Source organism: Acanthaster planci, linkage group LG21 (genome assembly GCF_054643075.1).
Source record: "Acanthaster planci isolate LZ-2023a linkage group LG21, COTS_SCS, whole genome shotgun sequence".
In the NCBI taxonomy this organism is placed as follows: domain Eukaryota; kingdom Metazoa; phylum Echinodermata; class Asteroidea; order Valvatida; family Acanthasteridae; genus Acanthaster; species Acanthaster planci.
This window is the reverse complement of record NC_141797.1, coordinates 1,877,579-2,157,173: the sequence shown is the minus strand read 5'-3', so window position 1 is coordinate 2,157,173 and position 279,595 is coordinate 1,877,579. Positions and strand designations below refer to the sequence as shown.

Sequence of the window (279,595 nt, the reverse complement as noted above, 5' to 3'; positions counted from 1 at the left end):
ACAAATCACAGGAACATTTATTATGAAATCTACAACACACAATACACAGAAGTTTCAGGTAAAGAGCCTTCTCATAAGATTATTAATCAGTCAGCTGACACTGTATCAAGAAATCAATTCTATGCACTGTAATTTTTAATAATGTCATAAGATGCGTCACAAGAAGCATACCCTAGCCAGATTGCTCCCCCGGCCAATGTTGTGGTCTCTAGCTGGAGCAGAGGGCCGCGGCGCATTGAACGGTAAAAGGCCAACTTGATCCGGTCGGGGAAGGGGACTTAGCGCGAGATTTGACCGGCATTATAAATGAATAGGTGTGTAACTCCTACCTCAATGCTATGAATGTTTCTGAGACTGAGTTTGTATTCATCACAATCTTCTTCAATGTACGAACTCTTTTGAAATCATACTGTGTCAGAATCAATTGTAAGTGTATTGAAAAGTGCCTCGTTTTTTAAACATAACAAATTGTACAATCTTTTCTGGAGCAGTGAGGGCGCTGTTCAGGGGTTCCATCAGGAAAGACAATGTTCATTTTACACGTTTTGATGAGAAAAGTTTGAGCCCCACATTTCGTCTCTGGCAACAGTTCTGAGAAGATTTCCTTACTGCTTCATTCTTAAACAGCTGCAATAAATTGCCAAAGAAATGGAAATGTACGAGAGAATGTGTCTAAAAATCAAGCTTTTTTCATTTTATTTTATTTTTTTTCTTTTACAAATCAAGGAGACATCTAGGATTAAGGATCTGGATGACAGCACTATTGTGCTCGTGTGCAAATTTTCACAAGCGTAAAACAAAAAAGTCCCAAAATTTGGATTAAATTAACCAACAACTGAGCACAAAATGTAATTTTGACGGATGTAGTAAAGTTATAGTATTGAACTCGTCCCTCTATTAACTTTTGCCAAGAGGTGTCCTCTAGAACTACTCAACTCGTGCATACATATGACTCTGATGTGGCTATCATCAGATACTGGTTTTGAATGTGCAAGAAAAGTGTGTACAAATACATATACCGGGGGAAAAAAGACCTTGCTTGAACCGAAATATACTAGCGATTTTTGTGCCGATTTTTTCCCAATTAATTGTATTTTACTGTAAGGGTTATTTTTTATGAAAAATGCCACTTCTTCTGGAAATTTGCCCTAAGTTATAAATAATAACATGTTTTGGTCAAACAATGCCGGGGAACTCCTCCAATACCACTAGAACAGTCCCCGGTTTTGTTAACTCGCCTCGATCAAGAATAGAGGGCGCACTATTAGCAACGTTTTTGAAGCGTTTCGTGTAGCCGTACCGTGTGGTCGCCGCGTTTGCTCAATGTAAGTATAAATCGTGATTAGAATCCGCCAAAATCCTTCGTCTAAAACTGAAATCGGTCAATATACTGTAAATAAATACATTCTGTGAGGATAAATGAGGTAATATGGGGTGTTTTGATGAACTATTACATGTGATTTCAGAGTATATTTTTGAGAAACAAACCGGGTGTCTTCATAAAGACCCACATGTATTTAGAATGCGAGCAGTGGCGACATGTGGGTGCAAATACATCTGCTGCCACTGAAAAACCACTTGCACCCACAAAATGTTTCCACATGGGCCTATTACGACAGGGCGATCATCAACCTTTTGTTTTACGAATCCACATCATCATAACCTAGAAAAATGGAGGTCGATCATATCATTTGCACCCACGTGATTCTGCCTTGCCCCACACGAGTTTCACTCACTGCCATGGGTCGTACTAACTAGTGTTAACACATTGATAGTAACGTCAACACACCGTCAACACTTACAAAATGCATTGAACATGTTGAACAAAGAAAACAGACGTATCGAACTGTCATGTATACACTTACGAATCATTTCTATGTAATCGAGTTTACATTTTACTACATTTCAATGGAGTGTTTTACACTAATACACAGGGAGAATATTGACGATTTCACCATATGCCTGTGGAGTGCAACATTCGTGCCATTAACAATAAGCATGTGGTGTCTGCATGCGCATGCCGACGACTGTTTCCTGAAGGGTTCAACGTCCAGTGTAATCCGTGATCAAGTCACAGCTACATGCGCTGAATGTTGCCCCATTCAGGAAACAGTCGTTCAGCATGTGTTTGCACACTCCTCCGGCTCGACTGTGAATGGTTCTCTTAGCCGGCGTGTTACGACGTTTCGATCAGCATACAGTTGGAATTGCACAATGACAAGATGACTTCAACTTCCACCTCGACAACTGGAGCGTTTCTGATTGGAATGGAAAATTTCTCTTGTGCACTTTCAATGTATTTGCATTTTTTGCATCTAGTACCCATGTATACAGTACAGCCCAAAAGTTTCTCCAACACTCAAGAGCAACAGCGAGGGAATTTCTTAATGAGTACGAGGGCCCTCATTTGTTAATCGCGAGTTCAACGATTTTTCGAAGAATCTTTTGGGCTGTACCGTACATGTACAGTGTTGTGCGATATTGAACAGGGTCACCTTTTACTGGGAGCATTTTTACTTGGTAACTTTTTTCACTGTTTTGCAGTATAAAAAGGATTCACCATGAACGTACCACCAAATCAGACGATTTACATCAACAATCTAAATGAAAAGATTAAAAAAGATGGTAAGTAAACTAAAGTTCTATTGTTCTAATGTAGAAATGTATGTATGTTAAGTACGTGTACATTGTTGTCATCTGACCTTGGTTTGGAATTGATACAGCCATAATGTTAGATACATGTCAGTCCATTAAAACCTGAAAATCTAGATAGGTTTAAGGGGGTACAGTTGTTGTGGGTTTACAAGTGTTCTTGCAATTTATTCAAAAAAGAGATGTATCATTGTATGCTTACATGTAGGAGAAAGGTCATTTCTTGTTTGCCATTAAATCTTCTTAAATTTGGAGGTACATGTATACATGTATGTTGATAGTGTCGTGTCCAAGAGATGGATGTTAATGGATTAGCCTTACTTAATCAAACCTCGGTCTTTGGCATGTTCAGAAGATATTTTCATGCATACTTGTCCAACTTGCCTGCTTTCTTTCTCCAGAGTTGAAGAAGTCTCTCTATGCCATCTTCTCCCAGTTTGGTCAGATCCTTGACATTGTCGCCTTGAAAACCCTCAAGATGAGGGGGCAGGCATTTGTTGTCTTCAAGGACATCAACAGCGCCACCAACGCCCTCAGATCGATGCAGGGCTTTCCATTTTATGAGAAACCAATGGTGAGTGTGAAATTTTACATTCTTGTATAAACCCTCATCCACTTTTTAGATGAGTGAACCATTTGCTAATCCCACGGCTAATCGCATGTGTAAAAAGGCTTAAGAGAGCTATTGACATTCTGCTAAACTGTCTTGAGAGGGCTTGCTCAAATCTACTGTATTGCAGGGGAAAAGCTGATCAGGAGATGCTGTTATGCAACAATCACATGCATCTCAAAGCCTTGCCCTTTCTTTCAGAACCAAAATCAACATGTAACAACTCACTTTCTTGTTGCTACATGGGATGTGTCGATCTGTCAAATTTTTTTTCAGTTGGTTTTCATGTGCACAAATATAATATATCATGGACACTACTTCACATGTGGGCTTGTTAACCCCGACTACCCCAAGTCCATCAAAATCCATCCTCCCATTTTGAGGGGATTTATTAGACTCAGTCCAGAATGCCTGAGGTGACCAACTGTGGATGGTCCAGGAGCTATATTTCATGTCAACAGTTCAGCAGATGTCATTAAGCATGTTAATGCTACATGTATGTGTATGAGGTCCATGAACAGAGACCATCAGTGGTGAACTTTTCATCAGTGACAGTTGCACAGGGAGTGATGGAAATACAGGTTACGTGTTAACGAGCCCTCAGAGGGCAAAGGCATCACTAGGATAGGCTCAAGTAAACTTTTGGTGCATTTGTTGTAACTTGTAACGAAATTAATAATTCCCCAGGTTCCCCAGGCCTTTGCTGCTAAATCCAACCAAGTCCAACGGTGACTCATTTTAGTTTACTGTTCAATCCAACCGAGTCCAACGGTGACTCATTTTAGTTTACTGTTCAATCCAACCGAGTCCAACGGTGACTCATTTTAGTTTACTGTTCAATCCAACCGAGTCCAACGGTGACTCATTTTAGTTTACTGCTCAACCCAACGGAGTCCAACTGTGGAAGTTGCTGGGGAATTAAACAAAACAAAATACTTACCCGCTCAATCCAACAGGATCCAACAGTCGAACAGTGTCACACAGTGCAGATGCCTGCTGAATCCAACAGGATGTAACTGCTCATGTTATTAGTTATCTGCTGAATCCAACAGAGTCGTACTTGGCAGGACTTTATTGTTTACTGAGTCTAACAGACATCAACTGTCTCACAAGTCTCTGTTACTATTTCTGTACTAATTTTTTTTTTCTAACTTTATCTTTTCTTTTTTGTCTTTTTATTTTTGTCTTTATCTTTTCTTTATCCCTTTTCTTTTCTTGTTTTTGTTTGTCGATAATCCCCAGCATTGTGTACCTGTAATTAAAACAAGGCACAACATGGTCCACCTGCATGCATGTTCCCATTCAGTTGCCTGCTGAATCCTACCAGATTCAACTGTGTACACATTTAGTTGCCTGCTGAATCCAACTGGATCCAACATGAAAATGTATAAGCCTTTACTACTGAATCCAAGAGGCTCCATCGACAGTGTGAAATGGTTGGAGCCTGTTGGATTCAGCAGGGTTAGGGTTAAAAAAACAAAAACATCCTCTGAGACACGATGGAGATGCCGGCAATACATAACATCTGTTGATGTATTTGATCCAGTAAAATGTTAGTGAATTTGGATGAAGATTGTGGATACAAGCTGTGCATTGAAACTGTTACCCATTCCCACAACTGAATTCCTGCATTTTGCTTGTTCTGTACCTGTACACAGATGTCCACGCTAAATCCAAGGAGGTGCCATTTATCACAGTGGCATGACACTCCCTCGTGTTCTGAAATTTGAGCTGTGTGTGCATCAGGGCATGGAATTCGTTGAAGAGTCACATAACACCCAAACACTTCTTTCCCATTTGCACGATGCTGTCAAGATAATGCATGACTGCTTCGACTGAAGTTGCCATCGTTGCCTTGAGATTTAACAGTACTCTTCCATTCTGTCTTGCAGAGAATACAGTACGCCAAGTCCCAGTCAGATGCGGTGGCAAAGCTGCAAGGCACCTATGTCCCCCGAGAAAAGAGGCCAGAAAAGAGGAAGCCCGACCCTACCCCTGGTGAGTTGCTCCCTGGATGGTTTTTGAAGAGTTTTAAGTAATGGCTAAAGATAGCATTGAGTCGATATTAAGCCAAATGGAAGCAGCTGATACGGTGTAAAATAATTACGGTTAGTAGTTATCTTTGGAAATTGATCACATATGTGAACACAGTACAAGTATTTTGGCCATGCCGGCTTAATCCTTCAAAGTCCTCCACCTTACGCAATAAGGGCTCATTGAGAGGATTTGGGAAGGTCAAGGTGAGATTGGTCAAGGGACAGTCGAGCTTGGGGGTAAGGGGACCCAGAAAGCACTTGAGCAGGCTTGCTGGCTTGATCCTGTGGCCACTGGGTTTGTAAGAAGTGCAAGATCAAAATTTGCTGTGTGGAGGCTTGTTTCCAGCAGTTCTTGATGTGACTGTTGGCTTACAATCAGCAAACAAACCAGTCAATCAAAACCATTACAAACTAAACAAAATTCAACATGCGGCTTGATTTTCACCCTTTAACTTAACTATTCCTAAGGTTTCAATTTCATGAGTGGAGTTGTTTAAGAATCAGCAGTTGCAACACAATCACAACCTTCTAACAGGAGTCAAAAGGTTGAGTTTTCATGTGGGTCATACATGTATGTAAAGCATTTTAGAGTCCCGGATGAAGTGGGAGTCATAGACGGAGCCTGGTATTTGAAATCGCCTTGGGACTGTAGATCTCATATTTCACATGGAACTTTTGAATCAATCTAGAGTTTTTTGCAGTGCCCAAAAAGTTTCGTTTCTTTTAAATTTCATGTTGTATAGTTGGGAAGGCTTTTTGAATGCTTGTGTGCTAAAGCAAGGATTTTTGTGGCCCAGAGATTTGACTATCTTTCATTGTTGTAGTTTTTATATTATGCAGTTTGCCATTATGTGTACATGTATGTTGTCACCGTGATAGGTTCTTAGTTTTTCTCCCAGCAGAAGCTGCTATTTTGCCTCTTCACTTCATTCCTGTTCCCTTTTGTTGAAAGCTGTCAGCTGCACGGATGTGAACATGTTTTCCTGTCATCAGGCTTTGAGAAAGCTTGCTAGGATCCCAACACCCAGCCCCCTGACTTGTGTTTCATTCAAATGTTCAGCTTGTACTTGTCATCGCATCATCCCCAATCGTTTCCATGGTATCATTTTCTCAGCATTTTGTTTGACGTGTCCACAGCTCAATCCAAAAAGAGCAAGAAGCAGGCGGCCAATGCAAACCAGGCCCCTCCGCCCATGATGGGCCAGATGCCCCCGACCATGATGGGGCAGCCCCCGCCCATGCAGATGCAGCAGCCACCAGGTAAGCAAAGTTGTAACTGTACTGAGAAGGCTTTGCCATGCTGCAGCAAGGGTAGTTTTCACTTCAATGTGCACAAATATGCTTTGTGATTAACACATTCGAATGAAAATTACCCCACAGCATACATTGTGGCATGCAGTGTGCCCTGTGGACTTTCTTCAATTCCCTGTCTTTTTTTTTCCTGTCATTAACCCTACCCCCCAGCCTTTTTACTAGGAACCATCCTCAATCCTTCAAAATCCTTTGAATTTCGACATGATAAAATTGCATTCAGCGTCAATCCTCTGAAAACCTCCAAAATTTCCTGAAAATGTTGTTTGGAGGTGTACCTACCGCCTCAATCCCTCAAAATCCGCGGGCAATTCTCATTATGTTCAGGCAGTGAGAACAGCATTCTTGAGCAGTGCGGTTTATTCAAAGAAATATCAGGCTGAATTCATGCATGACTGAGCAAGAACAAATCAAGGTCTTACCCATGACCTTCACTCATGGCTTCCTCCAAAATCCTCCAAAACTGCCCAAAGGATTTTGGAGGATTGAGGAAGGTTTGGGGTTAACAGATTGAAAACTGTACAATATACCAGTATTTCTGCTTTTGAAAATTTTGTTTCTTAATTACCAGTGGTACATCAGTCAAAAGAAATACACAAAAGCGACCTTTTGAGATCAAATACCTGTACAGCTTTTTAACCCTCCTTTGATTTTACTGCACAAATGTGCACAAATGCCCACAGTCACTGGTGAGCATGTAGTTTCTATATGGAACTCAAACATGCACAGGTTCAGTGTGTACACAGTACATTGCCAGCACAAAATGACCCAGGGTCTTTTGTGCAGTCCTCTTCACTGCATTTGGTTTACTGAACAGTTATGCATATGAAACAGTGAAGCACAGTTGTTGGGCAGCACAAAAGTGCAATCTGATATTCCTGTAAAGGACTGTTTGTGCAGTGCACAACACAACACAGCTGTGCTTCTTTGAGGTGTTCACCAAATGACCCAAAGAGTGACTTCAGCATAGGAGGGTTAAGCAGACCTGTAGAGCATGTGCCTTTACTTGTGAGAGAAAGAATCAAGACAAAACTTAGAGATATTGTTTTATGGTTTGTGCAAAATTCGGAGGAAAAAATGAGGACCAAGTGCTGCTTGACAGAAGTATGCTTGGCAGGAACTCCGTTCTGGAAGGGGCAAGGCAATTTCTCATTTGTAGAGGGCACTTGTATTAGAAAATCAACTTGTCTATGGGGACATTTCAAGGGGCATTGAGATAAAGACCAAGGGCATCAAGGCAATTGCCTCTGATGCCTCCGTGAAGTTCCTGCCCAGAGTGTATGGAATCCCAGTGGATATCAACCACTTGACATGTATACATATGGATCTAAACTCTTTAGTTTACCACTTGATGTGCTGATTTGGCAGCAATTAGCCACTCAAGATATAGTCAGAGCAGCATAAACACGGGCGATTCACAATGAGTGCACCTTGAAGAGTTTGCAATGGGTTGATCAATCACAATGCACAAAATCTGTCGACCCTTTACAAACACGTACTAGATCGACAGATTTTACGCACTGTGATTGGTTAAGGCGTTACAAACTCTTGGAGACACACTATTGTGAAACACCCATATTATTCACTGACTGATGCGTAATGTCTGTTCTCGTAGCTATGCCTCTACCAGATCAGCCAAACGCCATCCTTTTCCTGACGAATCTACCAGAAGAAACCAATGAGCAGATGCTGAAGATGCTCTTCACACAGTAAGTTCTTTTTTATACTCTGCGATTTCTTCTGGTCTGATTGAGTCCATCACAAGAGGAATTTCAAGTCCGTTACAGCTTTGGCGAGTCTTAAAAGTGGCCGTTGAATTGAGTTCTTTCGAATACCTTCTGACATGGCTTGAAACTGGACGATCTGTGAGTGTGAGGACTTGTGCGGAAATAAGTGCCTTTAGTTATTAAACACTTGAAAGAATCTAAAATGGATTTGAATCACTGATACCTGTATGTTGCAGATCAACCAGTTAAATAGAAACATGGTATGTATTTTGGACCAGACGCTGCGACTTCTTTATTAAACAAGATACATGTTCTAGTGCCACTTTTCATAACAAAAGTGGGTCACCACAACGGCTGACTGAAGAAGTTCTCCAGAGAAATACAAGATGCGTTAGATATGATGGTGCTGTAATGTTATCGTTTGTGTACCACAAAGAATTTATGCTGAGCTCCACTTCCTAGCTGTCTAGGGAATGGGTCAGAGCGACCCCTTTGTGCAACACGAGTTGAAATTGCTTAAGCGGGAGGGTATATGTGTTTACTTGCTACCTGCTTTAGCAAATGGAAATTGCTAGAATGTGTTTACAAGTTGTCTTTGTAACTCATGGAAAAGTTGTTGCTCGTTTACATGTTTCCTGGTATTGAATTGCTAAATGGAGTATTTAACGCCATAAGTTCAAAGTAAATAAGCAACAGTGTTAAAAATCTTGCCCTTTATAAAAAGCCTTCATTTTAGCCTTTTTTTCGAGTCATCCAAAGGGTCACATTTTGTCATTCAAAGGTTTCAGGGATTCAAAGAGGTGCGACTGGTACCCGGCCGTCACGACATCGCCTTTGTGGAGTTTGAGAATGAGACGCAATCCGGAATCGCCAAGGATGCCCTGCAGGGCTTCAAGATCACCCCTACGGCAGCCATGAAAATCTCCTATGCCAAGAAATAAAAGAAATTAACTGCAATTTGACCTGCCCAGAATGTTCATCGGTACCCAGATTGAATTCAGCCTTGAAAATGATGTCACAATACATGTTTTCTCACACTTCAAATCTGCGCATGGTACGTCTGCATTTATGAAACAGAAGTCCTACATCCTAAAAAATCAAACAATATGCAAGATTTTTAAGTACAGTACTGTTCTGCTGTTGCACAATTACTTTATCTGGGTTGTCTCTTCCCAGGTTTAATTATAAAAGATTGTATCATCATAATTGCCACAATTCCAAGGGTGCGTTGCAAAAATGCTGTTTGATTTGACCAAATTGCTCAGACCATATCACGTCAGCAACAGAAATCAAACAACATATTAATCAGTGCTTTCTACTTGTCCACAATAACAAGTGGTCACATTTGTTATCGTATCTTAATGTGCATCAATATTCTTTGACCCAATATTCAGTCACTTTGAAAAACGTTTTTTATGCCAGCACTTGTGGCTATGACATGCTCTTCTGTACACTAAGAACCATATCTGTAAATATGTAAAAATACCTTTTTCATGTATTCCTTTGTCTACTTTTTAAAATGTTTTGTATGAGTAAATCTTCTGCGTTGTCACTGTTAACCCCAAGCTTTACAGATCTTCAGAAACACATAAAATGGTTTGGAGGATGTCAGATTAAGGAAAGAACCACTTTGATTTGTTCTCGTCATGGTAACCCTCCAGGATATTTTGTCTGAAAACCCTGGCAAGTCCACGAGTTAGCACAATTTGTTAAAGTGGCTTACCTGCCCAGTGCAACAAGATCCAACAGATCCACAAACCCCCAAGGCCATAGAGTACCGAAGCGAATACGTCACGCGCACAATTAGTGAAAAGGCATCAGCGTGTGAACCAACACGCGCGCGTACTCCATTCGTTTGCACTGCACTTTCTGGTTCACAGTGACGTCACACTTCGGTACTCCATACGGTCCCAGAGTGTGTGTTTGATAGCCACCACAGGATCCAAGAGCGGTACTGGCCCATTCGGACTACATGTACTTTCCTTTGTCTCAAGATGGGCATTATGTTCGGTTGCCGCTAAGTTCTCGATACGACAAGGTATTACAGACTCTTGCACCTGTTCTACGTTGCTGCACCGTCGGGGTTCTGATTAACGCAGGGCCTGGCACTCAAAGGAATGTTGTAATACAACATATACATGTACCATTTCCCTGTACACTGGAGTACAATTTAAAGTTCCAGGAGGGTTCTTAGCATGTCATTAACATCAACATAACATTTCAAGCAGAGGGTAGTATAGACTAGAGAGAGAGTTGGGTCACCTTCAGATTAGAAGCCATTATTGTCTCACAGTCTCCGGTGAAATTTCCTGTCGGACATCTACATGAAGTTACGTTGCATGCAAAGCACAATCCATTGGTCCGACTTTACCTCGTTGCGTTTTATCAATCTGTCTGGTGCAATCCAGCATCCAATTGTCAACCATTTTGAAAGCAAAATGGCGTTTACACACAACGTCATGTCGCAATCCTGTCTGCATGCCCGGCTCCGCCCAATATGTCTTATATTTTGTACTGACACTGTACATGTCGATGTGGCATTGCACTTGGGCACATTGGCGTTTGCTTTCTCTCTTGCAGCAAGATGACCTAGGAGTCCGAAGGCCCTCAACTTGCGAGCCTTCGTTACTTTTACCTGGCAGTTGCGGCTTTTAGAATAAAAAGGTGAATATCTTGGATTGCATGTAGAATGGTGATCCTGAACGTTTTTCATGTTTTGTTTGTTTTCGGAGGTATGTTTGAAATCATGAATAGAAAATGTACATTTTTACTGTTCAAAGCAACGCTCCTTTCTAAAGACATGTTTTACACCAAGCTATACTTCAACTTCAGGCATGTTGAGTTCTAACTGCATTTTGAAAATCAGATTTGGAACAAAGAACTCTACAATCCTGGAATGACTTGGGCTTTTTTATCTTGAAGAGTGGCCCTCGTAGCTTGGGCGCATGTGCATTCTGACGTGCTGTTTTCCGGTTGTCGATGCGTCATTGCACACACCGTGCATCGACAATCGTCTTGTTGCAGATTGGCCAGCGTGGTTCAGTGCTGCTTCGTCAGGTGGTTGCCGCGGTAGTCATGACTGACGTCAAAAAGATTTGAGTTCATGCAGAGGTGTGTTATCTGGGGAAGCGAAAGATTCAGTGGGGAGAATTCATCATCAGGGTGCGATATTGTCTGGTAGAGATACGTTCCCATGTGTCAATTTCACAAATTGCACAACCGTGAAAGATACGTAAGGTCCTAATACACATGTACGTGTATTATTGAGAAGGTATCTGTCCTCTGCACGGTAAGTCTATTGAGCTGGCACAGTGGTGACGATGGGGCAGCAAAATTGGCTTTGGATATCAACGTGGTCAAGCAGGGTTCCCAAAGTCACGGAAAATCCTGTAAAGAAGCCCTTGGAAAAACATCTCCTAGAAAGGCATGGAAAATTGGGGACAAAAGGTGTCCTGTAGAATCCTGTTGCCGGCGGAAACAGGTCACGACATGGTCTCGGAAATCGAGGTCGTGCAAGGGTTCTTTTTTATGAGTTTTAATTTTAATAGATTTACAGGATATTTCTTTGTCAATGTATACACATACTTTTGTGGCTACACGACAGTCTTCCTGTTTGTAATGCCTAACTTTTTTCCGCGTAGTGGTGTTGAATGTCATGGAAGCTGCCATCTTGTAAGTCCTAGAAAAGTGGAATTTGGTTTTCAGATGTTTTGAGGAAACCTCGTCAAGGATTGGACCACGAAGTATGCTGTTCAGAAAGTGAAGTACATTAAACTACCCACTCCGAGTGTAGTTCACAGGGAGCGGCATGGCAATGACAGCCATGACTTTAGATACAGTTTACTGATACACGTTTTTGATCATAAGATTTGTTCACCGCCAGTTACGGCGAATGTTTGCCCTTCACTACGGTCTCAGTGCAAGGATGATAGATGCACGTGCAGCTTTCATACTGAAAAAAAATCTAGAAAGCAAGTTGAAGAAGACAGTACACGCGCATAATATGCCGAGTTTGAGTTTCTTTGTCATCTGAACAGCGGTTTTGGTTTTGTCTGATTTTCCCTTGTGTTGGTCTAGAGCCGTATTCACAGAGTTACGTCACAGAGTTCTGTGAACACAGCCTGTCGTTCAGTTCTGTTCAGTACCTGTCATTTTAACATTAGCAACGATATTTCAGAACTTGGGATGCTTATTGTTGCGTTCAAAATTTATATTGTAGTTGTTTAAATCAAGTTATCATTCCATTTGATGTGAAGTTTTTTTAGTAAGAAATTGTCATACTTTGTAAAAGCAAAAACCAGGACAATTTTTGAAATAAAAAAACTGTCGTTGACTTTGTACATGTCGGGTAACAAATGAGATGTTTTTCTTTTGTGCGTTTCCAGACTTTAATTTGATCGTAGTAAAAATGCACCTGTTGTACATTGTGCATGCCTCGCGGAAATCAATTCCCAAATGATTAGACCTCCAATCTATAACAAGCCTCCACCTACTCATTCCAACGAGTTTTGACACAAGTGCATATACATGATTATAGAAGTCAATCTACCCAATGCAAATCTAATTGGCAGAAAACAAGCTCTCAGGTGTTTTAACGTGCAGTGATGACAAAACTGAAACGGGAGGCATACCGGAGAAAGTCTATAAACAAGTGTGTATATCAATACCAGTTGTTGGTTAAGGGTGATTTGGTTCAAACAAGGACCGAGTGACAAAAATTGAATGATCGCACGATTTGGCTTATAAAGATAATATGGTCACTCAAAATACAGATATATCTTCTCGTCATGTACGACTTTCATTTAGCGATCGCCTCGTTGAAAGTCAGTTTTCACATTGCAGATCCTGTTATAAAGCCATTAATTAAACGTGTAAATGGCAGACTGACACTTTGATGTGGAAATACTTGTTAGGTTAGTTCCTACAGCTCCTTTTAAGCTCAAAAGTATCCTATAGGGGTCATAGAAATGCATGGAAGAAGCCATCCGCCATTTATGGAAAATTGAACAAAATACATCCCTTAAAAACCTGCCATGATACATTGTTTATTTTACACTGTCTTACAAAATGACACTGTATCATAATTTTTTCATACACATTTTTATTGTGTGCATAAAGTGGTCTTAACACAATTTTGATTCCTGACACAACATACCATGTACATGTATATTTAAGGTGTAAGGCATTTGGGTACTTTTTTCAGAATATACATAATTATCTTCAATGAGTGTGATTTGGGCTCATCCGTTGTCAGAGAAACGAACCGCGTTAAGTTCCCAGGCCCACAAATATCGAAATCCACGATACGAGAAAAACGGGCGCTTACCATCATACACATGCGACACCAGATACACGTACGTACACGTGACTTGCGCTGAAGCACGCTTGATCGACCAGGCGTGCAGTGAGCTGGCGAAGTAGATCGGTCTGTTATTATGCAATGCCTCTCACAGTCAATGGAGTCTGCGCTTGTCGCATCAAAAAGAATCAACTGTCAACCGTGCGTGACCCCTATCACGTGCCGTTAGACAGTGCGGGCAAGCTAATCGAATTTTGGGCCTCCCACTGATGTGTACATCATAATGAAGCAAAAAACAACAAGCAAAGAACCAACAATCCGCTTAAGTGTACTTGGTTTTTACTGTGGATAACCATAAGTTGCGGCATATCTGTCCTACTTGGAACTGAAATGAACAACCTGAGATTCTATCACTGCGGTTTCAATCGTAGGTGGTACCTTTCACGCATCAACAGTAACACCACTCTTGAGGCGGTAAATTGTATCTATACTGCCCACAATTAAATTTGCGGCGGGTTAGCATTCAGTGGTAAACAATGTACATGTATTTAATCTAAGCACACTGAGGAACGCGCAGAGAACGAAAGGCCTGGGGTGGGAGTGATTACTTTGTACATGTACACGTACGCATCGGCGCCTTAACTTTCCACTCATGTACAGTTAGAGCGCTTATATTTAAGTTCTACGGTGTATCTTATAAGCTAGGGTTTTCGAAACAGTGTGAAGTGGCTTTTTTGGTTAACTCCATTCATCCTCTCTCCCCGGCGTTCTACACATTGAAGTGAATAGATTTTGTGAAGAGTTTTTCAGTCCCGATCCGAGGCGGCTATCGATTTCAAATCAATCCTTGACCCCATTTTTCTGACAACATGTGCACATAATTTAATTCCTCCTCCATGTGCTTTCTAGTTCACATAGTGAAATATTATTGCTCCCGTTACACAAAATGTAACCCAAGTTCCTTATGCTTTTCATTCGAGGCCTTCTTTGGTTAAACTGGGTATATCATCGGAACATACGATTTGTTCAACGACGAATAATGCCCATATTTGTCAATTTTCGTACAAAGTTGAATAGAAAAATACGTTGAAAATCTTTCTTCCTTCTCAAACTATAAAAGGTTATCAAGTTTCACACAGGCCAACAAATAAGAGCACATAGGGAAGGACTGTGTTACGTCTCAAAAGACGTGACCTCGTGCATACAGTTAGCTTTCATTACAGCAAAGTTTGAGACCAGCAAAATTACCTTGTCATAACCATACCCTTAATACTATGAAAGGGTTGGAAGAAATCAAAAGAATAAGAGAATCAAGTTGATATCGAGCTCTTTAACCGTCCTCATCAGCAAAGATCGTATAGCGCCGCGAAGCGGCGCAAGACGGCAAACTTCACCGTGAATACACGTAAAACGTTTAATCGCATGGGCGCCATTTGAGCAAACGCCCAAGCATTACTGTAAAATGCGCAGGCGTATCGCTTGCTCAAATGGCGCCCGTGGCAATTACATCTTTTGGGCAGAGTTATCCATCTTGCGACTTCGGCGCTATACGATCTTTGCTCATTAGTAATGTGAGAATGTCTTCCACATGCCCGGCGCACACGCAAAGACCGTTCGCTCGAACACAAATACATGTATAAGTCACGTGTGCTCGGCGTGTCTTGCGTCAAATGCGCATGACCGTGTGCGCATTATGTAAAAAACAAGGTGATACGATAGCCAACCATGTAAATTACAGAAAGCGGAGAGCTAAGAAAAAACTTAAAAAACTATGACCACTGGGGCTTACTGTCAGCTTAAGAGTAAAACCTTTTTACTTGCTACATGGAGAGCGAAAGGATGAATCATGCCCTGAAAAATCTGGTTTAACAGTGACAGCAGGGCTCACACTGACTGCAGAACCAGGTACCGTGATTAAATCATCCTGGCATTTTGGCTGAACCAGAACATTTTGCAAAAATCAAATGAAGATCTGAGAAAAATCGCACGCTCCATGTTGAAGTCCACCGTTACTTTGTAAACTGTTCTTCTCGAACATTACATGCACAGTGCTCATTTTTATTGCAACGTTTGTTTCTGATTTTGATGTGTCGCGACCTTTGGCCTAGTTGTCAGCCTTTAATCAAGGCGTTCGCGGCGAAAATCATTATTTTACAATATTGTATATACATGTACTGATATAACCAATTGTTAAAATACCCTCGGTTTACTTTTCTGACATGGGACGCGAGTGTCTTGTGACCACATAATACATTTTTGTGAGAACTTCCCATTTAAACCGTGTACTGAAAGAAAAAATTCTTAAACATTCAAATTAACTTTATCTTTTCAAATAATGTAAATAGTCGAGCAAAGTTTGGAACACTGCAGTGTTTATGTTTCACTTGAAAATTTCAGCCCTCCAGTGAACAAGTTTTAAAAAAGTAGCAAAAACAGATCATGCAATACACACTAGTAAAAGGGGGCAGGATTCGAATAACCATCCTATTTATCAAAACCCAAAAAAAACACAAAAATGTCAACTAAGAAATTCTACAAAAATTGCTTCACGTAATGACCGCTATTTCTCATTGCATCTGCTCCACTTTTTATAGCCCCCCCCCAAACTTCATACAGTGGAATGTCTCGAAACACAAGGCTTGCCAGAAATGCTAGCAATCGGACAGCTGGTCATCAACAACGCAGAGGCTGTCTTTGGGGGCTGTCCTTTGCTATGCACGGATGGCCCCCTTTCCCGTTTCTGTCTAGTTATCCTTCTGCGCATCCTAACGTGTTCATCTAAAAGGATCCGTTCCGTTCAATTACTTGCTTAAACCCAATTTTCATCTCGATCACAGTTGCAAATGCGCAACCAATCGCACCAACAGGTCATGTAGCAAACCGTCAAAAGCAATGAAAATTTTTGGCTTTTCTCAAACAGAACTTAGACTAATGCAAATTTCACACAAATTAATGTGTGATGAGTATACATGTGCATATTTTGACCGACTTTCAGTGGTGTCAACTTCAGCCGTCCTTTGTTCCCAATGAACTGTCGCATATAAATGTAGGTTTTGCCGGCAGGTCTCGAGTAATTGCGAGCGGTCGCATGGAATTTCAATCAATTTCAATCAGATGTCAAGCAGAGTTCAGTCACGGCACACTGTGTACCATGCGAACAGGGACTATTCAAGTTGGAAAAACAAGCGCATTCTATGGTTACACTGTGTTCCCTAAAGAAGTATTCCAATGATGAATGAAGGCATTTCGAGTTCATAGACAAATCCCCTCCCCACTCCCTGGACCCTTCACTATCAGATCTGCCGCCGTCGCGCGTCATCATGTCTTCGTTGCGGTCTTGCCCCCCGTGTGAGAGCTGAAGAGACTGCGGATCATAATGACCTGGATGAGGAACGTCACCAACATCACCACGGTCGTCAGGATGGACCAGAACGAGACGCGCTCGTAGTTGCGCTCGGCGATGAAGCGGTCGCGAAACTCCACATTGCGCAGTAGGCGCTGCGTCTGGACCGATTTGTGCAGGTTGTCTCTGACGATGCCTAGCGACGTCTGAAATGAGGCAAAACAAAATCCATGGCAAACGGACCGCACCACTCCAAAACAAAAGCTGTGACAGGATCCTTCGACAAGTGCATTTTGTCAGTATTAAATTTGTTTCAGTTTGCATTGGAAAGAGCACACTGAGCCCATTGTTCCAACGTATAACTCAATTTGGCTTTTTGATAAAAATGAACGTCACATGTACATGGATGTAGGAGAAAAAGGTTGATGAGTTCCTATTCCTGCACATTGTTCAAGTTTTTTTTAAGATCTCCAACTCGAAAGAGTTAGAATGGGTCAACTTTTCCTAAGGGAATACTTGGTCCTGAACTTTTCCTCAAAAAATGGACCAGGTCACTGATGCATCCGAGTTGCTGAAGTTTAATGCTGTTGTGCACATTCGCCTGAGGCAAGAACTATTTCTCTTCGATTAATGAATGTTTCCTTTTAGATTACGACAGATTAATCAAATGGGACATTTCTCTGATTTACCATTTTCAGTTTTTTTCCTTTGTGCCAATAATACAGGTTTAGATACACTGCAACTGCCTGTGAAATGAAAAGGCCCTCCTTGTCTTGTCAAAGTTTTACTCCGTTCTAGAAGGAGTTGCATGGTCAGTGGCGAAGATGTTGGCATTGGGTTTTTGGCCACTCCTTTGTTTTCAGAAAGGAAGCCTTCATTGGCACAACATGGTTTTGAATAATCCAACACAAAAAGTGACCAAGTACCATAATTAAAGCTTTTCGGAGTGATTAAGAAACTGAATAACACTTGCAGCCAGGAAGCCATAGTAACTGTTTTTAAATAAAAAATGGAAAGGGTGAGACAATACTATCTTTCCGCTTTTTTAAAGCCTTTTATCTCTATCTAAACTTTGAAATGGCCACATTCAAGCACAGTGTAATGCAACCATATTTCTGCCTGCCAGCAAGCTTCATTTTCACCCGAAAGGCCAGCCAGCATTTTGGAATGCCAGCCAACAGAGCTACCAACCATGCTTGCGACCCTGATCTGCATAACAAATAGGGCATCCAAAATGCCCTTCAGGTTGTCCAACACGACACCCTGGGAACACTCCACCTACACCTCTGGTATCACAATGTACCTGGATTTCCTCGAGTCGTACTTCTGCCGTGTCAGTCCCTCCAACTCCTGTCATCAGATCCATCCACGGAGGCTTCTTCAACACTTCATCTTCGTCATCGTAGTCTAAGGCCAAGTCGAAATAAACCAGCTGACGAGAAATCGATATCGAGCTGCACAGTAACTATGTAATCTATTAATCTAACCTTGAAGGTGCTGAACATCATTTTTTTTACAGTACTTAGCCACTTCATGCTGGATAATGGGTAAACAGGGACTTCCTGTGCTTGTGACAATGAAAGAGTTTCAATATGTGGCTAATTCTTAATTACACTTAAGCGATTCCCACTGATGATGTACACAGAACTACTTGTAGTCCATGGAGGTTAAATATGTGTGGAGCCCTCATGCAAGAGAGGGCCACAGCTGGGCACTGTAGCAAATCAGTATCGCTCGGTGCCATTGTTTTGGGAGTTTCAATAGGTGATAATACAGTAGGAAGTGTCACACCATACCTTGAATAAATCACTATATGGGCTTACCACATGTGAGGTTTTTTGGTACACATACAAAACAATACCAAATAAAACTTGCTTTTCTCCAAAGCTCACGGGGTGACAGAAATCAGCAGGGCTAGTTTTGGCACGAGCTTAATAACAATAACAGGTCTTTACATAGTGCTTGTTTTTATGTGGTTGATACTTTGTAAATTGACGAACGTATGGTACCCAGAATCACACACTTGTATTATACTGTGCGAAGGGACAGGGGGCCTTATGAAAAGGCATTGTTGAATTCTTTGTTTCCTACACCAAACCTACTTAGATCATAAAGTAACATCTTAGACAATTAGTGACCCCCTCTGTCAAAATGAGTCTTAAGTTGCCAGAGCCACTTTGGAGTAAAAAGTCCTTTGAATGATTTTGCAGTGTAGATCGATAGGAACCCACTCACTTTTCACCATGGAGTATCACTAAGCGACCATAATCCCCACCCCGGGGCTTCAAAACATGACCAATACCTACAAAAGACCAGGGCCATGAAGGGGGGGGGGTTTACTACATGTGGACCTGCGTTACCTTTTCTGACATCCTACTGAAAGAGTTGTCAAAACAAAAGAGATAGTCCCCAGTCTCTTGAGTGCTGAACCTGAAATCAAAACCAAAGCAAAAGAGATGAAAACTTGAGTAGATGGAATCTCGAGAGTCAATTAACCCACAGAAAATAAGTAACAAGAAAGCTTTGAGAACTGGTAATTAATCACCTAAAAAGGCAACTCATATGGAAACTTGGACAGTTTTGGATGTGTTTTCTTTCCAATTGTTTTTCGTTAAAATGCCAAACACCATCCTCTCCAGATCTATCTGCTGTTCAGTTGCTGGCATTACAAAACTTGATAAATAGGTCATATTCAAAAAAAGCAAGCCCACTAGGGAACAAACATGCGTGCAAGTTGCATGGTGTAGTGTCAACAGGGTAGACCTACACATACCAGTACTGGTAACTTGTGCATCCCAATGACCTCAAATGGAATTCATTCTCGGGATGTACGGTCAGAATACTACACTCGCTGAATGTTATGACCATCATGGAACCTACACTTACATGAAATTTGTGACACGTTAGCTACAGTATGTACATGTACGGTAGTTACGGAAGCTAAGACAGGTTGCTGTCTACTCTTGTACCACTCTGGTGCACTGAAAATGGGAACTAGATCAATCGATAATGAATAGATCTCAGAGTTTAAATTTCCCTTAAAATGTCCTCCACGGGTATGAATCTACATGTACCAAAACAGAAAAGAAAAACATACATGGAAAGTACACACAGGGTCTGACATGTCTGATTGAGAAAATAAATACACAAATTAAGAAAATAATGACAAACTGAGCACCACGAGCTCACTTAAGAGCATGTGAATCAATCGCAGCTACTGCGGGCAGTAGAACGACAACAGGTGGAGATTGAAACTCTACAGAGTGCCGAAGTGAACACATCACAGGCAAAATCATGTGTGTAAAAGGCATTAGCGCGAGAGCCAATCCATTCGTTTGCACTGGACTTCGATACTCTATTAAGTCTGACAATGGTAATTGTGCAATGCCATAATTATAGATTTTGAAGCAGGCATTCAACTGGACACTGACACTAAATGAGGAAATTCCAATCTTTACTAGATTTTGTAAAGTGTTTCTCGATGTTCAATGGCATGAATGTAAGGTGAAAAATGAGGACATCAATTTAATTGTGGAAAAGTTGCAGTCCTGTTGAAAGTCGTCGTGTTATGGTTTGTACTGTAACAATAATCATACATGTACAGCCACTCTGAATTGGTTACAACTTACGTATAAATTCCCTCCTGCTTGCGTGCCTCAGTAGCCAGGGCTTTGTTGGTTGGGGTCCTCAATATAAAATTTATATCCATGTCTCCACCTTCAATGACCTAAACATGAAGTTGAAAATCTGTGATGTCTCTCTCTCTCTTTACGCCAACTTTTTCCTTCTCTTTTCGGCAGAGACCCCCGACCGGCCCCAGATAAGTGGGGTTCGACGTCCACCCCGCTCCCACGTGGGAGCGGGGTGGACACCACAGTTATGGGGTATATGCCAGTAGGCCTATGAAGTGTTAAATTTGCTGTCAGACTGCAAATTTAACACTTCTTTACTAATACTAGTAATAGATTGAAGTCTACTTCAACACTCTGCACACTCCAACCGTGTCAACCAAACAATGGTAAAAAAAACGTATTGACGTCATGAACGTTGATACGGTGGGAAATGCTGATTTGATTAGCCTGAGGCACCCAGCTGCGGCAACCATGGCAAAGAGTCGTGCGTCCACCCTACATGCCCTCGGCCTACCTGGAACTCGAAATCTAAAGTTTTCTGGGCTTTGATGTGTTGGTGGAAACATTCCCTCCTACCAGCTGGTACAACGATTGTCAGATCGTGCTCCACACACCAACACGTCCCAAAGACAGTTATCATAAATACTGCAATAAAATACATGTATTGCCACATTTTAGGGGAGGAATAAGTCACTTGGAAAGAGGAGAAACTTCTTGGAGAGAACTCCACAGTCGATGTTATCCAGGCGCTTTTCGATCTCGCGTGAATTCGACGTGTACATAATGAGTCTGGTACCTATACTTTCTGACGCTGCATTCAACACTTTAAAAAGCGCTTGCCCGGGAGCCACGCTCAGTGTCCTTTGTCTCACAATCTCGTTTGCAACTATTACTGAAAACACACTCTCCGGACTTACAACAAAAAAGTCAAAAAGCCCTGGGGTTAAAGTTGATCAAATTCGGCTTGGAAGGTTGCACTACAACGAAAATACGTGCCCATAGAAAACAGTGTACGAAATCAGACCGAAATAGCGCCGCCTGTCGACTCTCGTGAAGAGGTTGGCCTCCGTTTTTTCGCTGGAAGTTCAAGATTATGGCCAGAAGATCACTTTTCCTTTCAATTTCATGGGGATTAGCCTCGAAAATTTATTTATTCGCATTTGAACGAAGATACCCCCAAAATAGCAGTAAACTAAACGTTCATTTCTGAATGTTGCCGCCCGCCTCTATCCATAATATCATAGTAGGCCCGCACTATTTGGGGCTTTTTGTGAAAGAAGTAACCCGAACTGGAAACATCAGTCCTAAATTCGGAATTTACTAGTATAGAAATATTTCTATGATGCCTCCTGATTGTGGCCTGTTTTATTGTAAAAATCCCGTGGGATCACAAAATATTAATGAGCTCAAGTACTAAGATGGAAAGCTTGCGGTAAGCACCATGCAATATCTCTTTTTGAGTCTGTGTGGTTCTGATAAGAACCGGAGAGCCTCTCCGGAGAGCCTCTCCGGTTCTTATCAGAACCACACAGACTCAAAAAGAGATATTGCATGGTGCTTACCGCAAGCTTTCCATCTTAGTCGTCTGTCACCATGAATAGCCTGAAATCCCATCTGAGCTCAAGTACAGAAATACAACCAATTGGTTGAATGCACCCTGAAAGAATTGCGCCACGGTGGGCGGGGCAAACAGATAATTCAATGGGGGGGTTCACAAAGTGTGTACCGCCTAGAACATGGACAGTACTACTACAGCTCCACTGGTGGCAAGGCTCTCAACGTTCACCGAGGCTTACCCTTTTCAAATAAGACCGCGATAATGACGAAGACGACTCGACACACGTAGTAATTAGCCTCAATTAAGGGGCATGGTGGTTTGGTAAATGCGGCGATCCGCACCTAAACGGTAGATACATGTGCTATGTAATCTGGTCAGGGTCGGTTGATACAAGTGGAATGGAGACGAGGACTTTTCAGTGAAAAGCTGCAGCATGAAAATGCGTGAGTGAGACAGTCCTATATCCCTGAGGTAACTTCTCCCACGAGACAAAAACTGGAGAAAATTGACTCTAGCTATTGCTTAAATTGAGCCAAAATCAAATTATACTCTTAGCCAAGACTGTCGTATGACGAATCCATATGTGAGCTACATGCACCCAGACCCGGCATGGGATGACATAGACCCTATGACATAGTATTGCTTTATACATCCACGACCAGTAAAACAAACTAGTCACAAGTCGTACACCATGCAGGGTTCGTACGCGTCGTAGTTCGTCTTAGATGATGGCTTCTGCAAATAATGGCTTTTTTGTGCCACTGCAGTGGAATTTTGCATAGTAGAGTAGGTGGAACACCTCGGCCTACATGTACCTACAGGCTTTCACAACTGAATAAACTTTGGAAAGGTCAACAAGATGAATGGGATATCCAAAGTCCTATGCAAAGCCACTTGTACACGACTGGATTTCACTAAAGAACACTCGCACGAGTAACTGCAAACTTGTCAGGCACTGATGAATCTATTGTACAGAGCTTGGGAATGCAAGGATGGTTGTGTGCATTAAACCATCAGCAAAAATATGCTATGTATATGAGAGAGAGAAAGACTAGGATCTGGTCCCAACAAATCTCTGCGCTACGCTGTGCAGTTCAAAGATATATAGTAAGAGTGACCATTGCATAGTCTACAGGGAATACTTAGCGAGTGATAGAGTAAAGATTGTACACGGTAAATTGAGAGAGATTATAGGCCTAAGTCTAGTCTACAACGCTGCCCTGCTAGCTTCCACCGACACATCACAGCAGCACTTCAGCACCTGTTCCTACGATGTGGAAGTTTATGTTTGTATGCGTCGCCATACTGGGCAATCTAGGTGTTGTATCTTCGTCCATTCGTGGCGCAGGTATGCCTGGCTATTTCAACTCTATTTGATTTTTTTTTATTGCCACTTGATGAGTTAGCTCCATCTCCAACGCTTGAGGAAGAAAATCCAAGCTCTGTATCGTGTAAACAGTTGGTGCTATCCTAGTGATTACTACACGTGACTGGGAAGAGTGCAGGCACATGTGCGCACTGCCTAAAATAGGTGTACCGAACTGACATACATGGGTTTTAATTAGCTTAAATATGGATCATTTAAACCCAGGATCCAACTAGCGGCTCTGGGCAAGAATGACGCTCAGTGCGTCATAGACAATTATCAATTCTGATCTTTCCCCAGGAAATCGGATCATTCTGATAATGTCAAAGTTGCATATAAAAAAATAGTCTGGTATATTTTGTACGTTTGTTTTTTTTCGGAGATTTTTAATTGGAAGAGAGCAACATTTGTTTTAAAGAAGGGCTATGATGCCCTAGTAACAGCTGGGATGGGGCACAAGTTTTCTTGAATAAATTCCGGAACTCTTATTCCAGAGTTATTTTTTAAAGAAAACGTCCCTCCAGGATGTTGTTACACGGAGTATGTGTGGCTTGATATGGACAAACAGATTTTATTTCCTCTTTACTTTATTTATTTCATTCCTTGAGAGCGCTCTTCATCCAACACGCTGGTAGCCCTATAGTGCATAAACTTTTTCTCGAGACTGACCATTTTTGAAACGGGACTTCCTTTCTTCTTTAGGATTTATGCAGGGCGACACATTTTATAGCAGCTGCGCTAATGAACACGGGTGCGGAACCAGAGGGTAAGGGGTTGACCCCCCCCAAAAAAAAAAACCTGGATCCGTCCCTGGAACAACTTACATGTAATTAATGTTGTAAATTTCAATATTATGTAGTAAGTCGCACACGTCAATTCCTCAATATTTCAAGTCTGAAATCGTGCAGGTATTTAGAGATTTGCTATTTCCTTAGACAGATATAGAGTCTCAAGCTTCCACCAAATCCGTGTTTCACTGCGGCTCACAAATGCAGTCAGACGCTGGGAAGCGTACGAGTCACGGTACACGCGTAGTCTGAAGCTTTGAAAATCACATTGATACACCTTGGGTCTTGTCTGTTTCTTTTGCGGACCAGTTACTGTGCCTCGAAACTTCCGTCTCTTGGAAGAGTTGGAGGAAGGCCAGGAGGGCGCTGGTGATGGTACAATAAGCTGGGGATTGGCGAACGAGGATGACAAGACGTTGAGTGATTGGACTGGCATGATCATTGGACCCCCTGGGGTAGGTGATACTCATGTATCTCTGGACATACTTGTACCTTAAACACTTGTGGTTATTAGTTTTGTTAGAGAACGATCTGACTCCAGGCATGGAATTTATTTTTGGTTTTGAAAGTTTGATTTCTTGAAATTTTAAGAAAATAGGTGTGGCCCATGTTTTTTGAAAATTGTGTATGTAATTTTGCCTTATGAACACTACAATAGTATAAGCTTGGAGAGCTGAATATAGAGTGGCACCAACTTCACACTTTCTGTTCATTTTGTGTAGCACTGCATACAGTTACAGTGTGCTAATACGGGCGATTCACAATAGTGCGCCACCAAGAGTTTGCAACACGCTGGCCTATCATAACGCGCGAAATTTGTCGACCATTTCCAAACGCGCAATGGGTCAACAAATTTCGCGCATTGTGATTTGCCAACGAGTTGCAAACTCTTGGTGGCGCTTTATTGTGAAACGGCCGTATTGTCCATGTGCAGTGGCGCATTCCACCATTTTGGCTCCAACAAATTGACACACTCATGTCACAACTCTTTCTATAATAAGATGTGACTTGGAGTGACAAGCAGACCACGTACCTTGGGTGATTCAGGGTACCCCCTTACATTGTTCAGTGTATGCGTAAGACGCACAACAAACCGACGGCCACGAAAACATTTTCCTTCGAAAGTGTACAACGGCAGGGATAGTCGGATCGGTTCAGATCGAAAGAAAGCCTTGATTTATAGACCGATGATTTTAAAGATCGATAATTGTGCCGTATTTATTTGCTGAAGATGTTTGGTTAGTGACGTTCAGTTCAGCACTCTTTGAGAATGATTCGCCTATGTTCCAATGAGGAAGGAATGAGGAAGTTTCCTTATTTTGCAAGGCTGGGAAAAGGGTCGGTCAAATATTTTATATAGACATATTGTGTTTAATACCGACTACAGACAGAGCACCAAGTACAAAGGATTGGATTTTTCCTGGTTTTAGTACATTGTACTAACGTACTCTGTATAGCTTGCTTCAATACAGTAGAATTGTTTTAGAAATCAGCTTGGAACCAAGGGAATAAGCTAGGGGAGTATTACTTTTGGTATAAATGTATCCAATTTAAACGAGGATGGCGGTACATGTAGATTTGCCCCGTAATAAAGTGGTGCAATTTTGTTATTCCTTGTTTCAGACTTGGGTAAATTGCACGTCATAGTGCTAAAGAGGTCTTTATTTTTTTGTTGTTGTTCTTGTCGTCGTTGTAGACCCCTTATGAAGGTCGTGTATATTCTTTGATGCTGAGGTGTGGACAGAAGTATCCTGACGTGCCTCCCAGTGTGCGCTTCATCACCAGGATCAACTTGACCGGCGTCGGCGCGCAAGGCCTTGTAAGATATGCTATTTGTCTGACAAGGAACCCTCCTCAATCTTCTCATGAAATCCTTCCCTTATTTTTTTATTTATTACTTGTTTTTTTGCCAACGATGAGACGCACACATAGATGGCTCCTGTCTGTAGCTGGTGGCTGCGGCAGTGCCATAGGCTTGTGTGTTGTTGCCAACCTTACTCGAGTAACTTGAGCGGATAAAGTTTTGTCTTTGTTTACCAAACTGATGATACTGGGGTATGGGGGCTACATACCATCACATATTTTGACCGGGGGTTGGGCTACTGAATCAACTCCCCCCCCCCCGTGGTGAGCAAAATCATGGCCAACTGTGAAAACAATTTGGACTTCCCATCAGCTAATCTGTATTCAGTAGGTCTAAAATGGGATAACAATAAAAAGCTATACGCATGCAGCAGATATTTATAAGGTTCTGCAGAAGTGAAATATACGTGTACATACTTAGCATGAACATCGCCCTCTACTGTCATAACTGTGGTGTACACAACCCCCTCCCTGCATTTCGAATCTCTATTGGCTGGCAAGTCGTTCTCTCTACCATCCACTCCCTATTCCTGGCTCAAATTTCTGCTGATGAATTGAACATAAACACATTGCACGAACATCAACCCTAGTGGCCCTGCAGGATGTTGTAGAATGGAAAAAGTGGACAATTAGTTCATTGCATAGGATGGAAGATTTCGAAAGAGCAAGGAATATTTCAAGAAAGGTGCTGAGGGATCATTGAGGGTCAGAGGTTTGAAATTCTGTTGTTAAAAGACTTGGTGTAAAAACAAACTTCGTGGCTTAGTAATATTCGCAGTTGGCTGACTTGAACTTCAGTTTGATCATCTTTTTTTGCAAACTTGTTTTAGAAGTATCTATGCGTGTTGTATCAGGCGTGTGATTCTTGGAGTTTTGTAGATGGATTTTTAATACCCAAATGAGTAGACGAATGCACACTAAATCCTGTTAGTCCTTTGCGAATTGAACGAGTGGAGGTACCATTTCTCAAGAGATTTGACCATTTTGTTTCTTCTTGCTATATGAACTTTCCTACTCCAGGTTGACGACAGGTTTTACTTTGTACTTGCAAAGTGGCAAAGAAGTTACACCATCAAGACTGTGCTAACAGACATAAAGAGAAAAATGGCGCTCCAAGAAAACAGGAAATTACCACAGCCTCCTGAGGGTTCCGTATATTGAGTGTGGTATAGCAGCTTGTCTAGACCGCTACCCATTGCACTCCATATCAGTGTTATCAAATATCTTGTATGGTAGAGCAACATCATTAAGCTCAAATCAGTGCGAACAACAGTTTGCTTTATATTTACAAATAGGTCATTTGGGAGACATTTTGTGGTAAATTTTTCAGCATTAGGGAGACATCGGCTTTTAGGGAGACATTTCAGTGTCTCTCTATTTTCAAACTACCAGAAGGAGGCCATATTTTCAGAGATGATAGTTTAGGGCCTAAAATGAAAACATACAAAGTTTGGTTCAGATCAGATTAGGGAATATTGAATTAGGCCTATGGGAAAGTAAAGTTGAAAAAATGTTGTGCACATTCTTATATGTTCTTAAGACCCATTAGCGGTAATATGTAATTTTAGACTTATGTTTCACTCAGTGTAAGGGGTAGTGTATGCTCAAGTACTCTTGGTTACTCGTGTTATTTCTCATTACTGAAATATCTGCCACTTAATCTGAATTCAACACTAAACTTTTTATTGTAACCTTAAAGTAAGTTGAGACTACGTGTTTCGGGCTGATGCATTCAATGTTGTTTTACCCAAACCAAACTTCGAGTGCGTAAAACTATGCTACAAATATTCCAGGGTGTGATCTGGAATAATTTGCCCATGTATTTTCAAAACAGAGGCTTTGCAGGGTAGCCATCTTGTAGGGCAATTCTTTTCCTCCACAGGGAAACCTCCTCAGTCTGTGCATATCCTGTTGAGCAAAAGCATTGGCCTGCAAGACGGCACTTATGCAAACCCTCTGTAGTCCATCATTTGATAGTTTTAAACTTTTAAACATGTATAAAAAGATGTACCTGATAGGTTTTTGGTGACTCGGATTCTTTGTTACTGTCCTTGTAACAGTTTTAAGGAAGGGACCTAGAATATAAAACAGCCGTGAGGCTGATGTTGTAATTTTTGAAAACATGTTTGTAATAGAAAAAATAAGATGCTGACTGCTTTTAAACGTTTAAGGGATTTGTGTGGATCTCGTAAATGCTTGATTTCAAATGAAACTTTTTCCCTGAAATTGAAACAAGAAAAACAGAGAATTGAACGAAATAATGAAAAGTTGATACATTTGCAAAAAAGAGACAGATGACATTTATGAAAGATATAGAATAGAATACCCTCCGTAATTTGTTTAAATATAACAGAAATTTAAAGGTGCTTAGACAATGCTTCCTTGTGAAACTAAGTTTCTTCACTGATCTAGTTGTTGGCCAAAATAAATAGAGTGCCTTATGTTGAGCTATAACTTACAGTTAAAAGTGGCTTCCATTAATGAAAAGGTTAAACGAAGATACAGATATAACTGAAGACTTTAAGCGCAGCAAACTGTAAGCCTAACTTGAAACAATACGAACAACTTTTTTCACTACTTTTTCGTAAAAATCTCGAGTGCAACACACTCTTTAAAGCTGGTTAAATTTGAAAACATGTTAACATTTTATGTGGTTTTAATGCCTTAAAAGGAACTCTTTCTGTGAGGGACGATGAGATATAAGTATCTGTATTCGGTTTTGTGTAACATTATACACTTTTCCAATGTATGAATAGTGTTTTTATTTTTGTATCTTATTCGGGATAGGTGTGTTCTAAAGTGCAGTTTTAAAATTTAAAATACTGTCAATACGTTTCTAGATATCTTAGTTGACTGTTTGGTGATGTAATATAGTACTATTCAAATTATGTACCGGAGGGGCCCCCCAAATTGCATTATCGGAAAGCGTTCCTGAGATAGGATTAATATTGTTGGGTTTTTGATATGCACTTCAAAACAATGAGTCACTCTCTAATTTTATAAGAGAAATTCAAATCAGAATGTGACAGAATCATCGGTTTTTGTGCTCATGTCAAAAGAGGATCACAGTATTTCTAGTAATATGGGAAGTTGGTTGTACAAAAATTAAACTCCAAAGTAATAGAAAAATTACCCAATAAAATTCAAAGCAAATAATAAAATAAGAATTTGATAGTTGTAAGTACATTCTCTAAATGCAGAGGAGTGAAAACTTATTCTCTAAAAAGAGAGTCTCGCATAAAAACCACTCCAAAAGTTTGAAAAACACTCCCAAAAGGTTAAATTTCTACTTTCCCAAGAAAATACGGGGGGCCAAGCAGGTTTTCCTTTATTTCTCTCCTTCTTTTGGATACTTGTCACTCCTTTTTGGAGCCAGTTCATAAGACACTCGCTATTACTGAGGGTTAATTCTTTTCCTTTTAGGTAGGATTATGCTTTAAGTATAGATTGTATGTCCCCGTTAATTAATAGTTGATAGGAGCTAACTAAAGCATTAATAAACATCACACTAATTCAATCCAGTTTAGTCCATCATGGTCTATTGGTTCTGGAGGTAATGGTACAAGCGAACGAGCATGCGCTTCTCTCTGGCATCCTCGGGAAGTTTTTCATTTCCCTCTTTGGGGCGTGGCTTGCGTCCATCCTTCCCTTTCTTATCCGCGCTTTTATCCTTGGTCAGTCCACGCTCCCCTAGGAGAGCAAGCATGTCATCCTCCTGGATTTCATCTGGAAGATCCCCGCTCCCCTCTTCAGGGCGTGGTCTGTCGCTACCCTCTGGAGGGGGTTTGTCCCCCTTAGGAGGACGTGGCCTTCGCCCCTCCTCTTTCTCTTTCCACTCCTTTTCCCACTTTTCCAACTCTTTTTCCCACTTTTCCTGTTGTCCTTTTTCCTTACCCTCTTCATCCTGTCTCAACTCACGCTCTTCGGGACCATCCCAATCATCTCCACTACCTTCCTCAGGGCGTGGTCTTTCATCACCATCAGGGGGAAGAGGCTTGTCCCCCTTAGGTGGGCGTGGCTTGCGCCCATCTTCTTTTCCTCCCTTCTCTTTTCCTTTACCCTCTTCATCCTCTCTCAACTCACGCTCCTCTGGACCATCCCAATCATCTCCACTGCCTTCCTCGGGGCGTGGTCTTTTATCACCATCAGGGGGAAGAGGCTTGTCCCCCTTAGGTGGGCGTGGCTTGCGCCCATCTTCTTTTCCTCCCTTCTCTTTTCCTTCACCGTCTTCATCCTCTCTGAACTCACGCTTCTCTGGACCATCCCAATCATCTCCACTGCCTTCCTCGGGGCGTGGTCTTTTATCACCATCAGGGGGAAGAGGCTTGCGCCCATCTTCTTTTCCTCCCTTCTCTTTTCCTTTACCCTCTTCATCCTGTCTCAACTCACGCTCCTCTGGACCATCCCAATCATCTCCACTGCCTTCCTCAGGGCGTGGTCTTTTATCACCATCAGTGGGAAGAGGCTTGTCCGCCTTAGGTGGGCGTGGCTTGCGCCCATCTTCTTTTCCTCCCTTCTCTTCTCCTTTACCCTCTTCATCCTCTCTCAACTCACGCTCCTCTGGACCATCCCAATCATCTCCACTGCCTTCCTCAGGGCGTGGTCTTTCATCACCATCAGGGGGAAGAGGCTTGTCCGCCTTAGGTGGGCGTGGCTTGCGCCCATCTTCTGTTTCTTCTTTTCTTTTACCCTCTTCATCCTGTCTTAGCTCACGCTCTTCAGGACCATCCCAAGCATCTCCACTTCCCTCCTCGGGGCGTGGCGGTCTTTTACCACCCTCTGGTTGTTGGCCCTCAGGATGTGGCGGTTTGTATTCCCATTGGGGCCTCATATTGTCTGGAAGTAGATCACGATACCACAGAAAAGGAAACATTCGATTTCATAAATAGAAGACAAGAAGAGAGTCTATGCACTGAGACTTAAGGAGTTCGGTTAATACCGCCGATTTGCAATGCTGTGCGTCACCAAGAGATTGTCGCTGAGAAACCTTTTCCGGTAAATTATGGGAGAAAATGTGCACAGAAAACGCTTCATTTTTTTACAAATGGGAGTTGGGTTGTCAAAATAATGGTTTTATTGTGCAAACAAAGAACGCCACAATCGATGAAATATCCCCAAATTACGTACGAAGGACGACAATCGTGGCGGCCAGTTTAGGTATAGCAAACTCTTGGTGGCGCACTGTATTGTGAGTCGCACCGTACTAAAAGTGTTTAATTCACACCACTTCCCATCAGTTTGGTCTGGACATTGAGGACTGCCATAGCCGTTATTTCAATTTACCGAGGGCATGGTGCATCAATCAAAACTTAGCCTGGAGCTTTGGAAAAGCTTATAAATTATTTCTGTTGAGATTCTTAAAGGGACTGTCCCGTGCTTTCTCTGGTAGTTACACCATTGAAAAGCACTTCAGAGGAATCAATTAGGCTTACAGATGTGCATTAGACTAAGACTGTCGATCAAACGTTTCCTGCACACTGCTAACGTTTCTTACACTGCATTTACCCTACGTTCTAAAAACAGCAGGGTCAGACTGACCCGGAATCTGGGTTCCATGAGGCATTATCCCTTTCCAGGTCAAATTATGACCTTTTTGGGTCATATTTGACCAAGAAAGGGACAAATATGACTCGGCTCTTCATGGGTTTATAATCGAGTTCAAGACTTGACCCAGCAACGAGTTTACATTCCCGTAGATGCAAATTAAAGCCTTCCTTATACTCGAACAAAAAAGTAACCCTAGTCCAGCTAATACATTCATAATGAACTGTTTGCAATTTCCCTGGGGATGAGACTTTGATGAGACTCACACAGACTACTGTAAGCGAACAAAACCTTTACACAAATGTGAAATATGCATCAGACCAAGTGATTAAACGACATCCAATTAATGTGACTTCAAGACTGGCTAATTTGTAATCTGAAACCTTAAAAATGAAACGAAATAGGGGGTAGCGTTTCACTCCCGGATGACTTACTCTTTTCTCCTTCCAGTTCTTCCAGTTTCGCCAGCAGTTCCTCCTCGAGTTCATCCTCGATCACCTCCTTCATCAGCTCGCGGAGGTCTTCCTCATTGGCTGGCCGAGCCTGGCAGGCAACAACAAAGAGGCAGGCCACGCTCACCAGGAGTAGCAGCTTCATCATCCTGGGAATTAGTTCCTTGGGGACAAGTATAAAATGGACTCGACGATGAGAACATAAATTTAGCCTTTTTACAGAATCCTAATTGGATACTTCTCAAGCGAGGACGACTTAACCTACCAAATTGCCTTTTGCGAGTTAAATTTGGATACAATTTGGCACACTGTTGCAAACAAACATAAGAATTTGACAGCAGTGGTAACAGGTCAATATTTGAAAGTCTAAGTCAAGTCACAAGCCATTTGGTCCAGTTACGAGTCAAGTCAAAAGTAATTTGATCACAAGTCCTTTGGTCACAAGTCAAGTCACATGTCTTTTTGTCCAAGTATGTTTCACTATGTGTGATTTTAAGCCACAACCTAGTCTTGATTCCAGGACCTTCCGCAGTTCATTCTGCAATCTGCACCATAAATGAAGGCCTTGGATATTTGTTTGACAAGGGGTGGCAGCAGACAATATGGTAATATTAGTAGAATGTGTGTTATTCATATAACTTGAGTGATGATCAGCCAAAGTTATGCATATAACCTTCAACCTGTCAACATGCTGCACATTCACAAACGACGATTTCAAACTGAAACATTAGTCAACATCATGTTTAACATATGCATAGACCATTTGAGTAAAGAACTCACAAATATCCCTCTACAGTCTAGGACAGTAGCCACGATCTCGCAATGACCGCTGATAACCGAAGAAATCGAGTCATTTTCAATGTTTGCCATGTCTCACATTGTTACACGCGGTATACGGTCACTATGTTTGACGTCTCCATTCGCCATATTACCGAGAATTGGCCCATTTCACCCCAAAAAGTGGAAATACAGGATGAATCCTCAACAAATATCTGAATATGGGTAGTTATAAAAATGATCAATAGGCATGTCCTGAAGGCATGCTACAACCACCTGAAGGCGGCGCATTAGACGGAAATTAACGGACTTCGAGATCGGGAGGCAGTTTTTGTTTTATCTCTAGGCTGAGTTTAACTCATAAACTCATAACCTGATAAACTAATTTGAATAATACTATACAGGGCTTTGAAAACGCTGTTGATTGGCTCCCCGAAATGTTGAACAGTGATTCAGACGTGGCCTGGGGCAGACAAGACCGATTTAGAAGTCGCGAGCCAAACGAAGTCTTACGCTGATTAGTTTAAGAACACAAGGCGTAAAATAATACAGGCCTTGTTTAAAACTGTATTTGGTTCGATTAAATAGTTTTCTGACTTACTTTGGTAACAAGTCATGATGTGCAAGTCCAAGTCACGTAACAAGTCATTTTTGCAAGTCCAAGACAAGTCACAATTTGTCAAAACTGATTACAAGTCCCAAAAACAGCGATTCGCATCCGACTCAGCCAAAGTCAAGTGAATCGAGTCTACAACTCTACAATTTGAACCCCTAGACCGAAGACAATGCAGCTAAACCTCGAGTCGTAAATTTGGGGCAGGCTTTTGCATAGTGGCCATCGTTTCCTGGGGGAACTGGTTTCTTAAAGCTCTTCTTATCCACTGAAAACTGTATTGATGCAAGGTGTCTATTATGCAGGGGCGTAGCCGGGGGGATGGGGGCACGTGCCCGGTGCCCCCCCTCAGGTGCCTGTACTAAAAAACAAGATAAAATTACACTTTTTTTTACACATTTTGGTGGCATTTACAGTTGTGGGCCCAGCCCCAGCTCAAACAAAAGACACATCGTTGCGACATTGTGGCAAGACGGATCACAGATAAGCCCATGCAAGCTGTTAGGCTAGCATTTTTATCTTTCGTTTCGAGGGCCCACCGCTGGCTCAGTTATAAATCTGAAATGACTGTTACAACACACTGTTTCGGCAGAGTGTGATGCTCTACATTTTATTATGAAGCATATCATGTGGCGACTGTGTGCCGCCAGACAATTGGTAAAACTGAATGTGTAATGCAATATCTGACATAATATGCCCGTCATGTTGAGCAGATTGATCAGGATTTGTGTATGCCTAAAATGATTGTGACATGATTTCACTTGTTCTGATGAGACGGCATTTTTTTGCATTGCCAAATAATTAAATCCTGGTATTTCTGACACCATCTATAGAAAGCTGAGAAGCGGTCGTGTCTGTAAAACTCTTCTTAGGCAGGTAGGCCTACGTAATGTTTCAAAATTACATGTGGCGATAAAGCAGACTAATTTAACACAGCAATTCAAGAACAGTGCAATCTCTTGTCTTAGAATTCGTAAGGCTTCTTCCGATATCAAGATACTTCATTCAAATGAAGAAGTTGTGTACCTTGTCTAAAAAGGAAGATGACTAATCCCAGTCTCTTACACGGCACAAACGCCACACGCGTTACAGAATCAAAGACGTCCTTCAAACACAGCATCGCACACGACATTGAGTTAATATCCGAAGTTGTGTTTTTAACCTGCTGGTCATGTGAATATTACAATCTCTGTGGGATATTGTAGCAGCATTTGAAAATACTAAAGTTCAGCCAAGAAGGCGTGAGGTATGAATAGCTCAAGAGTTGATGAAGGCATTGTCATGACTACAAACCTATACAGTGTAGTTATTAGAACAGTAATGAGCACGGACAATGGTAATACATTCCTATGGACCTACATAATTAGTTTCACTACAAACATGTGGTTGTCATTTTGACTTAATGTAATTGTAACCTGATGTAGACAGGGAAACACGCAGCAGTGATACCCAACAAAAATGGGAAGAATTCGGGTACGTGATCGCTCCGCAGTAGCGCGAGCTCCGATGACAGGCGATTGATGAACAAGTAAGATTTGTATCATGATTGATGAACAACTTGTACTCGGGACAAATTTGTTTCTTTGCGGCAACAAAAACACTCAAATTCTAAAGGAGGGTGCATAAGAACAAGCGTTTAAGGTTTCAGCCCAGTGACGAATACTTTAAATTCTTAGAAAAATTCAGCGTTTGGGACACTTTCTGAATTATGTTCCTTTGAGTTGACAAAACTCAATACAATACTGTTGACAATACTGTATAGTTCAGATCAAAAGTTGAATTGCTCCTGAATTCAGCGTCTGGGACTCATTCTAAAGTCAATTATTTTTTGGATAACAGCAAATTATGGGCTGTACCTTGAACACATATAAGCATTCGTGAAAACAAGACTCAGTCAACAGTCTTTTTGCACAGTGTTGCAAAACGAATGAGTTGTTGGTCTCAGTTGCAGCAGTTAGCTTTTTCTAAGAAGTGTTATTAAGATCACAGTTTGTAAAATACATTTCACATTTCACTTATTGGAATGGTACATGTAATCCATTTTCTCATATGTATCTTACACCGATAGAGAAAAAAATAGCTTGTTGTTTTCAGCTTTCTAAAACGAAAACGAACATCAGACAAATTCAAATGAAAGAGCAGCTTTTCATAACTGGCCAGGAATAAAGAAAAATAAATGAAAAAGAACTTTGTTGAATAAAACTGTTTAGATGGGAAATTGACAAGAATGTTGTTGTCCCACTTCATTTCGTTTCCTCGTTAAAAAGGAACAAAGTGATTGTGTACCGTAGCTTTTAAGTTCAAATTTTCCCACACATGATTTTTTATCCAGTCAACATCATTCTTCCCTTATTCGTTTTCAAATGAAAGAGTGATGAAATCACTCCTTTATGTCCTTTAATTATGTTTACTTCGAACAAAAAATGTACTGGACACGCGCCGCCTTTCCCTTCCAAGGCTCAAGGTGAAAATCCATCTCGACCTCAAAGTTACCACCAATCATTATCAGTTTATCCCAAAAGTAAAATTCTAATTGAAAAGCAAACTTGGTCTAACGGTGGTATAAATCGGAGTAAATTTCCTCTGAAATTATTTCTTGTGGCAAGCAAACTTTTTTTTAAACAAAATGAAAAAGAAGTTGTTTCCAAGGATTTGTCTAATGACGCATTTTGGAAAATCGTAATGAAAAGCGCACATTGACACAACACGCGTGCACGATTACTACAAAGATGCATTTCCATGGGCGTGTCAACACTTGCGCCAAGCGTAGTATATATCCGTCAAAATCGGCCCGTGTGTTGTGTGACTGGAGTCGATTTTTTGTGTCCGTGGAAGTGATGCGCATGAACACATCGTGTACGTAACGCACCCCAAAATGTACAGATGGAATGGAACATCGGTTCAGTGCGTGCATCGTGTAGCTGCATGCGACTGAACGTGGGGACGTGTCTCAGACACGCAATACATACATGACTCAGCAACTTTTAATCTGAAGTGTACAGTATGCAGAGATGAAGCTTCTTTCATGTTTCTTCTTAAAGACGCCTTCCTCAAGATTGTGTGTAGTTTTGTTGACTCAAAGGCACATAATGCACAAATCATTGATGGAGTGTACCTTTTAAAGAATCACACATGTATAAATGTAGCGTGGAAAGGCACGATATACATATATTTTGTTAAACTAGAGACTTCAAGCTGGCTCTTTCTAGGCCTATAGTATGGAGACTGGGGCCAGCATAAAATTTCCTCAAAGTTTCTTGAATCTCTTGCAACGGATATGTGGACTGTTCCAGTCAATATTTTTTGCTTCCTCAAGATATCATACAAAGAGCAATCGCGTTTTATTCAGTTTAGGGATTCCGAAAATTAAAAAAATCACCATGCACCAGATACGTGTATAGGGTCACTATGTTTCCTCACTGTAGACCTTTTCGTCGTTCGTAAACATTTGCCTACATGCAAATGTATTTCGTATGGGCCACAAACTGGAATGGATATTCGTCCCACTTGAGGTAAATACGTATTATTTTCATCTAACAGCAGTTGGTGAAATGTGCTTCAATGTTTATACCAATGGCCAGTCAGAGTTTTGCCGGCCGCTTTTGTGGCTTAAAGACAGTGTAGCTACAATAGCTAATGGGGTCTCTAGCGCACAAGGGAAAGAACGCTGCTGTCACATAGGCCAGACACCAAATCTCATATCAAACATCTGGTTGATTCTAAACAATTTATCTGGGGTCGCATGATAAAAACGATGAGGTAAAGATTTAACCTTAAAATTCAACTTAAGCTGCACGTTCGAGTCTGCACAGGTTAAATTGCAACACCAGGCGCTACGCTAACGTCAAGACGATTTTTTTTGTGTGAAACTTGGATCTATGCGGTTATAGCCTAAAATCGTTAGATTGTTAATAACAAAAATCAATGTTTCGCGAACGTTTGCACGTGAAGATTAAATTGTTTTCGATAGCCTTCATAAGTTTCTACAACACACATAGAAACTTCACAGACCAGAAAATACCCTATTTATCTATGAACTTAAACAAATAAGATTTTGACAACCACACTTTGGTCTACGCTCCTGGTAAAAAAAAAGAGCAAAAGTGTAGCTTATTGCAACAGCAATGAAAAAGGAACAACCTGCTGAAGTTATTCAGTTCAGCGGAGAATTAATGTACTCACCACAAAGAATTTTTTTCTTGCAAGATGACTAGCGGACTTCGACCGGCCTCCGTCCAGCAAAAAATGACACAAGTGCTTAAAGACGCCGGCAAAGTCCCTTTATACTGGTATGCCCACTCCCCTCACGGACTAAATCGTCATCTAAAACTCAAACAACCGTGTATTTACCAGTTTCCAAAATAGGACTGGCTGAGCATGTTTGATTGGATCGTGTTTGGTACTTGCTGCTGTAGGAAGATTTCTTTTCTTTTATTGAGTTACACAACAAAATTTGCTTTCCAGGTTGTCGAGGTTTGATACAGGGGTATCAGGTTCGAATGACGTCACTCGACTGGACGAATTCACAGGAGATCACTCATAATGTGGGTTATAAACCAGACGTTAGTACTCATTTTAAAAACCTGTACAAGTGGTGTTTTGAAAATATAAATGAGCAATAAATACACCAATAGTTCAAATCAAAAACAAAATGACTTCAGAAAAATTGTTCCTTTCAACTTTTAAAGTTTTGAACATGTCGTACTTTCAACGTCAAAATGTGGACGGAAGAATGAACAACACAAAATGTGAATTAGGCCTAGTTTATGATTAGTCAAATAGTGAACCTTTCACTAGAATTCAGACTAACCTTCTATAATGGCCGTAATCAATAGGACTACATATGGTTTTGCTGTTTAAATTTGTAACAGAATAAAGATTAAATTAAACCGAACAACACATTTTTTTGTCATCAAATCTGTCTCTTTATGTCTTCTCGGAAGATTTCTGCTTTGTCTCACCCCTACTGTAAATCAGTGGACTCGTCTCCTACATACTTTCCTTTCGATGTCACTCTCGAAACGTCTTGGTAAGGAGTAAACTATAGTCACGTGGTCATCTCGTGCTATGCGGCTTGTTTTAGCATGACCAGCACTCAGAAATTATGTAAAGCCGAGCCTGGGGGAATTAATGTAGCGTAATTATATTGTTGCTATGTGCGTAGCTATTGCGATGCACGACACAAAGTATGCTTGATTCCTTAACGCCTATTCGCTTAACTACAGGTAGCCTTATTTGTGAACTTTCGTTTACTTGAACGGAATGAATAAAAATTTCCAGAAGGGAGCAAAAAGGTGGGGTTTATAGGCCTGAGGACAGCAACATTCCATTTTCATGTTGTCGAAGGGGTATGAAACGCCAATCTGTTCACATGACAGGGAGGTCTTCAAATGCTACGTGCTAATCTGTAAAAAAGGTTTTTCCGTTGATCACACAATCCAGCAATCCTGGTCTCAATCAGGCACCACCCGTAATTTTGTTCTGAGCAATCAAACATTAATTTTTGCAAGTTTAAATATTCTCAAGCAGTTTCTAGAATATCCTAACTTTTCTCCAAATTCCTTCACCAATTCCTCCTGTTTTTACCTCGACTGTCCAAGTCCCCACTTTTCTGCTCTTACAGGAATTTTTGTTTCAAAATATATGAAAATAAGGTACTTCTGAGCTAATTATATACCCCAAGAGGGAGATAAAATGAACATACAAAACCGGACTGTGGTTTTTTACTCTTAAGAGTCAAATGGATCCAGTCAAATCTAAGTGCAATTTGTTATTTCACTGTTTTCACCTGTTACGTGTAATGAAGGAGAAAAAAGGGTTGCCGTCCGTCCATTGAGAACACTCAATACAGCACATCATTCCAACGTACCACGCAGCGTCCTTTTAAAATTCTATGGTTCTCATTTTTTTACCTTGAGGGGTCTTGAGGTCTGTTGGTCGGTGAAAAAAATGGGGCAGTGGATATATGCTTTATCCTGAGGAATGTTGACGAGTATCACTGAATTTCTTTCTTGATGGGAAATTCCAGACAGGGTTAGCGGCATAAGAAGGGTATTTTTTTCCCTTCGGTCAGAGCCAAAGGGTCAGTCAGAAACTAGGAGCACAGACGTAACTACATACGTCCTAAACGAAACTCCTTTGAAGGAAATTTTGGTACGTAACAGCCAGTCACACTTCTTGGAGGTGTAACGAGCACTTTCGAGTTTTAAACTAAACACGCACGGTGTTCTTCCATAGAGTTACCCCGGGGCTGTCTTTGCTGAGCAAGCCCAGCTCAGTTCATTGTACGAAGGGTTTAAGTCCTTCTTTAAACACTGCGCGACATCCCGTACCTTGGAAACCTTGTACAAAGGGGTAACGACAACACATTAAGAACCCCTCGTTCAAATATTTGAAATAATAAACAGTGCAAAAAAGGGTGCTGGGCACCAGCTTGTGAGGGAAAGGGGTTGGAAACCATACATAATCATATCTTGGCACGCCAACAAAAACAAACTTACCTAGCAAATGAGATATCGCCTTTCCTGCATCTCTACCTCTATATTACTTGTCCTGTCTGACATCAAAGGCATGGGCAATAGTTGGACGGGTAGTTTCCGCTGTCAAATTTTCAAAGCAGACAGTCGATCTTCACTGGGATTATACTTGAAATGGAATTTTTTTCAATCATGAGGCCGAATGAAAAATGTAATAAGTTTCTTGTCCTCTTATGCATCCTTGTTCCCAGCCCTTTTTGTTTTGTTGCGTGTGTGCTTTTTTTTGGGGGGGGTGTGTTTTAGTTTTGAAACTTGGTTCAAAATTTTGTTTTTTCATTGATAAGCCATATGTGGTCAGGTACTAAGGTACTAAGGCTCCCTTTGACACAAAAATTCCACGCACCATCCTGGAAAAGTTCGACATGTAAAAACGGGAGAAAACAATAATTGTCGCCTCCTCCTATGTAGTTTTATTCGTTTTTCTTTTTTTACAAAAATCGCGGATAGTACATGATAATCTACGTTTTAGCTGTGTATTTCCACCGCGACTAGGCCGAAAACTCTCCAGATGTGAAAATGCTCCCAGTTTCTGTTGTATGTAAAGGCTTCTATAAAATACATCACGATGTTCGGAACGAAAAATTGTTGAATCCCCCCGTGAGACTCCTCCCATAGTATTAAACCAATCCAGTCCGACATGTGTAAAAGTGTTGATTAACGTATTTCATTTGCAGTTGTATGAGGACCTCTTAATAGTTATGAAGCAAAAAACGAGCAGCCGGGCACTGGGTTTCCGTAAAAAAAAGTCCTGACCTCAAGATTTAAAGATTAAAAGTCAGAATATACGGAATGAGAAATAAAACAAAGTGGCAACTTTTTTCTGTAATTTGACGTACCCCTCAACAAAGCTTTCAGACATAAAAAGGCACCTGTGTTTATTTTCTAGGTCCTGATTGTTTTATTTTAATTGAAAACTGTCCAAACCGTTCCTTTTCTTTGTCTTAAAGATGATTTTCTAAAGTCGGCTATAATAACAAATTCCGTATGTAAATACATAATTATATTAATATATACTACTCCAAAAAGGTTGATGACCACTTTTTTCTTAACTTTTAATTTTTTCCATGCAATGAGTGGGGTATAGGTCTTTCGTTTTTTTGTTTTGTCTAGATGGTGTTCTTATTGAAATAAAAATGTTTCAAACATAAAATTCACATTTTCAACAGTAAAATATCTCGCTAAATTGAAAAGAGTGAAAACTCTGTCTTTTCCAGTGAAACTCCACTCCTACAGTCGGAAACTAGGGACCAGACGTTTCAGAGTGAAATTTCTTCAATCGAAAAGATCGAGTTTTCACTCGAGCTCCTACTGAAGTGATTAATTTGTAAGAGTATTTCAATCCGAATTAAGAGTGATTTTCACTCTAAATCGTCTTGTCCCTAGTTTCACTTTTTCGGATTTAGAGAGTATGTCATACAAAAAAATGTATCAAAAAATAAAAAGTGGTAGTGTATAGTATGCAGCTGCTTCCTGGCATTAAGTTCTCCTGCACACCCCTAAAATTTGAGTGCCATATTTGATGGCGATGATTTGTTTGCCCCCTTTTCCCGACACCCTTTTACATGATCACAAAATAGTATGACAGGCCCAATACATATAATCGCCTTTGCTATTCCGAATATGACAAATCCAATGTAATTAATCCTGTTATCACACCTCACCATACCTCAACGACATAAAGTATTGCAGTATTTGGAAAGATAAAAAGATTAAATGTTTAAATAATTGAATGAGGCGGCACACAAGTCATGCTGACCACGACACGAAGAGGTAAATTCATCAATGAATATCCTTGAGTTAGTCAGGCTTATGAAGTGTTCTGTTGAAAACAAACTCGGTATGGTTGGCAGTTAAGTGGCTATACACTATACTCGGGCCCTGTGTGACACCAAACTATTGTTTCCACTCCAACAATTCACTGTTGAAATGCCCACCGGTGCCTTTGACGCGATAGTTTAATCCCTGAGCGATCGATAAATCTCAATGCACGATTTGTCGAGAATTCCATCGTCAACCAGTCGTCTTTTTTCCCGCTGTAAAATATTGTTTCCAGAAAGGGGAATAAAGAGGAGACGTCAGACAGGATTGGCCAGTTGTGCTGAGCGATGGGACGATCGTGCAAAAAGAAACGTGCATTCTTCCAAAGTGTTTTTACGTGATGTATTTGTTGAAACCTTCTTGTATATTTTTCGTGAGATACAATTTCTAAAGTTCAATTTTAGGGAGATGTATTTTCCCACTTTTTGGGGGGGAGAAATATTTCTTCAAGTTTGTTTTAGAGATTTTCATGAGTGCGTTTCAGCAAAATATACACGCTGAGGTCTAATGTTTAGCTGCGCACAGCCGTGTTACACTTGAAGAACACCATAATGTACTTTCCTATGGATAAAGATTTCATCATCAGTCTTGAGAGAAGACTAGTCTTCATGGCTTGCAGGAGCTTCCCTGTTGAAATGGCGGACTTCAAGAGGCCATTGAGAAAAAAATCCGCAAGGAAAACAGTTATAACTGTTTAGGTCACACTACAGGCGAAGGTGACAGCGAAGCAAATTCGACATCACGACAGATTTGAAGCAACATTTTCACTCAAGTTGACACGCGCTCCACTTTTATCGAATTCGCAGCGCGAGTATTTGATCTGCCCTCACTAATTCGCGTTTGTGCTCCCTTCCAGCCCGCACGAAAAACCTCAGAAATGGACCAATACACCCCCCCCCGAAACCTCTCCAAAATCTTGCACATGCATAAAGCAAACATATAATTCCAAGCACTTCGCCACACCTGGGGATCCTGTTTGAAGGATAATGAGAGGGCGAATGTGGACGTTTCATAAAACAGTGCATTTGCTGAAACCATCGATCAAGCGAAATTGCGCGAATGTTTACCTGAGCACTTATTTAGCAGCAATGTGGGCCCGCCATTGTATCCCGCCTGAATCAGTAAACCAGTGTGCAAATAAAAGACGGGCACGAACATGGCGTAATTCTGTTTGAGCACTTCGGATTTATTCCCCACCTTTCGTTTGGAAGGTGGGTTGTTTGCCACTATCCTACAATTGGTGCAAACGGTGTTACTGTTGGATCATCGATTGAAGTGGAACATCGTTCGAGAGTTTCCCATTCCTAAAACCCAATAACGTGCAAAGGCACAAGGGTTTAATACTGGACTGATTATGGTGACAGCTTTTAGTGAAATTTAGCCTAATTTATGATTCTAAATTGACTTGTACATGTATATTTTTTATTTAATTCAAATTGAATTTAAATGGTTGTTAACTGCAGTTTTACCTCATCAGTTTTAATTGTAATGACTAAAGAAAAGAGACAGACGCCAGACGTCATGCAGGGTCAGAGAGATAGGCTTTGTAAGGACCATTGGACTTAGTTCTAAACATAAGCTTCCACTTCGCTGCACTGTTTTACACAGTACCAAAACCTTCAAGACACGAACATGAACCATCTCAGAATTTATAATGGATGACTGCTCGTCAGAAATACTTATGGCAGACGGCACGTATTGTCTCGTCCTCAGAGCACGTTTGGTGTGCGTTGTCTGCCCTTTTTAACTGTGTAGGGGCAGGTACGTGTTACATCTGGGGCGCTACTAGCCTGGGGAAGATGTCATCTTTTTGCTTCACCAGAATAGACTGAACTACACAAGTCTGCGCGCGTGAGGGTCTACGACTAATCGTCTGTGGGTTAACTTCTCAGTTGTTTTAATCCTGTGACGAGCGAACGTTAAAGAGCAATAAATAAGGCACAAATCCAAATAATGGAAGAGGGAGGAGCGTGCAATCTCCCTGCGAGTGGAACTAGGAAGCCAGTCCCTCCCCCAACAACACCTCCCCTCCCCTCACTCCTAGGACCATGGGCGGAGGGCACACCCACACACACTGTTTCACCTGGGGGTTACCAGTTTTAATCATCCTCCATAGACTTTTAGGTCACTGACTCCCCCCCCCCTCTCCCATGTGACAAGAAATCTCCACCCATGTCCCGGACACGTCAGTGACAGAGCCAAACCAAACTATAATCCCAACGCGCAGGCGTAGATATTATTTTCCCAAACGGAGTGCACTTTAGATAGTCACTTGGTATACTGAGGAAGCACAGGCCGATCGTTTGACGATGGACTTGACATGATGAAAAAAATGAATGCGCGGGACTTTTTACTTGCATCACGCACGGAATGAAGAGGCCGTCTGATGTTTAGTGCGCCCTCTCTTGATGAACTACACTCAGAATCGTTCTAAACCAGAAAAAAATACTCGACACATTTGATGTGTTCTCACAAAGAGTTTTCTGAAAGCAACAGTGAATGACTGAAATTCTGTTGTTGATTTTTGTTTCGACTCACTTCCTTCTAGGTAGAAATAGATGACTTTAATAATGATACGCCCTCCCCTTAACTTCAACTTCCTTCTATAGACTGAACTCAAGAAGTGTTGATTGATGGGGTCCGTGCAATTTTTGTTTCTTTTAAATCCGGTCAGCTTATTTGCACCATCTCACAGTAGAGGCAGTGGGCAGATCTGCCCCCAAGAACTCGTTCCATGCTCGACTTGTTAACACCTGGTATGCATGTCAAAAAAAACCCTGACTTCTTCTCACGACTGTGGAGTTTCAACTCCATCTGATCATGTTTTTGTAGTTACGGTCATTTGACGTTGAAGGGCACACCCGTCAGCCCAAACGCCTTGAGCATGGCAGTAGAAAATACGTTTTAGGCTGACCTGTCTCGGAAATATGGATCCTGCACAAGAAAAACATCTGTTTGTTTTTCAGGACTTAATTTAAATACCGGCATTGAGAGTTACTGGAAAAAAAACACTCTGAAGTTGCTAGAATTTTGAAAATTTGTTGTCGAATTGTGAATGCTGTGTACTTTACACGTCAGTATTAGGAACTACCTTTTCTGACTCCCATGATGAATCAACGGAATATTCAAAGTGGAGGGCATGTTGTGAGACCATCATGCATTAACAGACTGATCCCTGTCACATTATAGAGCTTAAAGGGGTAACACCTTGCCCCTCAAGAGGGAGGGGATTGCGGCCTGCAGTGTTCCATCCACGCTTCCTTTGCAACCGTTTGCAATGCCTACTTTTCAATGAATTGGAACGATCAAAAATATTGATATTCTTATCGGAGTAACAGGCACCAGTGCCCTCAATATTTTGTTCGAAGAGATACAAAGAATGTTTCAAGAAAATAATGCCTTATTCAGTACAATGAAAAACCACAAAGCGTTGCCAAATATTTTGTACAAACTTTAAAGTGGTTAGAATCATGCATCTAGACAAACGTCAAGCTTAAATCGTCTGTTTAATTTTTTTCGGTCCATTGTCTCTAATTAATAAAGAAAATCTAAAGTAAAATGTGTTTTAAATTTGAATCTAGATATCTAATAATGTGCTTTATATAGAAACTAATCAGCCTCCGAAAGATTTTCACAAAGAAACAAAGTCTACTAGGTTCAATCCTTATTCGCCGTTACCCGCTCGTGGGTTGAAATGAATAAACTCGCCATTTAAAGAAGATTTAAAGAAAAATTCATAAACGCGTCCCAGGGTTAAATGGAACATGCAATGGAGACAAAAAAATGCTATCCTCCTTTTCCTGGGTCTGTTGTAAATAGTACCCCCAGTGTATCTTATTCCTCCTCACTAGAGCCACCTTGGTACAGCACTCCCAGGATAGCAAGATTTTTATCCGCCATGAGCAGAAACACCCCTTCATCGGTTGAAAAGAGCCATGTTAGTAGGGAGTAGTACGATGCGACTGCAACGCTTGCGTTTCATACACGTTCGTGAGCCAGCGATGCGCAGTTATTACCAGAGGATCTTCCATTGTTAGGAAAATTGCGCCATCTCTTGGTTCAGCTTGGAGCCTATAGTAGCGCAGACAGGCAGTGAGGGGATGAGCTACTTTTTTTTTTCCTCTGCCGGACCCTGCCTTGCTCTCTGCAGAAGCATTTGGTGCGTTTTCCTCTGGTTGTACGGTATTTGGTCAGAAAATCGGTGATATTGATATTTTACAGTTAGCCCCTGTGTATGTCATGGATTTTAGACCACCTTTCCAAATATCCAGCATGTCCAGTGATGATCTTGATTGTTGCTCTCTCTTCCACTGCTATAAACCATTATCATGGAAGCCCATCACCACAGTTACTGGAGGATTATTTCGACAGTTTGCTTTTATCCTGTACTTATATTTTTGTGATCTTTCCAATTAATGTGCCATTTCCGCTGCCAGCTTAGTGTGAATATGGCGTGACACATCAAAGCAACATGCATTGTATGGATACCCTGGCATGTCTGTGTTAGTTCAGCGGAAGTTTTTGTAGGAAGATGTGCTTTGGTTGGGAAAAAAATGGTGGTTAGACTAGTCTCAGGCAAGTATTCTAGACTTTCGTTTATACATGCTCTTGCTTGCTGTCAAAGACTTGCATTAATTGTAAAGTAAAATTTTAAAAAAATAAAAATATGCTGGACTGTGATGTATAGAGAGACCGCGCCAGTCTAGCTGAGCATGACGTAAGCGTGCCATGATGAGTGAAGCCCTGCCCTGGACACAGTCCTGGACACAGGCCAGAAAGTATCATCTTTCGTTTGGCCCACAGTGTGGTGATACGTGTTTTTTGGTTGTATTGTGGAGTGGACCTGAGTCCATCAGTCAAATTAGGGTTCAGGTTTTAGAAGTTGGTGGCACTGTGCAACTATTCTATGTACCTTGACTGTGTCTGCTCTATACTACAGTGTCTAGATAGTTAGGTCATGGTCTCGCCAGTGCCCTCGGTTCCACATTAAAAACAATCAGATGGACACGTAGTTCGTTAGGTACGCCTTCACTAGAAAAGTCGGGTTCAGCATGGAGCTATTTGAGTAACACGTAGCTCCGTGAGTTCAGTAATTGCGTGCATAGTGCCGGGAATGTCGAAGTAATAGACTTTACTCACCTACAGTAGGAATGGCTGTGACTTGAATTGTTGATGTTGTCACATCTACATTAACTTTTAATCAGCAGTTGTACAGTGTTGCTACAGTTGGGTAATTTACTTCAATTGTACGTTTTTACCTGTTTTAAAGTACACGTAGAGTCCTTGGTTTCAGTATATTTCGATTTGTATAGTTTCGCTAGGAAATGCTTAAACTTCTTGTATTCTTTTGTGTCTTTTTGATATTGCTCTCTGTCAGTATGCTGGAAAACATTTTTTGGAGTAATCTCTTGCTGTTTGCACTGTGCCGATTTGGGGCTTGTCTTGTTTTGTAGGCATATTTTTAGCAAATTTGATTCTCTCTTGGATAGATCAAACTCTATTCAATTTTTGGGGTAAGTTGTCCAGTTTTATTCGAGCGTGAATTTCTATTCAGTGCAAATGATCTTTCTGTATTGTTGTTGTTGTTGCTAAAGAAATCTGTTTTGCTTCTGCTTAAACTTCTCCTTTTTTTTACCTTTTTTGAACCATGACTTGGTTAGGATTGTGGCCTTAGAACCGACCATTTTCCTCGGTTATAGACACACCTCAACTGACGCTGTGTTGACACCATGTAGGCAGAATGCTGTTGCGGTAAAAATAGTGTAATCCTTGGAGTGGCGATGAGTTGTTCGCTTGTCACCCAGCGTTCGGGGGCCAGGGTGGGCTGATGACCTTGCACAGATTTAAGTGAAGGAAACACGTCACACTGGGTCTCAGCGAACGACGTGCGCAGAGCATTGTGGGAAAATTTCTTCCAGGTGCGAGCTCGCTCATCAGTGCGTGCCACAAGCGGCGCGGTTATCAATCCGATTTTTTTTTATTTCAAATTTATTTTCCTCATTGCTGAGAATATTCTCACTACACTTTATTTGTTAATCGAAATTGATAAAGATAATAACCAGTGATTTGAATATATCACGATATGCGTGATCGGATGATACTTAAGAAAATAAATTACCGCACTGTGATCGTACCAGGGCCGCGTTTTTATTACAGCCGACACTTGACCGCGTCAAGGCATTTTATTAGCGCCCCCCCCCAAAAAAAGGCTTCGCTAAAACTAATAGGAAGAGATAACCTTGCGGTCACAGGTCGTGGAAAATGCAGCCAAAGACAGTGCTATGGTGTACTATTTACGACAAACATTTCTCTCTCTCTTTAGCCTGAAGCACGACGCGACGCACGACACGACGCACGACGCGACGCGTCGTATGCTGTTGCCCTTTACTTCATGGTGTTTATAGAGGGTGCCTTTACTGTTTTCTTTCACCTTTCTTGCAAAGTACATGCTATTCGCTCTTTGGTGTTGATTTTTCATTGTTTTTATCTCATCGATTCATTAATTGGGATTAATTTCAGTCATATTTTATTGAAAGAAATTATAAAAGTGGACAAGAAAATCCGAATAAATAGGAACTGCTTTCTCAAAATAAGTGGAAACTGCAAGCTCAGAATTCGTCACTCCTTAATTTCCCAGTCAATGATTTCTTTTGTTTTCTCTAATTTCCGTCCAACGCGCTTGCAAAATACATGCCCTGAGCCGCAGGCGTTGATTTTTTTTTGGGGGGGGGGGCTTTTTCATCCATTCATCAAATTGAATTAGTTGTGTCATATTTTATCCAAACAAAGAATGAAAACGAGCAAAAAGAAAATCTGCGTATGTAGGTGCTCTCACATAATAAGTGTAAGCCCAGAATTCGTCACTTTTTTACCCGGCTGATCCTTGTTCGAATGTCTGTCCAATTTCTTTTTAAGACCGTTGATGAAGTTCCCATTTGTGGTAAATTTGTAACCTTATAAATATTTCTCTGTGATCCGTGCCAGCAGTTTCCAAGTAATTCTCTCACTCCTCCAGACAACTTGTCTACAATTGTACGACCGCGAGTTTGAGCACGGGTTTAGGTAGTTACCATCCAGCCTGCACTATATTATTACCCTCAGAATATTCAGTCTTCAGTCTTCCTCTAATTTAGTCTGCCTCGTTAACTTCATCAGCACCACACTTTCAATGATATTAGTCCGCCGGCGTGTTTTTAATTAAAACACTGTAGATCCTGCTACCGTTGTGACGGTGTCTTTTCTTCCTCTCTGTTTGGCCTGCATGTTACATTTCTGCAAGCACGTAATACTGATTGACGTATTGTATCTTAGAATGGATTTACAATATTTATTAGAAAAATCACAATTAGATTAGGAGAAGCTAAAACATTGTTGTGGCTGACGTTAATGTTATATATTTCCTGGAGACAATGCCGATTAGTCGCAAAACTCTTTCTGATTACATTTGATTTAAAAAAGAAAAAGGAAAAGAGTTTTCTTCAACAAATCACTCTTAATAAAAACACAAAGTTAAAAAGAATCCACGAAAAAGAACAACAGAATCATGGCCTGGTACCTATGGGATGTACTGTGCAAGCAAAGGTCGGGGGAAGGAAATGAAAGAAAACAGTAAAGGCGCCCTCTATGAACACCATGAAGCAAAACTCGACAGCACACGACGCGTCGCTTCGTGCGTCGTGTGGTGCGTCGCGTCGTGCTTCAGGCGACGCAATACACGACACGATGCACGACGCGACGCACGACAGCTCGACACGACGGGCGACGGAAGGGGCGACGTTTAGGCGGCAAAAAATGCAACATGGAAAGGACCTAAAGTAGCACGACGCGACGGGCGACGGCACGACGCGACTCGTCGTGTGTGTACAAAAGTAATGGCAAGAAGGCGAAGGTGCGACCTGACGGCACGACACAAGGGAGCTGTCGTGCTGTCGCGTCGTGTAGTTGCGTCGCCTGGAGGGAGGCTAAAGAGAGAGAGAAATGTTTGTCGTAAATAGTACACCTTACAGTGCAAAGCCCCTTCCCAGCGCCCTGTTCGAGCGCTGTTGTGGGCGACGAGCCGCAAAATTAACAGCTGATATCGCTGTTAGATTAAAATAGCGCCGCCAACGTGGTGCTGTTGTGTGCTCATGCTGGTGATGCATAAACCGTAACTTTTACTTGTGTGAGGAAAGGATATTCAGTACATGTATATGGGCGTCACAGTAAAGTTCAAAATCAAGAAATTGTTCGTCTAAGAAAGTAACTTTAGGAAAGAAGAGGGAAAAAAATTTTCCGACCTTGCCAGGACTCGAACCTGGAATCCCCTGATCCGTAGTCAGATGCCTTATCCATTGGGCCACAAGGCCATGTATGTTGATGGTGGGATGGTAATTTTTATACGTAAATCTCGGGGGAAATTGTGAGTTTTTTGGTGCTTTTTTCCTTAAATTTGTACATAAATACACGCATGAGATCAAACATATAACGACAAACTTTAAAATTTGTGAAAAAATAAAAATAAAATTTACTACTTCTGTCACGAACTGAAATGATGGATGAATATTTTTTCATTGGTTAGTTTTGCACTTCACATTTTCTTTGAAAAATTAATCGAAAACCTCAAGATTTAGCTGAGGATCCTCTGGGGTGCAACAAAAATTCGTTAACATTTTGGGCCTAATAATGATATTTTTTTTGATTAGTCTGAAAATTTATTTCCCGGTAAACTAATAAATTGAATGGTTCAATGAGCCAATCAAAAGAGTCGTTACATGTTCTATGTTTGTACATGAACGCTAACGAAACACGGAAGTCGCTGCAAAATCTGCATCTGGCCAGCCCTGTGATGATTAGATGAATGGGAAGGAACTCATTGAACGAGTATTCCGTTATGAAAAAACTAAAATAGTCGAGTACCAGGGATAAATAATTCCCTTTTCCTGTAAAGCCATGTATTTTTTGAATGAGTTTTAGATATAAATAGCGATTACGAGTTGGAGAAAAAGTACAAATTGAGGGGAATCACGCATTGGGCGTGGTTTACGCGCGATTCAACTTGCTTGCATGATCGCTGTGCGAATGGTGTAGATGTAGTACTGGTATCCGTCGCCCCTTACGTGTGCGTGTGATCTTGGTAGGACACCCGCGGGAAAAGGACGTTTAGTTTCTACGCGAAAGAAAGCGAGTGACACAAATTTACTCCTCGAGGTTAATTACGACAGAGTGTGATTTCCTGATGGTTATCTCATTTTCGAAAGCCACAACCAAGAGTCCCTGGCTGATGGAAAATTGCTGTCGCGTAAGTAGTCTGCAATTTCTTTCGCTTTGAGGTTAGGATGCTCAAGACAAGTGTCTATTAAGTGATGATGCATTCAGAAATTTGTCATGTTGGCGAGCAGCACAGGTACAGTGCATGTAAGGGCCAGTGGCACTGGTTTTCATTGTACATGTTGTGTTGATTCGTACATGTACGATACATCGGCCTACACACTACACCATGCTTACGAGCTAAGTACATCGTACTTTTGCTCCATGCAAACATACCTCTGACATGTACATGTAGTTTGTCTAACATGGCATTGTACATGTTGTGAGTTGCTTGGCCAATCAACCATTGTCAGTTTGTAGGCATGGCAGAGTGTGATGAATGTGTTTTTTTGTGAAACTAAAAGTGTATGTGTTATCAAGCCTTTTGGGCCTTAGGCCTATCTGTCATGTCTGTTTTCAGAATGATTTATGACATCTTCCAAGTACTGCAACAACCTCCACAACGGGATATTTAAGTCGCAGGTTACTTGTTACATGCACTTCCTGAACAGTACATGTAATTTACTACTCCGTACACCTTATGCCTACTGAGTAGTGTTGGCCGCTTCCAGCACTTTTGGAATCGATTCCGATTCCGTCCAGGAATCGCGATTCCACTGGGAATCGATTCCAATTTTTACATGCATGAATGCAGTGTTGAGCATGCCCGAGATTACGTGCACAATGCATTTGTAAGTTGTTTCCTAAACATTTGTGTCATTAAAAATTATCCCTTTTTATTGCATTGGAAACATTTATATAAAGATTTATTATCGTTACAGATTTTTAAATTTGAAATTTTAACTTCATGGAAGCACACGTTTTGTGAAAAAATATTATCAGTCTACTGTACGTATGTAGCCCACCGGCTTTCAATTTTTCCAGTTTTGATAGAAGTGACCATGAGTTCTAAAATGTGTATTTTGACAAGAAGGAAACAAAATGTGTTTACAGGTACATGTACCTTTCTTTTCATGCTGCCAAAAACGTACTGAAGAAATATGTATTTATTTTCTGAAAGTCCCAAGAAATGTGACCTTTTTCCACCGATGTTGAACTATTGTAATTTTCCCTGATGCCATTGCCTATCTCGCCAGCTTCTCTTTCTTATGAATGTTCTAAAGAGCGCCGCTAAAGAAAACATTGTTTTCTGTGATATTACATACATGTATCTGTCCAAATAAATAAGGAAGCATCCAAATCAAACGCAGTGTCATTTGTCTTCAGAGCTCAACCATAACAAGCTAACAAGAACTTTTTTCTGTTCATGCCAAGATGCGAATTCTGAATGTAGATTGCTTCATTTGGGGAAAACGAGGGGAACCTCTGCCTCGTGTTCGTAGTGGATAAACCCTTGTGCATGCCAAACAATGCATGTAGCCATTGTTCGTAGCCATTCGATATCGTTACATGTACATGTATACTTAAGCGCTAAAGACAAATGACACTGCATTCAATTTAGATGTTTCCTTATCAATTTGAACAAGTAATTTGGCGTGTGGGAAAAACTCTAGCATAGTTTTCATCACTTTCAATGTACATGTAACACCTAAATGCTCAGCCTGTTAATGAGACTCAGTTGGCATGCAGCCAGCAGTGGGCCGTCTTTGCGCTGCAGACAAATGGGTCGGAGTACTGCATGGTGCCACTACGATTCTGCAAAGCATGTGGGCCATGTCTTGTCACGGACTTCAATTTTTGGCAACAAAAATAAAGCCGCACGGTTTAGGTTCCTTGAATCGGCATAAAATCACACGTTTCTTCAAAAATTGACTGATAATTTTTACATGTAGACGGCAGTCTTTTGGAATCGCTGGACTGTTGCTTGGATCGGATCTCAAGATTATGGAATCGGTGGCAGCGTAGATTCAGTTCCCTAAAAAAATGGAATCGCAACTCCAATTCCAAATCGATTCTACCCGATTCCGTGGATTCGCCCAAGCCTACTACGGAGTAGTGCCTTACTGTTCAGGAAGTAACTTGTACATGTAGGCTGAGGCTTGTTTACTGGCTAACTGGAAAACAGTTTTTTTCTGCAGTATATGGGCAGCCACCCTCTTTGTTTTCTCTGCCGTTCACGTGGAAACAAGATGGCAGCCGGTTGGACTGCACAAGCAGAACGATATTGTTGCTCAAAATTCCACACTCAGATATCATTTTACGTAATTGTAATATTCTTGAGTATGATACACATGTATGTAGAAACCTAATTAATATTATTTATTGTTTTTTGTATAAATATGCTTTGAATAACTTATTTATGCTTGTTGACGCTAAATAGCTTGACCCTGTAGACAACGTGTATACCAGTCATGCCAGCCCAAAATTACTCTGCAGCCTTTACTAAAGGCTTTAACCCTAACACTCCTCAGTCCTCCAACAGGTGAACGATTGAGGAGGGTTAGGGTTAACAGTCTTCATTTCTACAAGGAAAGATACGGAACTGCAGGTCACAACTCCACGTGACTTTCAGCACTACCATGGATCTGTAACCAGTAACTATGGTAACGCTGTGGGTTTTGAATGCAGGCCATTTATGTCTAATCAGGATACATTTCTGTGTTAAAAAAAATTTCAATTTCTCAATCAAATCTTCCTCCAAAAGCCATCAACACTGATGCACATCTCTTTAAATTTGCTGTTTTACATGTACATGTATGTTCCAAGACATGTGACTGTCTACAGTATTTCTTAAAAATAGTCAGCGTCTTTACTCAACACGCTGCCATCTTCCTGACGAAAATGATCCAAACACATCACACACCTCGTGTGCATCACACACAGTGCGTGTGCATCAGGTGGGCTGTGGCAGAACGATTTTCAAAGTGGGAGAGGGAGGAGCCAGTTGTGAGACCATCAGACATCAACCATTCATAGGCCAGTCCATTAAGCCCCACCCCATTATAGGCCCTGCAAAAGGTGGGAGGGCCATGTCCCCAGGGGCCATTCTGTCACTTTTCATTTGAATCTGCTTGAAACAAGCCTCCATGATGACAGTTTCCCCATTGAAAACAAAAGAAAAATGTCCTTTTCCTTTTCATGATTTTGGCATGCGAATATTCAAATGTGAAAAATAAATTCCGATATTTGATAACCAATCAAATATTTGGATATTCAGCTCAGCCCCAGTTTTTGGGTGCTAGACTGAAACAACCCTGGGGCAACAGATCAGAAAACATTACATGTACATGTAGTTACATTTATGCCTCACCATCCAATCTGAAAATCAGGAAATGAACAAGAGAGAAAAATATGTGTCGTTTTCTTGTTCAGTTCAGCTCATTTCATCTACAGTAGACGTGTACATGTACAGTAATATGTGAAGGTCTCCTAAAAGCAGTGTTTGTGGCACGAAGATCCCTTAAATTGTGAACAATGTACAATTACGTACATTTGTAAAAAAAAGACGACAACTTTCAGGCATGCCGTACACGTGTACATGTACCATGTAGGACATTGGACATTTATGCATACGCGGTAACCATCATATCACTTACTATGCTTATGAGGCAGACAATTCGCTAATGACAAAATAAAACTCACACAGAGGTTGATAGATTGCTGATTATTTAGAGTAACATTTACACCTACGGCTAATGTCTAAAGTACATGTATTATTGAAGTTCAGAATTGAAATCACCCATGATAAATGGTGCATGATAAATGGTACATGTACATGTATGTACCCATGTACACATGTATTATTTAATTCCTATTGTAACAAGAAATCTTGTCGTTTTGTAGAATTAACCCCGCACATGTAATTTCTGGGAATCATTTGGCTTCATTCTACAGTAAATTGTGTAAATTTATACAGCATGTAACATTTACGTCTCCATTTGGGGAAAAAAAATGTGAACTGAGACCTGAAAGTTTCTCAAGAAATCCTAATAAATTTACACAGTCATGACTGGAAAACTGGCTGAAAACTTCAGTAACATCTGACCTGCATTGATGTAACGCTGCACAGGAGATGCCCAAGTGTAACACATGTACAATGTGTCAACCTGTGCGTGATTGAATGCTGCCTTCCAAAAATATCTGTAAATTGCATTCATCTGCCTTGCAAGGTAATGTGGACCATTCATTGGGTCAATCAACTCCTTAGCACATGTGGTTTACGGCATCATTGACCATGGTGTCGTCAAAGTTACATTTTCCGTACTGGCGCGTATGGTATGGTACGGTATTTCCATAGGTATACATTGTACATTTCTGACCTGGCATCTCAAAAATGAGAATCAAGCAGCTTCAAGGTCATGGCTCTTGTTACTGTTGGACATTCCTACCCATTTTCTGTATCGGGACGACTGAGAATTCGTGCTTCTTTGCTCTGTATGGGATGATACATGTACATGTACATCGCATTGGGTTTGCATACACAAAACCTACATGTATATGTACAAATGTCCAAGTAAAATGTTCTGGGCTCAAGGTTGGTGTGGGTGTATGTGTACCTTACACAGGGTATGCCAAAGACTTTTCACTGATAAACTCATACATGTAATTACGCATGCATGTGCACAAATGGCTTTGGCAGCAAGGGCCATTGAATATGTACGGTAGAATAATTTTTCCCTCAGGTTTTCTGGCTTTGTTCAGGTTTTTCTTCAGAAAATTCTTGTTTTTGCTATTACATGTAGTTTGTAATCTAAGCGGGAATTTTTCCTGCTTAATCTCATGCAGACCGGAAAAATCACGATTGTAAGGTCTTTGTAAAGGGCACTAAAATCCCGATTAGATTTGAAAGTAATAGCAAAAACGATTTAATGAGATTTTTTGAAAAAAAAAAAACTGAACAAAGCCAGGAAACCTGAGAGAAAATGATCAAAATCGCACCGCTGTACGTTTTCAATGGCCCTTGCCGCCAAGGCCATTTGTGCGCATGCATGCATAATTATGAATTTATTAGTGAAAAGGTCTATTGCATGGTACTGTACATACATGTATGTGTACATGTACATGTATGATGTGTGCGGAATTGGCGAGCTTGGGGGAAGGGAGGGTGGGGGAGGGAGGGTTGGGGGAAGGGAAGGTGGGGGATAGGCCACACGTACCGTATGGAAGGGGTGTTGATTCCCGCTGTTGTAACAAAAACAGTACACACATTCAAGTGACCCATATGTGCATGTACATGTGTACACATGTATGCATTTTGAGTGAAACATCTGAAAGCGGAAAATCATTGCAGAGATGAAATCACTTTTGAGGAAATAAAATTGAGTGTAAATTTCAACCCACTGTACCGGTACAGTGAGCAACGGATAAAGTCTAAACTCGAGTAGCTTTGAATGGTCATGTGCAGCATATTGAAATGAAATTAAGGTGTGGTTTATGACCTTTGGAAAATTGGAGCAGGTTAGATAGAAAACTGGTGTTAGGACTCAGGGTTTATAGCAATTTCGCTTCACTTTTTTGTACATTCTGTCGAAATGCATGTGTGCCAGTGATGGAAATAAGGAAATAAAGTTGATTAGCACATTTACTAATCATAGTATCGTTTGATTAGCATTATGAAGAAATTGACAAGCAAAAAATAAATGGGCCAAATGGGCCTCATGCTGCGCGAATCTAGGGCAGGAAACTGGGGGTGAGTTTGTTTTGTCAAACATTGCGTTTTTGCAGGGTCGGTTTCCGATCTGCACTACGAGGTTGCCGTTTGCACGGTGGCCGGTGGGGCTGGGTTGTACGGGCCGTTCATGCATGATTTTGAAAAGAAATTTCCATTCCCCAAGATTGCACATCGTTTTCATGTTTGTCTTGAATGAATCGTATTGCCATCGCATTGCCAGCTATCGCCATCACTGTGCACCCAGTTTCATGCAAAATTTGGATGCTTAGTTTCGTCATCACTGAGTACTCGCAGTACTTGCTGCATTGAATTTGAGCCAGCCACCATGCATGTACACATGTACTGGTATGTACGATCTCATCAGACTCACTTCTCGAGTGGTTAAGATGTTACCTGTAAGATGTCTGCATCAGTTCACATACAACAGGGCCAATTTCATAGAGCTGCTTAAGCATGAAATTTGCTTAAGCGTGAGAAAAACCTTACTTGATAAATCAGCTAACCAGCCAAAGCTCCATGTTACATGTACATGTATATATTGTTTTGGGATGGTATTTTGCTGTTTTTTGGTTAGCATAACTACATGTATCAGATAGAGTTTAAGCTGGTAATCTTTGTTTATTAAGCAAATTTTTTTCCCGCTTAAGCAAATTTTGTGCTTAAGCACCTCTATGAAATGGGCCCCTGTACTGTACCGGTACATGTACATGGAAGAAGTTCTTACACCTACAGTAGTTCAATCCCACCTGAGCGTGTTTGTGATTTTTCACAGCTCACAGACCATTAACTTCAGGGGCCTTTTACAGTGTTGAATCCAGTCCATTGAAACTTTACATGTACGCACACTGGAACAGGAATCGTTGCTGGATGGACACTCAGTAATTTTTGGGTCTTATTGTTGGGCAGTTGCATGGATCAGTTGCCCTCAAGTCGACATATATTATCATGAAATGCATTTCCAGAGCTGCGTTTTCTAACCGGGTAATTGAATTTGTTCCCCTTCTGCAAATTAATTGTTACTTCTGGGTATTCTCTTTCTTAATATGAATAATTAACTGACTATCCGTTGATTGATGAATATATTCAACACAACCCTAATAGCGCTACGCGTACAAGTACGTGTACATGTATACTGTACATCTGGTTAATGCCAGAAATTAGGGTCCAAAAGTGTGACATATTTGTGTCCCTGTTACGTGTACATCTGACTTTTGTTACTTGACAATACCGGAATTGATTTCAAACTATCTCTATTTGTTTGGCTGGTAATTTGCATTAATTCATCACTCTTAGAAATTAGAATATGTGTGCTGAACTTACAAAATCATATGTCAGATGTGGCAGGGACATGAAAAAAAATGGACCCCTGATTTCTGGAATTACCCATCTACAGTGTACATGTACACGCCATACATGTACATGTGTACATTTAAGGATCAGTTTGTCTTCAGGGAACACATCCTATGCACACATTTGTTATTCCATTTCACAGTTACATGTGTACCTGTACGCATCTACAGTAGGTAGGGCAGCAGACTACTTAAGCACACAGGATATCCCCACAGCACACTGCGCACCATGTGCTCATGTACCGTGTTGAACGAGGGGAAAAAAAAATGATTAGGATTTCATCATTGCAGCCAAGCGTGCATGCGGCGATATCCCACGCTGGTGAATATTACCGAGTTTCGTGTGCAGCCTGCACCCAAGGGGCGATTTAAGGTCTGTTATTTTTGGCGCCGTACAGTTCAAGTGCGTGTATCAGATGGGTCGGGTTGTGCACTTGCTAAACCCAGCAGACAAGATTGTTTTTTTTTTTTTGTCCCCGTTGAATTATATGAAGGTGTAGATACCGTGGCTTACAGTTGGGATGAGTTTACATTTAAATCAAGTGCCGTAATCTGCTTTCAGGGCAATGAAACATGAGGATTGCTCTTGTTCAATTTGTTAATTTGCATAATCTGCATATCCTCCGTCTCCAGGGCCTTCCATTTTTTTCAAATCTGTTCTCAGCATACAGAGCTGCTCTCTGTGAAGACCCCTTTAGGGAAACTAAATGAACATGTATAGAGTACATGTGTATTCTGAAAAGGGCAAATCTTTTCCAAGAGTTACTTTAAGTAACAAAAACAGTTACACAAGACTTGTTTGTTTATGATCAATGAGAAAGCAAACAAAATAATTGCTTTGGAACTAATTGGTGTGGGAGTCAAATGTTACATTGTACAAAAACAGAGTTAACCCTAACCCCCTCTGCCTTTTTACTAGGAACTATCCACAATCCTCCAAAATCCTCTGATTTTCAACATGAAAAATTGCATTCAGCCTCAATCCTCCTAAATCCTTTAAATTTTCTTGAAAATATTACTTGGAGGTGTGCCTAGGCCTGAATCCTTCAAAATCCTCCGGCAATTCCTCCCAGGCAGTGCGAATGGCATTTTTTGAGCATTGCGATTCAAAAGAAATATCTGGCTGAATTCATGCATGACTGAGCAAGGACAACACAAGGTCTATCCCAGGACCTTCGCTCGTGGCATTCTTCGCAATCAGCAATGCACTTTCGGCATTCACTCTCAATCATGACAATCCTCCAAACGCCTTTCAAATCAAAACTGCCCGAAGGATTTTGGAGGATTGAGGAGGGTTAGGGTTTAAGGGAAGTGTGTTTAAATTGTTTTAATGGATGTCAGACTTGGCCATTTTTGTTTTTTATTGCAAACAGTCCATTAACATAACAGAGGAATACATGTTTATGCACTCATAAATTTATTCGTGAACATCGGTCTAACATTTTTATCTAGCATAGGCCTACATGTACATGTCATGTACTCTCATGTACTATTCTGGGAGAGAACTGTCATGCATCATACATGTAAATGGAGTCATGGACATACATGTACGTGTACATGTACACGTACATGGCTAAAACTAAAAAAGGAATTCCTTCAAGAAAAAAATGATAGCTGGCATTCACAGCAATTAGTTGTCGGAGTCTAGACCTCCTACAAGTTTGTAATCATGAATGGGAGATGCAAAGTGATACCCGAGATTTTCAGCAGCTATTGACTCCAAGTGGAAACTTGCATCGGTCTGCTTGAAATCCATACTGTATCACTCTCATATTTCTGAGACTTTGCAATTATTGAAAGAAATCTGGAAGAACTGCACTGTATTATGCAGCTCACTGGTTCACTGCTGATTAATTTGGCAGATATTGCTCTGTGGAAGGGATCTTGCAAAGATTCATGTAAATGATAGCTGTACATGTACACTCACGGCATGCATGGGTGGATACCGTGGAATCCACAAAAGGACTCCTAAGGCCACATTTCAGTACTTTTGTTCTTGTTAACGTGACAAGGAGGAAACTGAACCCATTTGTTTCAACCTCAATTCCATGGGCTGCGTGCGCGTTCCTTCGCTAGTCCCTGGTCGTGTAGAATGCAAAAATGAAGCTGACTGGCTATTCAGCATGTTCAGGATGAAAAAGCATGAACGTAAAGTAAATCGCGCATGTATTTCAAAAGCTGCGTGCTTGCGCCCACATATTCTCTTGCACGTCACGCACACATGAATCTGTGTCGCGCGTACACACACAGATTAAAGTCCTAATTTGAATATCCCAAATAGAAGGATACTTAAATTATACAATACCAGGGGTTAGATCGCGTGAGGCACGGCAGGAACCAGCATGGCGTGGCAAGATCATACCCGTGGGAACAAGGTTGCATTTGTCCTGATGTGTGTCACTCGGTGTGGCTTCCTGACAAAAATGGACAAGTGGGTGAAAATGTTGATGGTTCCTACATGCAATACATGCACTTGTACATAGTGCCTTGTGGGGTACCGGAACAATGGAAGGTACCCCACAAGGCCAGTTTTGATCCTTGTGGGGTACTTAAGTTGTACCCCACAAGAATTTCACGAAATAGATATTTCAAATTTACTCAAAAAGGAGGCATTTTCAAGTGCCATTCATCTGTCGCAAATTGAAGTGTTTTATATAAGGGACATACGGTCGAAATTTTAACCCAGGAAACTGAATTTGGTTGAAATGGCAGTGATTTGAAATTTTTTCCGTGTTGTGTACACAAGAACAAAGGAAATACCCCACAAGTATATTTATGTCATGTATGTAAGGATGGATGTACATGCACATGTACGTTTAGAAGTGGCTTGGTCACTTTCATGTGTTGACAGTATTGTTGCAAATGTACATGTACATTTTCATGTACATGCACTTGTAGTGCATGTATACTTTTATTAATGGTTGTATGGCCATGCTGTTTTTCAGCTGAATGTGCACATGTACCGGTACCAAATTTAGGTCCTGTGTTTACGATACAAGAAGATTTAGCAAGGGAATCAGTTTGCCATCATAACCACAAAGGGTTGATCAACATGATCGACACTGTTATTGCCCAACGCTGCCAGTCCGGATTTACATGCACCGGTAGGCCTACATGTAGGAAAGTTCTAACTTTTTCCAAAAGTAAATAAACATCAGCTCTGTCCACCTATCCTGTGCCTGTATTGGGGAAATGACGTTGCACAATAAGAGATGATTCTTCCCCTGAAGCCAACAAAAAAACGTAGTTGCTCACCCTTGACCTTTTGTTTTTACGCTAACAGTATTTTTAAGTTATTGCTTAATGAAATATTCACACATGTTCACATTGTATTCCGACTGTTCATTTTTATCATTATTAATATTAGTTGTGATTCTATTGGCCCTTAGCGTGACTTTTAAGAGTGGGCACAGTTTTCCGAGCAACGGAGGCTCCTTTGGTTGGAACTGCACGTCATTGGTTCATAAAATGACTGAGAAATTCATGCCTTGTGGTCGCGCTGGCTACCAACCTGAATACCAATACCAACCCCCTACCAGCATGGCACTTTTTACCCGATGAGGGGGTGCTTCTGCACAAACTACATGTACATGTATAGGGATGACTTCAGAGGTTTAGCCAAGGGGGAGACCTGGGGAGCACGTGCCCCCCTCCCCCAGGGGCCTCCCCCCTCAAAAAAATGGATGAATGGATATTGAACAAGCCTAACAAAAACTTGCCCCAAAAAATCACACCACTGAAAGCTGGTGCCCCCCATAAGATGCTGATGTCCCCTTTGTGCCCCCCACTAGTAAAATCCTAGCTACGCCACTGGGTGACTTGCACACTTAATAAAAGTCATGCATGTACATGTATGTATGTAAGTGTGACAAAATCAAGCACAGTCCAACAGCAATTCACAGTACCACTTAACAGTTGCTCCTTGGAGCGACCCCCATGTTCCTAGTCAAAATCCAACACTATTGCCCCAGGCCTGTGTCCGTCAATCCAAGAAAGTTGAACAAGAAGTTCATAATGTACAGTACAGAATCAGCCAAAACCTGGCAAAATCTTCATATACTGTTGGAGTTTTAGTGGCATGTGTGTGGTTATGTGGTTTACAAATTGTTTACCTGCTAATGCAGCTACATGTGCAATATACATGTACATGTACAGTATGTTTAAAACCTGCCAGATGTAGGCTAGAACTTGTGCCAGCACATAAGTAACAACAGCAGAAGACAGGCGTGCAACTTTTCCCCTGATCAGCTGATTTCCTCGTTTTTCACTTCACACCCATGCCATTGGAAATTGAAAAACATTGTGCAAAGTCTTGTCAAGACTGGAATTTCCTTGTTATTGTCAAAGTCCAAGTTACATGTACATGAACGTTGATGAATAGTCATACAAATCTATCTGCCGTTCTAGAAAAATCTCCCTCCCAAAAAAAAGCTCTCTCCCCTTCAAAAATCCTGAACAGTAAACATTGTTTTCAATTGTTACTTGGTATTATTGCATAGACGCCTTTCTTGTTATCCAAAGTGTGGGCATGGGCCAGCTTCCAGTGCGGCTTTATACATGTAACAGGATGGAGCTGATCTGTCTTTCTTTTGATTTATGTTGGCAACACGATGACTCTCGCGATGCGTTGGCGCGATAGGGGCACAGGATATCCTCTTAGAATACACACAGTGTGCCAAAGCCAGCGTTCATGATTTTGTTTGAGAACCACAAATGAAAACATCCATCCTTTTTCATGATATACACTGCAGAAAGAAATGTATACATACGCCACAAGTATACAATGTACATCTTTCAATCATAGGGAGTGCACATCATGTATTCATGTACATCGTGTACATGTACTGTACATATAACACAGTACTGTATGATACCACGGCCTTGTATGAGCCTGTTGAATTTGAGGTTGTGGCTGTGATGAGAGAACTACATGTACATGTCATTCTGAGGGATTTTGAGGAAATAGATTTCGCCATCAGATTTCATAAGGAAATTGTGTAGATTGCCAATCCATTTTGTTCGGGGGGGGGCATCTATTTGTCCACATGTAGCTGTGGGGTAGACAGCCACATTCATTTAAAGGTGTGCAGTATATTTTTGGCCTTGGAGAAACCAGAGAATGATTCTGCTAAACTGGAAAGTCAGGCTGTCTCCATGTAACTTGTGTACCACTGGTGCCGACGGTATGTACATGTACAGGTATGTGCCATATAGGCTACATACATGTACGTGTAAGGACACAATACTGGCTAACAAAAATGGGACACATAGGTAAAAATTCAATCTAGTGAAAGGTGTTTAATTTACTTTTAAATTATGACAATGGACCACCCTCTATCAGAAAATAGCAATGGGAAGATAATCGGCCCAAGAAATTTTCTTCCATGCAGTGCTTTCTGTAGAGGGGGACCTCATAAGTTAACGTTGGTTACGGTGTCCACTTTGCAGTCAACCATGCAATAATAAAAGTCAAAGAAAAACAATGTGGAGTTGTATTGTTGTGGTTAAGCTTTTCCTCCTTTCTGAAGGTCATCTTTAAAAAAAATGTTAATTGTTACTAATTTTACGATATCTTAATAAGGTGGACACCGTAACTAACGTTAAAAAATGTACTTTTTCACACACAACAATTTTAAATGATTTGCAGTTTGATGACTTGAGGAAAACAGCTGGTTGCGAAGCTTGCAAGTACTTCAAAGAGGACATTATCATTGACAACCAAAGAACAGATACCCTCAATTTCAAAGATCTTTGTCCTGTAGTTTAACGTTAGTTACAAAAATGACACGGACACCAAAAATTTCGAATCAAAGCTAACATTTCATGTGACAAGTTTATTATGACTTGCTTTACTGGAGCCCTCAAGGCAGTTGCCTCACCTTCAGAAAATTGCCTATGTTACTATGTGCAGGTGTTAATACATGCACATGCTTTTTCATTTCTTGGGAGCATCTCTGTGATCTACATATCTGATAAGCCACTTCAGCCTATTTTTAGATGCCCTATATGCATGCAAGAAGGTTGCACATGAGCTTCACAGAAGTTGAAATCTTTGACATTGTGAACTTACGTACATGTATGTATATTTAAATGTGCACCATTTGCAACATTAAACAATTCTGAGGAACAAGTAAATTGAGTCAATGACTATTTTATTTTTCATTCTAATCTTGTTTCTTAAAAACTGTATTTCATTGTGGAGGCTATACACTGACGATCCCATCTGAAGAACATGGCACATCTCATTAAATGAATTTCATTGAATTTATTCAGTTCGTGCCACCTGGGTGACTCATCTTTGCTGAAAAACTGATGAATTTTTGACTACAGACCTTAGACAAACCTCTGATGACATACTTAGACAAAACTACTTTTGGCAATAAACGTTTAAAAATACTTATTAGCATAGACACTGTATAGTGCATTAATTTTACCTACTTCTTTGCTGTCCAAGTGAAAGTAACGCAAAGATGGATCTGGAATAAGTGAACTTGGATTAACAACACACAGAATGAATTTCCTGTTAACGGTCAGATCTTTTTCCCAAACAAAACTTTGCTTATTTTTATTTGGACGATCCATGCAGTATATAACTGCCAGTTCATCACTAATGATGCGCTTGATGGCACCTGGATGCATCCTCAAATGCGACGACAACTATATCCCCTGCAGTGAGCTGGCGATCGGCAGGCTCTTGTGGGGTCCTGAAATTACAGAAATGGCAACAGGAATGGTTGAAATCGAATAATCTTTGATTTAATTACTACTAAAGCTTCTTTCACAAGGACATGTGAATCTACAGACATATAATCTTATCCAACCATTGAATCTTTTTCTCCTTTCTGGCTTCTGAAATAAGATAGAAGAAAAATAAAATTCAAATAGAACAATTTTTTAACATAACCGGCAGTGGCTTGATTTGTAGAAACATAAAAAAAAAACTCTAACAAGACCCCAGGGGTTCCACAAAGGCAAGTTCCCCTATCTGTGTAAACATCACTTGCCTAAGTGTTACATCAACTTCGCTCCATTTACTTTTAATTCACTGCGAACTCGCCCCCATACTATTGGATGACAAATGGGGCGAATTTTAATACGAATTGGGCGAAGTCGAAAGTGCCGGTGTGTAACGAACGTGAAACACTGATGATTTCTTGAACTTGGCAAGGCTATTCTTTAAGTTTGTTCATTTTTGTGATGGACTTTAGCTTAAAAAGCGTAAATTATTTGTCGTTTTGCAATTTCAAGCGGGACTTCAGATGTTTACTATTTTTTTCTTCCGTTCGTTAAACATGGACACGATTCACACGAAACCATCCAAGCGGTCCGCTACAAAGCCCAAAAATCACCCATTGACTATCCATTAAAATCTTCCCTTTTACAATGCCATCTTTTCACAAAAAAATACAGAAAATAAAATCTATTTAAGTTGATACAAACCTTTTGGCTGCTCTTTTTCCGGATATTGGCTGCTCTTTTCCTGATTGTTGGAGGGAAAGCTGTCGCGCGCAGCAACTTTCTCCGTTCGTTACAAAGAGACGCGAAAGCGGCGCGCGGTGGACACGGTGCTTAAAATAGCTTTATCTCGGAAAAGACGTATTCGAGCCTAAAACAATTGACCTTTAGGTCATCCATGCAGGGTACCATTGCACGTGTACGACCACTAGTCAGACTGCGTTGATCACCAGTTAAAACATGTGGACATTTTACGTTAGTTACAAAATGGACACGAAAATTATAGCGATCGATATGCTGATGTTTTCTCATCCTCGAGGGTAATTATGGTCTAGCACACATTTTACACGATGTTTATTAAGCTCATTTCGAATAAAAATGGCTTTTACAGGTAAGGGTGAGGCTTGTAAATGATGATTCTGGCCCTTTTCGTCATGGTATGGTGTGGTGGACACGATGTGAAACGAACGTTAACGCAGGTTCAGCTGCCATTTTGGAGCGTGGATTTATTTATTTTTTTTTTTGTAAAGGGCCAAAATATTACTTCATTGCTTAACTCAAAAAATATGACCATTGTGATAAAATACGTGAGCTATAAGTAAAGTAGTTGAGTTCATTAAATTTTGTTCAAGCAATGTCCCATTTTTGGGCGCCATTTTGAACTAAAATTTGCTCTCCAACGTGAATAAAAATTATAGACTCGCATTTACACTGAATTATTTATCTTTATTTATCTCTCAAATACATGTACAACTATAATCTCAAGCAAACATTGCTTGAAAATGGTTACATCATCTGATAAATTAAAGTTCATTTTTTGCATCATGAAAGTTGGCCAGTATTGTGACCTTACACGTACATGTCCACGGACGTACAGTAGCTCTTTTCATGAAATGTATGACATCCCACTCTGTGTCAGTGTTGTACCTTCATGTACACACAGTCAAGTTCATTACAAGTCCCCACAAGTCCATGACAAGTCTTAAGCAGAGTCACAGACTATTCCAATTTCCATTGAACTGTGAGGCAGCATTCCTTTTGCACCGCTCACCTTTGTCTTGTAGGGCTTATGACTCGTCTTGTGAAATAATTTGTGACTGGAGTTGTAAAGGGACTTGACAGCTCTGTGACATGTCTAGAAACTGTGCGTGCACACTGCGTGTATATGTAGTAACTTTTACATGTACACGTACATGTACATTCACGCTCGAGAATTTCTGCTTTGGCAAAGTGACCTTTTTATCTCCTAATCACATGTAAGTTTGTGCCCAGAGAAAAGTAGTCCGCATTTCAACCAATTTTAATGGGCAGTGCGTCAGTAATTTTTTTTTAGAATTGGGTGAAAAAGACATGTGAAAAGGTGATTTGAAAAAAATGGCTCAACTTTGAAGGATTTTCTGAGTCATATTTCTGTAGCTGCATTGGCAGATGCTCAAAAACAGTATCTAATCCTGAAATGACTACTGTGCAGTTACATGCAGATTGGATACAATGTAGACAGTATTGTGATACAGTGTAATACAAATTACTGTACAGAAGCTAGCTGACAAGACTTTGTTACATTTTAAACACCTCCCTGACTGCCACCCAAGTAAATGCACAGAAGCTGCAACAGGAGCCCTCTGGTGGTTTCCCTCCAACTTGTATTGTCCAATTAAATTGAATTAGTAACTACACTGTACACAATCCTTGGTGTTGTGGGACTTCAAGGGGATTTAGGGACAGGTGGTGTTTACCTTCCCTGCAAGATATTTGTACACTGTACACTCAGACCAAGGGAGGGCCTCCTGTGTTTATCAGTCTGAGGAATGTGGCACATTTGGTTGTGCTTGTATTTCATGTAGCATTCAGTGATAATGAGGTGAAGTGAGATCAAAGTGCATGGACAGTTACATGTAGACCCAAGAGACTATTCACTGTTCACACAAGCTACATGTACATGTACATGGATATGTACCTGTACATGTGTGATAAACATTGCATGTACATGCGTAGTACATGTACATGTACACCATGTGCACAATCCCCACATGTACATGTACAGTAGAAACACAACCTTTGCCCATAAAACCCTCCCTTTGCCAGCCAGACAGAAGTACATGTACAGTGATGCATGACTTGTTTGATAGCACATAGGCCTATATATACATGTACTGTACATGTACATTTGTACTGTAAGTATACATTTTATGGCAAATTGTGCTGCATTGATCAGGTCATTATGAAAGCATTAGTCTTTTTGGAGGCAAAACCAGATTTTCCGGAAGCATGGAAAAAGCAAGTTTGCCAAGAGAAGGTACCGGTATCACTGCACAGTTTACATGTACATTGTATTGAAGCATTCTACAAATTACATCACATGTACATGTGCACTGTACCCGTCCATATTGGTACGTGTACATCTACATGTAACTTTCTCAACTGGTACATATAGGGCATGTATAATATGAGGACCTGGGGCCAATAAGCCATTTGCGAGTTAAATATGAATAAAATCTGGTGCACTGAGTTATCTGACTGCACATGAATATAACAATTTGAATTCCTCAGACTAAAGACACTGTTGCTATACCTCGTGATTTGGGGCAAGCTTTTGCATAGCGACCTCCATCTCTGGAATAGACTGGCTCCTTTGTGCCCTTCTTAACCATTGAGAACAGTGTATTGTTGGAAGGCGTCTCTTATGTAACTAAGCAAAAGCTTGCCAGAATCACGAGGTATAGCATCAGTGGTTTTAGTAAGCAGAATTCAAGTTGTTATGTTCACGTGAATTTAAAGAACTCGGTGTACCAGATTTGGGTCAAAGTTAACTCGCAAAAAGCCAATTTCATAGAGCTGCTTAAGCACAAAATTTGCTTAAGCGTGAAAAAAACCTTGCTCGACAAATCAGTATACCAGCCAAAACTCCATGTGATGTATGTTGTTTTGGACTGGTATTCACCTGTCTTTTGGTAAGCATGACAAAAGCAAGAATTTTTGCACTCAAGCAAATTATGTATCTAAGCAGCTCTATGAAATTGGCCCCTTGCTACTGAGCCCTGGAAATCTTGAATCTTTCAGTTCAGATGCAACTTTACTCAAACGCAGTGTACATTTACATGTATATTGTGCATGTTAAACATGTTAAATGCACAGTACATATTGTAATTTGTATACGTACTCGTATACTGTATATATGCTTACTGTGCATACTGTGCACATGTACACATGTACAGTACATGTACATTACATGTACATATAGGCCTACATAATATACTATGCTGTGCAGGTGCATAAATCTATTATCATGTATCCATACATCATGTACGTGTGTACAAATGTACATATACATTGCACATTTCCATGTGTTGTACATATTGGGTATGTTCCATACTTTGTACTCTACAGTAAAGATATCAGTGCATACATGTCGTGCACATGCATGTGAAATGTCTAAGTGGACAGCAGACATGTACATGTACATGTAGGCCTATTTTCAGTTGGGAAAACAAAATTCACCATATGTGTGAAACTCGATTGCTTGTATTAAACCTGAGCAAAGACAAGATTGGTTGATTTGCTCCCCGGTGCTTCCCCTGAAGTTTCGGAAACTGTTAAGGGGAAATGGAGGGGAAACCTGCAGTCTGCCAAATGATTGTGACCCAGGTCTGCCCCATTTTGTTCACCATTCACCATCTCCACGGTTGAGTGAAGTTGCTGACACCGCTGTACACTGTGCAAACATGTACATGTACATGTAGGGTATGGTGCACATGTGTAGACGTGCATGTATGTCAGTGTATGTAGTAAACAGAGCATACTCTACATTTGTAAGTGCAGTAACCAGACTGACGGGCGGCAGCACTGTGTCTGGATTATCCGTCTGTTGGCCGTGTTTTCTTTCCGATATTTTGGCAAGTGAGAATTTATGAGCTGTCTACCAGTGCATTTCACCACGTTGTTTTAAAAGCCGGAAATTTTGGAAATGGGGTTTAGGGGTACAGTGTGCATGTATCAATTAATGCAGGTTGCCCAGCTTGGGTCTATCAAAGGTAGTGTGAAGCATTACACCTAGGGGTTGTCACTTTTTTTTTTATCGTTTTCACAGCACACAATATAGTGCTTTCCTCTAAAACCTTCCTCGTGAAGAGAGTGCACGAAAATGGTGGTCATTTGGTACTTGTAATACAGTTTATGAATGTGCAGCCGTGGAGATCCGATGGCAGCTCAAACGAGAATGCCGGCAATAGGCTTTGCTCGAGTCGGGCCGACCATTTGAGTGGTTGATGGACACAAAAGAAAGAAGGCTATTTAAGTTCTCGATATGTTTTGATGGTTCGTGAGAACAGGCCCTCCCCCCTTTCCAAGAAAAATCCCTCACCTCAGCACAGGAAGTCCAACTTTAAGTTTTTCCGTATGCCAGCTGTTTCTATCGTGCATTGTGCTGACACATCCAGTGGTCAGGAAGTACAAGGTAATTAGGAAAGTAAACCAGCAAGGAAAAAAAGGGAGCCACCTTTGTAAAACTAGGGCTCCATATGGAATTGCAATTTCGACAATCCATCAAATGATTGTGACCTACAGTAAGTCTTCCCCAGTTGGTTACATGGACGTGAGAGTGTTCACCATCTTCCTGGCTGGGTGAAATTACTACTACTGGCATGACTTATGTGAGGAATGCAATAGGAAGAGTGAGCCATGTACATGTATGTACGTGTTTTTGTATAAAAATGAACAATTATCCTTTAAAACCGAATTCCCAGCACTGTACGGGACAGTATGTACATGCCTGTGTTTTGAGTCTAGTCAGCATTTGCACATGTGAATGAGTACTGTCAATTCTTGGCCTAACTACATGTACATGAACCGGTACATGTAAGTTCAACATGTTCAAGGGACCAGATCCATTTCTCTGTTACCACCAGGACTTTTGTTATATGAGGAGTAGAAAAACAAAACTAGAATTCAAGAAATTGGGATTCTCGGGACTTGTTGTTTGTAATGTTCAGAACATGCGCATGTTCATGTAATGTATATTGTCATAACTGTTTTCTTGATAGCAAAAGTTGTCTTCACATGTACATGTAAAACATGAAGCATGAGTGTACATGTATGTATTAAAAAAGTAACTTGGCAAAAGATAATAATCTGTTTCCTGTTTTTGGTTGTAAATATTAATAGAAACAAATTCCAAAAAAGGAAAATGAATCTGTTTCCTGCTATTGGTTGTAGTGGAAATGTGGTCATGCCAAATTCGGCGGTGTTTAATTGAGGAAATTAATTTCTTACAAGTTGCCGGTATCGGCACTGGGTATTGAGTAACGCTGCTAGTAACAGCATTGAAACTCAATGAATACACACAGTAAATCATTGCTCATTCATGTATACATATGTACATGTAGGTAAATGTACAATTTTGTCAATAAGTATTTATTGGAAAAGGCATTGGCACGCACACGCACAGTATGCACTTTGTGTCGTTTATTGGCATTTAGCGGTATACTTTAGCAAATTTCACTAATAGAATATATGTTTCTTTCCTTGTACGTGTATTTTTCTTCAGATCATGGCTGTGAAATGACAAGAAACTCACTCTGGAGAATAACTGACGTGCGTCGTTTGGGAGAAGTTAGCTACCGAGCACGTCTGGGCTTCAACTGATGTCGCGCAGCCCGACGACTTTCATGTACTGTAGATCAAAGTCCAGCTTCGTAGACAGGCAGAGTAAGACCTTGCATTGAATGCAAGTGAGAGAAATACCGAGATCCGAACAGTGCTCCCTGCACTGGCCCACTTGTGCAAAATACCGGCAGGCAATAGTCCCTCTATCTCCACCACGAGTCACTTTGGAGAGTCATAGATTCTTATATGTATATGTTCGTGGAATCTTCCATCAACTTTGGAATGCTTCAGAATCGAAACTTAGCTTCGTCACCCTCTTGTGTTATTTGTAAAGCTCTTTAACTTTCTTACACTGACTCTTTGCAAAGTGCAGAACCTTGTGAATATGGTTCCTGTCAGACAACTTGTGTAAAGGACCCTGTGGTAGGTGAATCACCTCAGTGAACGGGGCTTTCTATAATCCCAGCTACACTCCATTGAACTGACCATGTCGAAGAAACCTGTGGAACGCGTCTTCCACATTGCGGTGGTGGGCCTGTCTGGTGACGAGCGCACCAAAGGTGCGGCCGGCGTGGGGAAGTCCTGCCTCTGCAACCGCTTTGTCCGGCCCCACGCTGACCACTTCTACAAGGACCACATCTCCATCATCAGTCAGATTGACTTCAGCGGCCAGGTCATCAACAACGACCACTTCCTCTACTGGGGGGAGGTGACCAAGAACCTGGACGACGGATCACAGGTGACCTGCAGCGTCGTGGAGCTGACCGAGTTCATTGATGACCAGTCTTTTCAACCCCTAAGAGGCCATGGCGACAAAGATTACAGGAAGAGGTGTAAGACGAGCCTCACATCAGCCGAGAAACTCATGTATATTTGTAAAGACCAGCTTGGTAAGTACATATAAGGGAAGTTAAAATCAATTTCCAGGTTGACATCAGCAAAACAGATTTTTTATGGGGGAAATATTATACTCATCATTCTATAAACTTTGGGTCCGATGAATGACATTTTCTGTCCTTGTTAAACCTGACCTGTGTAATCGACCAGGGATATACATGTATCATTGAAATCAACCCCAAACTATTTTTTTTCGTTTAGCAGATTATTAGCATTACTCAATCGCTCTCGGAATTAACAAAATGTCTTCCAAACTTTCAGATGCAACAGGTACAGGAAAAGGTCGGAGTCAAAATTTTAAAGAACAACTGGCATAAAATAAGGGTGATTCACAGTGAAGTGCGCCACCAAGAGGTCGCCATGAAGAGACCACGTTTCAAGTTTGCCATTTACTTGCTGTGATTTGCATTTTGAGTGAATGTCAACTTGAGGAAATGTTTGATAGAAGGGCATTCCGGGCCTCACAAAACTCATCCTGACTATCCAACCAACACTGATACTCAAATTAAGAAACCCCCAAACAAAAAACAAAATCTACATTGGTTTAACGAAGGAGGGGGGGGGAGCATGGGATGTGTCCCCCTTCAAGGTCTGTCAGAGTAACGGAGTATTGTAGGACATTCCTTTCACTGCACACTTACATGTACATGTAATTGTATTGTATACATGTACATGTGCATTTATGGCCGCACTCATAGTGTCATATACAATCTACATGGACAATTTATGTGCATGTACAGTACATGTACCATACATGTGTGTGGTACATGTACATGTACGTGTAATGGTAATGTGCATTATGAACATCATTTCCTTGTTTTTCCTACATGTCAAACTAAACAGGGACCTGTGAATAAACCGGGATGCTGTCTGGAGAGTGTTGTAGACTTGTTTTTAGCATGGACACAAACTTCCAGCCTTTTCCGTTTGCAGTGTACATATACATGTACATGTACCAGTGCACATGTACATGTGTGAGTTTAGTTAATTGTCAACATTGTGTTACATGTACATGTGCACTGAATGCAACCAACGAACCTTTTGCTACAAGATTTGGACAGCGTTCGTGTAGAAATGCTTTTCAGCATTGATCTTTGTGGGAGCACCTTGGAGACAACGGTGATGAAACCTCACAGCCCAACCCCCTCGTCCCTATGAACGTGTACATTGTATCTGGAGACAGACACCTGCTAGCGAGGGAAGACGTTAATATTAAAAGAAATGTGGAAAACATCTGGGTGTGGGGATTTGGGCCCATTAGCCCTGATTTATTGGGGAAATGAAATGAACATACCGCAGTGAATGAAATCAGTGTTGCGGGACATTGGTTAGTCGTTTACTACCATGCAGGGATGTTGCCTCTTATAATGCAACTTATAGTACATGTATACATAAAGTACACGTATAGTGTACATGCTCACCCACATGTTTGCACATGTATGTACATATGTGTATATGTACATGAACCGGTAACTTCAGGCAGTGTACCCGTGGACATCCCTTTGTCTTCAACATAAAAGCACAACTTTGTCTTGGGTGCATGGAGAAATTTTGCATTTATTTTGTATGATTCAACAGGTGCATGTACATGTTTGCACGTGTACATGTTTAATTTCCATACAGGCCATAAAGCATTGTTTAAATCAGACACATGTACACGTATTTTATTTCAGATTTAATTTCAGGCTCATTTCCTTCTTCATTATACTTGTACCAGTACATGTAAGTGTGGACTTTCAGAGGTGGGCATTTAAATTCATATTGTAAATATCTTCGTTGATGGTGTACATTTTGTTTCGTGTTTATTTTTATGTTGGTAGGAGATGAACGAAACTACGACAGAAAGATTATGGCGGATGGGAAGTTTGTAGTGGACGGTTTTATCGTCGTCTACGATGTCAGCCACGTTCAGAACCGCCCACTGAACAAGCAGTCCTCGTTCATCACGGAGCTCCTCTCTTCTCCGCTGCAGAAGTCCAAGAAGCCGTGCGTGCTGGTGGCGACAAAGTGTGAGGAGCCGGAGAGCACAGCCTACGAGGAGGTCAAGGCTATCCGCGACAAGAAGAAAGTCACATTGGTGGAGACGTCGGCGTTCGAGAACGTCAACGTGGACTTCGCCTTCCTGACCCTGGTCAACCTGATCGACAAGAACAAGAAGCGGCCGATGGAGGTGCCCTTCGTCAACGGCATCAAGAAGCAGAAGGAGGTCCTGGACAAGGTGGAGGACGCCTACATGGGGCTGCTTGCCCGCTCCGTCACCGACTACCACGCCGTCTGGAACCGCACCAAGAAGGAGCTTGCCGACGAGGACAACTACCTGACCTACCTGCGCTATATTGGCTCGGAGATCGCCGCCAAGAAGTTCAAGAGCCACATCAAGAAGTTGAAGGAGGCCCAGCAGCAGCGGAAGAAGCAGCAGTGCCTGGAGACCCTGCCGCTAGCCCTCCAAGACATGCTCCCAGATCTGCAAAGCATCGGCGGAAGGTCCGTGTACAAATTTAACGCATGGAAGGGGGGGGGAGTACAACATCGCTACAGGGCAAAGCTCTTTGAGACCTAGGAATAAATGAGCAACGTATTGCTGGGCATCGGTCCTTCGAGTCACAGAACAGATGTTCCTCACAAGGTCTTAAACATGTATATCATAACTGTGCTCTGATTGGCAGATTGGGGGGGGTGTCATTTTTGGGGGGAGAGGAATAACGAGTTTATTGATAATGATTTCATTTGGTGTATTTCATTTCACTTCCTTACCAAAACATGTCAACTGTCCCAAAATGTAGCCCCACCCCTTAGAAAGGCCATAGAAGGTCACTTACAAAAGGGACAATTGTTCGCACCCCCCCTAAAAACCTTTAATCCCCTCCCAGTATGCCCTCCCCCGTCCATGAGAAAAAAAATGGTTCCTGATCAGCACTTATGTGCTCACAGACTGACAGTAACCCATAGAGCCTGCAGAAGTGACATGAAAGAGATGTTTCAAGGATGTTTCAAATTAATTTTGGAGTTTCGCCCTGCCCGACGTGTATTTTAACACTGTGTACTCAGTGTGTGCCCCCCAAAGGCTTGTGGAAAAAACCACAAGCGTACTCGGGTGGGACTCGAACCCATGACCTGCTCACTAGTGCAGACGTCTTAACTACTGGACCACCGAGCTTGCTGGTGTCGGCTGGCTGGTTCCAATCAGATGTAGCAGCGGATACGAACAACTATTTCAAGGATGCCACAAGCCTTCGGGGGCATACACCGAGTATAAAGTTTTAAAATACACGTCGGGTAGGGCAAAAAAAAAAAATTCAAATCAATGAAAGATATGATCGCAGTCTAACATTTTGCCCACTTCTGTACCAGCAATAACTTGTGTTGTTGGGACACATTCAAGGCTGACTTTCAGCAAAAATCACTTGAAGGTTCTGTGCAACACAGCACTTGAATTGTACCCTCGTGTTTCCAGTAATCTGGGGCCAATTTCATAGAGCTGCTTAAGCACAGAATTTGCTTAAGCGTGAAAAAACCTTCCTTGGTAAATAAGGTTACCAGCCAAAATTCCATGGATGTATATGTATATTGTTTTGGCATGGTATTCACCTGTCTTTTGGTTAGCAGGACAATCACATAGATATTGAGCTGGTAACCTTTGTTTTTTTAAGCAAGGTTCTTTTGCGCTTAAGCAAATTTTGTGCTTAAGCAGCCCCTGGTTTTTAATTTTCGGTTTGTTATTTTATGGGGTATTTGGTGCTTCTGCACTTTTTGCACTCATGAGGATGTCCGTATTTATGGTGTGATGTCATCCTAGGAAGAAATCAAATGCTTGACTTTCCTCCATTTCGCAGGCTGAAATTTCATTTATTTTTGATGACTCATGTATATAAAACATGTACTTGTAAACAGCCAAAACCAATTAGCAACTCTTTCTTTGAATTGCTTTTAATTCTATTTTTACAATTTTAAGAGAAATATCAAAGTATTATTGCTCTTCCTGATTGATATCATTGGACCAGAAGTGTCAGTTGTCCGGAAAAGCATGATGTTTAACACAGTGCAATTTTCTCGGAACAGCATTTACATGCAGCCCAAAGAGCTGTCAAATACAGTTTGCGCAGAAGAGAAGAGTGAAATCTTGTACAGAAATTTTGAGTAAGAAAACTTCACCACTAGGACCCTTTGAAGACTTCTGATGTTTGCCTTGTGGTTCTCCTGACCCCAGGGACTGGCGTGCTTGCCAGGAGATTATTTTTAACCACCCCAACTTTGACAAGTGGTTCATCCGGCTCCCGGAGTATGAGTCGTGGCGGACCGGTGACTACCTGGACAGTGACAGGCAGCAGATCGCCGTGGACTTCCTCAAGACCAACGCGGCCGACTGCGAGAAGGTCTTCAAGGCTCATGACAGCCGACTTAAAGAGGCGCTCAAGAGGGAACGGTAGGAATACCTAAGGGCTCATTTTACAACAATTAATGAAAAAAGGACATTAACCCTAACCCCCTAGGCTCTTGCACTAGGAAGCATACTGAACCTCACAAAATCCAACAGGTTCATGTACTTGTCTATGTACTTGTACATGCAGGTTACTGCACCAAACCTGATAAACTCCAACAGAATGAGCCTGTTGGAGTTTGAGTGATATGGTATGGATGGGTCTATGCAGTATAGGATGACTTGCATTGAACAGTACCAAACCTGACAAAATCAAGCATAGTCCAACAATTGGTACAGCAAGTCAGACACTGCACACAATCACTCCTGTGTGTCCCAACTCACACAGAATCCAACACCATCTCCCTGGGCCTTTCATCCCAAGTCTCACAAAATTCAACAGCAGGTTCCTACGGTACGGTACCAAACCTGCCAAAACCTGCCAAAACCTGCTGTTGGAGTATGGCAGGTTTTGGGCAGTTAGGGTTAATAAGGCAATGGATATTTAGCCGTCGCCAGCATAATAACTAATGATATTTTGCAGGCAACCTCGCAGTAACTGTTTTTTTGACTTTGAATTGGGTCATTCAATAACTTTGGGGTCTAAAATTGCAGGCCGCAGCAAATTGCCTGTCCGCTAGCCCGGGGCAATACAATTTTCATTCGGGCAATTAAAACCCTGACTAGCTGTGCCCATTGGGGCAAGTCAGAAAAGCTGATGGAAATGTAGCAACCAGAACCAGTCTATACATGTGCTGTGCGTTCCGGTCGATTACTCTTCATCGGCCGTACACACATGCAATTTGGTCTCTTATTTGTATTTTCTGTGTTCATGAGTTTCATTTGGGGTTGTGTTGTACTTGAAGCAAGCGTGTTTCAATATATTTCCTGCCGCAGCACAAGGTTTATCGCCCGCTGGTCTGGATGCATCATGTATGCTCACCATGCGATACGCCAGCGTTGTCGGCCAGTTTGCCGTCATGCTTGCCTGAGTAGCACTGTGTGAATTGTCTACTGTGGAAATTTTTGCGTAGATTAAGACTGGTGTTCATCGCTTTGTACAATAATTTTGGAAGCTGTTGTCTCCGTTTGTGCCATTCAATCAGCACAAAGAACTGACCCCAAAAAACAAAAAAAAATTCCAACCTATCGACCCTATTTTTGAAAGGTATATAATCAGAAGCACAAATATTTTTTTTGGCCTTATAAAAGACTGCATGTATGTAGTTCGTCTTGGGCCAAGACGGCAGAACTCTATCGAGCATAATATATGCTGCGCGCGCTGATTTCTATTGTGCCCTCGTGTGACTTTGTTTCACCAATCGACGGCTCGTTCTCCTGTCGGGGGAATATCCTACAACTGAAGCGTTGCCTTTGTATGCAAAGAAGTAGTTTAATGTGAATATTCACAGTTGACTTTAGGATGCGAAATAGGATACAAAACAGACCGTGGGAGCGTTGGAGAGGGTTCGCATCAATAGCGTCAGCTTGTTATTTCTTCAGTTTTGTTGTAGGAAATCTTTCACAGGCTTATTTCTTCGCTCCTTGTTCCAATGAATCGACCGCGGCCATTACCAACGGTGACAGTACCGGTACTTTGCTCAGCGTCTCGTTGCAACGGTTACACATGTACATTGTATCGTGTGATAGGTCATGTGATGCAGGTCACTGACCCGTATTCATCACGTATAAATTCAAGTGGAATTTTCCCAGGCGTTGATTGGTTCCTCCGGAAATCCAGAGGGAACTAAAGAAAAATATAAACAGGTTGTAGGAGATTCCCAAGACGGTAGGACGAGCCATCGATTGGTGAAATGAAGTCACGAGAGGACGCAATGGAAAATCGGCGAGTGCAGCTTATTTTATGCACGATTGAGTCCGCTATCAAGTTCTGCCGTCTTGGCCCAAGACTAGTATGTAGTAGGCCTACCGTAAGTTAAATGATCATAATAGTCATGGATTCTGAGAAATCTTTGGTAAGTATTGATCCAAATCGGGCTAGCAAATTTATGGCATGGCCTGCCCGACCGGGCAAGCTAAAAAAAAAAATTGTGACATTTTTGTGTCCTTGTTACACCTGACCTGTTTAATTTGACATGGAAATGTCATTTTAATCGATTTCAACTTATTTGTCTTTGGCGGGCACATGTAATTTGCATTAGTTTAATTCATCACTCTTGGAAATTGGAGAATGTGTTCTGATCACAGATCAGATGTGACAGGGACAAGAAAAAATGGGACACCTAAATTATTAGTCCGGTTCTGCACCAACATAATCGTGATTTCATATTCATGAGTTGGGAATCAGACCATTTTACAATTTTGGATGTTGCAATTTCATCGAAAAGGACCTTTTAGCACAGACAGGTTTATGTGCGTACGCGTTGTCTCTCGTCCAGGATGAAGGTGGACTTTGGGAAGCTCCTGCACGCTCTGAGCGACGTGGTGCTCCCAGGCCGCCAGCTGGAAGAAACCTTGACCCACCTGGTGGACGAGGAGAGTTACCGCTACCTCTCGGCCGAGGAGCGCAAGGAGATCTACAACGCCCACCAGCAGGAGATCACCGAGCAGGCCAAGAAGGACTTTGTGGAGCTGCTCCTGGAGCACATCGAGACGTTTGAAGACTTTGACATGGAGAATGTCAACGCTCACATGGAGGCCATCATCCAGCACAATCTCCAGAAGGAAGAGAGGTAAGAGTTTTGCCGGAAGTATTCCAGTACTCCGATCCATCTCCTTCTTGGGCTTCATCTCTTATATCGATCTCCAAATACTGGCCTACCAGTAGAGTGCTCAAATAAGCCTTTTGCGAGTGAACTTAGTCCCAAATCTGCTACTCTGAGTTTTTGAAATTCATGTGAACATAACAACTGGAATTCTCCTTGCCAAAACCACTGTTGCTGTACCTCGTGATTCAGGGCAAGTTTTTACTTAGTTACATAGGAGACGCCTTGCAACAATACACTGTTCTCAATGGATAAGAAGGGCACAAAGGAACCAGTCTATTCCAGAGATGGTGGTCGCTATGCAAAAGCTTGCCCCAAATCACGAGGTATAGCAAGAGTGTCTTTAGTCTGGGGAATTTAAATTGTTATGTTTACGTGCAGTCGGATAACTCAGTGCACCAGATTTTATTCAAATTTAACTCGCAAATGGCTTGGTGAAAAGAAATACTTTGATACGAGTCTCGAGCTGGACCAAAAAAGGGGCAATTTTTGTGGCAATGGAGGCTCCTTTGGTTGGAACTGAATCTCACTCAATTCACTGATTCACAAATGACTTGGAAATGTATGGTCACATCACTACCAAGGAAATGAACACTGCCGACCAATATGAGGGGGGCTTGTGCTTGAGGCGGATTGGGCTCTGTCCGGTATAGTTTGATTTTTTGTTGGCACTGCCTGACTTATCGTTTGACTTTCTGCGCTCGAGATGCCATACAGTACATTGCATTTGAAAGTTAACGCTACGAAAAGGAATGGGAAACAATGCGAAAGGAATTTGCATTTTGCATTTTGACCACAACTTTTACCCCCCTGCGAATTCCCAGCAAATTCACAGTGAATCGTATGCAAAAGGGGCGAATGAAGTGTGAAAACAGTGCGAACATCGTGCGAAAACGGTGCATATTTTTGCAAACACGGCGTGAAACATTTGCAAAAACATGGAGGAATAAACGGTGCGAAAACAGTGTGGAAATTTTGCGAAAGCGGTGCGAAAGGTTCCAAAAATTATGCAGAAACTTGCAAAAATGAGAAGCATGGTGCAGGGAAATGCTGCACACTGGCCCCATGCGCACGACTATTACGCAGCGAAGAGTCCATTATGCAGGCTGCGCTTGGGGCCAGTCGGGACCAACTCACCATGTGGAGTGTGCTGTTGTAGTCTATAGTAGGGATTTCCTCAGCTGGGCCGTCTGGTCCATGCAGTGCGATCGTGAGCACGTGCTCACCACGGCAAGCCGCGCCCGCGTGGCGCAGTTGTTTTCTTGGACACTTGTCGGAGAATAAATTTTAAAAAGTTGTCTGGATTTTGAGTAATTAAACAGGAGTCCCCTATGAGTTATGAAGTCACGGAGCACATGAAATTTGCGTATTACAACAAACTTAACTTGCTCTGCTGTGGCGAGATGGGTTATTTGCCCACTTTTTATTTATTCTTGTGGTGTAGTTTGGCACACAAAATAATCAACACTGAGAAACTACATGTAGTATTTTGTTACCAAAAGGTTCCTTTCGATCGACAAATAAAACCAACTGCTTAAATTGTACGTGTATCTTCATGTACATGTAGCAAATCTCATCTTTTCGCTGTTTGTTTTCGGCGTGACATATCAGGTCAGTTTTCAAATGGGTTTTCTGATGACGTGTCACTTTCTGTGGTCACATAGTTATTGGAAAAATAACTCTACAATTCCCTTGTTTTAATTTTGGCTACCCGTAGTTTGTCAACTTCAATACATCGGGGAGCTGGTATCGGCCGTCCACTCTCAAACCGTTTTAAATTGATATGGTGTATTGACTCTTCCCCTTTCTATCCATCCGGTATGAAAGAGAGATCAGTCACCTTTTTTTCCACTCAGAAAGAAAACCTTGCAAACCCTATAATAGTGTTTACTAAATACATTGTACATGTACGTGTACATTGTATGTAACTGTATGCCATGCGCATTGCTCTACGGTAAGGTTCAGTTTTGTTTCAGCAATATCTTTGTGTTTGCTTTCGGTTGCTGTGTTTTGTTTGGAGTAATTGAATCCTCATTTTGTCCTTAACGTGGTTGGTTTTGCTTTCAGATAGTTTGCTTTCTCTGTTTACTTTTCAAACCTGTGCTAAACGCGTTGGAATTTTTTTTCCCCTTTTCATGAAAATCCTGTCTCCGGATGTGAAAAATGAGTTTCGGCGTCTGTGTTTGCACTGGCTTGAAACTGTCAACATATTTATTTTCTAAACCAACATCCCGCTTTCTTTATCACATTTTCAGATGTGATCTTTGTTATTTCTTTTTTTACTCAGTCATTAATGAGGAACTCGTCAAGGTTGATGAAGTTTTATATACAGCGAAAGTTATCGTGGGGAATTATCTTTGCTTCCCAACTTTTTTAACCCTTTCCTTTTTCGTTTAGAATGTTAAATATTAGAATGTCAGACACTGCTCAAAGTCTTTGTGAGAAATATTTATTCAGTGTTTTACTTACAGCTTCCATTTTTCCAGTTTTCTCGTAGAAGAATCCTCCAAATGTCACCACTGACATAGGACGGACCTTATAGGCAATCTCTTAAGGGGCATCAAGTCCCAGGCAGATTAACAGTAAATGAGCTCTACAAGTACACGGGTGATTCCAGAAATTAGGGGTCCATTTTTTTTGTGTGTCCCTGTCGCATCTGACATATGATTTGGTAAGTTCAGAACACATTTTCTAATTTCCAGGAGTGATGTCTTAATGCAAATTACCTGCCAAACAAATAGGAGTAGTTTGAAACCGATTTCAGTGATGTTTCCAAGTCGAAAAACAAAGATCAGATGTAACAGGGACACAAAAATGTCGCACTTTTGGACCCCTAATTTCTGGAGTAAGGGAGCGTTTCATAATTGTTGAAGGCAGTATTTACTCTGGTACCGCTGTTTTTTTTAGCGGCACCGCACTAGTTACCCGAAAGGGCTTAACCCTAACACTCCTCAATCCTCCAACAGATGAAGGATTGAGGAGGGTTAGGGTTAATGCTGGTACCGCAAAAAACAGTACATGTACTTGTCTCGGTAATTATACCAATGTTTCTGTGGAACTCCCCTCCAATACATTTTAAAGAATTAGAGTGGTTGGAGGCTTATTTTCGATTTCAGTTTTGGTGTAGATGTACAGTGTGCAGAACGTAATTGCAGCAGCTATGAAATTAGAAAAAAAACCATGGGTGTAAGCGTTGATGTCAAATAGCAATAGGCCGATAGGATTGATTTACAAGACGGCGTAGCCAGGCAGTCAGGAATTGGTTGAAATGCCTGCAGTCTCTTTTCTTTGCAAAATAGTTACACAAGAGTGAAGCCTTTTTTTGTAAAGACTTGTCACGTACATGTTCGTGTAGCAGTGTCAAGAGGAAAAGTTGCAAGATTTGGTCATGATAGTGCGGACAAGGTCAAAACAAGGTCAGAACTTTGCTGGTCCTGTTGGTATACAGCCCTGTAGCAATACGAACAATGTAAGTGTAGAAGCATTTTGAATCCACCCCGAGCTGAAGTGCACCCCCAATTGGCAAAAGAAGGACAAGTGGTTACAACCAGGTTCTTGCATGCATTCTGGAATATATTCATTGCGCGTACTCGGCGTGCTCAGCACCAAGCCCGCATACTTGCACACCTGTGCGCTGAGTTGATACCAAAAGGACCGTCAATTTCATTTACAAGCACGCCCTCTTTTCCCAGTACATACCACAACTACGCTACAACCATATTTTACTTAACTAAGTTGTGATTTTTTTCTTTCACAGGTACAAGAACCTAGATGGTCTCACCCACGATCGGAGGCTACTACTGATGAAGCATGTCGCCTTCGTGGACAACCCTTGTCAGCAAACCTGCCCCTTCCAGCACCGATGCATGGACGCGCTGATCAACACTTTGCTGGAGCAACGAGTGCCCTGGTAAGTGCAGTGCCCCAGTGGGAAATGTGTACATGTACTCTCTTGAAAAAGGAACTTTACATGCTAGAGAACATGTTAAACACAGTGAAGCAAACTGTTCATTCCAGAGGGTTGAAGTTCCTAACTGTAACAGCCCTCCGTCCTCCGATTTCAGTATAATTTTACAAACATCTGTGAGGGTTCCCGGAGCAGACTTGAGCTACAGTGCATGTTTATTAACCCCTTGACGCCTTGACTATTTTCTGAAAGCCGACTCCGAGAATTCCAGTCTCACTTGACCACGAAGGTTTGATTTACACAGTGAAAAGGCTGATTGTTGGGTGGCATGCGGCTCTACTCACGCTTCCACATTCCCGTTGCCTCTTTTCAAAGTGGGGACTATTGTGAAGCTGGTGATTATGCAAATTCGGCCTTTTCATTTCTTGGTAACATACAAAGGCCAATCACCATATATACATGTACAAGAGCCAGGGTGTGCAACTGACAAGTCTAACTTGGCAGTTGATGAATAGTGGACCCGACCCACATGAAAGCGGGAATGTAAACAAAGAGTGATGTCAAATGTGTAAAATCAACCAGGACTGAACTTGATGGTTTGCCTTGTTTCCTCAAACTGGATCCCAGGTGCACAGAGAAGGACCAGCAGGACCGGTGGTCCGAACCGAGCTCCAAGCTCAACCTGGTCATCCTGGGAGAGAACGGCCTAGCCGACGAGTTGGCCAACGAGATCAGGGTGAGTCATTACCAAATACCACCTGTCCTGTATTGCCATTAACCCTCCTATGTGGAAGTCACTCTTTGGGTCATTTGGTGAACACCTCAAATAGCACAGCTGTGTTGTGTTGTGCACTGCACCAACAGTCCCTCACAGGAATATCAGATTGCACTTTTGTGCTGCCCAACAACTGTGCTTCACTGTTTCATGTGCATAACTGTGCAGTAAACCAAATGCAGTGAAGAGGACTGCACAAAAGACCCTGGGTCATTTTGTGCTGGCAATCTACTGTGTACACACTGAACCTGTGCATGTTTGAGTTCCATATAGAAACTACAGGCTCACCAGTGACTGTGGGCATTTGTGCACATTTGTGCTGTAAAACCATAGGAGGGTTAATGATCGTGATGTTAGTGATAACAATCAGGAAGGTGCAAGAATGTAGAACGCTGCCTGAGTCGCATCCCGCTCTTTCCTTTTTATAGGGTTCAAAGGTCATATTGAAATGGAGGTCAGTTGGGGGGTTTTGTATTATTTGGAAAGAGTAACCCATCTCCGATTAACTTCCAAATATTTCGCAGCATCACATATTAAAAAATGTCATTTTCTCAGTAATTTTGATGATTGCATTATTCGTGCCTGGCCTGAAATGTTGAAACAATACCAATGTACCAGTGTTTGAAAATTCTGACTTTCGGCTCATTTTGTGGTGACAGGTCACATTTTATACCTTTTAGGGCTATTCTGAGGGGTGAGGCTCAGTTTTGAAGCTTTGTGCCTGTACTTCTTTTTAAGGAAGGGAAATAAAATAGACCCATTTTTATTCTTTTCAGTAAATACATGTAGTTTTCTTATCTTTGTTTCTGGTTTTTTTTGGGGGGGGGAGACATGGCCCCCATCCCATTGATCCGCTAGGGATTAGAATAAAGCTTTTTTCCCCACACCTTGTTGCGGCTGAGTGATTTGAATCATTCTTGTTTAATTTTGCACAGGCCCAGTCCGTCCAGGAGGAATATACATTGGACAATGTGATTTACTCCCTGGAGCTGCGACCCATCGACGGTGATGTTGAGAGACCTCAGAACAGCCTGCAAACCGTGGACTTCACACCCCAAGGTGAGTGGTGTGAAGACATGTGACTTACATGTTTGTTGGCCCAGATTCAAATCCAGTGGTGTCTCTTTGTCGGTCGAATATGAAAAAATGAGGAACAATTCTCAATCCTGCTGAAGTGTTGTTGGAGGGCTGAACTCGGGATAAGTGTGTAGCACATTGTGGGAAAAGGTGAGCAGTGCACGGCGTTGCACTCATCTTTTGATTCGCCTTCCCAATCCGTGCTTTCACAACCAAATCTCCATGCTTCCCGTTCTCGTACCTGTAATGGATTTTGGGAATCATTCAGAATTTTTGAGTTTCCAGACTGGATCTGATATCTTTCAGTAGATGTCCATTTTTTTTCATTTACATATTGTTAGCAATGTCAGTCTGCCAGGCGGAATAAGGACCTTTGTAATTTTGGGCCGGCACTGTATTTAGAATAGCTCTTATTTGGTTTCAACGCCAGCTGTTGAATGCGCACCTGCTTTTTGATTATCAAAGTCCTGATTCACCCGGAAGTTTCCCCAGGCATTAACCCTTGACTCCTGACCTCGTCTTCTGCACCAGGTTGCATATGCACCTTCAGTTCCCTGGACGATCTGCGCTACATTGCTGACAGTCTGCGGAAAGGCCATTTGCTAATGTCCCCCGAAGGTCCGGAGAGTATCTACGCCACATTGCAGCCAGAATACCCGGTCGTCCTGCTCTTTGCACGGGACCTGTCAGTGCCAGAGTCGGATATTGCTCAGATGAGATTGGATGTGGAGAAACTGGCAGAGAAGTAAGTAACCACAACTGCAGTGTGGTCATGTCCTCACAACTTCTTACAGGTCTTCACTTGACATAAGAAGTCCTCATTGGTCGTCACTATTCCACACAATATCTCTTAAGTCTTCAGTACATGCATTTCTCACGGGTTTTCGTATTTCACATGTCCTCGCTTAAACCTCAGGAGCCACCACCCTATATCTCAGTCCTCACAAGTCAGTTTTAAGTCACAACATCTTTATGCCCTAAATTCCTGAAAGTCCTCACCATCTTTACATGCCCTCACAAGTCAGGAAAATGTCATAGGTAATTGCTAATCCTCATATTTCCCAAGTCCTCATTTCTCACAAGCAGCCAATATCTCTCAAGTCCTCACTCTGTCTTCCGATACTTAATGTGTCACATGCCCTCACTATTCCTCATAAGCCACCACACTTTCTCAAGTCCTCGCATGTCCGTTTTGAAGTCATCCAGTCTGAAATTTAGCCACAAATTATTTTACATTATTGTCATAGCAGGTTCTTTGTCAGTCCAGATTATGTTTTCTGTGTTGCTTGTGGGTGAGGCATCTATTAAGCTTTACTTGGGATGAATTCGCAATGAACTTGATCGCAACTCCTCTGAAGCAGTGTTGACAGTTGAAACCCTTTGCCTGACGATAAGAGGTTATCGGCTCTAAATGCTGTACACTGTGTGTTGCGGTTTCCTCTCTCAAACAGGACTTTTTGTTACTGTTCTTGCTACAATTAGATTGTTCGACTGCATCATTATCGAAATGCCGACCGAAGAAACCATCATGTGGCATGGGAAGAAGTTCCACAACACGCAGATCCGCAAGTCGATCCAGTCGATTGTGGATAGCCGACGGCGGTCCGGGCACGACCGAGACGACGAGTCACACGACGGCAGCCAGTGCGACCCGACCCTGAGGTATGACAAACCTTCCCTGTACGATACCATCATCCAGTCCAGCGACAAGGTCCAGTCCTTCCTGAGCAGCGGCAGCGGGAATAACACCCCGTCCAGCCGCGGCTCGGACGATCTGTCCGCACAGGCCCCGCTCGCGACCCGCCCCAAACTAATCGAGTCCGAGTCTCATTTTGAATTCCACAGCCGGGCGGCGAAGAGAGAGCCCCTGCCGGTCAAATGCCCCTCCGTGGGCGAAAGGCCAGGCTATGAAGACACAATTAGTGACGAGGAAGAAATGGATGAGCCCATTTTGAGGTATAACCTTCAAATTGTTTTGTAAGCCTCCTCAAGCCTTCTCTTGGTGAGCTAACATTCATCGACTCATCGAAGGTTTTCTTCAAATGAGACTAGTCCTCACAAAGGTCTGATGCGGTTAGCTTTACTAGCTTGGAAGCTGCTGTCGCATTGTTTCACGTGTAAGACTTGAGCTGGTTGAGGGAAACTAATTTTTTTCTGCTTTTGGTATATAAGCTTACATTTATTAAAAACATGAATTAAAAAACAGGTTAAAAAAGTGGAAAAACTGAATGACCCTCGGGGAGTATGAACTTATGGTGGTGAGAAGTGGGCGTGGCATACACGTTGCCCTTATCAGAAGTCAACCATTATGACCCAAGTTACATGTCATTTAGGGTCAATTAGTTGTGGAATAATAGACTAGAGTTTCCGGACAAGAATGAAAATAAAAGGTCTTGTCCATTTTGCCCCTTAAAAGCCTGAACAGGGTTGCAGGCACACAAAAGGCTCAGTTCCTTTCACTCTACCAGCACAAGTAATGACTTGATCAGTGAGAAACGAGTGCTTCCGTAACGATTCATCTGAACAACTTGTGACTTGGAATATGTACTTGAGGCATTGGGTTGGTCTTGTGGGGTCTTAAGAGGTCTCGAGTAGACAGGGAACCTCACACACCATCAACCACTACCTGCCGGGGACTCCAAAATCGGAGCCGTATGGTTTATATGCGTGGCTGGGGTCTCCGAACTCGGACAAAGGAAACAGGGCCCTGTAACAAAAGACCGTACTCTGAACAAAAGACCAGGCTGCTGGGCATAACCGGCATTTTTCACTCTCAAAAGTGGTGATAATCCAGCCTTGTTTTGAAACCGTGTACCAGGGTTTGGGGCATTGAGAGCAAGCGGATTACCACCGGGGACAAAAGCACTCCACCACCGATGCGATGGGCCACACAGCACCGTTGCACGCTAATCTGGCCCCTATTGAAAAGAGGTCAGCAGTGCACTGAGCCAGGTTCGTGAACAAAAGACAGTTGTATAACACCACACAATCTGGGCTCTGTTTACAAGGCTGCAGGCCTGGCTGAAATACTCGGGCGTCAATGAAGGTCACCTGTCAACTTAGAGTAGTGCTTAAAGATTGCTTGGTGCGGCTATAAACGACCGTTAAATGGAATGATGACTTTTTGAAGGATTTTGAAAACGGAAAAAATGATAGTCATGCTGGCCCAGCATCATCAACGTTGAAAAATGCCCCGGCACGAAGTGGTTAAAAGAGAAAAATGTAAAGCCTGAAGTCGTCTTTTTGTTACGTTCAGTGGATTTTAACTTGCAGAGTCTTCAGCCTGGGTAGTTTCTTAGCGCGGTAGAATGAAAGAGTGTCTCACTGGTTTGCTGCGTTCACGTAGGAGCTGAGAAGTGTCTGGCGCAGCAAAGCCTAGAGATTTGTTCCTCGTAGTGAGCTCTTGGTGTCTATGCGAATCCCGTCTTCAGAAAATAGTTCATCAAGTGTGTTAATTCTATACTCACTTTCTTACATTTTACTCACTTGTCCTAATTCGAAGTAATCTTTTCCCATTTTCATATCTTGCCCTGGAGACTTCAATTTTCGACATTAATTGGACATGTTGTAACCACTCTTCAGAATATTTAGAACAACATCATCTTGTGATGGTCTTAACTTTGACCCAGGTCCCTACTGTCCATTCTTACTATTTTCCCTCCGAGCCAGGAGTTCTTGTGTGGCACTAACTTCCTCATATCCCCGGTACCCGGTATCCTGGTACCCCGGTACACAAAGCTTTCAGTGTCGGAAGTTCCTCACAACTTTACCATCTCTCTTGTTTCACCGTCCATGCCAAGCTTGGTGACTGTCAAAATCTTTTGTTTTCAGGAATCTTGACAGATTGCTGTTTAACACAGGATGTAAAAAAAAAAAAGTTTTTTTTCTCTGTCCTACATGCCTTGGTGACATTCATGATCACCATGACATGACATTCATCATGACCATGACCATGACATTCATGATGACCATGACCATGACATTCATGATGACCATGACATGACATTCATGATGACCATGACCATGACATTCATGATTTACAACCAATATTCCTTCTTACAACAGTTCGTCATTTCCTTCTATCTAGAGAAACAGTGTCTTGTAAAATCTGTCTCTTAGTCATCTCTCAGCCATTTGTAAATGCGGGCAAAAAGCGACTATGCATCTTCTCAGATTTTCTCAAGCTACTTTTGCCTCACCGTAATAATAATTAACATGTCGTCAGCCTTGAATTTCAGATTGACAGTAGTCTAGAAAAGTGTTTTGAAACCTTTGGCCTAAATGTCACCCAACCTAACAAAGATGGGACAAATCTTGCACAATGCTGATCTCTGGGAATGTGGAACAGTTTTCTCCCACTTAATCAGGCATGCAGTTTTTCCTTGGATCAGTTGATTTCCTTTTTTTTTTCACGCTCATGCCATTGAAAGAGTGAAAAAGACGGCACAAGGCCTTGTAAAGATTTGAATTTCTTTGTTTTTTTGGCAAAGTCAAAATTGCATGCCTGTTTAATGTACATTTCCATCGGTATACCAAATGGAGTGGTTCATCAAAACAAAAGGCTGGGCTGCTCTTTCAAATTCCAACTTTTAAAAACCAAACCACTAAATAAAATTGGCTTTGTGGCTCCTCGGAATTGGTCCCAAAAGTTGTACAGGCATCCTTGGAGTGTAAGTTGTCATACATTTAAGTGTCTCAACATGTGAAATGGTAGACTTGAATCAAGTGGGACTTACGTTGCTCTGCCATCCCTTCAGCCTGTTAGCGTTACGCTGGGCGCGGCAGCTTGCACAACCCTTATACTGTAAGACGCCCTCATTTGATAGCCCTTTATTGTACAGCATGTGTCATAGGTCGCCACTCAGTAAGTCCGATTTGACGGATAAGCCAATCGGACCCCCTGTCAGTAATATGTAGTTATTCATAATTGCACATGAATAACATGATCCTGCATAATGTATACGGAATTTCCACCAATCAGAATAGTCAGTCTTGTGGACTCGTTCGTTATTATGCAGGTATGAACGATGAAGAACAAGTCCAGCAATGTGATTGGCTGCTACCAATTTTGGTAGATGAGCCCATTCGCTGTGTACAAACGGTTGGCAGATTCGTCAAGTCGGGATTTCTAAACTGAATTCATAGTAATAAGTGGTCACAAGAGGGCGCGAAGCAAGTAACAGCGTGCATTCTCGATATGTATCCAAAGCGTAACCGAAGACGTCACAGAGATCCCGACTTGAGTCAAGTCTAGCGAAATTGGTGTTAATCTGTAAGCCTTTGAAAGAAGTTGCTCGCTTTTCTGTTTGGTTTTGCGCCCAGGGCCATCTGCTTTCTCAAATCAGACATTCTCAAAAAAATACTCAACCATTGAATATGTAGGTACTGTGCAAGTAGTGTTAATGTTAACTGTTAAATCTGACACCGTCATTTGCTGTTGCAATTGAGTGTGTGACCCCATCCCAGCCCCCTTCCCGAATAAGTGGAGTGCCATTCCATCATAGCTTTTTGGCTGAGACAATTTAGAGCGAACAAAAAAGCAAACATCTTTTTCTAGCTGTGGAATAAAAAGAATAAAACAAAAATGAACACCCCCCACCAGAAAAAAATTACCACCTGGCGGTAGCCACTCTTTTTTTTTGGTGTGGTGTCATTGGAAACCCAAGTATTTTTCTTCAGCTGAAGTGGAGCTTTGTACAGAGTCGGAATAGCTGTCCCTCTGATGAGACGTGTCAGTATCATCCAGCCTGTTGTTCACTCTTTCCAAGGGTGTCAAGTAAAACCCCCAAAACAAGACAAGTAAAACACTTACCCACCCAGTCGCCCTATTTTCCAGTGTGATGAGAAACAGGAGTATATTTTCCTTGGGCCAAAGTGGAGTTATGCACTGAGTTTTTCACCTGACCCTCCGATGAGTCCATACCTAACACTGACGTTCATTCTATCCAATGACATTCCTTTTCTTTGCTTTACAGCATCGGCATGGCTCTCATGTGCGGAGACCCCAACCTCCCTGAGCTGGTCCTCGGGCCCATCGTCAGCAACGACACCTGCTGCCGTGACCTGCAGCTAAAGCAGACGGTCAACGTGGACATGTTCCTGAACACGGTTAAGCGGCGGGTGAGCATCGAGATCACCTCCTTCCACCAGGCCAAACTCTACACAGAGGACGTCCACCACGGCTACATCCTAGTCTACTCCACCAAGCGGAGGGCTTCCTTTGAAACGCTGAAGTAAGCTTAGCAGCTTTCTGATTTGTTACAGTGCCTGAAATTAGGCGAGGTGGGCTGCCAAAGCTTAATCAAACCTGCCAACCGTTCTGATTAAATCAGAACTGTTCAGATATTTAAGTTTTAAGACCAAAAACAAAATTGGAATGTTCAGATCTTAAAAGGGGGGGGGAATGTTTATCGCTTTTGCACCAGGTATGAGCCTTAAAAAGAAACCAAGAGCGGGGTGCCTTTTTCCACAGCAGAGTAATTTTTTTGTTTCCATGTCCCCGTTGTCTTTGTGCAGATTCTTTGTGAAAACCGTCAGCCCCATCCCCATCGAGATTGTGGCGGTGTCGGACAGCGAGAAATTCTCCTCGGACTATGAGATGCAGGCGTTGATAGCCGAGGGGAACAAGCTGGCCGACGAGACGGAGAACTGTACCTTCATCATGGCCGGTGCCAACTTTGGCAACCAAGGTGCGTTTTTTCAGCGGAAGGCCCCAATGAAATATAGGTTTGCACATGACATTTTTCTGGACAGGTCAGCCAAAAATGCATATCTTTTCCATAACGTACTGAGTTGTCATGGTTGTGATTGAGGTCATTAACTTCAAATGATCATAACATCAAAATCCTGTGTCAGATGGAATTGAAACTTTACATTTGTGCTGATCGTGAGTGTCTTTACAAGTCTGCTAAGTTTCAAAACGATGATATGTGTGACAGCTGAATTGTTGGGATGGGGCAGAACCCCCCCGGGCTGTGAGATGGTGTACTAAAATACAATGGCTCTTTTAGGGTTAATGGGAATGTCATACATGTACACGCAATTGTTTCAAAAATGAGTTCTTCCTTTTTACTTTTGGGAACTTTGTCCCCTGTAGCTTTTTGTATCTGTGTACCTGAGATTTTGGGGGGGGAATTGGTGCTGTTAGCATAATTTTTCTCGGATCAAAATGCAGTGCTCTTCCAACTTTGATAAAAATATCCTTTGTCGTGTTTATTGTCTGAAGACACCTGGTTTTAGTTTGACCGCTTGCCCCCTCCTCTTGCAGCGCTGGCCTACTCGACGTTTTTCACAGAGGCATACGATAAGATGGCCGAGACAGAGATAGCCCACGATAATCTCTTCGGGCCGGGCTTTGACGATGACCAGTTTGAGGAGGAGAGGCAAGCTCTCAGAACACCAATTGAGCCACCACCGTCTGGGTAGGTCCGGGCTCCCTATGGTGCCCTGCTTGCATTAACCATGCATTCGACCCCATAGAGTGGGTACCTTCGGGTACCCATTGCCTCATCTCACAGGTTTGTTTTCCAAGTTGAGCCCACAGACTTGGTAACTTTGGGTACCATATGCTGGGCTGGGTTCTTTATGGTACCTAAAGAAGTCAACAGTTTGGCTTTTTTCAGTAGTTTCAGATGAGAACTCTGCTTTTCACGTTCTTTTGCAGATTTGGAGAGAATGTGTACGCCAGGCCGCAAGTTGTGAAAGGTGTCATATACCCACCTGGTAAGATCAATTTACATGTGTCTCAGGTACCCCTTGTAATTCGAGAACCATCTTTAATCCTAACCTTCCTAGGTAGTTTGGTTAGAAACCCTGCCAGACACGTCAGTCTTGCATCATTTGTCAAAGTGGCTTGCCTGCACTGTGTAACAAGATCCAACGGGTCAACTCTCCCCAAGGCCAGTCAGCCTGGGAGTCTGTGGTTGCGATTCATCACAAGATCTGACGGTAGCATTGTTCATTGGGACTATCTCCCATTGTCTCAACATGGCCGGTTTGTTCACCTGCTCTTGATTGCCCAGAGCATCATCACTTTTTCACCTGATGCTCTTGTACAGGACCCATTTTTCTGAGGCAGGTCGGCCAAATAGGTATACTTTTTTCCTCTGTCGGGCTCGGTGCACACGTCTGGCCTTGAGCTTCAAATGAATGTTACAACAGAAACGTATGTCTGTTTAAATTCAAACGCCGCATCTGTACCAATAAGGAGTGCCGTTGTTTGTATGCCCAGTCTTAGAGAAATTGAGCGAGTTCTTAGGGGAGGAACGGAATTTCCCTCCCCCCGCACCAGGTCATTACCAGCACCACAAAGTAGCACTAAACAGCAACTGCGTGCTACTTCATGAAAACAGTGTTGACAACAATTTCGGTTTCACGAAGTAGCACTCGTGTCTTTTGTCACTATAGCATGGATAAAAATGCTTTGAAAGGTCTAAAATGATTGGATTCGCCTGTAAATATGTGATTTAACGGGAAGGTGCTCTTAAAACTCATTTTGACTGTTTAAATTAAGGAAAAGATCAATTCCTGAACGTGACAACTCAGGGAGTACGTGCCGCACTTGCCGAGTGCTACTTCATGAAAACGAAAATAACACATTTCTGTGAAATATGCGCTGAAGTGGCGCACACATCTATGGATAACCCGGCTCTATGAAGGTTAACACCCCTTCTGGAGAATTCCAAAAAGGAGTATTTTGGGGGTTAAGTTACGATGGCATACCTTCCACGTGCACCTTACAACTGTATTTCTGCTTTTTTCCGCATTTCATTTCTGGGGTTTCCGTTTGCACACCACGTGCATGCATTGTCTGAGATTTATAGATTCGTGAAGTTTTCGGTCATTCCCTTGCGCTTTCTGAAATTCAAAATTCATTGAGAATACTGTAAGCATGTTAATTTGAATGTCAAGTAAACCGGATCATGTTAGCCAATGTCATCCTGGTCCGTGTATCCGGCTCGTAAGTGTGACGTCACTTCAGTTCAAACCACGCCCACTGCACATGTACTGCACCGGTACATAGAGTTTATTCATTGATCGCTGTTTACATGGAACCATGGAACCAGAAGTCAAACGCACATCTTCAGCAATCAGCTAACGGGAGCCTGCAAATCTTGGCACGTCAGCCTTTGTGATGAAGTCACTTACGAACCGGATTCACTGGCAGCAGAACGATTGTCATCGTTGGGGAGGGGGACAGTTGTGAGACCGTCATTCATCGTCCATTAATAGCATATGTATCAACATGTACATGTATTAAAAGCACTCTTCTGGGCAGAGCTGGTGTTGCACTAACTGGTTTCTTTGGAATAAGATTAGAAGCTTTTCATGATGGAGGTAGCAAATAATCTAGATAGGTTTGTGGTAGCACCATGGATATATCTCTTTTTTGAGTATGTACATGTAAAAGAACCCCACATACTCAAAAAAAGATATATATCCATTGTTTTTTGAAGTTTAAATACGTGCTCAGTCTTTGCCGATACCAGGCAATGACTTGAAGGCAGCGCGTGCATGTTTAAAACGCAACATTTTAATGAGACAAACAGGACTTCTACCGTGGGTCTCCCAAGTGGTTGCTGTGAAAATCATTTTGGTTAATTCGTTTAGAAGGCCAATTTTTGTTTTTTCGAATTTTGGCTCTTTTTCTGGTGTTGCCTTTGAACATGACACATCCAATAGGTCCCCGATTATGATGTTAATAGGTCCCATGATTTTGAACAGGTTGAAGTTTGAAGACTTGAAGGTTTTCATGGCGAAAGATCTATATGTTTAAAATGCTTGCGGTTACACCATGGGTCAATCTCTTTCTTGAGCAAGCGTTTTACTCATGTTGAATTTGTAGTTTTCCATTTTCCATGTTTGCCTTTAGAACCATCAATCTTTGCTGCAGTATTTAAGCCCCTCTGCGGCATTTTTGTTTTATTTTGTCTAGACATTAGACTCCAATTATAGTCCCGGGGCCAGAAAGACTACATGTACATGTAGTTGTAGAGTAAAATTAAGCCATGAGAACGACCGTTTCCAAACACATCGAAACATGCTGGGAGAATGTAGGCGTGGCACACAAGGCACAACACAATTACAACAAAATTAGCAGAAAAAAAATTCTCAAATTCCCTTGTAAATCCTTCCCACCGTGTCTCTGTGCCCGGAAGCCTTAAACCGTCTTAATTTTAACCCTCTTAATTTTAATTTCGACCTGTTTCTTTCTTCTTTATCCCATGACTACTCTCTGCACTCCTAATTCCCCCATTTGTCAACTCAATTTTCCTCCCATGGCAACCCCGCTCTTTGATACGCTAACCTCAATCTCGTTCATTCATGCTTAATTCATAACTTTTTAACTGATCAACCATGCTGCTCAAATTTAACCCATCTGTGTTTCTTTGCGTGTGCCTCTATCAAAATTTGTGTGCTGTTTTTCCACATTTATTCAAAACCTCTGGTGATTAATGTATTTCATGGATATATTTCATTTTCTTCCAAATTCACCCTGTGATTCGACAACTTTTTCTCTGTTTACTCACAATTTGGGGGGCTGTGCCTTGTCGTTTTGTAAAAATAACTATCAACTTGGCTTCAATTTCTGTCGTCTGTATACATTGTACTACGATGACTGGTTCTTGTTTTCCCTTGCAAACTGATTCGCCGATTCTTGCTGTCTGTCAATGTTGCGGGTGCTGGAATATGTTATAAAATGTTACACTTGAATGGTGTTGGTGTGTTAACTGGGTTGGTTCACAATGTTTACTTCCTCGGTTCATTTGTACTTCTGCGTGTGATGTCTTCTGCCTTTAACGTTGCCACTTTTGGGGGGTCATATCCCACTTCTGCCACCATTTTGGAAATAAAACACATCTCTGGAATCATCTTCGAATTCATTTTCATGGTCTGCAACTAATTTTTTTGATCGAATGGCATTTCCGCTACTATGGTGATTGATACAAATTTTGGATCACATCCGAATGTTACCATCATACATGCATCTGTATCCCATTTTTACCACTGATTTGGATCAAATTTATTTTTTGCAACCATTTTTGGTGAAATTGCACATTTTTGGTGAAATTGCTACCATTTGGGTTCCTATGGGTTCCCACTTCTGCCACCGTTTTTGAAACAAATCCCACCCGCGCCTGCTGTCTGAACAATTCTGCACCCCTCCTATACACACACACACACAATGCATGCTGTTGCACCTCATCCACCACACTCCCAGCACAAACTGTAGTGTCCAGCACCTACAGTAGAGCAAGGGCACTCTCCGCCGGTGAAACCCCGTCAACGATGGCACCCCCGCCATCTTCCAGAGTGTACGATCACCTAGTAAGACCGAGTGACATAAAAAGTCAGCAAAAATTGTTACGGAATCAAGGTACACCTCCCCTAATTCACTGTTTCCCCATCCCCCTTTTTTTTATCTTGACAGCAGTTGTGGGTCAGTGTTATGGTCTCATTTAAAGTGGCCTTTAATGGAACTACAGCTAAATCATGCTTGTAGTTATACATAGCTTTTCCACAGATACTGACAATTCTAACATTTTTTGCTACCGTTATCAATATGCTTTTTAAAAGCACTATATCCTTTTAAAATTTACGTGTGGGTGGCATGGTAACTTGGATTTTGTAGACTCGAGCAATAATTATTGCTTTTCTAAATTTAATACCCTCTAAATACATCTGAGACTTTTTGGGAAAAATACACTTGGGTTTGGTGATGCTTTCCTTGCCGAAAAGGTGGCAGTTCACTTTAATATTTTCATGTTACATGTTTCGTGCACTGGTGCCTCGCACAAATTGGCTGTTCGCTCAGTCAGCTTGGGCCAAGTTTGATTGGTGGACTGTCATTCTACCACCAGTCAATTTCCCTGGTGCCCAAGGTGTATGCTGTGCATACATGTAGGTTACCAGGCAAAATAACCAGCGGTTGATGGGTGCTGATCAAACTTTGCCTGGGCTAAATGGATGAATGGGTTTAATACATACAGTGTACACGCACACGACAGTGCCATAGATTTTTGGACCAAATATGTGTACAATACTTTCCAGTGGACCAATTTTTACCCCAAACTTATTTGCAGTAGACAGAAACTTTCATTTAAGAGAGGTATGGTAATTTTTTACATTGTTTAAATCTCCCCAGCAACTGAAATTAACAAAGTACATGTACAACTTGAATTGTACACTGCAAAAAAAGGAGAAAAGAGAAACAATTGCTTGTGGGCCTTAAACTGGTCTTAAACAGGCTAAACTTTCGACTGTCTCTAGTAAATTTTCTATGATTTTCGTGAATATCACCCAGTGGTCTAAGGGGTCATGAACCTTTGGCATCCTTTTCACAAGTGTACAAAACAGTGGTCTTTCCAATGACCCCTCTGTCCTTTCCTGAAAGTATTTGTTAAGAAAACTTTGACAGCCGGTCAACGTTTTTATGAGTTCATTAATGTTTTAGTGGGATGTAAACCTTGCCCGTCCTAATGTACGTTTTGTGCGACAGGACGAAATAGAAAAAGGACGACCCCCAAACAGACAGCACATAATGGAGTTTAATGTTTGTGTCCAATTTTTCTTTCTGTCTTTTCTACTGCAGATAGACGAAGTGATGAAGCCTTCTACGATCAACCTGAGAGGTTGCCGACAAGCCCAAGAAGATATCCTAACCACAAGAGTGAAGGTAAACCACTGGTGTCCACTGCTTTTCAATTACCCGTTCTGCCAATGTCACGACATTAAGTCAATTTAACTCTTTTAAAGTGTTGTTTGTTTTCTCAATGGTTTTGCTCTTTGTTTCCCTCCAAACAGAGTGACACGGACTACTAAATGAGATCTTTCCCACTTCCAACTTTATGATAAGCATCTCCAGAACACAGCTGTTGTCGATACATGTACTCATAGGCCCATTCTTTCCCATTTTCCCAAGAGCTCACCTTCAAAGTTGTCTCTCTCGAACCCTTAAATTCCTCTTCAGAACCAGTTTATTGTGTAGTTCAGAAGGATCGGAAGGGAGAGAATCAGCAGCAGACCCCGAAAGATGCCATCGAAGGTAGACCATTTGTGTCCGCTATGCTGCCTGATGCTTCTGCCCAAAAATCTAACCTGCCATTTCTTCCGCAGGAGCCCTTTATATCATTGGCTATACAGTACAAGTCCGAATTTTAGCCGACACGCTTAGTGTGTCAGCGTATTGGGTCCAACAGACGTGCAAGGAGTTAACTGCAGACTTAGACTTAGACTTTGGTTTCACTGCTTCACACCAGTTTAAAGCAGCGTTCGAAAGCACATGTTCAAGCTCTGACTGGAACCAGCAAAACTGAAGTCTAAGCCTAATCTACTCATTTTGAAAACGCTTTTGTCTGATGCAGTGTTCTGCACTGCATGTGCAGTTGTTCACTCCATGTACACGTTGGTTAACCGCTGTGGTCTGCCGTCACAAGCCAATCGAGATAATGAGGTCTGGAGTTGGGCTTATCATGCGTTGGACCACCAGTATGTGCAGTGTGTATTGAATAGCGTGTCAGGGTCACTGTTCGTGTTTGCGTGTTGGCTAAAATTCTGACCTGTACGTTTGGTCTTCGTGTGCAGAGCTTGAAATTGCCCAATTGTAGGTCTTTCTCATCTCTGCGCTTTGACGTCCCTTGGGGTTGATGCACAGTGTGTGCACTGTTGTGCGCCGGTCAGAAACTGAGTATTCACTCTAGAGTACGTCAAAACACACATTGTATTTTTGTGGGTGCTGGACACATGACATCAGTTATGTTCAAATGGCGGCCATGCGTCTTTTTGTCACCCCAAGAGGAAGTACTTTTTTACAGATTCCAAAGATTCCAAAGCAAAAAAACAAGCTCCCTAGGATGTGATGTACGGACGTCTTACAAAAAATCTGGACTCGCAATGCCCTTAATAATCCCACATCGGTCATCGAAGCCACCATCAGCCATCTTACCCTGCCAAATACCAACGTAAGACAGAGGCTTGCTTGCCTTTGTCATTCCGATCGTTCATGGTAACAATAGTTACAATGGCACATGAGCCAACCATCACTTTTGTCCTTGGCGTAGTAAAATGGCCGCCGATGGCGTAAGTTGGTGCAAGGGCATTGCAAATCCAGATAATTTTATGTGACGTCCGTGATGTGATGGGGTACCAGTTCCTCTGTTCTCTGAAGTTGCTCCCTCTCAGTAAAATGCAAAGCTCGCTTCACTTTTTCTCTTGCGGAATGGAGCCGAGCCTGACCGGTGGCTTTTGCCGGTGAAAAAAAAAAGTATAACAGATCTCTCAAAACGCCATCGCTTCTTTCCCTTTGCCATGTGCATCATCTTGGATGTCAAATTTCCACGATGCGCACCTGCTGCGCCATATTTCAAAGACGTTTGTGTCAACATGCACTCATTTATAAAACATTGGTCTACTGCATCCATGTGCACCACGACGCATTGAATACGCTGCTGGGATTTTCCTATAAAGGCAGGGTCCTGTGAGAGAGATCTATAGTTGAGCCTCCTTTACTGCGCACTTGAAGCAAAGTGGAAGAAATGGGCACTGGGGCCTGAAGGTTCCTCAAAGCATGCTGATCTCCGTGAATGGAGAGTCCTCAGAACTTCAGAATCCAGTGTCTTGAAATTGCTGAGTAGAATACTTGCCAGTAGTTACCATTAAAAAAAAAAAAAAAGCTTGCTAGATTTCTAGTTTCATTAACCCCACCCGATGGAGTGTGTGCCTCATTTTATACACATAAAAGGCCTTGTCACATTACAGCCTTTCAACCTGGGGGGAACTTGACCCTGGGTGAACCCATGACCGCCCCTGGGTTAAAATTGGGTTTCTCAACCCCGAGTCCAACCCAGCATTCTTTCACACTTGTTTCATGGGAACCAAGCTTATCAGGGCAAGTCCAATCCAGACATGAGCACAGACAGGGTTGAGTTCAACCTGGGTGGAAGTCGGCCTCGGCGTCGACACAGTTGAAATTTTCGAGTGTGAACCATCGTCAGTGTTCAACCCTGCGTTAACTCCAAGGTTTGTCTAGTGTCAAAAGGCCATGACTCAGCTGCTGTTGAGTATTAAAATTGACCAACTGTTGGTCATGTCATTTATTTTGACCTTCGGATTCAGTACAGAGAACATTGCTGTGCATGTAAGATTCTAGGTTTGCGGCAACACCAAGTGAAAATCTTTTTTAAGACTGTGTGTGGTTCTGAAAAGACTCCGGTTCTTTTCAGAACTAGATTTTTCATTCTAGAAGCCTGCAGAAAGCACTAACTCAAAAATCAGCCTGTCCATCTTCAAAGCAGAATCAAAGTGAGGGGTTCCAGGTGGAGAAATGTAGACAAATAATTGGCTTCTTTGTCTGCCTTTTCACCGTTTCACTTCTTTTCTGTCAAATGTTGCTGTGACTCTTGCCTGCTCAACCTGTTCAGTCTTACGCTAAGGCTCTGGTGGAGACCAATTTAACAATTCTGCTTCAAATCCTCCTCAGGCTCTTGATACCTTTCCCTTGGCTAAAATGTCCACCCACAACCAACAGTGAACCTCTTAGCAGGTTTGTGATCGTCTAAACATGAATTCCCAGGTCATGGCGTTCACAGCTGGAGGTGTGGTCACCTGTCTCCATGATGCCAGGAGCTTTGCAGTCTGAAGGCAGGCCAGCTGGTGTCAGCAGTCGCGTGTGCTAACCCTTTTCTGTCCAAAAATGATCCGGATCTTTCCTGAGAGTTTGCTTCTGCAATGATGTGTAGCGAAGAAAGGAAGGCAGTCTACTATTATACTTTTGCTGAAAAAGTAAAAATGCCTTTAGCCTAACTCGGTACAAGGGAAATACTCTGTAAAGTGATATCTTGCCAAACACTGGACCATATGAAAATTGCAAAAGTTCTTTCTGTGGCCCACCATAACTTCTTCTGGATGACAAATACTCCTCCTGCAGAGCCTGTCCATAGTTTGTCCAACAAAAAGCCAGGAGTGGAGCTGCCATCCCCAGGAGCAAAGGACACTGGCGAAGGTAGAGATCTTGTCTCCTGTACTTGCCCTTCAGGGGACATCTGGAGATGGCCAAAGAATCTATGCGCTTGGTAGAGCTAGAGAAATTTTGAAATACTTCTTTGACTTTGTCGCTGCACTTTCTGTTCTCGGTCACGTCAGAGTCGGTCTGCAGAACTTTCTCGTGGTACAGCCCCAAGTCTACACTTTCTTTAGACTTTCCAATATCCATCCACTCCTACCCCTGAAGTCAGTGGTACAGTCCAGAAACAACCCCCCTTCCCACAAGTTACCCCTTCTTGTAAGCACCTCCACCACCCTTCCATCCTTCTGCCCCTCGTGTTTTGTTGTATTCAACAAACCACCCCGTCATCAACCAGTCTCCCCTTCCTCAAATCTCTACCAACCACTGCCTCTGAACCCCTCGCAAATAGCACTGTGCCGAATATCCAAATAACGGAATACTCGATCCATTATTTGAATACTATTTTTTGAATTTGAATATTCGAATGCAAAATTCAGGAAAAGGCAGGGAAAATTTTCTCCTGTTTTAAATGAGAAAAATTGCGCTGGGGATGTTTGTTTCAAGCAGATTTAAATGGAAAGCCTCAGAAATTTAAAAAAATAAATTATTCATTATTCAGTCACAAAGGAATAGAAATTTTCAACAGGGCAAGAAGTCTTGTTCATCTCTTAAATCCTTCTAACTCAAGGTTAGAGATACTCCAAAAAGTGAGAAGCTATTATATTGGTCATATTGTACAATTGTGTGTGTTATTGGAACAGATATTGTATATGGTTTGTTCAACAATTTGCCAATTGGTGCAATCGAATATTTAGTTATTCGATCAAATTGAAAGTTGATTATTTGAATAGTGAATTATTCAAATTGACTCAGCCCTATTTGCAAAGCCAGGTGGTACAGTCCAAAATCCACCCCCTTCCCCAAGCCAGCCCTTCGTCTAACCACTTCCTCTACCCTTCAACCCCCTACAAAGTCTGTTTTTGGTACAGTCCAAAATCCACCTCCTTCCCCAAGCCAGCCCTTCGTCTGACCACTCCCCCTACCCTTCAATCCCCTGCAAAGCCTGTTTTTGGTACAGTCCGAAATCCACCTCCTTTCCCAAGCCCCCCTTTTGTGTAACCACTTTCCTTCCCCCCTGTACCCTTCAGTCACCCATGAAAGTTATTTTCAGTACCCACAAAAAACCACCCCACCCCATTCCACCCCTTCCTTTAACCACCTCCGCCACCCTTGAATCCTCCCTGCAGAGCCCGTTTATGGTGCAGTCCAGAAGCCGCCCAAGCAGAGACCTGAAGTGGCTCCGAGGCGGCGGAATAGCGCCCAGTCTCAAGGCTCTAAAGATACAGGTGAAGGTACAGACACTCACACAGGTTCTCCTTTTTCTGCAAATTCATCGCGGCTTGCTGTGTGGCACATATGCATTTCTTCACACTAGTCGCCATTCACCAGTTAAACGTACGACAGCTGTTCTCACAAACCTGGCGAAATCCCACACTGTGGCTGTGCTGAAATATTACGGCTTTGACTTGGAATGACACGCGTGCCAGTGGAGGTGTGTGCTAGCCTTAGCCAAAGCCATTTGATTTTGATGCAGCCCGAGTCTGGATGGAATATGACAAAGTCATCAGGACTGCGTAGAGCCTTTGCACATATATTTCTAGTGCTGCTGTTGAGTAGCATTGTGGTGCAGCCCATCAAAACTCTCAAGTCTAGTCACTTATGCAATGCCTGAAGAAACCCCCATTCATCTGATTGGTAGGTTTTTTTGGTCATGTCACTGAATTGTTTGTTGCTACACGTGGCATGGCTGCACCAGAGAAATAGATGCTCTATCCCACGGTAAATAGTCCTTCTATTCCATAGTCACAAGAAATTTCTTAATTTGTAGTGAGCCCTTAATTTATGGGAGTTTTTTTGCAGGCTGAATGGCTTTCAAAATGGCTTGAACCAGCAAAACCAAAGTCTAAGCCGAATCCACTCATTTTGAAAATGCTATATGTTTAAGGCAACAACAAGTGAAGGCCTCTTTTGAGAGGGTTCTCCAGTTCTTTTCAGAACTAGAGTTCCAGAAATCTCATTCTAGAAGCCTGCAGAAATCACAAACTCCAAAAACGGCCTGTCCATCTTCAAAGCAGAATCAAAGTGAGGGGTTCCAGGTGGAGAAATGTAGACAAATAATTGGCTTCTTTGTCTGCCTTTTCACCGTTTCACTTCTTTTCTGTCAAATGTTGCTGTGACTTTTGCCTGCTCAACCTGCTCTGTCTTTCTCTAAGGTTCTGGTGGAGACCAATTTAACAATTCTGCTTCAAATCCTCCTCAGGCTCTTGATACCTTTCCCTTGGCAAAAATATCCACCCTCAACCAACACTGAACCTCCTAGCAGGTTTGTGATCGTCTAAACATGAATTCCCAGGTCATGGCGTTCACAGCTGGAGGTGTGGTCACCTGTCTCCATGATGCCAGGAGCTTTGCAGTCTGAAGGCAGGCCAGTTGGTGTCAGCAGTCGCGTGTGCTAACCCTTTTCTGTCCAAAAATGATCCGGATCTTTCCTGAGAGTTTGCTTTTGCAGTGATGTGTAGCGTTGATAGGAAGGCAGGCTACTATTAAACCCTGGCTGAAAAAGTAAAACTACCTTTAACTTAAACTTGGTACAAGGGAAATGCTCTGTGAACTGATATCTCGCCAAACACTGGACCACTTGAAAGATGAAAAAGTTCTCTCTGTGGCCCACCATAACTTCTTCTTGATGACAAATACTCCTCCTGCAGAGCCGCCATCTCCAGGAGCAAAGGACACTGCCGAAGGTAGAGATCTTGTCACCTATACCTGCCCATTAAAAAGTCAGCCCAGTCTGCAGTGGCCTTGTTCTTTGTGTAGTCGCAGTAGCTTGCTTGAGCAAAGACGTCAGTAGATATTTGGGGGGACATCTGGAGATGACCGAAGGATCTATGCGCTTGGTAGTGTCAGAGAAGTTTTGAAATACTTCTTTGACTTTGCCCCTGCACTTTCTGTTCTCTGTCACTTCAGAGTCGGTCTGCAGAACTTTCTCGTTGTCCAGCCCAAAGCCTGCACTTCCTTCAGATTTTCCAATATCCATCCACTCCTACACATGTACCCCTGAAGCCAGTGGTACAGTCCAGAAACCGCCCCCTCTTCCCACAAGTCACCCCTTCCTCTAACCACCTTCCCCACCCTTGAATCCCCCTACCCCTCCTGTTTTGTTATAGTCCAGAAACCACCCTCTCATCAACAACTCACCCCTTCCTCAAATCTCTACCAACCACTACCTCTGAACCCTTGCAAAGCCAGGTGGTATAGTCCAAAATCCACCTCCTTCCCCAAGCTAGTCCTTTGTCTAACCACTCCCCCTACCTTTGAACCCCCTACAAAGTCTGTTTTTGGTACAGTCCAAAAACAACCTTCTTCCCCAAGCCAGCCCGTCGTCTAACCACTCCCCCTACCCTTCAATCCCCTCCAAAGTCTGTTTTTGGTACAGTCCAAAATCCACCTCCTTCCCCAAGCCAGCCCTTCGTCTGACCACTCCCCCTACCCTTCAATCCCCTACAAAGCCTGTTTTTGGTACAGTCCAAAATCCACCCCCTTCCCCAAGCCAGCCCTTCGTCTAACCACTTCCCCTACCCTTCAATCCCCTACAAAGCCTGTTTTTGGTACAGTCCGAAATCCACCTCCTTCCCCAAGCCAGCCCTTCGTCTAACCACTTCCCCTACCCTTCAATCCCCTACAAAGCCTGTTTTTGGTACAGTCCAAAATCCACCCCCTTCCCCAAGCCAGCCCTTCGTCTAACCACTTCCCCTACCCTTCAATCCCCTACAAAGCCTGTTTTTGGTACAGTCCAAAATCCACCCCCTTCCCCAAGCCAGCCCGTCGTCTAACCACTTCCCCTACCCTTCAATCCCCTACAAAGCCTGTTTTTGGTACAGTCCAAAATCCACCTCCTTTCCCATGCCCCCCTTTTGTGTAACCACTTTCCTTCCCCCCTGTACCCTGCAGTCCCCCATGAAACTTATTTGCAGAACCCACAAAAAACCACCCCACCCCCTTCCAACAAGCCACCCCTTCCTCTAACCACCTCCGCCACCCTTGAATCCTCCCTGCAGAGCCCGTTTATGGTGTAGTCCAGAAGCCGCCCAAGCAGAAACCTGAAGTGGCTCCGAGGCGGCGGAATAGCGCCCAGTCTCAAGGCTCTAAAGATACAGGCGAAGGTACAGACAGACACTCACACGCTCTGCCTTTTCTTCAAAATCATCTTGGCTTGCTGTGTGGCACATATGCATTTCTTCACACTAGTCACCATTCATCAGTAAAACGTATGACAGCTATTCTCACAAACCTGGCCAAATCCCACACTGTGGCTGTGTTGAAATGTTATGGCTTTGACTTGGAATGACACGCGTGCCAATGGAGGTGTGTGTTAGCCCTAGCCAAAGCCGTTTGATTTTGATGCAGCCTGAGTCTGGATGGAATATGACAAAGTCATCTGATTCATCTGATTGGTGGGTTTCTTTTGGTCACATGTCACTGAATTGTTTGTTGCTACACGTGGCATGGCTGCACCAGAGAAATAGATGCTCTATCCCACGGTAAATAGTTCTTCTATTCCATAGTCACAAGAAATTTCTTAACTTGTAGTGAGTCATGAATTTATGTGAGATTTTTTTCAGGCTGAATGGCTTTTTTCCCACAACTTTTTGACCACTTAACTCCAGAGAATGTGTCGGCATACAGTGATGGTTGATGACAGTTTTGTGGGGAACATGTAAAACACATTAAACAGTAATTTCTATCACACCTCCATGTACATGTATACAGGCTTGTGGATACCATTGGTTTTGTTTGTTTGTTTTTGTTGTATTTTGTTGGTTTGTTTCCTTTCGGAACTTCATTGATCATCTTCAACAGCAACTTGACAAACTCAACACAAAAGGGGCTTCATTTCCCAGTGGTCAGTTTTTGGTTTCATTCTTAAATCAGCTCGACTAGTGGTTCACTTTTTGTTTCTGTGGGCCTGTTTGTTTCAGAGACAGTTCGTTCCATCCATCACCATCCATTGGGATCTGGTGTAAGTGGAGCAACTTCGGATTGCTGATTGTGATCAGGATCCGCGTGAAACGAACAGGCTCTGTATTACAGTAATGTGTAGACCATGGGAACACCAGCTCACGTTTGCGTTCGTCATGCTTTATAAACCCATGATGTACGTTAGTTCATTCATTGCCACAAATCAGTGATCACCGGCAGTTGCATGCTGTTCATTTCTTCTAGCTTGTTAATATTGCGACCTGACTGTAAGTTTTCTGCACCTTAATCTACAACTTTGGCCATGCATTTTTAGCAGCAGATTATAGATTGGAAGAACGGCGAAGCCACGACATGGGTGTGGAGTATTCACCGCATTGACAGACTTGTACACGTAGCTTACTTACACAGCCTTTCCTTCATTGGTGATTCAGAAGGACCATGTGTGCTTTGACTTCAATACATCCATTTTTTCCTTTCGTTTTTGGGGATTTTAGGGGTTTCCATTTCTATCATTCCTGATTTGTTGCATTTGCAACATTGGTGACCCATGTTTATGGGAAGCGTGGTCTGCAAGCTTCATCATTCACCTCCATGACCTGCTGTGCTGTGGTGATGAGAAAGCTTTCATCCAGGTGTTGACCCTTCCGTCGTCATGGTGTGAAACTGTAGAAACATGCAAATCAGAGAAAGATGTTGCGGTGATATTTCCTGGCAAAATGCCATTTGGAGCAACTCCATGGATTTTTGGATACTGATGAATTCTTTTGTACAGCCAGAAGGTTGACAGAAACGTTTGTGTGAACTTTACAAGGGCAGTTTGTTTAAGCTCTCGTGAACTTGAATTTTTTTTTTAACAGTTCTTGCACCGCTTTTGGGTCAGGTTAGTGGTCAGAGGAAAGTGTGTTTTGTACACAAGCGAAAAATGGATGTTCAAAAATTCGTGACCCTTGTTCACTCACACAGGGTAGATGCTGCATGTTTACAAACTACTTGAGTCGCCAGACTCTTGAGTCTGAGCCTTGAGTCATGCAGTTCCAGTCCGAGTCCTGAGTCATGCCGGTTGAAGAACTTTCCAAAACGTGAAGAAAGTGCCGCCCGTTTTCTATGTTCCACGTTCCATGGAGTTGTATTCTTACACCTTTTTGCCGTTGCCGTGGGCATGGGCTTTGTGCATAGATGGCAGAGGGCGCTTTTCGATCCCATCAGAGCCAAGTACATGTACATGTAGATCATCATCACATGCATGCATTTGCCTGAGTAATTTAAAACATGGCACTGCCAATTTTCATTTCGATACTGGGCCATTTTGACGCACGGAGAAAGCACCCCTGCCCTCCCCAAGCGAGTGCACTCTCCAAAAGTGCCATTCGGGTGCCCTTTGGCGACAGCAACCTATGCACATTTTTGACCACTCACTGCAGTTTAGATCTGTGCTCAAAGCCCATTTAGCTCTGCTTTGGTTCGAGGTCAGCTTAAAGGGCTGCTAAACAGGATGATGCAGAACTTTTTTTGTGTGAAATGCCTTGAGTGACACACAAAATAACCGAGTTTAAAATATTGAGCGGTATCAAGTGCAGTACGTTGGGCAAATACATTTGAATGAGTCCTGTTCCACGATTGCATATGCTAATTGTACCGTCTGACGTGCCTCGTGCATGGTTATCTGTGAGATGTTGACAGTGTGGAATAATCTGCACAGTTGAAGAAAACCGCTGACAGTTAGTTATAAAATGTTTGGTCTAGGCTGTAGATGTGTATATTTGTAGAAATATGCCAATAGCAACACTTTGGTAACGGTTTCAGTCCATTTAAGTGTTGGCGTCAATTTCCAAAGTCCGAGCTTGGACACAACAATTAGCAAACGGTTCTGCTTAACATCATCACGTTCTGCTTTAGCAGCTCTTTGACCTTTGACCTGCAATGGGATCGCCCCCAGGTGAACTTGTTCTACTAACCCGCTTCACTAAACCGTTGGATTTCTCAGATTCTTTTCGTCGTCGTTGCAAAACAGAGGTCAAGCGTAGATCGCAGGAAGACCCCAGTCGTGCATCATCAGAAGAAGGTAGAATCTAAAAGGAAAAAAAAAGCTCTAACAAAACCCTGCATTGCTGAATAGTTCTCAAAGAAAGCACCCATGACCTGTTCCCTCGTATGTATATGCCACTACGGCTGTGAAAGTGTTTTTGTTTGTGGAAAGCTGTTCCCAATGACTGCATTAGCCAACGTGTTATGCGGTCTGCAAAAACCCTTCACATGATGAGCTTTGTCATTTGGGTGCGTATAAATTTCCAATTGTAATGGAGATGCTCTTGTCTTCAGATAGATTCCACTTATGATTCTATGTTGTCTACAACATGAATCTAGATTGTCTGGAATCACAAATTAAACGGTTTAGAAAACAGGGCAGTGTCCAGATTAATTTGAAGTTGGTATGTACTAAAATGACAAAGTTCACCACGTGAAGGGTTTTATAGGAGCAGGGTGTAGTACTTACATGCATTTTTCTTTGCGGTGATGAAGACACGTGTTATATTTGGCTGAAACAGGTGTGTGTAGTTGTATGGTATAGGTTTGAATTCTGTTTTTGCCCGGCAGGATTTGCACGATCGTGGAGTAGTCGCTGAAGAAAACTGTTTGTTTTATAATAATTTTTTCCTGCTGAAAATTGCACCCGCTTGTTAGCCTGGAGGACTCGGTTATAACCTTACAGACAGAGAAAAAGAAGAAATTTGCATTTTTTAAGTGGGCTCAGGAAAATCTGAAATGAAAGTGTTGGGAAATGAATAGCGTAAAAGGTAGGCCTGAAAATAGAGGACACTTGTTGGCCTGGGTGGGATTTGGACATGGGCCACGGAGGTACATGTACGTTGGGGTGAGGGTAGTACCACTCTGCCCGCCTGACTCCTCAAAAATCTGTTACCTCAGAGAAACACATGAAAGATCTCTATGTCAACCTTGCTTTATTAAAAAGATTATATTGTAACTCTAACCAATTTCCTTATGTTATGTTATGTTATGGGTAGAGCTGAAAGTTCAACAATGTGGCAGTTGTGCGCACTTTTCACTCTGTAGAGGCATTTTGATAAATTCTGTGGCATTGTAAAGAAAACAATCTTGTCCTGAAGTTTGCATGAAATTTTATTTCACAGATGGAATTCTGTTTTGAAATTGTGGTTTGGCAGTTTAAACTCGATGGTAACAGGCGCATGCTGATACATGTACATCACAATATGTGTACCCTTAATGACATCCCTTTCATTTGTGTTTCACAGTGCCACTGTCCTTCCAGTGAACTTGACATTTGTCTATGACTCACAAGTATTCAAGATACTCCATGACTCGCTTTGACATGTTGACTGTTGCGCATAATTTCACGGGGCGTTCCCGTTTGCCAAGAGTTGCATGCATGTGCACCAAATAGTTTTAGGTGTCTGTTTGAACATGAGCATTCTATAGATGCATGCCCCCCCATGCCTGCAGCGTACTTTTGTGTCCTCGGTGATGCCCGTTTACTATCCAAAGGTCTCTTATTTCCTATGAGTATACTCTGGCAGAATCCAGGACACCTGTTACTACGAGTGTACTCGTGTGCAGTCAACATGTTGAAAGCCATGTCTTTAGTTGTATTCATTTTGTTTCAATAGTTGAAGCTAGATCGAGATCTTCTCCATGACAGAGGTGCTGCAGCATGCCCATTGCAAATGAATCGCCTGTCATCTGCTTGCAAGTCACAGACTCCTGAAACAAATCAGATAAAAACCACTCCTTTCACCTCAATACTCGGGCAGTGACACATGGTTTGAAAGCAGCCAAGTATGCATGATAGAAAAGTCATGCTGTTAACCTTTTCAAACTAACACAGAGTGCGCAGAATAAAGGCTGTAGAAGATTAACTCCAAAGGACGAAGCTTTAGTGCTTTAATTTTCATCGCTTTGATTTTGATTGTTACAGGCTCTTCAAGATGCTAAATTGTTATCTTCTTTTTCAGCTCGTGGGTACGCACTTGCCTGAAGGAACCTGCAAAATATGCCCTGCGGTGTTCATGAATGACCTGGTTATTGATGATTGAATTCCAATGTTTCTTCCTAACAGGGAGGCGTAAGCATCGTAGCCTGAGCCGCAGCCTGAGCCGTTCCTCGTCCACGCGCAGCTCAGAGGCTGAGGACGAGCAAGGTGGATCTCGGTTTGGCTTGTACCTGGTGCCCACCAACCGTTGGTGCAGGCTGATTATTTGAGCACCCTCATTGGTCCTTGTTGCAGGGGAGCATGGTATAAGGGCAAATGGTTAGCCCTGATTGGTCGGCAGAAATGCATAAATTAATCTAATGCAAGCTGCTCTTCCACAACTTGTTTTTGTGAGGATTGCGCATCTGTTTATTGACCCAATGTGCATGGGGAAAAATTTTCCTAACTGAAGAGATCGTCTCTTCGATGTCGTGCTGGCCAAGTTACCCACAATCCCTTGCGTGCTGTTCTGAAAACTTGTTATAGTGTATCAGTCTGTACCAGCGGTATTCGCTGAAACCGGTGGTCACAAGCGAAAGCCTTTTCTAGTTTTTTGTCATCTGTCATGCTCATAAACTGCTTTGTTTGGTTTGTTGATTACTTTTTTCATAATTCCATCAAACTTGGAGTGTTGCCAAGGCTGCAAATTAGACTGATGCTGTGTTAAACCTGTACACTTCAAGACCGTGCTTCAAGGTGTCTGACCAAAGATGTCAGCAATGCAAATAGTGGTCTCTCTTCCAGTTTGGTTCTCCCCTCAGCAGAAGCTGCTGGTCTATTGACTCTAGCTCCATTTCAAATTTGTGTTCAGTTTCATGGTTTGTCTTTTTTATGCTGTTAGTTTTGGACTTTTTTTTTTCATTGTTTGAGCGTTTGGCTGTCCATGCAAGCATTAGATATCCTGGGGTGTAAGGATACTTCAGGGTGGGTTTGCTACCATTTTTCATTGATGCTGGAAATAGGTTAAAAGGATTTAGACATTGTGCTGTTTTTGTGGTTGGGTCATTGTTTATTTTTTGTTGTTTTTTTTAAATTTTGTTTTACTTTCTTGGTTTTTGTTTGGTTTGTGTTTTAGCATTTGCTTTGATATGTTTTTGTGCCGAAAATTTCTGTCATGCTGTGCCGCACGTTGAATATTACATGTACACTGGACAGCAAAGGAAACTTGCCACTTCTGTCAAAGGCCACACATAAAAAAAATCACTCCATAGAAATAAAAAATGTTTGTACACAGGTATGCTGCAAATACCCCTTACTAATCACATGCCCAAAAGCAAGTGATTATCTTTATAACAAAGAAGAAATTGACATGCACAGGAACTTGGTTACTGAATTAAACGTCACTCACAAAAGCACTCTCCACCAAGCTAAAATGACCCATGAATGGAAAACATTTTAAACAACCAATGACAAAGTGAACAGCTGTTTTGTCAAAATGGTGCGCATGAGTGGTTTCTGTATAGGGATGCCATCCTTACAGACTATGCACACACGTTATTGAAAAGTAATGATTGTGACTTCTTTATTTTGTCCTGTGACGTTGATTTCTGCGCAAAACTTAAGGCTCATTCTGTTACATTCTGTGACTTTTGATTCAGTAACCAAATTGCTGTGCATGTCAATTTCTTCTTTGTTATAAAGATAATCACTTGCTTTTGGGCATGTGATTAGTAAGGGGTATTGCAGCATACCTGTGTACAAAATTTTTTTATTTCTATGGAGTGAATTTTTATGTGTGGCCTTTGACAGAAGTGGCGAGTTTCTTTTGCTGTCCAGTTTACATTGGATCTCTACTTGAAATTCATGAACATACATTTTCAATTCCTGGACAAGCCCCCAAAATTTGTCACCACTCCAACATTTGGCTATTCACAATTAGGAATGACAACCTCTAATCCTATAGGATGCACCAACAATGAAAATGAATATAAGATCAGTGTACTTGAACAGATGCGAAGAACAGCGACGACTCAATATTCATGTTTGCTAACTCATTCATTTTTTTTTAACAGGAGGGAAACAGTCCCACGCACACATGCAGTTTTTCATTTCATATTGGCTTTTACATTTTAAAGGCCAGTCTGCCGTGTACTAACGCTGCTTTCTTTTGACAGAGTACTTGTACATGTAGTTGCTTCACTCGAGCCACAGATTCAAGGAAAAGAGCTCAGTTTGTGGGGAAAAAATGGAAACCATTTCAGCTTTCTGTATTTTATTGATGGCCTTTTATTTTTTAAACTCTGTCATTGATTTTTATTGATATTTGAAGTGAGGTGAGAGGAGAAAATCAGGGGTGTGGTCATAGGTTGAAGGGGGAGGAATGTCTTTAATATTGGACCGTTGGTCTTTTAATTTGATGCTTTCATCGAAGTATGAAATGAGATTATCCAAATCTGACTGAAACACCTCGGGCCAAGTTTGATGTTGACCATTTGCGAATAATTCATTTTGCCTGGTACCCAGAACACATTTCAGGCACGGGTTGCCGGGCAATTTGGCCAGTGGCTCTGAAATGGTTGCTTGTCAAACTTGGTCTTTCTTCCTCGTTTCTCTCAGATAGGGTCGGAATATTTTCACCCGCAGCTAAACCTCGTAATGGATGAAATCATCCCCTTGAAGCGAAAAACGTATTTTTTGTCTCCGTAGAAATGCTGTAATGTAGTCTTTTTGTTTCTATACATGTACTGCTTGTTAAGTTTATTTTTTCATCGGAATGCAACTTTATGGAGTCGTAATGCTGTAGATATTGTCTTAGCCAATTTCTTTGTTGGTCGAAAATTGAGCCAGATTCATAGTTTTCGTTAAACTGCGGCTGTTAAGTTTGTTAATAAGCCACATTTTTCTTACTTGGCGGATTATGTAACAAAACGAAAAAGGAACTTGGCAGTGTTGGAGGACTGAATCAAAAATTAAACAAAGTTCACATCCAAATTGAGGTCAATGGTACTCTCAGTCAGGGGTGAAATTCGCCTGTTTTTTGTTTTCGTGATTTTGAGATTTTTTTTAATCAAGATTTTCCTGATGTCATTGCTTTTCAAACAGTCTTTCTGTTTTTTAAAATCTTTCTACGGGCGATTCACAGCAGTGGGCCTCCATGAGTTTGCATTGCATTGGCCAATCACAGCACACGAAATCTGTCAATCCTTTCCAAGTGCGTGTATTGGGTCGACAGATTTCGCACATTGTGATTGGCCAACGTGTTGCAAACTCTCGGAGGTGCACTTTCGTGAATCGTCCGTATTATAAAGGTGTTCATATGGGAGACAAGGGGTGTGCCATATGCCAAGTGTATACCGTTTGGCCCCACACCGCTGTTCGGCCCCCTAGACCTCCGGAGATTATTTTCTGGATATTTCATTTTGTGTCCGATCTCACCCCAGCTCGGTAGTTTGGTAAAACAGGGAGACTAATTGAATGCTAGCGACACCTCCAAGTAGCTGAAACTAAGGGAAAAAGGATGCAAACTGTTCATTTCATTGTTTCAATTTTTTCCCCAACATGCTTGTGGAGTAATCATTTTTTTTGACTTGTTTTTTTTTCCCATTTGGGCTGAAAACTGACAGTGTCACTTAATCCTAAAAGTAACTGAAGTGTGGCCTTATTAAAACAATTACACGTACCATTGTGTGCTCGGCAATTAGGTGTTTTTTAGCAACTCTGGATAATTCTCCCACTGCAGTAGTTTCGTGTGTCAAATTGCTAGCTTATGCAGCCTGTATTAAGTTTTGATTTTGTTCTCAAAGCCTCTCCATTGAGCAGCCTACGTAGCATTGATTTGTCGAGAAATGGTATTGGCGTCTTACAGCCGTAGGTTTTAATTTGTAGGGATGGACGCTCCTGCATGTTCATCGCCGGATTGGTTAACCAGGAAGCAAAATAAAACCACTGCATTTGATTTGTATTGGTTGATTTTCTCGCCATCGAGGCCAGATTAAGAGTTCCATGGGCCCGAGGCACCAGGGTTCCATAGGCCTTTATCATAATGCTTGCTTGTGACCGGGCCTTGCACCTAGTATGAAGCCAGGATACTAGTTCCCAAACAATAGCCTTGTTTTCAGGCCAGAAAATGTAGATCCAGTTAGCAAGGTGCATTCAGGCTTTTCTGATCTTATTTCCGGCTCTAGACAAGATCCTGTCCCTGCTTGTTTCCTGATTATCGAAAATACAGAGACACTGAAAGGTTTCTTGAGTACATGTAGGCATGGATTTCTGTGCTAGTGGTGTACTTGCAGTGATTTTGACAACACTCAAACTTTCTCCAAGGCCCCTGAACTTTTTGAAGGCCTGAGGTTTGTTGCCTACTGTGCCCATTGGATAATCTGGCTTGGTTGGCGTGTTGTGGTCACAGTATCGGCAATTCTCCTCTGTCGGTCATTTTCATTTTCCTCCTTCTTTCCCCTCAGACAATGGAATATAAATCGGTTTCTGGTTTCTTCTTTACAGGAATGATGGATAACATCATTTATGACACAAGTGGGCCGCGGAATGGTAAGAAGTTTGTGGAGGCCGTGGCAATGCAAACGGTTGTGCCTATGATTGAAATCACAATAACATGAAAGGATTTATAACGTGTGTTTCTCTCATTCATCCAGCTACTGGACGTATGTTGTGTCCTTGGGCAGGTTGTTTTATCTCATGTGCCTCTCTCCTTTTCTGAATATAAATGGGCAGCGTGACCTGCGAAGTGCTTGCCATCCCGTTCGATGAAAAGAAATACGCTCAGCAAGGGCAGATGCAGTACCAAACCTCTTTGGGGGGAGGCCAAATTATTTATTAGGGCCCACATTTTGGAAATCATGGCCTTTGAGGCTTTCCGAGGGTCCAGGCTACATCTTGGTCCTTTTTACAAGATTGAGGAAGGAAGAAAGAGGAGATTTGACCAAAACAAAACTGCCTTTCATTAGCTTTGGAAAAGGCCAAGCCCCGTTAAGCCCCCCCCCCCGATCTGCCCTTTTTTGTTATTCATTTCAGGAAATTAGAGAGGAGCGCCAGTGTGTAACCTACTGCACCTGTATTCTTAAGAACTATACTGTCTTTTTATGTTGTACACTATCCCCGGGCCTCTGGCTGTTATGGTTTTGAACTTTGTCCTTTCTCAACCCAAGGTTCTGCTCACTATGCTTCCACACAACTCTTTGATGTCCACTCAGGTGACCATATGGTCCGCAACCCCATCTACGATTCAGCAGAGGGCATGCCCACGGCCCGCCCCAAACCGGCCGTCCCACCCAAACCGGTAAGTTGGCCTCGGTGTCACTCCAAACACGCTATACGCTCTTACTAATGCCGGTAAAGAATAAAAGCGCCAGAAGAGTTCACTGGTGGTTTGTCAGTCAAGGGGAGGGAAGCAAGCACGGTGTCATCGCCAAAACATTATATTCCAAAGCCTGTCAACTATTTTTGACTCAAAAGTTGAGCATTTTCAAATTTGATAGTTGACAAATAGCATCTAATATACTGTCCATGGCATTTAGAACCATGTAGGACTCCTTCATCGTGAGAGAAAAAGTGAAAGTGTGGTGCTCTCACGACAGATATTCTTGTCTTCACATACTGAACTTAGGCACCGTTGAAAAAAAAATAGCAAAGTCAACGTTTGGTCTTCTATACCTAATTGTCCTTGATTGCCATAATCTTAAACTTACCAGTGAATTTGATTTCCAAAATTAATCCTTAAAAAAGGCTTGCTATTTGTTCATTTTGAAGCACCTTTACGGCGGGAAGACCAATAGTATTTTTTATTTTAAAAAACAGCTGGCAAAATAGTTTCCATCTTTTGTAGATCACATGGGCCGAAATATTCTTGGGGCTTTCCATAGAATTCAGGAAAATTCTACATTTGTGATTGTACACTCTGAAGTTCTGTATCAATGCATCGTACTCAAAGATGGGACCATCCTTTTCTTTTCAGTAACCTTTCCGTGTTCACTAGATTTTTTAAGGACTGAGGTTTTGGTGTTTTTGGAATGAAGGAAACGGGTCTGTGTAAACTAGCTGTGAACGGTTTATGTTATCCAAGTTCAAGCGTGGCTCATGGTTTGACTAACCGGGCTTGCTACATGTAGGTGGAGGCCGTCCAAGTAACCGGTTTATTATTTACTCTGCGTTTGTTTTTCAGTTCTACTAATTTGGTTTACTTGGCTCGGGAAAGTTTGAGGAAAATGTGCTTGTTGTATTTAAGCTCTCATAAACATGCCTGGTGTAGACATATATTCTTCATTTGTTTGCGATATCTCCTTAGTATTTTGCGTTCCATTTCTTCTGTTTTTCCGGATTTTTTGTAAAATGGAAGAGTGAAAAACATGTTCTTGTTTACTGGAGAGAATCAGATTGATACGACTTACCTCGGGCCCCCAAACTTTTATCATCACGTTGTTCCAGAGAAACTTCAGTTTTATTTGAGAGATTCTGAGAGAAGTCATGAAACTCGCGTGACAGTTCAAAAGCTGCTGTCCTTCATAAATGCCAACAGTACGACCCTGAATATTGAACTTCAGTGCAGAGACAAACAAAAACTTAACTGACTGCACAGAGCATTTTTATTTCTTCTACATCGAGTGCACATCACGCATTTGAACATAGTCCATCACATGAACTAATTCATCAAAGCAGAGGAGTTGGCCATGGCAAAAGCCTCACAATAGTCATGAAAATGGTCAACAGAATATTCAGTAGCAAGTCCAGTGTTAAAAAGGGCAGTTTTATTTTCTTGTTTTTATTGTTGTTTTCTTGTTTTTATTTAAGTGTAACCAACAAAAAAGTTGATTTCTGTGAAAAACTGTTTGCTTCCTTCCTGCTCTGTCCCGGTATTAAAGCTGAACATGGCTCATTACCAACAAGTTGTCGACAAACTTAGCAAACCGCGAGACCCCCACCTGGGGGGCGGAGCTGGATTGGTCCGACCTAACCACCTCCCCTTCACCGCCAACGCCACGACGGCCCCAGGCAGGCACGGGCACGCCCCCCGGGCGCCTTTGGCCACGCCCGAAAAGGGGGTGTTCTCGAGCCCGGTGGAGGCGCTAAAGCACGCCTTTGGTGTTGGGGAACATGGCAACTCGCAGGACGCTCATGCCAGAGGGATGGTAGGTTGCAGCCAAAACAAGGAAGAAAAAAAAAAAAAGAAAGAAATAGCAAAGAAAAAGGGTTGTGCTGGCTTGTAGAGTTACCTGACTATAAAAGGATGCATTATTAACAAAAGGATGCCCATAATTACAACGTGATTATTGTTTTAGGCTGGTAATTTTGTGTTATTTAAAAGTGCCCCCGTTTACAAGAGCACAAGATGGATCGGTTCCCACGCTTCCGAAAGGCAGTATCTTTCTTGAACAGTTTCGCACTAAATCTTTTACTTTTTTAATTTTCGTAAAACAAGATAAGAGGATAGACATTTGTTGCACAGCTGAGTTTCCAGATTTTAGTGCCTCAAAAAAAAATTGATTGTTTAAAAACAAAAGTACCACCACTGAATCTTGTAAAATCAAGTTGCGTACCCAATGAAACAAAACCCAAAAAGTTAGGAACTGCACTTTGGAAACGGTAAACAAAATTGTGATGTGGCATTGGCATCTGGTCAATAAATGTGAGGAATTTTGAGACGGCTGATTGGCCATGTGTTCTGTGAACTTTAGGATTGATGCACGTGTCTGGGATATCAACCAAGATTGACATCACAGAATGTTATGATGGACACACAAGGGATTGTGGGTAAAACTGAGCAAGCAATCAAGACATGGCATCAGAATTCCTGAAAAGTACAAGTTGACAGACGATCCAAAGATGTAAAAGGGAAAAAAGACATGTTGCCTGTGATCGTCTGAGTGATATACAAACATCCTTTTGTTAATATTGTGGGCAGACCCTCATCTAACACAGCTTATTTCCACAACCATGAAAACAAAAGCAAACTAACCGTCTTAGTTGCCATTACTAATCTCTTTTAGTTCTAACACTGCAACCATTAACAATCACGCTTTAGTTTACTACTACAAGCAATTTCATGCTTCCTTTTTTTTCATGGGTCTAACCTACTGAGAGTTGGCTTTTGCAGCAACTGCCGTAGTTTTTTTTTTTTAATTTTGCAACGGATGCTTTGCATTGGTGATGGGCAAGCAGTGCTCATTTCTAACCATTAAACTGAACGATTCGGTCCCTTACGTGTAAAAAAACAGAATATTTTCTTTGACTTCGGAAGGTGGTGTCTCTAGCAGTGATTTTCGTTGTGTTTTTAAATCCGATGGTGAGTTTGTGGTTTGTCAACAGTTTTCAACCACTAATCTGAAAACAGGTGTTTGCACAGTTTGTTGAAAAGTAAAAAAAAAAATTAAGAAAGTGAACTTGTGAATCCTACCGACAACCCATGGTATAGAGTACTGAAGCAAATCAGTCACGCTCAGAGTTGTAAGAGGCGTGAAAACCAGCACACGAACCATGTTTGCTCTACACTTCCCGTCCCAAGTAACGTTGGGCTTTGGTACTCTATAGGGTAACTGAATATTTTTCGAATCAAACCAGAATCTTTGGTCCTGATTGGTCGATCCATGGCAACCAACCATGCTGTGTACTGTAGATCCGTTACCAAGGCCTTTACTACAGGCCAAGCCTTTATTCCAAGACTAGTTTATTGCTCGCCTTGTGTGCAGTGAATTTACATCTGCACATTTCAATGTGAATAGAAAGGTGTGGTGTACGCGTAGTTTGCTTGAACATGAATGACTGATTCTTGTTGAATATCTTGTCTGCTCCGAGTAGAACAAAAGAGGGCGTTTTTTGGGTACTCACCGCATACGCATGCCAGGAGGTGCGAGTATATGCGCGCGTGACATGGAGCACGCCGAGTACGCGTAACTAATTTATTCCGGCTTGTATGGTCTTTGCGTACACGCAGAACGCGTGCAAGAACCCGCTTGTAATCACCCGTCTTTATTTTGCCGATTGGGGGTGCACTTCAGCTCGGGGCAAATATTCTGATATTTGTAACAGTGTACCAATAAGTCATGTTGCATAGACTTTGAGACTCCTACGTGTGGCAGCTCTTGCAACGTTGGTGTCTTTTATCCACTTTTGGTGTTAATACTTTGATTCTTCATCATTTCTGGGAATGACACCAAGGATTCCTCAGAAGTGCTCGGGGCGCTGTACATGTACATTTAGCTTGGAAAACCCTGTAGAGAGGAGACAGAAGAAACTCAGTACAGTTTTACAGATGGGAAGAAAACTCCCCGATGAGTATTCTCGGTGAACCCATGGAGTCGTGTAGGACTGCAAACCCTGTTTACGTGTTGTCCTGGGTGGGATTCGAACCCAGGCCATAGAGGCAGAAGGCAAGGAAAAATCCAAGAGTGTTCTGGATCAGAACCACAAAATCATGAGGGGCTGAAAACCGAATACACATGCTGGCTTTGGTGGGATTCAAACCCAGGGCCAGAGAACTTCGCAGAGCACTTGTGTTAAGAGTAGCAGAGAACCTTCATAAGGTAGCTTTGATAAAATGACCACAGTGTTTTGGGAAAATCTGGGGCCAGCACCCAGTACTGAATTAAGTCGGTAATGACAACCGTATGTGACACAGTTGGTGACCATTGTCCCCTTTATCATGTTTGTGAGAGATTTCAGTTATTTTCGTGATAATGAGCTTCACTGTGTTCTTCACAACGTGCACTGTACAATTTACGGTCCCTGACCAGATGCTTAGCAGCGGCAACGGCTGCCAGTGTTTGGGAAATTGTGTGATCACATGGTATTTTGATGTCATTCGAATACACCCAAAGCCAGTACACGACAAGCATTTAATACAGAATCTCACATGCGACAGCCCTCACGTTACTCCCCTGTATGGTACAATAGTGACCTTACCTCTTCATTTTAATCCCCTTGTCAACTGTGTTTCCCTTGGAACTGTTGGTGGTGGTTTTTACATCGTTTGTTTCTTGTCTTTTTGTAGAAATAGTCTTTATAAGTACATTTGATGTGGTCTTTTAGATTTTGTTCAAGCACACTGAGTCTACATCAGTGTTGTCTAATCAAGAATAGTCACAAGGCCAGACACAAGACCATCGTAAGACCAGTCACATGATCAGTCACAAAATCAGACATAAGACCTGTCACAGTACCAGACACACGACCAGACACAAGACCAGACACAAGACCAGACACAAGACCAGTCACAAGACTAGACACAAGACTAGACACAAGACCAGACACAAGACCAGTCTCGAGACCAATCACAAGACTATATAGACACAAGACTAGACACGACTAGTCACAGGCCAGTCATACGAAGCAGGATGAGCAATGACAGTGGAATGGTTTTGTTCAGTTCATTCAAATAGCATGTGATTTGAATTCAGACTTGGATCTTGGGTTAGTCATAAAATGGTCTTGTGATGGTCGTAAAGAGGTCTCAACTAACACACTGGTATTCATTCTTCAACTTTGGGATGGTTTTGGAATTATTGCCTGGCCAGTGGACCCCTGATTTCATGAGAAGTTTTAAGAGTATTTTCCTTGGTGTGGTTTATGATTTGTGTATATTAAAGACAAACTCAACCTTCCCATTTGGATCAAAAATTCATTGGTTTTGAACTGTTTACGAAGCAGTTGTGCTGGATGATAGTTGTTGCAGTATATTAACAAGTGAAGAATTTGGCGGCAAACAATGTTCTCATTCAGTGGTCAAGTTTGGTTAAATTTGGTTCAAGGAATGGTGCTTTCTTCATGGTCAGTCAGGTCAATCTTATATGTGACCTGCTCCAACAAAAAAGTTCAAAAATCCTCAAGGCCATTTGGTCTTTCAATAATTTGCACTGGTTTGCATTACGGCCGGTTCATACTTTGAGGGAAAGTGAAAATGGATGCAAATTTGCAAGGTCAGATTAAAATTCCGCACCGCTAATTCGCCAAGTGTGAACACATTTCAGCTCGAGTGGATTTCACTACCAGCGAAATTGCAACGTCAAATTCACTTCGTTTTTTGGTTTTCCTGAAGTATGAACCAGCCCTATGAATATGTAGACTTGGCCCTCAGTTTCGATGTTAGCTCCCACTTTGGCATCGTGATGGGAAGAGATTGGTGTGAAAAGTTTTAAGGGTACCTGATAACATATTTTGTGCAAATCTTCTAAGAAGGTTTCACCGAAAAGTCTCTCTCACAACTTCAAGCACCCTTTGTTGGGTTGGCTCACAATTTTGCTGAGCAGAAAAAGGGAGTAGTGCATGTAATGTACTCCATCACTACCAGAGTGCTTTGTTATGACACTTCAGGGGGAAAATTTTAAATACAACATTGGGCAAGTATGGGCAATGACTGTTTTAACCACTCTGCCCGAACAATGGAGAGTTTGGGTTTTATAGTCAACTGTTTGGAATGAGACCCACGGTCGCACCGCCGGTTATTAGCAGCCGATTTCATTTATCAGTAAGGAGGGAACCATTCACATGAAAATTACTGTACAAGATGTCACCATCAGCATGCTGTGAGACCTTTGTCAACAGCATTTGTAACATTTCGGCCAGCTTTTTTCAAGTGTGACTGTGGTCAAAACTATATTTTCCACCCATACTTGCCCATTGTTAAACCCTGTTTGCACCCGATGTGAGTTCCTATTATGAGCCAAGACACATTTTGTTATTTAAAGAAGGGTGAAAAACGTGGCTGCAAGCAGAAAAAAAGTAAGAGAGTTTCCGTTGCTTTTTTTTTTTCTTGATGAGATTGATGATGACCATAGTAACAGTTAGCTGAAAGAAGCAAAATTGTCAAACAGTTGAGATTGATTTGGCCGGCTTTTGCCTTGCATGCCAACTTGCTAAGAGAATAAATTTTTTTGCTGTACCATCATCCTGAAATTGGCGCTAGGTATTAAGAAAAACAAGAACGTAATCATTGCTTAAATTTTGTTCTTTAGACTACAGTTGGGCTTTGCATGCGTGATGCAGATACAGGTTTTCTTAAGGGAGAAAAAAAAAGCTTTTATTAAACTTGGCGTGTGAAATTGATGCTGGAAACCTTTTTGATACAAAAATTTGGACGTAGTCGTGAACATTTTCTGAACCCATAGTTCTTTCTTGATTGCAAAGTGGGACTGACCATGCACCCTTTTTCACAGTAAAAGGCCCTAGAAAAGGATAATTGAATAGGCAAAAATTGATTGTCTATAACCTATTGATATCCAGAACTTACCGGGTTTTCAATAGAACTCTCCGAAGCCAGGTGGAGTTTTTTACCCATCTGTTGTGTTCTGCACCTCTCACTGGGCTAGACTTTGCTCGAGCACCTAAATCAATTGCTCTCAGTCTTATTTTGACTTTACGTCAAGTTTTCTTCTTCCTTTAACACCAGAGACAACGAGGTCACAGGGTTCATGCTGCGGACGACGGGGATGAGGAAGCTGTCTACGCCACCGTCAATAAGAGCAATTTTGGCAAGGTCGTCAATGAGTTTGAGAAGCAACTGCCAAAAGGTAGCGTTCGTTTTCAGGGGTGTTTACCCTTGAACCCCCCTGCCTTATTTTGCCTTCTCTTTCTGGACACGTAGACAACGGGAGGGAGGTCTTTTTCCTTTTTAATTGCCATGGCTACCGGATCTAAAAATCAGGGGTGAGATTTCTCAGCTTTTCAGCTGATTTCAGTTTCTTTTGTTTTGGATTTCAGCTTTTTTTCCCTCACTTGCTGTGTACAAAAGTATAGGAGATTTTCACAATTCTCTGAAAGATCTGTCATGGTAGTCAAAATCTTTTCTGCTGGGAACAAGACCTGTTGACGAGGACAAATTTTTGGTTGGCACTGACCGGCGGTAAAAATCGTTGTCCTCTGTGCAGGAAACACGAGCAGCGATAGCGACAGCAAAGGGAGCGCCGAGGCGGACCGAGACCACGCCCACCGGAAGAAGCGGGGCAGCTTCCGCAGGAAGAACAAGAACAGGGACCTGGTGCCCCCAGGCGAGTTCAACGACAACAGCCCCCTCCCCCAGGGGAACACGGAAGACCGCACCTACGACCAGGTGGTGTTCTCGCCGGGTAGTGAAGGGGTAAGCGGAATCATGCCATTCTCTCTGCAAAGGGGAGAGTTTTCTGTATGTGTGCATCTAGTTGGTTGTGTGGTGGTTTTCAGTAAAGGAGGGTGTTAGACTCTGCACAGTCATTTTCGTTTTGGAACACTCCCTTTCTGACTTCCGCTTTCAATTCCTTTTTTTGTGAGGAAGAAGTAGCACCGAGGGGAATTTTCAGGTAAATGTTGGCCTCCCAACAGCTTGTTTGTTTCTGGGGAATCAAACAGTAACACCTGTTGCTACACTTCATAGTCAGGTACTGGGCAAGCATTGGGACACCTTGCCCGATACACACTCTAGACTATTGTAACCTAACACATCCCCCCTAGAAGTCTGTCAAGAATTCCCGAGATTCCAATCAAACAATGACCAACACAAAGGCGGGGGGGCTCTCTCAGCCCCATATCTTGCATCATATGAGCATTGGGAGAATATGATCAAAATCATGTCTGGTGCCTAGACTTATTCCATTATCAGTGCTAATCCCAAGGAGAGTGTTTGGAAAGGAATGTGACTGTTGTAGTCTCTTTTCCAGTTGCATTAAGTTGCATAGTATCGGGCAAATACAGGAGCTGAAATGAATTTTGAAAGCTGTTTAGCATTGGATTTTTTTTTCGTACTGTTGCGTTGTTTGAGTTTGATACCATCGATCTGCAGTGCTCAAATGATTGTGTTTATCCGCACCCAATTTTTAACTGGAGACCTTTCAGCTTGCTTATGTGCTGCAACGACCACTCATAATTTTCCCGGAATTGCACAGTAAAATCATAGAATTAGTGTGGGATAATGGCTCGATTCTTAACAGCTGAACTGCAACCTTAAGGCCGGTTCATACTTCAGGCGGATGCGAAAAGGAAGTAAATTTGATGTCACGAAAAAGTCGTGGCGAAATTAGGCCCAAGTTGAAATGTGTGTTAAACTTTAACGAATTTGCAATGTGAATATATGATCTGACGTCACCATTTCGCATTCGAGTTCGCTTTCGCACCAAGTATGAACCGGCCTTTAGATTGCAGGGGCTGGCTTGGAGTCTGAAGATATTTTGTGGAAGAAGGCAGTTCAGTAGCTACGAGGTACGGCCAAGTTTGGATTGGGACCATAAATGGATGTATACAAATGGCTCTGTAGGAATTCACAGCCAAGGTGATGTGAAATTTTAAAAAGATACTAACTTAATAGAGCGCATTTTGTTCTGTGCAAGTTTTGTTCTCTCCCAAACCCTCTTTTATTTCCCCGTTTCTTTTTTCCCGTCTGTCCTTTTTTTTTTTTTTTCTTTTGGTCTTCCTTGATTGGTTGATTTTGTCAGGTCGACCCCAAAGTCCGAACTCGGCAACTTCGGGAGGAGGAGAAAAATCGCAAGAAGGAAGAAAAGCGAAAGCAGGCCGCCGATAAGAAGAGGGTTAAGGTAAACCGATTTGGGCCCTCCGTTTGACCCCTGCTGAGTACCGGCATCAGCATTTCACCCCCTCAAGACCACACCACACCCCACCCCCACCCCTTTCCCTCCTGCTGCAGAGTTGGGTTTCTGCGACTAATCAAAATTAGGCACCACCTAAACTGCGCCGTATTTCAGTTTGTTGCTCGCTCACAGTAAAGACTTTACTTTGACTTTACTCTGCGATACTACAGAGTAATGTGCGTCAACGAAAGAACCGTGGCTCCCTTTTGCCCCTCGGTGTCTCTGTGTGAACCAGACAAGTCTCGTCCTTACTTGGATGGAAGTGCTGCAGGGCCGTCAAACTGCCGGACGCGGAGGTTTCTTGGCACATGGCTCAAAACGCACGTGACCAGTTTTCATTCCAACACAATATTCCTGGTCACCAGGCATCCAGTTTTAACTACTTCTAGATGGTGTGATTTTTGGTTGGAAAAAACTTAACCTTTGAGAAAGGCCCACTTTTAAAAATTTAGTCAAGCACCACAAATATTGTTTGTCGAGAGACATGCCAGCGTTATTTGTGTTCAATTTTCCTCCCCCAACCTCATATTTTGTCACAATTCCATGCTCTTCCACAGAGCAATATTTACTGTGACTGGCCACATACAGCAGTCGATTCAAAGCTCAGCACAAACAGTCCACATCCAGAGACTCTCGGGATGTCATATATACATACAAAACAATCAGGGAACTAGACAAGTACTAGTCCACCACCAGAAACTTGGAGAACGCTCAACGGTTTAACCACTTGTATTATCGCACAACAAACTCATCCAAGGAATGGTATTACTTCTGGCCCAAAATTCTTCCTGTTTGAAATGAATGGTTCCGTAGTCCTTCGCAAAGTTAGACTTTACAGGTGCTAGCCATTCGTGGTCATGTGTTCAAGGTTTGTGCAATATTTCATTCCATATCGTTGCGTACTTGAAACTCGATAACAGTGTTTGGAAGCGATATTTGCAACAAGGCTCAGCCGTGGCCCACGGCTGCTTTTGGCTCCACACACGCTCAACTTGCGTGGACTAGTCTTAGCCCCTGTGTGCACAAAACTCTTTGAGAATCACTCAAGCACAGGGAATGTGTATGTGTGTGCATCACCAAGCTCTACTGACAGAATTTGCCAAAGGAAATGTGGGCATGAACATCCTGTGTGTTACTATGTCACAAAGTATCTCTGCATTGTTACATATGTCTCTGCCCTCAAGTGGTTTCCTGTCGGTCACCGCTGCAAATATTGATCGTCATATTGTTTCCGCATGGTTGAATGGGCGGCCTAGACTGGTTCTTCTGCTCTGGTGTAGGGACACTGTAGCCCACATTGCAGGTCGTTCAGTAGTGGGGTGATGGCTGCTTTATGTTGCACTATGCACATTTGGACTGGCCGTGGGGGTCACTGACCAAAGTCGGATTATCCTTCCAGAGGGAAATAAGACCCTCTTCTGGTCACTTGCTGCCCCGAGGGGGATATACACTTTCACTGGCGACCGAATTGGCCAGTCCACGTGTTTTTTGTAACACACCTCTGTCCAAAACATGAAACAAGGAAAGAAACCTTTTGAGGGTTTTTATAATCGAGGGCGCTGTAACCAGTCAACGGTTTCGCAAGTCTTGCTTGATCAGCACTATACTTTGATGTGCATCTTGTTCACGCTGACAGCTTCATGCGGTAGCTTATATAACGAACCTGCAGACCATTTCAGCCAACAGGATAGGAAGAGGTGTGTTATAAAATCAAACTATAGTACTGCTAGCAAGATACGTCATCTGCATGCATGGTGTTTGAAAACCTTGGAATTTGGCACATAGTGCAGCCTTTTTTTTTTGACAACCTTCAGAAAGTGAGGATTACAATACTTTAAAACATGAAAGAGGATGAACTATTGAAACCAAGTAAGGATGACATTTTTGCTTGAGTTGAGCGAGAAGTGTAAATCCTTGCAGTGACTTGCAAAGATTTAGCGTTCAACGTGACTGCAACAGAAAATACATGTAGTAGCAGGGAAAGTCGCTTGAGATGATGTCAGTTCAACTTTTGCATGTTGGCTCTCGTGCCTTGAGCCAGCTGGCAGGAGGCCCAGTATTTGCTCATCTGTCTTACGCATTTCTCGGATCACGTTTTGTCGCCAAACAGGCGCAGCGGCAGCAGCAGCGCCAGCAGCAGCGGCAACAGTCTAAGAAGAAGGCCAAGAAGAAGGCGCCGGCCTATGCCCCGTACCTGGACGCCAAGCCCAAGGGTGAGGCCCTGGAGGATATCGTGGGTGAGGACGACCCCGTGCCCAAGTTTGTCCAGCGCTGCATCGAGTTCATCGATAAAGAAGGTGGGTTCCGGCAGCTCGCTAGTCCAACCCCACGCCACTTTCAAAATACTCAACTGAAGCTCTTCTGTGAGGCCATTTTCACACACACTTGACCCTGTGTCCAAGTTGGACTCGTTCGAAACAAGTGGCTTAGGCTTAGTCTTTGCTGGTTTCAGCCATTTGAGGAGACTCCGACCATGCCGACTGGTACCAGTGAAGCCAAAGACTAAGCCGAAGCCACCTGTTTCATCATGTTCATAATTGCCCTAAGAGATGTGTCAAGTGGTTGAACATGTAGGTTGAGCCCTGGTGCCTCTCAGTCTGAGTTGTGGGTGGTTGACATAAAACAATCACGGTCTTGTTTATGCCAATGGAAGCCAAGATATTCTAGGAACATTTACGGAGCCGTAGCTCCATTTCTATTTAATTACAGTCAGTTGACAATTTTCATGTCTGTAAATTTCCACAATTTTTATATGCACAGGCACATCGACTTCCCCCAGATTCTCACAGCCTGTGAGCTCTTGCTCAGGCACGGCGGTTGTCGCGGCCTGGATTGTCGATTGGGTCTAAAGTACAATCAAGGAACTGTTAGGGATCATGGTAATCTTTTTCCTTTCTTTGTTGGGACCCTGTACAGGACTCACACAAGAAGGTATTTACCGCGTCTCCGGAAAGCAAGCTGACTGTGATCTACTCACCACAAAGTTCAAGGAAGGTAAGACGAAAAGACCCTGGGCTGGAGGTCAAACTAGCCCTAAGCAATCCCACAGATTTCAGTCCTCTGAAGACAAAAATTATGTTCTTCTTTCTGTGTCGAAAGTCCTTACAAAGATGAAAACTTAAAAAAAAAAAAGCCGCCCAGTTAATGAATTTTTGAAAAGTTCAAGGCTTTTGAAAATGCACCTACATTTTCTTATGGTTCATACATGTAGTCTTTGCCAGAGAGCTAGTAAAATTCCAGGGTTCTTGTCCTCAAAAGTAACGGGAGAAGGGCTAACATTTTCTTTTTCGTTTCGTTTTGGAAAAGATTTGATAAAAATGAAACTTTGCCTATTAAATGTCTAATTTCCCCCATTCATAATGCCTAAATAAAAAAAGATTTTGCGTTTCTGATTTACCGAGCCCAAACGAGAACATCCACAGAAGGAGCATCTGAGTAAAATTCCTAATCAAATTGTTGCAGTTTCTCAGTTTTGCTTTATTGCTTTCCGCCAGATCCGAATATTTCCATCTACTCGATGGAGGTATCCTGCCACGCCGTGGCGTCTGCCGTCAAGGCGTTCTTCAAGAACCTGCCCGATCCCCTCATACCGCACGGGCTGCAGTCGGAGCTGCTTCAGATGTTCAAAGGTCGGTGAACAATTCAGTGATTCTAGGGGGCTTACCGATCCGATTCCCCACCGCTGAAATAAGGCTTTTAAAGCGCAAGGCCATGGTCGAAGCCTGCCAGTAGCAGAGTACAGTTGGCACGTGTGTTACTTACGAGCTTCTGCATATTTTGTGGGTTCGTGGACACAAAAGAACAAAACACAATTTGGTCAAGCTGGCTTGCATTGTGTAATGGTTATTAAGGGAAAGGATATGTGTTGATGATGTCATTGGTTCAAATTGTAGAGGCCCTTTGGGTTTAGTCCATTTTCTGTTGGAATGATCAAGTTTGAATGGTTAATAATTTAATTTACTGCCCAAATTAATTGTCTTGACTTTCAGTTTATTTGAGGGAAAAAAATGCTGATGTTGACACGTCGATTTAAGCCTCACTTTTGGCATGGTACATGTACATGTACTTGTCACATCATGCAATAATGCATTATGTAAGTGGGTTTCAAACACCGAGAAGTACATTAGTTAGGCCAAGAAAAAATAGCTCTGCTACCGATTAAATAGGGTCAGTAGATTGACTGGGACGAAAGTTGCCACAAATTGCCACAAAAATGATTAAAATAAAAACTTACCAGAATAAATGTGGAAATATAATGAACAATTAATTACAATTTACACTTGCACTATGTTAGTCAGGTAAATACAAGTGTTTTTACATGTAAATAAGTTGTTGACAGGTGTTTGTTTTGAAAGAAAAGACAACAACATTTTTTAAAACTTTTTTTTTTTCAATTTTTTTTCTAATTTGCCTATGAAAACTTTTTGGGTCACGCCAAAAAATTAGGGTCGGTCGGGAAACCGAAACTGGAAGTGCAAAAGGATTACACTTTTCATTTTGAAAAGTTGGCATCTCTGCAACAGCTCTTTCCAAGGATGGATCCAAAAAAGCGTGCACACATATGTGGCCTGCTCTGTGAAAAGAAGTGGGAAGTCGCCAGAGCCACCACCACTGAGGATGGTGGAAAGAGGATGCGTTGGAAAGACCCAATCTAGCTCTTTGTTGTTGATGCATCACTCCGTCTGGTATTCTGAGGCAAAGAGACGCTGTGTGGGTGCGAGGGTTCGTGTTGGTTTTCAGATTTCTGTGGGATCCCTCATACACGCACTGCCAGCAATTGTGTTCTTTTTTTCTTTTTTTTTGGACTCTCTGCAGGGAAAAGTACTGAGGAATTCCTCGACGCGATGCCAGAATTCTTCAACAAGCTTTCCCCCATCAGGCTAGCCATTCTTAGATTCCTCATGCAGCATTTTGCCAGGTAATATCATTTTTTACCATAATTAACCCCTTCGCTAAGGAGGACTGCTACTACCGCACCTTTGTGTGAGCATTAGTGCATACCACACATACAGTCTATTCACCATGCAGCTGCTGGTTCAATGGGGCCTGCTGCTGGACAAAGCCCTCCATTCAGGGCATACCACAGCCCAGCAGTCGGGGTCAAAATAATCCGGCCATGAAGGGGTTAAGAAGACAAACACAGAAAGGGAAGGGAGTTGGATTTGAACCTGCGACCTCTAGATCATTGCACCGGGACTCTACCAAATGAGTTAACCCAGCCCCTCGTCGGTGACAATTCCTGTTTGTCAATATCGTCATCCAGTGGCACCACTCAGTAGATGTGAACTTACGCACTGTATCCACCTCGACCATAAGCACCCGCTCATTGGTTGAATAGAGCCGCTTTGGTCGGCAGTGTTTATTTTGTTGGTAGCTGTGCCACTGCTTTGCTTGCGTTTCCAAGTCGTTTGTGAACCAGCCATGCGCAGTTAGTACCAAATGAGCCTTCGTTGCTGAGGACATAGGGCCCTCTCTTGGTCTAGCTCGAAGGCCAATAGGGTCCAATCAAAAAGATGCTGAAGTACTATCTGACTGCATGACCCCCCCCTAAGATTAGCCATCATTGCAGTAGGCAAGTGTGGAGTTAGCGACCCTGCGCTGTACGCTGGGAACCAGACAGTGGGGCTCATTTTCACGTAATATATCTCATACAGTTCAGGACAAGATAACTTGCACCTTGAAAGTTGCATGGAGCTGACCCGTTGGTTATACCAATGTCTCCTACAAGATTGCTGTGGGATAACTGTTGTCTTTGACGTGAAGATTTTTCCTCCAGGCTACATGAAATAAAGCACATCTGATAGTTAAATTACATTGCTGCCTTCTAAATTTCTTGATATTTTAACAGTGAAAACAGTATTTGTTACAAGTTGAACACAATGATGACTAAAAATGTTGTCCAGACAACCAAGTTTTTTTTTCTAAGGCTTACATTGCTTACAACTCATTCTTGATACCAATAAAAACCCATTCATGTACCAAGGCTGCGCTCGGAGTCGCCAATTCGGATACACTTCGAATAATCTTGTCATCAGCACGCAGTATGTTCAAGCATCTTGTGGTGTTTCAATTTTCCCCAGGGTGTGCTCCCACAGTGAGGTCAACAAGATGGCGGCCCAGAACCTGACAGTCTGCTGGTGGCCCACGCTCCTCCACCCGGAGTTCAAGAGCTTGGAGGACGTGGCCAACGAGTCGCAGCTCTCAGCCTTTGTCGAGCAGTGGGTGCAGCACTCGGAGAAGCTCTTCGGCATCGCCAATGCCGGTCTGGAAGCCGGGGAGGACAATGGCGAGGCAGAGTTGCCACCGCCGCCGGCACCAGAAATCCCTGAGGATCCCCTCTACGCCCAAGTGCAGATACCGAACCCGCTGGTGCCCACCGAAGAGGTTATTTAATATGACCTTTGACCCTTTCTGGGTCAGGGAAGCACTCGATGTTGTATACACTACTAGCAGCGTTTTCGGCCTGAACCCGATCAAATGGAATCATCCTGATTATAGGGTCATTTTAGTCCGACCTTTGGCCCTTTGAGCTCCAGACTATTGGACAACATGACCTCTGACTCACAGGTCATGACTAATGTCTTTTAAATGTGATATATTCTCCGATTGACCTTAAATGCCCTGGAGGTTGACTGAAGCAAAAAGCTAGAGTAACCTGCCAAGGCTCTTTGCACTGGTTACTGCATTAGAAAGGTCAGGTATGTTACTTCGTACTAGCGATATCCTCAGCAGTCTCCGGTTCCGGTCAAACAAAATCACGGGATTCATTTGCTGCACGTTAAACCAAGCCCCAAAAGCCAGCCTCTCCTTTGAGGATACTCCTCCACCATATCGGAATGTTTGTGGCGTACAGCTCTAAGACTTGCCTGGTCGAAGATCTGCGTGAAATTTGAGCCTCAAGCTCTGTGCTGTACACACCAGAGGCAAACTGGATGGATCCCGCTGGACTAACGGTGGAAACACCTGTGCTAGTCCGCGTCTGTGGCTCTTTCGTAACATTAAATGAAGTTGGTGAAAAATGAAGGGACTTCGAACTTTAAGAGATGCAACGACAGCCAGGTTCTTTTAAAGTTGAGAATCATGGTGATCGGAACCACTGTACATCTGCCAAGCACAAAAGGGCCTGTCTGCAATAGGTCCCGGGAGCCAAGAGCCTTCACAACCGTCAGTAGTAGTGTCTTCCACAATATATTCAAAGTACTTCACTGGGATTAACCCAAGTCCTGCATGCCAAGTGGGTTTACTCCACGGTAACGCTGCATTCGTAGACGTGTATAGTTTGTAGTGTACTGTGTTACTGCCTCTTTCAAGCCATTAACAATTTCTACCGTCAAATTCCACCGAGAAGTCCATTCATTTGACCCAAAGAGGGGTATGCAATCGGAGTCCATTTTTCCCCAAAACTCGCCAAAGCGTTCACCGTTAGGAGTCTGCGCTTCTGAAAAGTTGCCGGCTGCACTTTCCTGCCAAGCACACAAACCTTTTCAGCAAGGGATTGGGCCGGTGAGCCAGTTCGGTATTTCACACGAATGAGTTCAGTTGAGAAGAAAGAAGGCTTGGGCGCGTGGGGAAGGGGGGTTGGCGTATGGTGAGACGGAAAGGGTGCGTACGTACCGCTGTCCGCGAATGACCTTCGGTTTGGACATGCACTGTTGGAATACCAAATTGGCTCATTTCTTCATGTGGGGCGGGCAGTTTGAAATCTGATAAGTCATTACAGGTCACATGACCAATCATGTGGCTAATCCTCAAGTAAACTACACGGAAAAGAGACTGTATGGAGGGAAACAAACATTGACCGTTTTAGTGAGAAGCCTGTCTATATAATTGTGTAAAATATTAAAATGTTAGTTGCTATTTTTTCAAATTCTCTCTTACTCAGTACTCACCGATATTAATATTTGTACGTTGAAAGGAAAAACGCTTTAAACGAGAAATCTTGGATAGACTTATTGAAGATAACTTTTTTTGTAGTAAGCTGTGTACATGTAGTTGCCAGGCTATTGGATTACCGGGGGGGTTAAGGCTTAACATGGTTGCTGCCTTGCCAGTAGGGGTACCTTATACAGCCAGGCAGCGGTGGCTTTATACAATTTCTTGCTGTTCTATTATAAGAAAAAAGTGTTGTGTGTATCGAGGAAATGAAGATTAAGTAAGGTATGAAAATGAGTAGAACTGTGTATTAACAGATAATGGTGCAGGCTTTTATTTTGTTCATGCAGGAATTCTTTCATTCTCTATGAATATTAATGTAATGTAAATTGGATTATGCATATTTAACACTTGTGGGTGTGGCTTCCTTCAGTTAAAAAATGAATTGAATTTGAATAAATCTTGTAATACATGTACACCAAGATGCTATTTTAATGAAAATTATCCAGCATTTTTTTGGGGGGGTTCAGAGAGAAACCATGCCAGTTCAAGCTTAATACAAGCCAAGCTATGTTCATGTACTCTGTGAATGAATATTTAAAACCATTTGAATTGTGTGGATACAAGTGCAGTTTATACCCTGTCATTGATATGGACTTTAACTGCAAAATTTCCTTGGGGTTTAAATAACAAGTACGTCTAGTGTAGTCAGGAACAAGTGCTTTTAGAGGGCGCAGAAATTCACTGGTGAAGACAAAAATCATGCCCTTAAAGAATTAAGAGTGATTGTAAGTTAACCAGAATTAATATTCATGTTTATGAAAGCCCAGTTTAATTTACATACCAAGCTTTTGTGCATAATTCATATTCAGGCGGAGTTATAATGAGTACTCTTAGATGTTGACAATGCAACCTTTGGAAGCGCAACAACCTGTCTTGCTGCCCTAATGGGTTTTCTTGTTACTACAAGTCTAGATTTTATCCGTCTGTCGTTTTAGTGCCCTGTCTGACCTATTCATTAACTTTACACAGTCAACGCAATCTGGTTTTTTTTGTTTTTGTAGTCACTTTCCTGTGCCAGATCTCGGCTTGAAACCAGAAACGACCAGAGAGAAGTGTTCATTTCATAAACGAAGAAAACCTGGTACCTTATAATCCAGGACGACCCAGCCTCGAGTCAAGACAGTTGTTGGGATCGGATCGTTGACTTGAAGTCTGGTGCAACACAAGATGCTTGAAAAAGACTATTGTGTAATTCATTCGCTGCCTGGTAACTTTGCCAACTTAGTTTGAGGGCTTGCAGTTTTCTTTTGATATTGGCTACCCATTTCGGTGCCAATATTTAATTTCCATAACCGAAAAGATTCCATCTCGCTTTGACCACCAAGATGGTGAAAACATTCAATGGGGAGGGGAACCAGTGACATCTGACAGATGATTAGAATTCATGCAGATGGCCGTCAGGTGTATTAATTGACGGGTCTATCGGAATTTGCATGCGAACCTTTAGACTACTTAAATCAATAACTGTAGAAAAACAGTTGGAGGCATCTGTGCGGGCAGGCTGTGAATCCAACCCACTAGTCTTTTTTCAAGCGTGACATTTCTCAGATGGGTAGACTAAAATTGTCGCCAGAAATGCCTTGACTAAGGCCTAAGGGAATCTCCAAAGTGACTGGTCAGACTCAAACTGCTGCCATCAAAATTGGAAGAGAAAAATTTGCGGCTCAACGAAATCCGAGCAGTTCGACGCTCCTGACGGGAGCAAGTGCACTGTTTAATGTCATGCGTAATGAAGCATACGTATGTTTCTCGCGCCCAAACATTTGTGAAGTGTACGTCCTGCATCGCGTGGTTCTGTTAACGTTAGGAGCCGCTTTCGAATACCTTATAGTCATTGTGTTCTGTATATCTAGGCTTGGCCGACTGATTTATACGTTAAACCTCTCGGGAATGAGCAGTGGATTGACATCACAAAATAATGAACAAATTGTGTTCACCAGTGGCATGAATGCTTGCTTGGGTATCCCCAATCCGCGCTTGCGTTCGTGCCCAAAACATACCAGCTGTGACAGTTGTTAGCACTGCCGCTCTCTCCGTGGAGTTACGTCTTTCATTTCAGTACCACTCCCAGTGGATTTCAACCAAAGTCTTTTTGAGTCGAAACCAATTTTTCCCCTTTCACTAAGATGTTTTTCTTCGCTGCACACGAGTTGCGGGTAACTACATGTAGCAAGTAGCCACAAATGTGATTGTAATTTTTTTTATTCTAAGTAAAGAGTACAAGAAAAAATGACACATTGATAGTCAGAAAGTTTTCAGCAGGAAATAAGATCATCCGTTTATATGTATGACACTTTCAAACCTCAATTTCATATTTTTGAATGCATTGTCAATGACAGAGCACCAGTGTATTGAATGCGTAACATTTCCAATGTACGTTGGCAGAGCATGCATGGGTAAGTTTCTACGTGTTGATTTGAAACTATGCCATGAAAATACCTAGGGTAGAAATGTTCTATGTTTTGAAAGGAACACTAAAAAAACTACAAACTTCCGAGATGCTCCCTGAATGCAGATTGTAAATCCATCCCTTTACCAATGACTCCATTCTGTTCAAATGCAAACACGCAAAACTTTTCAAATGGAGACTTTCATTTTTTATATAAAATTTTCCTGCTCTGTATATAATGTGAAGTACATGTATTGACATCCGAATGCGTTTTTCTAGGACAAAACTTGTAAACATCTTGAATGCGACGCTGGAACCTTCTCATTACTAATGGAAAAGTACAAAGTGTGTACTGTAGTTTATTTCCTTCTAGTTGACGTCACAAGAGGAAAATATTTTCTCAGACTTGATATGTAACTCCTGAAGATGTGGGAAATAAATCCTTGCCTAACATGTTTATTGAAATGTTGGGATTTCTCCAACAAGGCAGTGTAGTTGTTTCATGAAGTGGGCGACAGTGGTGCCTGGGCTTTCGTTAGACTGGTTCCTGACAGTGTCAAAAATAGAATCCTCAAAATCAGACTTGGGTTAGGTAACTGGTGCAAGTGTTGGGATGTGTCCCAGTGTTAAATACATTGAGTGAAATTACTAACAGTTAAAACATAGTAGTCGCAGTGAACAAATATAACATGGTATGAAAGTTGATATTTGGGTCATTCCATGAGGTTGGGGCACAATTTGTGACGGTGTCCTTTGTTACTTGGGTTCGATAAAAATGATCAGCTATTTCCCTGCATGTGGATTCCAAATTATAGATCTTGCGAGGCTGAATACAGAGGTGTGTGTTATTTTTACAGAGTAAATGAGCTACAGGTCATGACAGGTGGTAAAACTTACCCATGTAACAAGGACGCCGTCACAAATTGTGCCCCAACCTCATGGAATGACCTAGTTGCTTTTATGGTTACCCCAAGGAGGTAATTTTCCATTTTCAGAACCAAGGAAGCTAACAGTTTTGGCAGAAGCGCGTGCACCCGTACAATGGCACGAACACTTTCACATACAAGGTGCACTATGGAATTAGTTTCGGCTATCAGTACGCTTGTGGGAGCGTAAGCAAGCATGATTTTTGTACTTTTACTTTCTTTTTTTCCCACATACTAACAACCTACAGCGCTTAAACTGTCAGCGAAATCTCTGTCAGTTGTGGTATTTTTACACAAATGTTAGAGAAATGTTACCAACGAAATAAACACTATTCGTATGTGGAACAACTCGTCTAAACGTGTCCGTGGCTGTCACAATGCGAAAATGGTGCGCATGAATTGATGACGTCAGCAGCGAAATCTCAACTTCAAGTTCACGGAGCGCACGGTGGGGTAGAAAAAAATGAGTATAGAGCTCGGAACCAGTCTATTGAAAGTCACCGGTTTCCCACCACTCTATATCAGCACTATGAAATGCAGCATGATAGCCAGCTAATTAGGGAGTGGGCCACCATTAGGGGACCAGTCTGTTTTGTGTTTTAAACCTTGCCTTTTTTATGTACGTGACTTTAATAGAACGGTGGTTGGGTGAACTGTCCTGTGTACAGTACGTTTTCTTGTGCGTATAAGAGGAAAAAATGTAATTGTACAACAGATTCCAAAGCATTTTCACAAGAAATCAGACTGATTGGTGTAGATTAAATTCTCTACTTATGCTGGCAGACTGGAAGTCTTCTTTAAATACAAAAAGTTATAAATAAAGGAATTATGAAACTTTTACAATTTCTGTGCATTAGTGTCATTTTATTGTCTCTATGATTACCACATTAACCCTAACAGTACCGGGTGTTGTTTGGCTTAGAGAACTCAGTACTACAAAATACTACGTAAAACTCTGAGCCTGAAGGACCTAGCGCTACTAATTGCTATTTCTGGCTAGGTTTATTCCATTGTTACTTGTAGAGAACAATGAAACCATGCATTCATAGTGCCACAGCACTGTATGGTACATTGTCTTCTTGATTGTATTTTATGGCTTCAGAGAATAATAATGTCATGTCCTCTTACAAGCGACAGGGCTGAGTAACACTTGGTAGCATTCGGGACTGTTGGGGTTAAAGAAAACAAAATTTCAAAACCAGAATTTCCAATTTCTTGGCACCGTGGAATCTCGAAATGACAACAATGTGAAAAATAGTCTGTACAGGGCATTTGATACTTGTGTTTTGTGCCATAGCAACCATGCTAGGTCAAGAGGTCATGTGGAAAATATACTTATTTCTGAACCACTGGTCGATTCTCCCTGGTAATCAGTGCACATAATATGGCCTGGGTACCACTTAAAATCGACCAATGATTGACCAGCTGCTGTTGGTCGTACATGTACTTGGCCCGTGCTTTGACCCAAACAACTTGGTGCCATCCAAGGACAAGATAACCTTAGTTTTTTACTGCAGTGTACACTTCAGAAAATATTTTTCCGTTACTGGTCCCATTCACATCAAAATCATGGTTCAAGGCACACGGTATGGGATATTTGTCCAAGTCTTGAGACGGTTACCCCGTACATGTTCTTTGGGCAGGCTCAGCTCTTCAAATTGATGATTTTCACCACCCGCCTCCCTTTTTCCGTTAAGCTTCCCCTGCCCCCTAAGGGGGGCCTCACAACACCCATGCATCTGTGTTGGATTTGCGCCAGTGCTTTCACGTGAAAGTGATCCGTACACGTTCTAGCAGTTGTGGGACCACACGGGTGTTGAGTGTAGGTCATATGGGGGCAATTAACTTGCAGTTCGGTCGCAAATTTCCTGAAAGAAATTGTCCTCCCGACGGGGTGTTGACCAGGGCATGCAAGCTGTTGACAATGTGCTGCACATGTTTCGTGTTGATTTCATTTATTTCCGATGATTCTGGGCTTGAAAACCCAATCCACTTGCCGACCCAGTGGGATTCGACCCCAGGCCACAGAGATGGATAGAGACGAAAGAGCCACTACGCCAGCCCAACTCGCTGAGACAGACTGGCATTGGCAAATTGGGGTATACACTGAGCCCTTTCTCGGTTCCCTCTTGCCTATGGCTAGATGTGCCATTGATGTGTGTGATACTGCCAGCCACAGTCAGTTTATAGTTTTAACCACTTCCTGACGGGGATTCCAGATCTGGACACGTATGCTTTATAGATTTTGTCTGTCAGGCTAGAGTGAAAACCAGGCAGTCCTTCACGTGTTTGTAAGTGTCCAGTAAAGGAAAATTGAATGAATTTTTAAAGAATTTTGAAAACAGAAAAAAATGATAATTATCCCGGACCACACCAGCAAGTGGTTAGCACTGGGCTTGGCAGGGCCGTTAACAATTCCACGATGTATACAAACTTGGCTTCAGACACTGTTTCATAGGCAAGCCACAAATCATGCTATTTATATTTACACACTCCACTGCATAAAGTACATTTTCAACAATGAATATTGCTTTTACATCTTCAACAGTTGACCTGTTTAGGTTGTGAAACAAATGTGAGCGTAACTTTTCCACTTCCCTCTGAAATTTCCATTCTACTGGTCCCTGATCATGCATATTCAGTGCATAGCCCATGCTCAGCTTTCAATGAAATTTTTCAGTCCCGTTTGTGACCAATGAAAACTTTTCTACCCAATGCCACCTTATTTTTGGTTGTCCTGAGTTTATAGTTCGGAGCAAACTCATTGTTCCTTTGAATGCTGAGCACTGTATACAAATACCTGGCACAACATCAAGGGTCAGAGGTCCATTGGCCTCCACCTACTCAGCAAAGCTGCGGGAGATGTTCCGTGTCACAGGTCAAAGTTTACAGTTCACTCCAATTATGCAATGATGCACAATGGCAGTTGCTAAAAGTTGCTAAGGGGTCAGAGGTCATTGACCTCCACTAGACATCTACCATTCCACCTACTGTCAACAGGTGCTTGACACGATTCCATGTCATAGGTCAAAGTTAAGAGGTCAACTATCAGCTCTGGGTTGGTTCTATGGCACTGTGTAACCGCTGGATAGCCGTGTTGATCATCTGGAACATAGACTTGTCTTCTGTCTTCACTTCCTGTCAAACAAATCAGATGCAGGAAGTTAGTTTCTCTGGTTTTGGGCCTAAAACCCACTGCCTACCCAAAAGGCACTCGTCAGTGTCATTCCTGATGAGCCAAGTCAATGCTGCCCGTGCCACTGTAAGCCAGTCAGCACTGGTCAGGGATCTCCACCACAGCGTTCTACCGTCTAGCACTAAGCTTGATGAAATACCCTACCGACCGGCACAGAAATCCTTAAAAATTCCAGCAAAAAAATTAGTTAACTATCAAAACTTCATATTCTTAGCTGGAAGAATTCAAAAATTTGAACTATCAATCAATTTGGAAAGAAATTCTCACTGAAAAAGCAATCTAGAGTCCCCTTAAGCGGGCCCCTGCACCCCCGGCCGTGACTCGCGAGATTCTGGTCGCTCCACTCCTTCCGTTCGCCATTACTAAATTGTCCTGCACTAAAATATTGCTGGCTATAAACACTGGCCCGTGCATGTGGTTGTCCCAACATCAATCTTTCTGAAACTTAGCACACGTGTAGGAACATCCATAGTGAGTACATGAGAAGTTTCACTTCAATGCAATCTAGGTTTCTGCTATAGTCATTCATACTTGGCCTATGTTGAAACAAGGAAAAGTTTGTGAAATCAATCTGCCCAATTTTTAGAAAATTAGAATTGAAATGACCAAAGACATCAGCAGAGAAGCTCCCAACAGCTTGGTGCTGCTTCGGTATGAAAGAAAATATACCGGGCTGTAGATGCACCTCCCAAACAGTCTTTTAGGGTTGGCAGGGGGTTCTAAAGACATCAGAGCCCAATTTCATGGAGCTGTTCAACAGTTAGCAGAAATGACCTGCTTACTAGAGCAGAAATGTTGCTAACTGTAAGCACCATTTCATGGCAGTGCTTTGCGTGGTTGTGCTTACAGTTATACGTGCCTAGAAATTTCCATTGTTTTGTCACTACATTAGGAACACTTTTCCTCCAAGGTACGCGTTCCTTTGCTTTGCTTAGTGCTTACGGCCTCCATGAAATACATGGAGCCCGTTAGCGTAAACTTCTGCGCATAGCATTTCTGTGATATTGGGCCCAGTTGCTTACCAGCAGGTCTGTGTTAATCTGAGCCTCTTTGCCTTCGATGCTGACGGTGATGAGGTCGGTCTTCTCGTCGTGGGCGACGGCTCCCGACCCAAAGATATCCTCCAGCAGCCTGGTCAGCCGCTGGCTGAACTGGTCAATGTCATTCTTGGGCGGGATGTGCTTCACTGAGGGAGGGAGTATAATTTATGCAAAATTCATTCACAAGAAAAATTACAGAGCCAGTGCTGGGGTGTTGATGTCTTCTAAATTTGACGAGCTGACTGTGATGTGCGTTTGAGTGTGAAGTTCACTTGTTCAAAAATTATGACACCACTGCCATGCAGTGTGACCCAACTCCAGATTTCAAAGACAACTAGAATGCATCAATTCTTTCTTTCCTAAACGCTCACCAACATCCTCGCACAGAGAAGTTAAATTTGTCGCAGCATTCTACAGTAGTGTTATCTTTAGTCTTTTTTAAATTCCCTTTTGTTTTTTCATGGCTTGACAGATTAATAAGTAACCAGTTAAACCCTTCGCTACGGAGGACTGCTACTACCGCACCGTTGTGTGAGCATTAGTGCATACCACACATACAGTCTATTCACCATGCAGCTGCTGGTTCAATGGGGCCTGCTGCTGGACAAAGCCCTCCATTCAGGGCATACCACAGCCCAGCAGTCGCGGTCAAAATAACCCCGCCGTGAAGGGGTTAATTAGGGGCAGTGTTGTAGTCGAGATCACGCACAAGACAAGTCACCAGTAACACGGCGACCAATGACAAAGGATTTTTTGCTGCAGCTCGTTTCAATGGCTTATGACCTAAATTCAGACTGGTGGTGTTGTGTTGGTCTTGCGGGGTCGCGGGACAGCCTTAAAAAGCCAGGTCCCACACTTGGATTGATTCTTGAAATCAACGGTTGGTCACTCAGGTATCGAGTGCAGACGCATAACCCTAAATGTTCTGCGACACAAGCACTCTGGTACTTCAACGAGACCTGCCCAGATCCTTCAAACTCAAACAAAGGCTTGGAAGATTCTGTACTAAGAAGGAAGGCAGATTACATGTAGAGTCCAGCTACGGTGACTTTAAATACAGAGGGGCTTGGTCCTTCTTGGAAGGCCAAACCACTGGGTATTTTGTAGCTGATGTTTCAGTTTTTATTACTCCAAAAAGCAACATCCTAGCATTTACAACGATTTTCATGCTTACGCTTCTGTGCATTTGGATCAGTTGACACTTTGACGACGACGGCCATCACGGCATCTGCGTACATGTCGTTGACGGCGTTTGCCACCCACTGGAACAAGGAGAAAATTCAGGTTCAGAAAAAAAAAACCAGTCTCTCAGTCTGCTACTTCTGAGTCACTGATATCTAACAAAAGCCTCTATTATACTATCTCTGAAGTGACCTTGCCATTCAAATAAACCCATTTATACTCAGATGTACCCATTTACACCCAGGACCTGCCTTATACAGAGTCTTTGAGTGACTATGGCTTGGCCACTTAACATGGTATCCATATAGGTATACCCTCTTACACCCATTTGTACCCATTTATACCCAGTGAATGCATCCCTTCACACCCACTTCCAAAAGCGACTGCGCCTTGTCTAGCAAGTTACATGAGTTTAATGTGTACCCATTTACACCATTCATACCCACTTGTCCCCTTTAATCCCATTCACGCACTGGGTAGCCACTTTTTACCCATTTGTACAAGTTTGTATCCGCTGATACCCATTTGCACCCAGCATACGCCCACCTTGTATCCTTCCCTCAAGTGGGTGCTAATTTGTACCCACTTGTAATCCCAATACCCATTTTGCACTTGGTGAATGCCTACCTTGTACCCACCTCTTAAATGGCCATGCCCTTGACTATGTCAACGTTAAGTTGCTGGGTACCCACATCGACCCATTTGTACCAGTTTGTACCCATTGATGCCCATTTACACCCAGTGAATGCCCTCCTCGTACCCACCTCTAACGTGACCATGCCCTTGGCTGGTTCATGGACGATAGTGACAGCGTTGAAGATTCGCAGTGCTGGCTTGTTGTATACCTCTACGTACTCCACATCACCAGACAGTTGGGTCAGGTAGTGGGTCAGGAGGGACAACGGGGCGGTGTAGGCTACGCTCAGCCGTTGGGTGAGCGTGCTGACCGCCAGGTCGGTGTACTCGGCCAGATCGGAGGGTGCCATGATGTGATAGTTGAAGTTGCGCTTGACCAGGACGCCGGACAGACGGTGGTCCTTGGTGGGCTTGCTGGCTGCCAGGCTACCCATGACCTAGGATAGAGGTTGACAATGTACATGAAATCTACAGCCAAGTACATGTACTTTCTAAAACCCAAGTTTTACTCAGGGAATAAATATGCAATTGCTGGGTTCTGAATATTCATTTTTATAACTAGTGTTACTCAAAAAATGGACTAAAAACTTATTCCTCAATTTGACAGAACAAGTGACATGTGCACTAATGTGCCCGTAATTATTCCTCAATTTGATGTGACTGTACCTTGGCCATCTTCTCTCCTCGGAAGTACAGCTCCACGGCCTGCGTAATCCTGGGATTGTGGATCTGGATGTGTGTTTCCTCGTCATCCTCGTACTCTCTCAAGAGGGCGGTCTTCAATCGGTTCATCTCGTTGGCTTCGCCATGGACCAAGACCTGACCGGAAATGAAGAGAAAAGAAGACACATGGTGCCGTGGTTAGGGTTTGTGCCTCCTGGTCATAGGGTCACGGGTTCGAATCCAGCAGCTGGACACAAGTTGTGTTCTTGAGCAAGTCACTTTTCCCCCATCTGGCTATCTCCACCAAGACGTGTGAATGAGTACCAGTGCAGGTAGTGGCTAAATCTGCACTGACATTCAGCTGCCGAAATTGGTCACATGACCTGACGAACTGCGATGACAAAAACCCTCAGAGCACTGAGCAGCAGTACTGCTAGATGAGGGGAATAAAATTGGCCTTAAGACTCATTTTGTGGGATCTGGTCGTACACGATTCGGACTTACAATGTGAGGGGGCTTGAGTGCCCGGATGAATTCGCTAGTCTGCTCGTAGTCCGTGTGAGCCGAGAAAGAGATATAGTCAACGGACATCTTCAGAGGAAGCTTCTGGCCGTTCATGGTGGTGATTTCTTCCGGTGACTGCATGATGGTCTGGTACAGAAAGAAATCAATCAAAAAACGTCAGGGCCGAATCAAAAGACCTCAGGGTACAGAGATCCTCAAGGTTTTCCTGATATGGGCCATCATTGCAGCAAGCAAGAGTCTGTTGTATTTTGTACATTAACCCTCCTATGTGGAAGTCACTCTTGGATCACTTGGTAAACACCTCAAAGAAGCACAGCTGTGTTGTGTTGTGCACTGCACCAACTGTCCCTCACAGGAATATCAGATTGCACTTTTGTGCTGCCCAACAACTGTGCTTCACTGTTTCATGTGCATAATTGTGCAGTAAACCAAATGCAGTGAAGAGGACTGCACAAAAGACCCTGGGTCATTTTGTGCTGACAGCCTACTGTGTACACACTGAACCTGTGCATGTTTGAGTTCCATATAGAAACTACAGGCTCACCAGTGACTGTGGGCATCTGTGCACATTTGTGCAGTAAAACCATAGGAGGGTTAAGGGTAAGACTCACTTTCATATAAAATAACCGTGACTTCTTTGCTAAATGCTGTTATTAGGTCACTGCTAGTACTAGGTGTGGTTCTTGTTGAGTCAATCCAGCACTAGGCGCTGGTTGGTTCCGTTGTTATTTTCTTATACTTTTGCCATATATCGTAGCTCTGGAGGCTTGCCCAGTACCAACATGCCATGCACAGAGCCACGTTCTTTGCTTACAAGAATGGCGCATGTACATCGGGTCACATAGATCACTGATTACTGCGTCTTTGCTCTTTGGCACACAGACTACAACACTCTGTCTAGAATTATCTAGCTTCATTTAAAATCATATTGCTACCTTAGCGAGGGTCCCTTCGACGCAGTAACCCGCGATGATGACGCCATTACGTCGGTCGGTGCACCAGTTCTCAAACAGCTCCCGTGACAGTCCGCTCTGCATCATGCCCGGGCTGGCCATGACCACTGACGGGCCCACGTCATCAAAGTGATCCATACCGCGCAGGTTGGAGATGTGCTTGAAGACGAACGGGTTGCTGATGGCGATCTGTAGAGAGAAGGCTTCGTGAATCAGATGGGTAAAATTTTGAAAGCACCACTGAGCCACTTTCTCAGCATTATTGTTTTGCCGAATAATTTTGACTTGTAAAGAGAACACGACAGAGCCATGCTGCAAACTTTACTAGAAAAACTTACTGTATATTAATTTTGTTTCTCGTTTTAAATGTGGAAACTATTTTTATGTCATTTTTTCATTCAGTCCCGCAGAGTAATGGACTTTAACCCCTGCTTAAAATGAACACACAACCTGGTTTAAAATTCTCGTCATCAATGGCGTTATATTATTTTACTGCATGGTCCTTTTTAGAATGGGAGCATACGGCGTTACCTGTCTGCGGATTTTCTCATTCATAGCGTTGATGTAGGTTTGATAGACTGACATGCACTTCTTGGCGAGTGACGACGCGTAGTACACTGGAATGTCATGCAGTTCAGGATGGTTGGCCCAGTACTCATCTGAAGAGCGAAAAACAATTTAGAAACCATTGGTCAAGGATTTTCCACCAAAAAGCAGTACAGTCGCACTTCACTGACCCCATTCAAATGTTTCCTTAGGAAATCCAGTTCATCATAGTTTCGGTTTCTTTCTCCGCTTCTCGTTGCTTTCGAGGTTGCAGTCCCTTCACACAATTATTTTGACGTCAATGGTTCCCTGAACACATAATAGGCTCTTGGTAACAAGCAACTGGTTCCAAATGGGGCAAATTCGATCAGCGACAATTTGTGAACCATTGGTCGATCTTGCCTGGTGACCGGTATACATTTCCTCCTAAGGTTACCAGTCAAAGTTTTTCCAACTTATTATCTGTGAATGTTTATAGCCACTGACAAATAGTAAAGATACAGGCATGACCGATTAAAAACAACTTTCCTCAAAAAATTCCACTTTTTCCAACTCTGAAATTGTTGTTTAGTGGAATGGGTGCACAGACTGCATGCAGAAATCTCGCCTGGTCTCATTCTCATAAAGACAGGGTCCAGTCCAGTAAACTTTATGAGGTACTGGCCCGGTGCTCTGGTTACTTCCCCCCCCCAAAAGGCCTCATTCATTCAAGTCACATCGGTCAAGCTACGGTTAACAGTATACTCCAACCATGGGCAAAACCTCACAGAGCTGCTAAAGAAAGCTTACTGGTCAGCAAGTTTTCATGCTCAGCAAGAATTGGTAGGAAGAAATTTCTAACTATACACACTGCAAAAGAGTTTAAGCAGGTGATATATTTCCGCTAAGTATTTTCAAGTGCATGGCCAATGCTGGTAACCAGAATTTTTTTCCAAGTGTGTCTGACAGAACGACATTCCTACCCAGGATTAGAAGTAACTCTTGCGCCCGGCCCAGGGCAAAGACGGGAATGAGGCAGCGCCCTCCTCGGTTGACGATGTCGTGCACAGTCCCCGTGAAGCGCGCTTCCCTCTCATCTCGTTTCTCGTGGATGTGGGTCCCGTACGTTGATTCCTATGAGAAGCAGAAAAGGCCACATTAATCCAAGACAGGTCAGCCGAAATTAAAGCCGAGCCTCGTTAATAAGAGGTCCTTCGGACTTGGCAAATTACCTTGTTATAACAGGAACCTTATATTATCAGGAATGAAAACAATGAAAAACAAAGGGATGGAACCTAAAATTTTCCTTCTTATAAGCAGAATCTTGTATAAACAGTGCTCTTATTAACAAGGTTTGACTGTATATCTTTTTGATTGATGTGCTCTGTGCATGCAGGCTGACAGCCATGAGACCATGTATTTCAAAAGAAAATAGCAAAAAAAAAACATACTGGATGAAATTGAAATTGTACAGTAACGAACTCATAATTAACGTTTTGTAATGAACGCACATACATTGTATTGAACAGATTGAGCCTGTAATATTGGAGTTTCGCTCCTTCCTCTGAAATTAGTCTGCAAACACCAGGCACTGGTAGAGTAACTTTTCATGATTTCATAGCATTAGAATTGAATCTAACAGATTTCTGATTCCGCCCGTGGGCTGCCACTTACGGTGATGAGAACGTCCGGTTTGATGTTGGGGATTTCGGCAGCCATTAGATGTCTGTCCTCCTGCCTGGAGAAATCTCCTGTGTAGAGAATCTGCAACCAGAGACAATACAAGAGACCACTTCAAGCAGCGACCAATCGCACCAGTCAGGTCACTTGACTGATTTACTAGTACTTTTTACGAGCATCTCTTGGATATGTTTATTAGGGCTATTTCGAACCCAAAATTGTATTGTACATAATGCCATTACACCTTTTTTTATTCAATTAAAGGCAAATTTGCAAGTCAAAGCTTCAACTGCTGTGTTTACAGGGAGCTGCAATATTTTGGTTCAAGGCAGCTTATTGAGGGTTTGCATGGCTGCCATCTTGTAGACCACTGTTTTTGTTCCACGGGGTATGCGCGAAAAATATTCCCCTGTGGAACAAACGAACCGCACTGCAAGATGGTTACCATGCAAAGCCTCTATACTAGAGTATTTGGAAATGAACAGAAAGGCACAATTCCACCTTGACACCCGCAATTTCAATCATGAACATGGCAGCCCCGAGCACGTGGCCAGCGTTGTAGCACCAGAACTTCACCCCGCTGGCTTCAATCTCCTGGTGGAAGTTAATGGTCTCGATGCGGTCCATGCTATTCTGTAGGTCGTTGTCTGTGTACAACATCTTCTCGGCCGAGATGTTACTTTGGGGAGGAAATTCAAGCAAGGAAAGTCAGATATCACAGTTGAACCATTTGTCATGTTTGTCTCTAAGTGTCTGTATGCTCCGAGTAGGAAATACATGTACATGTAAGTATAGGCTTAACCACTACCTGCCGGGGACTCCGAAATCGGAGCCGTATGGTTTATATGTGTGGCCGGGGTCTCCGAACTCGGACAAAGGAAACAGGGCCCAGTAACAAAAGACCGTACTCCGAACAAAAGACCAGGCTGCTGGGCATTACCGGCATTTTTCACTTTCAAAGTGGTGATAATCCAGCGTTGTTTTGAAAACGTATACCAGTGTTTGGGGCATTGAGAGCAAGCGGATTACCACCGGGGACAAAAGCACTCCACCACCGCAGCGATGAGCCACACAGCACCGCTGCACGCTAATCTGGCCCCTATTGAAAAGAGGTCAGCAGTACTGAGCCAGGTTCGTGAACAAAAGACAGTTGTATAACACTTCACAATCTGGGCTTTGTTTACAAGGCTGCAGGCCTGGCCGAAATATTCGGGCGTCAACGAAGGTCACCTGTCAACTTAGAGTAGTGCCTAAAGATTACTCCGTGCGGCTATAAACAACTGTTAAATGGAATGATGAATTGTTGAAGGATTTTGAAAACGGAAAAAATGATAGTCATGCCGGCCCAGTATCATCAACGTTGAAAAATGCCCCGGCACGAAGTGGTTAACCATATGCTGCTGGGGAACCCGGTTTTGGGTACTTTGGATTTGTACGCATAGCCGGGGTGCCCAAAATCGGACAAAAGAACTGGGCCTTGTAACAAAAGACAGTACTCAGAACAAAAGACCTGCTGCTGGGAATTGCAATCATTTTTCAGCTTGCATTTATGCTGTAGCTATATTTTTAGCCTCGCCCAAAGTTACAGTCAATCTGTCACCTCATGTGGTTATTTCTTCTATATTGCTCTCACAAATATCGATTTTACTAACTAACGACGCGGCTTAGAACCTGCCTCACCTGACTTTCACATAGTCGGAGAGGAGCCAGCGATAGATGGCCTTGGTGGCGTGTGTCATGAAAATCCTACCCTGGAATTTGGTCTTCTTCAGGAAGAACGGGAGAGCGCCGCAGTGGTCCAGATGGAAACTGGAAGCCAAAAACAAATGAATAAATAAATTAGTGAAAGCTTAAATGAGGAAAAGCATTCCACAGCATGGCAACTATTGTGGAGTCAAGTTGAATATTAAACTCATTCTCCAAATATTTAACATTTCATTCAAGCACATTTTGGTTATAACAGATTCTCCAATGCGCTGAATTTGGATGGGGACTTAATGGAGAAATAGCGATGAACATCTGACAACAGCAATCAAAGATGGGCAAACAAGTTCAAACAGCATTTCATGTTTAGTGCTTTTGACATGAAAGTACTGGCTGAGAAGTCTTTCCTGAACAGCTGAGAGATTGATATAAATTTTGTCTTTGCTTAGTTGCCGATGTAAATGTTAGAGTCGGGTAATAAAAATGAAGTCCATTCTTAAGAAAATTTTGGCCTTATTGTTCAATCTATCAATCTGCTGTGTTTAGTTTCCTTTTTGTATCTCGACACAAAGCTTTCGAATGGAGCTTTGCTACCCAACATAATTTCTCAAACTTTTTTCCTGTGCTGTTCATCTGTGAATGTTTGAATATTCAAAATTCAATTGCATATTCATTGCTCAATTGCATATTCAATGCTCGATTGCTTATTCAGCACAACACCAATGGCAAGATAGCAGTTTGCTGATGAAAGGCTTAGTGTAACATTAACACTTCCTGAAAATGGGCTTATAAAACAATTGACATGTACATGTAACACCAGCTTTAGAATCTGGCAAACGATGATAAACGCTGGACGCATGGTTAGTGACAGTTTACAGGAAATTTTAACATAAAATTATATGGACCTATAATTCAGGTATACAATGATGAAATTGAAGAACTACTGATTGCATGGGTTGCTGGAGGAATCAAGAATTGAAAACTAAGAAAGCATCCTCACTGGCTTATCAGCAGCATGTCAATCTCTTCGGGCTCAATCATGTCGAAGAAGGGTAACGAATCCAAGCCCTCCCTGCCCGGGTGAATGCCACAGTCCAACTGCAACAGGACAAGATGGACATGTGGAATGTTCCGTTATTAATACGGGTGGCAAAAAAAAACCTGATGGATATAATTATGTAAGGAAGACCTCCATTTTTCAAGACAAACATGCACTATGAAAGCAGTCTGAGGCTGCATCCGAATCTCTTGTCTAGAGCTAGGTCTAGGTCTTTGCTCCATTGGAAATGCGTGGAGATGCCTAGACAATAGACCTAGCCATAGCTCTGGAAGCCCGTTTCGGACAAGGCCTGAGACTCAGAAGGGCAAGTCCACAATTTCATGCCGGCACGGTTCTGTTCTGCTGTTTAGTATTGGAATGGAGAACGCCCACATAAATTCTTACATAACTAGTATAAGTGATGATCGTTCAATAAAATTTATTAAAAATGGCACTCTATATGGGTCAGAAAGGGGATCGTTTAATGGACTCATCCCATACTAAACACCCAAAATCTAGAAAAAATGACAGCAAGTACATGTTAGTGGGCAATTTTATTGGCGTCTTTACAGTGAACTGGCTAATAAATGGAAGTCAATACCCCAAATTACCATGGCCAAACCATTCATAACTGCTATGAGTAGTGCACTGGTCATTCACTGAGTTACCAACTTGCTGTCTTTCCATCTTGCTTCTATACATGAATATGTACAGGTAACCTACTTCTTAGAACTTGGGCATTTTTCATAGGTATTTTTATAAGATTTGAGTCTTAACTTTTATTTAAAAACCCCCTGAAGCATCCTGTTTTTAGATGTGGTATAACATGCAGCAGACGTCCGTGTAGCTTTGTTTTACCTTCAAACATGTGAAACTTCCATTCTTACCATGATTTTCTTGCCTTTAAATTCCAGCATGATGCAGGACCGGCCCACCTCTTGCCCCGCCCCTCTGGAGGGAAAGAAACAATAAAGCAAGATCATCAGTAAAACAGAAGCCAGGTGTTGTGAAATTTGTCTGTGAATTTAGGGGCACAAAAAAGGCTGTCCCCATCAAAGCAGATGTAATACATGAAGTCCAGAAATTGGCTGGGCTAAGAGTAGTTACTGCTGGCAGGTCGTCCTAGGATATTAAAAATTTGACCGCTTGTGGTGGACTAGGGTTGATTATACATGTATGTATGTTGCAAACAAAGTTAAGTACATGACTGCCTGGTAATGCTACAGTAGCATGGGTACCGGTGGTACATGTACATGTTGAGATCTCTTTCAGTCTGTTACCAATACTCGGAAGTGCTGGTTTTCTCATATACCGGTATTCTGGGATCTGGTCAAGGGGACAGGATTTGTACATGTAGGCTTACTTTCTGTACATTTATACATGTACATGTATGTGGGGGTGCATTCCACAAGGGGCAGAATTCAATCAGTCATTTCTAAGCAAAAACCCTGGGTCTACCTAGCGTTGATCATGCTATGCTGGAAACATGGTTGGTACATGTACATTATGAAGTTACTTGTACAGTGTGCATTTTAAAGAGATCTCGCTCTCTCGCAATAGCTGGGGCTAGTTTTCCTGGAAAGACTTCCATATACTGACAACACTAATTTTCCTTTAAAATGTATTACAGCCGTCAGAAAGTAATAACATATCTTAATAGGTGAAATTTAGCTCAGAAAATAGACACGGATGTGTGGCTAAGGATGGATCGGGAGTGAGAGTCCGTGCCACACTAGTAGTAGTGGGGCTAGGTGAAAGGCAGGGAGTACGGATATTCGGCACTTGTGCCAAATAAATCAACTCACTAACATTAGACTGAAATAGACAAGCATGGACAATTAATTAGGGCCTACAAGATTACGTTACGTGTTAGACCTCTGATCAGCACTGATCTCTGATCGTGATCGATCAACATGGACGCGACATGATCAATCAACAATCAGTGTCAATCACAAGCAAGTTTAGAATCAATGTTTTGACACTCAGATTTTGCACATTCAGGTTTAACTTTCATTTCATAGGCAACATGACCGTTCCTGTAATTATCATATCGCTCACTCCCCTCAACAAAATGGATACTTACAGTGGCCGGATGATGAGACGGTCACTTTCCTCCGCAGGAACCTGTGAATCGCTTCTTCTCTTGGACGCCATTTTGTACAATCACACATGTGCCGGATACAGACGCCGGTGGATAGCACCACTACCGGCTAAAAGCTGAAGCTAATTCCCAATAGTTTAGATGCTATTACTAGCCATAGCCAAGTAACTAAGACACGCGGCATAAAAGCGCCCTCTGTTGTCGATCACCCCCTTTGGTTTTGATTTGCCAGTGGTTCGTCTGCGTCATAGACGTCACTGCTTGGCAGACGTAAGCAGTGAAAACTTCCGAAGTTCCTCTGCATAATGGAATTGAATGCACTGACTAAATTGTTCAAAATTAATAATAAACGAGGAGTTGTTGGAAAAAACTAGCATTCTATCCACGAGGGGAAGAAAGATGGAAAAGAAAACAACACAAAGGTCTTGAAATTAGGACACTTGTTGCGTTTAAAAATTTTTGATTGACAGAGGGCGCAATTTGCAGAATTACAATTGTGCGCTGTAAGCGCCACAGGCACTTTCCAGTAATTATAAATTGCGATACTAGAGATCAAATCCCCACTCTTCAGAATTCTTTTAAGAATATTCACAACTCTTACAGGTGTTCAGGCTGCACAGAAAAAAATTATGTTCAACATGTACTTCATTTTCCTCTCATTTTTTGGTGGGTTGGCCAATTATTTTTAGAGAAAATTATGACCGGGGTGCGAGGATTGGATACCAGATGTTGCTGAGCGGAAACCGATGTCTTACTGTAATACTATTTCATGTTTGGGGATTTCGGTGGCTTTTCGAATACGGTGAGGGTATCAATGTTCAGTGACGAGTTTGGAATTGGCTTTAGTCAATCTAGTGATCTTTGGTGTAGGAGCCTGAGTGCTTGGTGGCAGCAGACTTGTCGACTCTCCTTTCGTGTCATGGGCTCTGTGTTCATTGAGTCTGGGCCCTGCTCAGCGATGTGCACTTCGCCGCATCTTTTGGCAGGGGATCTTGTACACTCCTAGCTGGTTTGTGCTGTGGATTTGGCAGGTCCTTGTGGGAGTTCAGGCTGGTTCTGTCTTCATGGGTGCTGTATATGGCACACTCGAATACCATGACTGAGGGGGGTGCACTGGATGTGATGGGAGGTATACTGCTCGTAAGTACGGCAGGGTGATAGAACTAACGGTCCTAACCATGCTTTATGGTATAGGTGACCCTTTGGCCGGGGGTGGATCTTGTGTCTTGTCATAGCTGTGTCAATTGCAGCTTGCTCTCGATGGATGATCTTTCAAAAGTTCAGGGTAGCAGCCTAATCAAGTTGAGTATTCCTTGTGGTCAAACTCTCTCTTGTCCATGACCACCGTGGCGTTGCTCTTGTCCGCTTGGAGGATGTGGATGGACTTGTCTTGCCGTGGTGATGCGATGGCTGACCGATCTTGTCTTGAGAGGTTAACTTGGCTGGCTTGTATTTCTGGAGGATTGATTGATTTGCAGGCCGTGCGCTGGATGACCTCTTCAGGCAAAGTTTATGTCCAGCAACAGAACCTTTGTCTCCGACGCAGCAGAGAGCTGGCAGGCGTTGGCTGAGGTTGACCATAATGGTGTTCTTGGTGAAAGATTCTTGAGAGCGAATTAAGGTGAGGCTTAATTGATGCGGTGTTGGCTGGAGGGTACAGAACATTCCACCGGATATCAGGCAGGAGGATTCGGAGGGTCGGGATATAGGAGATGTATGTCATGTGGGGTACAGGCGTGGGGGAAAGGGGGGATCCCACTACTAAGACGACGCTTTTAGCGTCGGTCTGCGCACTCCAGAGTTTGAAAAAGAGGCTGTAATGTGTCAGCTTGAATTCTTTATACGATCAGACGATTGAAAGTAAGGAGTCAAGACACAAAATACATAGAGGTAAGCCTATGTTAAATTCAGATTTTTCAGGCTGCATGTTTTTGTGGAAGAGTCTCTCAGGATGACTCGACACTTAAAATCAAAAGAAAATAACGGCAATTTACCGCAAACTAACGTACCTGCGATGGTCGCGTATCTGCCTGTTTAGTGGGCGTGGTTTAAACTGAAGTGGCGTCAAAAATACAAACCGGATACTGCATGTACTGTGTTGACTCCGCGGGGGCGCGAGGAACGGTTCATACATATGTAATACAGAGAACCTCGAGCGGTTTCGATGCAGATATGCGCACATAGACGGCGCTAATGTAAAATCCCTCTATAGGTGATCCTGCGATTGCCTGGGACCGTGGACGCAATGCTTGAACTGGTCCCGGTAACATATGTTTAGTGATCTTGAGGAATTTCTTGACTTGGTGGCGGCGGGTTTCTTGAAGGCGTGGTAACGGAAAGATGACGGTGAGTGGCTGGATTTTGTTGTAATCAGCTGCCGACTCGGCGGGTAAGACTGCCATCCTGCTTCCTGGAGCCTGACGTCAAGAAATGAGATGTTGTCATCCTTTTCTTGTTCTGTGGTGAACTGGATGCTGCTGTGAAGCTTGTTGAGATGTTCCAGAAAGAGTTGCGGAGGTCTGCATGATGCTCCGCAAACCTATATGAACACATCTACAATAAAAATGTGCTCTCAATATGTACATACTCACTTTTGTCACTGTGTAGAGCAAACTGAACTCGATCGTTGGGGCTTTGGCCGGCGCCCGGACTCTGGCTTATACTGCAAAGTTATCTGAACATTTTGTACAGGGCGACCCCAGTTCGTTCCATATATTGATTGAGGAGCCTCACCGACCAGCCCATCGAGCCGAATATCCAAGTTGATTCAAGTGCATGCACAGGGTCAAGGCGAGAGAATCAAGTTATATCCAGCACCATACATGTGGCAAAGGGGGACCCCCCAATGTGATGCACAAGCCATATACCCTAAAGCTATTGTGCCTACTGCACCCCCTGGAAATCTGAAAGGAATTCCAAAGATTCCGTCAATACAACAGAAGACACAATAGGGGGTCCCGTTTGCCATACATCGGGCATCAAATCAGAGAAGTTGCCCCTGGCGACCGCTCGTCCATCACCATCTATCACGTCGCTCCGTGTGTTGGAGTTCTATAGTCGGTATACGCATGCAGCTGTTTGAATGAGCCAATAGCCGGCCGGCTAATTGCGGAAAACTATAAATATTGTTAACTTATCATCACGGACCATAATTATTTGACACATCCGGTCAGAGCTAGTTCGATGCGTAATACGAGGGAAAAGTATATTCTGAATATTATTCACGTGACGCAGGATTACATAACACCTCTAGCCCAGAAACGCAAGACGTTGTCTTCGTGAAAAGCAGCTGTGCACATAAGCGAAAACACGCCTACTCCTCGCAGGAAGGACTGTTTGAGGTGATGTTACTGGATGGTCTATAAAATGTGCCTTTCTGCCATTTCGTTTCCTTTTAAGGTCTTAACCCTCTAAGCCAATAGTTCTTCTGATATTACTCCGAGTCTCATTTCAGTCACCCTGAAGAGCATTTCGATGACAAAAGGTCACAAGAAGCATTGATCAGTTTTAAACGGTTTTATTTACAACTGGAACCAAGACTAGTAACGCTTATGCTATGCATATTCATCCTACAGTATAGTAAATTAGTTTTTGTCAGCTTTAGTTTTCATCCGTGGGTTCAATTCACACATTCAACTGCTAGGTCTTGAAACAAGACTATAAATCATGGATAACTTTTTTTGTGGAAAAAGGTATCTAAAGACCTCCTTTTTTGTTCAAAAACAATTTTGGGTTGTGGTTTACGGAATCAAGTTTCAATGAACAGGTTTGTTAGAGAATCTGACAAATGTTTCCAGGAATTAGAATTAAAGGCATTCTGATGTTTTTTCACATCACAAATTACTGAAAATGTGAAAGATGTAAACATGACCTACAAGAACAAGTCCACTAATGATAACATTTCATTCTTTGGCCATCCAAACATTTCTTCTCTGTCCACTAATTATTACAAAACATTGGCCTAACATTTCTGCTCATAATGTTACATGTTTGATTATACATGTACATGTAGGTTTCAATTTATGGTTATAACTTTGATGTGCATTTAGAATTTTTAAAAATGGATAACATGCTTATTCAAAATTTCAAAGATTGGCATGCAGTCTCAAATTTGAACTTTCATTCCAACATTCATAACTTAGGGGTAGGGACTGAAGAGTGTGCATTTCCTGGTTGACTTGAAGGAGGAGTTATTCACACCGTGTCATCTACACTGCTCTCGGCTACCTATGGCTTCCCAGGTTGGGGTTGGGGTAATCGATGCTTGGACATGTCGCTCTCCACGTTGTAGAAGAACCAGTCATCATACTGTGGGACTTCATAGGTGTAAGGGGTAGCCTCGTTGGAGGGGGCCTTGGGCTTGACGGGGACCGGCTCTGAGGTTGCTGGGGATCAACAAAGTTGTAGTTTCTCAGCTTCACAAGGTGACAAAGTTCCCTGAAATTGATTCTAGTGCTGATGTCATATAGCAACAGATGCAAGAAACAAACAAACATCTTCTGGCCTTGAATTGTGAGAAAATTTTAGTTAAACTTGTGGATGTAGCCAACGCACGTCTGAACTGTAAAACATGAGAGGGGAGCCACATTTTGTGAAAAGTCTGGAGACTTAACTTAAACTGCATCCAAATTGGTTGTCTAGAGCTAGGTCAACGTCTCCACTCCACTGGAAATACATGGAGACATACAGAAAATAGACCTAGCCGTAGCTTTGAAAAATCATTCTACAACCATAAAACTGGGCTAGGCTAACTGTAATCAATAAGACACACCTTCGTAATTGTTGTTCATATTAATCTGACTCGCCTGATGATTGTCAGGTAATTTTCACTGTCCTTTCAACTTTCTTCTTGGGTACTGTTATTAAAGTTGGAACTACCAGGAACATCTCTAAACATCGTACAGCAACCCCATGACACTGGTGTAGACATTTCTACGTGTTTTAAGCCTTTTGTGAGTTAATTTGAATGAAATCCAGTACACTGTGTTAGCTTATTGCACATCAACATAACAACTGAATTCCGCAAACTAAAGACACTGCTGTCATACCTTGTGATTCGGGGCAAGCTTTTGCATAGCGACCACCATCTCTGGAATGGACTGGTTCCTTTGTGACTTTTTTATCCACTGAAAACAGTGTATTGGTGCAAGGTGTCACTTGTGTAACTAAGCAACAGTTTGCCCCAATTCACGAGGTATAGCAACAGTGTCTTTAGTATGGAGAATTCAAATTGTTATGTACACTTGAATTAAAAAAACTCAGAGTACATGTACCAGTTTCTATTCAAATGTAACTTGCAAAAAGCTAATTGTGCAGATCACGTGATCACGTCAAAGACCTCCATTCCTCACCTTGTTTTGTAGCCCTTTTCGTGTTTCCTTTAGTTGTTGATTTGACAGTCCCGGACACTTTGCTGCTAGCCAACCGTGGCCATTGCCTCAGACACGTCAGATATGACCTTCCCTGTGGTACATTTGAATGCAAGTGATCAACATTGTATGTGCATGGTCAAACAACTTTCATTTTAACAATAATAATAAAATGGATTTAGCAAACACCTCAGTTAAATTAACCTCAGGGTCATTTACAATAAATACCAAGCAGACAAAGATACATACATGAAAATTCTCTACGGGTGTGGAGTTCTGCTTTGGAATTTTTCGTATTGCTGGCCTTTTGGGAAGGATTCCACATACAGATGCCACTTGACACCCTGTACACAAACCCTATTAGACTTGTTTGAAAAATCTGGTGTTTTCTCAGTAAACGACTTGGTATTTTCCCTCCCGAATTGAACTTTTTTGTTAATTTTTTCTTTGCTCTCTGACGGCTAATAGGTCACTATAGGCATGACAGAGTACAATGAATGGCGTCTGCATATACATCTTTACATGTATAGAGGCCTGCAACTCTTCCCTGCCTTTTTCAAAGCAACCAAAGGGAAGAGAACTTTTCATATATGGACGCCAGTAATTCTTCCCTACAGTGACTTAACACTAACAGCCATCAGAAAGCAATAACATGCCCAAAAAAGTTCAATGTAATTTAGGAGGGAAAATACTAAGTTATTTATTCAGAAAATACTTTTTTTCTGAACCGACTCATAGGTTTTGTGCTAAGGGTGGCAGAAGTGGTGTCTTTCCTAACCAAAAACAACACAAACAAAACAAACAGGCAAGATCTGAACTGAACATCAAGTTAGGGGGTTAGGCAAGACTCAGTGAGGAATAATGTTTGTGAGTTTAGCCTAGGCAGAATTTATGCACAGGTGATGACCAAGTAGGGCTATCGGACTTTTTAAGACATTCTAACTCATACTAAAAAACACCATACTGAAAACATTTACCAACTGAACTTGTTGAAAGTTCCAGACGACATTTCTTACGGAGGCTGCCATCTTTAATTCATGTGTCAATTGAGGGCGCTGTTGCAAGATGGCGCTGTCCGCGAAAGAGCTTGCTAGTCTTCTTAAGTAAGAAAGAATTTGCCTGAATGTGTTGTGCCAGGGCCCCAGCGTCTAGTTTCCCTTTCGTCTTTCAATAAAATGAACCATCTCAATAGTCATTGATAAGCTGTTCACCGGTTTTAGGAAAATTAGGGTTCGTTCTAGCAGTCGTAACAAAGTGTTCGTGCATGTGCGGGTCTGACTCGCTGCTCACACTGCATTTCGATTGATCGTTGATGGTCATAATGGTCGTTACGACCCAACCTCTTGTCTTGTCGCCCGCCGTGCTGGAGAGTTCTAGGGTGCATGTACCTTTTCCTAAGTTGTGTCGGGACACTACACTCTTGCCATAGGAATTAAATGTAGGCCCTACTGTACTGTTTTCATGGTTTTTGTTCAGTCATGTCAGTGTTCAAGCTCGGGTCTATCATGTCTATTTTTGCTGTTTAGGACTATTGTTCATTGTTTGTTTTGCATCAGTAGGCTGGGGTGGACATCTGGGACTTTTATAAAATGGCTGGTGGCAACCACACTGCGCCTATGATTATGAAAACAACTGTGACGTGAGCATGTGTGAGTACCATAGTCGGATCCTCTGACTGGCTGGTTTGCGCTTATCGCCAAGGTCACAATTGTTTTCACCGGCACGGTGTGGTTGCTACCCGCCATTTAATGGAAGTCCTAGATATCTGCCACGGCCTAGGCTACACATCCAGTTGAATGTGATGATTGCGCTATTGTAACCGTATGAGTTTATAACTGATATGACATTGTGATGTTTTGAACAGTTTGCTTTCGGAGGATCAGGTCAGCAATAGCTCTTTTGAGATTCTAGCAACAAACTTTCACCATGCCTTCAGGATACAAGACCACTACAAAGTTGGTTCGGCGTTGGTAAGTGTACACATCGTGTTGGTGCTGACCTCGAAGCGTCAAGGAAGTCTAAATTTCTTAAACTCTTTCATCAAACAGACTGTCGTGTGAGGAAACTGAATACCGGGTTGCTCAAATATTAGTACTAAACCAACTGAGCTATCCAGCCCTATGTTTGTGGCTCTTCTACGTACTTTTCTACGTAGCATGATAAAAATCACATCTTTTATGCCCTAATTACATGTAACTTGTTTTCAATTTCTGATGTGCCATTTTAATGGTATCTTGATTTTTTTTTTATTTTTACACTAATGTAGTTTAGATATTAAACAAAAGTGTACGTCATCCAAGAAAAATGCTATATTTCTGCACTAAAATTGACCAGAATTTGGATATTTTCCTAAAGTTAATTTAGGTCAGTTTTTGATAAATGGTGTCATTTTAGTTCATGACAGCTGGCCAGTGAGCAACGTTTATTCACTTTAGGAAAATGTCTTCAAAGAGCAGATTATGGGGTAACAATCTGAACGGGAAATCCCTGAATGGGTAGTGTCTTTCTGGATTGACATCACAGTAAACAACATCCTCATTTGTCAGGAAAACCGTGGAAAATTTTTAATGTATTACAAAGTGCACATTTCCATGAAAGTAGCTAAAAATGGGTGATGTATACCGTTATGTTACAATTAAGAGGAGTATCAAGTTGCACAAAACAGGTAGAATTCACATGATCTGATCACATGTGGATCGTTTGACAAATTAAGGTCAAATTTGAACTATTTCATAGTCTTTCCTAGGAATACACATATGTCCAAAATCTCTAAAACCCCTTTGTTATGATTGAGTGCAGTGCGCATGTACACTCTTTGCAATAAACCGTTTTCCCACAATCACAATGCATCATGGGAATGGAGGACAAACAAGCAATGCTTTTCATTATCAAACCCCCTCCCGAACACTGATCACTTACTAAATTCTCCAAGCAAAATTACATTCCCTTCGCCCAGGGTTGCATTGAAGATTTGAAACAAGGTTCAAGAATCTTTATTACAAAGCTTACTAGAAAACCGAAGGGCATCCCTTCCGCACACACCAGTTTCTGTCTTGAATCGAGTGAGCAGGTATTGGCCAATCAGAAAATGGATTTGATTCATCCCCCAAATATTGACCAGTCATTCTTTTTTAACTATGTGTAGATGTACATGTATAGTGACTAGTGCCTTTTTAACCCTAACCACCAAGCATTACAGTACTCAGTACTACAAAATACTATAGCCTGCACCTGAAGGACCTAGCGCTACAAATTACTACTTCTGGCTAGGTTACTTCCATTGTTACTTGTACAGAGAATAATAAAGCCATTCATTCATAGTGCCACAGCACTGTATGGTACATTGTCTTTTCTATTGTATTTTATGGCTTCAGAGAACAATGCGGTCGTGTCCTCTTAGAAGCGGCAGCACTGATTACTACATTTTACTACAAGTAGTAATTTGTAGCATTATGTAGGGTTAGGGTTAATTAAAGAGACTTTGAAGGCTAACTTTTCTTCGTACTTAAAAATATTTCTTGCACATGTGCATGTACATGTACTGCATGCCACAGAGGCAGTTTAATTTAAACTGTTTAAAATCTCAGACTTCAGGCCTTAAAAAGGTGTATTTAGTGGTAGGCTTCTCTGGCCTTATTTTCAAATTCAGGATGAGAAATGTGATTGACTCTTCCTGTTGGATTCTGGGATATCTGAGGTTCAGCCAGATGAATGCATATCTCAGTTATTGGAGCTCTAGTTATGTTGGGATGAGATAGGATCTTTCACCCTCTTGCGCTCACGTGCGTCTTTGATTCTTCGTCAATCCAGGTACTGCTGTTACAGAACCCAGACCTTCTTCCATCCCCTGCGCAGCGCTTGGTTGCGCTCTTCTATCTCTGGGAGATGCATCGTAACGAGCCAATAGGAAACAATCCATTTGCTCCAGTATTCTCTCACTTGCTCGTAAGTTGTGCCATTGTGTGCCATACAATGATTGAATGAATTCCCGACATCTGATTGGTCGGTAGGTGTCTTGAATTACATGTATTCGTCCAAATGCATGGCACAGCAGCACTGCAAAAATGGAATCATCCATTCCATACATGTATGTAAATGGATTGCTCGACAAATGGAACCATCCATTCCACATGTAAATGTATTGATCGACATTTCCCCTCTGAGTTATTCAGGCCTTCAAGTTCAGTAGCACAGATGTACATGTACATGGCTTCTCCTCATTGCTAAAAATAACACCCTAATTGTCAACAAGCTAGCAGACCACAAACAAAATTCGAGTGCATACCGTTTTGACTTTAGGAGGCATCATAACCACTGAAAAAAGGTGCTTCATGTGAAAATACTTATACAGTTTTTGACGGCCTTATTATTTTTTTTATGTGATTTCAAACACTCACTTTTGTGTGACTATCTGCTTCTTTGACATCTTGCATGCTGTCCGTGATTTTTAATATGTGGAATGTTGGCTTTAAAAACCTCAATCACGAGGCCATGTCGCACCCCAAAGCAGCTCTTACTAGTTCATATCTTGCTGCTGTCTTGAAGGCATTTGCAGAGGATGACACTGCCAACAATCTGGTCAGAATGCCGCCCATCGGGAAGGCAGAGAGATACTTCTTGTCGCAGCTAGTCTCATCATCTGGAAGCCCACAGAGAGAGGTAAAACCATCTATGAGATGAGGCATGCACTTTACCACACAGGCAGACAGACAGACAGACAGCTAAAAACATAGACTGACAGTTGGAATACCCCTTTGGGAAAAAGGAGGGACGTGTCATTGGTAGTGCAGTCATTTTTTGGATCCCCACAGACACTTTATATGAACATCTTCACCGTCTCAAAAATCCCTTGCCATGCAGTGCTTTCGTGAAAGCAGCCTGCATGGCCATTTTCATGGATATTGGCACCGGTTGATACTTTATTTTACTTGTGATGAGTTAGCCATATTGAAATTGAAAGCAAAGTTATTTTTCAGTTTTGGAACTTTTTTGAAGTTTTGGAACTTGAGAGCATCAATGAAACAAAGAAAATGAGATTTAATGGCAATTCAGTACTGAGTCCTCCCTAATGAATCATTTCAGCTTTGTGATCCCTACTGAAATATTTCAGATTTGTGATAAAACATGCCGCTTTTAAAACAAGGTTTTTGAAAAGGAATAAAACTGAAGGCTTGGAACGCAAGTCAATCCTAAAATAGTTTGGTGCCATTCCATTCAACAGTTAACAATATGGGAAACAGATTCGGGGAACAAGATCCAAAATGGCTTCTTGTTGAATAAAGTCTGGTGGGAACATCTACTCTTCCTACTCGGAGCAGCTCATATGTCAAACACCCTGACCCTCTTGTAGAGTCATGAAGGTGACTATTTCGGTCACTTGTTCCCACCAGCTCTTTAAGAAAGTCCCTCGGCAGATCGTCGTGATGGACCCGGGATCCAACCCACCACCCATCGACCTGAGTGGCCTCCAGGTTGCCTTGGCCGAGCGGCAGTCCGAGTTGCCTCTACAGAGCCGGGCTGGCCTGTCCTGCATCATGAGCGATCCCGATCCAGATGTCGGGTATGTAGTAATACTGTCCTCCGGGGCAGGTAACCCAAAACATTTACTAAAAACCGAATCTGACCTGAAACCAATCTGAGGTCCCCAAATCCGTCCCGACCCAACAAAAATTAGGTCAAATCGAGAGGCCCCCCAATAAAAGCCCTGAACCTGAATATTGACAAAGCATCTCATGATGTGTTTATTTACCTCCCTCCGTCCCTATTTCACTGGTATCACCATAGCTGGCTTACGTAAGCAACGTGCTCATTGTGCGTCTGGGAAATGGTCATACTTTTTCACAGGTTATGTTCGAGGACCAGCTTTCATACTTCAGAAATTGTGAATTACCAGTCGTCTCCCATTTTACCAATATCATCGGTACTGGTGTGATAAATCAAAGAGAATGATGGAATGCGTCCTTACATAAAGAGGCGGGGTCGTATAACGACTGCATATGTCATGTGTACTGAGGATCTAAAGAGTTAGGCTTTTGTGTCTAAAGTGCTTGAAGGAAGCCCCAGAGTCACTGTTGTACATGTAGTAAAGGCTATCACAAGACCAGACACCAGGCCGTGCTCAAGACCCTTCATAAGACCCGTCACAAGGAACAGGGGTGAACAATGACAAAGGAATACTTTTGTTGGAGTTCATTTGAATAGCTCGGGACTTGAATTCAAGCTTCAGGTTTTGTGTTGGTCTTGTTGTGGTCGTAATGACGTGTGTTGTTATTATTTATTTATGGCAATGACAATCAAGATTCCTCAAAAGCACCTTAGGCACTGTAGCTCGCAAGCCCGAAGAAACCTGTTGAGAGGACACAACGAGAAGCAGTTACAGTTTTAGAGGTGGGAGGAAAACCCCAGAGGAGTAGCCTGGGTAAAACCCACGGAATCAGATAGGGGCAGAAAACCCAATCCATATGTGGACCGAGCTGGGATTCGAGCCCGGACTGCAGAGGTGGAAGGCAAGGAGAGAACCCCTACACCGGCCTGTCTCCCCTCTGTTGTTGGGTCTTGTGATGGTCTCGACCACAATGGCACATGTACAGGACTGAGGCGCATGCATCTGTGCTTCTCTTCTCCAGGTCTACCTACGATGCGGAGATGGCGTCCAGCGTGATGGAGAGTCTTATGTGCGGTAACAAGCCGCCCATGGAAGCCAGCTTCCGACCAGAATTGATCAGGTTACCCCCGCCACTACATGTCTGCGAGGATGAGGTAAAGTACCTTCCCTCTTGGCCCTAAGATGTTACAGTCGAGTATTTTGTTAGCACTTGACAAGCATTTCTTCCATCTCTCACAAAGACAGGCACGTGCACTTTTCATATTCCCGGTTAGTTTTAGTACTTTTCACTATTACCTGCGCAAACAGTTTTCAAATACATTTGGAGTTGAGTACGTCTCATGCACTTTATAAGTATTTGTCATTAAATGTGACAAATGGTACAAGTTCTTGTCAAGTACTTAGTTTGTTCTTAGTGTCTAAAATGTACACCTAACTTCCCAAGTATTTTTTTTGTCACAAGATGCCCGTTCTTGAGTGACTACTTTCAAGTAAATGTAGTCATTGTTACAGTTGAGTACTTCACAAGTACTTTACCAGCATTTGTCACTAGTTGTAATACTTTTAATACAAGTGCTAAGTGTTGCAGTAGAGTATGTTGCAAGTGCCTAACAAGTAGCTCCAATAAGGGAATAATTATGTGTTTGGCCGGTCTTAAATGTGTGTTTAAGACTGGCTCAGGAGAATGGAAGGGACTAATACCTAAGCCGCAGGCGAGGGCATTATCAGCATTCATTCTCCTGAACAAGGTTAGTTTAAGACTGGCCAAGCACTTACTTATTCCAATTCTGTTTATTCAGAGAGTCAAAAGAAGTCAACATACCTGTATGATGGATTTCAAACGATTTTGTTCTGAAAATTTACTTTCATTTTCCTGAACACCCCCGTCCATTTTATGGTATATTCCTTTTGAAATTTGTCTAATAGAATCCATTTCAATGAACTTGGGGCGTGCGTCGCGTGCACACAGACTCTTGACCAATCAGACCCGATTAAACTGTCGTGCATTATCGCTTCTCAGCGGGCATTATCATATGTTAATACTCAGTCACATGACGCATCTCCACCAATAGGAATAGAAAACCTGTCTCAGGTATTTATGAATAGATATTACAAGTCCTATCATGAGCACGCACCACAGTTTTAGAACTTAGCAAATTAATTTTCAAATTATTACCAGTAACATTATTGATGTTTATCAGTTGGTGTGGATGAACCCAGTTACGGGGGATCATAACCTCGCCTGGGATCACACCATGTGCGTCAACAATAGCGCGGGGATCGAAGTCAAGCGACTGATGACCAAGGCCTTTAAAGAGACGCTGTTGCTTCCCCAGCAGCAACAGTTGCTCAGTGAGCTGGAGAAAGATCCCAAGCTGGTCTACCACATCGGGCTGACACCCCTCAAGGTTGGTAACAAGGGTGCAGACAAAGAGGGTTAAGGGTGCATTGGTGACAAGAAGGGTCCATGGGTGATACAAACATGGGCGTCAATTGGCAGAGGAAAGGGAAGACATGTCCCCCCACTTTTCCAAGTGGGATAATGGATATCTTGGGTTTGTATACATAGCCGGGGTGCCCGAAATCGGACAAAAGAGCTGGGCCTTGTTACAAAAGACCGTTCTCGGAACAAAAGACCGGGCTGCTGGCAATTGCCAACTTTTTCAGTTGTCAATAGTGGAGGAAATATGTCATTGTTTTGAGAGATTATACCACTGTTTGTGGCATTCAGGATGAGCGGATTACCACTGGGGACAAAAGCACTCCACTGCCGCAGCGATGAGCCACACAGCACTGCTGCACGCTAATCTGGCCCCTATTAAAAAGAGGCCAGCAGCGCACTGTGCCAGTTTCGGGAACAAAAGAAAATTACATAACACTGCACAATCTGGGCTCTCTTTACAAGGCGGCAGGCCTGGCTGAAATACTCGGGCGGCAATAGATTTTGTCTGTCAGATTAGAGTGGCCACCAGGCAGTCACTCGATGGGGTTTAGGCGTTCAGGAAAAAAAGATATGAATTTTTGAAGTTTTTTGAAAACCGAAGATATTGAAAAATTGCCCGTCATTAGACACTGCATTTCCAAAGGCACCCGGCAGCAATTGCTTAATGTGGAGTACCATGATATTGGTGAAAATAGGGAAAAGAATTGTCATGGACAACATTTTTTGATGTGCCATTAAACCAAACCGTGGTCAAGAAAGGAACAGAAAGTTATTTCCAAAAACAATACAAAACGTGCAGCCCTTTTATCAGTATTATGTACTTGAACACTTCCATTTCCTCCCCTTAAACCTAACACTCCTCAATCCTTCACCTGTTGGAGGACTGAGGTGTGTTAGGGTTTAAGTACATGTAGTAACTTTATTTCCCTTTTCTATTCAGCTTCCTGGTCTGGTGGAACACAATCCTATCGTTGCCATTGAGGTTCTTCTGAGACTGATGCAGTCCAACCAGATCACAGAATACTTCTCTGTGTTGGTCAACATGGACATGTCACTCCACTCCATGGAAGTGGTCAACCGACTCACAACGGTAAGGACTTTGACCCTAACCCTCAAGGGGACTTGGGTGCAATTCCCAGTGTTTTCTTTTAAATCTTCGTTTTCCAAACTGCCAGTGAGAAAGGCGGGGATTTTTATGGGGTTGCAACCCTCCCAGCTATGATGCTGAAAGAGACATGTTGAACAAAAGATCATTCGGGATAGGTTTAATGTTTTAAACAAAAATAAAAATTGATAAACGTGGCTGCTTCCGTACATGTAGGTGCGGTTGCTATGTGCAGTAGGTTTAAAAATAGCACTGTATATATGTCGGCATATTGCTGAATCCAGCTGACATGGCGAAATTTTGTTTTCAACACCTGTTGAAAATTGAGTGCTTCAGCATTTGTCATTGTTCACTGCCAGAGGAGAGTGTTGTTTGCCGTTCACTTTCCAGAGGGTTATTTTTGGCATCTGACCAACTTTGCCGTGTGATGCAATAATGCGTCAGGAATTGTGATAAGCATTTCAATTCAGATGAACAGTGGCTTTTGTTGGTCTGAACTAGCCCTGCCGTATTTATTTAAATACTCGGGTATTGGATCGATTTTCAAACATTATTTTCAAAATCTTATATTCAAAGCAGTAAAATAAAAGGGAAAAATTCAACAACGGTGTGAAATTTTGCATTATGAAAGCATGTTTCAAGGGGTTAGGAGTATTTATTAAAGTAGGTTCAAAGTGTATGCCAAACTTTAAAGGCAAAATATTCGTTTTCTTCATGTTTTTTTTCTTTTTGCACCCTTGGTATAAACATATTTTGTTTTCAACCAAAAATTTGATGAAATTTAATTTTGAATATATAGATATTTCATTGGTCGAATAGACTCAGCAATAATTGTCTATGCATTGGGCACTTTTCGGTGGGAAAAGTGAAGTTAAACTTTTTTTGGTCTATTTATCGTGGAACGATGGGCGTTTTGTGAAAACAGATTCAGCGAAAAAAGCTTCCCAGAAATGTGTTGTGTTGATAACAGAGAAAATGCATGGGGTACGCACCGTCCCCCCCCCACCTGTTCTTTAAGCGTGAACCCTCTTGTCTTCTTGTGCGCAAACAACCGTTCGGAATTCTCCCCAATCCAGCCTGCGACAGGTTTTTTACATGTTGTGTTCTGCTTTCGATTGGGCTCATTTTTGCCAGGCTGTTGAGTTGCCGCAGGAGTTTGTCCACCTCTACATCTCCAACTGCATCACAACGTGCGAGACCATCAAGGACAAGTACATGCAGAACAGGCTGGTCAGATTGGTAAAGATAGACCTGGGATATTGGGATAGACCTGGGGTTGAGAATGGTCAGTGGGGGATTTCCTGAAGAGGATGTGACCTGCTCCAGGAGAAGGTGTTATGAGTCATAAGCCTTTCCAAGTACAGTCAAACCTTGTTCATAAAGAGCTCCTCCAGACTTGGCAAATTACCTTGTTACAACAGGAACCTTGTATTGTCAGGAATGAAAACAATGACAAGGAAAGGATTGGGCCCTAAAAACTTCCCCGTTATGAGCAGAATCTTGTATGAATGGTACTCTTATTAACGAGGTTTGACTGTAGAGGGTCGAGAGGGCGAATGATCTTGTTAAATGTAAAGTTGTGCCCTTTATAGAAAGAATGACTTTGAACTCTCCAGTTTCAGGTTTTGTATTTTGACAGGGAAAGTTGTGACGAACGTTATCAGTAACAGTTCAGTAACCCGGAGGGATGATTTTCGTATTGGAGCCTCCGTGGTAGAGAGTGAGAAATATTCTTAAAGACACGACTGGCCCGATTACCAAACATTACTTCTGGTATTCATGTGATTTTGCAGGTTTGTGTATTTCTCCAGTCTCTCATCCGAAACAAGATCATCAACGTCAAGGTACGTCCAACAGTCAACTCCTGGAATCCAGTTTTCCAAGATTATCCACGGTGGTGTTCTCAAGACCCTTTAAGACCATCACAAGACCCCCCATGACCATCACAGGACCAACACCAGACCTCCAAATTGAATTCAAGTTTCACGTTATTCAAATAATTTGTAATGAAAGCATTCCCTTGTCTAACCCTGTCTCTTGCATTTGATCTTGTGCCTAGTCTCACGTATAGTCTTGTGAATGGTCATTTGATGGTCTCAGCTACAACACTGACTATCCAGTCTGTGCCAAAGTGTCTCCTCTCCGGTGACAACTTCGACACTGTTGCCAAATACCTTACACTCACACAAGCACCCTGCAAATATCCTAAATCACTAGTTGGCAGTCTGTGCGACATGCACGTGAATAGGTGCCCGGCCATGCTTTAGTAAGGAAATAAATATGGGCTTGTTGGTTGGTCTAACATTCTTGGAGATGGCAGAATGGACACTGATTACACCAGAGGCAAAGGCAAGTCAGAAAGTTGAAACAAGTTCAGTTGTTTTCAAACACCCCTCTAGCGATATCATAGTTTCTTCCCCCCGGGAGTAGTCGAAAACAATCTCCTTATATGGAGATTGCTACATTGAGCGTACTGCATGGGTGGCGGAGAACACGTTGAGCCATTGCAATGTGACTGTGGGACTCTCAAAATGCTGACGTATTGATAGAGCACAAGTGAGGACTGTAAACACAAGTGAGGACTGTGAACACAAGTGAGGACTGTGAACACAAGTGAGAACTGTGAACACAAGTGAGGACTGTAAACACAAGTGAGGACTGTGAACACAAGTGAGGACTGTGAACACAAGTGAGGACTGTGAACACAAGTGAGGACTGTGAACGTTAAGTCAATACAAGGGAAAAGGGACCAGATTTCATAGCAGTGTTAATTTCATGTAACGCCAGATGAGTGTCTTTTAAACCATTCAGTGCTTTATTGAGCCATTTAAGACCGGTCACGTGACAGGCTCTTGACCAATAGGAATGGCTTAACTGCATCTGTGATTATACATGTACCATGAACACAAGGCATTGTGTTACTAAAGCCCTGCTACTTTTTGCTTTTGATGAAATAAAATTGGTGCCTCATTGTTAACTTTAATAAGAGCATGTGTCCATGGCGATGCAGATTAAGTAATTTATCTGCCTTGAGCAGAAGCACCCCCTCACTGGTTCAAAAGTGCCACGCTAGTGAGAAGTGTTCATCTTGTTGGTAGCAATGCATACACATCCTACCCATTTCATAGTCGTTTGTGAAGCAGCAGGGTGCAGTCCCCATCAAAGGAGCCTCTGTCGCTGGGAGAGTTGTGCCCTCTCTTGGTCCCGGTTGGGGCTCATTGTGCCTTACTTTGCCCCCACCTTCCTGGTTTGATACACGTCTGCAAGGAGAGAGTGTTTCAGGCTGTGGGTTGATCACAGGTATTATGTCCATTCGGCCATGGTTTCATCCGTTCCCCGTTCCTCTCAAGCCAAGTGTTAAAAACTGCCTGTTCTTTTTCCAAGAAAATTTTACAAATTAATACCTCTTGGTGCTATTCGAGGCCGTATTTCTACTGCCGTCAGAATTTGGAAGCAAATGTGAAAACTCGTTCACCAGTGTAAAAGAATGCTTTAAAGAGATTTAGAACAAGCAAAAACTGCCTGTGAAAATTTGTTTTTGCCTCCCTTCAGCAGTGGTCTTTCCTTTTTTTTTCCACCCAGGACTTGTCCATCGAGATGCAGGCTTTCTGCATCGAGTTCAGCCACATCCGGGAGGCAGCGGGCTTGTTCCGCCTGCTGAAGACGCTGGACAGCGAGCAGCAACAACAGCAGCAGCAACAGCAGAACCAACCGCCCTCCCAGGCAACCTCCCACAAGAAGTAGATGCACACGCTCGTCTGATCCGACATGGCGTTGTAGTCGAGTACTCTGCGAGTACCAGATATAATGGAGTACCGAATTGAAAGTGTCCCACGCTCAATTATGCATGTAAAAGGAAAGTGCAAGAATCAGGGTGTGAACTGACATGCGCGCCTATTCCATTCGTTCGCTTAATGCTTCCTGCGTCAAAATGGCGTCGCCCTACCATACTCTATCTGCCTTGAGCATATCAACAGCACCCCTTCATCGCTTGGAAAGAGCCATTTGTCAGTTGGGAGTATTTGTTTTGTTGATATTGACCCGACCATAACAAGTGCATTTTATCGTCATTTGTGAACCACCAAAGTGTGGTTCCCATCATAGGAGCCTCTGTTGCTTGGCGAATGTGCCCTGCTTGGTTCAGCGAGGGGCGCATGGACAGACAGCAAAATGCTTCCCTAAAAGAAACTAGCAATCTTGTTAAACCTAACCTTCCCGAATCTTCCAAAATCTCAAGTAGAGCATTTTGAATCATTGAGCAAACATGCAGCTGATCTTGGAGGTTGTTTTTTTGTCAAGGTTTTGGGTCAAACTTTATATATTGTTTACACTCAAGCCAGGGCCATATTTAGGCCCGGTTCATACTTTAAAGCATACATACTGTTCCTGGATATCGTTCACTTTGTCCCAGCGTAAACACAGAAATTGCCGGAGGATGTTGAGGGATTGAGGCAGTGATCACCCGGACCTTCACCCTTTTACGGAAGAAATAATTGTGGACTCGGGAGGACTGACGTTGTATTATAATTTTCGTCACCAACACCACGAACTGACACACATCTTCACTTTTGTGCCAGTTCGTGAAAAGCGTGATGAGAGCAGTTTTGGTGTCACGAAGTGACACAAATGTGTGCGCGCGCATATTATACACTTCTGCATTATCGAACAATCTCGTTTCACGAAGAAGCACAAATGTGTGTTTTGTCAGTATTGCATAGAAAAAAAAACTTGAAATGTCTAAAATGATTTTATTTTACCCGTAAATGGGTGACTTAACGGGAAACAAAAATGCTCTGAAAACTCGTATCTGTGTAAATTAAGGAGAACGTCAATTTCTGAATACGGCAAATCACGGACCACGTGACGCAAGACATTAGTGCTTCTTCGTGAAAACGAAAATATCACATTTTATAAAATACACGTTGAAGCGCGCACACATCTCACAGATTTGTGTTACCTCATGGTGTTGGTGACGTTTTGTATGAGAGTAGTTGGAGGACTTTGAAGCGCTGGTGTTGCGTCCGAGCTGGGGGTCCGTAATTACATTTTTATAGCACTTTCCATTGTTTGTACCAAATTTCACATAGTGGTCGTTAATGTTTCCCGCCCATCAGGCAACCCCCTGTACAAATTTGGATTGGGATCTGCTCTTGTTCTTATTTTTCGAGTACTTTTTGAGTGCCTCAGCCCCGAGAAGTTTGAAAGTACCCTTGAGCATCCAAAGTATTGGGTTTTCATTTTTTAATACATGTATTGATTTTTTCGCTTCTTAAAGATAGTATTTGTGTCACTTTCATCGTGTCTAACAGCTCAATATTTTAGTGCTGAACAAAATACTCGAAAAGTGAATGAACTCGGCTACAGCTCTGAAGTACATGTTAGGCCTGTGAGTGAATGTCTTGGCCGAATTCTGACGAAAACTGCTTTGGTCATTTTTCCATGTAAAAAGTACGGTATGGCTCTGAATTTTTCTCTTGTTGTTATGGAAAGGAAGTTTGGGAGGGGGATTGAAAGGGAACTTGCAATTTTTTTCGGGGCGGGGGTTTCCATGCTGAGCGTCTTGTGTTGCGATGTTGTTCCAGTCATATGACACCACTCCCATATACATGTATCGGGTCCTGTGCAAGTGGAAGGATTTCACGAAGCACGTGACCGCTCACGTGACCTTGCATGACAGACCAAAAGCTGTTAATACATGTACTGTAAATAAAATTGCACTTTTAGACATTTTGTCACCCCACCACGCCCCGTTTTGTGCCGCACGTCACCCCCCTGAATACGATGCAAGAATTCCTGTAATGCACCGTCAGTGGGAATTACCGTCAAATCTCGGGAACAGGGAAATGGCAGGCACCCTCCAGTCACTTAGGCCCCTATCTGTCTAAAACGCAATCAGAACAGAGAACGAATTTCACCGATTATGCAGTTCCCAATTCTTTACTCCACGATTATGCGGTCAACGCCGACGTGCGTTATCGATTGACTCTTCTTTCCCAAAAGAAGTGAATTGACTGCTTCCCTTCAAGTCAGCACAGCTGTTGCGTGTATGTATAATTTTGTAAATAAAACCTGGACCGTTGACTTTCATCCTTTTCTGAGTGATGTTTGAATTCGTTTTGATTTTCCCCAAATGCATTCACCCTCTTGGTGGGACAACGATTTTTCTATTAAAAAACATACATCTTATCTGTCCTAGGGGGAAGGCGTTGTCTCATTTCAATTTGTATAACGTGGGGATTGTGGGTTTTTTGTATGTACATGTATATGGAACAGTACAATTATTATTCGATATATTAGAACATCCGTTTTGTTTGTTTTTGCTGAGTTTTGAGGGTTCCGCCTCGTTTTCCTCACGAATCAAGTAGAGGAAACTCAAGTAAGCCATGTCGTATTCGGTTATTCGATGGTCAAGGGGACAGGGTGACCATTTGGAGTTGATACAGAATTTACATTTTTTACCTGTTTTTGTTTGTCAGTTTTGGATGGTGTTTGTTACTTTTGTAAACCGTATGAGTTAGGACCATTAGCATATACACTATCGGGTTTATTTGGCCTGACTGCAAAAGCGGCAATTTCACATCTCTGGAATGACCAGGAGATGGGTTTGTCTAACAGCTTGTTCAGCCGAATGCCAGCTCCGGAACCAGAACTAATTTTTTATTGGGGGGCAAAAGTATGGAATATCTGCATGTAACCTTTTATGACCATCGTGGGGTGTAAGACTTACTTTCTAGGATTTCTGCCTACATCTGTAAAGACTATAAGAGCTATGCTCGTAAAAATTGGATTTTCACACTTCAAGAACAAAACTTGGCCCCTTACGGGGGGGGCGGTTGGGTCCCTGCTCTACCATTTGGTATTGTTATAAAAGGCTTTGACATTAAACTCCACACTGTGTTACCATCAGAATGTTAATTTCAGACGACGATATTGAACGGTCGATAACTGTTACCACGGCAACAACCATCCGTCGTGATTCAATTAAAAATAATTCCAGTATTGATTTCGGAAAAATCCCGGGACATCTGTCAGTGAAACTTAAATTGACTTAATGCCTCAGGGTCATTTGGAGTTTGAACAAAAATTCTAAAATCACAGGTATTCATATTTCAGGGATCTACCAAACAATGCTTGACTTCAAAGGGTAGATCTGACTTTATTTTAACCAAATGAAGTCCAAACAACCAAAATGTCGTCAGTGCCCTTCAACATGGCCATTTAGAAAAAAAACCGTTTGGACTGCGACTGTCAGGGTCAGAGCGCGCATTTTCAGGTAGACTTGGATTCGGCTCAGGGGTTAATAGTGGGAGATATGCGGCAATTCCAAGACCGTCCCCAGTGATCCGCTTTTGCTCTTAAGTGCGTGCACGCCAGACGGTCCCATCAGATTTAAACACGTCAGCGCAGCCGAACCAAAAAACGCCCTCGGTCTCGTCAGACCGGCGATATTCGGCGATTCACAACTCGACTTCCTCCCAAAACGCAAAGTTCCTCCTTTGCCCATCCCGTCTGGTGCCGTCTGTCTCACCGAAAGAATCACCCTGTGTCTGGCGAAGATGAGAGTGCTTGCCCTGTTGTTTGCTGGCCTAGTGGCTACAGTGGAGGCCAGTTACAATATGGAGATAACAATTGAAATGTGTGAGGTAAGCTGTGCAGCCGCGTCATACATAGTGTGGACCTCTGCGCAAAAGAAGTCCACATAATGTAGGGTGCGATGGCAGTGTGGACTTGCACACGCCCACACGTTTCCCCCTCTGGAAAACAGTTTAAGAGGCATTTTGGGGTTAGGGTTATCTATAACACAATGAAGGGGAACAGTCCAGGAAATCACAATCAAAGATCCAGCTCAAATGAGTTATCCTAGTTGGAAAAAAAGGAGCTTTTTCCTCAAGTTTCCTTAACCACAGGAGAACAAACGAATGTCCACACTTTGTATGTAAAACAGGTACGTTCGCGCATCCGATGCGACTGCATGCCCGCCGCTGTTCTTGAACGACGCTTTCATAACATAATTTTGCGAAACAAATCATGATAAAACATGGCAGATACCATGATTAAGTTAGAGCTTTATTAAGGGCACCATAGCCTACAAGGCTGTGGGCACAAACGAAGCGAGATTAAGATGTCCGTCGAGCTGGCCAGTGTCGACATCTAGGTAAAGGAAAGAAAAGTGGGGAAAATGCCCCGTTCCAGGTGTTTTTCGCCGTTTTTGTCAGTTCGCTGTTGGAAAACATCGCTCAAATTTGACCGCCTTAATTGGTGTTTCTTCTTAAAGGGAAAACGCTTACGTGAATGTGACATTATATCTTCATCGATTGCTTACAGGCCAGCATGGCGTATCACAACGTTTGGCTGGGTTGCCCGTGTCTGTGTTGAAAGTATGGAAGGGAAGCCATTTTAACCTTGATTATCGAATCTGTTTTTATTGTTAATTATCTGTTGAATGGAATGGTGCCCTTTGTTATACCAAAGTTGACCTTAAATTTAATAATTTCAATATTTATAAATGATAATTATGTTATTTGTTAAAATTACAATAACCCACAGCTGGTCATTTTCATTAAAACAGATCAACAGTAGAAACAGATTGAAGTCTTTGAATCATAAAACAATCGGTAAAACTACTCATATACGAGCACAAATAGATACATTGCATTTATTAAACGTCACATATAAAAGTTATTATGAAAGAAATGACGTGAAATTCACACGGCAGTATTAATGAATTAAAGAAGAAATTTAATCTGTGAGCCTCGCTAAGCAGAAATGTTTTCAGCTTGCGTTAAAAGCACAGAGTCTGTGCGCAAATGTGTTTAGACCTCAGCCCTTCAGATTTGCCAGAATGGGTAAACAGTCTCAGTGTTTCAATCAATTTAAACTACGATTTAGCCTGTTCTTCAAGCCGTCACTATGTTTTTTTAAAGGGAACTGTAACCCAACTCCTGTCTTTTGTGTGCTTCAGATTGATCAGTGCAATTGCCAAGCGCCGCAGGGACAATCTGAGCGCTCCTTGACGCGACGGGATGACCTCGGCGGCTGTCATTGCTTGTGTGGTTCGTTGAAGGGCGAGGATTGCGACAGAGATGAAGACTGCGTGAGTGGATTGACCTGCGGTGCTGGGAGTCACAAAGATAAACCTGGTCAATGCGAAGGTAGGTAACCCATACCAAACAAAACTCCAAAACTGATTCCCAGCCCCCGCCCACCCGACCCTATTAGCCCAACCCGATTAACCCAACCAATCGAACAATTACCCGACCCAACTCAACCCAACCCAACTCGACCCAACCCAGCCCACATGACCCAACTTTTCTATTAAACCCAACCCAAATCAACCCAACCCAACCTGACTCAACCCAACCGGTAACAACCAAAAACGGTAGGCCTACAGTTAAAACAAATCGCAACTGCCAGATCTCGAAACGGCTGCAAGTCACCCTCTGCAGCTACCGAAACAATTGTTCAGAACGGAAGTTAGTTTGTCACTGTCATCTGTCAAACGTTGGATTAAACTTCAGATATTGAGCTTAAACCAGGACAAAAATGTAACAAAGCCGGCAGTCACATCAATAACAAATTTTGCCTTCATAAATATCCAGTTAACACGTGCTTATATTGTAGTAGTTTTCCGCGTGTTAGCTTCATATTCCTTATCACTGGCGGTGGAAGCGGGGATCCATGGGGGCAGTGCCCCCCCTTTTCGACTTGGGGCCTGCCCCCACACTTTTTGAAGGTCCTATAATTGGATGGGGATCAATGAATCGAGCCCTATAACTGACTGATGGGCTATCAACTGCCACCCTCCACTTCGAAACTAGTTCCGCCGCCGGTGTTCCTTAGACTGGTTTATTCACCCTTCTCATACTATAGAAAGCGAACAGCTATAGCGAAAATTTGTGCTTTGATTCGCCCACAGATGCCTGCGTGAAGCATAAACAAAAATGTGGCTTGTATGAAAAGTGCATAATCGAAGCTGGCAAGCCGGTGTGTACTTGTTCAAAGATGTTCGATTGCACAGAGAGAGTGATCGGCCCAATTTGCGCTCTGGACACCGAGGACAACACAACCTCTACTTATCTGAACCCGTGAGTCTCATGGACTTGGTCAAGCAGGCCAGATTTTAACTACGACGGTTGATGTCGGAGATCAGTGATGTTGCTATGAATTTTATAAAAAAAACCACAGATCAAACGGTTGGGCAAAACGAAACAGATTATACGTAATTTCAAAATGTAATTTAAAAAGACCCTTTAAATCCTTTTCTAAAGAAAATCGATCCGCATAATGGAAACTGCACTGTTTGTCATACCACAATGGGGCTCAATTTACCTTAAGCAGAAACACTCCCTCATTGGTTAAAGAAAGTGTACACCATTGGTATAAAACCCCTCAAATGGGACTACCGTGTAGGCCTGATCATGAAATAATGATCTTACTTGAAAGAACGTATTATAACAGCTTCAATCAGTCTGTAAAATATGTCAGCCCAGCATGCCGTAGTTTTTGCGAAAAACAGAAATGTTGTTCTCTTTTTTGTTTTACGATGGTCGGCTGACTATCTCATAAGAGCTCTTTTACTTCGCACATCACATTCTTTAAAGCAAGTCGACTACGTTCCTGGATGAAGTTTTTCTTAAATCCGCCTCGGTTTTACAATGTCAAACCAAGACCAGATTAGCTGTGCAATGTGGACATCTATAGCCTCCTGTTTTTCTTTTCTTCGATTAATCGATTTATTAATGACAGATGTCTACTGGCCAATGAAAACTGCAAGCGCTTGAGAAATGGAAAGAAGAAGCTGAAGCAAATGCAGAAGGAAAACTGTGCAGGTAAGCGGAGTCCTTAATGAGAAGACACACGCCCTCATCGGTTGAAAAGAGTCGATTTGGGAGGAGTATTCATTTTGTTGGCAGCGGCGCTACCGAAAGGCGTGCATTTCACGGTCGTTCCTGAACCAACGAAGTGCAGATCCCACCAAAGGAGCCTGCGTTGCTAGGAAAATTGCTTCCTTCCTAAGTCGAGATCGGAGCCCATGGAGCCTTAAAGTTAACCCATGATGGCAATCATTACCTGACCGAAATGACCTCTAACTCCCCCCTCCAAAAATATAAAATCCATGAAGACCAGCAAAATTAGGTGTTTTCAACGCAGATGTTATGAGATTATAAAAGTAGTCTTTCACAATAAGCAGAGCTAAAACAAATGAAAATATTTACTTTTATTTTAACTTTAACATGCATTTTTCAATTTGTAACAAAGTAAGCTCAAATGAATTCTTTCACGAAGGATTCTGAATTTAATCTTACCTTTGATGACAAAAGCTGTGTCGAATAACATTCTGACATGAATGTTTCTTGGAGTGGTTTAAATAGAAATCACTTTTCCAAACATTTTGGAACACGATGGTGCGCCCGTATATAAAATCACCATACGCGGACATGTCGCATGAGTGCCTGGAAGCTCGCTGCGCGATCTTTTACTTTCAGAATATAACTTTGAAGGGGATTTACTGCATTTTGACTGCTCGGTGAGAAAGCGTGTTTTTCATTACTTCACTGTCCCTGGAAAAATCAATTTTTAACTGAGACTAGTCTCCATGCCTCATGAAAGCTTTCCTGTCAACCTCGACTCCATGGACTGCGTGCACATTCCTTCACTAGTGCAAGGCATGATGGGAACCAACATGTCGCGGCAAGATTGTACCCATGGGCACGAGGTTGTTGGCCTGTTGTAATGTCCGACTTCCCTTTGAAAGGAAGAGCCACAGCCACAATTATAGCCTTTATTGAATCGGTTTTCCCCAGCGTGTTCTCTTAGAAAACAAAACAATGGCCGAAACAGGCACCCATTTGTTAGTCTGGTTCATAACATTTCCTATATTATTCCTATCCAATTTTGTTGCTTTTCTGTCAGTGTTTACGTTCAATAATACACCAATCTCCATTTTCCCTGATTTCATTCTTTTTAGTAAGTTTTAATTACCTATTTTTTCTTACTGCAAACAGGTACTACCTTTTTTTTGTTAGAATCCTGATTGTTATTATGCCATACGTTATTCCGAACGCTATTTGTCTCCTGACCCTATTTTATAAGGCATTTGGTATTGTCAGGGCAAGGAACTAGACCAGTCCTTGTCGAGAGGTATTTTGATAATATCAGTGCGCTACTTGTCCCCTGACCCTATTTTATAAGGCATTTGGTATTGTCAGGGCAGGGAACTAGACCAGTCCTTGTCGAGAGGTATTTTGACAATATCAGTGCGCTATTTGTCCCCTGACCCTATTTTATAAGGCATTTGGCATTGTCAGGGCAGGGAACTAGATCAGTCCTTGTCGAGAGGTATTTTGATAATATCAGTGCGTATCAGCATCCACTTCGATCGTCTGCCGTTGTTTCTAACGTCATTCATGAAATGACAGGAACCTGACAAGTATTGGGCATTGTTGGTGTGTCTCCAATTAAATCTGTAGAAATTTCAAGCGTTTTACTGCTTTTTAAAAAAAATATTATTACACTGTTTTTCACTTTGTCTAATAAGCATTTCTTTTTGTGCTTGTATAGAGGTGCATCATGAGGAAATCAGCGGAGCGAGCCTGGGTGCTTTCCGGTTCGACAAACGTTACTAGACGCCGCCGGACGATCATGGTCCCTAGTTTACTGTAACAGTGGCAAATCGGACCTAGATTATAGAAAAGAGGATTGAGGTAATCTCCACATGGTGCAATTTAACATCAAATTTTGAAAGGCGCATTCTATTCAAGATTATCATGATGATGCGTCTGAAATAATTTCTAGTTTCAATTCTTTGCACAAAATGATATTTTATTTTTATTGATGCTTAGGTCATTATTTGGGACGAATTTTTAGAGCCTACTGAAAGTACTCCTTTTATTCAGTGTTTGTTAAAGTAATATTTCTTATTATTATTTTTTATTTTGAGGACACTTAGGGTTAAATGAACAATTACACTTATTTTTGCTGATCAACATTCAGAATAAGAAAGGCTGTTTCCTTTTTAAATATCAAAATAAGTAATACGAATAATGTCAAACATTTACATATGGTTTATTAGTTGGAGTTATTCACTTGCATCCTTTGATCTTTAGTAACATACCTTGAGGTTAGTAACGAAACCATCATAATGCTGAGGTCTTTTCGACTGAATTTTATAGCGTTGTTAGCTACAATCGCCTTTGTGATCTTTAAGTGACGAAAAGAATCAAACTGCCGGGTCTGAGCTAATAATAGCCGCCGTCGATTGGATGAATCTACCTGCAACACCTACTGCATTAAATGTTACCAAACTTTCGCTGTAAAATTTAAGAATTAGACATGATTTACTGGAAGACTTCGCGTTCGGTGTACGGCTTCCAAATGGATACAAGGTTGCATGAAATCGCTAAGGATAAAAATAAAATCCTCTGAAAGTAACATTCTTCATCTTGTTACTATGTGATTTGTCAACATTTGCATTCAAAGCCACGAGGGCAATGCATTGCTAAAAAGTGAATATAGAATTCATCCGCCAAGTAACGTGGCCTGTTTAATGCGCACCGAACATCAACAAACGTGGCGTTCTCCCAAAACAGTTAATCTTACAAAACGTTTCCATCATCTCAAGCTAATTTGCCGGGCATCTTGCTATGTTTGCTGGTGGTGTGTTCCTAGAACAGTGTTTTTGGGTGGTGTTTCCGCCGTCCGACTGAGTAAGAGAACAGGAAATTCCTGTCGACCTACAATGCATAGAGTCTATATCTAGACTATGTGTTCTAAATCAGCCATCAGGCATACCATAGACAGAGGCGTATAATTACAGCAAATGTCTGTAACGGTAGACATACCGCGGATTAAAGCCTTTGCGTTCATTCAGCTTAAAATATTAAATAAACGCACCCCGTGTGTCTCACCGCATGGTTACACCCCTTGTGCCTTCACGTGATAGCTCGAGGGACAAAATCAAAATTTTACTGTCGAATTAGCAATGCTTATGACGAGACAGCTTTGCGTAGCACTCATCAAACATGCGCCAAATGAAAATGTCGTTCGTCCCGTAGGCCTAACGCAAACTGACTGATTACACGCTGGGCAGCCTTCTGCAACCTGTCAATTCAAATCTGCGGTAGGGTGTAACAGATGGAGCATTATACTCTATACATGCATTACGCTTCAACCTTGACAATGGAAAATGACTACAATATAATGCTGAGTATTATCACACAGAAGGAAGGGAAAATGAATAACGGGCTGAACCGACGAGAAGGTATACTGTGGTGTACAATGATTAGTATATCCAGCGCGATATGTGGCGAACGGGGACCCCCCAATGTGAGGCAAAAGCTATATACCCTAAGGCTATTGTGCCTACTTCACCCCTTCCCCCTGAAAATCTGAAAGGAATTCTGAAGATTCCGTCAACACAACAGAAGACACAATAGAGGGGGTCCCCTTTGCCGCATATCGGGCATCAAATAATGACTTGTGGCGCGGCCAATCGTGCGGATTGAGAGACTTCAATAAAATTACGGGTATATAAAGACAATGCCGACTGGTTGAATAGAACGAACATTATGTTGCACCAGGAAAAGTATAGGGTTTTTTAAAGGATGTTTCCGTCCGCTTATGATGGAACTGAGTGTCAAAGTTAATCTACACTCGAAAAATAAATAAGATGTTGAGAAAAATATGCTCAATCACAAACATGAATCTTTACAGGCAGCGTGAAAATACCCCATTGTAGAGGTCTTGTGTGCACTATCGCTGACCAAATAGCCTCTCAACGCAGATTAAAATAATCACAATCACCATATTCAGAGCCAACCACCAAAACAAGTCTCAAGGGTACTTGAAAAATAAAAAAAAATTGGAAAAAGAATACACAGTTAAAATGAGACGGAAGGAGATAAAATAGAATACTGTGCAATCACCCATTTGCTTGAAAATCCCCTTCCATTGTTAGTGATTTATCAGTTCGCTTTTGGTACGCCCTCCCCCGACACTGAAAATCCCGGCAACACCATGTTTTGAAGTACACAGTTTTAAAAGATGCTGCAGTTTAATTTCAACAGATTTAAGCTTGCCCATGTTTGTGACCGTGCCCAGTTTTCTGTTGTTTAACATTACTCAGTGAATAACTACGCTGCTGCAGTTATGACTGACCAACAAATCCACTCCAGTCGTTGACCGTTGACAACAAAATCATCTCAACTCTATTTGCACAGTTCTCCAAGACGTGTTTGGCGGAGCTCATCTGAGGTTCAAGATAAGGAGACCAATGAAACCAAAGGTCGTATTCTTTAAACATTGAATGCAAGCACAGATCTGTGTCATTATCTCCCGAGAAACCAGGCCAAATGTTTGTCCAAATCACACTTAGGCGGGCCATGCCACGAAAAATAACGCCGACAAAGACGGATTTGGGATATATGTTTTTTTCTCCAAGCAAATCTGGGAAGCTCTGACACTGCTCAAACATAAAATCTTATAGATTACTGAAGTGATGTTTAAATTTACACGGTTATTTAAATTGGTTCCCGGATCCAACCATTCCGAGGACCGTCATCACCTGGAGGGAATGATTCGGAGGACCTTCAAAAATCACGTAGTCAATGACTGTCAAGGTTTAAAAATTAAACGGCAAATTACATGGCCAAAGACCCACACAAATGTTAATTCTGGTATGGAACATGTGTTTCAATATTGCAACTTTTATACTCATGACAGAAATTATCCACACTCATGATAATTATAAATTAATGTTGGATCATTCACTTCAACGACTGAATTATTTCTTGTGCGTTGTATTGGCAAGCGTTGAGTTTCACGAGGTTGCGTCACATTTAATGGAAGAGACAATTTATCTGTATATTACATTCTACTTTGCATAAAAAAATACCCAAATGGAATCAATTTTACATCCATCAGCCTCCGTACATGCTGTTGCTACATTACCGATACTGTGCCCATTCAATCATGAGGTCTGTTATCGACTTTTACAATGAAGTGAATCCTTGAAGCGTGAAGCAACGCTATTGTGTCCTAGATGGAATGGATGCGAAAGCCATTTTGCAAATGAAGATATGTGCTGGATAAAATGGTGGTGCTCTAAATGTTAACTAATCACGATGCATGTATGTGAGCTAAATACACTTCACTTGTCTCATTTTGCTAAGATACTTCGCTTTGATGACAATGATGCGTTGTAAATCAAGCTTTGTACATTTGCATAATTGGCGTATATGAAGTTAAATGGACATTAAATGTAAAACATTTGCATTGTTTTTAAGGATTATTCACTAGCAGCTCCTTAGTTCAAGAAGAATGCACAGTGATTAATCTTAGGCATTGGATCTGTTCCACGTTGGTGAAAGAAATGCAGCATCTACTCCAAATGATTTTTTTCTCCTATTGATCCACGCCTTGCTTCTGAGCTACAAAAGACCATATTTTGTGTGAAAAAATATGACCGCAACGCGCAGTCTCAGTGCGGTATCTTTGAAAAAGTAAATCGTCATGGTTTTTCTAACCTTAGCGGTTTATCGAATGATAGAGTAGTATGTCCGCTCTGAATTTAACAGCCGGGGGATATGTATATTTCCACGCTGTACATGCATAAATGGGCCTTATACACTCGACAAACGGTCCATTAGACTGGGGAAGGCCAAGGTGTCTAATGGTGTTCCTGACTTGTGCCACTTTCAATGATCATGATGAGGGTTGGACAGTAAAGTTGCGTGCACGCTGCACTGAGCTTAATGAATGGCACTTACCGTATTAATCGATTCCCTGATTGCATGTCACATTCGAAAACTACTCGGCTTAGCTGTGCTGAGGCTTTTGCATTTGCTACTCTCTTTAGTTTTAAGTTTCCAGAATTACAGTGCCAGATCATGAATAGGGCCCGTTTTTCGAAAAAAAAAACTAGGATGTGTACGTCTGTGCGCGTCTGCAAAATATACCTGCCTGTTTATCAGACAGCTAACCCGCTGTCTTCATGAGGTTTTTAACACTGAGTGTACCTGAAAATGTCTTTCAATGAATCCAGTTTAATGGGGTCATGGCGCTCTTTATGACTAGACTATTAAATTTTGCGCATTCAAAGGCCGCAAGTGTGGCTGCCCACAATAGCTACCACCTTGGAAGGGGTCTGCCTGGAAAATAAATTCGTCCGTAACAAGTATTTGTCAGGTAGCGTAATTTTTTTTCTGAAGACCCTTAATGGATCTATTGAAACGAGTGCATTTTAAAAGCGTGAGTGGATTTGCTTTAAAACCCATCACAATAAATTATGGGCAGATTAGATTTCACATGTTGTAGCTGAATGCTGTAACTTGATCATCTCATCAGGAATGCTTTCTGGTTTTACTGACGAGTGAATTGTAGCGCAGCTGTGTTCAATGACGCACTGCAAAAACGGCGGTGTTAAATTGGTGTCAATTTAACACCCTTGGTGTTGTCATAGGACTACACCTAGTCTGAAGTATTGCACGGATAACACCCAGGGTATTAAACTAATACTTTGCAGTGTGCCTGCCTTCTTCCTTGTAATACGTTCAGTTTCTACTACTACCCTTGCAGAGTAGCTAGAGCCACACATCTTCCCTCCACAGCCGACGTCCTTCCTAGTCTTCTTAACAGTCTGATAGCGGCCACTCTGGCAAGGAGAAGACCAAGGTCTCGGAAAAATATCAACCATATGAACTTATTAAAATTCAAAGAAAGACCTGCTTCAGGTGTTGACGCGTTCAACGTGCGTTCAGGTTTTATTATACATACATATGAAGGAAGACATGGGATGGAGAGAACCCCCCACACACCTTTGTGTTGGTCATTGTTTGATCGGAATCTCAGGAATTCTCATAACGGATATCTAGGAGGGATGTGCTAGGTAACAATACTCTAGAGTGTGTAGGACTATAAGGATTGGACATGTAGGCGGGTACCCCTCCGTCTAATATCTTGCTGGGTATAGGTTTTACTCATATACTTGTGTGGAGCACCATTTGTAACATACATATTACTACGTGACCGAAAATGGGACGAGAAAGGCTTATACCACTCCAAGGCAGCAATCAGAGATGCACCGTCTAATGGGGTTAATTTCAAGTGTCGTGATACTGAAATATTTCACTTACAAGTTAAACAATTTCGATCAGTTGGTAATGATATACATAACCTTCCAGCACCAGCGGAATAGCTAGGATTTTACTGGGGCACAAAGGGGGTACCAGCATCGATGATGCACGGACGTGTATAGTAAAATCTGGACTGGCAATGCCCTTAATCAGCTCACAGAGTCATTGAATCCACTCGCAGCCATTTTACCGAGCCAAATACAAAGCTTTCCTAGCAATGGCCGCCTTTGTTCTTCCCGACGTCACTAGAACGGAGCCAACCCAAGCCTCTGTATTTGGCTCGGTAAAATGGCCGCTGGTTGGCTTCTTTTTCATACAAAGGCGTTGCAAGTCCAGGTTTTTTATATACGTCCGTGATCTGATGGGGGAACCAGCTTTCAGTGGTGTTTTGTGAGGCAAGTTTTTGTTAGCCTTGTTCGAAATCCATTCTTCCATTTTTGTCAGTGGGAGGCACCTGGGGGGCACCGGGAGTTTGTGGAGGGGTGGAGGAACGTGTCAGCCCCCAGATTCCCCCCTCCCGTGGGTTCGCCAATTTCCAGCACATCCAAGGCCTAATCACAAAAGACTCTTCTACAGACCTGGGCCTATTTCCCCAAAAGTTGCTGTCTAACTAGTTTTGAATTAACGAAACCAAAATAAATGTTAACAATTTCAGTATTTGCAAACAGAAGACCAAAACCCGTTCAAGAGTTTCTTCAGGCCTTCATTTCCTGCATTGTGGTCAGCAGAACAGAATCATCATCACTGCTCGAGAAAAATGTTGATGTAACACCAAAGGCTTAAAGTGCATAGTGCAGAACGTGATCACAGTAGCGAAATGATTCGAGTAGTTAACTGACCGTTGCGAAATGAAACCTGAACGAAAATGCATAACATTCTGAAGCTAACTGAGGCTAAATCGAAGGATTGTATGTGCGCAATTGAACAACGGTAAATATACTTGGTTTTGTTGTTATTTCAAATATTGACTTGGGCACGTTGGGGGACCGTACTGAAGAAGCAAATACATTTTCAATGCATACATGTATTAGCCACAGACTCGACGAAGTAAATTTCCTGTACATCTTTGTGCTATAGTGTTTAACGTTGGTCATCATGTACTCATATTAATGGTTATGTGCATATGCCAGTAATACCATTTGACAGTGAAATTCATTAAGGTGAAGATTAATTAACGTCTAAACTGTGTGCCATTGTGGCGAGTCCATTGTGGGTAATGATGTTGACAAAGGCCGGCCGCAGATGTCTGAACTGTGTGCAGACGGAATGTGCGTTACATTATAATTACACTTGAAAGCAAGTCCTCGAGGTGCATGCCATTTCTAGAGGATGGATTGAGAAGCAATAACTGGAGGTTTTGCATGGTTGCCATCCTGTAGGCCAGTGGTTTTGTTCAACTGGGCATGCACAAAGGAGGTTTCCTTGTGGAGCAAAAGAACTGCCCTTCAAGACGGCTACCACGCAAAGCTTCTACTGTAAACTTTAGCATTACATAAACGTTGCTTTCAAATTCCCACAGCATGCCTTTAACAGCCAATCATTGTTTAGCTTTTTTGCGGAAGAGGCTTTGTTTTGCTTTATCATTTTCTTTTTTTTTTTGGTTTTAGAATTTCCTTCTCCTTCTTGGTCTCCCAGTACTTTTTCTGGTCACCTCTTTGGGCATTAATGTAAACAAAGGCATTTGGTAGTCTGCACACTTGCATGGTCAACCCTTGTTAATCACATATGCAAACTTGTCACAGTGCCGATTTCAGCACCCTTAACAACGGTCTAGTTTGTTCACTCATCTGTGTCAATAACATCACAAGCTGCATACCATTGCAAAGAGGGCATTCTGCCCTTTCTAGAGCTATGCTTCTCTCTCCCATACAAAATAAAGTAGTTTTGCTATTACAGTAATTTTTTATCTCGGTATACTATTTATGTGGACACACTGTAGAAGATAAATGACATCGTGTGACCATGACGTCATGAGGTGAGAATTCACGCACGCGTAGTTTCAACTAAATGATTCCATTTTTTCCCAAAAGCAGCTCCGTGGTCGTTCACAATCACATCTGTCTAGTGTTTGTTTTGTCTTGTTTTTACATTCGGAACACTGGGTTGTCAGCGGTCTTCATTTGTACAGATTCTTGTCACATGACGTTTGTCTTCTTTTTGTCAGGTAGCTTTTAAACAGTTGTCAATCTCTACAAACGGTCATTTCATTGAAGGTTACGAATTACGTCACAGCATTAACGATGATATAGAAGGAAAACGAGCACGCAAGTCGACAAGGACGTGTGACATTGGTTTCCTCTTTGTCCACACATCAAATATCAGGTCAAATACAAAAATTGGTCTCCACCTCGACATCTTGCATTGCCATAATCCAATAATTATTTGAGGCTGGATGATGAAATGGAATGAACAGTAAACCGAGAACTATTGTCGTGCATGTTCTTCAACCAGACTTGCAAATACCAAGGTTGGTAAATTAGTTATGAAAAAGGCCATGGAATCTTGACGACCTTCTTTCAACAAAACTGGACTCTGTCCAAGTGATCTAAGTGCGCCAGTAGTGCTGAAATTGCTTGCCTCTCTATTTATTACGTTCCATTTCCTCCCTGCAATGGTAGCTAAATTGATATGTCACACGGGCTCTTTGCATTACCAGTAACGCATGCCATCATCACGTTAACGGCAAACGCATGAATTCTTTGTTGCAAAGCGGTACTGAACAATAATATTTTTGAGAGGGAGCAAAGGATTTGGCTGGACCCAGGAAGTTTCTGTGTCCCTTGACAAAAGCCTTTTTTTTCAGTTTGAAAACCTGGTAAATGTTTCCTAGTTACAGGTGGTATGTTTCGTGTTTTGACGTTACATTTAATACTGCCTACCGACATGCACAGGCGGCTGAAATTTTACTTTTTCTTAGCCGCAACCTTTTTCCCAAAATTAATGACCACCAGGCCCAAACGGGTAAAATAGTTGGAGGTATATCATTTTGTGTTTCATGTAGTTTTACGCAGTGTCGTAATAGCCACTTAAGATTTTGTTGACAATATGTGAATTCTTTGCTTTATTCCTACTGGCGACCACTCATATCATGCTTTAATCGTGAACCACTGGTTAGCAAAAACTCAGATTATGACGTAACAAGAGAAGGGCCCAATCAGGACTGGGCTATGCATAGTCCTAGGCACCAGTGTTATACCCTGCTGGCCTGCTCTGCCTTAGGTATTAAGACCGATTTCATGTTGGTTATCAGCACAGGGGTACTTGGTAATTTTGTAAGCCCTCACAGGATTGGATCCAGGATTTTTCGGGGGGGGGAAGGCCTGAGGGTTTTTTAAATACATGTGTATCTCACGTTGTAATACATGCGTATCTCACGTTGTAATACATGTGTATCTCACGTTGTAATACATGTGTATCTCACGTTGTAATACATGTGTAATACTCACGCTGTACCCAAGAATCTGCGGTGTGCCATTTCGTTTTAAAAATACTTTAGTTATTGTATATTAGTTTCCCCTTTATTTTTTACTTTTGTGTCGAATGGGGGGGGGGATGGAGTTTGACCCCCAAATGCCCTGGATCCGCACCTGCCTGTTTTTGGGTTTTTTTTTTTGTAATGCCCCAATTTTTCAAAGTCCAAAGCAACACGCTTAGTGCCTATTGGCAAACCCGCCTTGGGTCGATCCTACAATTCTTCCAGTACAAGGGCGCAGACATTTTGTCTGCAGTGGTTGCTGCAAGTACGAACTTTCAGGGAGACCTGAACTCATTGTGTGTGGGGACAGGAAACGGCCTCCAAGCTTTTTTTGTGCTCTCTGGTTGTTACGTATCTGCAGATTCTGCCCACGCTGTTAGCTGATTGGCCAGTCTCTTTGACATCAGTGCCAGTACCTTGGAACGGAACACAGCTTATATTGCGTCGTTAGAGCCACATCAAAATTACATGGGTCATACTGTGTAGCCAGCGGATGGATTCGAACCCCAACCCCTAACAAAAAGTCACAGTCCCTACCCATAAAGCCACATCTCCCCTTTAAGCCACATGTTGATACGCTTCAATACGTACCGCAAAGGCCAATAGACCAATCACATAGTATAGTGACATAACAATTTGTTTCGTTTGCGCTTTCCTGTGGCATCTATATCAGTGATTGAGGTAAGGCACGATCCACTGAGCTGACATAAGAAATCATTCACGTACCACAGAGTAACGTCAAGGTTTTTCAGTTCTATTGGATATTTGTGTACATGAAAGACCAGCCAGTAGGCCTACAAAGTATTCCATATTCACTTCCTGACGCACAACGCCCGGGAGAATAAGACATGTCGATGGCTTGCCACACCCTGATTAGGTAAGCAAACGAAAGCCTCCTGTCGAGACTCGCGAAAAGAGCCAACAAGAAATGCCAAGAGGAAATTTGATTGATCATACCAGTCATCCCTGGACTCAGACTCGAGAACAGTCTTTCCCAGACCGGAATTCCTTTACTAGTTGCGAACACAGCGACGCAAGAGGTATCTCATATTTTTATTTGATCGATGACCAGTGTGCTCGTGATGGACTTTAATGCCTGACAACCACTGATCATTTATTCCCATGTAGATGAGACCCACGCCGGTGAACTAACACCCACTGGAGAGTAACACCGGGAAACGTCGGCAGCAGGTCTGGAATAATTCCGCAAAATCGCTAGTTAGGAGGGAAGTAGCCCAATGAAGTAAAAATTGACAGTGCTTATCTTTGAAATGAGACTTAACCTTAACGGAATACACCAAATACACTTGGCTTAAAGGGCCAATGAAATGTAATGCTCAGTGTAGTTTTAGTAAAAGCTCCCTCTGTTTCTTATTAAACCTAATTTTATATTTTGTGTTCCATTTTGAGGCCATTTTGGTGCCTTTTTATATTTATACTGATGCAAATTTACCAGCAATAGTGGTTGCCATTCAAAGAAGAAGCTTATAAAAACAGTTATTTCTACACTAAAGTTTGCCCACTTTAAATTTTGCTGTCATTGAGTTTATTTTGATCTATATATTTTTGTTCCACCAAACCGTAGCAGTGTCCTCATTTTTTCAGGCAAAGCATCCAAATGTTTAAATATTAGAGAAGCGCATTTCTCGGTAAGAGAAACTAAAAAAGATGCATTACAGGGTTTCTTAGAGGAGCAGAAAGTGGAAAAAAATTTTTCCTCAGTCACATTCTCCTCATTAACCCTTCAAACATAGCATGCCTCCTCACTTTTATAACAAGAGATGTTGTGTCTAAAACTTGTTTGTTGCAAACAGTTCAGCTTTTAAGATTTTATTACACTGGCAAATTATGAACGCGTAAATGGCGACCAGGCACCCCCATGTGCTTAATGTGAACTTATAATATCCATATTCATCGTAAATGTCCTTTGTTTTAATGTTCAGCGTTTTACATAGGCCTACGCGTTTACTTCCAATTATTTTCACTTTGCACGTGCGATGGACTGTTTATTATGGGTATGGTGAAAGAGTAAAAGAAAAAAAATTGTGGGAATGATTCCTAACGAGCGAGTTTGTCCAATCAGCTCCGCTCTGAGGCCGTCCCTCCTCTCTGAGGCATATTGCATAAGATGCTCGCATTGTACGCGCGGCATTCACCGACTACGCTCAAGAGGTGACGAGCAATACTCGATCAAAGCCGACAGTCATCTGGAAAGTCGCAAGGTGCTCTTTTCTGGAAGGAAGTCGAATGAGACTCCTTCGGTGTAAAGGTGAGTCAAGAGACATTTTAACTCTGATTCGATGCAGAATCAAAAATTTCGACGATTTGGGGAATACAGTAATTGCTTGTTTTATTTTTGATGCACGATCCCCGCCTTCGGTGAGCGATTGGTCGTCAGATGGCATAAGGACCTTCTACCTCAGAGGAAGGTGAAAGGTGTGGTTGAGCTGCTCTCCAATTATTCTGCAGTATATCTTCTTTGAGTTTAGTGTGCATATGCAAAAGAAAATTATTAACGGTAATATGCGAACTGTTACATTTCATTGCATGCGTACAAAATTATTCGCTGTAAGAGTATTTAATTACAAATACTTTTGTATGCACTGCACTGACAGTATACTGAGTACGAACACCGCTATTCAGTGTTGATAATAGTGTTCCATCTCAGGGAGTGGTACGTTTTCATTTTTTTCATATTAGTCCAGCAAGTAAATATATCCTCTACCTTGCCTACAGACCTACAAAGTAACAGAGACCCTTTTTGTCAACGCTTTTACCAAGCCATAATATGCCCTTTGACATTTGTCATAATTTGTGCCTATAATTAATTTCTCAGATGTTTGGGCATAGGTTTTGTTGCGATATTACCACAACAAACTCATTCCTGTCCACAACGTTTACCTGAGACTCAATCTAACAAAATGGGTCCCTAGTTACCAGAGTCCCTTTTGTGGTTAGAGGCCTGTAAATACATCATGGACAATGTACGTCAGTGGGAACCCTCCAACTGGACACTTTATATTAGAATAATGACGATGGATACCAAGATGCCATATTAAGTGACAGTTTCAATAAAATATTTATTTAAAACAGGCATGGGAAAATAGCCCGCAAGACTCAACTCGCAGGAGATTTGGTCACATGTCTACGTCTCATGTAGACGATAATTGTTACCATTTTCTCACACTTGTACAGATGTTCATTTTAGACCCCGACAAATGATATTGATCATTGAATCTGTGACATAGAGAAAGTCGAATTTCTTCCAACAATTCGCCACTTGTATCTTAAGTCCTTCGAAATGCAAACGGTATTTAGTGTTAAGGACTTCATAAACTGATGACTTGTGTACACGGCACCTGACTGCTCCCTCTTTTCAAAGTGCATAGAATGTGACATAAAGCCCTCTCTCTTCTTAACAGTCCCATCTTTCCTAGCGTTATTAAAGAAAACAATCATTATTCAAAAATCGAAAACAGCTGTCAAAAACAAATTAGACAACCGAAAATTAAAAAGTGTATGAATCATGTGGTGAAAACACGACCCTCCTTTAAAGTATTCCTAAGGAAGCAAATGCACATTTCGATGCGAAACCTGACTTTACCAAGGGTAATATCTCTGCAGTATTTGCCTACCACCCGCATAGCAAGCAACATGAAAACGGTCTATTGGTATCCAGCACAGTGGACTTTGGCTCAACGGGAAAGCTACTTGAATACCCAGGGAAATGAAGTTAGGCAATTATTTCATAGACCCAACGCCACGTCACTACAGACATAGACGATTTTCCGCAGGCCTACTTAATTAAGAATGATGCAAGCTCACCTAGCGCGTTAAGGATGCCCCTGTTACTATGACGAGGGTTGCCTTCCCTGTAGGTTGCGCAGCTGACCCAACAAAAAATGTGTCGTGGAAAAAACCTATGGACTCGTGCAACAATTTTTGTTGGCAACTGCAATAGTGACACCCAGTGGCTTCGTATTATGCGTGCTTATCCATGCGTTTATTTTAACCCTAAGAGCTGGGGGGGGTCCACCCCCCTCAACATTTTTTCCCAATATCGCCGCAGCACAATTTTTCATAAGTTGAGCCTTTACGAGTTTTTAGAGTAACTTTGCGGTCATTTTGACACCATTTTTGCAAATATCGAACATTCTGTTCTTGCGCAGTGCCCATTTTTCCGAGACGGGTCAGGCAATCAATCAAATATACTTTTCCAACTGCGATGCTCAATGTATGCGTACTTTCACGCATGTAGCCATGAACTTCAAATGGCTGTAACAACAAAACTATATATTTGATTGAGGTCAAACATTTGTGATGATAAAGAGTATCTGCATTTTCATACCAAGTTAAAAAAATTGACAGAGCACAGCCGAGTTCTGTGGGGCTGAATCTGCCCCCGCCCCCCAGCTTTGAGATGGGTCAAAATAGCCTGGGGAGCAACGCTTTTTACTTTTTCCTTTACAAATGTTTTACCTTTCCAATTATTTACACAATGAATCTTTTCAATGAGTACTGTGCCTATTGCTTAATTTTGCAATCGTGTGATCCTGTTGGAAAGTCCTCTGTAAATCGGTGGCGTATTCAGGTCTTTTGTGGAGGGTTGTAAAATCTATTGTTGACCTACAAAGGGCTGTCAAGACGACGGTAGGTTGTGCCGTTTCTAACACTCTGGTCGTGTATTTATTATTTTTTTTAAAGGCAACATGTCTTGAAGGGGGGCGGAGGTATGGGCGGTAACCCTCTCCCCCATCTGCTGAATACGCCACGGCATAAAATGCGCGCTTGCAACGAAGTGCCCCTACCCACAATTACCTATAATCACAAGGAGATATCAAACAAAAGTATGCTTTAGTTCTAATTCCAAGAGCACAATCCTTATATATCTCCCTAATTTTGCTTAATTTGGGAATTCTATCTAGGACCTGTCGGCTGTTTACGTGTGTCATGCGCAACTGGAAAACACAAAAAATGACGTCATGGCTTAGCGGTGAGGGAATGATTACTTCGCGTCGCAATGGTATCAGCGTCTTTGATTTACTGCTTACGATGACCGTAAACGAGCGGTTACAAAGGTACCGAGTTGATTGGCCATCGGGAACCGCGATTGGTTCGGTGGTAATTTGGCGGCGAAAATGCATTGCCCGACGATATCAAATGGAGAGAGATGACGATATATGGTTTCCGTTGCCGTGTACGGATCGAGCGGCCCCGCTATAAACCAATACTGATTTGCGCTTGATTGTTGGTTTTTCCGGACAACAGCGTGAGATGGGCAATGAGATATGAGGGAGTCATTTTTGTGTTGACAGGGCTAGGTTGCACTTGGCCCTTGCGGTTCCCAAATGATTTTCCCGAATGGTATCTTAAAGGTCGTTGCTATACTCTTTTCGAAAGGTGCATTTCGGCTAATCAAAGACAATCTGGAGTTGTTTCGAACCTTAATTTTCTTTATGGTTATGGATCTTCAGGAAATGTTTCTTTTCATTATTTTTACCGAGACAGAGAAGCGTGGAATATCTTCAACGTCTCCATGGTGAACGTGTAGACGAAAGACTTGCCGACACAGTCCACAGCGTACACCATGAACAACCTAAGAAAAGTTTAATTAATTTTGGATTTTTTTGGCCCGGAGCAAATCCATCCTTGAAATACCAAGAAAATTTTGTACTTCACTCAAAGTTCTATTAATTTCAGTTTTGTAGCCAAACTTCATCAACACAACACTCACAACCAAGGACGGATCCGGGGTCCAAGGGAACCCAAAAACTTTCAAAAGAGGAAAGTACGATTTGTTGTGCTCTGTTTCATCCCTCTTTCTTCCAAAAGCTTGTGAAAAGCCCCAAAACCTAACCTCAGCTTCCAGAAAAGCCACACAGAAATTCCTGGAAAATTGGCCCCCAACAACTTTTCCCGTAAATCTGGATCTTGATCTGACCTTGCACGAGGCCAGTCTCAGTAAAAGGCCGAACTGTGACAAAAACAATTTCTTGCAGGTCGCTTGAGCAGCTGATGTTGGCTTGAATTCCTACCAGATGTGTCGTGGTGGTCCTGAAGGATACTGACCACATCAGTGAATATTTACCAAATGAATATTGAATGATTGGAAAACATCATTTGAGATAGGACACTAGACGGTCATGAAAACTTATGTTATTGCTCCAGATATATTTCTACCAGGGTTTACTCCTAAAGCCCTCCAAAGTTAAAAAACCCTTTTCAGGGCCTTATTAAAAAAAACGTAACCATTACCTCAAAGTCAATGCTTATTGCACGTCTGGTGAGTAGCATTACAGTTGCTGAAGAAAAGTCACCAATGAATTTTCAAACTGAAGACAGAAAGAAGTTGCCTCTGGTAAATTTTATTGAATCAAATCATCAGGTCATTGGCAACTGTATACTGATAGGATAGCTAGCCAAGATTAGGGAATGGAGCCACTCGGCACTATCTTTGAAATTCCTCAATTTGCCTGGCTCTTTATCGAAATCTACGTGCGTTTCGTGAATTCAGTCACATTTAATGCCATCATTTCATGTCTGTTATCTGCCGTGTCCCCTAGAGTCATTTATCTTACCCACACATTATTTCGCTACAGCTTGGAAAGGTGGACAAACTACAACGAGTTACATGCTGCAATCATGAATGCGCTGGGAGTCAACTCAAGAGTCCCATATGTCCAGACAGTTATCGTGTTTGAGTATAGCAGTGGGCTCGAGCTTCTGGAGTCTGTATATAGAGGCTTTGCATGGTAGCCATCTTGCAGGGCAGTTGTTTGGTTCCACATCGAAACCTCCTTTGTGCATACTCTGTGAAACAAAAGCACTGGCCTAGCCGCAAAATGGCATCCATGCAAACTCTATGTAGAGATCAATACGTTATATGTTTTGATAGCACATTCTTAGATTGTTTATTGGTCTTGTCTCAACAGAGGGACCAAGGCATTGGAAGCAAAATGGCCAATCCGTGTGTCCTGTACCTTGTCCTAATTGCCCATGGCCTGTTTGCACTGCCGGCAAAATCGGGTAAGTAAATAGCATCAAACAATAAGGCACGTTGTGGTTCAGATATAGAGAATGAAAGGACGCTTCTAAACACATTTAGGCTCATTAGGTGGCACTAAATATACGAAAGACTCTTTATACCCACCCGGTTATATGCGTTGGTATAGACAGACACTTTTCAACTGCTTGATTATCTCGTCCGAATAAATCTACTGACAATCGCCAACGAATTTCATTGCAAAACTGCATGATCATCTCAAGTTTTCCACAGTTGTTTTTGTCGAATCGCATTCTATCATTAAGCTCTATTAGCGATCGAATTTAATTTAATTGAAATATTTTATTATCTCTATCGATAAATTTAATATGGTCCTTTACACCACAATTATTAAAATGCATTTAAAATTTAAAACAATTATTAAAGCTCTTCAACAGCTCACCAAACCCAAAACACTCGATTCCAAGTAAGTCACAGAAACGTTACACACACACTAAAAATTTAATATGTACAAGTATAACAATTAAAATTGTTTAAAAAATGGATAATTGTTGGCAAAGGTCAACACACGCATTGGAAACACCATTCCAGCTGATCATCATAGATGTGGATGGCTGCGGTAGGAATGAATTACCTTAATGTTTTGTTTTAATCCTTCACTGTAGAATGTGATTACTTTTTGCACTTCTGATAAATTTTACATGCAAGAGGTGGGTTTCGTTTGACAATATCGCTTCAGTTTTATTTAACGTGAGAATTTTATACAAATCATGAACATTATCAGTGCCGATTATTTTCTTTTATTGCCTAACCTCCCTATCTAACTTAATCTGGTCCAGACTTAGTGCTTCCAGATACAAAAAATAAGACAGTATGTGATGATACTCGGGAAGACAGACTTACAAAAAATTGCAAAATAGTTCTGTCCACATGAAATATGTTCATTTTCTTTAAAAAAGTCACTGCTGTAAAATGTTGCTCTTAAGTTGATATACAATATTAATAAAAAACCACCTGCTTGTCAATCTCAATTCCTGATTATTTGTAGTCAGTAACTCTTTCAACGGGTTCACCTTTTATCTCTGAATGTGTGCTTTGTTTCTGCGTAAATCAAATATTATCTTCCATGTTTTCTTTGTGTCAATTTCCAAATAACCTTTTTTTCACACAATTACTGAGCAAATCCAGAAATCTTGGCATCAAGTAATTCCATCCTATCTCTTTTTGCAAACAAGTGTCCAACTAATGCAGTACCATCTGCATATTTTATGATTTTTACAATCGGTATTCAGAGGCCTACAGGCGTTGGTATTTGACGTATACAGAATCAGAGAACGACTACAACCTTCCAGTTAACGTAACGGATACCTGATCGACTTCATTTTTTCTACTTCCAAACAGTATGCAAAACAGCTGATACGTTTTAGAGAACTTTATCAAATGATCCAAATGATTATTTTAAGAGGAATGATGAGGGAGCCATGCTTATCAATTATCATATATGTCCACAGCACTAAATTGATTGCCCTGTTGCCATACGTTGCCTGCAAACCTGTAGACTGGTTCTTGGACTCACCATCGTTTTTTAGACCTTGATGGTAGGCTAGGAACGATTAAGGCGCCTATCTATGTGCCTTTTTGGGGTGTATTGCGTACACGATGTGCTCATGCGTTTCTCTCTTACGGACACAAAAATCGACTTCATTCACATACACATGTGTGTGTTGCGTATCCGTCAAAATCGCCCCAGGAGCGATTTCCACGGATACGCGACACCTGGCGCGAGTGTTGGCGTGCACATGGTAAGGCACCTTTAGTCAGAGTCAAGGGGTGCCTGGCACGCCGGACACTACTATACTGGGAAAACGAAAAACAACCAAACACCAAAAGAGCAAAAAAAAAAACAAAAAAAAAAAAAAACAAAACAAAACAAAAAAAACAAAAAAACAAAACAAAACAAAAAACGAACAAACAAAAAACAAACAAAACAACAACAACAAAACAATAAAAGAAAAGAAAATGAAAAATAAATAAATAAGAAATAAAAACATGTGCACTTGGCGAAGTAACAAATGTCTTTTATTATGAGAAGTTGTGTGTGTTTTTTGCATTTTCATGTCGATTAGGCAGATGACTTCTCACGTGTAATGTATTGTATGTTCTAGATATTGGTGGATAAAAATGTAGAGGTACTCACACCTGTTATTGCAATGTGACGTCACATGCACTTACGAAGAAGGCCCTGGGGAACACTGACATCTTTGAGCTCTGATTGTATCATCGGATAGAAATTGGGTCAATGCTTCCCGCCCACACAGAATGATGATGGTAAATCATCTATGGAAAGTTGTGCGTGCATGCGCTTTCTGAGTGCTGAAATAGAGCACACGAAGCAGCGGTGTTATCTGAATAAATAGATTACCACCATTTTTACCAGTTCGTAGAAGCACTTGTGGCTTGGCCACACGCACTTTCTTTTTGGCCGTATTGATTGCAAGCATCTAGGGTGTCACACGTGCCACAATGCATCGACATTGGGTTTGGCCCAATACGGCAAAAAGTTAAATTCCAGGAGGAATATGCAAGCGTGGGCAGGCAGCGCTGCAGCGCTCAAGCAATTCCGTGTTCATTTGCGACGCCCATGAAAAACAGATAGATACATTGAAACGATCACATGGTAGACATTGATTGATTCTAGGTTTCATTATACAGTATAAAAAGGGAGTATCTTACTTTCAGCTGAGTGCGTCAAAATACAACACATGAAGCTAAAATATACATTATTACACTAGGTGATGCTTATACCTTTGCTGCACTGACTTCATGAACACTGATGAGGCACTCATTGTATCCGCCCTGTGACTGAACCATGGCCCCCTGACCTCATGTTATATAGTTTTACTGTATAATACTTTATTATTCCCAAAGATATTCTGGATAAAGAACAAAATGTCGAATCAGGCATGGCTAATATTAGTTTTTTGAGTTAGCATAATATTGAGATATTTGAATAGGCCAACATGAATGAAGAGAAAATTAGTGACACAGACTCCCTTTAGAATTACTCTATAGGGATAATAATCTTCCAATCACACTAGGGTCAATTTCTAGAGCTGCTTAAGTAAAAAATCTGTTTAAGCGCGAAAAAACCTTGCGTACAAAAATCAAAGGTTACCAGCTCAAATTCTATGTGATTGTCATGCTAACCAAAAGGCAGCTAAATACCATTCCAAACCAGTATACATCAGATGGAGTTTTGGCTGCTTGTCTGATTTATCAAGCAAGGTTGTCTCGAGCGTAAGAAAATCTTGTGCTTAAGCAGCTATATGTAATTGGCACCAGGTAAAGCCAATTGATTATTAGTAATATAGATTTTGTTACTGTGTGATATAGATAACATAATAATGAATTGGTATACAAAGCTTCTGAAATGTGTTATATACACAGTATTACATTACTTCAACACGAAATTATGTTAAAAATATACATAATGAGGTGCAGGAATAAAACATTAGATAGATTTCGGTGAACCGATCAGAAAAAATGGTACAGAATCAGAAGCTTCCAAGGACTTGTAAAAGCAGGAAAACTGTTTATGTGACGAGGAAAACATAAAGAAAATAGATATATTCCACTGATACATATGTGGCACTGAAACTTCAACTTGACATTGATATTTTCTCATGCAAAACCGACAACATCCTGGCGCCTCTAATTATAGCAGTATCACAATTAATCCTTTCGAAGTTTTTGCACTTAGTCGTGGAGGCCACGAGTCACTACTAAAATGAACAATGACTTTTTCGTTTGTTTATACGCATTCATAAACCACTGGTGTTGAACGCTGCATAATTATGCAAGGCAACACTTGGCTGAAGTATTGATAATACTCTTTGACTATGAATAGCTTTATCCCTTGTGACTGGTAATTACTGGCCGTCAGTTCAAAAGATAAATAACAGGTTCGCCAAGCGTAAACGTCTAATGCAGCTATTAAAGACAAAAGACTAAACACTATTCCTAAATACCAAATGATGACCCCTCTTTTGATAGTGGTAGACTGGGGACATTAACCATTGGAATAGCCTGCAATCAGGGTTGCGGGAATATTGGAGGCTGCATGTGCTCATTGTGGCTTGCAAGGCTGAAGTGATTTGGCTCATTTGTCTGCTTTCTCTCCGTATAAATTGACCAAATCAGCATACACCAAATAATGAAAAAAATACAGAGGCGTGGTCTTGCACGGGCCAGAGCTTTTTATAGAGAGAGTTGCGACATCTCTCAATTGTTGGAACCAAAATGGTGAATTATACGTCAGTACACAGTGCCAACTAGCACACATTAGCTGCATGCGGTACTGCATACAAAGTAAACATAAAACATTCATATTTGCTCCCAAATCTGAAGATGGAACTCTTTAATGAACAGTACTTCAGAAATTCACAGACATGTCGTAGTCTCTTAGTTCTCATGAAGGAAATATGCAGCACAGAAACCTCTCATAACATTTATGCAATTAAACAGGCTACTAGGACTGTAATATTTGAAGAATGCTTTTAATGGACATCGAATGAAGAATTTGTTACCTTTCGTATTGGCAATGATCTTTTGAATACAATTCATAAATACCTCAGACCGTCTCTCTATTCAATAACTTCCAACTTGATAATGTCCGTTGGGATATGACAATGCTCGATGCGTAAATCACGCAATGGCACCTGGGTACGAAACGGTCTCGATTCTGATTGGCGAAGAGTCTGTGTGCACGCGGCTCGCCAAGCGCGCGCCAAGTCCACATAAGGGGAATCTTTTGGGCAACTTACACAAAGAATATACCATAAGATGGACGGGGGTGTTTGAAAAAATGAAAGTAGTATGCTAGAACAAAACCGTTGGGAATCCATCGTATATTGTGTTGTGCTGTAAGGCATTTATGAAGGGGAATAAATATGTGCTGATAATGCCCTCGCCTGCCGTTTTGGCACTAGTCCTGTCCATTCTCCCAAGACGGTCTTGAACGCACGTTTAAGATCGGCCAGTAACGAGTAAGTATAATTCTTCCAAGCTCTTAGTATCCATTTGCCTGCGTATTTTGGTTTGTCAACAACAGCGTCTGGCTCATCAGACCCCTCAAAACTAGGCCTGCATCACTAAACCAAAAGTCCTCTTGGCATTGCAGGACTTACCAAGGTACTGTCAGACACAAACTCCAAACAATTCAATAACAATCAAACACTCCAAACTACCTTAGTTTCGGAGTCGTTTATTCACAGACATTGCAACAAAACTTGAGTACATTTAAACACAGCTTAACTTAAAGCTCTTCCATCCTGGCTCTCCAAGCTCTTAGCTTTGGCTGTCTTCCGTCTTTTTGTCATTATGAAAAATCAAACTATTCCAGGTGCGCTTTAAGCACACGGAACACAAATATTGAAGCTCTCAACTGACTTGTCTAACGGGCGGAAGTGTGGTTGAAATCAAATTTGGTCATGGATATAGCTAACAATTTAAAGAGTGAATTTCGTACAAATGCGACATGAAGCATGGTTAAACTGAGAACAATATGACTCCTACCAACCAAACCATTACCTTATGCTTATCAGGTCTAAAACAGAACTATGAACTATGGTTATTGTGAAGATCAATGAAGACTTGGGGAATGATTTTTGTCAGGTTTATTAACAATCATATATGAGCCAAAGGGTAAACTCAAATCCCGAAAATGTCATGGCAAAAGCTGAAATTTCCATTAGAAGACTACTCAGCGTACAGCCTTACCAAAATAAAAATATTAATCATTCCATTCCTGAAAGGGGCATATGTACATGTGGATACTGATAATACAACATTTATTTGGTTTAATCTCTGTTAACCAAATTCACTTCTTATACATATATTGTTATGCTTTTGAAATCATGCTCAGAAATTCACGACACAATTAGTTGAACTAGTCCGTTGATCTGCATTAGGTAAACTGCACACCACTAAGTCTCCATTGTGCTCTTGGGCTTATTTTTTCTTCCCTTATCGCGATACTTGTACCCACCGATCCCTGAGGAGCTTTTTTCAGTAATATCTTGCGGTCGTTTGGACAACAATTTGTGAAAATCAGAGGTACTTTTTAGCAAAGATCCGACTTTCAAAGATAGATCAGCCTAACGTGTTCATATTTTTGTTCCATTGAAGTGCTTAATGCATAAATCATGAACACGAGCCCATGAAGATCATTCAAGTGGTGACCTTAATAGCCAAAGCATAAATTGTGTTGAATTATGCTTCTTATATTGTGCTGATGCTGATAGTCTGTTGAGCAGGGTGCTGAAGTGTTCCTTCCAGCGTTTTGGTAGCCCCGCCTAGTTCTTGGTCTGGGTTGCACCGTCCGAGGATAGCAGTGGTGAGCATCCTGAGGTCCAGGGGCAATAGACTGCCTTCAGGGAGCTGAAGATTTTCTTGGCATTATGGGTGTCGGCGTACATCTGGACTCTTCAGCTTTCGCCTGCCACCACTTGTCCACCATCTCTCACAGCTCATCCTGCACCTTCGCCTGGAGGGACTTGAGCTTTGCTCTTTTCGGCAGCGAGGTGGGATCATTCTGCCTTTTGGTGTAGGCTTTGTTCTTAGCAGAGAGGGCGTTTTGAATATTGTCATCGATCTCATCAATCCAGTCTTGGTGAGTCCTTGCTTTCGGGCCGAGCACCTATTTCGCCGTCTCACAGACGATGGTCTTGAAGGCCGACCATTTCCCGATGCTTTCACTGTCAGTGGGTAGGCCCTCCTGGAATTTCTTGTCAAGAGTCTGTTGGAACTTGGTGAGGTAGGACTCGTCCTTCATCCTTCAGCTTGGCTGTGTTGAAGGAGGCTTGATGACGTTCCAGATGTCAAGTTGGAGTGCGATGACAAAGTGTTGATATCGGGTGCTTCCACGTGGTTTTGTATTTGTCCACCATCCTGAATAAGGTGTTGGTGATGCACAACCCATGTTCTACAGACTTGCTGAGGAGGAGCAGGCCGTTGTCGTTGACATTGCCCACACCATGTCGCCCAAGGAGTCTCTTCTAGCTACCGTAATCCCTGCCCACTCGTTGAAAGCGTTGAAATCCCCGAGGATGAAAAGCTTGTCGCCTGGGGGATGGTCTTGATGGCCTCTTGGAGGATCTGGTAGAACCGTTTTTTGGCATTTTCTTGGCTTGAGACTGTGGGCGCGTAGACACTGACGACAGTAAGGTTCCTGTTCTTGCTGAGGTGGATACGGAGCTTCATGAGTCGTTCGCTGATCCCAATTGAAAGCACATGAAGGTTCTTCACAAGATTTGACCTAATGGCGAATCCTACTCCGTGTCCTGTCTTCAGCTTGCAGTTTCCCATTCCAAAAGAAAGTGAATCCGCCTCTCTTTTCCTTCAGGGATCTCTCGTGGGCAAAGTGGGTTTGCTGAGTGCAGAGATATTGACACAGTAGCGCTTGAGTCCCCAGCCACTTGCGCGGTCTTCTCTTGGGTTAGCTGGTGTTGGCTTGGTCGAGGAGTGTTCTGACATTCCAGGCTCCCATAATGAGTTTCGGTTTCTTTTTGCTTTCTTTGTTATCGTTCTGACCGCAGGTAGGATGAGTCTGTCAACTGCGGTAAGTTGACCAGACTTTGAAAGGCAAAGCATTTGTTTAGATTACCTTTTCTAACCCCCTCCCGCATGCAAGGGTGGGCAGTGCTGTCCTAAAGAGGCTGCCCAGTTGCCCTAGGTGCTGCTGAGCTCTCCCGGTTAACCTCAAAGTTCAGGAGAAGAGCGACCACTCTCCCAAAGACTGCCTACGTGCAAGTTTGTGACAAACAACTGCCAGTGTTCATTTGTTGCCTCCGCCACGCCTCCACCCATCGCCGCAGGACGACAGATTTGTGGTGAGTTGCATAACAGACCGTGCGTGAGTGTTGCAAGGGGGTTAGTCCTACTTTCTCGGCCTGGTGAGTCTTAGTCAAACAGCACGAGGAACCGTTACAATTGGAAACTGCTAGGATGCACACACTTACTGTGTGTCACATCCTTGCTCTAACGCACTTCACAGCACTTGCTGACACCGCCTTCATGACCGTTGGCACCACTGTTGATCTCATCCGCTTGCTTTGCCTGGAACCAGTCTTCACATGCTAGGGCTGACATACCCTAACTAACTTTGCCAGGGGTGTGACCGCTGTCGCCTGTAAACAGCTACGAGGATAGACTGTCAACGTAGGCTAACGAACTTTAACTGCCCGGGTTTGTGATCAGAATGGTCCCTCTTCTAGGCAGACTGCCAACCTAGGCTAACGAGTATTACCTACCCAGGTATCTACCCTTTGATCTCAACCGGGTTTACTTGGGTTGAGATCAAAGTTCTCCCTCTCCTAGCCGAACTGGCACCAACGCCTACGAACTCCACCTCTCTGGAGCACCTGGTAATAGCGCTAGGGACACACTGACACCCTCTGCCGTTCAGTGAAAACAGGGTTGGCGCAAGAAGTTAGACGGTAGGATTTTCTCAGGAGAGATAATGTTGAGACGCTGTGCTATGTAATGGCGTATTTCGGTGGGAGAGGAGCTTCTCACCTCTCCAGTCCACACCAGCACATCGTAACCCATTTAACCCTTAGACACGTCAACCGTAGCCCCCAACCGTGCTTCACCAGATTCCACAGCAGCCCGTAGTGGAGGAACTCGACTTTTTCCCCACGATGACTGAGATCAAGAAGGCGATCCACCAGACCAGCTCCGGCAGAGCGTCAGGGATGGACAGCATACCTGCAGAGATCTAAAAAAAAGCAGGCCCCAACGTCTTCGAAGCCTCCACAACATTCGGCAGAGTGTCCAGGACGAAGAGAAGTTGTTGGATGACTTACGCGACGCCCTCATAGTCTCCTTGTACAAGGACAGGGGAAGCAGGGTGGACTGCGGCAACTACAAGGGTATCTTGCTCCTTTCCATCGCTGGGAAAATCTCTGTAAGGTTCATCCTGAACAGACTGGCCATCGTCTCTGAGCGAATTCTCCCTGAACCACAGTGCGGCTTTAGAAATGCCAGAAGCACGGTGGAAATGATATTTGCTGTGTGACAAGTACAAGAATTGTACACAACAGAACATGCCCATCAACTCAGTGTTCATCGACTTTACCAAGGCATTCGACACAGTCAACAAAGAAGCTCTCTGGACAGTACTTTGATGCCCGAAGAAGGTCATCCAGCGGCGAAGCGACCGAAGAGTTTGCAATCAGCAACGGTGTGAAACAAGACTGCGTCTTTGCGTCGGTCCTATTCAGCATCTTTTTAGACCACAAACTGTTCCGCGTCGACCAAGACCCGGAGAAGGGAATCTCCATCCGGTATCTTCTGGATGGCTCCCTCTTCGGCCTTCGTCGCCTCACCGCCCAAACCAAGTGCCGCTACGATTTCATTCCAGTAGTGCTCTTTGTCGAAGACTGCGCACCGATGGCCCACACAGACTCTGACCTGCAGCTCAACGAGGGAAAAACGCCACCAGCGAGACAGCCAGCCGACAACGACTGACTTCCAGTGCCCCCATTGCTCGAGACTGTGCGCATTCAGCGTCGGATTGCGCAGCCACCTTCGAGTTCATTGAGTTGCCGAAAGATGACGCATTCTTCAAACCCAAAGGACCAACGCCATTGTGCTGATACCTAATTTTTTATTTTACAAACATACCATGTTTCCTAAGGATTGAAAATGGTATAGTAGAGTTCTTGTCACCATCCTCCGCCCGCTATGACATGGAGAGGGAGAGAAAAAAATCACAAGATAGAAGACCGGTCTATAGTTTTCCTACTACCTCGGGGAGTCAAAGGCATTTTTTTACTTCTGTCTCAAACTAAAACTGATGATTTTCTCTCCTCAGAATATATATATCAGTGTACCGACATCTCTCTCGTGGAACTGAATGAAACGGTGTCAGTCTCAACTCTGACGAGGAACGGTACCGATATCACATCCGGTGGTGGAGCACCAGTGGACGCCTTTTTCTGCTGGAACGTCACGACGCGGGCCGGCTGGCAGATCCGCACAACTTGTCAGTACCAGCCAACGGACCCCTTCTTCAGCCTTAGCCTATGGCTCGGCCACGAGCCAACTTTATCAGGTGTGCATCTCTATAGCTGGCACCCGGACGAGCTCTATTCCACATCGCATCTGCTGATAGAAGCTTATTTATTCAACCAACAGGCGTCCATGACTTGTGAGATTCAACCAGTGGCAGACGGAAACGGTAATGATGAGAACGTCCTCATGGAATCTTTATCTTTGTGGGGGTCCCGTCATTCCAAAACTGCACTGGAGTGGACAAATTTAGTGTTTGATAGTCTGCCTTGAGCAGAAGCACTCTTTCATTAGTTGGAAAGAGCCAGATATGTCGGTAGTGTTGAATCTGCTTGTGGCGACGCGCCCGTCCAGGGAATCTGTCATAGCTAGGACAATTTCGCCCTCAATTGGTCCATTTCGCGGTGCAATCCTCTCACATTTGTTAATTTTTTCATGCTTCAAAGTGATTCCCGAAACTAAAACAGAGAAAGCTTTGGTGTTTACAGGCAGGGACAGTTGGGAATTTCGCAATGACCCGGTTTGCAATTTGGTATCACTGTCAAAATAATGTACCTCATATTACTCAGCCGTGTTTTGAGGTGGAAGGTTTAGTATTGTTTGTCTCATTAATTTAGAAAGGCCATTGAAAGGTAGATATTTAGCAGATCAGGTTTTTTTCGGGCAGGGTGGTTAAGGCGTTGACTCGACGATTTCAGGGACTGGCAACTATAATACTTTTTTTTTACATTTGAGCAGCTAATTTGTTTCTCCGCAAAGAATGCTGTGCCACAGCTTATGAGAATGGTGTCTTGGGTAACTTAAGATAGCCCAATTATGGAATTGCAGGGACTTGAAATTGCTTTTAGGGTTTTACTGGCAAATCGCTTTTTGTGGTGGTGAAGCACTGACATAACCTCTGTGTCATTCATCGTTACATCAAGCTTAACATTCACTTTATCAAATTTCTTTGTACTGCAGAATTGCTGTGTGGTCCCCAAAACATCAACCTAACCGACCAGTACCTTCTTAGTGTTTCCATCTCCGGTAACCACTTGAGTCTGCAATGTCTGTGGCTGGTTACCAGCCCTCCTGAGACAGTCATCTTCGTCGATGTATTGAACATAGATTTGACGTACTATAGGCAACACTTTGTCTTCGGCCGAGGCCACAACAGCGCCAATGAATCAACTGTACTTCAAAAGATAGATCATTCCAACGCCTGGACTTTTCACGGATCTTCTTTATTCTTTACCGAGACCTACCTATGGATCATGTTTACATCTACCGTGTACAACGACGAAAACAACCCACCGACACAGAATCTTCTTTTAAGGGCAGAGAACTACACTGGAGAAAGTAAGCATTTTGCCGACAACCGTACGGCAGACCGACAGAAAAAATGACTGACTAAATGAGCAACCTTAAGACCGAGAAACCGACCAACCGTACACTGAAAACGATCGACCCAGAGTGACCTACCAGGAACGAGGGCAAATACCTCGGGGGCACTGTAAACACGTTTTTCCTCTGAAGGCACGAAGAGCCGATTAACTGTGATTTTGTTACGTCACTGAGGTACGGACCTCCGTTGAAGGCTGAGACGTACCTGTAGCCAATGGTGTAAATTTGTGCTGGACATTGGGGGAGGGATGGGGATGGGGAAAAGTGGGAGATGATTTGCCCTGCCGTGAAATTTTGAAAAGCGCAGGTTAGGGTGTGACACTATATGATTCTATAAAGTGGTCGATGTAGGTTATGTATATCTGTAATGTGTATTCAGAGTAGCACGTTTGTGGATTTTAAAAATTGTTTGTCCATGTTTGAGTGAGTGATAGTGAATACACTTTAGTCTTCGGAAGTCTGAAAACTTCTCCATAATCCACTTGAAGTTCTTGCTCGCCACAAAATGTGCGTGTGTGTATATGGGGGATGATTCGATAGGACATCCACAACTACCTCAAACTGTCGGGGTATAAATACCAAAGGCAAGATCATAATGAGCAATGTGATGAGCAAAATTGTGATGCCGTCCTTGTTCCCAAAACTAGTCAGGTGTAATTGTATAACTTAGTGTAGGAACGCAAATCTCAATTTAACAAGTGCTCCTAAAATATGTACTCGATGGCATGAGTATGTTCCTATAGTGATCAGAATTTATACCTGATCTCTACAACACAATTAATTATCCTAGTGCAACAGAAGACAACGAGACATGATTAAACCTTTAAAATGTGATCAAAATTTACATTCAACATTGACCCGAAGTCTCATTCAGAGTTATTTGGTTAACAATAAATTTGTGGTTGAATGGAAATTTTCCAACTCAGTTCACTGCAACTCGGGCCAGGTATTGTGCAAAGAAGATTCCAAGTGTATTCCGCGTCGCGCTGTCTGTGATGGGACGGTTCATTGCTCAAATTACATGGATGAAGCCATCGACTGTGGTGAGTATTGTATATGGTTTTCATGAAACAAACAAGAATGAGTTTCGTTTTACGATTTGTGTCTTGTTTCTGTTGCCATTTTTTTTTATTTGCCGGTGCAGAAACTGGCCTTGTGTAATGCTGCTGCTTTTAATTTTGTTTTTTGGTAGTTTTTATTCTGGCTTGCAATGCTTTGGCATTGCTAGGCTTGCTTGGCTTTTTGTTGTTTGTATTTTCTGGGTTTCAGTCTTTGCTACGTTTTAACTTTTAATTGGCATTCTGTAGACCGTTGCGGTACATCAGAGATTGATTTACGCTTCGGTGAACCAATAACAATCAGAGGCGAGTTTGAGGTTGATAGAACATCTGACATTGGGCATATCACTGGCCACTTTGCCATATACCCCGGCGATTCCGAGGTCCTTCCAAACACTACTGACGTCCTCTTGACCAACTACACGGAGGGCGTACCGAGGCTGGAGTGCGTCTGGCGACTGACGGAGCCGGAGGGGACCCGGATCCGGGTCACAGTGGCGGAGTTTGCCGACTCCCGCTCCGTCATGAGGATTGGGAACGGGCCGGATCCCACTGCTCTACCGGTGCTCGTCATCAGGTCAGCCTACGGAATCCGCTTGCCATTCGATGTTCTTTCCATTGATTCCGGAATGTGGATAACATGGGAGAGGGAGTCCTATTACTGGGACGATATCAAGCTAAGAATGGTGTTTACAACATACAACATCACTGGTAAGCTCTGCTTTACTGACGTTAAGTTTCGTAGCCTACCGGTTTGTTATCTTGGCTTTGATAAACGATGTTAGATATAACAGAGCTTTAACCAACCTTACACGAGACAACACTTTACAGTTCATTTCACTAGAAACAAATTCAAAAGGTTTTCATACTTTGAAAAAGAGTTTAATCATGCACCAAAAATGATTCTGGTTGCACTGATCTTTTAATTGCCTTTTGTGCAGAATGTCCAGAGAGTCAGTTTTCCTGTCCATCTGGCCTAGACTGCCTGGATAACATCTCCCACGTTTGTGATGGACACAGGGAGTGCGCTGCATACGGTGATGAGCTAGGTTGTGGTGCGTATATCTTTGCATTTGCGTTCCTGGAAGTGAGCACTCTTGAAGCAATATTGAACCGTAGAATTCTTTTGCGATCGAGGCAGGGGATCGAAAAGTCTTGCATACTGAGCGTTAAACTTGCGAATTTTAGCTTATTCTCAACTTTGAATGTCTAGGTGGGGTATCTCAAACTGCAAAAAAAGTTCAAAAAACGTAATTGAGGACCTCTACTTTGAACATAGTAACGCTTTCTTGCAAATAATTTCAACGACCAAAATGCCCGGTTCACAATTTGAACAGAAACCGCAGCACCACCCATAATAAACAGTGCGATCTTCTAGGCATCATTTAAAAAAACGGCATAATTTTTCAGGAGAAATGTCTAAAGTTTCAAAGTGGAAATACAAAATGTTTTTTTTTAAGTGAAAATATCACAGAGAGAAGTGATGTCTGATCACCAAATAAGCCAGTCGTACTTCCTACCCCAGAAGCGTATTCAACTTTTAGTGTCGGGGGAGAGGGGCAAATTTAAAAGCAAATGCAGACTTAGGCTAGTTCAACATCTTTGCTTATACCAAAGATATGTAAAACAAAACTGCTGCAAACTGCTTGCTGACTACAATGACCTTAAAAAAATTACTTAAAAATATCTCAAATATGGAGTGCCTGACGTTTCGATCCTAACAGAATCTTTCTGCTAGGATCGAAACGTTAGGCCCTCCATATTTTGAGGAATATATTTCAGAGCACTGATTTAATCTTATATTCTCCTCCATCTTTTGATCTTTGCTTATATATTGTGGTGTTGCTTTTTAAGCGTTTCAGTGCTAATATTTTATAAGTAACTGAACTGATTACTTTATTTCCTACTCAACTCTAATGCATTGTTTGTGACAAAAAAAATCCGTCAAGGGGACAAGTTACCCCCAATGGATACACCACTTTCCCACCTCATTTTTGCCACTGTTCAATTTACAGGAGAGTGTGGTCAACAGGAATTTAGATGTAGTACGGTGGACGTTTGTCTACCAAGGTACCACATATGCGATGGTAATGTAGACTGTGGGGACCATTCTGACGAATTGATGTGTGGTAAGACACAAGCCAGTTTGGTGTATCGGAGAGGTTGGGTTAAAGCACGCGTGCGAGTTGGCGTAAGTGGCCGCGCAGACTTCGCGCGCGCACTTACTTATTATTGAATGACATCGGGCGCCCTTCATTTCCTTCATGCACTATCGGGACAGGCTGTTGCTTATGTTGCTCGGTTCTGTATAGTATCTGCTCCGAGCAGGAACAAAAGAGGGCGTGTTTTGAAACTGAAATTAACAGTCCTTAGCACAGACATATAAACACATGAGGATGTAACCGTTTTATGTAAATGAGACCGCTGGTGTAAATATTAGTATATTAGAATGAACAGCGGCTTCCCATTGGATGTAGTCAGTCGAGGGAGTACAGTTGTAATTAAACTGTTTTGAAACGACCTGCTAAATATTCATGTTCAACTGCCTCAGAACAAATTCAAATTGTCAAGCACACCACACACATTCCTCAGCTGTTTCAAATCAGATTTAACGGATTTTCGGACTTTTTCTGTAAAATGGAATGGTTTATTTCCATCCATGCCTACCTTACCTTTGAAGCAGATTGAAAGAGAAGTTTACTCGACAAGGAAGCACTGCAAAAAACGATATGGTGGAAAATGTATATATAAAAAAAGCAAAAGTCAACGCGCTCAATAAACAGTTATTTTTGAACGGATCCCTTATATAATCATGCATTACGGCCACTCACTCCTACGTCTTTGCTTGGTGTCATTTGTAGGATTTTGCGGAAACGAAACTGTCTACCTTACTCCAAATGAAACTTATACAGTACATGCTGAGGAACAGATCATTACCTGCCTGTGGCTGTTCATTGCCAAGTCAGGCTGGCGAATTGAAGCGCAAATTCAACGGCTGGACCCAATATGCAACGTGGATGTTGGTGTAGGTTACGATTCCACGCATCCGGTCAGGCATGAGGTCGTAAGAGAAGTGCGGACGAACAGGCATTTTTCATATCCAAGATCCATCCCAACGAATTATTCCATAATGTGGATTAAAGCAGAGTGTGGTTTTTCTCACTTCCGATTGGCCAAAGATAAGCTGCAGATCGATGTCCGGCAGTACAAAAATGTTGGTAAGTATAGCATTAAGTCTCTGCTGTTTGTTTAACTCGCTTCAAAGTGTCATTGTGATGCACTGTCCATTGTCAACTGACTGCAGCCAATTGTAATGCATGACTGTATTGGAAGTGGCTGCGCCGGCGTAGGCGGTTTCTTCCTTAGATCACGTACTAATTACAGCAATAGCCATTCATTGGCAGTCAATTCAGCATTGTATGTCTATTTTATGTGCATTCAAGACAGCCGTAACGTGAGGATATGTCCTTTGTGGCAGGGTTGAATTGAGTATTACTAAAATCTTATAAGATACCCGTGTTTCGTCTTCTAGAAGCTGTAAAAGTCGCCAGAGGCTTTGATCTAGTCATATTGGAGCTTTTCCAATATCAACAGTTCAGAGACAGGTTTTGAATTTTTTTTTGCAGTAACCAATTCTCTCCTTACTTCGATGCTGTAGAGAGTGTATTTGTTTAGGGCAGTTTAGTTGGCCACAGGTTTCTTTGGAAGCCCAAGGTACAGGTGCCTGTTTAGTCAATCAAGCCAATCAAGTTTGGTACAGGTGATTTTGTTGGTGGTGTTTAAGCTGTTTCCAGTTGACAAAGTTCTTTCAATTTAACAATTATTATGGCAGAGTGCTCCTCGGGTGAACAAATGTGCATGTCCGGTCTTGGGTGCATCCAGGAGGAGGAACGCTGCGATGGGACAGCTGCTTGCCCAGGATACTGGGACGAGATTGGCTGTGGTGAGTTTATTACCAAGAGATGTATGAGTTCCACCAATGGGGTAACCTCTGTGGCTTGTCAAACGCTTGGTGGCAACAGATACGGCATTCATTACCCAAGATTCTGGCTTCAACCCGCCTGTTGCTTTAATAGTAACCTTTCTGAACTTAAACTCTCGAGCTACGTTTGATTCAGAAGCATTAGAGTGTTCACTATTAAGCTTGAGATAAAGTTGTTTTGCTTGATTCCAACAATGAACAGCAGCCGACGATGGGACCAGGTACTAAGGAAACAAGTCATGCCTGAATGATATCTCGGAGATAAATCAAGTCTAATGACAAACAAAATCCACATGCTGACTCAGATATGAAGGGGTTGAAGCAATGCTTGGATCAGCAAAGTGACTCAAACTCGTTTATACACTGCACCCGAGCCATCATTTTGTCTTGTAGTGTCAAACCGCCAAATGATAACCGAGCTCAATTACCACAGAGCAAAATGTACGAGTCTTGTGACTAGTCAATGGTTAGTTGAATTCTATAATGCAACACGGTGACAAGGTCCAGGTTAAGCCGCACGGCTGGGCATTGCTTTCCGTTTGTCACTTCATTTTATTCAGTGCGAAAATATATGAAATCAAGAAAACAACCCATTGTTCCCAGTGCTCTCAAAAGTCTGGATAATAAAACGGAATTAGTGGACCAACAATCAAAAGAGGCCCTAGGGCTTCCTGTGCCCAGACAGATGCATTTGAAATTTTCCGTTCAATGCCAAGTTTTATTATCAAATCAGGATCTTGTTCAAAGGGTTGGGCCTACAGTGAGTCAGAGTTACACATTTCAACGTAAATCAACTCAAATCTGACCCATCTAGAATTTTACAGGATTAAGTTTAAGCCAAGTAAAATAACTTAGGTAAAATTATCGAGAATTGACTCGTGCAACACAACCATTTTTGTGAGATATAGTTTGAAATCCCCAAATGTCCAATAAAAGGAAGCTGAAGTATTAACGTATGCGTCTCAAACATTTGTGTCGCCATCAACGTGATCTGGTGACAAATCAGATGTCATTCAAATACCCCCAACGTGTAAGCACCGGCAAGCTTGGTGACAGTAACTTATCAATGGCTCTGACAGCAGTTGTCTTGGAAGTAAACTACTTTAATTATTTATTGTGCATTCCACGTTATTTAGGAAACTGCTCGACGAGTGAGTTTGCTTGTCGTTCCGCTAACAAGTGCGTCCCTATTGGTTATATCTGTGACGGCAAAAATGACTGCCCAGACTTGTCAGATGAGCTAGAGTGCGGTAAGTAGCGAGGGTGTGAAAACACCATCTCCTTCACCAGCCGTTCACTTCTTTTTCTTTTTACGCCCAATCATATGGTAACTATCCTGTGGCCTCACTGATTAAAATACCTAAATATATGGCTATCGTAAAAAAAAAATTCTTTACTCCAAAACTTCCAATTTGAAGACACTTTGGAAGGTTTTCACAGTAATTGCGAACTTGTTCTTGGTCTCTTTAATTAGTGGAATATTAATAAGTAGCATAAACATTGCGATACGTCTTGTGTCTTACATTAAACATATCCTTCCATCTAAGTTTGATATTATTTTATTCGTCGCTAGAGCCTTGTGGTGGGTCGTTTTATGATTTATCTAGCCGTGAGTTTGAGACACTGACCTCACCCGGTTGGCCAGAAAGTGATTACCCTCCGTTGTTGCAGTGCCTTTGGATACTGGTGGCAGAAGTGGGGTACAGAATTGTTCTGTCGTTTGAGGAGTTTTTACTGGAGGAATCGTACGACTTTCTCTATTGTGGTGACGGTGACGACTTTAAAAGTGCCTTTCTGACCGTAACAGGGTAAGAAAATGTTTAGGGTTTTTGGGCACTTTACTTCTCAGTTTAAACCTGTATGATTTTCGTGATACTTCAAGTAAACAGGCTTTGGCAGGTCTTCATAGAAATGTTTCAGGACAACTCTTATGATAAAAGGGTCATTTTTTGTTCGGGTGGTGTTGTAAAAACTTTCTGGGAAATGCGTTAGTTGGTAACGTTCTATAAATTGATGAGAGAGTTGTTTCCTTCTTCACCACCACTGCGTAATCCAAATGTTCCCTTAATTGTCCCAAAGAACCTATTTTCCTCAGATTTTATATTTTCCAGGGATCGTTTTCCACTACTGGTTGCTTCTACATCGAATGAAATGTTCCTGAGGTTCACCTCTGACGGTTCCATCCAAAAAAGTGGGTTTGAGCTTCAGGTTGAGCAGAAGCCTGCCGAAACAGGTACAGCATATGTAAATGAAAAATGCCTTTTGCTTTAAACCTTGACAGTACTTTTCAAGTAAATGATTTAAGCCGGTGATCACCAGAATGATCAAAAGGTCCTTACACAGATGACATCAAACGTTGTTTATATGTGGTACGAACTGGCCTTAAGACGTAACCAATGCGAACCAGCATTTTTGGCATTTTTGAAGTACCAGGTATTCAGGCCAGTTTATACTTTGGTCGAATGTGAGAGTTAAGCGAATTTGACCATAGATTTGCAGGAAACTTTCGCTTAAGTTGAAATGTGTCAAATATTTGCAAAATCGCTGCGCCAATATTTGATTGGAAGACTGCCTCATACTACAGGCAAAAGTGAAAGCGAACCGAATTTGACCTCACGAAACATTCGCTACGAAATTTTGCTCGAAGTAAAATATGTTCAACTTTTACAAATTCGCTGCACAAATATTTGAGCTCAATTCACAAATTCATGTCTTTGCTTTTGCACCAAGAATGAGCCGGCCGATCAGTGGGTTGGGTTATGACAGAATATTGGCGTTAATCGTATGTGTTTTACTTTTCTTAACAGTTTCTTGCAGAGATGGTGAAATCCCCTGCAAAGCGGAAAATCTGATTTGTGTGAGGAACGACAGCTCTGAGCAAGGTCTCCAATTCTGCTCGAAGGGTAAATATGTCCACAACAACGATGCAAATTAGACTGACAATAACAAACCAAACAACAACAACAATAATAATTTGCATGTGTCCTGTTTAATCACTAGTACGTACATAAAATCACCGAGTTCCGGACAATGCCACTTAATTGGTCAGAATAAATACCTATCCCGCAAATATTCCCAGATTATAAAGTACTTTTTTTCGTCGAATGGTATTAAAGTTTGGAGGCCTAAAGTTTCAATCCTACAGGAGAATCTTTCTCAACTTAAAAAGGACAAATGTACAGACAAAGAACCAGGAAATAAATGAAAAAAAAGGAATAAATTAATGCATGATAGAGGGGGACATCAGACACAGCTGGAAACTGGACAAGAGGGTTGGGAACAAAGGGAAAGGAATGGTTTTGAAAGATGAAACAGGCGGGTAAGGAACTAAGCCATACGGGGTAAGGATATTTAAAAGACAAAATACACAACAAAAGAAAAGGTATTTTATAAGTCGTTTTTCCTTTATTTCTGAGATGAATGCGGTTATAGAGTGATATACATCTATGGCACCAGTGTCGACCTTAGATCTCCCGGTTATCCAGACCATTACCCGTCAGACATCGCATGTCGGTGGGAAGTGAATTCTAAAGACGTGTTAGTGTCAATAGTGGAGTTTGCAACCGAAGCCTCCAGGGACGTCCTCGTGTTCGAAGGCAGCACCCTTCACGGGGGAAAGGTTGTTTCATTTGAGGTAGACGGGGACACCAAAATACGGACATTAGCGTTTAATTCGTCAGTGCAGATTATCTTCACTACCGATTCGACAGTCACAAAATCTGGTTTCGTCTTGCGACTATATAAGTACTTTTCAGCAAACGGTAGGTGGATATTGCTTCATATTCTAGCCCTACTTCTGAGGTCTAAAAAGTTATTGAATTTGGATTAAATTAGCAAAACTCCCTCAAAACACCCAAGTCTGCAAGCACACCCATACACACACTCTAAAACAAATGGAGAGCAACAACCCCGCGTTACCTACATGTTCTCCGCCGCAGACCCACAGCTGCTTAAAGAAAGAGCAGCGCCAACTTCATACCGTGGAGCCAAAATGGGCTGTCCACTATACAGTATGCAGGTCTTGTGTGTTGATTTTGGCCCCAACAATTGAGACTCTTCTGTTGCAGCTCTCTCAATTAACAGGAAAGATGAGGGTCTTTTGTTGCTTGGCAACAAGAGCTTCTCCTGATGATATATAAATGCACCATTTTGACAAATAAAACAGATCATTGGTTAGTAAACATTGACTCGAATAGTTTATGGAGATCTGCAGTTTGCAGAAAGTTCACTCTTCGCTATATATTTTTGTACTGACGCCCACTTGTAGTTTGTCAACTGCTTGTTGGCAAAACAGACTGTTACGCATGCATACAGCTCAACAATTCCGATGATAAAAGTCGGTTCCCTCTACAACATTTATTTCTGCCTCTGTTTCTAACAACGCCACAGAGAGCACATCCTGCCCGAAGCCCACTTACTTTGACTGCGGTGATGGCTCGTGTGTGTCACCTGACGCCAGATGTGACGGGTTTAAAGATTGTCAGACGCATGGATCAGACGAACTCGACTGCCGTGTGTACTCTTTGATCTAACTTGAGAATGTAAACGAGCATGGGGTGGTGCTAGTTATGATTATGTATGCCACTCAAAACTAATGGGCTGTCTTGGATCAATAAAGCCAGCGGTCCATGGTCAGTGAGGTTAAACTGTTCAGTCCAATTCACTCCGAAACTTTTGCTTAGACGGGCATAAAAATTGATTTTCAAACATTACTTCGGAAAGTGTATAATCTATAGTCATATACGATCTGGTAGGGTAGGCTTTGACAAAACACTTCTAAAAATAATCAACATTTTGTAGGGAAAACAAACCGACACAAATACGGGCGCAAACTTTCCTCCGAAAAATACGATTTGTAAGGTAAGATTTTGCAAAGAGGAATTTGATATGATTTAAATGAAGTTTGAAGACATCAAGCGGCTCTCATATTGCATTTTACCAAAGAGGACATTACGTGTCCAGAGTTCTACCACTGCCTGGACTCTCCTGAGTGTATCCACTGGCCGTTAGTGTGCGACGGTAGCCCAGACTGTCCGAACGAAGACGACGAGACAGACAGTCAATGCGGTGGGTAGGCTACAGGCTGTATTTTGGCGTTACACAGCTACCCATATTTCTAATAAGTCTTATTATTTGTTTTTGAACGTTCACTGCCATTTTGTATGGGCGGCTAAATTTTGCATATAGTTCTGCCTTGGTTGGCAACTTGTTTGGCCACAAAATGCAAATTTTGATTCATCGTTGGTAACATGGGGTGTTTGCATTTACGGTATTTAGAAGGATTATATCTTTACAATTTGCTACATTTTGTGAATTATTACTTTGGTTTAGTACTCACGCCTAGCCACAGTTTGCCAGGAAATGATTAAAAATGTTCCTACGACGTAGGAGAATTTTGTTAATTGGAAAGGTATTATTAAGGTATTTAAAACCAACCCCAGTCAACGTTGCAGTCCATTGGAAGTCGAAGCTCTAGTCCTCATATCGGACAAATCACAAGTAATAGTCGAAACAATGGGCAATTGTTGCTTTGTCAAAGTTCATTTAGAAAGCTTGTGAACTGACTATTTACTGGATGGCTTGGAATGGTCATGTCACGGACGCGCAGGCACTTGTGTTCCCTCGTTCACCACAGCCCTTCCTGGGCGCTGGCAAGAGCAAATGCCTTTCCAAATTTTTTGGGAAGAAAATACGTTACGGCCATGGGCGCGCAAAGTGGTTACTGGCTTCCTCAATCCACCCATGTGCATTCCGTGCGCACGTGTCATGTGCACGGAACAGTATTAACCAGTGTTGTCGTTCAACAAAACGTTTGTCATGCATGTGTCCTTCCCAATGGCCTACAAAGCATTTCGTGATGGACTCGACCAAACCGCTGTTTGTGACAGCAAAACAAATTATAGTTTGTGATCGTTTGATTATTGTTGACAAACAGCTCAGCGATGCCCAAATGGTTGTAGGTGTAAGGTGGATGATGACAGTGTTCAGGTCGCGTGCACGCACGGATGGAACGAGCTGACCTTAGCTAACTTGGCCAAGAGGACAGAGCACCTGTAAGTCACATCAAATGGAATTCGTAACCTTGGCAGTAAATTTACAAAGTGTTATTACTTGCGGAGGTCACCAAGTCTATTTGGCTTTGCACTGTTGAAAGTGAGTTTAATTCCAAGCGGTAGGTCAGCAACCGTTTAGTTTGAAAATGGTGGCGCGCACGCCGATCTGTTTTCGCTCAAATCGTCGTTCCACATGTTTCCAGCATACCGTTGCTTATTTGTGTTGACAGCAGCGTGTGATTCAGATTTAATGGCTTTTTGGGATTCAAACTGTCTAAAAAGTATTTCTTGTTAACTGTGCATCAGGCTGCGACTTAATGAGTGTAGATTTTATGAACTGATGTTTGACTCACTTCCCTGTTAAATTCATGGATGAAATCCGTGCAATCAGAATGATTCACAACTACCCCGAACTTGTAATACCCCAACAGCAGGTTTTGTAAGGTTTGACAGGTTTGGTACCATACCTCATGAACTTCTACTTGAATTTTGTGAGACTTGTGATGAAAGGCCCAGAGAGATGGCGTTGGATTCTGTGTGAGTTGGGAAACACGTGGTTCATTGTGTGCAGTGTCTGGCTTGCAGTACCAATGGTTGGACGATGCTTGATTTTGTCAGGTTTGGTACTTTTCAGTGCAAGTCATCCTCTACTGCATAAACCCGCCCATACCATATCACTCAAAGTCCAACGGGCTCATTTTGTAGGAGTTTATCAGGTTTGGTACAGTGACGTGCATGTGCAGGTACATAGACAAGTTCATACATCTGTTGGATTTTGTGAGGTTCAGTACGCTTTCTAATGCAGAAGCCTAGGGGGTTAGGGTTGATAACAAGGTCGACCAAGTACACTGCTGCATAGCACTATTGTTTTGATTTGGGAATTATATAACATGAACTGGTGTGCTTTCTAATTAACAATATGTTTAGAAGTGATTGAGGGGTTTGTTTTTAACTTAACAGAGAACTTTCAGAGGGAAACGCCACTTACTTAGCGAAGGGACTTTTTAAAGAATTCAAATACCTGAAATCATTGTAAGTAGTCGTTTGAATAAGCTTTGCACTGTCGTCTTTGAACAGTTGTTTAACATAATCTCAGTTCGTCAGGTTGCCAATCACAGAGTAACGTGGAAATCAAATTGCTTTAGCCTTTAAAGATAATATTGTGTTGTGCCCGCAAAAGGGATTCAGGGCAGCGTTTTGTACATAACTAAGCGCAACAGATGACAAACAGTATATTATTCTGCAATAAGTGAATGAATGCTTAAAGTTGAATTTTCATCGACATTTAAAACGCCACCGTGCAAGGGGTCATCCATTTTTGTCATCTTTTGAAAGATTTTCCTTCGATTGACCCATGCCCCCCATCAGTTTGCAAATAGGCGATGAAAGATTTTGATGTATCGCAAACACTTTCACTCTTTCAAGAGCGTACGCAGCCCACTGATCCTCTCTGTCGAGTGTGTGATTACTATAACAATTGATGACTCCCTAGAATGATTTAAGTAAAAATGAATGTTGGATTTTTTAAAAGTGGAAAGCGTTTGGCAACATCAAATCCATTGCCCAAAAGAGGGCACTGGAAGTGACTACTCAGACCAAATCACATTGCGCGATCCCAGATGGATTGAAAGTCTTGCCAAAATGAAAAATACACCTCTAAGCAAACTCCTGACAATGACCCAATTCCAACCATACAGCTTCTCGTAAACAAGTTCAGTTATTGTTCTGCAGGCTGCTGAAGGACAACAACATTTATGCGCTCACACCCGGAACATTTTACGGTCTGACGAACCTCACTTTCTTGTAAGTTCTCTCTTAGTGCTTGTTTCGCCCCGTAATTGTTCCACACAGCGGGCATTTTGTTGTTCATGATTTACACGTGCTATGAGGAGCTTGGCCACACTGTAAAATAATCGACCAGGTCTCAATTCAGTTCTTGAAGTAGAATTTAGTTTATATTCCACTTTTTTGTATGAAACCTATGTTACATCTCTTCAGGGCTAAGTGCATTGAAAGGTGCAGATTTTAATCCCTTGAGAACGTCCATGCCCTTCTGGACAGCTGAGGGCACTTTTTGTTGTAGGGTAGAGATTGTTCATTTCAAAGGGTTTCTATTAAACTTTGTGAGGCCAAGGTTTGCTCATTGAAAATGTTTCTGAGGGGGTTTTATCATTAGCTGATTATTATGTACTGATACAATCAACAAAAAGAACATTGTAACATGTTCGATTTGCATTAGGCTCTCTCTCGACCAACAATTATGGAACCATATTGCTATGAAAGAAAGAGTTAAGGGTTAGAAAACCCTTTCTTTAGGTTGTTACTGGATATCAGAACTTTCATGAAACTTCGAATTTCTTTAGTAAGACCTTAAGTAAAGACTATGTTGGTGCATTTGTCATTTGTCTGAAGAGATATTTCCAACAACAGCATCAGGCGCATTAATGGCAATTCCTTCTCGGAACTGCAGAGCTTGGAGGTTATGTAAGTTAGAAATATCTTGTATTCCCTTTTCATCAGATTGTAATGAATTTTTGGAAGCTGGAAGTGTATTGCAATCGCAGTGAAATGCCGCACGATACAAATATCAACTCACAAAAATGCCTTTATTTATAAGCCTCGAGACTGTTTAAATATACCGTTTTACGACAACACGGAATGGCTTCCTCTTTAACCACATCCTGGTCGTGCTTTCATTTATTTCTTTGTGGAAATACTGGCATGCCCAGCGTCTTTCTGCCTTGAATGTATATGTAAAAAAGTGCGTAATGTATAAGTTTCGCTTAATGCTTAAAGAATCGCTCGTCAGTAAGTCATTAATTTGTAATCAAAGTGAAATTCGTTCTATTGTCACCCACCTTTTTTCCATCTTAGGATCGCAGCGGATATTCCCCTTGAAACGATTGAGGAAAATGCGTTTGATGGACTGAAAATGCTGGAAGTTATGTAAGTCATTATTTCGATCCATGTACTCCTTTATTTACAAATAAATGAATGTTGAGAAATATTTTGAAGATATACTGTAATTCCTTGTGAAAATTCATATTTTCATGGGTAATAAATATAACATCCTCCAAATAAGAAATAAACTTTCCCCAAAATCATTCTTTTCTCATGTCATTAAGACCTACTCAACCTATAACTGAAAAATGTTTCAGTAACTTGACATCAAAAAGCTTTCTGTCATTCACGTTAATTATTAGACAAAGCATCCAACGTTATGCAAATTGTGTCAACAAATAGCAGTAATGCTAAGGTTTCCTCCTGAATTGAAATAACATATTTGGTCATGAACATGCAACTCCATTTGCATTATTAAGTATGGCACAAAACAGAATGCTCATGAAATGCCAAACAAAATTTGAAAACCAAGTTAAATGGATACAAAGTAAACTGTAAGGACTGCATAAAACATTGCACCGCACAGCTCTTACACATATCGGTTTATATTCCACAGGTGTACCGCAAAACAGCTGCTTTACTTTAATTACTCTAACAAAGATCTATATTGGACTAGAATAGAGTTGTGGCGATATAGATACTAAGAGTGCTATTTTTTATCTTCTTGTACGAAGTTTCAGTTGCGTTTGCAAAGGAATAATAATATATCGTCGTGTGCCTGGCAGAAGGGCAAAAGCGCTTTGGCCCTTTTGCTGAGAAGCATGATCACTGCAAAAAAAACCAAACTTTTCCCGGCAAAAGCACGGAAGTATGCAACTACTGTATTTTAATGAGATATGAAGATTTCTAGGCAAAAATTGTAATTTTAAAAAATGCCCAAGTCCTTTAATAAGTTGTTCAAAGGTTGCTTTTTGTACAGCCCAGGTTGATTTCTAAGTAAATTATATCCGTTTTTACTAACTAAAGAGAATGTGTTTCTTACGCCCTTTTTGCCGGAAACATTTGTTCTGCTGTGATCATGCTTCGCAGCGAAAGGGCGCCCTGCTGCCGGGCACCCGACGATATGCAATAAGAATAAATACTGTACTACGGCTGTTACCCCTAGCCATTAGGCTTCGAGACCAATTACAGTGCCAGACATCAGCCCACACCCAGTTTCTACCTTCACTGGTGCCCTTTTTGTGCTCCTCATTGAACAGAGACAAGTAGGGATGGATAGGTAATTTGCTCAAGGTTATAGCGTTTTACCAGCTGCGGGAGTCAAACCTCCAATCTGAATGATCGAGAGTCACAACCACATGCCCACAGGTTTAAATGGAAGAGATCACTTTGCTTGAAGAGGCTCTAATAACTACTGTATTGCATAATCCAGGGTTCTGATAAGAGGGAGCTCTTCCAACCAGTCAACTGTTGACATCAAAGATGACGCTCTGACAGACTTGGTGCGCTTGAACAAATTGTGAGTCAATTTGAAACTACGTGTAATAGTTCAAAATATACAGTTGATGACATCTACATAAAAAGAACAAATTATATTCACCAGTCTATATTGTAGGCAAAGCCAGTTCAATTGTACTCCCCGTAAGATTTAGTATCTATATCAAAGGTAAAAGGACGACTTTTCCAATGAAGATGTTCACTCAGTGGTAATGGGGTTTAATGTGAATATATGTGAACTGACATGGGCACAACAGTAGTGTATTAGTCTGGAGTTGTTAAGGCTAGATTGCAGCAATGGTTAAGTTTGTGTGGCAGATTCGTCGAATTTATGTAAAGTCGGATACAATTGTTCTAGTTATAATTTCGGCTCTTCCGCCTGAAAATGGGAAAGGTTGTCTTGAAACTAATGATACTGTGTTCGTGAAAAGACTGAAGTCAATTGTGAAATGACTTATATTTATCTTCCGGTTAGGTTCGTTGACGATTATCGTTTGTGTTGTGAGTTTGTGTCGTCGGTTGACTTTGACGTGGCCAACTGTTTCACCACTGAGCTACAACCTCCCTTAAATCTCTGCGGCAGCCTGATGCGTAACAACCTCCTACGTGTCGCTATGTGGATTCTGGGTCTAAGTGCTCTCATCGGCAACGCGGTGGTCATCGTTTGGAGGTGTTACCAGGGTAAAGAAATTGGCGGGAAAAAGACGCACTCTTTCTTCGTGCTCAACCTGGCGGTGTCAGACCTTATGATGGGCGTTTACATGTTGATGATAGCTGTGGCCGACGTTCACTTTGGTGAGAAATACTCTCGTGTGGCCCACGAGTGGCGGTCGAGCCCGATCTGCAAGATAGCTGGGGTGATCTCGGTTCTATCCAGTGAGGCCTCAGTGTTTTTTGTCACCCTGATCAGCCTGGACAGCTTCTTCTCCATTGTGTTCCCTTTCAGTCGGATCCGAATCCGGGAGAAATCGGCCACTGTCACCGTCTGCGTCCTGTGGCTTGCCAGCGTGGGTCTCAGCATCGGGCCCACTGTCTTTGTCGAGTCCGACTCCAAAGTCTACGGCCTTTCCGATGTTTGTATTGGCCTGCCTCTGCTGACAAAGCCAACAAGCTACGACTTTGAGGAGAGCGATATCGACAACCCGGTGGGGACCGACACAATCAAGGTCCCAGTGGGCAAGGGGAAGCAACCAGCTTGGATCTACTCAATCATCCTGTTTCTAGGGGTTAATCTGCTGTGTTTCCTGGTCGTCTTGTGCTGCTACGTAGCCATCTTTGTCAAGGTCAAACGCACGGTCTCCAGAGTGCGGCGAACGACCCACCGCGACCAGGAGATAAAACTGGCCGTCAAGATGGCGCTGATAGTCGGAACAGACTTTGCCTGCTGGATGCCGGTGATCATTATGGGAATCCTGTCCCAGACTGGGGCGGTGGATATCAGCCCGGATATGTACGCCTGGATTGTGGTCTTCATCCTACCCATCAACTCGTCGCTCAACCCTTATATGTACACCTTCTACACCACCATAGCAACTCGGCGTCACAACCAAAGAGCTCTTAGTGAGAAGACACGGTTTGCAACGGAAATGAAGACCAAATCCCTGGAAACTATTAATTCCACAATATCTGACAATAAATCGTCATAAATGACAATACTTGTCTTTTTAACGATACTTCTAATTATCTTACAATGCATTAAAAACACCAACTGAAGTAGCAGCTGCCACATTGAACTGAACGTCACGGGCTAGTACGCTAACTGTAAAAGAGTTGGGCGAAATCAGCCCCCTCCCTCGTTTCTCCGATTTCTCTCTTTTCTGAGAAAGCTGAGCTTTGACAAATTTTTTAGAGTATCTATCTGTGGTAATTTTGACAACAATTTTGTGAAAATCCAATATGCTTTTCTTGCCCAGAAAAGTGTGGCCGAAACAGGTTAGCCCGAAATGCATCCTTTTCCCTGCGGTGCCCCATGCACGCGTGTAGCCCTGAGCCTCTAATGACCGCATCAGGAAAACCATGTCTGATTTAGTCCGTAATTCATATCGGTAATGATAAAGGATTGTCTTAGTATGAAACAAACGTTCGAGCGTGACACAGGCCTATTATCCATCCCACCCTCCTTGGCTGTGAGATGGGCCAAAAGTGTGCGATAGTCAATGGAACTAGCCCCAGCAGTGACAAACGGGACGATCTGGGAGAGGGCCTTTACTACTGGGCTGCATCACACCCTCGCACGTGTGACATTTGACATGTCACAGATTGATGAGACAGGCAACCGGCGTATGTATCACCTGTCCAGGACCGTGGACATTCTACAGTGTAATTCGACAGCAAGAACTAGAAGCTACTAAAAGTCATTCAATGCTCGTGACAGGTGGTACGCGTGTTGTACGTGACTCTAGAGTCTCTTGGTTTGCTAGTGCAAGCACACCTCAAGCTGAAGAATGTGCGCGTGAGTGCAGCACCATAGTTATGGCGTTTAATCGAATTAGTCTACAGTTTGATCGTTAAACTGCCAGCGCCATCGTCCATCCAGCACGCATGCAGATACCCCTCAGTTCTGTGTACATTGAAATGAAAATTAATTATGTGAATATTGCAGTTAGTGTGTCCCCCGTGCAGCACTCTAGTCAACGGTCACAAAGAAAATATTGAGTGATGTCCAAAACAATTTACTAGGGTTAATCATGCATGTTTGAATAATCAGCTGTTACTTGTATAGTGATACCAATCGTTTGAGTGACACCACGTGAGCAATCCCTTTGATAGCGGACGATTCGTAGATTTGTCTTAAGGTCACGGTTGTTTTCAGATTTTCAGGGCCTCAGAGAAGGAATATTTCCTAGATAGTGCAACCACAAAATGTATAATATGACCAATAGCTGTACTGATTGATTGTCTTGAATCATATTACTGTCATTTTTCAAAAAGTTGAAATGCTAATGACGAATATAAATAAAACTATATCTTATTATCTTCATTCCTGTCTGCCTCTCACCGTGATTACGCCTTAGGAAATATCCATATTAGGCAAACGTGATATTATTACAACAATAGCAATGGGGTGCTGTACCTGATTACCATATGGACAAGTTCAAAACATGATGTCGGATGATTTTAATTTAACGCCTATATATTTGTAATATTGTTCTGTCATTTCTAATGTGTGCAGATTCACGATAATGACAGAAGACAATGATACAACTTCCTTATTTAATTCTTGTGATGTTCCTACTTCTTGCTTTACAATGACAAATTTAAATATAAACTTGTTGAGCAAAATCAATGGAGTACGTTTGGCATGATACGCAATCGTCTGCGTAAGTCCACAATGTATTGGCAAAGTTTAAAAACCAAGTTAGATTTGCGTCTCAGTGTACCAACTTGATGCTAACTTGAAAGAAGCAATATTGCAGTAATCAAACCCCATTAGGATGTCTGTAAAAGTCTGACCAGATTTGTTTTCCAGTTGTTACAAATGTTGCCAATTAAGAGATGATTACATTGTCTTTGTGTGACGTTTGGTATAATGGCCCTGGTGCATTCAAGTTACCAGTCAAAAACGTCAAACGAATAATTCCTAGAAAAGATTTGATAAAATTAAAGGTTTTCTATACTAATACAGTCACGTTCCGACACAAAACTTAACAAAAATGAATAATATATGTATACATATAAACGCTGCATTAGAAAGAACGAAATAAAGTTTAATTTCTGACTTTATTATCCATCGTTGGAGGCTGCGTAGATAGCAACATAGCACACCGAAAAGGGTGAAGGTCTTCGACGTTTCCTTATGGTTTTTTCTATTGTGTGCTCGCACAGTCTGCCACAGACTAGAACTAGTCAATAAGCTCGATTAACGACGTCAGAATGTCAACAAAACGACCAAGGTAATTTGTCACACACCATTAAGTTGTGCTAGCTCCCCATAATGTTGTGGCCAAAAGTACAGATATTATATTTGTTTTTTTCAAATTTTCACCATCAAAACTATTGAGAATTCTTTTCCCAATTGTTGGTCGGCTTCATTTTCGCGAGCCGGGTTGATATGATTGCGCTACCCCAATCTCAGTTCCTGCACCATTGCCAAAAGTTAACGATGAAACATCGTTTTTATAGTGTAATTTGAGAGCAACTGACAGTAATACCTCAGGACGGGGGAAGGGGACACTTCTTCGTACATGACACGGATGATAAACTAGGGAATTTCTTTCAATTGTCAGAGATAAACACTTGAGAAAGCGGCACCCACAGTATGAGTACTCCGAGATGTCCCTTCTGCTTGAGGGCTTGTCAACACTATTTGTCCCGCATGATTAAATTTAGTAACTGAATAACCATCCTAATGCGTTTTGCCTTTGAACATAAATCAAGGTTTGGGGGAAAGACGTATCGCAGTTGACAGACTCACTGTTTCCTCTGTAAAATACCCGTGATTGAAGGTTTAAGCTGGTAGTCGTTATTCAGGCAATGGCGTAATTATGAATGTGTAGGGGTGGTTCAGGGCGCAGAGCAAATGGGACGGGGGTTTATAAAACCGTTTGAATGTGCTGTTTTGATATCGAAAACTTCATTCTCAAGAGCGCTTCTCTCTACCTTAGTTAACTTTTGATTTTTTCCGTACTCCCTGTGGTCGTAAGTTAAACAAGTTGACGAAAAAAATGAAATTGAAAATCAGCGCAAGCCGAAACTGGGTAAGGGGAGCACGCCTTTCTTATCCCAGCCGTTAGACACCACGTCACACTACGCCGTTCATAACACGGAGTCCCTAGCCTCTCCATGTGGGGGGGATAGGTCCATCCTCCAGTATTAGATGGCGAGGCATCAAGTATGCTCCCCTCCCCCAATGGATTGAGTCAGACACCAGATGTGCGATCAAATAGTTATTCTAACTGATCATTCACGGCCTGTATCTCAGCACTCAGACACTCAAGCAAATGCATTCGCATATGGATGCAAAATAATTGCATACTGTTCAAACCCCCAAACAGTTACTGTGCACAAAGTACAATATAGGTACTGCATAGGTATTGTATATTTAATGCACACATAGTTATTTATATGGTTTGGCAAAAACTGTTTTTGAAACATAACATATACACTTCGGTAAATCACCCTGGTGTGGTAATTACCCCACCAGGGTGAGTTACCATAGATAACTTAGACAGCGATAAATGACTAAAATAATAAAGCTGGGTTGCTTTGCCCAACCAGCCGAGGTCTCAAAAGGTTCTTCAGCTTTTTGCCAAAGCATAATGCATGCAAGTACAAAAGCGACATGACTAAGACCATCCCCATGAGTATAATTATGAGTATTGCGGAACTGCAGCTTGTGTAATTGCATGAAATTGCACACTCCATGAAAACTATAGAAAGGCTACTGCCAATTTAATTAAGTAGGCCTAATCATGGAAAACAACAGTAATTCGCCATTCCCCACCAATGCAAAGCACACATACAACGCTATGTGCATACTACGTGCAGCGAACATGTCATACACGAGACATGTCATCCATGTCATTACGTGCAGACTTCATTATGCAACACAGCTCGTGTCGTAACAGCGATCTCTGTAAAAGAATCCCACAAATATGATCAAGAAACCACAACCGACATGAATCAATATCTCATCATCCTTGAGCAAAAAAAGCAACCAATATGTTTATGGTGATCAACAGTCACGATGATATAAAACAAAAGAAATAACCTCTACTACCGAATGGAGGCTGATTTAGTTTATTTTGAAACAAACTCTCACTGATTAATACAAATTACAGCACTCCATTTTGTATTGGAGACTTTAATTGGAATTACACGGTACCCTGAAATCAAAAGATCAAATGCAAGCGTCTGCCTTTAACGAATGAATAAATTGAGAAAAATCGGAATTCGGCGGACCAGATAAATGACCATGGTAAACAGTAAATGAGACCTAAAGATTGTAACGGGCAGTCACGATGGTAAAGCCAAATCAGTCACAGCGATGAAGATGATCCTAGCCAATCAAGGAGCAGAAAAGAAAGACAACGCAAAGATCCTCACTCGGTTATGTGTATAAGTGGTGTGGTGCGTTTGCAGCGCTAGAAACACACTACCGTCGGACAAGGAGTGACTGAAGAGAAAAAATCACAGCAGAACCACGTCGCTTGCCTTGAACGTCGATTCAAGACAAAATGGAACACCTGTGACGTTCCATTTATGAAGCCCCAAAGGTAAGACCACATTTTCCATCGCAGGGCACATTAAAGGAGGGAAGTACTTGTCATGGCCACTAGATTCACAAGCTTCTTTAAAGCCGGTTCATACTTCAGGCGAATGCAAAGCGAAACAAATTTGACGCCCTGAACAATTCGCAGTGAAATTTCGCCAGAGTTGAAATGTGTTAAACGTTTTCAGATTTGCAACGCTAAAATCCGCGTTTGTTAGCGTGTTTGTGCGAAAGTAGGAAACAGTCTTTAAGTGGCAGTATTTCATACATCGTCTTGGTGAGGTGGAAGATGTTATGCTGATCGTCAAACGAGTCGTTTCAGAACGAACAACGTATTGGTTTTTACCCGGACCCGCGATATCGTGTCAACAATGGAAAATCATATTCTTTATGAATGGGATGAATTCAATAAATATAATGGGCTACTGCCGATAGGCGCCATGATATTTTTGACCGAAAAATGCAAATGTTGATAGTTTACAGACAACTTTTTCTTTGCTCTGTTTCATGTTTTGCCGATTATTGCTTCTGTTTGATGCCGACAACCTTTTCGCAAGCTGACAGCTGAACTGTAATAATCATTTGTGTTTTCTTTTTTTTCCAGAATGGCGAACAGAGGAAGACGCATGAAACAGTTGGATGTAATCTTCGCTGTTCTCCTGATCCAGGGACATTGCATCACCGTAGCCAAGTCAAGTATGTTTAATCCCATTCTAAACCGCGGTTAAAGTATTTAAATATCTAAATGAAAATGATAACAATTCATCTTTCTGTGGCTGGTACATTATTTACCCTCGTATATTATTCACCCTAGTTTGGATGACGACCAAACAGATACAAAAGAACGACCAGATGCAGCTGGTCCAGCACAGCATTCCTTAAAGACTTTTGTTAAACAAATAAATATAGAGGTACTCTGAAGAAATGTAACGTGCGGGGATAGAGATAAATAGTTACTCTATAATTTTAGTAAACCACCGGCAAGGTCACTCTTAACACAAGTTGCGGTGGCTGAATTTGTTGGATTCAATTTGGAGACAACAGGCTCACTCGAGGGAGCACTGCAATTGCCGATATTTCGCATCAACTGCTTTCCTCAGATTATGCCTAGTGCAAGAATCACCCCTTGTGACAGTCTGTATACACCTGTGTGTGACCCAAAGAGTGGCAAAATAGGCTGTCCCAGGAAAAGCCTGTCGCCTGTCATGTCTTATTTTTATAAGATTTTCCTTTACCCGGAAAGAGCACAGAAGCAACAATTGTCCCCACACCCCAACCACATGTCCTTAGTGTTAACAGAGAATCGACTTCTTCATAGAATCGTTGATTAGAGAGGATATCTCGTATCGTCTTACCTGACAAATTGCTACCTGTGCTGTATAATTATTTTCAGACCTTTATTAATTGCTGCCCATTGTTGGGTCCATATCGCCGCTTCGGAGTGTTTATCCCGTCCATATCGTGTTGGATGATGGATTACTACTGTTTCAAGTGGTCATCTCAGAGCAAGATCATATCACTCAATAAAGGAGGCAGGGATGTCTTCTTGTTTTGTGTGTGGGCGGTGGGGCAAGATGATTTGTCCCCTGAATAATACTGTCAAAATAGTTTGGTTTTTCCTCTGCACAAGAATCATCATGTTCCCTCCGTGCTAAATGGTTGAGTAGGTCATCAAGAAACAAGATTAGCAATTAACATTTTACAAGTTGAATGTGATTAATACTATGGTACACTGAGTGACCTGACTGCACATGAAATAGTCGTGATTCGGGACAAGCTTTCTCTGGAATTGATTGCTTCCTTTATGTCCTTCTTATCTGTTAAAAAGTGCAAAGCGTCTCTTATGTAACAAAGCAAAAGCTTGCCCAAAAGCAGGAGGATTAGCAACAGCGTCTTCAGTTTGGGGAATTCAAGTATTAATGTTTACGTGAATTTAAAGAACTCAAATATAACTCGCAAAAAAGTTTATTTCCATTTCTCACATTCACTTAACATGGTGGGTTTTTGCCTAAATTCTGTACAATTTGTAACTAACACAGGTAAGTGATCTTTTACAGGTGCTCCACGGTCTGCTTTCTGTATTCCGCCTTAAACCCTTGCCCCAGCCAAAATATTGAAAAAAAATTGGAAACATATGAATGTGTATGTTCTAAAAATTGTGCATTGGTGAACATTTTTCAGAGGTTAGATTTATCTATTTGAAGATCTTATAGTCAATGTCGATCCCGATTTCAAACTTCCAAGTCTACTCTCCCTTCAAACTACAACACAACTGAAAGAAAAGTTGAAGGTTTTTATCCAACCGAAATAACTGGAAGCCTGTTATTATGAAAAGTTCTTTTCTTTTTGATTTTTTTCCTGTAAGAATTGGCTTGTCACGATGTGTTCCTGTCAGGCGCTAACCAGACGCTGACGATCTCAAGTGACAAGTGGGAAACCAACACCCCACCTTCTCATTTTTCCCACGAGCACTACTGCTGGAACGTAACCACTCTCGACCATCTCCAACTGAGGATGCTTTGTCGGTACGACATGTGCTTTGGTGAATACAGGCTAAGCCTCTTTACGCCGGAATTCGACGAGCGTTCGTGGTGTCCTCCGTCGACTCCGAGTGACACATTCTCATCCAGAAACGCCTTGCTGGTTGAGCTGATGGTGATGACATTTAAGCCCACTCCGCCTTGCGAGATCCGATCAGTGCCTGATACCAACGGTAAGGTTTCTTTCAATGGGCTGGGGAAGTGTTTCATACGCGTACGTTTACATGATACTTGTTCCTCCACAGTTTGTGCTACGGCTTGCCGAGTGTCCTACGCTAGTCAAACTGCTGACGAGGGGAATCGACTAACGACTGTATAGACAAGTGGCAGTAAAGACTGGTTGCTTCCCTGACTGCTTCTTATTTAAAAACAAATTGAAAGAAGCAGTTTGTTTTGCTGCAGTCCTTTATCTACACTTTTTGCTGCTTTACAAGTCTTCACAGAGATGAGAGTGCTAGCTCTGGGAAAATAGCGGAAAGCCATAGACATAATGATTGAAAGACACTTCATCGTTAACGTAGAATTTAATTTCGCACTTGCCCTATTGATTAAGTATTTCATTTCGATTGCGGTAGAAATGCCAGGGAGCCGTGCCATGAATTCAAGTAAAATGTAAGACAGCAATTACAAAGGCTAATAGGAGAAATGCATCTTAGTGTTCCAAGTCAACAAACTGCTTCATCAAATAAAATTAAGAGGGGCATCTGTACTCTTTTTACAAGCTCAAAGTCGACAAGGAAGAGCAGTGATCAATAACTTGCATTATGACAAATTCGCTGCTGCCTCTTCAGGCCTTGTGTGATGCAGTTCAGGCTGGGACTCATTTATTATTTTGCCTTGTTTATCTACTGTTTTTATGCATGGCCTTTAAGTAAAAAAATTGACAGGAATCCTCCCCCTTGTTCTCTTTTTTAATGACCAAAAGATAGACAATCCTGTTTTTTTTACTTACCTTCAATATTAACCGTTGCTTATCAATCAAACGTCACTATTTTTACCCCTATTTCATAGAGAGAACGACCTGCTTTGTTCATTTACTGGCTTGGCTGTTCTTCTGGATTTTTTTTGTTTATTGGCTTACGAAAAAATACTCATTCAAATGACACTAGACGTAAATATGGCGAAGCAAAATGTAGAGGGAATCTGAGTCTTGCAAACGTGAATCAGACTGCAAACAAATCAAATCTAGTGGTGCATCTTCAAAATTGACAGAATTTCGCATTGATAAAGACGAAATTGGAGAAACAAAATTAAATCATGCTCATCAAATATGGAAGGGACTATGTAGTACAATTTTCTCATTTCATTTCTTAAACTTGTACTTTTTTATTTCCGGTAAATTTATTTCCAGCTTTTGTTTCCAATGTTTAATGTTTATTTGAATTCTGTCGGTATTTTCTATTTCTATGCCAATCAAATTTAGCATATTAGTTACAAAACTGTGCAGTCATCGTTGGCACTGAACCTTAACGTTTTATTGATTTGCATAAAAAGCTGGTGGATTTTTTATATTTTACTTCAGTGAATTTAAATTTGTTTTATATGTAGTGTGTATGGCAACAAGCGACTGAACATCCTTTTCTCAGAATTAATTTAAAACAAAACTTTGGGATTGTACATTTTAACGTGGAATTTTGTAAACTGCACGGTGTTTCTAGCGACACTTGTCCGGGAAGGTTAGAATAGTTTCTAATGTTTAAAAAGAAGCACTTTCAAGTACACTTTATCACCAAAAGACAGTTTTTATACTTTGAAGAAGTGCATAAAATTAAGCAAAACAAACGAGAGTCTGAAAGTTTATTGTATGTATCTGTAAATCAGAAAGTATAATCACCGTTAGACCTTAGATTTTCATAAAAATTAAGTATAATAGTGGATTAATACGGAAGATTCGCAATAGTGCGCCATGAATAGTTTGGCCAGTTACAACACCCGAAATCTTTCGACCCATTCCAAACGTGCATTGGGTCGACAAATGGCCAACGCGTCAGAAACTCTTGGTGGCGCACTTTTTTGAAATACTCGTGTTGTTTTATGTATTAATTTCAATCTTGTTTCTATAATATACAAGAACTGGCGTGTGGTCCTTCCAATATCAACTTCACTGGCGAATACCTTGTCAACGTCACCAATCGTAACAATCGTTTCTTGTACTGTGTTTGGCGGGTTAGCAGCAACTCTCTTGGCGAGTTCATTACCTTCGACGTTCTTGACATTAACACAACGGTAAGAGAATAACTGGAAACTTTCTGGAGAATTTAAAAAGTGAAATTATTCAAAGGATATCATTTTCACAGCTTTTAAAAGTACTTTGCTTTGTAGTAGGTGTGGAAACAAAACAGACTTTCATAGAACCAACTCAGGGGTAAGTTGAAACTATCTAGGGTTTGTTTTTTTTCCGTTCTAATTTTGGAATTAGTCGATGACGTGTGGTGCGATGGCGTATCAAAGATTTCGTAATTCTGGTCTATTCTGCCTTGGGTGCTTCGGGGCCCCGTGTTTCTGGCAGGGACAATCAATGTATTTGGTCAAGGGTGAAACATCCCCCTATGCTTGACCTTAGTTACGCAGCTGAATGTGTTAAAATAACTGAGTGTTTACCGCTTTTGTATTCGGGTAAGCAATTTCTAAAAAAACAAAAACCTGTCGATCTTCGTGCCTCTAATATCTTTATGTACAAGCTTTATCACCTGTGGTACAATTTGGTTAATCAGTTCACAAGTTTTTCGGCCGTTCTTTTGGGAACCGGGCTCGACATTCACAACGGGTCATCCCTGGTTCACAGCATCAGCGAGGGCCACGCACGTGGAACCTCTTATTACGTGCCCGGATCACACATCTGGATGGTTCTCAGGTCGCACCCACGTGACGTACAAGACGGCCCGCCCACCCTCAGGATTCTCCTGCGGTCTATTAATGGCACAGATGAAGCAGGTAAGACATGGACATTTGTCTCATGAAATTCAAGGAGGACTGTATTTCCATTTAGTATTTAGTAATTCATTTTCGTGTATTATTATCTAGTAGTCTGATAGCTGCAAGAGATTTTTAGCGAAGGGAATAAATATGTACTTGGCTGATCTCAAACTTATAAGGCCGGCTCAGGAGAATGGATTGGACATTATCACCGTTCATTCTCCTGAGCAAGGTCTCAAACGTTAGTTTAAGAACGGCCAAGCACATATTTATACCCATTCATAAATAACTTTTTATTCACAGAGACAAAGGAAGCCAACACATTTTATGGTATATTTCCTTTTTAAAGTTGTCTGAGAGAATCCCCTTTATAATTCAATGAAAATGGCGCGCGCATGGTGTGTCATATGCGCACAAATCTTCTGACCAATCAAACTCGATTAACCTGTCTTGTATCCATGTGCAAGCACATGATTGAAGCAGCGGGCATAATCACCTTTCAGCGGACATTATCTAATGTTAATACACTGTCACGTGACGCGTTTTGAGTAATAGTAATAGAAAAGCTGTGACGTCAAAAGAGCAGGTCCTTATTGACGGCTGACCTTTTCTGACAATTTCCGCAAATATGAAATCGTGTCACGTTTTAACAGCCCTTGTAAGTAACTCGTATGCAAGGTTGAAATACTAGTACTTCTTGGTCGAGGTACCGGGACCAAGAAATGACATACCTAATAACAGGTGAATTTACCTTTTTCCGAACGGGCTCTGCCGTTTATCCCATAAAGGTCCGAATTTTTGTTGATTGGTTTTGTAAAACTATGATTGTACTTCAGTTTAAGCCTTTGCGTTATTGGACATGAATGAGCTGCAAATTGGTGTTTTGGGGGTGTTTGGGAAATTACCGCAGTTGTTTCACTCAATCTGACACAATTTGGTACTTAAACATCGTTGACAAAATTGAAGAGTGGAAATTTGGCACTTTATAAATCGTTCACACACACACACGCAAAAATCAGCAATGTTACTGACAAAGAGGAACATGTTGTGTCAACTTCGACAGGTGTGTTTCAATGTGGGGCGGGACAGATGTTGTGCGAGCTGGACCTCAAGTGTCTGCCGCAACACGTGGTATGCAACGGCAAGGTCGACTGCTCTGATTTTTCGGACGAAAGATTGAGCTGTGGTAAGTAACCGGGAGACACACATTTTTTCCCTGCGTTGCATTCATATATAACCTAGGCGTACATCCCGGGAGGATCAAGGTATATTTTCCCCTCAATGTTTTGACCAGCGGATAGCCTAAACTTAAGGCGGATAGTGAAGAATTTCCTGGACTTCAAAACAACTTAAGTGTATTAAATTATACTCAGAAAGGGAAAACAACCATAAAGCCATATGCCGTTCGGATGTAAGATTCTGCAGAAAGGTAACACATATTACAAATGTACATCGGGGTTAATACCGCCCCTATAAAGTGTCATGTGTGAACATCGCCCTTATATATTTTCACCCCCCTGATTTTCAAATTTCCATGGCTGGGCTAGTCACTGCCTCCCCCCCACAATTCCTCAGCCCCCATATCCCCCAATTTACGGCACAGATTTAACGCCACTAGCTGCATTTTGGGAAAATGCCAGGATCAGGGCCTTCAAATTGGTCAAAGTAACCCCGTACTACAAAAGTAGCAATCATGTATGAAACTGCTCTTCAGAATGTGGATTTCTGACGAATCGTGGACTTAAGTTGGGAAAAATAAGCACACTATGAAGAGATGTTACACAGTTAAAAAATACCCGTTATAAACAAGTCTTTGCTTTGAAAACATGGCATTTTACAAATAAACACGTTTTCGGAAATAAATGTGTTTTGGTATTCGTAAAGTATCACCGCTCGAGAAATGGGTTTCTGTTTCTTGTTACACCAAGATACGTCATTGTGTCTAAATCTATTAACACGCCAACACGTATTTATAACAAACACCACAGCATGTTCAGCTTTGGATTATTTATTAACACCACAACATGTTCATGAAGTGTTACCAGGAAGGAGTTAAAAGGTGTGTATTTTTGAAGTCCCACCGAATTTTGATATTCATGCCCTTGTCCTACCTGTTTCCAATCAACCCAATCCGGAAGTCTAATGGCAAGATGAAATACCCCTACAAATAAATCAATATCTTTCAAATTCTTCTGTTAAAAACCTTTATGGGTTTCCGAGTCACAGATAAAATCCCAAACTGCTCTCTTGATGGTGATGATGGAATCAACAGTTTTTATTTTATTTGTATATAATTATTAAACATTTCTAAATAAATAAAACTACATGTTAAACTATGTTTTTTGGAGTACATACTTGTCAAATTAACATTACACACTTCTTCTTTCATTACAAAAAATCATTTAACCGTTACATGTTATTGAGCCTTGCTCATCTCAGTTATCGTCTGGAATTGTTTTGGATTATGAATAAACTTTAGTACACACCAACTTATTTGTTTATTCCTTAAAATGACCTAAAACTTAGTGTTGCAAGGTAGGCGGGGCGGGTCGAGGAAAAACGAAGCCTCGTATTGCAGTGTGGCCAGCCTTCTGGTTGGACAGTCTCAACACAAGTGACACACCCTAGGATACTAAACAGACCTTCGTGTACGGTTAAGAGCAGGGGGCCTTGTTCATGTTGAGCAAAAGCTGTTGCGTAATCTTCTTCAACGGGTGCATGGTGAAAGCAGAGAATGAAAGCTTTTGCCTTCACTGGTAATGATGACTCGTGTCCCATATATTCGATTAATGTTGTTTCACGATTAATCTTTCCTTTATGGACATTGACATACTTCCAATGCAGTTTTCATTGAGAGCTTTTGAAATGTTCATATTTCAGACTTTTGTGGTTCTTCAAACATTTCTATACAACACGGTGAGCCGGTGACCATCTTGGCTGATTTCGAGAAGAGACCTACCGCATTTTTTGCAATATACCCGGGCTTGTCCCCTTCCATTCCTGTCAATAGCACCTCGTTCGAAAGGGTTGTTGTTGCTAACCATACCGGCGAACCGTGGCAGTTCCCCGAGTGTGTCTGGAGACTTGCAGGGCCGGAGGGCGTCCGGATTCACGTGGATGTAGTCGAAGCCGAAGGACACCGGTTGCTACTGACAATCTGGGACAGTCTCGACCCCGAAAGTCGACTGTTGGTAATCGATAGTGAAACTGGCATCGCGCCCTTGCCTCGCACTGTGTTTTCCAGTGGCACTGAAATCTGGGTAACCTCACAGGAGTCGAAGCCAAGTGTCTCATGGAGGAGACTGAAGATTAGGTTCATCGTTTCAGCGTATTACGCTACAGGTAAGAAGAATTACATGTGAAATATGAGCTTGCTCGTTTGAACCTCAGAACAAGTAGCCAGCATCAGGAGCCCGCGGAGGGGCTCTTTGTGTCGAATGTTTATATCATGTTTTGTAGCTGTTGAAATATGATTTCTACACCCTTGTCCAAATGTTATTTTCGTTTTCTTCCGAGCAAAGCATCGAAAATTACCTTGAGAGGGGTTTTGAAAAAAGAAAGAGATGGAATGTATGACATCCTGCTTTATCGCACCCATGCCACATCGTCTTCCTGATGTAAAAGTTAAAAATACATAAAAAAATTAAAGACAAAAATGACCAATAAACAATCCTAAACAACACACACTTACATAGAACGCGTATTCATCTCAAGAAATTGCAAATCGTATGTTTTAGGCCTATTGTTTTATTTTCAGATCGTCACGTAATAATTTGCCAAATGCCCATTTTTCCACCAAGTTGCTCACTTCGTCTTGAATTTCTTTTGGAAGCGGGAGTGTAATCTTTGGGACAATATGTCACGCCAGGAAACTTGCTAACTTCCCTAATTTCCACTGCAAAACTCGAAGTGTTGATTTAACATCTTGACTATTGTCGAGGGACTACAACAGACGGAGTGAAGTCTTCTGATAACACCGAGAGGCTTGAATTATGGCAAATTTTACGTTACACTTTTTGCTGAGCAATTCATTTAAACAATGTCTCAAGCGACATTTTGGATATTTTCTGGAGAAGCAAATGAAAGAAAATTGAATGCAAATATAAATTTGTACATACCAACTGTCTTCAAGGATTTTGAATTGGCACTGCAACTGGTCACTTTCAGGTCTCATAATGTACAACATCAGCATATTTAAAAAGAGTTATTTTTTTCATCTATGTCAAGCCGTCAAACTGAAGCTACAAGCCCAACCCAGGAAACCTGTTAATTGTCCTTTTCTTGGAACGCCGCTCCTAGGTTGCGAACAAAAAAGTATGTTACTCAGACAGCAAGACCGGCTCTTTCTGTCCTCTTATTTTCTGCAGAATGTGACGACGAACAGTATACTTGTCCATCTGGACGAGGTTGTTTGGAGGACATCTCGTACAAGTGCGATGGAACACGAGACTGCTCTGCAAGTGGAGACGAGCTAGGATGTGGTAAATTCGAGCCTCTCGACTCTGTTCGTTTTACTTTTTATTTAATAACATACAAGGGTACGAAATGATCAAAAGGAGCAACTGAATGGGTCAATTAAAAACGAATAACACACAAGTTTAGTTACACAAGTGTCCATAACGTCTTCGACGTAAGGTCTTTTTCCACGCTACAAACACTGCCAATCAGTAAGAATGACACTTTTTGTTAACGGCAAACAGTACCAGGCTTTCATTAAAGGGACCTTTGTTCCTGCTCCTTTTGGCGTCAAAGTCTATTGGGTTAATATTCGCGTGTTTGCATTTTGAGGGGATAATCTGGGTTTGGTCCCATTAACCATTACTTCTTAGTTGAAAAGTAACATTACTGAAGCTTTTGCAGATTGTTCACGGTACTGTACATAGAAAATTAATTACATCATCAGTGCGAACGAAAAACTATTGACAAGGCAATGGCTCTACGATTCATCATTTGTTCGACAAATCCTTAAACAAAGCAAGAATGTTTCTCCTCCAGGCAACTGTGACCCAAAGGAATTCCTCTGTTCGTGGAGAGGTGAATGCGTTTCGGGTTATAAATTGTGCGACGGAAAAGCTGATTGCCAGGACTATTCGGATGAACTACTGTGTGGTAAAACTTTTATTTTTATTTCTCAGACTTTCGAACTCCAAGTTAATTTAAACTCACACATCTTTGTGTGTTAACGCAGGTTCAATTAAAGGCCTGTGAGGGTGGAAACAAAAGCGATTGGGTTAAACGCAGGTTATTATTTTACTAATAGCGTTCGATTTTAAGTGCAAGAGCTACAACTCAACAATACTAAACAAAAATTAACGGAGCGCTCGTTTCAGTTTTGATTACCAGTACTGAGCTTTAAAGACGAACAAATTCTTAAACTTTGAAGCTTTTTTGAAGATGCCTATACATGGTGCTACCGCAAACTCGATCACTAAACAATCTCTTAAGGACTCGTCTGGAAATGCGAGTTATGGTTAATTAAAATAAATCATTACCAAGATAAATATTTTCCCAAATATTTAGGTATTACAGATAGCTTTTGTGCTAACACTTTGAAATGATGCTGGTTTTGGAAAAAAATTGCATGAAATAGTCTATTTGAGTGTAAAAGCAAATTTGCAAAAGGATTATGCGGAAATGAAGGAGATTTTTTGCATGTGTTCATCTTTCTTCTGGTTAAGGCATTCAAAATCTTACAGTTTACAGGTATAAACAGTTATCGGAGGTACTTTCGCCCACTAAATTTAATAAATCAGACTCATAACAAAACTTAAATAAAAATAAATCTTCTAGCTGATCTCGATAAAATGTGAAATATAACTTGCAAAGTCCACATAAACTCTCATCTGTCTAGGATTTTGTGGTAACGAGACAATTCACATGCAGCCCAGCCTAACATACTTTGTTGAACATCACCACGTCACCACGCAGTGCTTGTGGATAATCGTTGCCCAGACTGGGTACCAGATACAGGCCAGAATTCTGGATACTGCTTACTGCAAGATTACCTTTGGTGCGGGTTCCCGCCTCCATAGCGGATCCCAAGGCGAAGTCGGGAACCGCGCTGTCAGGACTGTCGACAACATTTCGTCAGGCTCGCTGGGCATGAACAAGGCTTCGGCGTTTCCGAGATCATTGTCGGTCAACGCGTCCAAAATGTGGATATCAAATGAATGCCATCAGGATCCCTACAAGGACACTGAAACTGAAACCCTGAACATATCCGTCCGGCAGTACGCTCCTGTTAGTAAGTACATGACATTTTTCCGCCAATAGTGACTTGGAATTTTCATCCCGTATCTCTATAAAGCCTGACGAAAACACATCATGGCAAAAGGCTCATACCAACGTTACTCCGCAAAAACAAGTAACGGGTATAAATGAAGTTAACCGAAACCGAAAATATGTACCCCCCAAACCCAAACATTCACATGTTAATGAGGTGTTTTTGAGCAGTGGCGTAAACTAGGGTATTTCTTACCGGGGGCCACTTGGGGAGGCTTATTTTCCGGAAGGTGGGTTTCAATGGGTTCAGTTACAATTAAAACAATGACCAAGATAGACAAGCACCAGATTTATTCCATACTCTAAAGGAAGGAGGGGGGGTGGACAGGCCTTGGGCCCGGACTGGGGGATGCGTCCACAACCACTTTTGTTAAGGTTACTGTTTTACCATGTGAAAGATCGCTTTGGCTGTGGACAACACCTGTGTGCTGAGTAGTTTGATAATACAGAGGGCGCTGTTTAGCCCAGCAATGGGCAAGATGGGGCACAAAACTACAGTTCGACCAGTAGTCCATTGCTTTTTAATAGTTCACAAATGCAATTCAGTTACACACGACCAACCATAGTTGACCCAATTTTCTTTTAATTAAATCTCATCGTTACTCATATTTCACCGTTGGTTGCGAGCCTCGCATCGTACATGGTCATTGAAGTCTCCTTCCATTACTGTTGTGTAAATGGTGCTCTCTGAATTGATAAATGAAATCGCCTATTGATAACAAGGGGCCTGACCATTTCTCTGGGCCTGGCCCGAAATGGTTGACTAAATGGTTAAAACCAATCCATCGCTCAAGCGATGGTAGTTCAACGATAGGTAACTATAGTCGTCGCTCAAACTTGCCCAAGGGAGCGAGAGTTGACTGGCATAAAGAGGTCTGGGAGGGAGGTAATCGCCAATTTGCTTAATGTGTATACACAGAAGATAAGGCTACTGGCAGTAACATTTTCCGACGTTTGGCCTTTTGTCGCAAGATTTTGTTAGAGCAAGTAGTAGTCATTAGCAGTCTTTAATAAGGCCTAATAATTGCTACATGAGCAACTGAAAAATTGGTATGGGGGAGGGAATATCCCAAAAGATCTCAGAGATGGAATCACAAGTCAACATTAAGCCACCACAAGTCAGGCATTCGTCGTTCAGTCCTTAGTCATATCTGACAAGCTATTTTAAAATGAGCTGCGAAAAGGAAATTCCTTTGCCATTGTTTGCCTCTTTCATTTGACTGACTTGTCGACTGACTTGTGACTGACTTGATTGTCTCCATGACCCCACACCTTTTCTGATTTTAATGTTGGCTGACAGTTGTAAATCCGTGCCCAGACATTTCAGAGTGGTGGCCAATCCGCTTTCATCTAGTTCATCCGTCAAATAACCTGGCTACCGCCAAGGTGTGAGCAAAACTATACCCAACCTTATGCATTTTCAACTCCATTTCACTCTTATGTAAGAATATAACACCACAAAAAATCGTTTCATTCACCTCTGCCACAGAGTGCTCAGAAAAGGAGTTCGCTTGTTTGTCTGGCCTAGCCTGCATTGATCAGGTTTCTGTTTGCGATGGGATGGCAGACTGCCCGGAATATTCTGATGAGTTTGGCTGCGGTGAGTTGTAAATACAACATGAGCTGATGTTGAACTGAAAGCTTTCTCCTGTAACCAATTGACCATACTAAAAATGACACTACCACACGTGGCACCATGACATTTCAAAGAAATATGCCTTTTTCAAATGCGCACCCTTGATCTTTATTTTGGTCGCCCCTGCTTTTTTCAGAATTTGTTGTGTTCAGTTGTCGTGATGGTTGAGGTTGTTGCGGACTTTGTCGTTTGTTTCTGCTTATGGATCTTGCTGTTTGTTTTAGTCAGATCCAAGAGCTTGAAATTGTCGCAACTGTACTTCAAGTAATGCACAAAAGATGGTTTAATGGGGTAAAGATCCGGGTCCCAAGCTAGAAAGTAGGGGTCTTTGAAAGCCGTTGTCTGCTGGCATACCGTAATCTATATCGATTTTATTCATCTGTTTGAGAATTCACGTCTGACTCCGTTGTAGGAGAATGCCTTCCAACTGAATTTTCCTGTTTGTCAGGAGAATGCATTGCTTCCAACAAAAAGTGTAATGGGTGGCAAGACTGCACGGACCTTTCAGACGAATTTGATTGTGGTAGGTTGTTTGACACTTTTGAGGAGGTATGGATACCACAACTATACTTCTCCAATAGCTAGCCAGAGACTGAAGCGTAGACTCCAAACAGATGAAGAGATTACTAATATACAATACTGATATATATTACTGTTATATTTGCCCAACCAAGACTTCAATACAATATCTTGTATGGATTCTGGAAAGCCTAAAGTAAGATACAGCAAAATAATGGTTCTGACAGCAATCACTGATTCCAAGAAGAACCTACTTCGAATACCTTCAAAAGGTTTTCAGTGACAGTCGAGGAAACACATACCTTTCATTTTTCTCGACACAAGACCCATGCGATGAGTCCTTCCGTGACCTGTCTAGCAACGGCATCGCAGTAATCACCTCACCAGGCTGGAATGAGGACTACCGGTACCCAAACAGGGCTCAATGTCTTTGGAATCTGGTAGCAGATGTGGGGAATCGTATAGTGCTCACATTCCTTGAATTCTCCTTGGAGGAAGGCTATGACTACCTCTACATAGGAAATGGAAATGGGTCCATTGACTACTTTATCAAAGTAACGGGGTAAGAATCTGAAATTTACAATAACAACTTTTTATCTTAGGCATAATAACAGGAAATCGATGAGGCAGGGCGTCAAATATAATGCGTTTTGAGCGTTATTTAGCAAAGCCAATTTACCCACAGGATTCCTAATGAGTCTGTCGCGGCTGATTTTTTTCTTGCGCAGCTGTACGCCTTTATAAGCACTGATTTAGATCAAACGTTTTAAATACTTTGGTTTTAACGTTTCAGGGAGCGTTTTCCACGTAGCGTTGCTTCAAGGGGAAACACAATGTTTGTAAAATTCTTCTCGGACGAGATAATTACAGATGAGGGATTTCGGCTTAGGGTTCAACAAAAGGCAGCTGACGAAGGTAACTTGAATAGCCCTCTCCAGCTAAATTACCCCTCGAGTTATGCTGTTGAATAGTTGCTTTTGTTTGTCAGGTCCATCTCATCTTAATACGAAATAATGTCACATGTCTGATCTGTAAGGGGCTGTTTTTACAGTAGGGGGTGAGGGACAGGAGAATACTCATGGTTGACTTGGTGATATAACATTTCTTGCCTGCACAAAATGTGCTGAATAGGCTTTTCCTTAAAACGTCGCCCTCAAACTCTCGATGTCCCAAAATCTAAACTTCTTTTTATTGTATCAATTTTAGTGATAGGTGCCGCTGTGCACACATTTTCACGACGTTGACCTTTTAAAAGCTATCACAGATGCTCACTTCATATTTTTAAGGTGCCTGTCTGGCAAACGGATATATGTAAAACACTGAATGAAACAAGTATGACTTTTACGCCGTCCGTTCAGTTAATCCATATTTACCTGTCCTGACATAATTGCCGGACAACAACAATTGCTAAGGCAGAGAATCAGTTGATATGGTAGACATACCAGATCTGGATATCAGAAACTTGGAAACAACACGCCTAGAGTAGAAGCACCCCCTCGTCGGTTGATAAGAGCTATGATGGTGGAGAAATGCTCGTTTTGTTGGTAGCAAGGCATACGAAACGTATTCCTCTTGTTGTCGACTGTGAACCAGTGAAACATTGCGCACCAAAAGGAGTTGACTAAAAGTATACACCAAACTAGCCTCCGTTGCTAGAAAAATTGCGCTCTCTCTTGTTTTCGCTCGGGTCCATACCGCCTTGTCGATACAGTAGCTTCGACACCCATTGCCATGGGCAGATTCCTTGTAGCACGAGGCATTATCGAAGACGCTTGCAACCCTGCTTTTTATGTGAGTGTATTACCAACAAGACCGTTAATTTATGGTCAGTTTCTGTGATCAAAGTGGGGATAAAATGCAAAAAAATACAAAGAAAAAAGTTCGGAATTCTTGTTCGAACCGTGATGCATACGGGTCATTTGAAAAGAGATTCATTTTAACGTACCCAACGTCAGCAGATATTGAAGACAGTAACCACCAACAAGGAAATGGGTTGGAACATTATGTCCAGTTTCGGAGATTTTAGATGTACAGTCTGTTACAGACTAAGATCACCAGTCCCAGATTTCCGTAATGAAGAACAGTGCAAGCTAAGAAAGGTGCCTGAATTACACCTACAAGCAGGACAGGTCCCGAGGAAAGATTTATGAGTTGCGGATCTTTTGTGGTACCTAACAGACACTTAAAACCTTTGCCTCGTTAGCAATTGCCACTAAAAGTGCCTCTAAAGCAAACCATAAGGCATAACAAAAATCAGTGCTATACATTCAAGTGGCTGTTGATGGCAATATTAAATATTATTCTTTCTTTCAGTTTCCTGCGAAGATGAGTATCTCAAGTGTGATAGAGAGGATCACATTTGTGTGCAGAACGACACGTCTGAATACGGTCACCTGATGTGTTATCAGGGTAGGGGCTCCAGTAGTTACTCGCAAAGCAATTGAACGAGGGTCATATTCTGCTAACCTCTACTGTGTTCATTCTTAAGAAACCCAGTTGGGCTATTCCTGCAAAAAGAGCATTCATTATTTGCGGGCCTGAAACCTCAAGAAATTCGAATGCAAAACTATCCAATAAAAAGTGGCTAATCACTCTTCGCAAAATAAGTAGCACATAAACAGATACGATCAGCGGGATGTCAGCATGAAATGAGTTTTTTTTTAAGATTGAAAAAATACATGTTATGTTTTGACGGCACAGTATTGGATTTTGATTGACTTTCACGTAAATATTACATAAGATTCCGATTGCTGTTAATTGCTTTCATCTCGTAAAAATCAGATCCAAAGCTGGAGTTTCAAGAACAATATTGACGGGAAATGTGGGTTTTATCCAGTCCTGTCTTTTTAATTTCGTTTGTTCAGTTTGGGTAAATTTGAAAGCAACATTTGGAAAATACTGCCTGTGATCGTTGTGACAAGACTATGAATTCAAGGCCCTCTGACGATTTGTGAAGGACTTAAAAAAGGTGCAGTTTTAACAAAGATTGAAAACATACATATGATTTCCTCATGTTATTTTTATCAAGATATTTGTGGGCCACGCAGTCTTTATGTCTGGCACTATCCGGTCCCTCTCGAGTCCCCTGGCTATCCGTCAAACTACCCATGGGGTATCTACTGCGTCTGGAACATCACGTCCAGCAAATCCAAGTCCATCCTGGTGACTATACTGGATTTCCAGACCGAGCGGTCCAAGGATGTCGTTGAAGTCCGAGGCAGCACCTTGCACGGAGGCCAAGGGATGGTGTTCGAGCTCCGGGGAACGAGCAAAGTGCGCACAATGGTGTTCAACTGCAGCTGGGCCCTGGTGTATTTTGCCTCAGACAAGACCGTGTCATTTCAGGGTTTTCGCTTGCAGATTCTTGCCAACTTCTCAGCAAACAGTACGCCGTATACATTTATACCAAAGCATAACAGAATGAAACTGAAATCTATGTCGGTTGCTTGACAAGTTTGTGCACACGTTGCAGTGTAATAGAGCCTACTTGTCGAATCAAAATATGTAAAATGAATTTGAAGCAAATGACCTAAAATTTAACATTCAGTTACATTTTTCGAACTCCCTATCATTACATTTAGTCTTCGAACTGGTTTGTTTTAATGGAAATATATATAGCAACTTCATCAGCAATGAATTCTAACCTGATTGTAGAAATCCAGCTGGTCTCTTTTTCGCTCAAAATCAAATATTAGTCCATAGTCTATCAAACAGCAGGTAGGGTTATTTTGCAAGCCATTTTTGGATTAATTGTTAAACATATCAATTGGATTTTACGAATAAATGCAACCGAAATGACATTTTTCACTTTTGTGAGAGAGCCCATTGCTTACAACACTCTTGAGGGCTGCCAATTTATTTGATGATGGTGGGAATGACATTATACGCATAATAAGATTGATGGAAGAGGCTTGTCGACTTCTAAAAACACCTGCGCCGGTTAACGATCAAAACAGTTTTTTTTTATAGTGTGCACATGGCTCACGCCACATTGTCAGTCCAATCTATGAACCCCACTTTTATGCATGAATATTTTTCCATATCTATCGACCTGTGTGCCAAAAACTGACTGGAATTAATTTTACAATCTTTACTTACAAGAGGTAATTTAGGAAATGCGCTCTTTCCATGTGAAGCCAACTTCGTTACGATTCTTTGTCAACACAAATACTCAATACTCGTGTCGATCAGCCACAATCTGGACGTGAAATAATTTGAAGTATCAGTTGGACATCAAATTGTCGAAAATATAGTGAAAAGACGACAAGTGGTTGTGTCAATGTACACTTGGCGTTCATCAGTGGTTATTATCTTGAAACGGACGTCTTTCGTTTTCTGGTTGGGCAAACAGATGAAACGTCCTGCCCGGATTCGGACCTCTTCGACTGCGGTGATGGGTCGTGCGTTTCACCAAATGCTAGATGTGACGGGTTTCAGGACTGCCAAGTGGATGGATCAGATGAGATCGGCTGTGGTGAGGAGAGGTTTTTCTGTTTTTGTTTTCATTTGAATGCAACTGCCAATTTATAGCACCTGTTTTTAGCGTTTATTGTTCACTAGCCACTATCAGAGCACCCAGTGTGTCTGTTACAGGCGACCCTGCCCTTGTTCGTTTTGTTAGAACTAGCTCATGCTCCGGAAATAAGCTAATATAAATAGGCAACTCAAGTTGGCTCTATTGTTGGTTCAATAGCAGGAAGCAAAGGGGTTGCGACCGCTTTCAGGGTGGATTTTAAAATTTTCACCATCGTTGGAACAGAAGGAGTTGTTTTTGATGTTAAAAGATTCTGCAGTTGTGGATGCGTCCTGTCTGGTGGTATAGTTTGGTGTAGGGCAGGCCTGCGAAAATAGGCATTAATTTTCAACTTAAAACGGAAAAAGCTGTGGTTGTGTAGCCGTTAGTGGCGTTTGGAAAAAGGGAGGGCAATGAACCTGATATAAGTAAACGCAGCTTATTTTTTTAAATTAATTTTTAGTTTTGAAATTTAGGGGTGTGCGATATATGTGTTTCCCATATATAGGAGTTAAAAAAAACCCATATGTTTAGCAGGGTTTGAGTACAGAATGCAATGCTGTAATTTTTGAAGAATGGAATTAAATGATTGGTGTACGTACTGTACAGTAAAAGCTTGATTACATTTCTGTTTGCTTTTGCTTTAGATAAAATTCAATGCTCGGATTTTTTCCAGTGTGCAAATTCAAATCGTTGCATACACTGGCACAACGTGTGTGACGGGGAACCCGATTGCCCAGCTGCTGACGATGAGACCAACTCCGAATGTGGTACATTCCTGTGTCCAAACTATTCGGGCCTGGTTGGAATTTAACACGGCTGTATACGGGAAATGGATTAAGCCACGTATACCTACCCCAAAAATTACGAGCACGCCTCACACGTTCGAATTACCATGAATAATTATCGCTCATGCACACCGCCAAAAACTGCAGTCTGAAAGGCGCACTCTCTTCGGCAGTGCCTTAGCGCATTGTTATTCATTATCTTGAGCTCGGGAGCTATGTTCAGAATTTTTCGGATAAGCTTGACAGATTCGTCAAGACTACTTTTTGTGGCAGGTCGTCTCTTGTGAACGTAGTACTCTCTACTAGTAGTGCTATTCGGCTGTGCTTTCCAGAGCATGCACCCTGCACGGTGTGCACCGGCGAAAACAGTAAAACCAGTCCTGGGGCAAGACAAAATCTAACCTTGTATCCAGCTGAGCGTTGTCAACAGCCCTTGGCAGATCAAAGTTAATGGACAATAAAGTCAAATAGTTTGATGCACCTTGGGAAAAATATGATTATTAATTGCGTGAAAAAGTCACTGGTCAGAGATTTGGTAATATTGGAAACAGAGACATAAACAGGAGAGAAAACAAGAAAAATTATTTCCTACTATGTACTTCTTTGTTTTTCAGCTTTTTAAATCGAACATTTCCATACAGCATTCTGTCTCTTACCTTTTAATTTTGTTTTAAATTTTAGGAAAGCGTTGCCCGGAAGGTTGTGATTGCGACGTCGTCACTGACAGCGTGCAATGCAGGCATGGCTGGAGTCAGACCACGATTGCAGACATAGTTCAAAGGACACAGACCCTGTACGTATCCTCTTCGTAAAGAAACACCCCTCCGAGGATGCACCTACGTCAATTTTTGACACAATGCAGCACATTTTGATAAAGAGGTTCAAATCTAGTTGTAGTTAAACGATCCCATGATTAAATGCCCTTTTCCATTTCTTTTAAAATAAATCAGACGGAGGCCTTCCTAGGAAGACTTCTCAGTATGTTTTGAGGGGGAATTGTCCTTTTTGGGGGACGTGATCTGGAGTGGGGTGATTCCGTGGAGGCACCTACATCAATATCTGACACTATTCAGCACCTTGTGGCCAAATTGTCTCAGATTTAGTTTTAGGTAATTAAACGATCCCTATTCAATGTTTTCCTTTTTTCCAAATTAAATCAGACGGAGGCCTTCCTAGGCATTTCTCGGTATGTTTTGTGAAGGAAGTGTCTTTTTGGGGCGTGGTCTGGAGTGGTGGGCGCTGAATTCAACAATACTGAAATACATCGGCGATACTAAAAATACTTGGGAAATTCCCACTATACAAAATCATGCTTGAATTACCGTGACGCACTCATCCAGGGCCTTTCTAGCACTACAGCTGGGCCTAGACAGTGTAAATATTTCCACGTGGCAAGCTTCTCCAGACCCAGGCTTGGCCCTGTCAATCACACTGTTTACAATGCTGGCACCACCCACAAGTTTCCAGACACGTTGGCAATTATCCCACACAATGGCCTGATACATTTTCCAAAAGGAAGGAGTATTTTAGACGGGAGTAGGTATTCCATGTATTTAATAATGTAGTAGTGTTTTGTGCACAAACATATGATGATGGATCCCCCCTGTTCCAGTCACTGCCAGGGCGATCCCAAAATTGAAACCCCTCTCAAAGGTAGTTCGATCAGGTGATGCATGGCAGTTGGTAGAACAATCAGATCGCGTGATTTCTGAGGTGGTTTGGCTGCACGCTCCCACTCCTGAGAGCCATATAAGAAGAGGTATTCATTTTGCTGGTACTGACGCGACTGTAACGCGTGCATTTCATATTCCTTACCGACACAGATCATTTTCCACAAAAGGGCCTCTGTTGCTAAAACATCGAGCTCTCTCTCAGTCCATCTGGAGGCCCATTATCTTCGTATTTTGCCTCCAAGCCGTATATTGCCCAATAATAATGATATGTTGAAGATCGGTTGAATCATTTTTACCACACGCCCAGAATGAGAGACCTGGAACAAATGACAGTCAAAGTTCAAGTGAAATTACAGTGTTAGAAGCGTTGGGAATAGAAAAACGGTCGGATGCTATTTTCTGCAATTCACCTCTCACTTTGAGTAGAACAGGATCATTTGCCACTGGAAACGTTTATGGGCGCTGGACGCCCTAACATTATGTCAAGTGTACCTTTAAATTGTCACTTTTACTGGTACATGCATACATCTACAGGATTTTAATTAAACGACTTCAGGTAGGGCCTAAAGGTACCACTCAGTTCATACCTTCATTTTTATACTATATCTGAAAATATAATGTGCACATGGTGAAGCCAAAAGCTGTAGGGATCATTCACAGTTGCACCTTGACACTCTGATTTTAACTCTAATATAGAGATTTTAATTTAAATAAAAGTATGCTTCAGTTAATGTATTATGTTTCTTGTGCTCATATTAATTGACCTTGTTCACAGGGAAACCACTTTTTAATTGTGTCCTCTGAATTTATCATATGCATTGTAATTTGTGAAACGTGGGCAGTGCCAGACTGTTTCGAGTTCCAAGTCAGCTTTATTGGCAGGGCAAGAGTGAACTGTAGGTTGGGCTAAAGCGAATGTATTTATCTTAAATTGATTTCAGCTATCTCTCAGGTGGAAACTACAGCGTTCTCAACAGGGGCATGTTCAAGAACTTGTCAAACCTTAAAGGGCTGTAAGTACGAATTGTGCAAATTCAAGGCTCTGCCTGTTAGATTCAACTTTCGAATGTCTTCCTTTTAAGTAGGCATTTGTTATGTTTCTGTTCGAAAGGAATTATGGTGTTAGTTTCCACAGTAAGGTTTTGACTATGGCGGTGATTATTCGTGTTGGATACTGTTACCATAGTAGGGTGGGGTCAACCTCTGCTTATTGACATTTTCTTTGTTAAAGCAGCTTACATCCAAAGGTTGTAAGCCCGCCTTAAAAACAATAACCCTTAAAGGGACCTCATTTGAGTGCTCGGTCAGAGACAAAATGAGGAGATGAAATTGCTTTAAAAAACGATGACAAATACGGTAACCTACCTATCTGAAACAAACATTTGACCTCCTGCAAAAAAACTCCTGGATCCGCCTCTAACGTTGTATATAATGAAGAAGTAAAACGTCCTCCTAACTCTCTTCAAAAGTATATGAAATTACAAAGTATTCAGTATTTTATCCTGTCTTCTCCATTATACTTTGCAATTTCATACTTTTTTACAATTTTGAAAAAAAACTCATGTCTATTTTTTCCTTTAGGTGGTTGCCTCAAAATAATATAACTGTCATCTTAAACGGTACCTTTGACGGTCTCCAAAATTTGACACTGTTGTGAGTAGATTTTTTAAAAAAGCAAACTGGTAAGGCTGGAAGACACCTAAGGTTTCCTTTTAAACGAGACACTGGATTCAAATAACCGTTTCTATGTAGTCTTGTTAATTTCAAGATTTCACAAGGGCATGGATATCTTCCGTGGGGAAGGCCTCCACTGTTACGTCTATGAGTAAGACAAATGTGCACAAAGATCGTTCTATTTACATCACAAGACTTTATTTATTAGCCTTGCTGACTGACGCAATCGGTTAGATTATTTAAATTTTATCCAGCGCAGACCTTTTCATTAACAACGTGTGGATGTTTTTCGGGATGAATTACTCTTATTACTACATCTTTACATCTCCTAAAACGAACCAAGAAGCAAACAATTATGTAAATAATATTTTAGGTATTAACAACTGCAGTTTACCCTTAATTATTTTTCCCTGCAGAGATATATCTGAAAATTCAATCTCAACAATTGGCTCTTTCGTATTTAGCGAGCTGGAGAATCTGGACGCCCTGTAAGTAGGGTTTATTTTTAAAATTCGTTTCCAACAATATGAGGCTAGATTCAATGAACAGCTATTTTGTATCAACACAAATGTACCTGCGCTTTGAGAGCACATTATTCTGTAGGGAGCCAGCACACTAAACCAGAAACATTTGCGCCTGAGGGATAACTGGGTTTTTTTTGCTCCAAACTAGAATTGCCAGGAACATCTTTTTTGATGAGATACAAAGTGAGGCATTCAACGGACTTGCAGAACTGAGAACGCTGTAAGTGGAAAATTGAGAAACTGATCGCACATCTTCAATTGAATTTTTGTGTGGATGTTGAAGTTACTATCTAACAACATGTTGACATTCACCTTGAAACAGAGTTTTGACAAGAGGCGTGCCATTGAACCCCTCGAAACCTGTTGGCATTAGGAAGAATGCATTGAGCGGTCTCAAGAAACTACAAGACCTGTAAGTTTGAACAGTTTTTTTGGCTTGTCTGATTTTGAAGATAGATGTACAGTCATTCCTGACACATAATGGTAATGGTTAAATTCTTAGGCGAGGCAGAGGACATTGCAGAGATGCACCTCCTTGCTTAGAAAAGCAGAAAAAAAGATGTTGGGTAGAAAAGGCTGAAGGGAAAGAAATTAAAACGGGAATAAGAATTAAAACCAGCAATATGCTTAAATAATCATTGTACCTTGAAATTGACCATTTCCACTGCTAGTGGTTTGTCACGTTGGCAGCGACTGGTGCTTTCCCGATGGAAAACATCCTGGTAACGCCCATGGCCTTTAGAAACAAGAAGCACCGTATCCTGTAAGAATATTTTGGAAATGTTTATTGTCTCTGAGCTTTGGTCTAATACAGGTACGTTGACAACTACCGGTTATGCTGCGATTTTGTTGCGTCAGTTAATGGTTTTGAATTAGAGAACTGCAAGACTACTGAGGCCATGCCTCCACTGAACCTCTGTGGAAATCTAATGCAAAACAAACTCTTGCGTGTTGCTATGTGGGTTCTGGGCCTAAGCGCTCTCATCGGCAACGCGGTGGTCATAGTTTGGAGGTGTTGCCAAGGAAAAACAAATGGAGGAAAGAAGAGATATTCATTCTTGGTGCTCAACTTAGCAATTTCTGACTTCATGATGGGGGTGTACATGTTGATAATTGCGGGGGCTGATGTGTATTTTGGTGAGAAGTACTCCAGTGTACCGAGCGAGTGGCGGTCGAGTCCGGTCTGCAAGATAGCCGGGGTGATCTCAGTTCTATCCAGCGAAGCCTCGGTGTTCTTTGTAACTTTGATTAGCATCGATAGCTTCTTATCAATCGTTTTCCCCTTCAGTGGGGTCAGATTCCGGGAGAAATCGGCCACAGGCTTGGTTCTGACCATATGGATAGCTGCTTTGAGTCTGAGCATTTGGCCTACCATCCTCACCAGAGATGACTCTAATGTTTACGGTCTATCGGACGTTTGTATCGGTCTCCCCCTGTTGACTAAACCGGAGAGTTACATTGTCCAAGAGGCCGACATAAGAAATCCCCTGGGTTCTTACACAGTTGCCGTGCAAATTGGACAAGGCAGTCAGCCAGTTTGGACCTATTCCATTGTCCTGTTTCTGGGTGTCAACATGGTGTGTTTTCTTATTGTCCTTTGCTCCTATGTTGCCATATTTGTCAAGGTCAAGCGCACAGCTAAAAGGGTCCGAAAAACCGCGCACCGTAGTCGTGAGATCAAGATGGCTGCTAAGATGGCGCTGATAGTGGGTACGGACTTTGCCTGTTGGATGCCAGTGATCATTATTGGGATTTTGTCCCAGTCAGGGGCGGTGCACATTGGCCCAGAGGCGTATGCCTGGTTTGTTGTCTTCGTCCTTCCCATCAATTCATCTTTAAACCCGTACATTTACACGCTCATTACCGCTGCATCTGAGTACCTGCAGGCCAGGGCCGTGCGTGAGGAGAAGTTGAAGCTCATAAACGAGATGAAAACAAGGTCAATGGAAACCCTGCCTTCAACTGGTTTGGACACTGCACTATCATGAAACTAACTGCCATGAAAACAAGTAAGCATCCAGCATCAAAATTGTACTACCGATCAACATTTGGTCAATTATTAACGGATTGTTCCAAAAGTGCTGTATCAATATTGACGTAATTTCTTTGGACCTTCAGAAAAGTACCTTGATTCTTGTAAGATCTTCGTTGTAATGTTTCATCATAATTTTTTCTGTAATAGTCAAAGTAACTATCCAGCAGCTCACTTTTTTTTTTCTTTTTTGCAATTGGTGTTGGTATACTGCAATATGGTTTTCTTTTTATTTGTATGTATTTTCTCAATGCCAATGATATAATGGCAGACAGCGTGGGGAGTTCAGTTTTGAACAGCTTTATTGGGAATCCAATCCTGTATTGTGGAAAAGGTTAACACAGTGAAACGAAATAAAATCAGACTTTAGTTAGCTTTCTGTCTGAAGATAGTCTAAATAAATTTTTAAAAGGTAACAGATGCAAGAAAATCTCCCCAGGGTATTATTCTTCACTCAAAACTACAATAATGATCACACTTGTTCTGTAGATTGCCTTGTCTCAGCCTCATCATTCACCTGTAGACTCTGAACCACATCGGCCTGGGACATTTTTAGCCCCCTGCGGCATGTATAGGTCAGGGGAACGCTCTACCGATAGATGTTTGTGCTTCCAGATTCCCGGATTTGAAACCATGAAATTAACACTATTGGTTTCCCCTTGCAAATAAATGTGAGCACTCTTATGAATGCCATGACAGGCTAGTTTTAAATCAGGTTTTTGCAAATGCAGACTTCAGTGAACCACATATAATATACAGGGGACGTTGGATATACGCTTATTGTTTCTAAGGTGGTACGTAAACGCTTATCCCAGATACATTATTTACAGAAAATAGTATGCCGTATGGGTAACCGCTCGCCTTAGTATCGTAAGGCTGCGTGTGCTTAGGTATAACTGTGGCTGCGTTTCGGCGCAATGATAAAAGCTTTGTAAAAATGCTTTGTGCAAGGTAAAGACTTCTTGAAATTTCGAATAAAACTTGGAGCCAATAAAGTACCCAATGATGCAAGCTTGGAAATCCTGGGTTTGTATATTCTTGAGCCGGGAACCAGCCCTGCAGGCACTTGGTAAAAGGAGGAAATTTTGTGGGTAACGCAGGAAGAAGAAAAGAAAATGCTTGGACGGTTTGACATTGTTATTATTTGGGGTCCAGGAGCCTTTTATTCGTTATTTATCTTAAACATATAGTTGGTGTTCATATAACAGTAAACGAATTGAATCATCCATTTTGTCTCCCATTTGCGAATCTTGTAATGTAATCAGCTATTATGTTGTTTTAGCCTTCACATTTTAAAAGTATCCTAAACTATATATAACGGTCATATGCTAGCTTATTAACGGTTTTGCCCTTACCCAACGTATATTAATAAGCACTGTATGCTCATCTCCCCAACGCAAAAAAATACATCTTGAAAATATCCTAAACTAAATTGGATGCCACTTTTGTTCGTCGCTAATCATTAAAAACTCTTGAGTCAGATTTAATGTTATCTCACTCTCTTTATGTAGACCTCAGTTAAAAATATAATTTTGAGTCAACGCGTATCTGGTAGCACCAGAGCAAAACTCTTTTAACCTCTGCACATCCTCCATAACTTGAATGTGCTAGTATATGACCAGTTGTAACCCGTGGTTTGGGGGGGCTGATACGACTGCTTGCAGAGAAAATTCTGAGTCCCAAGGAAAATAAAAGAAGCAAACCATAGTCACATACCCGGTGAATGTGGGGATTGTGGTGGAAGAAAAAACGGCACCTATTACTATCAAAAGAATGCAGTTGTGAACATGATGGTTAGCTCTCTGACATACGACGGCCAAGGCGTTAGTGATGAAATTACACGCATGTTACTATGATAAAACTTTTGGCCAATCGTGTACACTGACGCAGGTGGCATGTGTCTGATAGCCAATGGATGTGTTCCAAACACAGCGTGCCCCTTGCATAATAAGTAACCGTCTTGTGCCTTGTTTAGCTTTTTCCAACATGTTACGGCAGTGTAAGGGATATTCAGATAGGTCTTTGGGAACAAAGTCTTATAAACTAAATTAAATGTGCCATTCAATCTTCAAATAAAAAGGTCGATCACATGGGAACTCTGCAACTAAGGCATTACTGGTTGAACTGATTACAAGAATAATGAATTTTATTTGGTGAGACCATTGACCCGCAACACAGAGTTGAGATTATGGTTTGACCTTAAGACCACAGTTTAAAACAAAATTGAAATATAGTAAAGGAAAACATACCATTCTTTAAAAGTATTGTATTGAGAGATTGTTTTAATGATGTCAGATGCCAGAGTATGTATTTTCATAAGATGATGTTGCTCAGCAATTTCACTAAATAAGTCATATTGATTTCACCAATTTGTCGTCCACACATAACATACCGTGATTTTCCCAAAAAGTGAACCCTAAAATATTTATTATTTGGTTCAAATGTGTCTCTGTGTAAAAAATGATGTAAACGATATGTAGAGACAAGAACAAAACTAGGAACTTTCCTATCTGAGTACAATAAACGTCACTGTATCCTGAAATTCTGTGTACGTAAATGGTAAAATTAAAAGCAGATACTAAGTAATGTCGTTTTTTTGTAAACATGAGTCGCACCTACGCGCTAATGACCACACGCCTAATTCTCAATTCCGTTATGGTATAATAATAGTAACATGAGTGAAGAAAGTGATTTAATTGTTGTCCTGAAATTAACTAACATCCCTCGCCTTTCTTACTGTACACTGTGTAATGGATTTATAGCATTGAGTAAGAACTAAATGAATAATGAAAAATGAAACATGATATCAATTAACTTAAAATACTACATGCAATCTGGTCCCTCAACGTCGTCCTTGAATTTCTGCACCGTTCCACTCCAACTTGCTGTATTGTAGTATTTCTTCCAATACTCAGCTTGACCGTTAAGATCATCAGGGATGTTAAATGGTCTGTTGGACATAAAAAGCAAAGCAGCGATGCCTGAGTAGAGGGGCTTCCTCAGGTGCTTCCAGGTAACCTTGGCCCAGTCAATTCCACAGATCTTTAGTATAAGTTTATGCTTGCCACTCAACTTAGAATGGCTATCAGTGTCTTGAGTGTCGTTGAACGCTGTCTCATCCACCTGCCAGATACCTCCATGGTAGCCAGAGCGATACGTGTTTTTATCCGTACCAAACTTGGACTCCACACAGGCGATGCGAAACAGAAATACACTGACGTCTTTCCCAATGACCCCTTTCATAATGGCTTGAAGGTTGCTGATAGTGTCGTTAACAACCATTTGCCCCCTTGCTCCAGGCCCTGCATTTGTAAGAGTTAATTTCAATATTTTGAAAAGTACTGGGTGCAATAGTTTTAAATGACCTTTTTTGGTTAAGCATCTTTCACGTTTAGACGGCGTCAAATCCAAACAGTCTTGTCTACCGGTTTAGCCATGTGGATATTAAGCGTCGTGGTTATAGAAAAAACTCTATTCCTCGAATCTAAAATCTGATTCAAACAGCTCCATGAAGGATGGGTATAGTACAAATATTTACGAAGCCGAAGAGAAATTTCCATCGGAATTAAATGAATACATTTCTTTTGAAAAACTGAGAATTGTGTTCAGAACAAGAAAACCTTTAATGGCTCAAAGAATAATATGGTTATTCAAAAAATGACTTCTGTTTTGAACACAACCATCGTATTTTGTATGCTTTTTGTGTTCGCTTAATTAAACAACGGTAGAATTTTTATCTGTCAATTTCTCTTTTAATTCCAAGGTCTACAACGTCGTAAACAGCATCTTAAAGGATGTCCCTCTCCCTCAGGAGATTGTTTAATTTTCAGGCACCGAGAAAGTATGCCAAAATAAAAAAGAAATGTTTTGGATCCACCCTGGAAATAATGAAACGTTGTAACTACAGTCTTTGTTTTGAATGAGGATCTGCACCGGGGGGATGTTAATTAATTTTGGATTTCTGCCCTTCCTCACATATATTATAATGTATCACACTGTATACTCAGTGTTTTCCCCCGAAGGCTTGTGAAAACATCACAAACGTACTCGGGTGGGCTGCGAACCCACGACCTCATACTTACTAGTGCCAGCCGACACCGGCAAGCTCGGTGGTCGAGTGGTTAAGACGTCTGAACTGGTCCCACCCGATTGCGCTTGTGGTTTTTCCATAAGCCTTCGGGGCCAAACACTGAGTATACAGTGATACAATACAGGGCGAAATTCTAAAATTAACTACAGTCTTTTAAAAACATGTTAAAATCTTACCAGCGATAAGTATCTCTACCCCACCTAATTTCACAGCGCTGCATGTTAATTAAGCATGAGTTGTATATCCAGCATGCTATATACACTCTAGACCATCGTTACCTAACACAACCCCCTGAAACGAATTCCCCGGACTCCAGAGAAACAATGACCAACACAAAGTGTGGGGGGGTCTCTCTGTCTCATACCTTGCTTCATATTATAAGTAGAGCCTCTCGTTCAACATTAATGCAGAACTTATTCTACGCAAGCAAGGTAAACTGGTAGCTCTCACATAACGATTAAGTGCTTGGTTCAGAGCATGCCATAAAACTAGCAAATGAATTCCAAGGGACACAAAAGTAGGGGAAAATCAGGGTAGGTCTAATTTTCGGTATGGTAAAGGAATAATGTGAAGGAGGTTATTGATTGAAATTTTGGACTGTGTCCTCTCCTCCCTCTTTGCTTTTCTTAGTTACGGCTTTTTAGAGCAATACACTGATCCATAATCGTAGATCAGTCAGCTGCATACCGTTTTTGAGAGACAAACACTCCTGATAATATCGTTGCTCATATGTGCTATCATCAGCTTTAAATATTGGTATAAAGTATTGTGCATTGAAAACACATATCAAAGAATGCCTCACTAAAACAGGCTCAAGGAAATGTTGTATGCATTCATGGCAACTAAACGACAATAACAAAAGCACCAGCAATGCTTAACCTTTATTTTCTAGCCACTTCTTTTGTTAGTGCTGCCTGGGAGCTTATCAAACAAGACAAACTACCAATATACTTTGGTCGGAATCAGACCTTGAGGCACTACATACTGCGAATGGTGAAGTAATATATTTTAGCCATGAATTTGGATTACTACTCACGTGTAATTTCTGTGCAGTGCTCGCAAGAAATCACTAATTTAATCAGCACAAGGAAGATAGACAAAGCAACTACACATCTGAAAGCCATCTGGAAAGAGAAAGTTATGCAAAGTTGGTAAAATATTGCCTGTTGTCAACCACAACAGATAAAAGTGAGCACGATCTAGAAGAAAAAACGAAAAAATAACTAAATAATCTATAACTGTTAACAAAGAAGTGGGATTCCAACGCAACTTCGAACTCTGAAATTAAAGGGATAGAACAAATATTAAGGTAGTTCATTCCAGAGATGGGGACCTGCAAAAAGGTCGACCACTCCATGAATTGGGAGTATGAGGAACAGAAAGGAAAAAGGAATCGGAAGATCTTTAAACACCTAGGTGGACTGTACATTGTTAACAAGTTGACATGGTATTGGGGGTAGAATCGTGCCAACAGTAAAAAAAACCAGTTACAACAACTTGATATGGTCGTAAACATAGAGCTAGTGTAACGGCTGCAAAGTGGGAGTAATGTGAGCTCTAGATTTGACAAGAGTCACTATAATTTTTAACCCTTTGGTGTCGAGCAAGCCGATTGTCAGGTAACCAGTAAAGCAAGGAATTAGAAGACATTGAGCAGATGAGATTACCAATGAAAAAATTGAAACTCGATGGGCTTTTGACAAAGCTCACCAACATTTGCTTAGAAGACGGATTAAGTTTAAAAATCTCATTGGTAATCTCGTTGGACGGTGTAGGTTTGGCGTTTACTTCCCCCGCAATAAAAAGTCCAATTTGAGCAACAAAAAGAGCAATTTATGTAAAGAAAAGAGCAATAAAAAGAACTATTTGAGCAATAAACAGAGCAATTTGAACAATGAAACAGCACTTTACACCTTAAAAAGACCATTGAAAAATAAAAAGTTCATTTTGAACAATAAAAATAAAAGATCCGTTTGAGCAAGGAAAAGAGTATATTTTAACAATGAAAAGATCAATTAGAAAAATTCATTTGAACGATAAAACGAACAATGTGAACAATGAAAAGAGTAGAAGAGTAATAAAAAGAGTAATACAAAGAGCAGCTTCAGCAATAAAAAGACCAATTTGAACAATAAAACAATGAAAAATTAAACAATGAAATATGCAAACCAGAAACAGTAAATACGTGTATATTTAAGATATATGGAACGATTTCAGTTGTTTCGTGTCATTTAAAGGTCATCCTTCGCAGGGTCAACTTGAATGGTATTTATACAGCCAAGCCCTATGCGTGTCACCAGGGTGACAAATGCTTCGGACAGAAGTTTAATCTAGAGAGGCACATGGAGAATATCCATGTTGAGGAGGAATCAGACATGAATGAAGCTGACGAAACCTCGGATTCTGTTGAGGAGGTCAATGACGAAACCTCGGATGAAGACAGTTCAGATTTGGAAGACAATGCCGCCTGCCAAGATTGTCTTGCTGAAGCTAGAGACACATAGGGGGTGAGGGATGAAAAATATGACAAGTACGTCAACGAAGGCATGGATGAAGATCAAGCCAGGCAGAAGGCAAACAGAAAGACCCTCATGGCAGTAAAAACAAGACTTCTTCGACAGCTATAAGGAGTTCCTGTCAAGTTACCTATATTTGAGGGAAAATGCAACTTAAAAGGACATTGTGGATGATCTCGATGGAAAACTTGATCAAGGCATGAACGTCAACAAAGCCTTGAATAGAGTTTTGCCTAAACATGCTGAAAAATTTGCCGGACTGTTTCTGACAAAGAGGAACATGCCATAAAGATAACAGTTTGTAGAGAAAAATGGTTCCAAACAGAATGAGTCCATGTAATGCCTCTGATTTCAAAGTTAACAAACTTCCGGTAATCACCCTTGTAGTAATTCTTAAATTTACTAAGATAATTATTGTAAAAAATCAATAATGAACAACGGGGGTAAAACGGTACCAGTACAAACCTACAATAAACCAATATGTGAAGTCCACTGAATTTGTTTTGTGTTATACTTGTCGGTATGACTATCGAATAATAATTCTAAGGTCGGATATTGGCCAGAACTTTTACACAATATTCCACAGCACAAGTAAATTTACCCCTTTGGTAGATGTTAAAAATCCCAAACTGACGTCATGCTGCCCCCAATAATCTTTGATTTTATATAATGCTGTATTTTACATTTAGGTTCCACAAAAAAGAACGACAGTAACGTTCCGCGCTGACTGAATTTGTAAAACGTATACATGTACAGGGTATTAAACCGCCGTAAAACATCTGTTCAAAGAATTTTAATAATTCTGTCAGAGCCAAAACCATGTAAATGTCGAAGGTAATCTACGTAAAACAATCTAATTCAAAGGGGTAAAAATTCAGCTAGGGACAACAGAATCTTCTTCCCGTATTGATCAAATCTCTCTCCTTTAGTGTCCAAAGGTTGAGTAGTGTCTTTCGTTTTATACCGTTAGTATATGCGTTAGACCGTTGACGGTCATTATCCAATTGAAATTCAGGAAATACAAGAGACTTCCTATTCAGAACGTGTCCAATCATGCATTCCCATTACGACTGATCAAGTGTTAAATATTAACGAAGTGGAACGTTGAAAATTCAATTAACTTTCACAGTACTGAGAAAGTTCTGAACCCAGCATGAAAAATGAGTGTACAACATTTTAACCACTTAGAAGTGCACACAGTCTTGTGCATTTTTAAGTTGCGACCAGGACTAACGGCCCAGAGTGTTCCGTGCAGCTTCAGTATTAGGGCACGAAACATGCAAGTAACGTAGAGGGAGCTAATGGCGTCACCGAGGTCGTTATTCGTCTAAACACCATGATGTGAGCCTGCGCGGGATGTTTGAAAGGTAAGGTGAGAGCACGCAGCCTGACAAATCAATGTTGAAGATTGCAGCTGAGAGCGGGGTGATTTTCCAGTTGAAGCAAGATATGGGACGGAGACAACCCCCCCGCTTTTGTGTTGGTCATTGTTTGACAGAATCTAAGGAATTCTTTACAAACTTCTGGGGGTTGTGTTAGGTAACGATAGTCTAGAGTGTGTACAGGGATTGAACAGGTAAGGGGGGTACCCCCTCCGTCCCATATCTTGCCTGGTATATGATTTTCAGTGTAGGCCTTTCAGTAATGGATCTCATTTTAGCATTTTTATTCATTAAGCTTTGCTACTGCACTTTAATTTTTATTGTTCCGTTACCCCCTGGCGTTGACCAGGATGAAGAATAGACCTTCCTTTGGAATTTGTTCTGCAATTTGAACCGGGTGTTTCTGTGAAGCTGCACATTTGGTTTGCCTTTGTCAGTTCCTTGGCTGTACGGTTTTCTTTTCCCTGATTTCCCCGAAAAAATACAAACAAAATGATGAATATTCACAAAACAATAGTACTTGAAAGTAAATATTAGTGACTTTTCGTTCATGCTTTCTTAATCCCTCCTGTTATATTAGCCAACCTTTAACACTAAAATGCAAAATATATGCTACCCTTTGTAACTATACGACCAACTATTTATACGTGCAAAGAAACATTAATTTATTATACTTTATTGGTCGTGGAATTTCAGGCAATTTAGAAATCAACGTCTGTTTGCCGACATCCCTTTTTTTCAAGCGGTGAATTCCTTTTCTTCGTTCAAATTTTTCGAATGCAGTTACCTTAGACCGTCGATGTTCATTGATATTTAGATGCGACCGTTGTCCTCGTCGTTCCTTTATTGGTTAACCGTCGATGTTCATTGATATTAAGATGCAACCGTTCTCCTCATCATTCCTTTATTAGTGAACCGTCGATTGGACGGCCACTTCGAGAAAACGACGATTAGTTTCTTTGCTTTAATTCTTTGTGAAATTGTAAATTATGTTATAGCATTTAGAGAAATATAACAAATTCTTAAAGAAATGAAACCAAGATGCTGATATAAAGTTAATAAATATCAATTTGTTTTGTAGTCTTCACTTTCAAATGTCAAATCCACAGACCGAATCACTGTGCTTGCCGGATCCAATGAAAAGCAACCCCTTTATAAGAAGAATAATATGCATTGCTACATTAATTTTATCAAAGAAATGTTTGAAAATATGGCCCAAAGACACATTGCTGATTGCTTGATTATATATTGATATATATCAAGACGTTGTTTCAGAATTTGGTGCCACAACTTTCAAACAGTACCACTTTTTAGGGGGGGGGGCGAAAAAAGAACGGGAGTAATAGTTATAGGGAGAACATCACCCCGGACCAAAAACCTGAGCACGCTACTGCACGTCTTCAATTGAATGGCTTTGACGCAAGTTCAGACTATATGGCACCTCTACAATACATTAATGAACTGAATCCGACAAAGCATAAGCTCTACATTTGACACAGCCCTCAAAATCAATTGTGCAATAGCTGCGTGTTTGCGACGTGAAGATGCAACACACACAAAGACTTTGCTCATACTTTTTTTTTGGACACGTGCTCAACATGTCTGATATGTGCCGCTCTTGCGAAACTGTCAACCCTCTCCTGCTTACATGCATTATAACTGCATTTGAGTTTCACGTAAACTGAAATATATACATGTGTATACCTCATCAATTCAAGCGCTAGCATTTGATTGGACTGGTACAGTACTGACTGGTTCCATTGTTTTCGGTTGCTTTCGATTGGACAGCGCTCGTCGTACATATCTACATGTGTTTTGAATGGTCCAAAACGAAAGAACGGTAGACGGGCCAACGCTCACTTCCAACGTGCACAGTGTAATCATTAACACAATAATCCGCCGACACAGCTCACCCACTATGTACAGTCCATTGTCTAGGGATTGTCCCTCTCATTACCCGGCGGCACGAGCTGTCTACGGCGCTTCCTACTCCTTAATTACCTTAGGATCTCCCTGTAGGCTAGGCAGTATTTTTCCATGACGTCACACCACTGCTGACTCATCCTTTTTCATCATGTTGTGCCGCAATTTCATAAGCAAGGTCAATTTGTACCGAAATGTTTACCCCCTTCTATGTTTTTTTCTTATTTCATCACCCCTAGACCAGGGTCAACCCGTGCCAGACTTTCTGACTTTATCCTATGCATATCCCTTGCCAAAGGTGAATCGGTACTATATTTTTTGACCCTATCCTCATTCTTTTTCATATGTTATGATCATAATTATTATACTTATGCATATTAATGTGACCTTTTGCTATTTTTTTGTCGCAAAGGTCAAACTGTACCCAACTGACCCCCCGCACTACTGTCGTCTGCTACAATATATTTTTTTAGGCTGACGACCATTATGGCACTATTGCGCATGCGCAAATACACCAACTTAATGGGTGCACAGTCTATGGGGACCAAATATCAGGTATATTTGGTCCCCATAGACGTCGTATGTAGTCGCCTGACTTAATTGGAAATTTGAAGCTTGTATTACTGACTGCCCATTTGTTTAAGGGAGCGGGAATAATTCCAAAGTTGACTGCACATGCGCATACCGAACACAGCCGAATCGTCGAAAAAGATTGGCAGCTTCGGGTACCATCGGGCCGAACACCGTCAAAAAGATCGGATGCTTTCTCAATCTAAATGCTTTTTCAATATTCTGATGTTTTTTTAAAGTTGGATGCTTTCGTAATTCGGATACTTTCTGCGGAACTCGAAACCTGGGGCTTTTTATTGTCAGGGAAAATGCATTCGAACCTGGAAAACGTTAGATATGTCAAATTTCATTCGGATTTTGAAAACATGTTAGGTCTGAAAAAATTTACTCGAATCTTTGAACCGTATTAGGTCCAAAAAATTATTCGTATCCTAAAAACGTGTCATGTCTACAAACTTTTATTCGAATCTACAAAACATGTTGGGTCATAAAATTTTCATTCGAATCTTAAAAACATGGTAGGTTTGTAAAAGTTCATCCAAAAAGATATATTAGGTACGAAAGATTTCATTCGATTTTGGAAAATGAATTAAAAAATTCAAAGTACGGTCATAACAAAAAAAACGATTTTTAAAAAGCATTACATTTCTCAGAAAACGTAACGATCTTTTTGACTCCAATTCTGCTTTGTAGAAGCTAAGTGTTCATATACAAGACATTTTAATAAGAACTTCCCGTGGCAACGTAAATATTGGAATCATGTTGAAGAAAGGATTTTTACCTCGAAGGGAAAAATTCTAGCAATAGGATCTCAGCAACCAATGAGACTACTCATGGAGGTGCTTGGAGTATCTGCTAACGGCACAATTTTAACCATCTGCTTCTCTCATCCATCAAAATTCCATCAATTCCTTTCAACCACATTCCCAGCAAAAACCTAGCAAAATGTTGGTAGCCGTATAAAAGCATCGTGTTCAAATTTGTATACTCTTGGTTTTCATGGGAAATGTTTTTGGATAGTTGCACCGGAAGCAAGGAGCAAGGAGCAGCTGGAATGTCCTCTGATAAATACAACAAAACCAGTGTCCTCAAGTATAATACCATGTTTCATCATGCCTTTGCCCAAGTCAAAACACTAGCTTCCAAAAACCCACAGTCTTAGGTTGATGTTATCTTCTCCCTTGCATACTTCAGGGCCCCCAAGTTTCATCACTCACTTTACTTCTCCTTAGTACCTAACACCGGCGTCCCTACAGATCTAGTGGGAGCGCGGCTGAAGGACGAGATAAACACACACGTATTTTTTTCTTTAAAAGTATTACTTATGTACAGTACGTGCTCCAGTGCTCGATCATTGCTTAACTCTCAGTTTATTTTGTCTTGTTTGACCGTTGCTGAGAAGTAGGTGGTTGTAAAGGAGCACAGCATTTTCGAAAAACAGATTTTGTTCAGGACACAACAAATGTTGTTAAGAGATTAACAAATATTTCTTGAAGGAACAGCATTTTCTTTTAGTTAAGGGATCAACCAATTTTGGCGAGGTTACAGCAAATGTTGTAGGGGAAACATCTAATCTTCTTTAGAGAACAAAAATTGTTGTAGGGACAATACAATTGTGCTCAGGGAACAGCAAATTTTGTTCATGGAATAACAGAGTTGTGTTCAGGAAACAACAAATCTTGTTCATAGAATAACACAATCGTGTTCAGGAAACAGAAATGTTTTGTCCAGGGAACAGAACAATTGCCAAGCAAACAATTAACGTTGTTTATTCGGAACAACAAGGTCTTGCAGAACAATGGATATTTGAACGGACATTTTCCTGCACTTTAATACACATGCAGCTGGTGCTTCAAACACACTCACAGAAAGGAGTTTTTGTGTCAGTTATTGAGGGTTTTCTTGCCACCAAATTGATACCTGTCTTGTCTTTTTGTACAATTTGTCCGCAATTGTGTTGTCCGGCGACAACAGCTTTTCCTACATTGTGCGTAAACCACCGTAGATTACACTCTTCAGTGTATCAAAACTCATTTCAACGTGTGAAACTATTGCACTGCAAGTGACTGAAAACCCTCCATTATTTATAATACTTTTGTTGGGTTACCAGCGAAACCAATTAATAGACGGGTTGCTCTGCCCTGTGGACAAATATTAAGATTGATGCCGGGGTCCAGTGGAACTGGGGTACATTAACTACAGTGTGTTGAAAGGATGAACTGTCTGCGTACCGACACCACAAGACAGTAATCATATAACGATAATCTAACAGTAGTTTAAAAAAATCTGTCGTAGTTTTTTAGGCCTTTTGTCTTTAGCTACTCCAACTGATGAAATCCTCAATTGCAACAAAGCAATAGCCCCCGATTCTCCTGTCTTGAACTATATACCACGCAGTACATTCGATTAACCCCGAAAAGAATCAAGTAAAAAAAAACGCACTGGGTATGAATTTTAATGCTTCACTCTTGCCTACAGAAGTTTCAAATTTTGAGCGTACAGCTGATTCTACTTCAAATGTGGCTGCCCCAAGGCTAAGAATGATTTCGTAACTCCCAAATTAACTGAAGGTCGAAGTTCATCCTGACTTACGGTATATGTGTCTATAGACAGTTTGACTCTAGTTTCATAAAAATGGAACCTGACCATGAAATAACATCACTGTCAACGGTTACAAACAACAGTTTTCTCTGAACTTTGAATAAACACAGAGGTCAAAATTTGATACAGCCTTGCTTGAGTTTGATCTGCTCCAGCTTGAATTTCAGTTCTACACTGTAAACAGTTCAACAATGAAAATTCGTCATCATCAAAGTGTGTTTATTCAGGGAAAACATTTCTATAGTTTATTGATGAGGAAAGAAATTTAATTTAAGCCTTTATGGTAAGTACTGTAATACTGCATACTGGCCAGGATATCTTCCTTCTCACAAGGTACACTGTACTGTAAAGGTGCTTATCCACAAGAAAGAACCCGAAGGCAATGGGGAATCCAGTTTATACGTACCTCGACGAGGTAGACAAGTTCTCAAGATTGTTGTTCAGATGACGGATGTAAGAGCGTTGTTGACGAAATGTGTGTGGTACCCACGGTGTGGTTGAGGCTCTGTGAAGAACGTTCCGGGGTCAGGTAAAGTGTGCCAGCCAAACGAGCGAACACCCGGGAAAGAACAAAAGAGCCCTAGGGTAAGTTACCCATCATCACAATATGTGGTTGGGGCTCTGAAAAGAGCGTTCCAGGGTTAGGTAAAGTGTAAACACACGGGAAAGAACAAAGGCGCCCCAGGGTAAGTTTCCAATCATCACAATGTGTGGTTGGGGCTCTGAGAAGAGCGTTCCAGGGTCAGGTAAAAGTGTGTCAGCGAAACCGGCAAACACCCGAGAACGAACAAAAGAGCTCCAGGGTAAGGTACCAATCATCACAATGTGTGGTTGAGGCTCTGGGGAAAACGTTCCGGGGTCAAGTGAAGTGTGCCCGCGAAACTAGCAAACACCCAATAACGAGCAAAAGACCTCGAGGGTAAGTTACCAATAATCACCGTGTTACATTTGTCCAGTCGGTTTCCGATTGGTTTTTAATTCGCGTTGAGTGAATGGTACCTTGATTTCCATACTGAGGATTATTATAAGTGACGTACAAGACCAGAATGGCTCCTCTACACAGTTATCTAAATCTCTGAAATCTGCAGGATACGTAGAAGCCCTATCACTGTAATCATGTCTTACAATAACTTCAAAACATCAGAGGATATTGGATCTTGTTTCCAAATTCGTACTTCAAAATAGCTACTTCCACGTGACTGATAAGTTTTGCTGCGAATCGTCACCAATAAGAGCGCCTTCAATCGGCAAGAGACAGAAAGTAAACACACCTACCGTAAAATATTTTTATCCGTAACAATACGAACAGCGATATTTATTTCATAAGTCGCACATGGTTCGTACGGGGGAAACATGCAGCAGGAATGTGTGGCGAGTCCGTACGTTTGGTGAATTTGTGTTGCTCATAGGTCATTCCATGGCAGACCAACACCTTTTGACCGTATGTCTTCAGATTTTTATAAAAATTGCTGTGATTGTATACACCAATAAAAGATAAATACATGCCAATTTTAGAGGAATCCACCCTTCCATGCAGCCACAAAATGGACAGTTTAGCTTAAAAATCTGCCTTTTAAGTAAAAATTGAACTTTACTTTTAAAATCGTCATCGAATATGTACAAATTTGCTATCAAAATAATCGGAAATACATACTCTTTTTACTGATAATGTGAGAATTTGGTTTTATGAATCAGGAACCTTTAGCACATACCTGTGACCTTTGACCCATTTTTAAAAAAGTATCATTGAATTTTTCTAAACAAAATGGTTTTTGAAGGGTTGTTCCATTCTCTAGTAGTATCCACCTAAATCTTTCTGGGCACTTTAAAACAAAAAGGTTTATGGGCATTCTTCTGTAGCCTGTCAGCTTAGAAAATGTAAATTTTGTATGTAACCCTAACAAAAGATATTGTACCCAACCATTCTGTACCTTGAAATGAATCTAATGAAGCTGATAGAGGTTTGATACCGAACAATCGCACACAAGATTTTCATTTCATTCGGGGAGCCTGTATCAGGAACAAAACTGAGGCCAAGATTTTGGGAACTCTGTGAGGAATTGTTTTTTTGTGTTGACTGGATGAAGTGTTACACCTGAGAGCCCCACACTACTCACCAAAATACTTGACCTTGAACATTGCACAATCACGTTTGAATACAGTAAGTCAACAGTGTGAGTCTTTGTAAGTGACATAGTGAGCAGTGTGAAAGAATTTGGTATTGTACAGCAACTTTTATGAGTAAAGCGGTAAACTCTTGTGGATTTCAGGTGGCCAACTTAAAGGATTTTGGGTAGATATCCAAGATTTATCCTTTGTTTGGACATATTGTACTGTAGGATAAAGCTACGGTCCAGTGTTCAGTTGGAAAATACCTCGATGAGGTGTCTTCTGATGACACCGAACTTTTTTATCCAAGTGATGATGGATTACTGTGTTTACGTCTTAGATTGGGTTGTGAAACATTAAGCAGCATATGCAATTTACATTATCAACGACTTGCAAAGTTGTTTTCTGGTAATCAGCGGAGGTGTTGTGATCCCCTCCGAGTACATGCATGCAAGGTACATTCCGAAGGGTTAAGAGCAATAATATTGCAGCAATCCTAAACATATCAACATCTTGGTCTTATACCAGGAAAGAAGCAGTTGTCGTTTGTCAGTGCTAAGCTTGCCCGTACCACAAGCTGCTTCTGAACCTAAAACATCTTCAAGTTCTGATCCATCAGTTATTGACCAACCATCAGCTTGTCAAGCCTATCCATCACAAACACCAATACACGATGTAGCTGCTGTAGCATCAATCTCATCAGTAAATGAAGCTCTTGAGACCACTGGTGTAACTCCAATCACACGCAAAAAACTTGGACAGAAGAAGTACGAAGCACCAACAGAGCAAGCTGAAGACCATTGGAAGCCACTTCAGTCACAGCTTGGTATAGAATAGGTACCACAGCCAACAGCCATAGAGGAAATGTGGAAACAGTTGAAATAAAATTTGGCTACAGCTACCAACAGCAAAAAGGTTCAGATTCTCACACTCGTACCAAAAAGCTGGAGTATTCGCAAAAAAATGCAGGAGTTTCAAAGTAGTGATTGGATGGCAAGAAAAGCCAACCCAACCCAACCCAACCCCAACCCAACAACCCAACAGATGATTTTCATCTGATGCTGAGTGGCATTTCTTTGCCACATCTTATGGCAAAGGACCTTGTGATGGATTGGGTGGAACTGCTTCGAAAGCCAGTCTGCAGAGGCCCTGCAAAGATCAAATCTTAAATATACATCAGCTCTGTACCTGGGCAAAGGTCAATATTCCAGGAGTACATTTCATTTACATGGACCCAACCGAATGGAACAGTGTGAGGAATCCCTGGAGAACAGATTCTCATCAACAGTGACTAGAGCATTCCTTATAGCCCTTAAGTGGCGCGTAATTTGTTTTGTCCCTGCAGCACGTGCCGCGTTAGTGGTAGCCATCATTAACCCTTTTGATCTCCGTGTGTGCGTATTCCTTGTATATTACAGCTCCATGATCGAAATGCAATGTACCCTCTGTATCATTTAACTTTTTCCCCAAGGTTATAAAAGGCCACAAATATTGCCTCGGCCCTTGAACGGCAAAAAAGGATGCATATAAATGAAATAATCGTTGCCCCTCCAAAAAAATTGTGCTCGAGCTGCCCTTGCCTAGCCCTCAGTGTTCCATGAAAGTTTCTCTGAGCAGTTGTAAGCAAGCTCTGCCCAACCAGCCTGTTTTCTGGTTTATTTTAAGATCTTTTCATTACAGCGTTCTTGTTACTTTGAATCTGTTTGGATGTCTTCACTGAAATAACTTTTGGCAGCAGGTCCGTAGCATGGCTGAAACTTCTCCATACTGGTTAACGATAGTTATCTGTTAGAGATGCTGAAGTTTGTTTTTAAGCAGAGCTTGACGTCTTGTTGAGTTGTTTTTCCGGGGGGCATGCTGCTGATTGTGGATTATCTTTAAGGTCCAAGGGGGTATTTTACAATTACAAAGTTCAACATTTGGCAGTTATTTCATTTCATTTCATATTGGATAATCAAATCCGTTTTCGCAGTTAAAAAAACTGACTTACAATGGATTAAGCAATCAAAATAAAAAAGAAAAAAGAAGAAATTAAAGTAAGAATAAAAAAAATTGTACAGAATTGTACATTGTACGGAATTAAATAGTTACAAAAATACTCAACATTTACCATTACATTTTACACTCACAAAAAATAAACCATATAACATGACTAATGACCAACTCTCATATAAGAACACTACTAAAACACGTCCGTTGGAATCTACACTTCAAAGATGAAATTATTGTAATCTTACAAATTTCAGTCACATGTAACCTTTAAAATTTAACTCCCATGTAAAAAAATGATAATAGAGGGCATTTCTTAAGAGAAGCACAATCCAAATATTTCTACCAAGAGAACTTCTTAGAGGGGCATTCCTTCCCATATTTGTTATGCTACCGGATTAACGTAGGAAGCGCACTGGTGAAATAACGTTTTGTTCGGCAACGGTTTTCAGGGATGAATGATTTATTCCGCAACATTTGTGTATGTTGAGGCGGAAAAAAATTCACGAAAAAGGTCAGTGTGGTCAAGGGTTTTCTTGAAAAAGGATAATGATATTCGATTACGCCTGATTGCCCAAGAATCTAAATTGAAATGTGATAAAGCTTCGGTGTATGACACATACTCTACCCCAAGAATAATCTCCAAGGCACGTTCCTGTACTCTTTCAAGGTTAGTCACCTGGTGCTGGGTACGTGCTCCGTTCCACACAGGAGCTGCATTATTCCACCAATGGCCTGATGAAGCTTTTATACAGAGTTATGAGGTCACTATGAGGCCAGCCGTAGTTTCTGAGAACCCTTAACATACAGATTTTATTATTACACGTTTGACAATGCTGTCCACATTTTGATCCCATTAAGATCACTTTGAATTATAACCCCAAAAACCTTGATATGTGCTGTAGTACAGAGATTATGGTCATCAACAGAAACAATAGGCATTATAGGACTGTTTCTAGAGAAGTCAACATTCATCTGAAAGCGCTTAGTAGGGTTTAATTTCATGCTGTTTTGCATCAACCAATCAGTAAGACTGTCAATGGCGTCCGGCAAACAAGATTGTGGGGACTTGCTGTTTTATCAGGACGTGTTAAGTTATCTCGGGGTGGTCAACACTTTTCGATGAACTTTATCTATAAACCCATATGCTTTTATTTCAATTTCACTAAAAATAACCCAATGTATCTGTCATACATTACAAAACAGGTGAAGTATACAATCATGAATGAAGCCAATTTTTAATGACTGATCTAGGAAATGGCAGTGGTCGTTGGTAGTTTTACAACGTGACACACCGCTATTAAAATGAATGGAATTCCCACGTTGAAAGCCGAGGGGGAGCGCAGTAATTATTTCTCATTCCGGAAAAATAAATTCCTTCGCTACGGATTGTACAAGATGCAGATCTTGCTGCACCCTCATTAAAATAGATACTTTTGCTGCTTCAACTCGAATCGGTTCATGTGAGAAAGGGTCAAAAACATGTCTCAATCGTTTATGATTAAAATTAAAATTGAAAAAGTAATGATTGTCTAAATTTGCTCAGAATCTCTCGAAGGACTCTTTACAATGTATTTCAATCCCAGTAAAAGCTTTCTTTTGTGAAGAGATTTTTTTTTTCGTCTTTTAAGGACAATGCTGAAAAAGAAAAAAAAGTTGTAATTTTGACGTCCACGAAATTTTCCAGCTCCCAAAGGTAGGGGAAATAGTGCTGATTTACAGAAGGTGTATTAAAATACCAAGTACATTGGTGAAATCATTAAAGATTTTTGTCTCTGTGCATTACTAGTTTCTTTAATCGAACTGCATTTCTCTCCAAAACCAGTCATCCTAGCAAGTAAGTATTCTGCTCAATAAGCCATGAAAGCTGCTTCTTCCTTCCAGTTGTTTGTTTCTTTTGACTTGGTTTTGCTTTTTTCTACTTTCTGCCCATCAAATATAGGTTCCTAATCCGAATATAGGTTCCTATACAGTCTCTTCTGTGTGGATGCTTTGTGAAAGTGCTTTTTCAATTCAAATTCCCAGTACCAGCAAAGTTTCTCAACGGTTTCGGTTTTGATTACAACCACTTCTGAATGTGTGCTTACGGAAGGGTTCGTAAAAATGGACAATATGTACTCTGCACTTCTTGAACCACAATCGAGAGCGTCCGTCCTTGGGATTTCGGGGCAACATAAACGAATGCTAAATAAGAAGATTTATTTGTAAAGTCATTGAAGGCGGTAGTTGTCATTTACTGGCCAGTTTTATGCAGGTATGGTGTAACTACTTTGTTAATTATTACCTTGCCCCGATTTTTATAGCATCGTCTGTCAGTCTTTTCAAATGGCGATTAAAGCCGCGTTATGCAGACTGCATTGGCTTTCCCCTGCAGTTGAAAATCCTATAATAAAAGTAAAAAAAAACAAATAATATTTTACATTTTTGGACCTGCAATTGAAACCAAAAGGTACACCAACAAATTAAACAGGGTGTGGATTACAAAATTATGCGGGTAAAACTTCCACCGGCCTTAGTTTTACTGTAACAAAAGTCACAAGCTTTCTAAATTTTGTAAAGTATATAAAGTCACTCAACAACGATCTTTTTATTCAGGGTGATTTTCTCTTTCGAGTACACCTGGCCATTTTTTTCCATTTCTTTTCGGAGACTTGACTTCACAGATTTTGAGAATGACTACCATGTGGAAGCTGGTGGCTCTTGCAGCTGCGGTTGTGACGGTTTCATCTTCGGCCATAATGGTGAGTACTGACTAACAAAGCGTATTAAACCACTGTAACATCTTAAAATGCGGGTTGGTTGTTTGCGCTATATTTTTGTTTTTAAGCATCGGTCCAGTACTTTATAATTGGTTTTACCGATATTTTACAACAGGGTGTCGAGCATCTCTGTTTTCTCCTCATTTGTTTTAAAATAGAATTAACCCACTTCGCTAATACTCAGATATATGCCAATTCTTTACCAGGCGTACCTTAAAAAAATACACAGTTTTGTTTGAAATTGGCTGCACATACCTTAAAAAAACCACGTTTTGTGCAAAATCGCCTGCACATTTAATGTACGAGTCATCAGCTAGAAATCTCTCATCCCTACCCCTCCGTCCCCCCGTTCCCAGTTCAAATGTACGCCACTGACCATGTGGATTTTTTGCGAATCAGGAGACCGATCTGAGAGTCCTGCCGTCTAAGGAGGAGCAGCTGTTAGAACTGTTTAGTGAGGACTTGGCTGAGATGACCCCACAAGAAATCGCCCAGTTTCTCCTTATCGACTCTCAGTTTGGTGAACTTATTTTAACCTACTTACCTTATTAACTTGCATTTTTTTTACTGAAACGATTAAAGACAGTATATACCCTGTAGTTTCTACAGTTAAACTTCACTTGTGGTGCAATGCTTTCATTAATGCCGCGCAACCTTTCTCCCCTTTTGTGTGCATGATCTGGCCCTGCAAGGTGAATTGCATGGGGCTCCAACAGATGTACATTACAAACTTTCAGGCATATTTATCTTTAAGTTCCCATTCCCAAATTTCATATTTGACAGCAGTCCAGCTTTCACGTAAATTCTTCTTGTTATGATTTGTAGTTAGTGCTTCAGAAGTCACGGGTGAAGGAGTTACAGGTAAATGCACGCTATCTAGAGAAGCACTCTCAGCGGAGTGCTGCGCCACACTGTCTTTCAAGATCTTCTGGAAACGCCACACTATCAATGGTAAGGCTTGCTTGGAATATTCTACCCAGTTCACAGAGGTATCTTGGTGGTAGATATATGAGGAAACGTAAATATTGAGCCAACAATTTCAGAACATAATGTTTGATAAAAAAAGTTGTTTCCGTGCTCAGCAACCGTCTTAGATGTTGACATTCCCTTTGCATTGATATGGACATCTTGGTGCACATTCTTCCAGACGGTCAACCAATTTTAATTCTTAAAATCACGTCACTTGCACCAGATTTTGTTTGTAGTGATAGTTTATCTCGATTGGTCAACGGTCGATGTGCATTACTTGGTATTAGTGCTGCTGGATACTAAAAATAAAATACCATGTAATTTCAAATTGTTGACCTTAGAAGAAACCGCTGCGATGTCAAATCAGCTGACTCAAAAGAACATGGTTTTGGGGCTAATTGCTTCCTAATTTCGTATGAAAGAGAGATCATAGGTTTGACTTTTAAGTAGTACGGACATATTATCCAGTAGCTGTAGTCAAACTGTAGTCTCTTTCATATATTTACCATTCTGAATAACAATTTGTACCACTGTGTTGCTCATGTCTTGTTTTGCGGTTCCTCGGGTGAAGAGTTTTTTTTCTTCAATTCTATTAAAGCATGCGCTTTCGTCCAGGTTCTTAAAGAGGTATATGGTCTTCACCTCAAAATAACTGCCCTTGGTAAAACGCTTTACGACGAAGAAGTGTCAGGTAAGACTTGGATAAGCTTGGATTGGCAGGTGCCTTGTGCTGGATTTGTTTCGATGAAACAAAGTTAATGATTACTTGTCAGGGATGTCATTGCTATAGCTCTACCTGTCAACACACACACAGGTTCAACCGGAGGGTATTCATGATAGAGATTTACCTTTTAAGGATTTTTATCTTTCTTAAATAAGATGCACAATGCAGTTTTAGCTGGGAGGTGCAAGTTGTCATTCTTACTGTCATGGCAGTCAGTGCCAAAAGTTCCAATACATATTCCCACAGGTGGCTTTCATACCGGTGTTGCAAAGAACGACCCACTTTCAAAAAAGGCAGTGCAATATGGTAAAGCACATTGAGAGACATATAAATGCATCGAAACCAACTTTTTGACATTCAGTGTTTTCATTATCTCGTCATCAAGCAATGTTTGTGTCAAAAATAGTGTACTTTGGATTGTTTTTCAAATTTGCTCATCTATTTTGATTGCTAATTTTAGGTGCTGACATAAATAGCTAGACTACTTCCAGTTTTTCTGACAAAAGTGTTTACCAGTCTCCCCGGATTTCTGACTAAACTAGATTAATTTGTCTTCAAATTGCAGCTCGTGAACCACCGGCCATTTGCCTAGGCGTCCCTAATATAAAACTGGTTAAAGTCTGCCTGGACTTCCATGAAGTCCAATGGAGTAACGGCTTCCATGCATGCGTCAATTTCGAAGTTCGTGTCCCTTTTAAGACCCTGTTGGATGTTCGTCTGGGATGCGTTGACTTCTGAATTGGTTGACCTAATTTAGCAACCGTTAAATAAGACACTTCGATCGTAATTATTCCATCAATATTAGATTAGACTAACCTACATGTTTTGCTTCTCAAGGCTATTAGAGTATAACTGGCACAACGCGTGTATGCTATATAGATAAGTATTTCCACAAAAAATGCACAAAGCAAAATCTGTCTGAAGAAAACTGTTGATTCAGGCTATCGTTTAGCTGAATATTACGCACGTTAATTTCTAAGGTAAGAGATTTTTGGCACTATAAAGAACATCTGGAGCAACCCCTTACATGTCAATTTAAATTCCAGCAAAACGTTCCCGGTGAGGGTAACCCCCCAAAGGTATTGTTTTTAGATAGTAGTCTTCGCAGCGCTCTACGGAGAGTTGACTTGTACCAAAGAAGCTAAGTATAGATTAACCACCCTTGTTACAAATGCATGTCAGCAGCTGTTTAACAACAAAACCTTCAAGCTAAACTAAACCTTCTTGTTCAAATGCCTTCCTTTTTGTACGACTTGTCAAAGTCATCAATATTTCACAACTGGCTAACTATTTTGGGGAATCAAAGTGCACAGAATGAAAGTGAAAATTAGGGAAAACGTCACAGATTCGTAATGGGGGACTGGGGGAAGACATTTTCTGTGGGCACCTGCCCCAGGTAGTTACGCCACTGACTAAAGCCATAGGGGTAGACATTTTTATTTGATGTTTAATAGCATTTATTCTTTAGTGTAGCAAATCTGACAATGATTGGTTGACATATTACCATTATTATTACTATTTATGTTGAAGCAGATGGCGAATCAAAGTTTTTTTCAACTCACTGGTAGGCTGGTATCATAATTGCCAATAGCAGTCTCCAAGTTTACTCTAGTCTAACAGCCGTTACAATTTTAATCTCTTTGCACTCCTGTTGCTATCACCTTTACTACAGTCGCATCAAAACAGGAACATAATAGACATTCCAAGCTCAGGTCCTGTCCTGTATGTTCATAATATCTTTAGTCAGTTTGTTGTGGGAAATAGTGAGATATGTATAACCTTCTTAATGATACAATAAATACAACGAGCTCCAAATAAGATGGGCACCTTCTTTTGTTCCATACTGTTGTCATTTTGAATTCATCCACAATCGCTTCGCAGCAACATACCATCGCCGTTCCGTATTTGGGGTACAAGAGAAAAACACCGAATAAGGTGTAGTGAACGCTTCGATGCATAGATCTAAAACCGTACATGGTGAAAACGCGAAGTGCCTTCGCTGCAGAATCAGCACCGCGTTCCCAAATACCTGTTCACTGTGACAGGATATGAGTGCTACAGGAAGTACAACCAGGTTGTTGGTTTTGTTGATATAAACGTAAAGGTTGATTCTTGATGAACTCGTAGTTGTCCGACATATTACATGTGAACTCACCAATCGTCAAATCAGATTTGGTACCTGGCAAAAGTGTCTCGGCCTGCTCGAATGGGAAACGGGTGTTGTAACTGGTAGGGATGTCCAATATGCTCATCCACGTCGCTGTGAATGCTACCAAATTGCAGAGTAATGTTGACTCTTTCCTGACTCGCCCTTTTGACCTTTGACCCCCACTTCCCAGGTAGTACCATTTTAATAAGTTGGTCCTAGGTTCTAGGACCTGTATTATCAGGCAAAGCCATTCCAAGACCCAGTTTTGGCCCAGGGTTCCAAGGAGCTCCCTACTCCCCCACGGCACCACTAGGACCAATCTCGTCTGTTTGACCCTTAAACCAGCATCAGCCTCTGACCGTGCATTTCAGGCATTGCAGGAGGTCCTTGGCATCACATGGGACATATATGATACCCAGAATCATCGGTGTCCTGAGGAACTGGCTAAGTTATAGCCTCCCGGAATAGAAAAAGGGCTTTAAAAATTTAAATTAATTTCAAAATTAATATATTTAATAGCTCGAGAAAGTGGGATTAGCCAAGGAGAAGAGGCTTATTTATTTTACAGATTTACAAAATCTCCGTACCTCGACAAAAAGCTCTCACTGAACCATGAACAGGCACTCGCAGAAAAAGCAGGTAGAAAGTGAATTGGACATTGGCAGAAGAACAAAAATAAACTTATCTGTCTGCTGTATAGGCAGGACCTGTGGTTTTTTCCCGCGTACGGACACAGTTTCTGGTTTCTGGTACAGTCTTGGACCCGGTGTCCCAGCTGCAGACAATTCATGCAAAGCCGCTTACTTTGTATAGAATTCAGTCGGTCGTTAACTCGCAGCGCCTTCCAGGCATTGAAGCCGAACAACCCATGCCATTTACCACAGTTTAAATACAAAAAAAATACAATTAATTGATGTATCCATATGTAAATCCTATGTGCGCATGCTTACTTACACCAGTACAACTATCCAAAACTTGAATCTGTTTCACTTCACACCGTGCCTGGGCCCCACCTCCAACCAACTCCGGAGCATCCTGCAGTCGGCCAACATCAAAGTACATCATTCAGCACCCAACAAGCTGCAGGCTGCTCTTCACACTCACAAGGACAAGCACCCACCGAGCAGTCGCCCCTGTGTATATCGCATTCCATGTGAATGCGGCTAAGTATACAGTATATCAGGGAAACCGGCAGGAACCTCCCCACCAGACTCCATGAACACCGCTCGCACGGCCCACGTGGAGAATACGACAAGTCGGCCATCATCGAACATGCACACTCCACGGACCACCGCATCGAATGTAACAAAGCAAAACTCATCGTCCCCACTAAGAACTGGTTCCCAAGGAGAATCTGAGAAGCCATCGAGATTTTCCGGCAAAACACCGTATCCCAAGACATCGGTTTCAAGCTCAGCGACATCTGGCGCCCCTTTCTAGCACCCAAGCAGACACCCACTCCCGGGCAGTATGATCCCCTATACCCGAAACCCAATTCCCCCCACCCCAGTCGTTAGGGTTTTCTCTACCCAAAGCCACCCTCCCCGGCATAAGGGTCCCTTATACCCAAACGCAAGATTTCCCGCCAATTCCAGGATCCAACACCTTCACGCAACAGCGCACACGCTGAGTCACACAACCTGCGAATCCCGCTCCACCGGTTAGGGATTACCTTTATAACCAGCTATCCACTCCAGTCCGGCACACGCTTTTGATTGCCATTGATTCCATGGTGTACCCGCATTTCTCAAAAACTTTCATGACAAACTCTTAAATTTATGACCTCAGTCCGTTGAAAACTTTATCAACAATGCTCATATCAAATCTAAAGAGTAAAGATTACTACTCACTGTGCTTAGCTGGCAAGGTTTTTGCAAATTAACTTCAAATGTAAAACGATTTTCGCAGAATTTCAGCGCATAGCGCGGCATAAAATGGTGGGAAAGGAATTAAGTGAGCGCTGAAACAGCGCCCTCTGGGGACAAAACCTCACAAGACGTAAGTCACTGCACTTGCTAACAAAAGAAAATACCGAACGATATTCTGGCGGCTACAATCAATGTGGGTGGTAATTTGTGCACGAGCCCGTGCTTACGGCAAACTGAACCAAGGAGTATCTTTGTGCACGACGAGTTTCCACTAATTTTCTACTCAATCAAACTGCTTTCACAAACAATAATCATCAAACCCCGTAATCTGCTCAATAAGCCATTAACAGTATTTCTTCCGTCCACTTGTTTTTTCTTTTGATTTCATTTTATACTTTCTGCCTCTCAAATCTCAGAATATCCGTTCCTGTACAGACTATTTTACAGGTATGTGGGTGGTTTGTAAAGGTGCAATTGAAATTCCAAATAACAGCAAAGTTTCACAATGGTTTTTTTCTACCTCCATTTCTGAGTTGGTAAACCTGTCATATAAGGACATTGACGGACAATATTTATGCTGCACTCGGTCCCTGGGATTTAGGGGCAGCAGTTTTTAATATTAACTATGAAGATTTTAGTAAAGTCTTTTAAGGTAGTATTCGTCGTTTCGTATCCATTATCTGCTGGTATGGAAAAATCACTTTGTTAATGTTTATCCCACCCGTTATCTGCGTTATCTTTTAAATTTTTCAAATATTTCCTACGATTTTCAACGATAGTTCAGCCAACGATGGTTCGTGTAGTCTTTGGAATAATTAGTGAGTTCACACTTGGAAAAATTAACAACTTCGTACAATAATACTTAGATACCTTGAGAGACAAATCATTTATCAAGAAACATGATAAAATGAGAGAGAACATAAAAAACAAACAAAAAAACAGAAAAGTCTCTAGATCCATTCGCAAAACTTGCAACGAGTTATTTACCCTAAGGTCCAACAATAATATTTTGGTTGACATTTCGCTAGATTTTTGTCGTGAAATGTCTTTCAGGCCACATTGCGATATAAGCCTTCAATTGTGTGTAGGCCTTTGAAAACTGTTCACACCTGTCCTTGACTAACAGTACATATGCTGCCAAAGCAGGGTTATGATCTGTGTAGGCCCGTATGCTTAATTAACTTGAACATTGAAAGTTCGACTTAGAGTTATAGCAAATGAAAATGAATACTTAATGTAGTGAAACCCTAGCCTGTGGTAGTAGCACAGCAGGAGGTGGGGTTCACCGCAAAGTTAATTGGGATGAGTTCGATTGATCCAGTGACACACAGGAGATAGGAATTACAGTCAATCAATGGTTGGATTTTTTACAATCTTGAAGAAATCAAAGTTAATCAAGGTGGTAGAATCAGGAAGCTGGCGTATGAAAAATGTGAAGATCTCTGGTCACAAAATCTCTCCGGTAAGAAAATCCATGCGGTCCGTAAGATCCTTGGTAACAAAATCCAGGTAACAAATCCTTGGGTTCAATGCATGTGTACAGGTGATACAAAAATAATAATTCACACTAAGTTATATTAGTGGTACATACA

General features: G+C 41.8%; 13 protein-coding genes and 1 non-coding gene across 68 annotated transcripts; 8 read left to right on the top strand and 6 right to left on the bottom strand.

Annotated features, from left to right (window-relative positions):
• The first annotated feature begins 1,233 nt into the window (after nt 1-1,233).
• LOC110983124 (U1 small nuclear ribonucleoprotein A-like) lies at nt 1,234-12,676 on the top strand. Of its 3 annotated transcripts, XR_002598671.2 has the most exons (9): nt 1,234-1,325; nt 2,545-2,625; nt 3,054-3,226; nt 5,155-5,260; nt 6,436-6,558; nt 8,225-8,318; nt 9,118-9,390; nt 10,917-11,000; nt 11,361-12,676. XR_002598671.2 is itself a non-coding variant. In XM_022242091.2 (7 exons), the coding sequence occupies exons 2-7, from the start codon at nt 2,562-2,564 to the stop codon at nt 9,275-9,277; spliced, it is 720 nt and encodes a 239-aa protein (XP_022097783.1). In that variant the 5' UTR covers nt 1,234-1,325; nt 2,545-2,561; the 3' UTR covers nt 9,278-12,676. The 3 variants fall into 3 exon arrangements, 1 of the variants encoding a protein (XP_022097783.1); XR_015423643.1 differs by having other exon boundaries at nt 9,118-11,000; XM_022242091.2 differs by having other exon boundaries at nt 9,118-12,676.
• Nucleotides 12,677-13,417: 741 nt separating this feature from the next.
• LOC110983152 (transmembrane emp24 domain-containing protein 5-like) lies at nt 13,418-21,382 on the bottom strand. Its single transcript, XM_022242153.2, has 5 exons — nt 21,125-21,382; nt 20,608-20,705; nt 19,339-19,408; nt 18,282-18,410; nt 13,418-17,184 (listed from the first exon to the last, which is right to left on the bottom strand). The coding sequence occupies exons 1-5, from the start codon at nt 21,281-21,283 to the stop codon at nt 16,954-16,956; spliced, it is 687 nt and encodes a 228-aa protein (XP_022097845.2). The 5' UTR covers nt 21,284-21,382; the 3' UTR covers nt 13,418-16,953.
• Nucleotides 21,383-22,586: 1,204 nt separating this feature from the next.
• Nucleotides 22,587-29,702, top strand: LOC110983141 (ubiquitin-conjugating enzyme E2 variant 2-like). 2 transcript variants are annotated; one of them, XM_087131307.1, is made up of 4 exons: nt 22,587-22,611; nt 24,632-24,777; nt 26,019-26,141; nt 27,206-29,702. In XM_087131307.1, exons 1-4 carry the CDS (start codon nt 22,602-22,604, stop codon nt 27,344-27,346), a joined length of 420 nt encoding a protein of 139 aa, XP_086987433.1. In that variant the 5' UTR covers nt 22,587-22,601; the 3' UTR covers nt 27,347-29,702. The 2 variants fall into 2 exon arrangements, with proteins under 2 accessions (XP_086987433.1, XP_022097828.1); XM_022242136.2 differs by lacking the exon at nt 22,587-22,611 and adding an exon at nt 23,086-23,516.
• On the bottom strand, nt 28,458-37,971 carry LOC110983157 (uncharacterized). Its single transcript, XM_022242158.2, has 3 exons — nt 37,754-37,971; nt 32,164-32,344; nt 28,458-31,021 (listed from the first exon to the last, which is right to left on the bottom strand). Exons 2-3 carry the CDS (start codon nt 32,327-32,329, stop codon nt 29,724-29,726), a joined length of 1,464 nt encoding a protein of 487 aa, XP_022097850.2. The 5' UTR covers nt 32,330-32,344; nt 37,754-37,971; the 3' UTR covers nt 28,458-29,723.
• A 12,226-nt stretch (nt 37,972-50,197) lies between these two features.
• Nucleotides 50,198-50,270, bottom strand: Trnar-acg (transfer RNA arginine (anticodon ACG)). Its single transcript has one exon. It is a non-coding gene; the product is annotated as a tRNA-Arg (tRNA).
• A 439-nt stretch (nt 50,271-50,709) lies between these two features.
• Nucleotides 50,710-136,629, top strand: LOC110983131 (rho GTPase-activating protein 5-like). 50 transcript variants are annotated; one of them, XM_087131384.1, is made up of 34 exons: nt 50,711-51,202; nt 71,129-72,077; nt 73,905-74,568; nt 76,292-76,507; nt 78,901-79,194; nt 82,985-83,137; nt 83,762-83,870; nt 84,845-84,968; nt 85,518-85,731; nt 86,469-86,648; nt 86,832-86,942; nt 90,962-91,219; nt 91,503-91,675; nt 92,254-92,407; nt 92,650-92,708; nt 96,208-96,363; nt 97,579-97,662; nt 97,957-98,031; nt 100,912-100,986; nt 102,237-102,341; nt 105,108-105,212; nt 108,014-108,091; nt 110,123-110,203; nt 114,479-114,523; nt 115,141-115,271; nt 116,851-117,117; nt 122,370-122,490; nt 122,848-123,056; nt 124,384-124,482; nt 126,647-126,833; nt 127,453-127,530; nt 128,031-128,165; nt 129,352-129,454; nt 130,617-136,629. In XM_087131384.1, exons 2-34 carry the CDS (start codon nt 71,675-71,677, stop codon nt 130,927-130,929), a joined length of 5,559 nt encoding a protein of 1,852 aa, XP_086987510.1. In that variant the 5' UTR covers nt 50,711-51,202; nt 71,129-71,674; the 3' UTR covers nt 130,930-136,629. The 50 variants fall into 50 exon arrangements, with proteins under 50 accessions (XP_086987493.1, XP_086987491.1, XP_086987492.1 ...); XM_087131367.1 differs by having other exon boundaries at nt 50,710-51,202; nt 86,469-86,942; nt 102,237-102,335; nt 108,041-108,091; XM_087131365.1 differs by having other exon boundaries at nt 50,710-51,202; nt 86,469-86,942; nt 102,237-102,335.
• cpsf3 (cleavage and polyadenylation specific factor 3) lies at nt 136,630-151,141 on the bottom strand. Its single transcript, XM_022242150.2, has 15 exons — nt 151,013-151,141; nt 149,817-149,880; nt 148,891-148,988; nt 147,867-147,995; nt 146,688-146,865; nt 146,181-146,270; nt 145,490-145,640; nt 144,513-144,640; nt 143,964-144,170; nt 143,008-143,154; nt 142,507-142,659; nt 141,969-142,277; nt 141,197-141,284; nt 140,005-140,168; nt 136,630-138,924 (listed from the first exon to the last, which is right to left on the bottom strand). The coding sequence occupies exons 1-15, from the start codon at nt 151,081-151,083 to the stop codon at nt 138,835-138,837; spliced, it is 2,067 nt and encodes a 688-aa protein (XP_022097842.1). The 5' UTR covers nt 151,084-151,141; the 3' UTR covers nt 136,630-138,834.
• Nucleotides 151,142-154,531: 3,390 nt separating this feature from the next.
• LOC110983127 (uncharacterized) lies at nt 154,532-157,476 on the bottom strand. Its single transcript, XM_022242096.2, has 3 exons — nt 157,377-157,476; nt 156,382-156,493; nt 154,532-155,415 (listed from the first exon to the last, which is right to left on the bottom strand). The coding sequence occupies exons 1-3, from the start codon at nt 157,425-157,427 to the stop codon at nt 155,258-155,260; spliced, it is 321 nt and encodes a 106-aa protein (XP_022097788.2). The 5' UTR covers nt 157,428-157,476; the 3' UTR covers nt 154,532-155,257.
• On the top strand, nt 157,440-171,639 carry LOC110983125 (CCR4-NOT transcription complex subunit 11-like). 2 transcript variants are annotated; one of them, XM_022242092.2, is made up of 11 exons: nt 157,440-157,502; nt 158,264-158,369; nt 160,210-160,344; nt 160,945-161,058; nt 161,790-161,959; nt 163,026-163,158; nt 164,206-164,412; nt 165,388-165,537; nt 166,687-166,791; nt 167,346-167,396; nt 169,135-171,639. In XM_022242092.2, the coding sequence occupies exons 1-11, from the start codon at nt 157,465-157,467 to the stop codon at nt 169,294-169,296; spliced, it is 1,371 nt and encodes a 456-aa protein (XP_022097784.2). In that variant the 5' UTR covers nt 157,440-157,464; the 3' UTR covers nt 169,297-171,639. The 2 variants fall into 2 exon arrangements, with proteins under 2 accessions (XP_022097784.2, XP_022097785.2); XM_022242093.2 differs by lacking the exon at nt 157,440-157,502 and adding an exon at nt 157,680-157,837.
• Nucleotides 171,640-172,909: 1,270 nt separating this feature from the next.
• Nucleotides 172,910-178,983, top strand: LOC110983126 (uncharacterized). Of its 2 annotated transcripts, XM_087131181.1 has the most exons (6): nt 172,910-173,003; nt 173,047-173,195; nt 174,515-174,704; nt 175,469-175,637; nt 176,299-176,381; nt 178,114-178,983. In XM_087131181.1, the coding sequence occupies exons 2-6, from the start codon at nt 173,109-173,111 to the stop codon at nt 178,176-178,178; spliced, it is 594 nt and encodes a 197-aa protein (XP_086987307.1). In that variant the 5' UTR covers nt 172,910-173,003; nt 173,047-173,108; the 3' UTR covers nt 178,179-178,983. The 2 variants fall into 2 exon arrangements, with proteins under 2 accessions (XP_086987307.1, XP_022097787.1); XM_022242095.2 differs by having other exon boundaries at nt 172,935-173,195.
• Nucleotides 178,984-189,315: 10,332 nt separating this feature from the next.
• LOC110983163 (uncharacterized) lies at nt 189,316-224,026 on the top strand. Its single transcript, XM_022242167.2, has 24 exons — nt 189,316-189,427; nt 194,091-194,184; nt 204,036-204,401; nt 205,193-205,570; nt 206,542-206,658; nt 206,923-207,384; nt 207,615-207,728; nt 208,689-208,802; nt 209,535-209,891; nt 210,506-210,616; nt 211,792-211,905; nt 212,229-212,463; nt 212,767-212,888; nt 213,463-213,558; nt 214,072-214,416; nt 215,045-215,167; nt 215,600-215,722; nt 216,591-216,708; nt 217,669-217,740; nt 218,440-218,511; nt 219,121-219,192; nt 219,583-219,654; nt 220,982-221,068; nt 221,522-224,026. The coding sequence occupies exons 2-24, from the start codon at nt 194,115-194,117 to the stop codon at nt 222,690-222,692; spliced, it is 4,911 nt and encodes a 1,636-aa protein (XP_022097859.2). The 5' UTR covers nt 189,316-189,427; nt 194,091-194,114; the 3' UTR covers nt 222,693-224,026.
• Nucleotides 224,027-227,150: 3,124 nt separating this feature from the next.
• On the top strand, nt 227,151-253,550 carry LOC110983154 (uncharacterized). Its single transcript, XM_022242155.2, has 25 exons — nt 227,151-227,261; nt 227,862-227,953; nt 229,623-229,970; nt 231,869-232,023; nt 232,512-232,731; nt 233,777-233,899; nt 235,594-236,055; nt 237,081-237,194; nt 237,709-237,822; nt 238,565-238,957; nt 240,485-240,595; nt 241,044-241,154; nt 241,475-241,712; nt 241,944-242,065; nt 243,464-243,559; nt 244,179-244,535; nt 245,502-245,624; nt 246,311-246,433; nt 247,133-247,244; nt 249,066-249,137; nt 249,706-249,777; nt 250,215-250,286; nt 250,471-250,542; nt 250,645-250,734; nt 251,137-253,550. Exons 1-25 carry the CDS (start codon nt 227,248-227,250, stop codon nt 252,308-252,310), a joined length of 4,980 nt encoding a protein of 1,659 aa, XP_022097847.2. The 5' UTR covers nt 227,151-227,247; the 3' UTR covers nt 252,311-253,550.
• LOC110983155 (uncharacterized) lies at nt 253,482-266,002 on the bottom strand. The gene is made up of 3 exons (XM_087131285.1): nt 265,843-266,002; nt 257,481-257,568; nt 253,482-255,656 (listed from the first exon to the last, which is right to left on the bottom strand). Exons 2-3 carry the CDS (start codon nt 257,566-257,568, stop codon nt 255,178-255,180), a joined length of 567 nt encoding a protein of 188 aa, XP_086987411.1. The 5' UTR covers nt 265,843-266,002; the 3' UTR covers nt 253,482-255,177.
• Nucleotides 266,003-266,333: 331 nt separating this feature from the next.
• Nucleotides 266,334-275,773, top strand: LOC110983145 (uncharacterized). The gene is made up of 6 exons (XM_022242143.2): nt 266,334-266,355; nt 272,184-272,275; nt 272,693-272,813; nt 273,119-273,244; nt 273,861-273,953; nt 274,552-275,773. The coding sequence occupies exons 2-6, from the start codon at nt 272,207-272,209 to the stop codon at nt 274,722-274,724; spliced, it is 582 nt and encodes a 193-aa protein (XP_022097835.1). The 5' UTR covers nt 266,334-266,355; nt 272,184-272,206; the 3' UTR covers nt 274,725-275,773.
• The last annotated feature ends 3,822 nt before the right edge of the window (nt 275,774-279,595 follow it).

Coding starts and splice junctions, on each gene's coding strand:
- LOC110983155 (XM_087131285.1), bottom strand. CDS start 257,568: ATGGCTTTCAGATGTGTAGTTGCTTTGTCTATCTTCCTTGTGCTGATT. Junction 255,657..257,480: donor GCACTGCACAGAAATTACAC/GTGAGTAGTAAT, acceptor TTACAAATGCAG/GGCCTGGAGCAAGGGGGCAA.
- LOC110983157 (XM_022242158.2), bottom strand. CDS start 32,329: ATGATGAAGCTGCTACTCCTGGTGAGCGTGGCCTGCCTCTTTGTTGTT. Junction 31,022..32,163: donor AGAACTGGAAGGAGAAAAGA/GTAAGTCATCCG, acceptor ATCTACTTCCAG/ACAATATGAGGCCCCAATGG.
- cpsf3 (XM_022242150.2), bottom strand. CDS start 151,083: ATGGCGTCCAAGAGAAGAAGCGATTCACAGGTTCCTGCGGAGGAAAGT. Junction 146,866..147,866: donor TCCGACTATGTGAAAGTCAG/GTGAGGCAGGTT, acceptor TCCTCCCCAAAG/TAACATCTCGGCCGAGAAGA. Junction 141,285..141,968: donor AGGGCATGGTCACGTTAGAG/GTGGGTACGAGG, acceptor TCCTTGTTCCAG/TGGGTGGCAAACGCCGTCAA.
- LOC110983163 (XM_022242167.2), top strand. CDS start 194,115: ATGGCCAATCCGTGTGTCCTGTACCTTGTCCTAATTGCCCATGGCCTG. Junction 215,723..216,590: donor CGAGACAGACAGTCAATGCG/GTGGGTAGGCTA, acceptor GTTGACAAACAG/CTCAGCGATGCCCAAATGGT. Junction 218,512..219,120: donor CTGACGAACCTCACTTTCTT/GTAAGTTCTCTC, acceptor ATTTGTCTGAAG/AGATATTTCCAACAACAGCA.
- LOC110983124 (XM_022242091.2), top strand. CDS start 2,562: ATGAACGTACCACCAAATCAGACGATTTACATCAACAATCTAAATGAA. Junction 3,227..5,154: donor CATTTTATGAGAAACCAATG/GTGAGTGTGAAA, acceptor TCTGTCTTGCAG/AGAATACAGTACGCCAAGTC. Junction 5,261..6,435: donor GAAGCCCGACCCTACCCCTG/GTGAGTTGCTCC, acceptor ACGTGTCCACAG/CTCAATCCAAAAAGAGCAAG.
- LOC110983154 (XM_022242155.2), top strand. Junction 250,543..250,644: donor CTTGCAGAACTGAGAACGCT/GTAAGTGGAAAA, acceptor ACCTTGAAACAG/AGTTTTGACAAGAGGCGTGC. Junction 250,735..251,136: donor CTCAAGAAACTACAAGACCT/GTAAGTTTGAAC, acceptor GGTCTAATACAG/GTACGTTGACAACTACCGGT.
- LOC110983141 (XM_022242136.2), top strand. CDS start 23,441: ATGTGGAAGTTTATGTTTGTATGCGTCGCCATACTGGGCAATCTAGGT. Junction 23,517..24,631: donor TTCGTCCATTCGTGGCGCAG/GTATGCCTGGCT, acceptor TTTGCGGACCAG/TTACTGTGCCTCGAAACTTC. Junction 26,142..27,205: donor GCGTCGGCGCGCAAGGCCTT/GTAAGATATGCT, acceptor TTCCTACTCCAG/GTTGACGACAGGTTTTACTT.
- LOC110983131 (XM_087131364.1), top strand. CDS start 71,675: ATGTCGAAGAAACCTGTGGAACGCGTCTTCCACATTGCGGTGGTGGGC. Junction 72,078..73,904: donor TATTTGTAAAGACCAGCTTG/GTAAGTACATAT, acceptor TTATGTTGGTAG/GAGATGAACGAAACTACGAC. Junction 97,663..97,956: donor TCCTAACCACAAGAGTGAAG/GTAAACCACTGG, acceptor ATTCCTCTTCAG/AACCAGTTTATTGTGTAGTT.
- LOC110983125 (XM_022242092.2), top strand. CDS start 157,465: ATGGCGCTGTCCGCGAAAGAGCTTGCTAGTCTTCTTAA. Junction 161,960..163,025: donor GATCCCGATCCAGATGTCGG/GTATGTAGTAAT, acceptor TCTCTTCTCCAG/GTCTACCTACGATGCGGAGA. Junction 164,413..165,387: donor TCGGGCTGACACCCCTCAAG/GTTGGTAACAAG, acceptor TTTTCTATTCAG/CTTCCTGGTCTGGTGGAACA.
- LOC110983152 (XM_022242153.2), bottom strand. CDS start 21,283: ATGTGGCAATACATGTATTTTATTGCAGTATTTATGATAACTGTCTTT. Junction 19,409..20,607: donor AAGCAGGAGGGAATTTATAC/GTAAGTTGTAAC, acceptor TTTTGATTTCAG/GTTCAGCACTCAAGAGACTG. Junction 18,411..19,338: donor TCAGTAGGATGTCAGAAAAG/GTAACGCAGGTC, acceptor ATTTCTCGTCAG/CTGGTTTATTTCGACTTGGC.
- LOC110983127 (XM_022242096.2), bottom strand. CDS start 157,427: ATGGCAGCCTCCGTAAGAAATGTCGTCTGGAACTTTCAACAAGTTCAG. Junction 156,494..157,376: donor ACTTTCAACAAGTTCAGTTG/GTAAATGTTTTC, acceptor AATGTACCACAG/GGAAGGTCATATCTGACGTG. Junction 155,416..156,381: donor GAAAAGGGCTACAAAACAAG/GTGAGGAATGGA, acceptor GTTGATCCCCAG/CAACCTCAGAGCCGGTCCCC.
- LOC110983145 (XM_022242143.2), top strand. CDS start 272,207: ATGACTACCATGTGGAAGCTGGTGGCTCTTGCAGCTGCGGTTGTGACG. Junction 272,276..272,692: donor TTTCATCTTCGGCCATAATG/GTGAGTACTGAC, acceptor TTTGCGAATCAG/GAGACCGATCTGAGAGTCCT. Junction 273,954..274,551: donor TTACGACGAAGAAGTGTCAG/GTAAGACTTGGA, acceptor TTCAAATTGCAG/CTCGTGAACCACCGGCCATT.
- LOC110983126 (XM_087131181.1), top strand. CDS start 173,109: ATGAGAGTGCTTGCCCTGTTGTTTGCTGGCCTAGTGGCTACAGTGGAG. Junction 173,196..174,514: donor TAACAATTGAAATGTGTGAG/GTAAGCTGTGCA, acceptor TGTGTGCTTCAG/ATTGATCAGTGCAATTGCCA. Junction 175,638..176,298: donor ACCTCTACTTATCTGAACCC/GTGAGTCTCATG, acceptor TATTAATGACAG/ATGTCTACTGGCCAATGAAA.